This window comes from Rhinolophus hipposideros (genome assembly GCF_964194185.1).
Source record: "Rhinolophus hipposideros genome assembly, chromosome: 21".
Lineage (NCBI taxonomy): Eukaryota > Metazoa > Chordata > Mammalia > Chiroptera > Rhinolophidae > Rhinolophus > Rhinolophus hipposideros.
This window is the reverse complement of record NC_138067.1, coordinates 10,360,565-10,645,168: the sequence shown is the minus strand read 5'-3', so window position 1 is coordinate 10,645,168 and position 284,604 is coordinate 10,360,565. Positions and strand designations below refer to the sequence as shown.

At 48.2% G+C, this 284,604-nt stretch overlaps 9 protein-coding genes and 1 long non-coding RNA gene across 15 annotated transcripts; 5 read left to right on the top strand and 5 right to left on the bottom strand.

The window, feature by feature from the left end:
* Nucleotides 1-17,135: 17,135 nt before the first annotated feature.
* PRSS54 (serine protease 54) lies at nt 17,136-32,065 on the top strand (the record flags this gene model as incomplete). The annotated part of the gene is made up of 5 exons (XM_081030916.1): nt 17,136-17,214; nt 21,695-21,870; nt 27,273-27,527; nt 28,122-28,253; nt 31,544-32,065. The coding sequence occupies 5 exons, from the start codon at nt 17,136-17,138 to the stop codon at nt 32,063-32,065; spliced, it is 1,164 nt and encodes a 387-aa protein (XP_080887042.1).
* On the bottom strand, nt 31,460-50,380 carry CFAP263 (cilia and flagella associated protein 263). Its single transcript, XM_081031287.1, has 9 exons — nt 50,199-50,380; nt 48,343-48,469; nt 47,195-47,356; nt 44,757-44,912; nt 43,902-43,982; nt 41,549-41,704; nt 36,901-37,008; nt 33,586-33,741; nt 31,460-32,599 (listed from the first exon to the last, which is right to left on the bottom strand). The coding sequence occupies exons 1-9, from the start codon at nt 50,300-50,302 to the stop codon at nt 32,513-32,515; spliced, it is 1,137 nt and encodes a 378-aa protein (XP_080887413.1). The 5' UTR covers nt 50,303-50,380; the 3' UTR covers nt 31,460-32,512.
* Nucleotides 50,381-69,598: 19,218 nt separating this feature from the next.
* CSNK2A2 (casein kinase 2 alpha 2) lies at nt 69,599-105,370 on the top strand. 3 transcript variants are annotated; one of them, XM_081032167.1, is made up of 12 exons: nt 69,599-69,787; nt 70,542-70,653; nt 79,576-79,677; nt 82,107-82,157; nt 89,930-89,989; nt 94,678-94,761; nt 95,540-95,650; nt 95,905-96,006; nt 96,513-96,613; nt 97,426-97,574; nt 99,027-99,120; nt 104,503-105,370. In XM_081032167.1, the coding sequence occupies exons 1-11, from the start codon at nt 69,684-69,686 to the stop codon at nt 99,101-99,103; spliced, it is 1,053 nt and encodes a 350-aa protein (XP_080888293.1). In that variant the 5' UTR covers nt 69,599-69,683; the 3' UTR covers nt 99,104-99,120; nt 104,503-105,370. The 3 variants fall into 3 exon arrangements, with proteins under 3 accessions (XP_080888293.1, XP_080888294.1, XP_080888292.1); XM_081032168.1 differs by lacking the exon at nt 104,503-105,370 and adding an exon at nt 101,973-102,105; XM_081032166.1 differs by lacking the exon at nt 104,503-105,370 and having other exon boundaries at nt 99,027-101,743.
* On the bottom strand, nt 102,797-111,962 carry LOC308490235. Of its 2 annotated transcripts, XR_013992181.1 has the most exons (5): nt 111,723-111,846; nt 109,479-109,616; nt 107,218-107,312; nt 105,364-106,536; nt 102,797-103,322 (listed from the first exon to the last, which is right to left on the bottom strand). It is a non-coding gene; the product is annotated as an uncharacterized lncRNA (long non-coding RNA). The 2 variants fall into 2 exon arrangements; XR_013992180.1 differs by lacking the exon at nt 107,218-107,312 and having other exon boundaries at nt 111,723-111,962.
* Nucleotides 111,963-112,141: 179 nt separating this feature from the next.
* Nucleotides 112,142-188,237, top strand: CFAP20 (cilia and flagella associated protein 20; the record flags this gene model as incomplete). Of its 2 annotated transcripts, XM_081031335.1 has the most annotated exons (6): nt 112,142-112,503; nt 120,943-121,022; nt 121,739-121,850; nt 122,440-122,628; nt 122,984-123,094; nt 123,511-123,953. In XM_081031335.1, exons 1-6 carry the CDS (start codon nt 112,420-112,422, stop codon nt 123,514-123,516), a joined length of 582 nt encoding a protein of 193 aa, XP_080887461.1. In that variant the 5' UTR covers nt 112,142-112,419. The 2 variants fall into 2 exon arrangements, with proteins under 2 accessions (XP_080887461.1, XP_080887462.1); XM_081031336.1 differs by lacking the exons at nt 121,739-121,850; nt 122,440-122,628; nt 122,984-123,094; nt 123,511-123,953 and adding exons at nt 187,372-187,493; nt 188,056-188,237.
* On the bottom strand, nt 159,355-178,870 carry MMP15 (matrix metallopeptidase 15). The gene is made up of 10 exons (XM_081031830.1): nt 178,444-178,870; nt 167,948-168,096; nt 167,196-167,324; nt 165,607-165,914; nt 165,132-165,293; nt 164,062-164,315; nt 163,544-163,682; nt 162,767-162,917; nt 162,513-162,628; nt 159,355-161,390 (listed from the first exon to the last, which is right to left on the bottom strand). Exons 1-10 carry the CDS (start codon nt 178,735-178,737, stop codon nt 160,924-160,926), a joined length of 2,169 nt encoding a protein of 722 aa, XP_080887956.1. The 5' UTR covers nt 178,738-178,870; the 3' UTR covers nt 159,355-160,923.
* USB1 (U6 snRNA biogenesis phosphodiesterase 1) lies at nt 187,293-197,362 on the bottom strand. Of its 2 annotated transcripts, XM_081031334.1 has the most exons (7): nt 197,222-197,362; nt 196,190-196,356; nt 194,510-194,693; nt 193,302-193,355; nt 190,934-191,039; nt 189,503-189,586; nt 187,293-188,403 (listed from the first exon to the last, which is right to left on the bottom strand). In XM_081031334.1, exons 1-7 carry the CDS (start codon nt 197,299-197,301, stop codon nt 188,299-188,301), a joined length of 780 nt encoding a protein of 259 aa, XP_080887460.1. In that variant the 5' UTR covers nt 197,302-197,362; the 3' UTR covers nt 187,293-188,298. The 2 variants fall into 2 exon arrangements, with proteins under 2 accessions (XP_080887460.1, XP_080887459.1); XM_081031333.1 differs by lacking the exon at nt 187,293-188,403 and having other exon boundaries at nt 189,269-189,586; nt 197,222-197,316.
* Nucleotides 197,363-198,091: 729 nt separating this feature from the next.
* On the top strand, nt 198,092-208,271 carry ZNF319 (zinc finger protein 319). The gene is made up of 2 exons (XM_081031331.1): nt 198,092-198,381; nt 200,439-208,271. The coding sequence occupies exon 2, from the start codon at nt 200,678-200,680 to the stop codon at nt 202,433-202,435; it is 1,758 nt and encodes a 585-aa protein (XP_080887457.1). The 5' UTR covers nt 198,092-198,381; nt 200,439-200,677; the 3' UTR covers nt 202,436-208,271.
* A 2,687-nt stretch (nt 208,272-210,958) lies between these two features.
* On the bottom strand, nt 210,959-217,698 carry SPMIP8 (sperm microtubule inner protein 8; the record flags this gene model as incomplete). Its single annotated transcript, XM_081031332.1, has 7 exons — nt 210,959-211,587; nt 212,689-212,721; nt 213,115-213,179; nt 213,394-213,455; nt 213,921-214,095; nt 214,356-214,417; nt 217,476-217,698. The coding sequence occupies 7 exons, from the start codon at nt 217,696-217,698 to the stop codon at nt 211,557-211,559; spliced, it is 651 nt and encodes a 216-aa protein (XP_080887458.1). The 3' UTR covers nt 210,959-211,556.
* Nucleotides 217,699-224,083: 6,385 nt separating this feature from the next.
* CNGB1 (cyclic nucleotide gated channel subunit beta 1) lies at nt 224,084-282,550 on the top strand (the record flags this gene model as incomplete). Its single annotated transcript, XM_081030915.1, has 29 exons — nt 224,084-224,259; nt 227,310-227,355; nt 227,553-227,589; nt 229,384-229,459; nt 230,125-230,306; nt 230,885-230,960; nt 232,008-232,044; nt 237,615-237,780; nt 242,841-242,928; nt 243,609-243,636; nt 245,231-245,493; nt 247,935-248,106; nt 248,869-249,031; nt 251,970-252,077; nt 254,410-254,567; nt 255,637-255,792; nt 256,802-257,010; nt 258,074-258,124; nt 258,410-258,496; nt 260,851-260,915; nt 261,718-261,840; nt 267,270-267,411; nt 268,181-268,340; nt 270,093-270,190; nt 270,291-270,374; nt 273,259-273,377; nt 273,656-273,802; nt 279,790-280,003; nt 282,305-282,550. The coding sequence occupies exons 1-29, from the start codon at nt 224,092-224,094 to the stop codon at nt 282,548-282,550; spliced, it is 3,669 nt and encodes a 1,222-aa protein (XP_080887041.1). The 5' UTR covers nt 224,084-224,091.
* Between the last annotated feature and the right edge of the window lie 2,054 nt (nt 282,551-284,604).

The following is a 284,604-nucleotide window of genomic DNA, read 5'->3' as shown; positions in this document are numbered from 1 at the left end:
AAATTAATAAGCTGAACTTAATTAAAATAAAAAATTTCTGCCCTGTGAAAGACATGAACTAGAAAACAAGCCCCAGACTAGGAGAAAAATATTTTAAAAAGAAAATCCTACAAATACTGTTATCCAAAATACATAAAGAACTCTTAAAACTCAACAATCAGAGAAGAACCCAATTAAAAAATGGGACAAAGTCCTGACATCTCACCAAAGAAGATGTACTGATGGTAAATCAGCATATGAAAAGTTGCTCAAGATCATGTCGTCTGGGAAATGTAAATTTAAAAAATGAGATACCACTACTTACCTGTTAGAATGGTCAAAATAAAAAATACTACCACCACCAAATGCTGGCGAGGATGTGGAGCAACAGGAACTCTCACTCATTGCTAGTGGGAATGCAAAAGGGTACAGCTACTCTGGAAGACAGTTGGGCAGTTTCTTACTAAACTAAACCTACTCTTACCAGATGACACGGCAATTGCACTTCTTCATATTTACCCAAATGGGTTGAAAACTTATGTCCACACAAAAACCTTTACATAGGTGTTTATAGCAGTTTTATTCCTAATTGCCAAAACTTGGAAATAAGTTATCCTTCACTAGGTGGTGAATGGATAAACTGTAGGACATCCAGACAATGGAATATTATTTGATGCTAAAAAGAAATGAGCTATGAAGCTATGGAAAGACATGGAGGAAACTTAAATGCATATGACTAAGTGAAAAAGACCAATCTGTATAATTCCAACTAGATGACAATGAGAACAGTAAAAGGATCAGTGTTTGTTGGAGGCTCACGTGAGGGAAGGATGAATAGGTAGAGCAGCGAGGGTTTTTAGGGCCGTGAAACTGCTCTGTATGATACCATATTGGTAGATCCATGTCATTACACATTTGTCCAAACCCATGGAATGTACAGCACCAACAGTGAACTCTAATGTAAATTATGAACTCTGGGTGAAAATAATATGTCAATGTAGATATACCATTTTGGTGTGGGATTTTGATAGTCGGGGAGGGATAGCATGTGTGGGATCAGGTGGTATTGGAAATACCTGTAGGTGCCATTTAATTTTGCTGTGAACTTGAAACTGCTGCCAGAGTCCCAGAGCATCTCTTCCCACCTTCTAGATGACCCATAGAAATTTTTAACTTATGTGCCTTCCTCACTCAGTGGTGAGCTCAGGAAGGCAGGAGTTTAATCTTCCCCAACATGGTGGCTGGAACACAGTACATGGACGTTCTAAGGACAAGAGCGAACATGTGTTGAGTACCTACTGTGTGTGGACTTTGAACTAGGTCAAGATGGTACCTGTCATCATCTCAGTCTTCCTTTCCTAAAACCCAGCTCTGCCTTAGTCCTTGCAGAGGGAAGAGCCACAGGTGGCCTTTTTCTACACTGTGAAACCCCACTCCTGGACGGAAGATGCCCAAACCAGGGATGGGGAGCTGGCTTAGACCAGCCCACCCATAGAGGGTGAAGAACCAAACTGAAAAAGCTCAACCCAATCAGGGGTGATGGCGATTAGCTTTGCCGGTCAGATTCTGTCCTGAGAATTTCAACTGGGGAATGCAAAGGGAGACTCGGTTAGTAGCACAAGCAGAAGGTGAAAAGATGAAGGTCAAGAGACCATCAGGCACTGATTGTCGAAAATAAAGAGAAGCAGTTGAGTAGAGAGATGCAGAGTGGAGGGCGGTTTGGTTGACTGGCAGCATGTGAGTGACTTGAGCAAGGCCTGGAGAAGGACGAGTGAGTGATGCAGCAGCAGGTGGCAAAATAATGTGGTCCTCAGAGCTGGGCTGCAGTCTTCCTACAGAGCTGTAGGGGGCGGTGCCTCGGCGAGAGCGTGGCCTTCCCTGCTGCTCATGCCTTTGTGGTATGCTCCAGTTACTGCCTGCATCTGTGTTCTTCCAAAGCCTGCCTAAAATGGATGCTCTACGTTGTCACCTGGGTTAATTTTCGCAAGCACATGAAGGCTCCCAGAGGTGAAGTGACCCCCGTCCCTCAAAGTGGTGGAGCTGGGCTGTAAACTCAAGTTTATCAACTCCAAAGTCCTTGGTGCGATAGCTCTGTCCGGCCATTGTACTGTCTAATGCCTCAATTGATGGGGCAATGATGAAAGCTAACCATGTCAACTCCAGTCTCTTTCCAGGCCATGCAATGCAGGCCCTTATTCAACATGAGCTTAGTTTTTATAAATTACATGTTTCCTTTTGCAGAAGCCTGCAACCCTTCATTAATCTTCATAATGACTGTACCAGATGGCATCCAAGCCCTGTAGGTATGTAAGCAGCTCAGTTTCAACTTGCTGACAGTGATAATAGGAGGGAACTAGGAAAGAAAACGCTGGATCATAATTATGGTGGTTGCATATTGGCCTATTCAGTCATTGTGTTGTCTTCCCTAAACCTCTTTCCCCATCTTTTTCTGGAACTTGTTGCTCTGCCCACTCCAGCTATGTGGCTTGGATGAAAGCTGGCCATTACAGATTCCATACCCCTAGCTAGAATTAATTGGATATCGGATGGGTATCATCCCTTCTCTCCTGCAGCCTGGGAAATCACGGTGCCTCCATCCTGTCCGCCTTTGATGGTCCACACATGGGAGTATCCAAAGCCAGGCCAATCAGAGCCCTTTTCTAGGTTTATCAACCTGGGATAAACTAAGAGGGATGTTTAAATGTGTCAGGAATGTTCACTCTCTCTCCGCTACAGATGAACTGAACTCAGTAATTTTGTGTGTGGTAAAATACACATAAAATTGACCATCTTAACAATTTTAAATGTATATAGTTCACTAGTGTTAAGTACATTCACATTGTTGTGTAACTAATCTCCAGGACTCCTTTCATCTTGCAAAACAGAAACTTATACCTATGAAACACCAATTCCTATTTCCTCCTTCCCTCTGCTCCTGGCCGCCAACCACTCTTCTACTTTCTGTCTCTATGAATTGGACTACTCTTAGGTCCCTTCTAGAAGTGGAATCTATAAACCCTGTAGTTTTGTAGTTGTTATTTACACTAAAATAATGAGTTAAAGGGACTTTACTGAATTATTTTATGGTTTATAAACACTCTAAATATATTTCAGGCTGAATATTTAACCACTGTAGGATTATCAGCCCATATTTTACTTTTTGGTATTTCCCAAATGAGCCACGGTAGACAGCTCCTTCATTAATCTTCATAATGACTGTACCAGATGGTATCCCAAGCCTTGTGGGTATGTAGCCAGCTCAGTTTCAATTTTGTGACAGTTCTGTTTCAATGGCTGAATCTGTACACCACTTTGTTGGGAGAGGAAACAAAAGGCCCACATGGCTTGTAAGATAGTCCCAGTCTCTACTCTGGGGCAGTGGCCTGACTACAAACCAGGTCTTGGGCTCCTAAAATTGCTTTCTACTTATCCTGAGGTGCTCTGTTTATAGATCAGTATGTGGGATATTTTTTAATTAAAAAAAATTTTTATGAAAGAAAACCAATAAAATGCACCTAAGCAATAAAAAAAAGTTTTGTTTCGTAGCATTGGCAAAGTTTCTACTTTCGGTGGGTAAAAGAATCAACCATCCAGATGACTAAAAGTGTTAGCGGTCCTCTTGATGCAACTGGGGTACTTTAGAGAATCAGTTGTATTTCCAGAGTCTGGGCTGGAAAAACTCAAAGAGTATGATGAAGTTGTAAGTAATATGTGTTGGACTCTCAGATTGTCTGTGAAATCACAAAAGTTGCAGGAAATCGTAGAAAACACGAAGGTCTGTAGAGAGATGTGCACTATCTGCCCTTGGTTCTCACTTGAGCTGTCACTCAAGATTAGCCCTCTGTAGAGAAGTGGCCCGGGACTCAGTGAGCATCAAGGTTTTGGGAAGTGAGCAGCCACCGAGTGGTCCCCTGGCAGTGGTTGTTTGCCTTGTATTCTTTTAGGGGTCAACAATCTTTCTGAAAGGTGCTGGGTGGATTGTGCCTTTGTGATTTGTTTGGTGGTGCTCCGAAAATTTCTTGTCTCTGTTCCTAATTTTAGAGCCAGCAGCTGTCATTGCTTTGTTCTAACAAGTCGGTAATTTTCCATTCCCCTTTCTTATTCGTGTTCCCTTAGTGCATCTAATCATTCACTCTGTAAAAACTTCTGACTTGGTCTTCTCATTTTTTTAGCCCCAAGTAAGGATATGCATGTCACGTATGCTATCATTTAGGATTTTGTCATTTCTGTAACTTCATCATTGCTTTTAAAAAAATTTAAAAGCTTCTTTTCTTCAAAGTATTACCTTTTGTTTTACCTGCATACACCCCACCTATGTAGTATAAACATTCTTACATTATTTGATAAAGTTTTAGCACACCATGTTTCATAGGACATGACATTCAATGCTTTTCATCTTCATGATGAAACAAAAAGAAGGTTGCTTTTTGTTTCTTATTTTTTTTGTTTCTTATTTGTCCACTTATTTATTTTTTAGTGTTCCATAAGTGCTAGTAAAATTCCTTGGATATGTTTTACAGGTGGTCTCATAACTTTATTTTTCTATTGTAACCTTGCATTGTCTGGGATTTCCTTCAAAATAATCCAGATGAAGGGGTAGGAGATAATGGGCCAAGGAAACATAACTGGCCACCACAACTGTTGAAGTGGATGAGGGAAACATGGTGGTTATTATACTACCCTCTATGCCTTTGTGCATGCTTGAAATTTTCCAAAATAAAAAAGTTTTAAAATTTTTTGCAAAAATGTTATTTTTAACAATTTCCCTTTAATAAGGGTATGACGAGAGCAGAAACATTGCCACCTATCGGTAGAAAATATATTACACTTGTTTTTCTTTGACTTGGATAAATTGCAACACGAAAAAGACAGGAAAATTCTATTATAATCTGTCTCCAACCTAACAAGTACTAACTCTAAAATGTTATTGACATTATTATTTTCTCAGAACTCTCCATTAATATGAGTTGCTAGGTACAACTCACGTAAATTGTATTTCAATCTCTCTCCTATCAGTAAAACTAGTGTTTGAAAAAGGTCGACTTACATTTTAATATAGACTCATGATTTTTAAGTGTGAAAATCCCAAACCAGAATATAATAAAAAATGTATTTTTGACACTTAAGTGTATTTGGTGACTTGCGAATGTGTCTGTATTTTAAGTTCTCATGTTTATGTGAGCTTGACATTTTCATGTGAGCTCACAAGAAAAGTGCTGCTTTCACCTGTGGGGAAAATGTAAGAGAAACTTCTTTAAATCATATAGAGTAGACATAAATACTTGAGAGACAAAAACACTTGTGGGATTAAGCAGGATGTTCTGGAAGTCCTACCTGAAGCTTTGATACCAGGATAAACACAAAGTTGATATTAACATGTATTTCAAGCCTCCCTCCCTTCCTCTCCTATGATTATAGTTACATGTTCACTTAATTCTCCTTTGTTTTCTGAGATATAAATTTTATTCTACATAGCTGTCATGTACATGGCTTTCAGATAAAATTTATGATACTATCTGGCCTATTAAAATTCCAAGAGTAACAATCTTTTCTGAGATAGACATTTTTTTCCTTCATTAATTATCTCTATAGGACCATGTCTGCACCCTTCTATTTCTTAAAAGGAATTCTGAGAAGGACAGAGTTTCACCCAGTAATGAAAATATGTTGCATTGATCTTGTCAGCCAAGCCTACTGATTATAAGAGAGTTAGGACACATACTTTTATAGCTTCCAAGAAAACCTTGTAACTGGCTGGCTCAGGCTCTCTTGTAGCTCCTCAGAGCACAGCACAAAGATAACATTCAAACATTCTCAATAATGGCAACACACTTTGTAATCAAAGTCATACTTACCAGTTCAATTCAGCTGCAATTTTAAAAAATGAAATAGTGACATTTCCTGTTTGAAGATGATGTATTTGTAGAATTTCTAATAGTTCCGCGTTGGAGACTATTTTGGGGGAACTGCATTGCTCTGTCAAATTGTTAGGTTGTTCTTGGATATGACACCAAAAGCACAGGCCACCAGAGAAAAATAGGTAAATTGGACTAATTCAAAATTTAAAACTTTTGTGCATCAGAGGCCACTGTCACAGTAACAGGAAGAGGCTGTATGAGATTAAACTTTAAATGAGTATTACAGAGAATGAGTTGAAGAGAGAAGAGAAAAAGTTCCAGGAGACCTGGTCTAGGAGAACAAAAAGCCTAAAAATGAGAGATATGACAAATCTTGACATTGCTTTGAATTTATGAAGCCAGTCTTCAATTTGAAACCATTTCTATTTGTTCAGTCAAACAACAAATGCTTGTTAAACATCAACTGAGTAAAGAGGGGATTACAGAATTTACAAAAATGAATAATGACACTTTCTTTAAGGAGCTAGGAGATTACATGTATATGTATAAATTTTTTCCTCCCCACCCCCTATATATATAATTTTTAAAAGTTCTTTTATTAAACAAATTATAGCCATGATAAAAGCCTAACAATATGTTTAATTTGAAAATTTTATTCAGATTAATTTTTTTCAAAATATTCTGAAAACTCACCATTCCTTTGGTTTTCACAACATAAGAACTAAGTTCTGTCGGTGGCCCAAAGAGAACTCTCTGGCGATTTGGTCATAAAAAGTTTCAAGGAAATTTCCAATGTGCACAGTCCCACTGGAGTGGTCTGAGTCATTTGGGATGCAATGGAAAAAAAGTCCTGACTAAAATCATCAGATCTGCTTCAGCTGGCCCCGCTGTGTTACCCCAGGTGACCCAGGCAAGTCACTGAACCCCACTTCTGTAAATGGAGGAAGCTGGACTATCCGAGTTCTGTTTTTCCCAATTCCAAAATTACCTGTGAGGAGGGTTCTTTACCACTTGTTAGGGCTTGAACAAAAAGGTAGCGACAATGGGGCAACAATGTGGAGCTCAACCAATGTTTGAGGAAAGCAAAGAAGGGAGAAAAGGCGTCCCAACCAGTGGGGAGTTGCCTCCCCCGCCCCCAGGTGAGGACAGAATTCTCTCCCAGGAGAAAGGTATGAATAGGACGAGTAGATGGTCCATTCAGGCGTTTCCTCTTGCCGAATACGTTTCCCTCACTTTATGGATGTTCTACAATCACATTTCCAAGAGCGCTCCTGGAAAAACTCACCTGGGCTCTAAGTAGTGCTGTTTGTTTTCATCGTCCCAAACAGAGTTTGGAATGCTTTCAACTTGTGCAAGTTTGAAAGGATTGTGTTGGTCATCCTTTAAAAAAATAATTTTGATTATAGATTTCTGAAGCTTGGACTTCTTGAACTTTCACTTACAATACAAGCTTATAAACACGAACATGTGAGAATCTATTGAAATTGACCATAACAAGATTTAAATGCCATTTCTGTAAAGAGCTTTCTTCTTTTGCCAACATCATTTAATTCTGGAGGCAAGAGACTTGAAGTGTGATCGATCCCCAGCTACCTCTCTATGCCACTTGACACCCCTGGGCCTTTGTGAAACAGTGGCCTTTGAGGGTGTTTTGTTTGTTTGGACAGCAACAGAGCATTTTTATCAAATAGAAGCTTAGCTTTGAGCTCTAGTACAAAGACAGGTGCTCTGGCTAACGAGAGCCCTTGTAGGTTTCCTGGGCTCGCAGCCCATCCATAAGATGCTACTGCAGGGAAACTGAAGGGCGGCTGGAACCCCAAGTTTCAGTGGTGCAGAAATATTATAACGCTGTCACCCAGTGAGGGTGACAACCTGAGGGTGACAGCCACAGAAAGACACTTTCCTGCAAAGTCAGTCAGCCTGTTCGGCCTCTGTATTGAGAGTTCATTTAAAAAGAAAAATCTGGATGCTGAGCCGCTTTGGAAAATGAGGCAAATGAAAGAGTCACCGGACATCAATGAAGAAAATAAAAAAAACACCCAAACTGTAATTAAAGTTTTAATATTTTTCAGTAAGCTGACAAAAGTAAGTAGTTTTCTTCCTTTCTTTTTAAAAAAGCAGTTCTTTCTAAAATCAGTAACCCGAAACCAGAGAAAGCGCGTTTGCTTTTGAGCCCTTTTGTCTTGTTGTTGGCAAATAGCAGATTCTCTGCCAAAGACTCCTCAGCGTAGAAACCTTTTGACGTTAACTTTGAGTGCCTCCGCTGGCTGCCCTTTAGGGAAACTGTGAATGTAGAATCTTGCAAGCAAGATCGTCACCTACCGGCCAGTATGATTCCCGCAGTAAGCGCCAGGATGGCATTTGGTTGGCGGGGACGGCTTGGGGTTGGGCACCTTAAAGTTCACTGGCTGAACTTTCTTGGACAATGTATGAGTGATCATGTGTATGTGGTCACCTCAGGGAATGAATGAGAGCTCAAAACTTACCCACTTGAGGAAAGAATGTTCCCATTTCTGTTGCAACTCTCCTGGAACCCCCTCAGCCTCTGGAACAACTTGTGTTGTCCAAAATGAACAATGTTTTACAAACTCACCTTGTGAAATAGATGCACTAAAACGATGTCGTAGTTGATTTACGAGTTGCTATGTTTCAAGATCAGTCTAACCCATAACTTCTTCCACAAACTACGTCATTTTGGGGGCCATAGGAATAACTAAACCTGTCATTATAAGGAAGTGGGGCGTCCTCGAGGAGCGGTATTTACCCAGCACTGCTTATGCCCAGTACCAGGCTAAGTTTCACTGTGAACCACAGATATTTACCAGGTCCCTCACCTCAAAGACTGCACAGTCTAGCAGCTAGCTTACATCAGAGTCTATTTTAAAACACAGCCAGTGAATGTTCTTTCTAGATCCTTCTTACCAGTCTGTGTGGGCGCAGCATCTGTGCAGATCAGTAGGTTATTCTTTTCCTGAAGTATATTTCTCAAGAGACTATTTGTAATTTAGAACACATGGTTCGAAGTCAAACAGATCTGGGTTTGTATCCCAGGTCCACTGCTTACTAGCTGTGTGACCTTGGGTAAGTTGTTTAACCTCTCTGGGTCTGAGTCTCCTCATTTTTAAAATGTGCATAGTAAATTCTATGTCATGTGTTGTTGTGAGGATTAAATGAGATACTGTGTGTTAATACACTGAGCAGAGACTTTGGTCTATAGTAAAAATAAATGTGTTATAAGTGTTTCAATACGTAGGTTAAATGTATTAACTGGCTTTACTCTCTGACCTGTGGAGTGGGACTTGGTTGGCAAGAGTATTTCCAAAACTTTTACCTTTTATTGCTCTAGCTTTTTAGAGCCACTTTGACCCCTCATATTGAGGCAACTCAATCCCCAAACTCAGTTTTCCAGTCCTCAGGTGAGGCAGGTGAGGGAAGTGACGCTTGTCCCTCTGCCAGAGGTCACACCAGGTAAGTCTGTGACTACTCATAGAGAGCCCACAATGTCCTTGAATTTGACACTGGTTGCAGAATCTGTATAATTTTGATTTGTCTAAATAACCAGTGCCCATGGACTTTCATTGTTTTGAAGCTGGAGAACTGCCATTTGAAAGTTTTGGTAGTCTTCTCTCTCTGGAGACTGAATGATCACTTTTTGTAGCAGCTGCCTCTGCGTGGAGAAAATTGGCAGGATGGGCCAGTCAATCACACAAATATAAAAGGTTCTTGGTGACAACTGTGTGGTCTCTTATAACCAGAATAACCATGCTTCAAACTTCTTAATTGTCAATCTTCTCGTGCCATTACACCCAGCCTTCTCTGCACGTTGGAATCACCAGCCTGCTGATGCCCGAGTCCCACCCCAGCATCTGATTCCATCGGTCTGGGGTGGGATGAGGCCATGGAGTTTTTAAAGCCCCCAGGTGGTTCTGATGTGCAGCCAATATCACAAACCGCTGCATGAATGCCTGGTTGCAGCATTCTTGAATTATTTTATTTCTAAAAGTTCCAAACCATTCAACAACTGGCCATCATGTTCCCTCACATGGAAACAGAAGAATGTTTAGCACAACCATGGTACTAGATGCCTTGAATTTGATGCCATTTCTTTGAGTGTTATCACCTTCAGGATCAGATAGCCTCTGGGGGAGATGAATTCTCCCCCAACCCCTGGCCACTGGCTGAACTAGGCAGGCCCAAGGGTTGAGGGAAGCAATTGGGCAACAGCCACTGAAGCAATAGCTTGTTCTGTAAATGTAACTTAACGCTGCTGAAGTGAGAAAGCTTTAGGGACTTGAAACAGCTGGAGGATTATCTTTCTTTCCTCGTCTGTAAATAAAGAGAAAGAGTAAGGTGAAGCCAGCCTCATAACCTAACATACCAAGCCTTTCATATTCACTCAGATAGCAAAGTCTATTAAAATGCAACAATTGCACATTTCGTATTTACAGCTAAAGCATTTTTAACTCTGTATGTTTGTTAAAATTCTGATACCTTGCTGTTCAAGAAACAAAATGCCTAAACTCCCTGCTTTAATTAAATAAGCTTAAATATTTGTTGTTTTGCCGGATATTACGCTGGTAATGTTTGTTGTTTCTCTTAATAGAATGTGACAAAAATAATGCACTCAAATATTCACGACTAATTCTTAAGTTAAATGTACAATGACTTCACAGATACTGGTTTCCCTTAGTTTGGATTTTAAAAATTATTATGGTAAAGTACAAATAACATAAAATTGACCACTTTGACCATTTTAAAATGTACAACTCAGTGAGTGGCGTTCAACAGATTCACACTGTTGTGCAACCATCTAGTTCCATCTATGTAATCAGAACCATTTAGTTCCAGAACGTTTTTATCACCCCTGAACACTTAAGCAGTCGTTCTTTATTTCTTCTTTCCCCACATATTGTATGATTCCATTTACACGAAATATCCAGGATAGATTATGAAAGCCATACAGACAGAAAGTAGATTAGTGGTTGCCTGCAGCTGGAGGGGCTGCTGGGGAGAAATAGGGAGTGAGTTGCCAATGAGTGTGGGTTTCTTTGAATGGTAATGAAAATGTTCTAAAATTGATGATGGTGGTGGGTACACAAACCATTCTCTTATTCAGTAAGTGCTTACTGGCTGATAAGTGGTAAAGATATGATGTATTTTTTGAAGTACAATAATTTTTGTTAATAATTAATTACAATCAAAGGTTTTAAAAATTACTCTCTGCTCTTTGAGCTCCACAGAAGGGCTGGAAGGATTACAGTCTGCATTCAGTAAGTGTTCCTTACTATATAATAACAACATGTGCTTATTCAAGAGACAGCACAAAGCAGAAGATCCCTATCTCTTCCCCACTCCCACTCCCCTACATCCTTAGTCAGTTCCTCAGGGCTGTGGGTGTGGCCTGTCGAACATTTCTACAGCTATCATTTTTATAATGTGCTTCAAAAAAACCAAGACCAGAAATGAGCTCTCACTATACAGCATGCTTTATAGCTTGCTTTTCTCCTTCAACAGTAGCTGGCCAAAGCCTTTGGAGATCCAGGCATTGAGTTGTACCTCCTTCTCTGTACTGGCTGAAGATTCTTGCCCATGCAGAATGTATCCTTAGAGGCACAGAGAGGCTTGAGCACGGCCATCTTTTTTAGGAAAAGCAGATCTCGAAGCCACCAATGCAATTTGCAAGAGGCTCCTTAGAAAAGGGCAGTTTTTGTCCTTTGTAGAGCACCAGTCTATGGCTGGGTGCCATGTGCATGAATCCATGGAAACTCCAAACCTCCCTGGGTAGCAAAAGGGTCCTGAGTGGAACTGGGCCATAGCCGGAGAGCAGGAAAAGGTGTGTTGGCTGCTAGATTTTTGTGAAAATAAAGAGTATTCCTTTTGGTTTCATATGTAAACAAAGGGTGTCTATCTGGGAAGAGTACAACTTAAGATTTCATTACAAAAAAAATCATAGTAAGAACTATGACCCACATCTATAAAAGACGAGTGGTGAAGAATTCGTGAAAATAAAAAGGATTAAAATTTCCAAAAGGTTTGATTTTGAATGTGACGCTGTTGTATTATGTATGTCATCCAGTTAAGGATTTAAGTGAGATAATATCACTGCTTTTCAGTGACTTCCACTGTTCTTATCGTTGAAAAGACATTATTAGGCATTAGTCAATTGCCAGACATGGAATACAAATTCTTAAGCATAAAAGATACTCGAAGCATGAGACCAGTGAATCGGTCAAGTTTCGTTTGGTCAGAAGTAACAGAAACCTTTGACTCTTATGCAGTAAAGAAGTTTGCTGGTGGGATGTGAGCTAGTTCACAGAAGAGCCGGTTCTCAGGGAAGATGAGACAGGGAGGGACCCTCAACGTGGCAGCAAAGCCCTCAGGCCTGCTGTTGGCCTGGCTCAGCGGCTCCAGCTGTTTTGACCTTTCTGCCCTTTGGCTCAAGACTCAGATTCCAAGAATGGGAGGATCTCATGAGTCTGGCTAGGGTCACAGGTCCTCCCTTGGGCCTGTGGGAATATTAGGCCTGTGTGGTGTTATTGCTCCAATTCACAGAAGTGAGGGGATGGCTAAGAGAGATTCCATGGAGTGCAAAAATAGTGATGGGAGAATAGGAGCGTATCAGAAATAGAGTGGCTCGGACTCAAGTGGATTCACTTATACTGGGATAATTGAATCTGAGAGTGTGATGAGTCTGAGTAAGCAGACAAAAATCTATGTGAATAAAACAAACAACAACAACAACAAATCCAAAAGTGAAATAAGAAGTCGAACAATGACCACCTGGAAATTACATTTTCCTGTACTGGGAATTCGTTAGTGCAGTTTCTAATGTGTGGTCTGTTGTGAAGCTCAGTCCCTTTCAGCTTTGAGCATCACTGCAGACTGGGTGGTCTGAAAAGCCTTCTCATTGCAAAACAGTGCAGAGGACACACCTTTGAGTTGTCTTTGCTTTTACAAACTTTAGGAGAAGATTCCAAGAAAAATGAGCTGAGGCCTGAGCTGTCAACAACTGGAAGATAAAAGGTTGGCTTAGGGCAGGGGCTGTCAGCAGCATAGCTGTTAGAATACTTACCATGTTTCCCCGAAAATAAGACCTAGCTGGACAATCAGCTTTAATGCGTCTTTTGTAGCAAAAATTAATATAAGACCCGATATAATATAATATAATATAATATAATATATAATACGATATAATATAATTAATATAATATATAATATAATATAATACCGGGTCTTATATTAATTTTTGCTACAAAAGACGCATTAAAGCTGATTGTCCAGCTAGGTCTTATTCTCCGGGAAACAGAGTAGCTAGTTAGTGGAGAGGGTGGGAAACCAAGCTACAGTCCCGGGTAGTGGCGCCCTCTGCTGACCAGAGTCAGAAGAAAACTCGCTGGAAGAAAGTCTACCTACTTTAGAGCCATATGATAGATACCCAAGGATTAAGAACGAGAAACTAACAATCATTATGAAGGAGCATGAGAACACAAGCCACTTTGTGTAAGAGTTAGCAGATAAAGCAAAAAGCATATTTAGAATTCCTCTACCCTTCAAATAGCAGATCTTGGAATTGTCAGATACCAAATATAGAACAGATATATATTGAAATGGTTGAAGAAGTAAAGGATGAAATGACAAAAATGAAGACCAACAAGACACAATCAGAAACAAACATGGAGACTTTTAAAAAATGGATCTTCTACAAATAAAAATATTTGTTTGTTGAAGTTTTAAAAAACCTCCAGAGGTTGGGTGAACAGCAGATTAGACATAGATGAAGAGAAAATTAGTAAACTGGAAGGTAAATACACAGTAATCACCCAGAAAACAGCACAGAGTGGCAAAAAGATAAAATATGAAGGGATAATAAGAGATACAAAGGATAGAATGAGAAAGTCTAACATATTTCAATTTGGAGTCCCAAAAGTAAAGAATGGAGAGCCTGAAGAAGAGGTAATATTTGCAAACAGAATGGCTGAGATAGTTCCAGAATTTATAAGAAAATATAAATACACAAAGCCAGAAAGCATAACATATTCTAAATGAAATAAATAAAAAGAACTTTATAATTTAACAATTAGATTGAGGGGAGACTTCTCAAAACGATGGAATCCAGAAGACAGGGAATAAACATCTCCAGAGAACTGAGAGGAAATAATTCTCAACTTAGAATTGTGTACCACCAAAACTATTTTTCAAGAAAGGGGGTGCAAAACCAACAGTTACAGACTAGCAAAACTGAGAACATTTGCCATCAATAAGTATGTATTATACTAAAGAAAATTTCTAAAGGATGTTCTTAGGGAGGAAATAAAAAATACAAGGTATAAGAAACAAATGACATAGTAAATGTTATTTAAATCCAAACAATCATTGTCTGAATAAAATAATAACAAAGTATAATGTATGGGGTTTAAAAAGAGCTAAAATATGGAACAATAATAGCATGAAAATCATGAAGGGGAGATTAGAGTTAAGTCATTTTACTTTTTTTTTTTTTTTCCAAAGAGAGCCCAGCTCACAGCTCACAGTGGTCCACACAGGGATCGAACCAGCAACCTTGGTATTATTAGCACCACCCTGTAACCAACTGAGCTAACCAACCACCCCAGAGTTAAATCATTTTAAAGTTGCAGTATTATCATGAGGAGATTAAGACAATAATTAATGTTAGGAATGATTAAATGTGCATGATAAAATTTCCATGGTCCCCTCTGCAACAATAGACAGAATGTACAAATTCCAAACTAGTAGCAAGAAAGTGTGGAATGGGCAAAACAAAACAAAATGAAACAAGGCAAGAAAGGAGAAAAGCACAGAAAAAGCAGAAAAACCTTAGAAAAAAAGAAGACAGTAAAACAACTCCAAATATCTCAATTATCCCAATAAATATAAAAGCAACATACATGCCAGTTAAAAAGACAGAGATTGTCAGTTTGGATTACTTTTTTTTAAACGTACTACTTATAAAAGATATACCTGAAGCATAAAGATACAGAGAATCTGAAAGTAAAAAAGCAAAGGAATGGAAAAAAGAAATATCGACAAATAAAAATCAGGCACACTTATCAGGTAAAATAAACTTTACGATAAAAGGTATTATTAAGGATAGAGATCATAAATATAGCCAATCCATATTATCATGTATTGTATATTTGCAAATTTGCCTACTCTTTAAAACTTATATTAACCCCCAAATCAATATGTGCAGTGCTTTGCAGTCATTTGCAGACAGGCACAGAGAGCCAAAAAATTGGAGTCACTAAATGTGCACATTCCCAGCTGAGGTTGAACAAGGTGGTGCTCTGCCTTCTTCTCTCAGTTCATACTGAAAACAAGTGTCCTTTCTGTGGTCTATTTAGTATCATGGTTTATGCATTTCAGGGCTTTTTGTTGGTGAATTTGCTACTTAAAATGCCACCCTCCTCAAGCCTAGTGCTGAAGTGCCGTCTGGTGTTCCTAGGCACAAGAAGGCTGTGATATGCCTCATGGAGAAAACACACATATGAGATAGGCTTTGGTCAAATATGAGTTACGGTGCTGTGGGCATGAGGTAATGAATCAACAATGTGTATTGCATGAAGTGCCTTTAGACAGAAACACACATAAGACAAGGTTGTGTATTGATCGATTGATGAAAATGTTACGACCAGAGGCCCACGGGGTCCTAATGCTGTATTTCTTGGAGAAGCAACCGTCAGTATTTGTCAATTCAGTGTTTGCCATGCCTTCATAGAACATAGAGATAGAGAATAAAGAGAATCAAGTCTAGTTCAATTCCCCAGGAAGATAGGACAATTCTAAATCTATATATCGAATAAGATAGCCTTGAAACTTATAAAACAAAAATGGTCATAACTAGAAGATGAAATTGATAAAATCACCATCATAACAGCAAGCGTCTTTCTTAATTTATTGATAGGTCCAGCAGACCAAAAAAAAAAAAAATCCAGGAAAGATGCTATACTATTAACTTGAAAGAGCTAATTAATTACCTAAAATTGTGATGCATCTTTACAAAATTGACCTCAGGTTGATGGTCAGCATTAAATGGCCCAGTGAGGCTGAGAATTTAATGCCCCTGTTCGTGAGGTCTGCTGGGCCCCGGCGGGATTCTGAGCCTTTCCAGTGGGTTGAGCTAGACCATCTCTGTGAGGAGAGGGGGTTACTGGTGATCTGCTCGTGGCTCTTTTTCATGCAGGAATTTCAAGAGGAGTCTGGAGACTCCCTCAGGCATTAACTTCAGCATCTCAACCCTTACATAGCGGCAGCCCCATGACTTTGGCTCAGTCACTGTTTCTGTTTCTGTCCCCATAAAGGCAGCCCAAGGTCCAGACTCAGAAATGCAGCCTTAGAGATGGTTCACTACCCTGGAGCTGGAAGGATGTTGGTTCGAGTCCTGCCCTGGCTACTTGTAAGGTGTGTGGCTTTAGGGAAGTGGCTTTACTTTGCCACTCTGAGCAAGCATGTTTCCATCTGGAAAGCAGAGGTCATTCTTTCATCCTGGCAGGGTGACAGGGAATCATGAACGAGAAAATGTACATGAAGGCTCTCTGAGACTTGTGATAAGGAACATACTGAAGGATCAACTCCCATTTTTCCCACTACGCACAATCGTTCTCATCCTGTTCCACCAGCAGAAGCCAAGCCCTGCTTGGTGCTAAAGGTGATGGAGAATGGTCAGGGCGTCAAGGCTAACTAAAGGGGAAGGAGATAGCGTCTCCATTCGGGGGCAGGCTTCACTTCTTATCCAGTCATCCTTCTTTCCATCGGCCATTATGTTTGGGTCCAATAAATATTTCTTAAGCACCTGCGCCAGCAGCGTGCAAGCCCTCTGGTTCCATGGAGTTATGTCTTATTACAACGTTGTCAACACTTTTCTCAAGTCCTGGCTGCTCGCAGTGGCAGGAGTGCAGATTCCCATGTGGCCCCACGATTTGACAGAGGCCATCGGGTAGCTTGCTTTGGAGCCACTAAAGACAACTGGGCTTGGCCTCCGGGAAAGCACACTAGGAGTGTGAGAATGCCGACAAGCCTGGAAAACCAAATCCACTTTATTTGTGCGCTTCCTTCGTCCAGTCTGACAAACTTGTGTAGACATAGGGCGGTGGGGAGGAGACAGACAGACCACGGCCACAACTGGACAGGACTTTGTGATCCAGCAAAAGGGACGTCTTCTCTGCCAGACCCGGGGACAGCCAATCTTCCAGAATAGCCCTGCCAAGTTTAGGAAACAGGCAGGCTTTTCATCCTGGCTCCTCCGAAGTCCCTATGAACAGCCGTTTGCGTGGTGACACCATGGTAACCATCATGCCACAATGGAACATTCTTCCCAAGGTGGTAGAAGGAACCCCTCTGCTGGGCTCTGCTGTGTCAGGTCAGAGTGAGTTCATTTCTCCTTCAGCAGGAGCAATTCACAGAACTCTGAGAACCATCCTGACAACAAGACACATCCAGTGTCATGAGCAGAAGGAACATGGCAACGGAGAATGACACGCATGGGTTCCTCAGGCTCTTGTGCATTGTTTGAGACAAGGGTAGGCCTGTGGGCGGTGAACACGTGTGGGTTTTGGATTTAGACAGACCTAAGCTTGGATTCCAGCCGCACCACCTGGCAGCTGCACGACCTTGGGCAGGCTTCTCAGGGTCTCTGAGTGTCAGTTTCTGAAAACCTGTAAAATGGGGATAATGATAGTGTCTGCCTCATAGGGTTTCTGTGCGAATTAACAAGCCAAATGCCGAGGCTGTGACTATGTAAAAGTACGAGCTGTCCTTAGTTTAAAGAAATCCAGCATTATTTAAGCCAGCAGAGTTTAGTAGGAGGGGCTAAACTAGCGTGAGCTTGTACTAAACCCCTGCTTTTTCTTTCGGCAGCATTTCATGGCTACAGAGTTAAGGCAAGGGTTGAATTCCACAAGTCAAAAAACAACGCTTTTCTGAAACCCAAGTCTCTGGGAAGCCCAGGGACTCTGAGTGGATTGAGGAGAGAGGTGACAGGCGTGGGCTGCCTCGGCTCCTCCTTGCGAATCCTAACAGAATATCTGTGCTGGACGGCTGGTCCCTGCCTCTTCACTGCACAGAACCGAGCAGTAGAGATGTGACAGGTCTGTCTCATGCCTTGGAAGCTTGGCCAGTGGGAAGGAAGGTGGCTGGGCCTGTGACGCTGAGGGGAAGGCAGCGCTTTGGGGAGGAGAGGACCAGCCTGTGTGTTTGGCTGCCCTGTGTTCACAGCTGCCCACGGTGTCTGCCGCGGCTGTCCCTGGGGATGGCAGAGATGAGAGGGCTGCTTCTGCTACTGCTCTGTGTCTTCCACGCTTCTGCCAGTGAGTGTGCTGCTTTCTTCCTCCTGACTTAGCTGATCCTGCAACACGGCAGGGGGAATCATCCCAGAAAAGAAAACGGTCCTGAATGTCCGGAGAGGGACTGGGGAAGATGACTCTCAGTGCTTTGCACTGGCAGTATGTCTTGGTGGTGGGAACCAGGCTGAGAAGGAGAACGTGAGGCGTGGGTCTAGGAAACTGTGGCTTCAGCAGCCTGGGGCCAGGGCTGAGCTTCGGGAGAGGGTGCAGTTAGGAAAATGAGCCTCAGGCTATGTGGAAGCCCACTGCACAGAGGGGTCAGCAGGAGGCCTGTCTCCCCACCCACAGCTCCCACTTGCTCTTCCTGGGGCATCGCCCTCCAGGCACCCGCAGGTGGGGGTGTCAGATGGGAACCAGGCCCTTCCTGTGTTTCTACTTCAGCATTGTTGCTCCTTGAAGCCTTTTATCATTAAACCAAAAGAATACACGTACTGCTAACCTGACCCCCAGTGGCGGGGCTTGGTCAGGGAACAAGGAGGGATTTTGGAGGCTGCCAAAGCCTCCATGGGCACAAGTGGCAGCTGCAGACCCCTCCCTGACCTCCGGGTTGTCCAGGACTCAGACCCAGCCTAGAAAGGGTCAAGTGGCTCTGTCCCATTTTGCTGCCAGCTGGCTGTGTCCTGTCTTCGGGCAGTTAGATGCGGGACATGAGAGAGCCCCCCGCCTCGTGCACACGTAGAGGAGAACTCCCTACATTCCTTGCCTAGTGCATCTCCTTGCAGCTCCAAGGAGACCAAGGGATGCCCACAAAACACAGAAAGGGCCTCTCCTCCCTCTTAAAAAGGCTCAGGCAAGTGGCCCAGGGCAAACATTTCGTCTCTGGGTTAGATTTCCTCATTACTTCCTGGCCTTCCAAGGGTTGTATAAAGTCAATTAGAAATAGCCGATTAGAGCTTTGAAAAAGGAAAAGTCACCACACACCTGTAGGTTTTGTTGGGTCAGAACGGACAGGTTGATGCCTTGTCTACCACTCATTGCCAGTGTCCCATAAACACTAAAAACAAACGGAAAAACCCACAAGGAAATCCTTTCTCTGGTGATTCAGAATGACTTAGTCGCCTTACAGACATCATCTTGCTAACAACCAGCGCTGTCCCTGTTCCAGCAAAGTCTCCAAGTGTCAGTTCCTAGAGACATTTGGTCACATGCTGCCCTATCATGGGAAGGTCTCCTGTGGTCCTAACGACAGTACTGAATGTGACAATCAACTCTCGAGTCATGGTTGGGAACTGTCTTTGATGCTCACCTGAGAGATCACCCAGAGCGAAAGCCCTCCCAGACTTCCTGCTCTGGGCGGAATTCACGCCCTCTCCTCTGTACACTCGGGGCACACGCCCTTGTGTCACGAGCCTCTCTATTCGGCTATCACTCTTCATCGTGTCTGTCTCCCCATGCACTGTGACTTCCCCTGGGGCTGAGACAGGATCCTGAAATCCTTCCCTTTAAGTCCAGCCCCTAGTTCAGCACCTGACAGGACTGTGTGTGCAGTGGAACGAAGGGCTGGAAACAAAGCAGCCACCAATGAGCTGACCCACACTCGGCTAGTGGTACCCGTCATGTGGCATTCAGGGCCGCTGACTTACAAACAGGCACTGGGTGTTCATGGTTTGGGATTTACAAATGGCAACGTAAGCAGTGGTTTACATGGAAAAAAATATGGAAGCGTCCATTCTGCCTTGCGGTTTAGCATTATTCGTCATGAGGATACAGTTTGCAAAGCACCTTCCCATAACCTCACGTCAGGTGATCTTTATAACCCCATGTTCCAGAGAGGAAACTGAGGCCCAGAGAGGTGAAGTGTTTCGCCCCAGGCCAACTGGACTTGAGACACTGAGTCCAGGGCCTTTCTGAAACCCTAGTGGTTCTCAACCCCAAATACAGACTAGAATCTACCCGGGAGCTTTTAAGAAAATGCTAGTGTCCAGGCCCCATCCCCAAGGGTGTGGATGAAATGTGCAGTCAGGATGAGGATCCTTGCGTTCCACTCTGCGTAGGTGAGGATGAAATGGGCAGCCCGGGGGCTCATGAGGGCAGGGCACAGTGCCCGGCAAGGAGGACATGGGGCAGTGGAGGGAGTCAGCAGCCAGGCACCCCCCAACCTCATGTGGACACCGTCCTCTAATGATACCAGGGAAGGAGGAGGCGCAGCTCACCCAACCTGGGGCGTTGAGTTTTAAGGGTTCTTCCTGTGCTATCATTCTGACACACAGAATCAAGGGATTCGATGATTATGGAACATTTTTTTTTTAAATACAGGGCAATATGGCCCATCTTGGGCCAACCCGGGCTGGCAGGGGAGAATATTTTTTAAAACTTTAGTCAACATTTAACTCTCATTTGAAATACAGTCCAGACTGCCCAAGAGACTGTCCAATAGGAGGTGACCCCTTTGAGGGCTCGGGAAGGCACAGACCAACTAGGCCTGGATGGGACCACCTGGCAGGAACTTTGAGCCCCTTGCCGACAAGATGTCAGGGAACGCTTGGTTGGCAGCAGGCCTCTGTTCATCACCAGATAATTTGTTGAGAACCTACCATGTGCCAGGCACTGTGCCAGCCCCTAAGGATACCCTGGGAAACAAAACAGACATGACACGGAAAGCCACACATGCCAGTAGCCCAAGTCGGGAAGAGCAAACTTGAGGATATGAAATGTGTCTGGAACAGATACATGTGAGGGGTTGAGAGCGTAAGGAGTCGGGATTCATCCAGACCGGTCCTATGTCCTACCAGCTGTGTAACTCAGACAAGTGCTCACCCACTCGGAAGTTCGATTTTCTCATCTGCAAACAGAACGACAATGTCCGCCTCTAGCTCTGTTGGAGGAATTGTGTGAAGTAGTGTATATCAGCAGTTCTCAAATGTTTGGGTCTCAGGACCTCTTTCTACTCGTTAAAATAACCCAGGGCCCCGTAAGAGCTTTTGCTTGTGGAGCTTTAGCTTTCCATATTTATCATGTTAGAAGTCAAAACTGGAGAAATTTAAGGCACAAGAAGATACAGGTTCACACATGCTATTAGCCATCAGAGTGATGACATCATGTAGCCTCTGGAAAATTGTGTACACTACTGAGAGAATGAAAGTGGAAAAAGCAAATACAATCTGAGTATTCTCACGAAAATGGTTTTAACCTTGGAGACCTCAGAGAGGGTCTCACGGAGTCCCCGACTACAGAGGTCCCTGACTACAGTGTGAGAACTGCTGATGTGTACAAAGGTTTCAGACACTGCCTAGTGTGCTCAACGGATGAGAGTGGTTACCGGTAGCCTGACATTAGTTTTAGATTCAGTGATGCCACCAAGCATCTTTTATAGGGAAGGAGACCCACTAGGAAAAGAAACAGGTGGCAGAGTTAGTGGTGACTAAGACACAGAGCCAGACGGAGTGGGGAAGCAGTGAGCAGGGGTCCTGAAGTCTGGCGCGGTGGTGATGGTGGTGGTGACCACAGGCCACCAACCCCTCGCCCCAGCAGTGAGGCCCCCGCAAACCCCTTCTGCAGGTTGTGGCATCCAGAAAACCAACTTTATAGAACCTTCTGAGGAGGGTCTGGTCAGCGAGGAGGAGTTCCCGTGGGTGGTGTCGCTGCAGGATTCCCGCTACACCCACCTGGCTTTCGGCAGCATCTTCAGTGAGTTCTGGATCCTCAGCATCGCGTCTGCCTTTCAGAACAGGCCAGTACCCCTGCCTGTGGGTACTCCCTGGGGTGGGCTGGTGGGCTCTGCTTCCTGTTCAGCATGGGCAGGCCCAGAAGGTGGATTCCTGATGACAGGGCAACAGCACTTGCTCTGCTGTGAGTCTCAGAGTCCTGAAATCACCAGATGCCAAAGATGGAGCAGTCCGGAGTCTTCACCTGCCCAGTAAAATGGTGGTTCCTGCACCCTCCACAGAAAGGGTGCTCCTTCCCATTTTACTGTGATCACAAAGGCAGGTCCCTACTGCTTGTCTTGTTAAGCGAATTGATAGGAGCCCTTGTCTTACAACACTTACTCGGCCCTCAGCAATGGGACTGCTACACAAATACACACATAGAGAAAAGACTTGAAGGAAACACGCAAATACTTTAAGAGCACATATCTTTGGAAACTCAGAATGCGTACGATTGCTGTTCTTCGACCATCTCGGTGTTCCCCAGAGGCTTTACAATAAATGTCCATTCTTTTAAACCAGAAAAAAAAGCCCACAAGTGTTATTAAAGGAATAACTGTTTTTTCTTTTTCTTTTTGTAAAATATTTACTTTTTGACCCAATGATTTCACTTTTGAGAATCAACATTAAGGAAATAATTTCAACCACCGGAAAAATTTTACGCACAGTTGTTCATAGGATGGTTAAGCACACACAAAACACTGGAAACATAATGTCCAATTATCATGGATAAATATAGTATATTACCCTTTTATATATAGTATATACTATATATTATATAGTATAAAATTTATATAAAATCCTACATTTAAATAGTATATATACTTTGATATATAGTACATACATATACATAATATATGGTATATAAATAGTATATATAATGTATAGCATATTACATAATATATAAATAAATATTGCTCATATATATTATATATACATACAGAGAATGGGGAGGAGAGTATAATTACTATAACTGGCTAAACAAATTATGGTATAAGTCCTAGATAGAATATTGTGCAGCAACTGAATTTTTTAACATGATACATATTTTTAAGTTGAAAATACATGTATTTAAATAAAAATACATGTACATAGTATAATGTTCATGAGGAACCAAAGGATACACAGAAAAAATCTTCTCCTCTCTCCTTTGCCCTCTAGTCACTAGTATCCTTCCTTTGAGCCATTTTGGCACCAGTTTCTAGGGTATTTCTAGGGTATTTTTCCTTAAATACGCAATACGTTTATGGATAGCTACATATCTTTAGGGTCTATCTATATTGATTCTTATATCTATTGACAGAGGGAGAAAACCTCCCGATCCCCATATTAGTCTGCTAGGGTTGCCATAACAAAATAGCACAGACAGGGTGACTCAGATAACAGAAATTTAGTTCTTACCATTCTGGAGGCTGGAATCCTAGATCAAGGCGTGGGCAGGGTTGGTTTCTCCTGAAGCCTCTCTCCTTGGCTCGCAGGCTGCCACCTTCTCACTGTGTCCTCACATGGCCTTTCCTCTTTGTGCGTACGAGTCCACTCCTGGTGTCTCTTCCTCTTCTTATAAGGACACCAGTCCTATCGGATCAGGGCCCCACCCTTCTGAACTCATTTAATCTTAATAACCTCCTTAAAGGCCCTATCTGCAAATACATTTGGGGTTAGAGCTTCACCTATGAATTTTGGGGGACACAATGCAGTTTACAACACCTCCCACTACCACCGGTAGGACATGATACAGAGTATTCCACTCAGCTTTTTCACTCTGTTGTGAATGTTGAGAGAGCTTTTTCTTATTGATACATGCACAGTAACCACATTCTTTTTCACAGTATCCCATGATGGATGCACCATAATTACTGTCCTTTAATGATGGAAATATGCAGTTTTCAGTCTTTTACCAGGACCAAAAATGCTGCGTATGCAAGTATATTGTAGCATGAATAACCTAGGAGTGGAAAGACTGGCTAACTCTTAATAGTGATTGGTGACTAGCTCTCCAGAGAGGTTCTGCTTTCTATGTAGTGTTTTCATTACTGCTATTTTCTGTTTAGTCTGCTGGTTTGGTTTTGATTTTCTCTTTGACTCAGGGTTTCATAAAAGACAGAATTTTTAAATATCCAGGTGCTAAGGTGTTTTGTTTGGTTTGGTGGCGTGGTTTAATTTTGAGTTAGCCTGTGTGATGATTTAGGAGATGTTGAGGCTCTCCTTGTGGTCTACTGTATGTCGTCCATGTGAATATAGTCCACAGGGAAACTTAAAAGTTCATTCTCTGTCTTTGGTGCACAATTTAATATATAAAATTGGTGGTGGTGGTGGGGGGGTCTTCTTGATCTGTCCTGGGCTCACAGAGGTGAATTAAAATCTATCATGTGCAAGCTTCTGGCTCTTTGTCCTTCCGTTTCCTGGAGTTTTCACTCTGTGGATATTGGGTCACTTGCTGCACATGTTTATAACTGAGGTCCTCATTGTAGACTGAATTCTTTCTCATCACTAAGTGCCTTCCTCTGTCTTACTTCACGCTCTTCTGCTCTGATGTTCAGAATGAAACTCCTGCTTCTCGGGTTTTTTTTTTGGAGGTTATGTTTTCTGTTTTTATTGCTTCCTGTTTTGCTTTTCATTATATGGCCTTTGCTTTGCTTTGTATATCTCTTCTGACAAATGTGGAAACTCTGAATTTTTGCTCTGGAGTTCATCTTCACGGAAAACACTGAAGTCCTATTTCTTCCCGGATAGTCCTTTCTAGACTCCACTGTGGCCAGCCCCAGAATTCCCCAATTCACTTCTTCCCTCCTCCTCCTGCACCACTCAATTTAAAAAAATTATATATGTGCTTTAATTTTTACCTCCATTCATATCCGTATTTACACATCCTTGTTACTTCATGTTAGCTGTAAATAAAGCATATGTTTAGACGCCTATAAAAGATGAGAAAATTGGTGTATATACCTACCTCTGACTTTTTTTTTCCAGCTTTAGTTAAACCATTTGGTTATTGCTTGGGTTTATATTTTAACTCTAATCTAAAATTTTTCAAAGTTTTACTTTCATTTAGTCCAACATCATAATGAATTCCATACTTACTGACGACAGTCCTTTTGCTGGATTTTCTCCATTCAACACTAGCGTTGGCTAAATTTGTCTTCAAGTAGTTTCTTAAGAGACACCCAAGAACCATATATCTCCTTGGATTTTGCATATGCAGAAATGTTGTGCTGCCCTTAAACTTGAATGACCACTTAAGTCTAGAATTCATGGATCACAGCTTATTTCTTTTGAGGATTTAATAGACATTACCTCTGGCTCTGGTATTGAATCTTTCTGTGGAGAAGTCTGAGGCAGTCAGATGTTTTTCCCCCACAGGTGGACGACCACACATCCTACTGACCACACACCGGGAGAGGCCAGGTTTATCCTAGTACCTATTATCCTAGTACCTATTATCCTAGGACCTATTATCCTAGTACCTATTATCCTAGTATCCTGCTAATAGCATCCTCTTTCACTCTTACAAGTTCCCTGGGTTAGACAATACATTTGATGACCAAAGTTAAGATGACAATCTTTTTTTTTTTTTTTGTCTGAATGCCCAAGGAGTCCTTCTTTGCCACTGAATTCCACCAACTTTACTAGTTGTGCTGGATTTCTCCCATTTGCCCCATCCAGACACACTCTCTACTCTTTTCTACCCTCTGGGTCCCAGGGAGCTGACCTGTGTGGGTTACACCAATAGGCGCTCTTGCCTTCTGGGTTCCAGTTGGGCATGGCCAAGGGGAGCACTGGCAAGAGATCAGAGGGAGGAGGAAGAGTGAGGTCAGGGTTCTTGTTCCCCTGAGCGGTACTACAGACTGGATGCCTCCTCCAACCGAGTGACCCAGTTCCCACAGCTGTGACCACGCCCTCCCCTTGTCTAGAGCCTAGAGTGGCGCCAGCACCCCGTTGTTACCTCAGCAGGAAGGGGTACTGCACTATTCCCTGTGGTTTTCCTACATCCTGCCAAGACCTTTGGAAAGAGTCCCTTTATTAAACTTTCCTCAATTGACCTTATTTGAGCATGCCATCTGTTTCCTGCTGGGAGCTTACAAGGATATGTCTCAGTGTTGATCATTCTGTATTTTTTTTCTCTAGGATAGGGAGTACTCTTCCAAACTGTAGAGTTAAGTCTTTTTTTCAGAAAACTTTCTTAAATTATATCTTGAAACATTTTTTCTATTTCATGATTTTAGTTACCTTCTTTGTGGTCTGCTGACTCTCCATGGACTGCTGTATTGGTCATTTTCCCCTCCAGCCTTTAATATCCATTTCATTCTGGTTGCTTTTCTTGGTCTGACCTCCTGTGTCCCTTACTGTGTTTTCTGTGGTCTGTACTCTTTACACAGCTTCCAATTTGGCCATTTTTTGGCGGTGGTTTATTTCTTTTCTATCTACTTCTTTGTGGAGAAGCATGTTCACCCAGCTTTTCTGACTGTGTGGCAATAAATATCATCTACAACCCCCTGCACACCTGCTGTCCTTCACTGCCTTTTCTTTTTTATAAGAAAACTTTTTTTTTAAGATTTTATTGGGGAAGGGGAACAGGACTTTATTGGGGAACAGTGTGTACTTCCAGGACTTTTTCCAGGTCAAGTTGTTGTCCTTTCAGTCTTAGTTGTGGAGGGCACAGCTCAGCTCCAGCTCCAGTTGCCGTTGTTAGTTGCAGGGGGCAGAGTCCGCCATCCCTTATAGGAGTTGAGGAGTCAAACTGGCAACCTTGTGGTTGAGAGCCCATGGCCCATGTGGGAATCGAACCGGAAGCCGGAGCACGATGCTCCAATAGCCTGAGCCACCGGGCCAGCCCTTCCTTCACTGCCTTTTGTCAGCCCTTCCTCTGATTCTGAGGTTTAGATTCTCTGGTGTCTCTTAGTTTTATGGTTTTGTATTTGTATCTCATTCTTGTAGTTCCTTGGATGATTCCTAAGATGAGAACGGGAAAACACCCAATTGAGCTCCATCATTATTAAAATCAGAATTTCTCTGAAGTGTATTTACAGAGTATACAATATTGGAAAGACGTTTGTTAAAAACATTAAGTGCTAAAATCAAGAGTCAAGATTACATCGTTGGTATAACAACAACTATGTAAAAAAACACTATGCATAAAAACAAAACAAAACAATAATCAGCATAATATAACAGATTATCTTTGGGTGGTGGGACAGTGATGTTAAGATAGAAGACTCCCAATGATTCTATGGGCTTGCAAAGCGGGGAACATGTCTAGGAGTGTAGAAAATATTTCCTGGGACTGGGTCCAAAGGATGAGTAAAACTTAGCCCAAAGAAGATGACTTGGAGGAGTGTTACAGGCTGAAAAAATAGTCAATATGAAAATGGGGAAACGTGCAGCTCCATTGGTGCCTTGGCTACTCAACATTCCCTTGCTCACTCTCCAGGAAGGACGCCGTCGCTATGGTTGGTATAGCTAATATGGATGCCAGCGTGATTGCTCACGAAGAGTATCCAATCAACACCATCATCATCCACGAAGACTTTGATAACAAAACGATGACGAATGACATAGCCCTCCTGAAGACAGACACGGCGATGCAGTTCAACAACCTGGTCCGGTCCATCTGCTTCCTTGACAGAGAGCTGCGAATGCCACCAGCCTTGCGGAACTGCTGGGTGGCAGGATGGAATCCCACGTCTGCAGTTAATGCCTTCCTTCTCCTAGAGGAGGCTGTGTGTATGGTAGCAGTGTGGGGTGACTGGGATGAACAATTCTAGGCCTTATGTTAATAATTCAGGGACTCAAAGTTCTATATTTGGGCTGGAACCTTCACCTGAGTCAAGATTCCCGCTGCTTGCCCTTTCCGTGGCCATTCTTACATTTGGTCCTTTTTCTTCTAGTCCTACACCAAAATTGGAAGAACATAGGCAGTGGACAGTCTGAAATTAATGCAAAGTTATGGAGGGACCAGGGAACATTATTCCCTGAACTAGAGCCAACTGTTCTCTTGTCTGAGCCATCCTTGTTTTCTTTTATTCTTGGGAAATAAACAAGGACATGTATTCTCTATAGATGTGGAGACAAAGTGAATATGTTCTCTGCCTATTTTCACATTCAAGTTCAAAGCAAAAGCAGTTTTCAGTAAAATCTCAGACACAGGTTCTGATTTCTATGAGGAAAGGGGTTTTATGAGAACATTTTCTACTCACTCCCATCTGGACATGTGAGTTGTAGTTGAGTTGACAAGGGAATGTCTCCTTGATGATAATTCTTGGGCTCTCTGTTGCATGGTCCAGACAGGAAATCACATGACAATGAGTATCCTGAGGAAAATCTCCGTGACAGACACCGATCTGTGTCCCTTACGTGATTTCCAGAAAACAGGATGTGGCAATCACATAGAGGAGGAAACTGATGCCGTCTGCTTGGTAAGAACATGATGGAGTAGGAGCTCCATGCTGAGAGTAAGCAGTGGTCACTTCAAGGGATGGTGAACTTTGTGAGGGCAGGGACTGTCACTTGAGATGCATGGCCGTCTCCAGGGTGGACAGCACCTGGCAGATAGCAACTGCTCAACAAAAAATCTGAGCGAACTAACCAGTCACCATTTTCAGTGTAACATGAGTAAGTATGGCTGAGTCACAGATGTTTTCTCAGTAGCTAAAAGTTTGGAAGTGTGAGTCCAAACCAAGCATGCAGATGTATTCTGAGCGTGTCTACAGTGAGGAGTCACTGTATTCAGCTTCTATGGAACCTAGATTCTGATGCTATTTCTCATCAGCAATTGGGTCTTTTTTTTTTTTTTCCTGTAAGAAGCCCTGCTCTCCACCCAGATGAGGGCTGTACAGATGTGGCTGCCCTATGCCCCAGGAAAATGTGCAGAATTCCCAAATACCTGTCCAGGCTCCCGCATAGCCATACCTGGAAAAACTGTGGCTTATCAGACCGCAGTTAATACACGTTAGAGACAAGAACTCAGGTCCACCAGATTTCCAGGCAGGGTTTCCCTCCTCGACTCTAAAATTGTCTTTCTAAAATGCTCGTCACCCCATTTCCTTTAAGTAACCTTCAAGATTCCCTGATGAGCATTATTTTTTTCCAGAGGATGCAGATAAATTTTTTTAGAGAAAGGGGAGAAAAATACATATATGAGCGCAATTCTAACAGTCATTTTTATTGTGGAAGCATGAGGACTTCCTTTCAATAAGCAGTAAGGTTTACCCTTCCAAAGTGCGTTCCACATTTATTGAGTACTGGACTCTCTGCCAGGGGGAAGACTGTAACAACTTCTTAAATTAGAAAGTGTGTGAAAATACAGCAGAAGACATAGCTATTTAACAAAATCCTGCCCTCAGCCGGTCTATCAATCCAGTACCATACTTCACCAAATCTAAGATGCATCACTATGTTTCATAATACCAAAACAGGAAAAAATGCTGCCAGTTAAAATCTGATATCAACGGATTAAAAGGTACATGCCATTTCAAAGATGTTAATTTTGTAAGAGCATCTTAGATTCAGTGGAACATGGTAAGTTGTGTATACGCTAAACGATCCCCTCTTCAAACCACCTGCAAAGTTCAGATTTGTTTTTAACTGTAGCACACCTTTGTTTTTGAACAGAATTGTGCTTGCAAAAGTGTCTCAGACATAAAAATGGTGACTTGTCCTTATCTTGGAAGTGTGTTCTAGAGTCCAGATATCCTCAAAGCCACACTTCTCCCGTGCAGACTAAACCACCCAGATTCAGTATCTGCCCGATAGGTCCCCGGAAACCCAATAAAAGCAAAATCACTCTGAATTCACCCCCTTTTTCCCCACAACTGTTAGGGCTTTTGCTGAATATCAAGGTTGAGGATCACACAATGAAAGAACCCCCCCCCCCATGCTGGGGTCACATCCTGGGAGATGAGGTAGGGCTCCTCCAAAGGAGCGCCTGAAGCTTTTTGTCTCACCCATTTGTGCTTCAAAAGTTACATCCCTGCAGGTTATGGGGAAGAGAAAAGGCAGCATATTCTACATCTGGGCGGAATGACAACTTGCAAGAAACATGCAATAGCTGGGGGTGCTATACAATCATTCATCAAACTGTCCTGAATTGCATTCTTTTTCTTCCTTAAATTACAAAACCCCAGTTACAATGAACTATAAATGCGACTGGTGAAAGGAGGGGAGACCATGGCACTTTTGCCCGAGAGCTTGTCTGCCCCAGGCAGACATGATGGGGTACAGACAGGAGCCTTCTCACCAGTCTAGGATAGCCAGACTGAACTCTGCGATGACATCTATCCTCTACTGTTTGGCAATACTGAGATAAAAACAGTAGTTGTGAAAAACTGAAAAATCGAGTTCTAGACTAAAGCACTCCCTCCCATCTAACGAGAAGCACAGAGCAAAGTCTAGAATGACATCGTCATGCAGCTGGCACAGGACAACCCGGGAATTATGTGCTCAGCTTTGCAGAGCACACGGCCCTGCTGTCTGGCTTGCACTCACCCCTTTCTTCTCCCATTTGCCTGGATTTCTATCCTAGTGTGGCTTCCTCAGAAAAAGGGAGGTTTAGTGAAAGAGGATGGGAATAGGCAGGGGCCAAGTGGCCATTTTTGCCTCTCTGCTTCTCGTTGTTGAGTCTGTTCAGGTTGTTTTCCATTGTCAGCTGCAGCCCCTTCCCTCCCTCCGTGCCTCAGAGCAATCAGCGAGAGCAATGTGTAAGCGCGCAGCTCTTCTAACCAGGCAGGCCACACAGGTCAAAGGTGGTTGGCCAGCCTTTGGACAACAATCCTCTTCTGGCCCAAGGTGAACCATGGGGAGGGTATTCCTTTCAGAGGGGGCCTGGGAACAGGACATGGAAGGTAAATTATACCTAGTAGCTGTCTTGTTGCTTTTCCCATATTTCTCAGCGTTTCACATAAAAATGATGGCCTTCTCTAGATACCAAGATATTAGCAGCTGCTTCTTTACTGAGTGCACACAGTGTGAGGGCACTGTGCTAGGTGCTCTGCCTGTGTTACTGGAATGAACTGTATTCCCACTTTAGCTCAAGAGAATTAAGTAACTTGCCAGGGTCACATATCCAGCTAAGTGTGCCAAGCTTCTACCCACTCACTGAAGTGAGGAAAGGTCTGTGTGGCAGAATTCCCAAGTCCCAGGGGACTGCTCCTATGGGAGCAGGGAACGCTAGGAGCATGGGCAGGGGCTGGGGAGCAGGTGCATGGACAGACAGCTGCACAGATGGAACACCTGTGACCCTAGTCCAGGATGTGACCCCAGGAAGTGCGAGTCTGACCCTGGTAGGACTGTGGGTGAAAGGGAGCAGCTTAAACAAAGGATGGAAACAAAATAGAGAGGAGAAGGAAAAATGAGAGTATTCCAGGCTATCGACAGATGAAAGAACTACCAACATTTGAGGAATGAGAAACCAGAAGAAGGAGAGGATTTAGTCAAAGTACTGGAAAGGGGCAAGAAAATGAACCGAGAACCAGGAAGCTACCGGCAAACTACAGAAATCTACAGATAATTGGTATAATAAAAGCGAAAGTCATCTGTTAGAATTTGTGGTGGTGCCTACCTAGATTGGAAACAGTATCCTATCATTTACCCCATTTTCAGCAAGAACCAGTGTAAAACATTTCTAGAACAAACCATAAATTGCAGAAGATTATCTTAACAAAGAAAAGATTTCTTTTTTACAACTGAAGCCTTCTGCCCTTTGTCACAGGGGGACCCAGGAAACCCAATGATGTGCCAGCTGCAGGACCTGAATCTGTGGGTGCTGAGAGGAATCCTGTTGCAAGGTGGTGAGAAATGCCCTGGCCTGTTTCTGTACATCAAGGTGGAAGACTACAGTGCCTGGATCACATCCAAGACTCGGAGCACCGGCCTTCCCCTGTCTTCCTTCCACCATGGGGTGAATTCAGTTCCTTTCTCCAGCTACTCATCATATGCCGCTGTGACGATGAAGAAATATTCTAGGCTGGGCCAGGTTGTATGGCCCCAACCACACTTCCAAGGACAAAGAGGGGCCACCATACCTTCATGGCCAACAAGCTCTAGAGCGAGTCTAGACTTTAGTGTAAAGAGTGTAAGGGGCTCAGGCAGGTCTCCTGAGGTGGCCGTACAGCCCATGTACTATGACTATTATGGTGGGGAGGATGGGTCGATTTCAGGTCAGAACAGGTTACATCAGCCCCAAGAAATGGTCTTGTTTTTTCTGTGCTTGTTTCTTTGCAATGGCATATAGTCTAGGACCTAAGCCTCCAAACTGAAGAGTGTGCTCAGAATGCTGAGTGCTAGGCATGGGCCATGATGCTTTGGGGTCTATTTTTGATAGTAGCCCACCTGGGCTGCGGACAGGCCCATGGCACATACTGGGCTGACCCTGCCTCCTCTGTCCCATTCCCACATGCGGGGAAGTCACTTTCATTTGTGCTTGTGAACTAAATGTGGGCTAACAAGTGTCAAACCATTCGAGTGCCCTGTGGTTCTTTCAACGTTAACGGTTCCTTCCAGGGGCCAGGTTGTGAAAACAATCCCCACGGGCACTTGTGGCCTGGGCGGTGACTGTCAGCCTGGATGAAGAGTTGGGACTCCAGCCAGCGCAGGGAACAGTGAGATGACTCCATGACTAGAAAGAAGCTGATGATTTTAATGGATCACTTTTTACTCTACAGCCATGAACTCCCTCTGGCTATTTCCCAGGGGGGTAAATTGCCAGCAACTGCTCATTGGTTGTTTTCATTTTATTCCAAGCCTTGCGGTAGCCTTTTAAGGACATCTGCAAAAAGGAAAGAGGGGACAGGAGAAGGTCAGTTGGGAAACACCGATTGTGACTGTTCAGAATGCAACCCACATCCAGCCCTGTGATGCCGCAGGTGACGCTGTGTGGGGCAGGGCGAGCCCTGCATGCCGCAGGGTGCGGGCCACCTAGGGGCATCTGGAAGATTCTTCTAAAGAGCTTCTTTCTGTTCGGTAGAGTGAGACTTACAGGTTCCTGCCGCGATTCTCTGCTACTTTTCAGCTCCAGATCTGAGGGGCCCAAGTTGGGATTCTAATTTACTTCCTACCACCAAGTGACCACAGGAAATGGAGGCAGTGTTTAGATGTGAAAACTCCATGCTAACCAGGTGCCCTGACTGGGTTTTTAAGCTCCTCTAATAATGTCTTAAGTACGCTCAGTATGCAACCTGGCCTGTGGCAGAGTCTGTGCTTTCTTTCTTTCCTGACGCTGGCACATTGTTTGTGCACTTCCAGTGTCACTCCCACAGCTCACAAAGGGTGTGGGGGCTTCTATGCCCACTGTAGCATATGAAAAGGCTGCAGGGTTAGTCAAAAACAAAAAGACCCATGGCAAATATGTAAACACATGGAATCAGGTTCTGAGTGATATTCAAAATCCATTACTATCTCATTAAAAAAAGCAACTGGCTTCTCCATGTGTAAAGTAGCAATCACTAAATTATCAATGGTAAGAGGAGGGATTAAGAAGTTTCCAGAATTTATTAACAAAGCAAGCAACTAAAAACACACTATGATGGCAGCGTCTCTTCCCTGAAAAGTCCCTGTCCCTAACAATGAAAAAGCAGTTCTGTTTTGTTTTTTAAAGTTATCCTTCATTTTGGTATAAGAGTTGAAGCCACTGCTGAGATTTCTCTCAGATGTTAGATGTTCAGATATCTGTATCCTTAGCTCAAAAAACAAAATCCTCGACAAAAATATGAAGGGCATAAAAGCCTGCCTGTCTTGGGTTTCTCTGGGACTCACCTCTGCAATCTCCACTTTCCTTTCCCACATCCTGATGGTCTTCTCCAGGTCCCCATTTTGCATCTTCTCCCTGAGGTACAGCAACACCGGCGGCACCCTGAACCTGGTCAGTTGCTTCCGCAGCTTTTTGTTCAAAGCCTCAGCTTTGGCCCGATCCTGGGTTGGGAAAGACCAATTCAGCCCAGAGAGCCCTGGTATTTCTGGCCTACTGGGACTTACTGGCCCTCGTATCTCTCCCCAGTTTCAGGGTAGTTCTGCAAGTAATGTTTAAATTTTCAAAGGAATGAGGGGAATCACAAAATTCTGATTTTTTTTTTTTTTTTTTTTTACAGACAGGTGATGTTTTCATTCAGTTCAGAAGTACAGTCTAAAACACTTTTCCTTCCTCCTTTTATTAAGAAACAGGTTTTAATTATTTTGATCACTAGGTTTGGCTTTTTCTTTTTATGGGTAAAATTATGCATGTAAGTACATTTCGATTTGATCAGTCTCAATTCACTTTCCTGTCTTCTTTTTGGTAACTCAAATCCACATGAAAAAAACAAATGGCACAAGTAAAGGTAATTATGTAGGTACCTATAAAAGACAGTATAATTGCATATTCTCCTTCTCTTAACTGATTTAAAAAGTAATTCATAAAACAATATGTATGTAATTGTATTTGGGACCTATAACATATTAAATGTAATATATTTGACAGGAACAGCACAAAGGAGACAGACTAAAACAAAACTGTATTTGAGTAAGGAAATAACACCACTTGGTAACTCAAATCCACAGTAAGAAATGGAGAGAGCCAAAAATGGTTACTAGGAAGGTTAATATAACAAATTCTATGAAGACACTTCATCTCCTTTCTTCTTTCATCTTTTGGACCCCTTCCTCATACCATTTATAAAATTAACACAAAATGGATCATAAACCTAAACGTAAGACCTATGCAACTCTTTGAAAAAGACACAGGAGTAAGTCTTCATGATATTCGATTAGGTAATGGTTTCCTAGATATAACACCAAAAGCACAAGTGTAAAAGAAAAAAGTAGATGAATTGGACTTCATCAAAATGAAAAACTTTTGTGCTGCAAATAGTAACATCAAGAAAGGGAGAAGAAAACCCACAGAATGGGAGAGTACATTTGCAAATCATACATCTGATCAGGGATTTCCGTCCAGAATACCTAAAGAATTCTTAAAATTCAATGACAAAAGGTAAATAACTCAAAAACTGGGCAAAGGACTTGAATAGACATTTCTCCAAAAAAGACAGACAAGTGGCCAATATGCACATGAAAAGATGCTCAATGCCATTAGTCATTAGGGAAATTCAGATCAAAACCACTGAGATATCATTTCACACCCACTGGGACAGCCATTTAAAAAACCTAAATAAGTGTTGCTGAAGACGCACAGACATTGGAAACTTCACACATACCGTGTTGATGGGAATGTAAAATGGTGCAACCACTTTGCAAAACAGTTTGGCAGTTTCTGTAAATGTGAAACGTAGGAGTTTACCATATATGTAACCCACAATTTCACTTTTAGCTTTATGTTCAAGAGAAAAGAAAACCTACATTCACACAAAAACTTGTATGTGAATGTTCATAGCAGCATCATTCATAATCACCAAAAGGTGGAAACAACCCAAATGTCCATCAATTGATGGTGAATAAAATGTGGTCTAGCCATACATGGAAATATTATTCAGCCATTAAAAGAAACGACATACTGATACGTGCTACAATATGAATCTTAAAAAATATTATTAAAATTAAAAAAGCTAGTCACAAAAGACCACATATTGTATGATCCCGTTTATGTGAAATGTCCAGAAGAGTCAAACTTATAGAAACAGAAAGTAGATTCGTGGTTGCCTAGGGCTGGAGGGTAAGGGTGAGGAGAGGTGGAGAATGGACGAGGATTTCTAATGGGCACAGGGTTTCTTTCTGGGGTGACAAAAATGTTCTCAAGTTATTGTGCTGATGGGTACACAACTCTGTGAATATACTATAAACCACTAAAATGTACACTTTAAATGGGGGGATTATATGATATGCGAATAATATCCCAAAAGAGCTGTTTAAAAAGTTAACAAGAAAGCTACAATATACTAAGCAGCGAATGCCAGGCTTTTAAAGATGGATTTCATGTTTTCCTTATAACATCAACCCAAACAAATAAATCGCACAGAAATTCTGCATGAGGAGAGCAAACAGACTTCCTCTTTAACTTTGTTACCTGCCGCTCTGAACCAAGACCGGCTCTTTTGCAAAGCCTGTTGGTTCTCCATCAAGGATATACTGTGGGTGCCATGACCAAACTGAGTCAGATGTAATAATCCTGTGGCTTTTTGGCCAGTGTAGGCAGGTTTGGAGCCACACAAACCTGAATTGCTGGGAATACTTCAGGCCCATTCAAGACAATAACACTAATAATTGTATTAACGGGTTTAGAGGTTGACAAAGCATTGCTTCGCATGTTCCTATCTGATCACCACATATGTTGTGACGGCTGTTTCACAGATGTGGAAACTGAGTCCTGTCTAATTCAAAGGCTTGTGTAAGGCTAGAAACTGGCAACACCAAACCTGATGCCAGGCCTTCTGCCTACAAGCCCAGCGCTCTTTATCCCTGACCTTCCCCCAAATGTCCTCTTTGAGTCACATCCTGGGTGGTGCATTTAACTCGTGGAAATTCAACTTTCTGTGCTCAGCAAAATAATGAGAATACTAAGTTGCAATGCAGATGGCGGGAACACAGATGATGCCACACCTCTTTTCACACAGTGACCATAGGCCCTGGAGTAGGCACAGGACAGAGGTCACAGGACAGAGGTCACGGGACAGAGGTCACAGGTCTACCCGAGCGTCCGCTGTCCCAAGCAAGAGTTACATGTGTAAAGAGTTCTCTCTCTCTCCTTTACATAGAACAGTATAGTTTGCTGTGTGTACTTTTTCTCATATCAATTACACTGTTACATGCACTCTACTTTTTTTTTAAGTGTGTGCTCACAATACTTTAAATATTTTACTTTATGAGTCATTTAAGGACTTCTCAAGGATGATTTGGACTCTACAGGATTTCCGTCTTAGGAGCTGTCTCTAGAACCTCATGCAGCCGTGAACTGCAACTCTATAGGACTGTGAGTCTCCAGGTACTACTTCCTCCTTTGATGGCCCGGAGCTATTTTGGTGTTTGCGGTCTAGGCTTTTCTAGACAGAAGTCAAGGTGGCTTGGATCTTGGTGAACAATGACTCAAGCCTTCGTAGACAGAAGGAAACAAACAGGAGAAAGAGTATGTTTGGCCTCTCCTACCTCCTCTACTTGTAGGGTTTCTCTTTCAATTTTTCCAAGTAACTCATTTCTCAGCAAGATCTCCTTTTCCAGATTGATGGACATTTCCATTGCTCGTTGTAGCTTGGCCTGAAATATAAGAATACAGCAAGTCTTGAGCAAAGATGATCACTCAGAGCTATACGAAGGGTGCATGGCTCTTTATGAAGCAGGAGAAAAGCAGGCCCATGCAGGAACCTGGGCCTCCCCTCTCACAGCTGCCCAGATATTCAGAATCCTGGTGTCTAGGTAGCGGGGGAGGAGAGGACAGCGGGAATCTTGTCCTCACCTGCCGAGTGGCCGGGCACTGGGACCCAAATCCCGCCGCACCACTTAGTAAGAAAAACTTTGGGCAAGTTCCAGAACCTCTCTAAACTTGGTCTGGTCACCTTGCAGGGTTGTGGAGAGGCTTAAGGGAGATAATCCCCATAAACGCTGGGCGCCGTGCCTGACACACTGAGAACTCCCAGCAAACAGCTGCCAATACCACCTCACTCAGATGAAGAGGAAGAAACAGTCCCCAGGAGGTGGGTGCTACTGCCATCCCCGCTCTGCAGGGGAAGCAACTGACTCTTAGGGAAGTGAAGCAATTTGCCAAGGTCACAGAGGCAAGAGGGAGCCAGGATTCGAACCCAGATAGTGGAATTTCACGGCCCACAGGCTCCACCACTGTCTCCAATGTCTGTCAGGGCTGACCATGCTGGTGTGGGAGGAGTCCTGTAGAAGCTGTCCGACAGCTTCCCTGCTGCCCTTCACCTGTCCTCCTCCCCACCCCAGAGCCCTGCTTCTTAGATTTACCCTCTTTGGGCCTCTGTCTCCAGGGGAAGAGTCCTCCTGGAGGAACTGCGATATGCTTGGCTGAGAAGTGGACCCAGGGACAGGAGCCAGTGACTTCAGGGGCCTCACTCAACAAACCCTGTAGAACCCACCCACCCTGCACCAGGCACTGGTGAGTGAAATAGCACAGGCCCTACCATCAAGAAGATGGCTCGCAGTCTAGACGGAAGTGCAAGAAGAAACGTAAAACTGCCCTGTGCCTAAGAATGTGAGGACCGTGTTCTGAAGGTTTCCCTGGGGGGAGGGATGCCAGAACAGGAGCTGAAAGGTTAAATCCAGTAGGTCTCAGTAAGAGAGAAGGGAAGAACATTCCAAACTAAAGAAAGCCTGGAGAGGAGGATCCAAAGGGAGCCGGGAAGGAGGCGGGTGCTGGGGCAATGGCCCAGGGTCAGCTGTAGGGGAGGGGAGGCAGGGCAGGACTTCACAGCAAACCAGCAGTTGAGGAGGGAGGAAAGGAGAGCAGAGGGAAGACAGTCACCCCGCAACTTCAAGACAGGGCAAGAAAAAAGGGAATCGCATGGGCAACGGCCAGGCTCTGATGGGGCAGGGCCTTTGAGAAGATGGGAGCTATTTGTGATTCTGAACAGGATGGCAGGCACTCAGGCGGCTGCTTCTGAAAAGTCACGTTACCTTTCTCTTGCTGTGTAACGTATTACCACAAATATTGTGGCTTAAAGCAATGTGTGTTTGTTATCTCTCAGTTTCTACAGGTCAGAAATCCAGGCACGGTGTGGCTGGGGTCTTTGTCCAGGGAGGGTCCCCCAGGGCTGAAATCAAGGTGTTGGCCAGAGCTGTGGGTCTCATTTGGGGTTGGATAAGTAACTACACAATATCCTCTTCCAAGTTCACAGGTTGTTGGCAGAATGCTTTTCCTTAAAGTTATCAAACTGAAGTCCTTGTTTTCTTTCTGTCTGTCATCAGGAAGTGGCCTCCGGCAACCTGAAGCCACACTCAGGTCCCTTCCACGTGGTCCCCTCCAAGCCAGCAAGGGAGAACTTATCACCAGAAAATCCCCTTCATGCTTCAAATCTCTGACTTCCTCTTCCAGAGAAAACTGTCTGCTTTCAGATTCATGTGGTTAGGTCAGGCTCACCCAGGTGATCTCCCTATTTGAAGATTAACTGTGCCATAGAATATAATCTAAGATATAACAGAACCTAATAATGACAGAGCCCATCCTATCCACAGTCCTGGGGGTTGGGCAATGTGTTTATACGGAGGGCATGTGGGGGGGAGTCTTGGGGAGCAGCTTAGAATTCTACCTACCACAAGCCACCACTAATGTACAGTCAGCTAAGAAAGACATGGGAGAGCAAAGAGGGTAAAGGGCATCAAATGGTAACAGAAGGAAACTAAAAACACAATGGAGTATACAGATGTTGAATTATAATGTTGGACACCTGCAAAATTACATAATATAAATAAATCATGTTACCCCAAATACATTTAGTTTTAAAAACCCAGTTAATCAATATTTACTAAATGCTCTCAAATAAACATGTACATTTTAAAAAGTGACACACACTTATAATCTCCCAGACTCCACCCTGCAGGGCTTGCGGGCAGAAACGTGGAGGAAAAAGGTGCCCCTTCGAACTGATGCTCACTCACAAAACTCAGAAGAGAAGAGACCGTGTCTGTCTCCTTTGTGGCTGTGCTAAAGGCACTTAGCCTGGTTCCTCGCCTGCTGTGGGTGCTCAGTACATTTGGTAATAGAAGCAAGTTATTCTGCATGTTTTTAACAAGGTGTCACACTTGGGTGTTAGATATTCCTATGAAAGTGGTCCCTGCCACCCTCCCATCCTGAATTACTGGCAGTTCATTTGACAATAGTGGCTGAAAACCTGCTTTGGCCACTGTCCTTGGTGCTGGGGGGGACACGGAGCAGAATAGCCAAAACTCCATTCTGGTGGCGAGGCCCAAAACCCACCCCGTATGGGTGAAGTCTCGTGCCTGGGGCCCCCAGTGGAGTCCCCTTCAAACTCAGGGGAGGCCTGACTCCACGACTCTGCCTCTTTTCCCCCAGGAGACCTGAGACATGGAGGAAGTGAGCCTGCTTCTCCCTCAAACCCTCGCTGTGTTTCCTTCCTAACTCCACTCTCGGCCTACTGTTATGTGCAACTGGCCTACAGGCATGATATGATGGCCCCTGGGGATTCGGATCGGAATGGTTCCCGTTCTGTCTACTGCAACCTTTGTCGCTGCACCTCAGGTATCGCAAAACACTGGCGCTCTGTGTATAGACCTGTCCGAAGGAGCTCAGGCCCTGCAACCTGGCAGTTTCATTTTATAAACCAGTAGCTCCACGCCAAACCCCTGGCTTGTCCCCACAAGATCAGACAGGCCCCGTGTTATTCAGTTGATTTTGCAGGATAAGAGCAAGGTCCAATGTGATGTAACCTCGTGCTGCCCAGCTCTCTAGGCAGCAAGGGCCTGCGAGTCACAAGGCTCGGCTTCATCTTGAAACAACAGTGATCAGATAAGCTAAGTACCGATGCGATAAGCACAGAGTGGATGATCTGCTGGGCGTTTACGACACATGAACTTCAGAATGCCAGCACACTATTGTCCATACCCTTTATGCCAGGGGAAGATGGCTGGCTTAGGTGAGACACGCACTGGACTAGGAGCCGCAGCCCTGTCACAAACTTGCTGCTTGAATCTGGCAATTCCTCTGCCCCTGTGGGCTTCAGGCTTTTTATTTGTAAAAGAAAACATTGGACAAACATTAGCCTAGACTAAACACATTCAAATTCACATTTTAAAACGACACTGTGTGGGCCACATGAAGCCCACTCGTGAGTCACCTAAGCCCGTAGCCACTGCTGCCACCTGGGCACTAGGCAAGGGGTCAGCAACTTTGCTGTGTAAAAGGCCGGACAGGTAGTAAATAGTTCAGGTTTTGCAGGCCAAGGAGCGAAATGGAGGATATTGTGTAGTTACTTATCTTAATCAGAGAAAAATCAAAGTTCCACAAATGCTTTATTGATGAAATTTCAAATCTAATAATTAAGTACCATATTTGGGAATACAGGTCTACTGATGGAAGAGTGGAATTTCTGAGGGAGAAAAAGCCAATTTTGCTCAATTGGGTTTCAAAGGTAGTGTTCTCTATCAAATTGGCTGCAAATATTCTTGTGTAGAAACCATTCTTAGCTCACAGGCCAGTGGGTGAGATACGCTGGCCCACAGTTAGCTGACCACTGCATTAAACAGTTGTTAGTAGGTTAACCAGACAGCCTGGTCCTCTGGGCCAGGCCCTGTTCATAACCATAGTCGTGATTTATTATTAATAGTGCCTCTTTTTCAATCAAACAGGTTATGTGTGGATGAGGAATTATTCAGTAGTTTTGTGATTTATAGCTAAGATGGTTTTTCCTTTGCAGGGTTTTAAGCAGGGAAGTGCTTATTATGTGCCTAGATTAAACAGGGCCCTAAATGTGGTTAGTTCTCTAAACTTAACGGTGCATAAAAAGCATGTCTGGGGAGTTAAAAACAACAAATGCATGGCCCTTACCCGCTAATTCAACTTGTCAGGGTGGGACTAGGCTGACCTTGTATCTTTTAAAAAAGGAAAAGCTCCCTGGGTAGTTCTGATGTGCAGCCAGGGTTGTGGGAACATTTGGAGTATTTTGGGACATGTGGCATTGTCAAGAGAACTCATGGATCTGCAGGAGAGTGACGGATACCCTGAGCCCTCGTGGGAAACTGCACTAGTACACGGAAACCTCACTGTGGCTGGAAAGGTGGGGGCCAGAAGCCCTGGGGACCTGGGCATCAGGGCGCACTTTACTTTGTATGCGTGGAGGACTTGCAGGGTGGTTCCGGACGCCAGCTTTAGATGGATCAGCTCTTGATTCCTTGCTTCAATCGCCTCTAAAAACTGAGCATTCTCGATCTTCAGCTGCTGAAAATCCACGTCATGGAGGGCCTCGCTGACTTCTTCCTTCTACAGCTCAGAAATTAGAAAGAAATGACGTGAGGTTGTGACTTGTGAATTTATGGCTCCCGCCTTGCTATTCTGGGTGAGATTTTGGAAGTCAGCCATGATTCAGTCATTCAACAAACATGGATTGGATATGTGCTTGGTGCCAGGCATGAAAATAGGCCCTGGGGATAGAGATTTGAGGACATACATTCCTCCCTGGCCTCAAGGAGTGCATACTCAACAAGGGTTCACAGACAGGTTGCAGTATGGCATAGGGGGCTGTGCAGGGGCCCTCAGCCAGGCCAGGGGAGGATAGAATTCTGGGTCAGGGAAAGCATCCCGCAGGGGGAGGTGCCTAAATAGAGCTGTGAAGGAAGAGTAGGAAGAAGGCCATTTAAAAGTGGTTTTTCACCTGGAAACCCAGGACAAGCAGCCCTGGATCACATGCCGTTTCTTCACTGTGGATGTATTAGTAGTATATTGGGTTCCCTCCCTGACCTGGCCCCACCTTACCTGCCCCACCAGGTCTGTGCCATCTTATACCTGTGGTAGGTAGGCGGTGGCCGAACTTGGGACTGTTCCCTCTCCCCACGCTCTGCTCACACTGTACTACCTCCTAGGAGGCATCTTCTGTCCACAACGATTTCCTCAAGCTCCAGTATGACCCCTCCTCTAGCTCAAACACTCCCAGCCTGTCTTTGGCAATGGGGGGTAATGCCTTCCTTCCACTGAGCCTCTGGAGGCTGTGGCTCATGGTCCTTGCTGCTTTGGCCTCTGCAGAGGCCCCACGCATCCCTGCTTTTCTCAGCATCACCCCGCCCCACTAGTCTGTGAGCTTGGAAAAGCTTTTAGGTTGAAGGTCATCCATCGACTCCCATCTCCCATTCAAACCCCCTCTTTAGGATGCCTTAGCTTGCGTGATGCCCAGAGGGCCAGAAAATCACTCTTTGGAGGCAGCTCCTCTCAGCTCTGCTGGGGCCACATTCTTTCTCACACTGAACTCCAATCTGCGTCGCTGACACCCTCCCTCCCCACCCCACCTAGTTCCTCCCTCAGGGCCCTCACAGGTGGTGTGTCCTCTCCTCCTGGAGGTGCCCAAGCACTTGAAGACAGCAGACTTAGCCCTTCTGCACCCTCTCCCCATGGGCCCGTCAGTCCCACGTCCTCCCCCACGCTTTCTGCTCCCCTTGCCCTCTGGCTCCCTCTCCTACATGAACTCTAGTTACTGATTCCTTCCAGCCTGGAGATGTCAATGGGACCCAGCGCTCCAGGTCGGGCTACTCGGAACAGAGTGGCACAAGACCACCCCTTTCTGTGGTTCTCTGAGAGCTGCCCTGGCCCCAGCGTCACCTCCCACGGAGCTGACCTCATCAGGCACTCGATGGCTAAGCGATCCGGTACCTGTGCCGATATTTGAGGGAACAAAGGGGAGGATTTTACATTTGTCCTTAGTCACTTGGTGTTGTTAGAGCTGTCCCAGCTTGTTGAGTCTTTTGTGATCCCAAATCAACCAAGCAATAGTCCCGGGGCGTGTTAACTCTCCTGCCCAGCTTTGTGTCATTCTCAGTGGTCACCACTGGTGTACATGCCACCAGTGCCCATATTCAAGTTAATAATAAAATATTGAGCTAGGAGAGGATAGAGCCACAGAATTCCATTCTGGAGCCCCTGTGCCATGTCTGCCTTTTGTCAGGAGCCTTTAGGGCCAGCCGTTCAAAGACTCACCAAAGCACTCTATTACCGTGCCATCCACGCACATGCCCCCAAAGGCTCGACAAGTATGTCATCAGGGTCTTTCAAATTCAAGCCAAATTCAAGTCCCGGCGGTTCTCTGGGCTAAAACCAAGGGCTGCCTTCGTCTGGAGACTCGAGAGGAGAGTCTGTCTCCTTGCCATTGCCAGCTTCTAGAGGCTGCCTTTGTTCATGACCGGGTTCATGATGTGTCTTAAAAGCACATCTGATCTCTGCTTCTCTTATCACATCTTCGTTTATTCTCACTCTCTTGCCTCCCTCTTATAAGCCATTGTGATTACATTGGACCCACTCAAATAACCCCACATAATCTCCTCAAGATCCTAGATTTAATCACATCTGCAAAATCCTTTGGCTATGCAAGGTAGCAAATTCAGATTCCGGGAATTAGGACCCAGAGATCTTCGGGAGGACATTGTTCTGCCTGCCACGGGAACCGTAGAAAAAGAAGGAAAAAGCCACATACCTGCCTCAATTGTAAAAGCATCTTTTTCCTCTGGACTTTGAGAGAAACGTTTTTCAAGCGTAATTTATCCTTTATATTATCCTAAAAAATAAAAGCCACTTTTAATCCATTTCTCTTCTTCATCCCTGTTGGTTTGAAAAGTTGGTAACTCTGTGGCTATAAACCAAATCTTGAGTCCTAATAAACAGTCAGTCATTTATTTAGGTCTTTTTACATCTACTCAAGCTGATGCTATAGCATCTCGCTCATGACCAAGATGCAAAGGAAGCTGGGTCTGCTCCATGCAAATTTTCTACTGCTTTTCAATGCAAGATAATTTGGGCATAGGGCCCTTTCCTGACAAAATGATTTTATGTTTCTTTGGTCTTTTATTCTCTTGGTAGTTCACACAATTTTTGTTACTTATAACCCATTAGGGTTAGTAAGCCTACCTAGCTCCAGGATCCAAAGCTTGATATGCTACAACAATCTTTGGAAATGAAGGAGCATTTTATGTCTCACTCTTATAATAATGGAACTCAAAGAGCTTGAGATGTAGCTGGCCCACGTGGTCACCTGACTAGATAGGCTCACACCTTTCTGAAGAGAACAGATCAGCAACAATGTTGCTATTTGAAACAAATGGCAACAATAAAAAAAAGGAGTCATCCATCTGAGACACTATTAATATTCATCCTGCCTGATTGACTTTAGCCTAGATAAACTTGCATTTCAAGACACACACACTTTGGGGAATGCAAAAAATCTGCATGGGTGAGCAACGTTTATAATGGACCAAACGGAATGAAGCTGCCTCGTGTCATCCTTCTAGGAGTCTCTTCTCCCTTTCTAAGCTCTAAGCTCCTGCCAACTCACCCTCTGGCGGTTCATGTCATCAATGTACTCCATCATTTTCTGAGTGGCCAAAATGCTCCCTTTCTTCTTGGATATGGTTTTTAGAATATCTTTCTTAAACTCGTGCATTGCTTTCTGAACTTCAGTGCATCGAATATCAGCTTCCTCAATGATAGCCTTGGGGAGTCAGCACAAAGAGAGAACAGAGTTTCCAAAAATTCTCAAGGATATATCCCTCAAAGAAAACCTAAGTTCTTAGGCCTTTCTGTGTCCCAATGCACAGTGTTTCCTCTTAGTGTTAGAAAGACATCCTTAAGATACAAATTTGACTATATGAATGTTATTATGTAAATATATGCCTCAAAAAAGTTATAATATCCATAATAAGGGGATGAACAAAGAAAAACAGGGCTTCAGATATCTCTATAAATATGTATTTCCGTATCTGAAATATTATTTATCTATTAAAAATTATAATGTTAACATAATATATGATGTGCTATGACATGATGATATATAAAAATATAATAATATAATGTAATGTAATGTAATGTAATATAATCTGGAAGATTATACACCAAAACGTTAATTACAATCACATCGGGAGAGATGGATTAGTGGAGAGACAGGGAGCACTCTTACTATATATTTCTATAATTTGAAAAAAGATGTTATAAATGAATACATGGGATGACATGGAAAGATATTTTAAGTGAAAATATGGCTTATAAAATAATATGATCACTTTTATAAAGAAATTCCTACATGCATAGACAATCATCTAAAAACTCTTTTAGATAAATAAATACACGAGTCTAATTATACAATAATGACCTTTAGCTGGTAAGATTGTGGATGTTTTCAAATATGCTTCTTTTAACTTACCTGTCTGTCTAAATTTTGCTACAACAAACAGAGATTGTGTTTAAATAGAAAACACAAAAACACACACATTATTTTAAAGAATAAAACAAGACATTATCTGCAGCTGCAGAGCAAATCATCCTTGTTCAGGCTTTTTCATGGGGTCCCGAGAAGCAAGTGTCTTCCTTCAGGGGCCGGTCTCTGGCCTCAACCTCTTCCCTCCCCATTGTCTTCACATGCTAGAACATTAATCCACCTTAAATGCCATTTTCAACCTGTTGATGCCCTTTTCAGACTTCCTCACTGGGGTCCTGCTTTCTAAGACATCGAAGATAAAATCCTCTGCCTGGCTTTCAGAGTCTCACAGCCCTCCTCAACCCGATTTCCTAATACAGTCCCCAGAGCACCCTCCTCTCTAATCACACCAGCCCCCTCAATGTCCAGAACCTGCCATGCTCATTCCCACCTTCATTTCCTCGCTCATGTCATTCTCCTTACCTAGGAGGCCCTTCTTTTCCTGTTCCTTAAGCCAATGCTATCATTTTTCAAGGCCATGCCAAGTCCTATGTGGGTTCCATCTCCTCAGTAAGTCTTCTCTGGCCATTCTAGTCCACACTGTGATGTTTACATCACGCAATCGAGCCTGTGAGGACAATACTACCACATCCTGAGCTCCTTTAACGTGCTAGAATTCAACAATGAACGTTTGGAAATAGAGAGAAGGAAAGTTGCGGGGGGGGGGGGTAAGGGGAGGGAGAAAGGGAAGGAGGGTAGGTTTATGAAATACAGATGGTTCATCAATGGAGACACGAGTCCACTGATTGGTCCCTCTTGAGACAATGAGTGCGATTCTGTGTGTGCCCCCGTTTAGAAATAGAAACATTTAGAAATAGAACAGTGAGATGTATTTTTCATACAACATGGCTCTTAAATACAAGCGAACAGCTTCATGCCACGGGCAACCGCATCAACAGTAATATTTCGTCTCTGGAGGGAAGCGGACCGTGTTGGTCTCCAACTAGATACGGACCGTGGTCATGCATGCTGCATCTGGAGGGTGACTTAGGGACTTTTCAACCAACTCACTGACTTAAATCTCACACCCTTGTATTATTAAGAGATTCTTATAAATTTTAAGGGCATTTATGATTATTATGGTTATGGGTGTTTTTTTTAAGAATCCATATCTTAGAGGCATATACTGAAATATTCACAGGTAAACGATATGTTTTGGATTCACTTCATAATAGCCCACTGGCCTACGATGAGGGGGATGTTGGTAGGGTCGTGGAGGAAACAGGAGTGGCCATTGCTAATAGCTGTTGCATGTGGTTGTTGAGTACAGAGGGGTTCCTTGTGCTGGGCTCTCTGCAGTTGTATAGTTTTGAAATTTTCCAGTTGAAAAATTTAAAATCTGTTGTCTCCTCAAGGACGTGGCGGTAACTTCCTTAAAGGTAGGCCCTCAGTTTGTCTTCATCTATTAATATTTGGGTTTCTTTCAAAGTACCAATAATTATATGAACACACCCGAGGTACTTCTTGATGAGGCGGGCGTGGGGCGCGAGGTAGGATGGCCTACAGAGAGAAAGGTGTACCTCGTGATACTGCAGGTCCCGTTCGGCATTGGCCCTCAGGTGCCTGATTTCCTCCTTCGTGTCCTCCAGTTCCTTTTGTACAAGCTCGCATTTCTGGTCGACACTGAGGCTTTTCACATGGTCCGTACCTACGCGGGATTTGGATCTACGCCTGATTCGCAACTATACCTCGAGAAAAACAAAGTCATTGTCAGGTAGGAAGTGGTAATAAAGCAGCCCGAGGTGGGCATCAAAATGACCGCTCAGACCTGCTAGAAATTCCTGGAATGACAGCCAGAGAGAACAAACTCAGGGTGAAGGGATTCTCGATGCTAGGCCTGAAGTGACGGTTATTTCACAAGTCGACCTAAGGCCCTGAGTGAAATACTTCCAAGGCCTATGCTTGACAACAAACTGAAAATAAATAAGGGAAAGTGTCTCGAAGATGGAGGGACTGTGAAGCCGCAGAGACTAGCACTCGGGTAAGTGTCAGGGGAGGCCCAGAGTCCGGTGCCTCTGGAACTGAACGCGGAAGAGACACTGCATCTGGGGGTGCGATGCTCAGCAAAAACAAATAAATGGACAAAAACTTTAGATTTCCTGTATATTTCAACCCGAGGTCACAAGCAGGTGGCCCAGGGAATGGGTGGGCCTCAAGCTGGGATTGTTTGGCCCTCAAAGAACAGACTTATACACAGTTTTAAATGTAAAAAAAAAGAAATTGCCCACATTTGAAAATCAGGATATTCTACAAAATAATCCAGATTTCCAGCTTCTTTTGAAAAATCAACTGTTCTGGCAACATCAGGCCACCTGGCTGGTGCTTTTAGAACTCTCTAGTGCCCACATCCGGCCCCTCCACCTCTTTATGTGAGTGAGTCTTATAAACATTTGAGTTCCCCAATTTAAGGGAATTATTTCAAATAAACTAAGATATTCTGGGAGCGTCAATCTGCTTTCTATTGAATGTGATTCCCTTCACACTCACTTGAAAGAGACACCTTGCAGGGGAAGAAAGAACCAAAAGAACAAGGAGAAAGTCACATACCACTTGGCCAAAGAGGGCACACCAAAGGCAGACATGCAAATACCATTTGCATCTAAAGGAACAAACAGAATAACATAATCCTTAGATCTTAAATTCTGAAAATAAGGTAATTCTTGTGTACCTGTGCAAATTCTGCTCCCAACATTTTCATTTCTGATATTCGTAGAGGCCGCTGATCCCTGGATTCCAGTTTATTGTAATATTTCTCAAACATCTCTGTCTCCGTTTTGAGAGCAGAATTTCCATAGCTATAAGACAGAGGGTACCTGAGTAAGTTCTATTAACAGGGGTCTCAACACCAAACAACTAGTATTTAACACTTACTAGCTATGTGCGCCCTTCTGAGATACTTAATCTATTGGTGCCTCAGTTAATTCATCTGTAAAATGGGAATAATAGCAGCACCTACCTTTGAAGGTTGCAATAAGGAATTCAAAGGCTTCGGGACAGTCCCTGGCACACAGTAAGTCCTATTTAAACATTTCATATTATTTAATACATCGAATGAGCCACAGAATTCAAAGCATTAGGATTATGTTAAAAATTGTGGCTGTGATGAAACTACAGGGTTCATCTTAAAGTATCTTCTAACCCATGTGTGAAATTCCTTTTGAATTACTACATTCTTGAAGTCACACACATCTACAATCTTCAGATGTTTTCTTTGGTTTATGTTTCTCAGGTTTTTTTAATCTCCAGTAACCAATAGACAAGCATCCACTGGAAGTTTATTATAAATGGTGGAGAAGCTTTGAACAGATGTTTTTTAAACAACTAGAGATGACAAACCTAATTTATCCTGTAGAAGCCAAGATTATGACCTTTTAAACTTTATATATACAGTTATATATAGCACAGTTATATATATATGTTTGTTATTATGATCTTACATGTAACAATAACTTGCGTATATGCATAATACACAGATGCATGTACATGTACATATAAGAGAGAACAGCTTTGATATTTTCATATGTCATTGAGCTAATTCCTGTTTGGCTGAATTTTAAGATTAGTGGAAAAGACTCAGTGGAAAGCCGAATAAATCAGAGCCTCTTTCTTTTTCAGCATACATCACGTTCGCACTGTAAGCTGTGGAGTCCAACCTGAGCCTGAATCCCAGGACTACCACTGACTAGCTGTGTGGCCTTAGGAAACTGATTTAACCTCTGTGTCTTGGTTTCCTCAGCCACCTCCTATGGTCATTGTTGTATAAGGTCATATATGCAAAATACTTGGCACATAATAAGCAATCAAAAATGGTAGTTATTAGTAATAATACCTCATTTCTGTCCTAAACAGTTTTAGGTGTATATGGTAGAAGTAACATCTATTCAGCTGCCAGAGACGGGGTATTCTGTGTGAGACCAATAAGTTATACCGTTACCACAACTACATCCTGGAACCTTGCTATCCAATTTATTTGCTAAGTAGTAGACATAAAAGACTGCTAAAAAAAAAAAACAACAACACCACCAGAATATTCTTTGCTGTCCATCTCCATGCTTATACATTGGTTCAGGCATAAGTTGCCTGATACTGAAAATATCTCGACAGCCTCCTTTCTATCCTGTTGCCACATTAATTTTATCAAAGAATCTTAGCATTGCAAAGGGGCTTAGAGGTCACTTGGTCCAACCTGCTGGCCACCCACAGTGTAGAGGAACTGCTAGGCACATAGGCTGGCACCAGACACACCCACCAAGCTGAAGCCCTGGCTTCTCCCATTACCCTCTGGGCTTCCCACCATCAGCCCCAGGGCCTCACACCTCCACCCTCTTCTGGCTCCATCCATCAAGGCTTGTTAGCTCAGCGGGGGTGCAAACACAGGGGTAAAGAGCAGAGACAAGTTCCTTCGCCTCTTTGGGGTTGGGAAGGTGGGGGGTGTCTTATTTTCCTCAGTGTTCAACGCGGACTTGGATGTCTCCATGCTGGACCAATGTCCCAGCCCACACGGTGAGGAGGGGCCGCCAGTACCTGAGCTCTTCCACCAGCCCGTACAGCTGGATAACAGGCAGCTCGTTCTCCCCCTCGTCGACCTGCGACTCGCTGGCAGGTGTGTCGATGTCATCATCCGTCATCACTCCAACGAAGCAGCCCTTGCCAATTCCGAGTGTGGCCAAGAGCGACAGTGGGTCGCTAGCGCCGCTGATCACTTGGGCTGCAACCTGGCCTGCGTTGCCGGGGCAACCGGACGCCTGAGTGTGGGCGGGGCTCCTGGCAGCCCCGCCCAGCAGGGGCCCTTCCATCTCGGTGATGACCAGAGGGAGGTCTCTGGCCTTGACCCGACACCTACGCGTGTTCGTTTCCACTTCTTCAACAATAATTCTCTCTTTGAAGCTTATAAACAACAGAAATTTATTTCTCACAATTCTGGAAGCTCATGGTGCCCGCAGCTTTGGTGTGATGGTTGGTGAGGGCCCCCTTCGTGGTTCACAGATAACACCTTCTGTGTGTCCTTAGGTGGTGAAGAGTCTTCAACAATAATTCTTAAAATGATAATAGTAGCAGCTACTGTTTGTTCAGCACTTACGATGCCACTGACACCATATTAAGCATAGTTTATGAAAATCCTTGCAACAACCCTGTAATAGTGTCTATTATTCTTTTTATTCTCCAAAGGAGGAAGTTGAGACCCACAAAGTTAATGCCATTTGTCAGAGTGTCTTCCTTCCCCTACCTCACTGTGAGGCTTCTACTCTGCTCATTACCTGGTGCTTCATGCATACGAACCGCAGTTTCTCTCAGATACCAAGAGCCTGCATTCCTGGAAGGAAAACCTGGGCAGATTATCAAATGGGTATAAACTCAAAAGATATGCTAAACAGGCACTAAATGCGGTCTTGGCATCCTGGGAGATGTATGGAGCAGAGCCTTCAGGCACTTCCGTTAAATGAGGGAAATTAGCCCCCAAACCAGCTGTTGCAGCCTGGAGTGACGATGGTCACAAGGTTGGTTGTGCCTCACACCATTTCATAGTCATCATCTCATTTAATCCTCAAAAGTCTTATGAAATTGGAATTATTGTCTTCATCTCACAGATCAGGAAACTGAGGAATAGAGTAGCGTAGATGAGTTGCCCGTGGCCACACAGGAACAGAATCAAGCTCTAGCGGAACCCGAAGTCCATGCTGTTAACCTCTGCACTGATGAGTGTCACGGCGAGGATGGGTGAGGCAGCAGGTAGCTTTCTGTCTGCTCCCATGAGGATGGGAGTGATACGGGCGAGTTAGCATGTCCCGAGGTAGACAGGGAGGTCCCTGGTGGAATAAGCAAAAGACAGCCATACCCTAAAACTTCAGGTTTTGAAATCACTCCTTCACTCCAGGACATAATGTAACAAGGCCTTGAGGTTAATCATAAAATTCCTTTTGGCCTGACAAATGGAGCAGATCTGATAGATAAGAGTGGGTTACTTTGCTACTTCCTTTTTCCAGTTTCTGCAAGTGACCCTCGCCCCTGGCCTCCAGGAGGTGACCTGTTCCTTTGCCCTTTCAGCTGACAGTGGCTTCCTACTTTTGGTGGCTCTTTGGCTTCCCCACTCCTCCACCGTACGTGTATCCAACCCCTGCAATCATACTCTCTTTAGATGCTTAGAATGGTTTCTCTTTTTCTGGTTGGACCCTGACTGATCCTGCCAGGGGACCTCCAGGACCATTTGGAAGATCTCCAGGGAAAAGGACAAGTCTCCTTGACCAAAATCATTGCCCTGATGGCGGCAGATGAGACATGTTGCGGGGAGGGCAGTTGGACTTGTTCTACGTTGCCTGGGGGGCCAAATAGAGGTGGTAGCTCCTTCCAGTCCGAGGAGCAATGTTGGGAGTCCCATTTTGGTGTCCTGCCGGCCGAGTCCCCTCCCTCCCACGCATCCCTCTTCTGTTTCTGTGGACCAGAGATCTGCACACCGGTCCTCAGCATGAGTTGCCTGCAGTGGCTGTTTACCTGTGCAGGGAGTAGCCCCAGGAATGGAGAATGGCGCCTTAGATCTCATTTTGTTCCCAGGACCAGGCACACTAGGCAGTAATAATAATAACAACTCACACACAGCATTTACTATGTTCAGGCACTCTTCTGAGCACTGGACATGTCTTAATTCAGTAAACTTGTGTTATTATGATCCCATTTTACAGATGAGAAAACTGAGGCATAAAGAGCTAAAGAAACTGGTGCTCAATTGATGTTTGTTGATGACAAAAGCATCAATAGTGTAGCAGAGAGCTTAAAAACAATGGCTTGAATCTCAATTCTGCCCCTTGCTAGTGTGTGACCTTCCTCAGTTTCCTTCTCTGTAAAATGAAGAAAATGATGCCCACTTGGCCACGTTCCTGACAAGATTGAGTAATGCGTGAGTATCGGTGCAAAATCTAAACATATGTGTGTATGTGTATATATATGTCGTATATAATATATAATCCAAAATTTTTCTTTACTGCATGTATTTACACTTCAATTTTCTTCAATCATGTACTTATTTATTTATGATTAGTAATGACCTAAAAACAGATTAACAAACCAACAACTTATTTTATCTAATAAAATAATACAAGTGATGAATTTGCCTGTGTTCAGACACTAGCCTCAGATCGTAAATTACTCTTTTGGGATCACATTAATAATCCTAATATATATGAGATATTTTTTTAATACTGCAGTACTTTTGACTTTTTATTTTGAGATAATTTCAGTTGTAAAATATGATAAAGAACTGCCATACATCCTTTACCCAGATTTTCCAAAGTCCCCTAATGTTAACATTTTAACTGCATTTGCTCTCTCTCCCTCCCTCCCTCTCCCCTTCTCTGTCTCCCTTCCTTCCTATGTCTCTCTCTTCCTTTCTCTCTCTCTCCCTCCCTCCCTCTCTTCCTCTCTCTCTCTCCTCCCGCCTCCCTCCCTTCCTCTCCCCCCTCCATTCCCCTCTCTCTCTCTGCCCCCCCCTTCCTCTCTCTCTCCCTCTCTCTCTCTCAGCCATGAATACCTACCATCTGTTCTGTCCATGCCTAGGAGAGACCAGCACAGACCAAGTATTCAATAAGTAAGTGTTGAAGGAACAGAGCCAAACAGGAATCGAGAAAGACCAACGGTTGTTGTTGTTGTAGTTGTTGTTGTTTCACTCCTATGTGTTAAAAAACAAAAAAAACCAAACGTAAAAACAGAGTTATAAAAATTGCGCACGTGGCCAGCCTTCCAATGGTAACATCACCTACACTAAAGGCGTGTTATAAGACCGACAGGTGATGGGTATAAAGCGCTCAGCTCAGGGCCCAGCCAAGTGCAAGGGCTCCATCACGAGTAATGTGTGGCTCTGAGACCAGTGCCTGACTCAGGGTCCCTCTGGTGCTGCCAGCCTGAATTCTAAGGAGGAAGACCCTTGTCTGGGGGACAGAGATGTCCTTCAGTTTCCTTCTCAAGGAGGGACCCTGTGGCAGATCAAAAAGCAAAGAGAGGCTGTGGGCCAGGCTGAGAAGACACTACACTCAGCTACTAACTTGTCCCTCAGAGAAATTGTCTGATCTTTGCAGGCCTCAGTCTCTTCATCTGAAAAATGGGGATAATTACACCAGTTCCATCTACCTTCCAGGTGTCCTGAGGGTGAGATGGCTGTACTTAAAAACTCTTGAAAAATAAAAGGTCATTAATGAAGCTTCAAGGGATGTTGAAGACCTTTCACTATCCCCAACTGCACCCCACTGCTAGGCCCAAGGGTCCCCAGACCCTCCCCCCCACAACCTCCCTCTCCTGTACCGGCTCCAAGAGAGCTTTGTGAAAAGGCCTGAGTTGAAACAGTCCCTTGTGTCTATTGATTTGGAAAGGACTCCTCCTTTAGGATTGCTGAAACGAGGCGCTGTATAGGCTCCAGCCCCACTGGCAGCTCACCTGGAAGGAGAGGCCAGAGCTATCTCTACCCCTCCTGAAAAGTGAGTCACTCTGTCAACATGCCCTTCTGATGTCGCACGCAGCTGGTTCTACCAGATCTCCCTGAAGCTGGGCCCTGCCCTTGCAAAGCCGGAACTTTTACCCTCCTCCAGTGTCAAGCAAGAGACACATGCCAGCCAGAACCACCAGGAACCCCAGAACCACATTCCATTCAAAAGTCTTTCAGACTATTACAGTCTTTTTTTTTTTTAATTTATTTATTGGGGTGACAATTGTTAATGAAATTACATAATTTCAGGTGTACAATTCCGTATTACATCATCAATAAATCCCATTGTGTGTTCACCACCCTATTACAGTCTTTTAAAACAATTATTACTGAATGATGTAGAGGAAAATGAGAGTTTTCCCTCTCTCCCTGCCCTCCATCTCAATCCACACCCCAGAGAAACCATTATTAACATCTCATTTTGGAACATTCCAGGGTCTGTAGAATACATATTTAATTTTCTTTCTTAGGACTGTTTTTTCAGAGCGGTTTTAGGTTCACAGCAAAATTGAGGGGAAAGTACAGAGCTTTCCCATGTACTCCCTGCCCCCACACACGCATTGCCTCACCCATTTTCAACATTCCCACCAGAATGGTACGTTTTTGAAATTGATGAACCTGCGCGACACATCATTATCTCCCAGAGTCCATAGTTTACATTAGGGTTCACTCTTGGTGTTGTACATTCTATGGGTTTAGACAAAATGTATAATGACAAGTATCCACCATTATGGTATCATACAGATTATTTTTACTGCCTGTTCAACCCTGTCTCCACCTCCAACCCCTGGCAACCACCGATCCTTTTACTGTCTCCATAATTTTGCCTTTTTCTGAATGTCATCTAGTTGCAATCATACCGCCTGTTCATATTGGCTTCTTTCACTTAGTATAATAACATGCGTTTAAGTTCCTTCCATGTCTTGATAGCTCATTTCTTCTTCGTGCTGACTAATGTTCCATTGTCTGGAAATACCAGAGTTTATTTATCTCTTCATCTACGAAGGATAGCTTGGTTACTTCTGAGTTTTGGCAATTATGGATAAAGCTGCTAGAAACATCTACATGCAGATTTTGGTGTGGACATAAGTTTTCATCTCCTTTGGGTAAATTGCTGGATTTTGGGGGGAAAATCCAGAGTATGCTTAGTTTTATAAGAAACCTCCAAACTGTCTTCCCAAGTGGCTGTACCATGTTGCATTCGTGCCTGAAATGATAGTTTCCTGTTGCTCCACATCCCTGGCAGCATTTGGTGTTGCCTGCGTTCAGCCTTTTAGCCATTCTAATAGGGTGCGCGGTGGAATCTCATTGTTTTAATTTGCATTTTCCTGGTGACGTGGCACGGAGGGTCTTTTCATATGCTTATTTGCCCTCTATATATCTTCTTTGGTGAGATGTCTGTTAAGGTCTTTGACCCATTTCTTAATTAGGTTGTTATCTTAATGTTTTATGCGTTTTAAGCATTCTTTGTGTATTTGGGATAGCAGTGCTTTCTCAGATGCTTCTTTTGCAAATATTTTCTCCCACTCTGTGGCTTGTCTTCTCATTCTCTTGATGCATATTCAATTTAAAATTTTAATTTAAATTACAAGTAATACAAAATTTTACATTTTTGGGGGGGAAAAATGAAACGAAACAAAATCTGCCTTGACTTTCGCCCCCTCCTCCCATCTGAGTCCACCTTTCTCTATGTGTTTTTTTCTTTTTGTGGTGATAGCTATGAAGACCATTTTTATTTAACAAATGATAGAAAATGACCATGTTTAGTGTATTTCAGATTTCTGTGTGACTGCCCTCCTAGGAATGGCAAAATTTCCTTTTGTTTTATTTTTTTTCTCTACGTGTTTTTATTTGTATATATTTCTATTTCCAAGGGAAATCTGTAGCTCCATTTTGTGTCCATGTGTTTTATATAAGTGCTGGTACATCACACCTGTTACTTGCCAGTCGCCGTCATACTGAGGCTTCAATGTCCGTCCATGTTAAGACATACAGCCACCTCCCTCTAAGCGTAGCATGATATTTTATTAACTGAATATATCACAATGTATTTAGCTTTTTCCTGTTAAACAGATACCTAGGTTGCTCCCACTTGTTCTGTTTGTCCCTTTATAAAAATTATTTTTTTATTTTGATCAAATTCATGCATGTTCATGGTATTTAAAAAATCAAATATTACAAAGTGCGCAAAAATCAGTAATGCGCACACACACACACACACACACACACACACACACACACACCCTGAGACCTGTTCCTCTGAGAAAATGACTTCCCACTCTTCAGCGGTTTCTTCTGGCATTTACCTCCATATTTCTGAATATAATGCTTATGTGCTATTTCTTGATTTATCAACCTGAGACGTGATTTACTGTTTTCTATGGTGATATATGCGGATTTAATGTTTTATACTCACTTCCACTCACTTTTATACTCACCCCCACCCACTTGCCTCCCCTCTCTCCATTCTTCTCATGTAGTTACATGATGATTTTCTGGTTAAATCAGTTTTCTCTGTTTACATGATTGTGACGTGGAAGGATTTTTTTTTTCCTGCAAAGCAGTGGTTCTCACCTTTAACTGCACCCAGGGAGCTTTAAAATCACCCAGGCAGCTTTAAAAAATCCTGAAGCCCAGCCGGCACCCCAGATCAATAAAGTCAGGCTAGCTTCAAATTTTTCCTTTTCACCCTTCTTTGAATGTTTTATTTTTGCTCTCACTTTTTTTTTTTTAATTTACAAGACTCTTTTTTGTGTTCTGGTTGTTTCTTGTAGCAAACACTGTTGGCATTAGCCCTTGGCATTCACACCCCTGTCTGCTGCCCAAGGCTGTTTACTGCAAATATCTGTGACCTCTGCCCAAGGACTGTTTTCTTCCAAGTGACTCCGCAGCCTGAGTGCAGGGGAAACTGGAAGTAATGAAGGACATTTCCCTTGGAAGCAGCTGGTGGGTCCGTGTGTACTGGTTGGGATCCCCACAAAGCTATTCTTTACCGTCCCCTAGGGCTCCCCAGCAAGATCAAGCTTCAGGTGCCCCCAATAATAACTGGCTAGAATGACACACCGTTTATTGGCTTCTTTTCCTTCCCTATGTCACTTCCCAACTCCTCAACCAGTATTGTCTGGGATTAACTACCAACAATCACTTGCACTGGAATCATTGTCTCAGAGTCTGCTTCTGGGAAAACCCCAAAAAGACACTCTGAAAAAAAATTGTTGAAAATTGGAAAATACTGAAAAGTACAAAAAAGAAAATTAAAAATTTCCCTTTAGACCCCCTCCAGATAACCACTGTTACCACAATTTTCGTGGTTATTCTTATAGCCTTCCAGTCTTTTCTCTCTCTCTTCCTCTGTGCAGGATGTATGTATGTATGTATGTATGTATGTATATATACCCACAGTGTGTGTGTATGTGTATACAATTTTAAGCAAAACCCTTCTTTTTCATACGGTAACATAGTAATATCTCTCCTTTCTTTAAGCACCAGAAGGCTCCGCCTTACGGCTCCAGGTCTGATGTCTATACTGATTATGGTGATTACTTGTCAATAGCATTTTTGAAATACAGTTGTCCCGCTTATCTGCACGGGAGACGTTCCAACACCCCCGCGGATGCTGAAACCACAGATGGTACCGAACCCTATATATACACCATGTTTTTTCCTACATGTGCATATCTATCATAAAGTTTAATTGATAAATTAGGCATAGTAAGAGATTAACAACCATAACTAATAAAATAGAAGAATTATAACAATATACTGTAATGGAAGTTATGTGAATGTGGTCTCTCAAAATATTTCATTGTACTGTACTCACCCTACTTCTTGTGATGATGTAATATGATACAATGCCTATGTGATGAGACAAGTGAAGTGAATGACACAGACGTAACTTGGGGCTACTATATACTTGGACACAAGCACTGTGATACCAAGACAGTGGGATAACCGAGAGGGCTACTAAGTGACTAATGGGTGGGTAGTGGGTAGACAAACTGGTGCGTCACGTCCCAGGCAGGACAGAGCAGGATGGCACAAAATTTAAAACTTATGAACTGTTTATTTCCACAATTTTCCATTTAATATTTTCAAACCACGGTTAACCATAGGTAACTGAAGCCACGGAAAGTGAAACTGTGGGTAAGGGGTGACTACCGTACAGCAAGTGACCTACCTCTGTTCCCTGTCCAAGCATAACTTAAAGAACATTAAAAACATGACTCCCATGCAAAGGAGCATGCCCTCAAGATATGCCGGGGGTGCCAAAAAAAATGTATACACATGACTTGTATTCATCTTTTGTTACCGGTATATATTGAGTATTACAATTTTTTTCCTTTCTTAAAATGTGTGTACGTTTTTTGGCATCCTCTATATTTAACTTGCTAATAAATGAAACAGCAGGATGGTAAAAGAAGGTACAAAGGAGAATTGGAGGAAAAGGTGTTATTTTGTCCATCAGGAAAGGCATACTAAAATCAGTTTGCTAGGTTAGAGACAAAACTGATTAATATCTTACAGGGCAATAAAACTGTAAGGTTTGGGGGTGTCTTTTCTATCAGACAAGAATCATTTGCATCTCTACCAAACAAAATTATATATATTAGCACACAACTTTACAGACTCTGGGCCCTGATCAACAGGAAAATTCAAGTCCAACAAAGGTATATCCTCTAGATAATGAATAATGCAGGCGTGGTCTGTTAGACAATGCTCCAGCATTCGCTGAAGGGACACACAGTCCTTCTTTTGCTGATTTCCAAGTTTGTGATCATTTTTCTTAATATCCCAATTCTTTTCCCTGGTTCCCCAAGTAAATTCTGTGCAATATTTCCCTAAGGGGAGGTGGCCATAGTGTGGTCCCCTTGGCACCTCTCATCTTCCTCTGGTCTCCCCACATTCTAGGAAGATAAGATCAGTGCCCAGGGACCTGGGTATTTCCAATTAGTCACTGTACCTTGCCCAGTTTCCTCTTCCATATGACCTTGTACCTTCCTTCCTTCCTTCCTTTCTTCCCTCCCTCCTTTCTTCCTTCCTTCCTTTCTTCCTTTCCTTCCTTCCTCTTTTTCTTTTCTTCTTCCTTCCTCTCATTTTTAAAAAATATATAAGTGATTTATTGAGCTATAAGTCACATATTATACACCCAGTTAAAGTGTACAATTCTGTGGTTTATGTTCAGAGTTGTGCAATCAGTTTTAGAACATTTTCGTCATCCCAAAAAGAAATCCTACACCCATTAACAGTCACTCCCCATTTCCTCCCAATCCCTGGCAATCGTAATCTACATTTTGTCTCTGTGTATTTGTCATTCCTGGACATTTTCTATGAATAGAATCATTTAACATATGGGTCTTTTGTGTCTGGTTTCTTTCATTTCACATAACATTTTCAAGACCCACCCACATTGTAGCATAGATCTTCATAGTACTTCATTCCTCTTTATTGCTAAATAATAGCCCATTGGCTAGATATACTACATTTTAATCAGCTGATGCACATATGGGTTGTTTCCACTTTTGAGCTATTATAAAAAGTGTTGCTATAAACATTAGTTACAAGTTTTTTATGTGGATGTGTTTTCATCTCTCTTGGGTATATACCTAGGAGTGGGAATTTCTGGATCATATGGTAACTTTATATTTAACCTTTTCAAAAGATGCCAAGCTGTTTCCCCAAGGGGCTGCACCATTTCACATTTCCACCAGCAGTGTAGGAAGATTTCAATTTCTGCATCTCCTTGTCAACAATTGTTATTATCTGTTTTCTTGATTATAACCATCCTAGGAGGTATGAAGTGGTATTCATTGTGCTTTTAGAGGCCTTGCTTCTTCAGCCTGTCTTGCACAGAAACCAATTCTGCATACAGCCCAGGTGCTGAGCATGGAGGTTTCAAGGTCATAAGTCTCTATTAGTGGGTTGAGTCAGATGGATGAGTGAAGACTACCCCGCTAAGCCATCCCACAGATGGGGGCTCCTGAAGGGGTAGGGCTGTGATCTTCTGGCTAAACGCCGATCGTGTTCTTGTGGTAGACAGAGGCAATAAATGTCTGGGAATGTTGTGTGAGGCAGAGGAGAGAAGGAATGCAGCCTGGGCAGAACTGGGCTCCTTTGAAGAGGTGCCTGACATCTATACGGTGTCATTTGAGAACTGCCCAGAATAAAATGACCTCCCCCACCACCCTGCCACACTGTCAGAGATTCCAACACATTCCCAGAGCTAGGTAAATAAGTTGCCATCTTTTCAAAAATGTGACTACCTCTGGGAGGGGTAAGCATCTTGCAAGAAGTCATTACCTTATTGTCAATTAGCTTATCAGATGCCCATCCACACCCTTCAGAGACAGGACTCAGTGGAAGTGGGAGTTTTGACTCATAGGGAAGGAAAGGGGAGGGATGGGAGGGAGCTCTGTTTGAAAAGGGGTAGCTCTGCCCAAGGAGTATTGTTCTAGGATGCCAGGAAGGGCCAGAATTGAATCGATGGGGAAAAGGAGCCTGCTGGGAAAGTTTACACCTTCATTCTTCAGTTGATAAACAGTGATCATGATCAGTTTATTACATGTCACCCAAATGCTTTGCATACAATCTATTTTATTTATTTAACAAACCCTGGTCTAGCCCCATGTGCCACCACCCATCTCTAATACTCCTGTATACCATAGACATACTCCATATGTCACAGATCCTGTTGCCCCCCCAAAAAAAAGGACTCCCCAGTCTGACCATTTCTCACCACCTTCCCAGCCCCCCTCCTCTCACTGGTTTACTGCACTTCTCTCCACTGGTCTCCTGGTTTCCGTATTTGCAGTTGGAGCAATCCTTTATAAAACAATGTCTCTCTTGTATTTGAAATGCTCCCATGGCTTTCTATCTTTGTCACTAAGAAAACCAAAGCCCTTACAATGGTCTACAAGCTGCTACCTGAACTGTCTCCATCTTACCTGGCTGACATCATCTGCCTACTGGCTCAGGCACAGTGCTCCTGCTGTTCCCCAGACACGCAGAGTGATTCTGCTCAGGGCCACCGCGATGAAGGCAGTGTTCTGCCCTGAACACTCTTCTCCCGGGGTCTGCATGGCTGACACCCTCACTTCCTTCAAGTGTCAGCTTCCTCACAGCTGTCTTTCTTAACACTCCCTCCTCCAGGTAAAAGAACCCTGCATGTGCCAGATTGCTCACTGTCAGAAAAGGGGGTTACAAATATAGAAAGGGAGAAAACTAGGATGGATTCTATGGTGTTAGGTTTGAATTGGGGATATGGTGTGAGCTCATGGTTTTCAGTATCCACAGATATATATAGAAACAGATACAGATGGAAGTGTGTGTGTGTGTGTGTGTGTGTGTGTGTGTGTGTGTGTGTGTGTACGTACAAATGTTCTCTAGCTCAGTCCACTTGAGAAGGCCTGGAAGCAGCAATAGTCCAATAACAGTGAATATACCTCATGCCCAGATACTATCCTCCACTAGAAGGAATCAGAACCCCTTAGAGAAATGGTTGATTCCAGGCCTGGAGCAGGAAAAGTAACTCAAGATGAGCCTAAAATATCTTTTGTGTCAAAAAAAATTTAAACACTCAAAGGATGAGCGCTTTAAACACATCAGAAGGATATAGGAGACAGCTTGAAGAGGCTCTCCGTAGCCAAATAAGAGGCAGTTTGAACATCAAAATAACTAATAACAGTAACTGATTGCCGCTCATAGGAATCTATGAGTCCATACCGATGTAAATCAATAAATAGAAAGTTTGACCACGACCAGATAATTACACAATTTTCTAAATATTACCCCATAAAATACATATTCTTTAAAAGGGTAAAATAAAAAGTAGCATTATGATGGAGAAATCTGGCAGCTGCTACCTTGATGGTCAAGTAATTGATGATGATAAGATGCAAGGAGAAGAACGCAGGATTATTTCTGTGATATTTCTCCCAAAGCTACATAATCTGAATCAAATCATGAAGAAACATCAGATAATCTCAAACTGAGGAACAGACTACAAAAGAGAACTGGCCTATAATCTTAGAAAAGAAACCGAGGAACAGTTCTAAACTGAAAGGGATTAAAGAAACATGACAACTGTAAATTTTTGCATCAATGGATGTTAACTAGCCTTGATCTGGTGATCATTTCACAATATATACATATATTGAATCATTAGGTTGTATACCTGAAACTAATATAGTGTTATATGTCAATTATATCTCAATTAAAAAAAAAAAGAAATATGACAACTAAATGCCACGTGGTTCTGGAGGAGCTCCTTTTGCTCTAAAGGACATTATTGAGGCAAATGGTAAAATTAGAATTGGTCTAAGGATTTGTGTGTGTTTCAAGAATGACACGATTGTTATGCAAATTAGGGCAAGTCCCGGCTTGGTTCCACAATGTTTCCCACAATGCCACCAATGTCTCACGTGCTTACAACCAGCGCCATCTTCTCCCAACCATCTCTCTCACTGTTGTCTGTGTTTCCTCCTCCACTTGCTCTATGAAGGGGTTGGTCCCACTTCAGGAGTGTGGACTTTTGATTTGCTTCATAGGCTTGGGATGTGCGTTCCAGGGCTGGCAGGCCATCCATGGGAACTTCCATTATACTCTGCGCTCTTGTGGGGAGCAGAGTTGACAGGCTCCCATGTTCATAGGGCCCATCACTCTGGGCTTTCCATGTCATCTTCCAGTCAAACAAGAAGACTTCTGCAAACATCCAGAAATGATGCATTTCCTAAAACAAAAAGTAGAGCTTGCAGGTGCAACATCTTTCAGTTCTGTTGAGGTTTTTGTTGTTGTTTTTCTTTGTGTGTGTGTGTGTGTGTGTGTGTGTGTTTTCTTAATCCTCAGGGTATAGCTGCTCATATCTATTGGGGAAATAGAAAGGTATCAAATGTCAGAGTCTTCTACTAAACAGATGCCCTAAGGTGAGGAAGAGTGGAGACTGGAATACTGGGGGAAAAGCCCAACGTGAAGAAGACTCCTCCATATTCTTTTGCCTGAAACAATCAAACCAGCTGGTCCTTCCGAAGAGCAAATTTTCCTGCTTTAAAATAACACCAACTGTACAGTGACAAGCAAATATCTGCGATTTCTACTGGTGGCAAATTCACAGGTACTGCTACTATTATTGTGCTTTGTTTTCTTTTTTACATTTATAATGGAAGGAAATGCTACTTTTTATTTAGAGTTTACTGAATAAAGATGTAATTTTTTAATCCAATTTTATAAACCTGCTGAGTTCTAGCCACCAAGAAGGAATTGATGTGGGCTTACATGAAGGCAAAGGCTACAGCATCCAGACAGGAGGGTGGCAGTGAGCTGCCATCTGGAGAGAAAGCCAGCTGGACTTGGTGATGGATGGGACGTGGGAGTTAGTTGATGGTGATTCTGGACAATTTGAAAGAGCGATTTGGCGGGAAAAGGATGAATGTTTGCAAAGTGCAATGGCCTTGCCAGGGGGTCTGGTGCCTGCTGCTGTAGAGTTTAGCCCACTCCCCTCCAAAAGCCCACTGAAAACTCAGAGTAGGTGTGACCTTCAAGGAACTACTACTGCTCACCCTCCGACATACCCCCTCTACCTTTCACCATACGTGACTCCAGGATTAAGGATCCATTCTGCAAGATTGCCTAGTCCTGACCCTCCTTGAAATGCAAATCCCTTTTGGAGCTCTACTATTTACATTTTAGCTTGAATGAGTTTACCCATCCTTCCTTGAAAGTATTAGGAGAGTTTGAGTTCACTGACCTTCTAGAAATAGGAAGGTGTTGGGGGACAGGGGCTAAAAATGTGCCCTCTTTCCCAGTCAGAAGAGGCTGAATAATAAAAGGGGGACCCACTGGAGTACCAGCAGAAGATTTCTGTTTCTATCCTGGACAGGCTGTGCCACACCCCCTTCTGCCCCCTCCCAGGCACTTTCTGGGTGGAGGGCAGAGTGGGTCTCACTGTAAGGATGATTGGGAGAAAGAGAAAATCAGTAAGTGATAGCCCTCAACAAGATGTGTATAAATACACCTACGTGGAGTACAGCCAGTGGGGCCCTAATGAACACATTTGGTTGACCTGTCTGGAGCCTCAGAGACCCCCAGAGTGACAGTCCAACATTCCCGGTGGACTTCTCGGATTATGGAGAGAGAACTCAAGACCCTCCTCCCCTCCCCTGTCTTCTACTTCTTCCCACCTGTGAAAAGCTCCCATTAACCCACACATTGTTGGGAGAAGGACTAGTCAACAGCCTGTAAACATTAGTATCTTTTGGTTATTATTAAAGTAAAATCAAATGACTCCAACACCCAAAGGCACTTAGTCTATTTCCTTCCAGTTCTTTCCCCATGCATTTGTTAAGGCCCGAGAACTTACCTACTACATATAGTATATAGACACTGTGGTATCCTGCTTTCAAGCAAAGCAAAGCAAAACAAAACAACAGAATATAGGTTGTAGAGTATGTTCTTATTGCAAAGAAAAAAGGTCTGGGAGGATATACATCAAACTATGGAATGTGGAAAGCAAAGAAGGGCACCTTTAACTTTTTACCTCACTGACTTCTGAATGTCTTGAAAAAATATTTAGTCACTATATATATGCGTTTCCCATTGCTGCTGTAACAAATTACTGCTTAATGGCTATAAAACCACACAAATTTATTGTCTTATAGTTAGTTCAAGAGGTCAGAATTTTGAAGTGGGTCTCACTGGACAGAAATCAAGGTGTCTGCAGGGCTGCCGTTCTTTCTGGAGGTGCTGCGAACCCACGTTTTTGCCTTTTCCAGCTTCCAGAGGCTGCCCGCCATCCTTGGCTCGTGGCCCCCTTCTGTCTTGAAAGCCAGCAATGACATCATTCTGACCTCTGCTTCCATCATCCCATCTACTTCTCTGACTCTCCTGCCTCCCTCTTTCTCTTATAAGGACCCTTACTATTATATTAAACCCATCTGGGCAATCCAGAGTAATCTCCCCGTCTCAAAATCCCTAATTTGATCACAACTTTGAAGTCTCTTTTTCCATGTAAGGAGCATAGTCATGTATTCACAGGTTACAGAGATTAGGAAACAGGCATCTTTGGGCAACAAGGCGGAGAGGGTGGCATTATTTGCTCACCACTCTTACTTGTGTAACTTTTAAAAAACCCCACTTATTAAAAAACCTTATAGAATAAGATTTTTCTCATCACCAAAAATTCCTGATAATCATAATTTTTAATGATGCCTAATAGTTCGCTATAGGTATATAACACAATTTATCTAACTTGTCCCAATAAGGGATATTTAAGTTGTTTTACATTTTTATGATTAAAGATGATGATTTTTATGATGAATGTCTTTGGGTCTTTGGGGGCGTGTATTGAGTCAGAAAAGGATTTAGGAAATGGACTGGGTGGTCAGAAAGACCTGAGTTCAAATCCAGCTCCACCTAAATTATCCGTGTCATTAGAGTCTCAATGTCCTCAACTGCAGAACGGGGATCCTTACAATAGATCCAATCTCATAGAATTTGTTGTTGTTGTTGTTGGAAATGAACAGCCTTTTTATTTTTTAATTTTTTTATAGAATTTTTAAAACGTCTCCCTTGAGATACAATTCACATACCATATAATTCACTCATTTAAAGTGTAAATTCAATGGGTTTCAGCCACAGGGTTTTTGCAGGTTTCAATGACACTGAACAAACAAATTGTCACCTCTATTAATAATTCTTTGATCATAATCAACGTTATTTTCTTAGGCTAGGTTCTTAGAACCAGCAATGCAGGATATAAGCCCAGAAACCTCTCAAATGTTTTGAAAGTGAGCCTTATAAAGATAGAAAGTATTCTTCTGAGAATTTAAAATATTTGTTTTGTTTTGTTTTGTTTTTGGGGGGTGTCTGGATAGACTTTGTGGGCATAAAATTATTGGGCTATTTGATTCATGATGCCCTCTTTTATCCCCCTTATGTAAACCTAAATTATAATCACCCTACACACAGAATACACACTGAACCTCCCTGCCCTGTCACCCACTCCTGCAGAGCCATCGGCCTGTTCCCCTCCATAGGCAACTGAGACTTCCTCCTTCAGTGAGGGTTGCATTGGTACCATCTCCAATTGCCCATCTTAATTCACGCCAAGTACACTCATGGAGGGCTGGAAGGAAGACTAGGAAGTGGGTCTCCTCCAATTTCATGGGGTGCCCAACCAACCTACCTACCAACAAACCACAAAAACACACTCCATTTGGCCGTGGGAGGACTGCCTGTAGATTTCAGAGCTGAATTAATGAAGTGTCAGCCAAATCCAGGAGCCTGTTGTACCAGAGTAATGTGTGGGTGAATCCTTAGGCATCACGGCAGGTGTGGGAGCAGGTTGCGTGAGATGGGTGTGGGTTAGGTGGTGAGGATGAGAGGAAGGTGCAGGGAGGGTAGATGAAGGCAGAGGTGGGCGAGGGTGAAGGTGAGGAATGGGGCCCTGGCTGGGGTTAGACCTAGTAGTTAGACCAGTGGTTTGGAACCGTTTTTGGGTCATGGCCTCCTTTGAGAATCTGATGGATCCTAAGTAAAGAATGTACACACACACACACAGACACACACAAATTTTGCACACAGTGTTGGGGGTTCCTGGAACCAAGAAAGCTCATCCAAGAGCTCAGTTTTAAGAACCTCTGGGTTAGACTAGTTCGCAGGGATTTAACAGAAAGAAATCCTAAGGCTCGTTAAAAACTTGAGACTGTGTGTGCGAGAGATTTGTGAGGTTTGCAGGTTTGGGAATTAAATTCCAAAGTTCACTTATTCCACAAATGCTTTATTTTCTTCCATTTTTTATTTTGAAAAATCTTCAAATCTGCCAAAAAGTTGCAAACTCATGTAGTCTTTAACTACGTTTTCCAATTGTCAACATTTATCCCTAATTGCATCCCTCTCCCCACGTATGCTTGTGCTGTAAGGCAGGAACACATGTTTTTCTGTAGAACCAATAGAGTAAGCTGCAAGATACTATGATACTTCTTCCCTAACCGTTTGGCATGTAACTCTTAAGATCAAGAGATTATCCTGCATAACCACAAGAGAATCCTCACACAACATTTAACACGGACACCTATCATGTACTAGGCGTATTCTGTTCAAACTCCCCCAGTAATACCAATAGTCTCTTTAGCTGTATTCTTTCTACTTCCCTTTTTTCTTCCTTCTTGCCCTCCCTTCCTGTCTTTCTCATCCAGGATCAAATCCAGAATTATACACTTCTTTTAGTCATATCTGTCAGGCTCCTTCAATCAAAGACACTACTTCAGAGTTTTGTTTTCTCTTGTGACATTGATATTTTTTTAATAGTCCAGGCTAGATGATTTGTAGAATGTCCCCCAGTTTGGATTTGTCTGATTGGGTCCTTGTGATGAGATTCAAGTTAGGCATTTTTGTCAGATGTCATGGCCCTTCTCGATATATCACATCAGAAGGCCAGAGGGTCCCTTACTGATGGTAAGTTTGATTCATGGTTAAAGTGGGGACCTCCAGGTTCCCTTTTGGAATTGATAAGTGGGTAACCCTGTAAGACTGTTTTGAAAGTCTCCAACTGTGGCAAATTCTGGGGGAGACAGAGGTGACCATCCAGATTCAGTCCTTGCTCTCCTGCTGTTTTTACGATGGAGGAGAGACAATCTAGGAAACAAGTAAATAATTACAAAATATGCTATTGTCTTCAGGATATGGATAGGGTGCTGAGATAGAGAAGTATCAACTCTAACATTTAAAGTGAACCTAAAGGTGAGACTTGAGGAGGAATAAGGAGTCAGGCGTGGGAAGGTAGGGGTGGAGGTGGTGGAGGTGGTCAAGCTTGGAGTTGGAAGGAACCAAAAGATGGGCTTATGGTGGTCTCAGGGAGGGAAAAGCGATAAAAGAAAGGATCTGGTCTGGTAATAATAACATTGTGCGTTTGGTATCTGCTAGACCCTGTTCTAAGTGTTTTGTATGGTTTACCTTGTCTAATTCTCCCCATAGCCTTGGGAAGTAGGTGCCATTCCTGTTTTTATGCCATAAAATCCACAGCACAGAGAGGTTAAGTCATTAACCCAAGGTCACACAGCTTGTAAGTGATAGAGCTGAAATTCAAACCTGGATGAATCTGACTCCACAGTATCTACTCTAAACTATGTCAAGAAGGAGGAAGCAGGAAAAGCAAGAAAACAGAATGTGGAAAATAATTGGAGTCAGAGCAACCTAGGCTGAGTGTGGAAATTCTGTTGATAAAGGATTTAGAATGGGAACACAAGACCACAGAAAGGCCCAGAAGATCAAAGAGAGAAGAGTTCTAAGGGCTAGGAGACAACATAATAATATAGGCCAAAGTTGGGTTGGCCATCCTGCTCTCAGTCCATGCCCAGCCTCTAGCCTGTCCCTTCATGCAGGACTCTCACAATTCTTCTCCTGCTCTTCCTCCTCCCCCCAAAAATCCAGGGTATTTACATGGTGTCCAGTGTCTCCCCATAAACCACTTTTTAATTACAAAGAGAAAAATAGGAACTTGACAAGAAGCAACCTGGCTGACTCCAGCTTAACCAAGTGATGAAACTGAACATTCAGAGGGCTCTTAGACAAGGCTCTGGAAGAAAAATCTGGGGTAAAGTGTAAGAGAAGAATTTTTTGAGGAAGGCTCTGGATGAAGAGAGGAGTAGTGTTGGAGGAAACGATGGGTGACAGGGCAGGATCCAAGCGGGAAAGAGGGGGTGTCTCTGGGAGGGATGGAGAAATCTTGAGGTGGGGAGGTTCTGAGTGATAAGAGCGAGTCGTCATCGGAGAGGGACTTGGTGGGAACAGTTTGGGTGACAGGAGGTCAGCACAGGGTCCGTTCAGTATGGAGGCCGGGGTGAGTAAGCTCTGGACGAGTAGAGGGTGGAGGGCTTAGGACAGCGGTCTCCAGGGCAGTCCTGAAAGGGTATACGAGGGGTAAGGCTCTTAGGCAGCAATCTGTGGGTGGGGGAGGCCCTGGGAGCTCGTCCCGCCAGACTGAGGATGGAGAGCTTTAAAAGTGGGGGTCTGGGCGGTGGAGCCGGGGGCGGGGCCGGGGCGGGGCCGGGGGCGGGGCCAGCACCGCACGGCGGGTCCCCCCGCGCTGCAGGGGGCGCTGTGAGCCTGGGCGGCCCCGGGCCGGGCGGTGGCCGCTCCTAGTGAGCGCGGCCCTTTTCCGGGTTCCCTCCTCCTCCTCCTCCTTCTTCTCCTCCTCCTGGTCGCCGCCGTCGTTGCTGCCCCTTTCCCGGCCGGCGGCTGCCGCTGCTGGTGCTGCCGCCGCCGCCGCCGCCTTGGGGCCGCGAGCCCAGCGGAGGCCGCCGCGGAGCGTGAGCGCCGCCCGCCCCGCCGCCCCGCCGGCCGCTCCAGGGCCGGGCCGGCTCGGCCGGCGCCCCCCGCGCCCCCAGCCCGCCCGCCCCCGCGGGCTCGGCCTGGCGTGGCCGCCCGCCGCCGCGCTCCTCCTCCTCCTCCGGCGCCCCGCGGCCCGCCGCCTTCTCCGGCCGCCGCCCCGCGCCCCTCGCCGCGCGGCCGCCCTCGGCGCCCCGCGGCGCTCCCCGGTCCCGCCCGCCATGCCCGGCCCGGCCGCGGGCAGCAGGGCCCGGGTCTACGCCGAGGTGAACAGCCTGAGGAGCCGCGAGTACTGGGACTATGAGGCTCACATCCCGAGCTGGGGGTAAAGCCGCCGCCGTCCCCGCCGGCCTCTCCCCCCCGCCCCGCCGGCCGCTCCCGGCGCAAACCGCACTCGCCCCGGGCGGTCTGGCTGCGCGCGGCCCCTCCGCCGGTCCGGCGTGTCCGCGGCCCTGGGCCGGGAGGCAGAGCCTTGCCCTCGTCTCCCCCTCCCTGCCGACCCCCCCGGACCCCAAGGAATGCGTGCTCTCTGGGGAGAAGTGGGTCCCGGGCCCGGGGGAACGGAGGGAGCAGCCCTTGTCCCACGTTTGGCTTTTTATTGGGGGGGGACATCAGCAGCTGTCCTCTTGAGCTGGGAGAATTTTCTGCTTTTTCAGTGTTTTTTTTTTTTGAAATGAGGCTGGGTGGGAGGAGATTTTTTACAAGACGTCCAGGTACTCCAAGCTGGCGCCGACTCCTTCAGGGTGTGAAACAGAAGGCAGGTGTCGCGTCGCGCGGGGCACAGGGGCCCTCGGAGCCCCCGGGGGAGATGCTCTGCTGCCCCGTGTCGATGGGCACCGAGCGGTGCCTCCCCACTTCATCCCCGCGAGTTACCGGGGACCGATTCGGTGGGGAGCTCGGAGCGGAGAGAAGGGAGCCACGTTTCTTGGTGGCTTTCGTTTCGGGAATGAGTTGTGCCGCGATGTGTGCACACGTCCAAGTGCTCGGTTTACAGAAGTCGCCGTATGGGGATGTGGAGTGGGCCTGGGCTCGGTGAATCCCAACTCCTGGCATTCATGTCTCTCTCTTGCCTTTTACAGTAACCAAGAAGATTACCAACTGGTTCGAAAACTTGGTCGGGGGAAGTACAGTGAAGTCTTTGAGGCCATTAACATCACCAACAATGAGAGAGTGGTTGTAAAAATTCTCAAGGTGAGTGTCTTGCGAGTGGCATTACGTTTTTTTCCCCCTTCCACAGGTCAGAAGGACACAAATTACCCCAAGCCACGTTCTAGAACGAGCAGGTCAAGCTCCCCTTTTACATATCTTCTGTCTGATGTACCCCCACGACTCCTCCCACCCCATTTTCCTGTGAACTTCCAAGAAAATATGCGGACCTGTTTCAAATTGAGGCAGGATGGCTGGGCAGTGTCCTTTCTTGGAAATGTATTAGGTTGATGCGAAAGTAGTTGCGATTTAAAAGGTTACAAATAATTGCAAAAACCGCAATTGCTTTTGCGCTAATCTAATAATTACAGCTCCCAAAGTGAAAATTCTGAGGGGGCTCCACTTGTTACAAAGTAAGTGTTCAGAAGAAAGAATAGCCTTTCTATGAAGATCCCATCATTCCAAGGGCTCCTTGAGCACTATTTGGTTACTCTTGGTGCTCTAAGTTATCCCAGGAGGAATGTTGGAAAAAATAGGAGCTGCTTCAAGATGAGTTTGCAGCCTGAGTAGAGGGAAACATCTCAGTGGATAATCACTTGTTTCTTCTTCTTTGGCAACAGAAGTTTCAAGTGGGCAGGTGTAGTGAGCCACTAGTGCCCGAAGGTTCATTGTTGGTTATCAGCCAGTAAAAGTGAAATTGGGAGCAGTAGATGAGTGTACTTACAATTGCTAAAATAATAATTGGAATAAAACAGTCTTAGTGTTTGGTTGAGCAGCATGTTTGACCTTTTGTCATCTCTTAGATGAAGATACGATCTCTTTTTTTTTTTTTGAAGACATGATAATGAGCGTGAAGAGTTGGCTAAATTTTCCTCAGGTAACTGATTGTGTAGCTTTAACCATATTTTATAGGATGTCCTAAAAAGGAATTATTAGAATCTGTGAAGTGTCCTCAGCATTGCCAGGTCATTTAATATGTGTGCATGTAATTTATGAAATATTGAGAAGACCAAAGAGTAATCTAAGCACTTCTATAGATACAGGATTTCCAACGTGGCCATTGTACAGAATTTTCTGTGAATAAGAATTTGGGGTTGAAAAACTTTTTGTGACTGAAGGATGGAGTTAGGGCAGCTGTGTCCTTGTTTAATATGAGAGGTCAAACTTAGACTGTGTGAAAAATCACCTTTTAGAAAAGTGATCAACTCTTTGTACCATCCAAGCCTAGTAATGAAGAAGCAGAGTTGCAATAGAGAGAAATAAGTTCTTTGTGCTGTCAGAAACATTGGGGGTAAAAAGTGAGAAACTGATGTGGAAGATGCGGTGTTTGACTCCCCTCTTCCCTAAATATGAATGGTACTTACAAAGTCACATGGTCTTTACAAGTGTAAATACATATTTTTTAATTAAGTTTATTGGGGTGACAATTGTTAGTAAATTTACATAGATTTCAGGTGTACAATTCCGTATTACATCATCTATAAATCCCATTGTGTTTTCACCACCCAGAGTCAGTTACAAGTGTAAATATTTAAAGAAATGTTCCTTTCAGAGAGGCCACCTGGGGAAATCACACAATTTTTTCCTTTGTACATTAGCATAAATGTTTTTAGGATAAGCTGCTTAAAATATTTCTGGGAAGTAAGCAAGGCATAAATGAAATTAGAAATATCTGTATTCTGTTGCTGTGCATTCAGAAGAATGAACTGCTTACTCTAAAGCAAATCCAGAAAATTGTCTAAACTTTTTAGAATACGTGCAACTTCCTGTGGTCTTTTTTGAAAGGAACAGTGTCCAGGAGTACACGTAAGTAACAGTACATTCATTTAGGAAAGCATCACATTGCTCTTCAGTCATCCTTCTAGAGAACTTTATGGCGTCAGTTGCCGGGTAGTTTTTTCCCCCGTTATAGAGATTCTCAGGATGTGTTTAGGGAACCCAATATGGAAGCTTAAAGTTATTTTTATGGACGAAAAACCTAAGCACAAAGAGCCTCATCTAACATCACCATGTTGAAATGACCCTTGGCCAGAATGCCTGTTTCCTATTTTCTTCTGTCTCTAACTGCTCATTTTAGCATTGGATTGTAAAGTCTTAACATCGAGCACAGAGTAAGTTCCAGTGTTCTGGAATAAGACTTGGGAGGCCGCTTTGGTGCTCTAGTTAATGAAGTGTTTTTTGTTTCTTTTTGATGCAAGTTCTTTCCAGGGTGCAGCCTGAACGACCTTGTTTTTACTGGTGAGAACTATACTCACTTCTCTGTTTTTCAAAGATGCCTGTGGGCATTTCTATCCAGATTTCATTCTATCTGAAAGATGGAGTAAGAAACTCCTAATGGTATCATTGTGGTTTTCTTATTCTGACAGGCTGGATTAAAGTAGATTTAAAATATTAAAAACAAACAAACAGGGTCTCTATCCAAAGTTGTGCTCCTCTATTCCGATAGGTTGAAATTATGACTAATATCCGCGGTTGTGCTATTTGGTCATAGGAATTAGGTCCTTAACAGAGTACCAGCTGCTCATAATTTGGAGGAATCTGGAAAAGGCTTCCTCTTTATGTACTTTATTTCAACTGCAGGAAATAAATGTATTAATGTGCACATAGCAACCGAGATGGAAGGTACATTCCTTGAGGACAGGAGCTGCCTTCTTTTTTCATCAATAACATTTCCAGTCAATCCTTTCCAATATATGAGAGTGGTGAGTTGATGAATGACCACAGAGGAATTTTTTTATATCATTTAATTTATATCATTAGATTCCTAAGTATTGTATTGATCATAACATATTGGTTATTAAGAGGTTTTAGGAATTTAGAAATGGGTGAGCAAAGTTTTACTGTCAAGTGAAATTCAAAGGCTGAAATCTTAAAAGAAAACTTGACCAGTCAGTAGGGTGGTTGGTTGTATCTTTTTTGACAGAAGTTGTTTTGATGAGTAAAGAGGGAAATAAGGGGTGGTGGTAAGGGTTAATACAGCAGGGCAGAAAGCCACTTTAGTGCCTAAAGTTTCATCTTTTGATTCTGAGAAATCAATTTTTCAGTTCCTTTGTAGTACCTCTTAGGAAGGTGTACATAGAGATGAAAGCATTTGGCCATTTTGGACAATTGGTAACATTTTGTGAGTGCCAGCTGTGTGTGCATTTTATCCCTTCTAGGGGTCCTTGAGATCCTTTAAATTATTTCCTGAATACAAGTTAAGAGCAATCCCATATTTTAAAAAGCAAGACCCAGAGAAAGCATGTGGTTTGCTCATAGTCACATGGTCTGGGTGAAAGCACGAGGTTGAGGACCCTCTGTTCCTGTCATGGAGTCGTGGGCATGAGGGGCCAAGTTAGGACATTGGCTGGATATCTGCCTTCTTGATGTACTGGGAGGATTGCTGATCACTCACAAGAAGTCAAATTAATTTGTTTCTAGTGGGTTTGGGAGCTGTTCTTCTGTAAGGAAGTACTTGACTTTGCTGGGTTGCTAGTTGAAGTGTGGAATAGATGAATACCGGGAGAGCTGTGTGACAGGGTTCTCTGATTTGTATCCGCAGCCCCATGCTTAATGCATAAGTGAAATGTTACTTTGTTTTCTTGGTTTGAAGCTTTAATAACCAGTGGTGTTCTTTTTTTTCTTGTTACTATTTTTTTCTTTTTATTAGTCTCAGGTGCACAAGACAAGGTAATACTTAGACGTTCATCATTTATATCCCTCACACTGTGGACCCCCCTCCCCCCATCCACTATCCCTCCGACCTCGCACCGAGCCATCGCATTATATATATAAAATTATAGTTGGCATTCATTATTGTTTAGCTCCTGGTGTACAGTGCCGTGATCAGGCATCTGCAGCATCCCTGAATTAACCAGTGGTTTTTATACTTTTTTAACCTATACAGTTCCTCCAAATCTCATCATGCTTACCTGCCAGATGTTTTTAGTTAGCGATTTTATCCCTTTAATACGTTAGAGTTTTTTTGGAGAGTGAACTACATGTGAAAAGAATATCTTGATATGAAGTACCTGTTTTCATGTGTAGAACAGGGCTATATCTACATAGATTCTAGAGCCTAACTTTAGGATCTGCCACCTTATAATCAGGGTGTAAGAAGTGCTGTAAGTCGAGGGCAGAAGACTTCGAATCTAGAAACAGCTTCATTTATAGCCACTTGACTGTTTTCCCATCTCTAAAATGGGTGTATGTGTTACCTTGTTTAACTCACAGCGTTTGTTGGGAGAATAAAATGAGGTATAGATAGATGATAGTGTTTTAGTAATCTACAAAGCGGTTTTCTTTCCTGGGAGAGTATGGCATGGGAAATAGACGGCCTGGGTCAGGCATTAATTCCAGTACTTAGAAGCTCTGTGATCTTGAACAATTATTTAAACTGTGCCTCAGTGTCCTGTAAAACCGCACTAAAAATACTCATCTCAGAGTACCTTTACATGTAGATTAAAATGTGCTTAACTGCCTGGCACTTAGAAAGCAATAAAATACAGTTATGATAACAGTATTTCAATTAGGCCAAGTGAATGATTTTAGGGGACAGAACCGATAGTAGAAAGAAAGGATGGTACCATTCTCTCGATGAGTTTCAAAAGGCCTGCTGTGTGCCTCACCTTTTTATATTTCAAAAAAACTTTTAAATCCTGGGAATAAAGTTACCCTTAAGGAGTTGATAATGTAATTGGAAAGATGAGACTTGAAAGATTAAGGGAAAAGTTGCTGTGAAAAAATAACATTGCTCGGTCAGTTCCAGTGGAACCCTATTTCCCCCAAAATAAGACCTAACCGGACAATCAGCTCTAATAAGTCTTTTGGAGCAAAATTAATATAAAATCTCGTCTTATATTATAGCAAAATAAGACTTGATTTTATATTAAGTTTTGCTCCAGAAGATGCATTAGAGCTGATTGTTCGGCTAGGTCTTATTTTCGGGGAAACACAGAATTTAGAGATGCTACCAAAATAATAAATGCCGTCATCCAGGCTGAACTTTCTTCCTTACTTTATCCTACATTCCTGGCAGCCAGTGTTCTAGGTAGTTATTTGTTGCAGATGATGAAATTTATCTCAGTGGGGCAATTTTTGCTTTGGTTGTGGAATAAAAGTAAACCCAGATTTGAAAGATCTGAGCTATAGTCCTGCCAGTCTTGAATTTATCAATTCATTTGAAATGAAAAGAAATTAAAATGGGACTTTCCTGTTAATAGTTGCTGAGATTTATTGGGGTCATAATTCTTAACCCTTTGGTAGATGTTAGTTTGTATATTCAGTCATAATTAAAGGCTAGTAGTTGAAATCATTCTTAGATCTGGCTTTTTTAAAAGTGGCTCAGATTACTATCAGCTTTTGTCTTTCCAAGCATCCCATCATAAATTTGTCTTTTGTTTTAAAACTTGTAAGTGTTGGTAAATAGGGAAAGAGAAAATGTACCCTACTCTTGGGTTACATTGTACAAGGTTCTCCTGAATAGCTGGGATTCCTCACCATGTAGGCAGAAACCTGAAAAGATCTCCCTCCCTTCCTTCCTTCCTTCCTTCCTCCCTCCCTCCCTTCCTTCTTCCTTCTTCCTTCTTTCCTTCTACCTCCTTCCCTCACTCCCTTCCTCCCCCCTTCTCTCTCTCATTCCCTCTTCTTTCTTTCTTTGTTTAGTTTCAGAGCTTATGAATTTAAAATGAGTTTTTTCCCTTAAATATTCTCTCCAGGTGTGTCCAAATTTATTTATTTTGAAACCTGATTTAATACTTAATTTCTGTTTTTTAGCTTTCTGCCATTTTCTCTACTAGACTTGGAGTAAAAAAAACAACTTTTATTTTTCTTGGTTTGGAAAATAAGCTGATTCAGTTAGAATCTTTTAAACAGATAATCTCTGAGTTGTAATAAATGAACCTTCAGTTGTCTAGACTTTTGTAGCATGTGAGATGAAGTTATGAGATTGTCATGGAAATGTATGTATTTTCTCCACTTTGTGTTAATGGTGGTGAGTGAGTGCAAACACCGGGCTAGAGGGTCATAGCATCCTTGTTTCTATAAAATTCATGAAGTTTTCCTCAGAATGCAAGAAAGTTACAAATCTTAACTTTTTCTCTCCAGTTCTGTTTGTAGAATTAAAGTGATCTCTTTCACTCCACAGGAGCTCATTGGCTTTTTAGCTTGCCACGTTCAGAGAAATACGTTGAGGGTAAAGGGAGTTTACCTGTCCCCTGGTTCCTGTAGAGAATAGGTGCCCATACTTTGGAGGGACATGTCCCGGGCTGTCAGTCACTTTCCTTTTGTACAATCTCTTGGTCTTTTGTTAGCGTGCTAGGACTCCAGCTGCTGCGTGACTCCATTGTGCCACTTCAGTTGCCCTGCTGTCCCCAATCTCTTGTTTGGGAAGTTGTTGGATAGGTGACAGTTGGGCAGCAAAATATGCTTCACTTGCTCTGTAAGTTACCTTTAGACATAATGAAAGAAAGCTTAATCTTCATTGGGTCGTCCAGGAGTAGTGTGCCTGCTTGACCTGTTGCTGAATAACAGGAGAGCAAAGCAAAGCTTTACATGGGGCTTTGTCATAAAAGCAACTTGTTTAATGGGGTACCCCTACACTAATTCACTGTTAGGAGGAGAGGAGGGCTTTGGGTGTATCCACGCTTCTGGCTCTGGTGGTGATTTTACTTTTTTATCTTTATCTCTGTTACCACTTCCACGGATCTATAACTGCTTTCCAGTAGTGGATGGCAGCTCTTGAATTTTCTTATGTTGAATATGCTGGTAGTATTGGCTGAATTTATAGATATGGCAGCCAGTTTTGATTTTTCTTTGAACTTTTGGACATAATTTCAGACTTAGAAAAGTTGTAAGAATCCCCATATATCTTTCACCCAGATTTCTCAAATGTTAACATTTGCTTTATCCTTCTCTCTGATTTTTTTCAGATGTATGCACATATTGTATGTATATGCATATACAATTACATTTATTTTACGTGTTTTTTTTTAAGTGCTTGAGAGTAAATTGCAGTCATCCCTACTTTAATGTGTATTTCCTAAAAACAAGGACAATGTCTTACATAATCCCACAGTGCCAGAAATTAACATTGCTATAATGCTACCATGTTTCCCCGAAAATAAAACTAGGTCTTATACTAATTTTTGCTCTAAAAGACGCATTAGGGTTTATGTTCGGGGGATGTCATCCTGAAAAATCATGCTAGGGCTTATTTTTCTGTTAGGTCTTGTTTTCGGGGAAACATGGCATTAGGTAATCTGTAGTCCCCATTTGCATTTGCCAGTTGTTCTTACAGTGTTCTTTGTGTAAAAGAAAATCCCAGATCATGTGTTACATTCAGTTGTCTTATCTTTGTAATCTGGAGCAGTTGTTCGTTGTGTGTGTTTCATGACACTGACATTTTTGAAGTTTACCGGCTATTTATTTTGAAGACTGTCCTTTTCTGGCTATTTTTTGATCAAGTTGTACTTCATGTTTGAGTGCTTCGTGTATTGAGCTCCCTAATTATGAAAAAGGAAATAAGGAGTAGGATTCCTAAGTGGAGATGGCGAAGAGACACAGTAGCCAGATCTGCTGTACCAGGCACCCTGACAGTGGAGAGGGCATGGGCGTCGGCAGCTGGCTCGGAAGGATGAAGCTAGACTCCAGTCTCCCGGTTGTGCACCTTGTTACAGGTGCAGGTGCTCTGTGTTTCGTAATCTTCTCCCTGTCTGTTTTGTTTTGTGTGCTCAGAGCTGTAGCTTAGTGACCAGCAACAGCTGAAGGCTGCTCTGGCATGTGTATGTTACATTCCCCCCCCCCCACACACACACACACACCACTACCACGTACACATACACAGGCTTTTTAAATCTTGTTTCCTGGCAATAGCCACTGGTTCCTCTTTGCCAGTGCTATTTTAACAGTGTCTCGGTGATGGAATACTCCTTTTCCTTAGTTATGTTAGTTACGTAGCCACACGTGGGAAATGAAAGCATAGTGGCTAGGAGTGAGGCCTGCAGTCAGACTGTCTAGATTTGACACCTGCCTCGACTTTACTGTTAGCTGTGACCTTGGGCTAATAGCTCCACTTGGCTGAATCTATTACATAAGAATTTTCTGAGGATGAAATACGATTTACTACTAAGTAAAACTTTGAAAATAATAAAGCTAACATTTATTGAGTGCTTACTATGTGCCAGTGACTGCTGAATGCTCTATAAAACATAATTGATTGTGATGTGCTTATTTTTCCTCAAATTCCATATCCCATTTAAGGTAAGAAATGATACATGTAATGTATTTCCGATTAAGGTAATTTTTCTGTCCAGCAGATTGAAAGGTTAGCAGGTAGCAGGGGTTTTCAATCACTGCGGTATCAGAGATCGGTTTTCTGCTTTTGTGATCTGTCATCTCTTTCTTTAGATGGGATGGGATCTGTTGGGAAGTTTTACTGGCTCTGCTCCCGATTTCAGATTCTAGATATTAAGGAAATGGGAGTGGCGACAGGAAATGGGAGCCAGCAGCTGGGAAACAAGTTTGTAACTTGATGTCAGGGAACTGGTCTCCACTCCTGGAAGGAGGCATAGTTACATGTGTAACTCGGAAGAGCAGGTGTCTCACCATTTTGTTGACCTTTTTCCATTTGTGGGTGTTTGATATACAGCTGTTCAGAGCTATAGCATTTTCCATTTGGCAGTTACCAGTAAGCATTTTATTTTTAAAGTATGACATGGGTGTTCAAAATTTGTAAGTGCCCTAAATATAGACACTAAAAATCTGACATATAAACTCTTAAGTCTGTAAATTATTTAACTTAATCTAATAAATTCTTATGGGCAGGTCCGTTTTATCTCAGTTTTTCTGTCTTCTAATTTTAGCATGCTTTTGAACATTACACGGTGTACAATATAGTGCAATATCTATTTGATTGGCTAAAATCATTTTCAAGTTTTATGGATGAACTTTAAAGGGAGTCTCACTTCTGATTACTCTTGTGTATTTAAGCCAGTGAAGAAAAAGAAGATAAAGCGGGAGGTTAAGATTCTGGAGAACCTTCGTGGTGGAACAAATATCATTAAGCTGATTGACACTGTGAAGGACCCTGTGGTAGGTGCCTGACGGTTGCGGGAGAGAGAGTGTGTGTGTGACACAGAGCCTGAAATCATGAGAAATGATGTGTAGTGAGGATGAGTGTGTTTGTCCGTCCTACTGAATGATTTTGCAAACCAGAAAACATAGTGGCCCAATGAGCAAATAACCACCACCACTTCTGTGGGACCTAAAAATGTATATAGAAAAATCCCTGCCCCACGTTTATTACCTCCTTATTTTGATTCAGCCTCACAAACATTTGCTAAATATTTCCTTTAACCCCCTGCTCTTCTCCCAATTTTGAAGCTGATTACTACGAATTAGCATTATTTTACCTCACTTAAGTAAGTCTGACATTTGAAAATCTGGGTTTATAGGAGAAGGAAATACCAAATATCTCCATAAGGACATCTGGCAGAGATTGCCGAGCAGGTCCCAGCCCCACAGACCTGGGAGGAAGCAGCCTTGGTGTTTCTCATGCTTGTCTTGAATGCAGCGCCCTCCATGAGGGATCACATTGTATATGCAGATGCAACTGAAATGTTTTTGTTAAAATGCTTAATTTTTAGCCATTTTAGATGTGCTGTTTAATTTTTTTCCTCTTCCTGGGGAGTAACTTAACCTTAAGTATTTATGATTAGCTGAGGTGTTTTTGTAATACTTTTATACCACTTCCTATTCCATTTCTGTTCTTCACCTGTTGTACCTCAAATATTTCCTTGTTCTCAAAATGATAGCTTTTATTTATTTAAAAAGTAGGTCTTTGCTTCTGTCTGCTAAAGACATCCTCGCAATAATGTGATCGCAAACGCTCTGAGCACCTTGTGTGCTTAACGGGATCACATCATTTATCATCATCCAGTGGGTCCACAGTGTCACACTGTGCAGATGAGAAAACGGAAGTCTACGGAGCTTACGTCATTTGCCCCAGATTACAGTGTTTTTGAACTGACAAATAAGGAAAGTTTGGTTTTTTTTGGACCTGACAAGGCTGAAAAGGAAAGATGGTTATATGTTACTGTATTTCCCCGAAAATAAGACCTAGCTGGACCATCAGTTCTAATGTGTCTTTGGAGCAAAAATTAATATAAGACCCGGCATTTGTATTTTATTACATTATACCGGGTATTATATAAGACCGGGTCTTATATTAATTTTTGCTCCAAAAGATACATTAGAGCTGATGGTCCAGCTAGGTCTTATTTTCGGGGAAACATGGTAGATTCTAATTGGCGTTAAAAATATACACCAGTCTGATCCACTCAGATCGATTTTACAATGACTAACAGAACTTAGTAATAGCTGTCTTACTGTTTTTATAATGTGTTACTTAAAGCATGTGTGTTTCACATGATGTGTAACAAATAAGTTGAAGTGGAGGAAAACCAACAGGAAACCCCCATCCCCTAACTTGTAGAGGAACAGTCTTGCTTCCAACCTGTAAAGAGATCTGGTCGTTTTGGTGAAACCCTTTCACCTTTGGGCCAGTGAGGAGCCCTCTGACCAGGACGCCTGCTTGTCCTGGCCAAGACCTCTGTGCGTCACTGGGGCCCATTTACTAAGTAACGTTCTGCTTCCTTCAGCAAAACTTCCCAGCTGCAAAGATTCCCAACATGGTGATTTTTTTCTTTCTATAACCCTCTTAAGCCCCTGCTTTGCTCCCAATTTTGAAAGCTTATTACTACCAATTAGCATGATTTTACCTCAAGTAAACTTGACATTTGAAAATCTGTATTTACAATAAGGAAATCTTGACTGTTTTGTACTTGTTGCGTTAAAGATCAGAGTGCTTTAAAAATACTTGATTATATATGATTTGGGGGGAACACATCCACTTTATAAAGTGAGACATTCTGTATTGGCTTCTAGCCAAGGCAATAATTTCCCGTTATAGCTTACTGATAATTGTAGATATTTTCCTTTTGGATCCTGAAAAGACCTTTGATAAATCCCAGGACCTATGATACTTCTGTAAAGTGCATGTGCTTGCTAAACCAAGATGAAAACATGTCGCTCCTTTTGTAGTTTGAAGACTGGAACACTGCCTGCAGAGTATAAATCTTCACATAATGTGTCAGGCCCACAGATAGGTTGGTCAGAGAGGACATCTGAGAGCATCTGACAAAATATTATGAAAACTTTCAACCATTTACAAAAATAAAGTGACGAGTGTAAGAACCTCCCTGCACGCAGCACCTATCTATCTCGAGCAGTTCATCCTCTCACCTCTCACGCCAGCTTTGCTTCGTCTGTACCCCACCCACTTCCCCACTGCCCACCATCCCGTTATTTTGAAGCAAATTCCAGACATAAAAGTTGAAGGGGATACTTTCTGAATAGTCTCTCCCTGTTGAGTGAATCTTTTTCATCTAAGTGGGGGACTTGAGAAGCAAATTGTGCTTGTTGTTTGAATATTTAATAAGCATTCATATTCTCTCTTGCAGTCAAAGACACCAGCTTTGGTATTTGAATATATCAATAATACAGATTTTAAGGTGCGTATATACTTTTTCTTTCCGGTATGGGGTTAATGGGGTATGGGGAGGTGGTGATAAGTACTATTACTCTAGAACACTAGGGGCCGGAAAGGTCCTTGATGAGAATAGGAAATAACAAATTAATTCCTTCTAGCATGAGTACAGGATGCAGAAAGTGGTTAGAGTTCTTGCACGTTGTGTGACCGCTCATCACCCTTTGCCTTGCTTACTCTGAAATAGCTGCTGGGCTGGGTCTAAGCTAATGCCTCATCTATTCCACTACTTTTATGGTAGATGTTACCTTTGAGTTTCATAGGAGTCTTACTTACATTGCTGATAGGAAGTGATAAGTAGATAGAACGCTCATGTGAAAAGAAGCAATACATTGGATCCAAACTCTCAGATAGTGTGTGTTCATGCACACTGTACACAACGCAAATGACACGGAAAAGCCCTGTCCTGGGTTATTTACATTCCTTATATTTGTAATGCATAGTGATTTAGACTGTGAGGTGTTCTTCTAAAAGCATGGTTTTAAGCTGGTTTTTGATGAATTTGTTTTTATTGTTTTCCAAACACCACAGTCTTAACTTGTGGGTAAAGTTTTGGGGTCATTCACAGTATGAAAACCAATATAAGAAAATAACATTTTCAAAAATCAGAAGTGGTATTGTTTTTTAGGAGCATTTAGAGAACTTGTAGGTGATTACAACTTTGGCGGTGAATAAAAGGCTTGTGATTTTGTTGCGATGGAAGTTAGGGACAAAACCAAATCAGCAGTTGGAATATGCTGGCACTTTTGGGTGAAAATAAAAGAACTTTATCCTCACATTTAAATTTTCTTAGGTAATCACTCTAAAATAAGGTTAATTAATGAAAAGTAAGCAAAAGAAGACATTATGACTTACCAAATAACAGGCAAGTTTTATTTACAGAGTAGCATTCCCCGGATGTGTGACTTCTTAAAGGTAAAAAACCTGTAGTGAACTCGTGGGATGTCAAGTTTTTCATTAACTAGCGCAGTCGTGTTTAGCTGGTAGAATACTGTGCTGATGTCACTTTTGCTATGAATGACCCAGATTTATTGAGGTGTATATGTGGTGCGTGCGTTTCTTCAGACATGGGCAGGCTTTATTGAAAGCAAACGTTAATGCAAAAGTTTCAAAGTTGGTCTTTTTGGAACATCAGAGTGAAATCCTTCAGTTTTAAATGCTTCTGCTTTCTTAATGAGTTCTTACCAGTTGTCCAGCCACACATGTAAAAGTTTGTGTTTCTGACATTGATGGCTGCTCTTTTGACTTAATATGCGGAAGATCAGTTTTTTAATTCCCTAGAGAAATCTTAACTTCTTACAAAGGGGATGTTTTGATGGCTTACATTCTCTAGGAGCTTTCTTTAAAAGGATCATGAGAAATTAATGTTTTTTGAGGCGTGCATATATGAAAACATCTTCATTTTATCCTAATTAATATTTTTGCCATGATGCAGAATTCTAGGTTGTAATTAATGCCCTAAGAATTTTGAAGAGATTGTTCCATTCTTACCACTGAAGCCATTGTGGTTTCATCTCGTGATCTGGCTTTTTTTTTTTTTTTTCCCTTAAAGTTTTTAGGATTTTCTCTTCATTCTCAGTCTCTTAAATTTCAGTGTCATGCTTTCATATGGGTCACTTTCATCTTTTGTTCTGGATACTTACTGGGCTTTTTCAATCTAGAAATTCATGTCCTTCCGTTTTGAAAAAATATTTTTAATGTTCTTTGATTTTCTTCCCTTCTTTGTTCTCACTTTCTAGAACTCATTCGGATGTTAGACTTCATATCTTAAAGGTCTGTTTTGTCCTCAGGACTTTTAAAAATAGTACTCTATTTTATGTTTTATATAATAGCTCCTATTTTCTCACTGAGAATATGTTTTTATTCCCCCATTATGCCTTTTTTTCTGTTTTTCTTTTCCCTTTTCCTTTGTTTTTCTTCCAAATTCTTTTTTTAGTGTGTTTTTATTTTTTTCTCTGTGACATTTATCTGAAATGTCGTGATTTTTGAATGTCTGCTCATACTTTAAAGTAATGAAATTACTGATGGTCAGCTCCTGTCTGGAGGGTTCAAGCCTGGCTGCTGGCCTCTTAGGAGCCACAAGTTAAGGAGAGCTCTGGGGAGTGTCACGTAGACTTTCACTTAGTTCCCCCTTCTCAGTGTGGTGTTTTCCTGTTTTCAGTTCATTTGGCTACCCCTCTTTCAGTGATACCTGGGGTCACCGATTCCTGAGCCTTTCTATAGTTCTTCAGTTTGAAGTGGTTTGTTTCTGGAACCCCTCCGCTATTGCCAGGATTTTCAGCTTTTTTGGTCGGCTGAGTCAGCTGGACATCTGTTTTCTAGCTTCAAAATGTTGTCGTCTCTTCCCTTCTCTTAGTTATTGTGAGTTAAACCCCTTCTCCTTTTACTGTTATTTTAGAGGTGCTTTGGGAAAAAGCAGAGATAGGATGTGTTTGATCTGCCGTGTTAAACTGGAGGTCCCCTTTGAATGTTCAAGTATGCCATTTCAGTTAACTTAAAAAATCATTAAATACCAGGTAACAGATGGCTATTGTAGAAGAGTAAATCGTGACAGGAAAATTATTTTCTTTTCCAGGTAGTATGAGAGCCCACACACAGGGAAACCAGTTGGTTTATTGTCCTTGTGTCCTTCAGGCTTTTGATTTTGTCCTGTATCTGTCTGATTAGGGAAGTTTGTTTTAATTTTTTTCATTTACTGTTAAAGGTATGAATAACTGGTTTTAAGGTATCACCCAGAGAAGACTTGTCCCTGGTTTAATGTTCTGTGAATCAGCAGTGATACACCTGCAGCCCATTCTTTTCAGTCTTTTTATTGATACAAGTGATAATAAATTTTTATCTATAATTACCTTTTACTGTAGCGTCCATATTTTGGCATCAAGGTTTTACTAACTTCATAAAATAAGTCAGGTAGCTTTTCCTTTCTATTCTCTTCAAGTTGAAATAAAATTATTTAGGTAGGTGTGTTTTTTGGGGGAGGAGGGGACACTTTGTACTACACTTTCCTTTTTAAAACATACTATGGGTTAAAGGTTTATCCCTTTTTTCTATCTTGAGTCTGTTTGGATAATACCTATTTTTTAAAGTTACCTAACTTCAAATTGTACTCACATAAAGTTATTGATAGACTTCTCTTAGGACTTCAAAACTGTTGATAGAATTCTCTTAGGACTTAAAAACTGTAATGTGTCTAACTATGCTCTCCTTCACATTTGATCTTATTTGTACCTTTACTCCCTTCTTTTAAAAAAAATCGGTGGTGCTAGAGACCTCTTACTAATACTTTCAAAGGACCAGCTTTGGTTTTATTGCTCAGATGTTGTTTTTGTTCGTTTTCTATTTTATTCTGTTTCTGCTCCCATCTTTTATTTCTTCTTTATGATTTCTTTCCTTCTTTCTTCCTTAATTCTTTTCTTCCTTGGGTCTTCACTGTTTTTCCCTCTAACTTCTTGAGTTGAAGTCGACTTCCTTGATTTGTTTCCATCTTTCTTGATGGGTAGTAAGTGTGCTTTACGTCTGTACAACCCCAAGCACCATTTTAGCTACATTCCATGGTTATGAAACTCGTTTCTATCCCATCTTCAAAATAGAAGTACAAATTCCAAATTTGTGGATTTGAAGTTTTTCCCTCCTAACTTTTTATTGTGAAATTTTTAAAACCTACCGAGTATTGGACAGAGTAGCATAGTCAGTACCCGTATGATATTCACCTAGACTGACCAGTTGTTCGTATTTTGCCACATTTGCAATTATTTCCCCCCATCTCCCCAGCTTCCCTTCTGTATCTCTCATGATCTTTTTGCTGAAATCTTCTTAAAGTAAGTTGCAGACATCATACTTTACTCCTAAATATGCTAAAACAGGAACTAGGTCGGACATCTTCCTACATGACCACAGTACTATTAGGTACACTGAAGAAAGTTAATATTTATACAGTAATGCCATCTAATAGACAGCATAGAGACTATATTAACATGCTTCCCAGTAGTTACTGTTCCAGGAATATCATCATAGCTGTATGTTTGTGAATATACGATCCAGGATCCACTTGACTTTTTCTTTTTTAAAAGATTTTATTGGGGAAAGGGAACAGGACTTTATTGGGGAACAGTGTGTACTTCCAGGACTTTTTTCCAAGTCAAGTTATTGTCCTTTCAGTCTTAGTTGTGGAGGGCACAGCTCAGCTCCAGGTCCAGTTACCGTTTTCTAGTTGTAGGGGCATAGCCCACCATCCCTTGTGGGAGTTGAGGAATTGAACTGGCAACCTTGTGGTTGAGAGGACGTGCTCCAACCAACTGAGCCATCCGGGAGGCAGCTCAGCTCAAGGTGCCGTGTTCAGTCTTAGTTACAGGGGGCACAGCTCACCTTCCCTTGCGGGACTCGAGGAATTGAACCGGCAACCTTGTGGTTGAGAGCCCACTGGCCCATGTGGGAATCGAACTGGCAGCCTTTGGAGTTAGGAGCACGGAGCTCCAACCGCCTGAGCCACTGGCCTGGCCCCACTTGATTTTTTTTTTTTTTTAAATATTCTTTTATTGTTGATTCCTAATTTGATTGTGTTGTGTCCAGAGAACATGATCTATATAATGTTGGTATTTGTCGATAGTTGATGCTTTATGACTTTATTTAGTACATGGTCATTTTTTATGTCAAGCTTATTAATTTAGCCCAGAGCCTGTATGGCCTTAGTCATGTTTTCCCTTGATATTTCATGTTAGAGGTACTGATTTGGTCAATTTCTCCTTGAAATCATCAGTTACAAAGCTTCATATATGTCAAAGTGATAATAAAAAGATACATGGTGATACTTTAAACAAAACACAAAACTTCAAAACAAATAAATAGGAAAAGTCGGTCTCTAAAAGTTGCAGTGAATACTTACAGAAAACACCAAAACTCAAAGTTGTGTCAGGAAGGCTAAGGTACTTTTTGACGTAGAAATGGTTTCTGCTGCGACATGCTTCTCAGTTTTCTATGCCTTTGGTGGGGTATAAATAAAAATGAATATACATTTTAAGTAGAATGTTATTTGGAAATTTTAAAGATTGATAAGACACTCCAAATGGGCTGTGTCTTGAGAAGATCGTACACCTGTATTGATCTGTAGAGAATTTCTAGATCACTCACATAGAGGTGGGCCTTGTTAATGCTGTTAGAGTTTCACGTGGAGAGGATGGTTTACAGACCTGATCAATAAACTGTCCTTAATGGGGGGAACAAAATTTACTTTGATTACAGCTCTTTGAATTATTTTGCCATTTCTTTGTAAGACATTTTCAGGTTGATCTTTGATTTGCTTGATTAATGATTTGTTCTCCTTCCTTAAATTTCTAAAAGTGTTGACCTTGGTTTTATTCTGGATCTTGGGGTCTTGTGTTAACAGTGCCAAACTGGTGACTACTGCTGTCAGTGTCCTGTGGACACCACAGAGGACAAAAAACACTATGGGCGTCAGAGAAGGAAGTGACCACTTTCAGCTCTGTGGAGCCTGAACAGGATGGGTTTGACTTGATGAGCAAGGGAGAGGAGCAGGGAATTCCAGATTTGGGGGTGGCAGAGGCGGGAAGAATGGAGGTTGCAAACCCAGGTTTGTTTGGTCAGCATGAGGGGTTCCTGGGGGCTGCAGTGGAGACAGCTGCAGGAGTTGAGGGAAGCCAGACTTTGGATCCTGGCGAGTCCTGAATTTTTAGCCCAGGTGGTAAATTGTTACATCTGGTATTTTGGTCTCCTCCTACCCAGAGCTCCTGAGAAGTGAATGTCAGCCTGTGATTCAGGACTTTGTAAGGTATTCAGCCTTACCACTATACTCAGTGACTGGGTTTTGTACTCCATAAAAGTGGCGTTAGTTGGAGTAGTTAGAAACACTACGTTTGCAGTCCGAGGACATTTATTTCTATGCCTTAGACCAGTATTTGGTATAGATACACATGAATAAGAGGAAAGCCCGCCACAGATCAAAGTCCAGATAATAAAATCACCCAGACTTGTTCTGGAAAGAGAATATTTTAGCCCTCTGAGGTTAGAAAATGCTCTTTTCATTGTGATGGCCTATTTGTTGACTTGAGGTTCAACTTGGCATAGTCTCTGGAGTGATGTCTAACTCTCATAGGAGAAGCTGATTTTTCACCCAAAGAGATAGTATCTTCAGCCTGGGTCTGTACATACAGGTTGGGGGTGTGCTAAGGGAGAAAAAAAAAACGTGGGTATTTGACTGTTAGGCAGTTGACTCGAGCAGAAGTGGTGGCGTGCTTGTGCCATTGTGCCTGAATGTGGTTCAGTCCCAACCAGGGTCAGCCTCCAGGAGTGGAGCAGCTCCCAGGCACCACCAGTAGTGTATGCTGGGATGCGTGTTTTCATTCCCTGTGGTGCCCTGAGCTCCTGCAGCCTGAGGTGGATGAAGTCAGATATTCTTACTAAGCTGGAAGGAGAATTCCTCTTATTTAAAAAGGGACCTTTGAGAAAGAAGCTAAGTCCTGGTATTAGAATAATGTTCAATTCGGTTTTTGGCAAATTTGTTTTCCTTAAAATTGTTTTTGAACAGGTAATGTATTTACACGATTTAAAATATAAAGGGGTATGCAGTGAAAAGTCTGCTTTATTCCTCTGGGCCCAGTTGTCCATCCCCCCCATATATGTGAAATCACTTTTTATTCATCTCCTTCATATCATTCTTGCAGATCCATACAAATGCGGATGTGTCGCTTTACTTTGCCCCCTTTCACACAGACATATTGTACACGCCATTCTCTGCTCCAGCGAGAGATTCCCTACATTGCTTGAGTCTTCCAATATAGAGAGAAACAATATATTTATGAAAAGTGTGCTGATTGATTTTATGGAAAGTGCGGCTTGGACTGATGGGGAAGGAGATTTACTTGGAATTGATTATCAAAAGTAACAGTATAGTTTCTGACAAGGCTTTGTGGTTTTAATGAACCTGGATGCTAAATGCCACTCTGCCTCCTAGAAATGGCAGTTTTAAAAAACCTCCCAGTGGGTGGGGCTTTGGATTATCAAAAATGAGAACTTTCATCTGTATGTCAGTTTGGCCTGAAATGGTTTTCAGTACCTGTCTTTTCTTTTTAATTGCATCAACCACTCCTCTTTTCTTCTGCCTAAAACATTTTACTTCTTTAATTCCTTCCCATCAGTATTGCCTGTAAAGTGTTCTTTTCTTCCAGCCTGGAATTGGTTTTGGAGGAGTGGAGGGATAGATTTTTTTTGTTTCTTGCCATCTCCAAAATCTATAGCAGTTCATTTTCTTCGAGTTTCTTTCACCGACACACTGGCTGTCTTGCCACTATTTTACCACGTGGGCTAATGAAGTTTTTCAGGTTCGCCTATCCACTCAGAACTTGGTTCTCTAAAGTGCACTGTGCTCTGCAGTGGGGTTAGTTTGTTTGAAATGCAGCCTCTGAGGAAAGCTGGACAACTTGGACATCATCTCCATAAAAATATTTGTGGGTGCAGAAATCATGAAGCATTAAACAGGTTTTTAAAAGATCCAAGTAGGCTTACGTGTTTTTCTCCCCTGGAATGCCTTTTTCCCCTCTGAAGACTAAAGTATTACAGCTTCCTCTTTAGTCTTTGTCCCCGTTTGTTGCAGATCTGGTAGTAAAAAGTTCTGGGGTTCTTTAGTGACGTAAGCACTGAATTTACAGAGAATAATGACCAAAGTTGGGATGACAAGATGCAGTGAAACTAAATTACCTCTCTGTTTTCTGAAATCTGTTTCAGCAACTTTACCAGATCCTGACAGACTTTGATATCCGGTTTTATATGTATGAACTTCTTAAAGTAAGTGGAATTCATAAACTGAATTTTTTTCAGGCTGATTCATTAAAGAAGTTTTTGAGAGGACAAAGTGAACTCCAACAGAATATTTCTTCGTACCCAGAGAATTTAGTGAGGTTTTTTTGTTTTTGTTTTGTTTTTTACTTATATTGAGCCTCCGTTGTGGGACCTTTCCAGTGGAACTGAGAAAAGTGGCCAAGTTTGGGGGTACCAAGGACATTATATCAAAGATTTGAACCTCTCTCTTCATAGCTCTTGTTGGCCCTTGGAGTTTCTTAAAATTTTATTTATTAAAATTTACTATTAGTTTTCACCATACAACATATCACCCAAACTTAAAGACTTTTAAAAAATGATTTATTGTTTCTCATAATTCTGTGAGTTAGCTGGTGGAGTCTTTTGGTCTGAGTCATCTTAACGGGGGCAGAATGGCCCGGGGTGGCCTCATTCACTTACCTGGGATGGCAGCTGGAATAGCGGAGGTCTTGTCCTCCAGGAGGTTGGTCTGGGCTCCTTCCCATGGTGGTCTCAATGCTCCTGGCAGCAAAAGAGGGCAAACCTGGATTTGTAAGCAGTTTTCCAGCCTCTTCTTGTGTCATGTTTGCCAATGCCCCGTAGACCAGAGCAAGTCACGTGGCCAAGATTCAAAGGGTGGAGAAGTAGACCCCAGCTGCCGATGGGCATGACGTTGAAATCACGTTGTGGAGTGACGTGCATGCAGAGATAGCAGGCCATCTTTCTCTTGTCATCTCTTCTAATCCTCATATTCTTTAGCTACCCACCTTGACTTGCAGGGAGGGGTGGTGGTGGGAACTTCTGGGAAGCTTCCTAACCCCAAGACTGAAATTTTCAAGCACTACTGATTGATGGAGGAATGATCTTTTTTAGTTTGTCTAGGTAAACACTTAGGTAAAGAATTCTAAAAAGGTTTGTAAAATGGAAGAAACCAGTGGTTCCTAAATTTTTTAGGGTCATGGATCACTAAGAATCTAATGAAAGCTGTGGACTCATCCCAATAATACATGTATAAATATACAATATAAAGGGTTTTTTTGGTGGGGATATGGATCGCAATTTAAGAATCTCTCAAAGAATATAGAGGTGACTAAGGTATTGGTACTATTAAAGAAAATTGCCAAGATGGAGTTTTGATGGGATTGTGAACAGTTGTTTGAACAAAGTACCAACTTAAGGCTAAGCTTTAGGGGATAGGGTTTTGAAGAACTAGCTATGAAGTGAATGTTTTCTTCAAGCACTTGCACAAACCACTTGTCATTAGAGTCAATGTGGTGAACTTAAGGGCTCTTATGTCTAATGGGTCTTTCCTTTTGTCAGTAAGATCCTGAAGATGAAGAAATGAGAGCTCGGTTTACCCCACCTTTTCCTGTTCCTCTCCAAAGTAGCATTGAAGGCGTCAGTGGGGAAGAGGTTTGCAGGGCCGTGTCCTGTGAACTGTCAGGCTAGCCCCTTCCGAGAGGTGCTCTTCAGAGAAGCCCATGCGTTCACCCTGTGAGAGCTGCAGTCCCAATCCCACAATTGGTTATTTTTTTTAAGTAAGATATTTAAGATTTTGCGGCAGGCTAGCACACCAAAGGTAAGGTTCATAAGCTAGCACAGTTGTCCTGAGATCAGGGAAAGACACCCCATGACACAGGTCTTCACAGCCTGGTCATTCAGGTGGCACTTGGTATCTGGTGTCCTCTGTTTTCTAGGGTAGCAGCTAGGTGGTGAGGGCATGTACTATCTGCTAATGAGGCGTAGAACCCCAGATGTAATTTGAAAAAAACGTCTTTCGTGCTTAGCGGTCAGAAACTAGCAAATATTAAAACTGAAATAATTCCCCAAGGAATTTAAATGCATGTCACTAACTCCACAGGGAATCTGAGTAGTGAACTTGGCAAAAGAATTACTTTCCATACTGAATTTGTTCAGCTTTGCTTTCATTAGGTATTTTTCATATCCCAGGTATTGTGGTCCTAATTCCTTTGGGCAAAAACGAGGCAAAACAACAGAATGACCACTTGCTAGATTTTCTCTTTGGGGGTAAATACAGGGATGGGAGGAGGAAATATTTCACTTCATTGAAAATGTAGAAGCAGCTGAGGTTAAGGGCTGCGCAGTGAATGCTCGGTGACTCATGGGTTGCACAGTCTGATCTGCTTCAGATTCAGGGAGGTCTGTCCTCAGGAGCCCTGGTTTCATAAGGCACTGTCACAGAGCCACTGTGGACTCTTGCTACAACTATTGTAAAACAAAACAAAAATTGAAGTAGACCCTACATAAGTGGAGTGAATATATCTTGGGTATACAGTTTTTTGGATTTTACATAAGTGAAACCTTCACCTAAATCTACATAGAACTTTGCTGTCTAGCATAGTAGTTACTGCCCGCATGTAGATTTTTAAATTAAATAAAATTTAAAATTCGGTTTCTTAGTCACACTGGTCACTTTCCAGGTGCCCACTGGCTTTATGTGGCTAGTGGTTGCCATATTGGACGGTGCTGATACAGAATATTTCTGTTGTTGAAGAAAGTTCTGTTGGACAGCGCTGGTGGAGAATATTAGGAATACTCCAAAAGGCTCTCTTGTCCCCCTTCTCTTCGGTATCCCTTCCTCTGAAAATTCTCATATTCTCACCTTTACCACCATTGTTTAGTTTTGCCTGTTCTTGACCTTCATATAAAAAGCATCAGACCCTATATGCTCCTTGGTATCTGGGGAAAGCAGAGGTTGCTTACTTCTGGAATGCTGGTCCTAGGGATCATTCTCTGGCTTACGGATTCCCTCCCCCATAGAGATGCTCGTACAGGGTCCTTGCTAGTCTAGCCCAGTGGTTCTCAACCAAATCAGCTTTGTTGAGAGCCACTGGGAGATTTGGCAATGTCTGGAACCATTTCGGGTTGTCATACAATTGGAGAGGAGCTGCTAGCATCCGGTGGTAGAGACCAGGGATTCTGTGAAACATCTTACAGTGCACAGGACAGCGCCTCCCAATAAGAATTATCTGTCCAAAATGTCAGCTGTGCTGAGGTTGAGAAGCCCTAGTCTTGTCCTGTGGAAAACTGCCAGGAGCATTCAGTGTCACGCACATAGTAGGTACCATAAGATCGTGGGATGCTATTATTATTCCTTAGGGAGTATATTATGTTATTCATGTAGGCTTCACGTGCTTTTTAAAACAAGCCAAAGGGCCTAACATTGAAATTTATGAAACTTGTGTTTGAAAAGGGAGATTGAAGATGAAATTTTTATATTATTTAAAAAACAAAATAAACAATCCAAATAAAAAATGGATGAAACATTTGAATCAGCATTTGTCCCAAGAAGATATAGGATGGTCAGTAAGCACGAGATGTTCAACTTGATCGCTCATTAGGGAAATAGAAATAAAAACCACAATAAGATATTGCTTTAAACCGAGTTTCTTTCACCGACAGACTGGCTGTACTAGAACGGCTGTAATCAGAAAGTGTTGGCGAGGATGTAAAGAAAGGCTTCTGCATACAGTGGTGCGGCCACTTTGGAAAGCAATTAGGCAGATTCTTTAAACATTTAGTGTAAATTTACATACAACCCAGCGCTTCCACCTTTAGGAATCTACCCAAAAGAAATGAAAGCATATGTCCTCTCAAAGACTCATACATGATTGTTTATAAGCAATTTATTCATAATAGCCAAAAAGTGGAAACAACCCAAATGTCCATGAACTAGTACATTCATGAAGTGAAATACTACTCAGTGAGAAAAACAGCAACTCGGATGAATCTCAGAAACCTGCTGAGTGAAAGAAGATATACAAAGTTATTTTATGAATGTTCAGAAAAGGCAAGTCTGTAGCAGCAGATAGCAGATCTGTGGTTGGAAGGAGAAGGAAGAGGGAGGTGGTGTAGGGAGGAGGAAGGAGGTATAATAGATGAGAGTGGGCATTGACTGTAGGCAAGTTGAAGGGAAATTCTTGGAGTGATGGAAAAATTCTAAAACTAAATTGTGGTACTGGTTGCACAACTCTATATAAAGTTACTGAAAAATCATTGACTTGTACACTTAAAGATCTTATCTGCATATTGACGATGTCATAGAAAGCAATTTCCTGCCCTAGAGTAATATAATCATAATACTTAAAGAGCAGCTGGCTTAGGGGTTGTTGGTTGTTTCTAAGGATACTACTACTATTAGAATGTGTGTTAATCTAGAAACCCACATGGGACACATCGAAAAAACAGGCCACGCTGAAAGATACATTTGCAAGTCATTCTTCGTGTCTACATGGACTCTTGTATATCGTTTGAACCACTATCTATGACAGGCGACTCCAGTGAGGTTCCCAGCTCTGGTTTTAAAACATCAAATTGGGCCAACAGATTAACGTATGATTTCTAAATCCAGGTGGCTGATGAGTTGCTACCTGCTGCAAGTAGGAGAGAAGTGCCTAAAGAAGTGTGTCATTCTCCCTTTTCAAGAAACTTCCATCCTAGCCCTTGACGTCCCCTCCATAGTCCCCTTTCTACCAGTTGCCATGTAATGTGCACAGAGAGCAAGGATGCCTTCTGAAGCGTGTTTTTTCTCTTTTGTTACAGACAGTAAGCTGCCATTTGGGAGACTGTGTTCATGTCAAGCTGTCACAAATAATATTGCATTGGGGGGTGGTAGAGGGCTTGCTTACATTTCTCTGTGCTTTCTCACCTAATAGGCTCTGGATTACTGCCACAGCAAGGGCATCATGCACAGAGATGTGAAACCTCACAATGTCATGATAGATCACCAACAGAAAAAGGTACCACTACAGCCAGGCAGCAAAAAGCCTTTCCTTGGATGACTTAGGGCAGACCGCCACACTGGCCAGTACCTGGGTGGTTTCCAGACACCCGTGCTGGTTTCTTTGAGGCTGGTGATTCTGTTATTTGTCCAGTCTCCAATGTTGGTTTCTACTTTGCGTAAGCATAATACACAGGGAAGTAAACAGCTGGCCCTTACTGTTGTCACTTGCTTATTGTGATCATGGTTTTCTGGAGGGCCTCAAGAAAGAAACTACAGCTGATGGTCTCTATTGTTTTAATGCCCCCCTCAGACCAATCTGCCTGGCCATAAACGTATACTTGGGTCCCTTCTATTTTCGATATCCAATTCTGGTTGTCCCTGATTGGTGAGTAAATGAATCAACTAGTGTTGCAATAATGAGAAGCGAGAGCAATGCTTCAATTCTGGAGTGGGGCATATATCGCCACCCTTTTTAGTTATGACTAGAGCTTATGACGAAAGCTCTCAATGATGAGGAAATGTGTTATACATGTAAGTGGTAGTCACATGAAGCCAGAGAGAAAGCTTAGCTTGGGATAATTTAAATTTAAAAAACAGAAAAAGCAAATAAGATCCCAAATGCTCTGCTCTAGAAATGAGCTCTTACTCAGTTGCTGAAAGTGTCATTTTTTTAGCCGGTGCACTTACCACCATTTTTTAATGTGGCCACATAATTATCATCTAATGTGCCTTGTTCTAAGGCACAGAAATGAGAAACGCTTCCTTCACATGTTTTATTTCTGTCGTATTTGTAGCTGCGACTGATCGACTGGGGTCTGGCGGAGTTCTACCACCCTGCTCAGGAGTACAACGTCCGTGTCGCCTCCAGGTACTTCAAGGGACCAGAACTCCTGGTGGATTATCAGGTAAAATGGCTGCTGAAGCACCTCTGGGCTCTTTTTATAGTTCCTTAGGGCTTTTCCTGGCTTTTTCTTTTCCCCAGTTTTCGTTTAGTCAGTTTGGATACATTCAAAACCAAGTCTTTATTCCACCCCAAAATAATCATTTCAGATTCTCCTCAGCTACCTCTTTTTTGTGGGGATTTTGAATTCTAAAGTATCAGATCAGACAGTTGCGTTTGTAACACCCTTGACTGACTGGTCGTCCCTTATTTCCTCAGATGTATGATTATAGCTTGGACATGTGGAGTTTGGGCTGCATGTTAGCGAGCATGATCTTTCGAAAGGAACCCTTTTTCCACGGACAGGACAACTATGACCAGGTGAGCAAATACCACCAAGCTCATAGCCATTTGGGGGCAAATGCCAAGAAAATAGCGCCCCTTGCCGGGGGTTGCTATAATTGAGCCACTGCATATAAGCTTTTCTTCAGGGTAAAGAATTTCACAAGAGGTTGTCTGTGGTTGCCAGGTTCCCAAAGATGGATAATGCTGTCTATGCCCAACTTCCAGAGTGAGTCTGTGAAGTCAGTTGCCCCCTTGTCTAATAAAGCTAGATTCCGTCATTAGATTGTGATGCCGCTATAATCATCACCTTCTAGAAGATTGTTGTAAAAAGTTGTGTTGCCATTTTAAAGGTAATTTGGAAATGTGCATTCATATACACTTGGTGTCCTGGGGTCTGCCACCTGTCTGGCCCAGGCTCAGATCTGCGTCTGTCCCTGGAGATTCAGTGATGTGGAAGTCCTCTAACGCCTTGATACAGTGTCCCCACAGGCTTGCAGTGAGTTCTGTGCTCAGTGATTTGGTCAGTTTGTTTTGTGTTTCAGCTTGTTCGCATTGCCAAGGTTCTGGGTACAGATGAGCTGTATGGGTATCTGAAGAAGTATCACATAGACCTAGATTCACACTTCAACGATATCCTGGGACAGTAAGTAAGAGAGAAAGAAAGAGGGTTTTAACTTACCCATTTCAGAAGTGGAAGGTTAGCCGAAATGACTTTCTAAAGCTCTTTCCCCTTTCTAATCATATCAGAATTGAAATATCCTTTTTTCCCGTGTACATTGTTTTAAACTTATTTTGAGATATTTGGACATTGTTTACTTGTGTCTTCTAATCATCTTAGTTCTCTCAGAGAGCCTGTTTATCGATGGAAAAATGTAAGACAATTATAATGTTACAGGAAGGAAAGCTTTCTAGGATAGCATATGCCTATTATAATGGAAAATCTTAGAAAGCTGATTTTCCTTTGAATGAGAGATAATATCTTGTTCTGTGTAATGGGTTTTCTATAAGGTAGCAAATTTTAAAGCACGTTTTTAGATGCAGTGTTGAAAGTAAATGTGTTGATAATTTTCAGCAGTATTTTGTGGAACCTCGTGTTTCTAAGGCTAGCTCTCTAAGTATATCTATCTGCTGAATAAAAAAAATTACTCACTTCTGTGCCTCACTCGTAATTGACTAAAAGCCTGGGACATAAAAAAATAATCTAGAAAGGTTTCACAAATTCTAAATCAGATGTAGAAGTTTTAATTAATTCTATTTGTCAGTCACAGAGCACTGTTTTTATCTGAGGATCCTGTAATTGTATGGGGGGGTGTGGGGGGGTGTTACCAGTAAGAATGCGATGTAACGAATCCATAATCAGCGTAGTGTTCCAAGATTTTGTTGGTTTTAGCCCTACTATGTAAGGATTCTTGTTGGACTTAATTTCAGGATACTAATGCTTCCTTTTCTTCTCAGACATTCACGGAAACGCTGGGAAAACTTTATCCATAGTGAGAACAGACACCTCGTCAGCCCCGAGGCCCTAGATCTTCTGGACAAGCTCCTGCGATACGACCATCAGCAGAGACTGACTGCCAAGGAGGCCATGGAGCACCCGTACTTCTGTGAGTCTCGAGGCGCTTCTCAGGGGCTTCGTTTATGGAAGGAAATATTCACCCTTTCTCTTTGAGGCCAGTCAAGAGAAATGGAGTCATTTGGATTGAATGCACTTGGAATTGGGCCTCATTAGTTCTAGACTATTGAGACTACTTGGCACGTCTGTTTCTTGATCTCCAAAGGTGTTTGCTTTTCCATCACTGTAGCTTTCCTTGAGTTGGGTCTGTTTGACCATTCCCCGTAGCCTTGAGTTGATAGGTCACAAGTATCTAAAATTTGTTTTCAAATATATACATTTGTATGGAAACCCAATCTAAGATTGTTTTCCCCCTCAGAATGCAAGTAATTAATTAATTGAAAAATAATAAGATAGCCAATAGTATATTTTAAAGAAGGAAATGAGTTAAATTTGAGGAAAGGAAAGTAGATATGGAAAGACCTCACTTAAATCCAATCTGAATTACTGACTTCTTAGGTCCCACTTCAGAATTTGTGTATGTATTCAGTTTATGTGGTTGCGTATTGTTCTGCATGAATCTAGTTCTCTCCACTAATAAAGCACATCTCACACTTTCTTCTTCTTATCATCATTGTGAGATGATTTAGTCCGGTCAGAGGAAACAGAATAAGGGAGATTAAGAGACCTGTCTCAATTCACTATTTGAAATTAAGATAGTGAAGAAAGAAAACTTTAGTAGTTTTAGATAATAAGAAAACTTTCAACTTGTCTGGTTGCTTGACCAATATGCTATCTTTCCTTCTTTTTTTCCCCCTTTGGAGATTGACTAAGTCTTGCCTGAAGAATACATCACTATATGGTCTTGAACCTACTGGCCCATAAACATTAGTAGATAGCAAGTTGAAAAGGTCAAGTGCAACTTGATGTCTTTGTTCCAGTTTCTGGCACGGAAAGCTATTTTCACCCTTTGAGTTAGATCGAATTAAGAACACTGATATTTACAATATGTAATTCATGATCTGTCTACTTTTCTGAATACAACACATACTTCTATAAAAAAATTTCTCAAACTACTTTTGCTTAAAATTGATAGGTTTTCTAATGGCTCTTTTTATTTAACCTTTCCTCTGAAGTGCTTATTATTACACATGCTTTGAAGAGATTGGGGGTTGGGTATGATGTTAGTATTCAAGGAAAATAACACATAAGAAAATTAGTAGGAATTTTGAGCATTGGGAAATGAGTGTTTGAGTGACACTCTTTTCCATGAGTCTCAGTGGTTGAATTTGTACTCTGAGGAAGTGTACAAGCATTTCCCCTGATCGTTTTCAGTGTCTGGTTTTTCTATAACCAGAATTCTGTAATTTCTGTTGCCCCCCTGACCCTGACTCTTCCGGCAGTGTGTATCTCTATGTCACTGTGGAGGGGCTGGGTTTGTCGTGATGTCCTCTCCCGCGCTGAGCACCCTGATTCTGCTCACTTCCATCCTGTTTTTTTGCAGACCCAGTGGTGAAGGAGCAGTCCCAGCCCTGCGCAGATAACGCTGTACTTTCCAGTGGCCTCACGGCAGCCCGATGAAGACAGGGAAGCGACGGGTAATGCGGCGTTGATGCTTGCCAATAAAACCAACCAACCAAACAAATCTTGAAGGAAAACTACAGTGTGATAAAAAGAAATTCTAGTCATTCCTTCTAAATGCAAAGAAGAGTAAAGACCTAAAAGTCTGTCAAAAAGAAAGAAACTCCCCAGTATAGTCTGCAGGGAGCTGCCACTCTGGCAGCGTGACGATGCACATAGTTCAGGATCTGAGGGCCTCTCCCTTTGGAATGCATGGGAGATGAGAGACTCGGAGTTGTTGTGCAGTTACCTTTACTTAACAGGAGACCACTGTTGAATTAACACGTTCGGTCAACAAGCTCTGAATATCTGACTTCCTATCTATTCCACTGTGGTCTGGGTTTCCTTGGGTGAGATTCAGGCTCAAGTTTTAGCAACACGTCAGCAGTCTATACTGACACACCAGCCTCATTTGTGAAAAGGAGGTATTAAAACAGTGACAGTATTTTTTTTTAAAGCTCTTTTACAAATCCATGTTTTATGTATTTTTTTATGACATGAGCTCTCTAGGAAATGTACCTCATCCCTGCAGGTTCCTTCTAAGTGAATTCATTTGGGAGCAAACTGCAGTCACTCTCACGAGTCCCCTTTGATGTCAGCAGACATCACGTTAAACCTTGTGATGCCATGAATAGGTCCATCTGTCTCATCAGAAGTTAGATGCTAAGTACATATCTTGGAGCTCACTGTAACCTTTGTTGATTTGCCTAACCATAAAATCTTGTTGCTATTTTTTGTGTAGCTTTTTTTTTTTTTGGCAGCCTTATAAGGAGACCTCACCATTTCCCAGCACATCCTGCGTGTGCACCTATTTTAATGCATCTCTCTGAAACAAAGACTTTGTTCACAACCATAACTAAAGCTGGAAGTCAGTCTTTAGGCAGGTTGGGGAGGGAGAAAAATGTCCTATTAGAATTTATTAAGGAATGACCTATTGGGTGAAAAAAAGGTCCTTCCCCACCCCGCCTTTTGCCTCTTTTTATCCCCATGAGAAATAATTTCCCGCTGTAATCAGGGTAATCTGCATTTTTTTAAAGCTCTGATAGGTAATACATGAATGTGACAGCAAAGATAGTGTGTCTTACATGGAGGGACTGGAGTTGGTGGGCAGGGCCACCCCATTACCCAAGCGACCAAGGAGAAGAAATGCTTGGGGAAGGGAGTGGAGCTCCTGGAGCAAGTCTCGAAGCTTGGGACCCATTGTGCCAGCCTTCACCTTAGCAAAGGAAGCTGGATTTTGTTTAAGAAAATTAAAAATAGGGCTGATTGCATTTGGGGGACTTGTCACCAACATAGTTTGCAAGCAGTCCCCTTACCCCAGCTCTGCAGAGCCAAGCTGTGGGGACCTCACACACCTAGGCTAGAGCTAGAGGTGTCTACCACCACATCACACTTTAGGATTTATTAACTATTTAATAATGCCATACGTTTTAATAAGGTTAGATTGTTTGTTTGAAAGCATCTGTTTACATTCCATATTCCAATAAAGTCATATTGGTATTGGTAGTAGGTCCTATCTCTAAAACATAGATTCTATTTTTTGTCATTTGGTTGGTGGGAACTTAAAATACAAATAAAACTCTTATTGCAGAGTTGAGCTTACAGATTAAAAATAAATAATGTCCCAAAGCCAGAAAATGCATTCAGTTAAGGTTCTCATACCCATACTACCTGCCTGCATTGCACATTCTGTATATTAATGTATACATTTGTTCTACCTGAAAATTAAAAACAAGACATGAGCTCTTGGCTGAACCTATATTGCCATGTCAGGCAGTAAAACTCAGTGTTTCGGACTATCAAAAGCCTTCTAATGTGCCCTTTTAGGTGACACTGAACTGTTGGTTATTTTCAGGGAGATGTGCCGCTGTGTGTCTTTCCTGCCCCCTACCTTTCATCTCCTCCTTTGGCCCTCCCCCCTCCCCTTTTTTTTTTAAGTTGCCTGTCTGGACCAGCAGGGGGGCTCGACTGGAGAGTCTTGGTGAAGTAGCCCCGTTTCTTTCCCTTGGGTCCCCAGAGGCAATAAAATCATCTGGAGAAGAGGCAGGTGATTTCCTTGTGCCTCGCTCTCCTTTGGTCATGATTTAATAGGTGCAAACGTGCTAATTTGCCTATCCTTGGGCTCTGTAACTTCGGCTTTAACACAGGTGTCATTCTTCCTTTTTGTGCGTAGTTTACTTTTCCACCACCTACGCTTCTACCTCTCTTCATGCCTCAGACATACAGCAGGACTGAGTGTGAAGTACTCCTTTCTGAGTCTGGTCTTCACACCCAGCTTGCTGGCTGGCTGACTGTACGTTGTTCTTTCTCAGACTGAAGTGAGTCCAGTCCAGACCTTTTCTCTTTTACCTGGGTTAGGAGATGGTCTTGGAGTTCCAAAAGAGGGATGAGAGAGAGAGAGAGAGAGAGAGAGAGACTGACTGTGTGTAGGAGTGGGAGTCTAGTCTTCTTTAGATTAAGCTATGGTATGTTTACCCACCCACTGTCCTTCTCAGTGTATTTCTTAAATTCATCTCAGTAATTTTCATTAGACATTGTGTTTGCTTAGTTACCTTATAACAGGTTAAAAGTGCCTATGATAGGACTTACTACTTCCTATAGAAAAGCAAAAAAAAATGTGGGGAACAGGGTAGTGTTACACTATCATCTCAGGTACTGCCGATGTTCGAGAACATAGAGCTGGTATGGTGAGAACAGGAGGTCCCTATGCCAAATGCATAGGGTATGAGTCTTTTGGCACCATGAGCGTAACTACAAGGTTTCGTCTCAGCTGAGAATTCCTATGGTGAGAACAGAACTGCTAATATTTTCATCTGTGGTTTCCTTGCAGTTCAGTCTTCCTGGATCATACCAGCTGGCCTGCTCCTAGCCTATCTTGTCCTTGTGGTAGCTGACTGGGTGGGAGAAGCCATGAAGTTATGCACACCAAGCATTTCCAGGTCTTACAAATTAGAGGAGTGCTGCTGCCAGTTCTGTGTGGCACTTAAACCTCCGTCACTCCACGGGGTCTCCTAACAGACGTTCTCTAGCACATCGGTACTCACAAGGCTTAAAGCAAATGTATTTCCTTGCAGAGAAGGAAGGTGCTCTCAGACTGGTTGATTAATTAGAGCTTGTAATCCCTGGGGGCTGGGAGAGAAACAGGGTAGGGAAGAAAGGGAACCGATAAGAGTCAACAGGTCCAGCTGGAGGAGGGGACATGACTTCAGGGAAGAAAAGTAGGGTGCACGGAGTTCATGTTCTGGAATGTGCCCTGAGGTGGGCACTGCCCCCTGGATTGGTTCCAGTGGGAGAGGAAGGTGGTGGTCTTGCCGAGGCCGGATCTCAGTCTGTGCCTACTCAGGGAATGACTTAGGTTCTCCCAGGTGTGGCATTCCTGAGGGTGGAAGAATTACTGAGGGACATAAGCACCACCTGGAAGAACTCGCATGTGTATTGAAGTGGGTCTCCAAGGGTGTCCTCTAATGCCAGTGCAGGTGAAACGATTTGTTTAGACTCCTGTGTTACTTATTGCATGAGCATCCACAGGAAAAAGCAAACTTCCCTCCTGTCCGTAAACAGGAGCGGATAGTAACTGATCAGAGTCAAGGCCATTGAAATAGAAGCCCTTGCGAAAGCAAACGCAGGGGCCACATGAGCACACAAGAAACCAAAGTGATTGGATAATGTGCTGCCTTTAAAAACTACCCCCAGGGTGGGAACAGGGGAGGGGAGGTGGTGGGGAAACCAGTAATACAATTCTGAGCTACATGGATGTGTTAATGAAAAGGGCCATACACAGGGATGGTAGAGGCTGGGGAAAGCGATGCGGTGGGGTTACACAATGGGGCGAACGTTTGTGTAGACTCAACAATGTGCTACAAATGTGATACTTAATCCTGAACTACATGTATTGAGGATTGTTTAAGAAAACAAACAACTTTCATTGAATCAATAAATTAACAGTTTTTCACTTGCTGGCTTTTCTTGCTGTAAATGGTGACTAAGGTTGGGACAGAAATCTTGGCACCCTGTGGGAAGCTTGGATAAATCTTCAAGAACCATGGAGCCCATTTTCCTTCTGTTTGCAGAAAAGCAACACTGCCTGCTTGGTGATCCTTTATAAGTGACTGCAGACACAGTTGGCCACCTCTTTGTATCACTGGATGACTGATGATGTTATGATTTCCATGCTGCTGCCCTTAAGGGAAAGAAAAATGCCATGTTAAATCCTTGTTCATAAATAAAATGTTGATCATCACCAGCCTTCCCAAGTGGGAGACCAGCCACTGCTGAGGATGAGCTTGTGTTTCCTGACGGGAGGAGACGAGGGATAACCCCTGAACTGCGAACACGAGCACGAGTGTGTGGTGGTGGCAGTTAACCACTTGCGTGTGCAGACTTGCCTTTAGCAGGAGGTGGCACTGGAGTGGCATAGTGGGGATTGTTGTTTGTTGGTTCTTGCTGCCTCATTGCACCCCTCAGACACGTGCTGCTTGGAAGTGGCCTATTGTGTTGCACGACTTCAACCTTTGTGGTGGCGTGTTCTGCATTTGTGAAAATCTGCCCCCACCTGTTCCTTGCAACACTAGCAGGCACACGCTGGTGCTTGGCAGATGGCCGTGTCTTTCATCGGAGTGCTCCCTTCTCCCTGGCTGGTCCCTCTTTGGGGTTGGACACTTGGAAATGAGTGGGAGCGCTGAAAGGAACATAGTGGGGTCTTTTTTATCCTTGTGCGCCATGCGGCCTCATGATAAGCAGTAGGGACCCCTTTACCCAGCAGAAGTTTTCACATGATACAATGTTTCTGTGTGACAGCTTCCCAGGTGCAGAGCCCTTCCCCTCGGGGCTGTCATCCCGAGCTGAGACACAGCGGCTAGAATGCTGCTGGCATCTCACCACCCACTTCACCATGCGGGCTGTGCCAGGCAGCCACTTCCAAAGGAGATTTAAAAATATGGGAGCTCCCTGTTTGCTCTGTGTTAGTGGTCTCGGCCGAGTCACCTCATTGTTAGTCCTCAGTAAATCGGATCAGGTCTGATGGGGGCCTACAGGCGGACTGCTGAACTTGTAGCTTGGCGTCCTGGTCCTGAGAAGGGAGAGACCCGGGCACATCGTGGCGTCCAGTGCTCTCCCCCTGCTCAGAAGGCGGTGCACAGACTGCCTGTTAGTGGTGATCAGAAGAGGAAGGGAGAGGGTACTGTTCGGAACCCGAAAGTGTAGTTCTCACGAGGTTTTCCACAGAGTGGCATGGGAAAGTCAAGCTTGCATACACTGCCCAGCCCTCTTCAAAAGGACGCCACGTGCAAGTGGACGCCTGTCCTCACTCCTGGTCAGATTGATTAATGCCATCTTTCCCCTCCTCCCATCTCTTTCCCCAGGTCTGTTGCGGTTCCTCTCACTTTTCCATAAGCAGAACAAGAACCAAATCAAACGTCTTAACGTGTGTAGAGAGATCACGTTCCGTGAGCAGACACAAAATGGTGGCAGGTTTGGCGAGCACGAACTAGACCAGCTGAAGGGCAGCCCACCACCGTATATCAAACCTCACTTCCGAATGTAAAAGGTTCACACGCCTTTGGTTTCCTGTTGACTTCCTCCTGACCCAGAAAGCATGGGAAATGTGAAGGGTATGCAAAACGGTTGTTGGTTACTGTTGCTCCCCCGTGCCCTGACTTGTCCGGTGGCCACCTGTTTTTCCAACAGACCACAGACTCCACAGCAGGGAACGGGGACATATATGGCATGATGGGCAGTGACATATTATAATTTTAAAAGTATATATTATTGAATAAAAGGTTTTAAAAGAAATGTATGGAGAGTTTTCAGTATGGAAGGGGCCATTAACCAAGACCCATGGCCACAGAGGACTGAGTCAAACAGAAGAGCATTCATTCATGCCAGGTTCTAGCCAGAGGAAAGGTAGTCCCGGAGGTGAGAAGGGCCACTTTTAAGGATGTACTTTACAGAGATGAGAAGTTGAAGGGGGATGGTGAGCTAACCCTGGGAAAGGGGCAGGGGATTCAAGGAGACTCGGTGAGCTAGGAAAGCCTGAACTTGAACACATCTGTCCTCCCTTGACCTTTCCTTCCAGAGCTGGTGCAGCACCAGCAGTGTAAGTGGTAGATAAGTGGCACCTCTAGTGAACTCTGGAAGATGCCTTAGCCCCTTTGCACATGTCTTCATTCCACTTCTCACTCATGTGCCCTCTCCCCATGTCCCCTTCTGAAAAAGCATCGTACCTTGGAGGATGTTGAATCTGCTGTCCTGAGGCAGGGAAGGGGTCCTGGGTCTTGGGTCCAGATCGGGGATGCTTTGGATTACACTTTGAAGCTCCCGTGAGCTGAGAGGAAAAGAGGCCCACTCGATGTGAAGGAAGGGAAGAGAAGCACTGGTTGTGTTTGTTAAGTGAACAAAACTAAACCTGTTTTACAAATGAGGCTTCGCTGCCTCCCTCGGTCCTCCTCTTCTTGGACAGCTGTGCCACAGGGACGTAAAAGCAACAACCTGTGACTGCCTAGCCTGGTCTCTGACAGTGGCCTGTGTCTTCCCACTGCCTGCAGAGAGCAGAAAGAAGTACCAGGCAGACGCCAATGTCCAGGTGGCTGGATGGGGCACCCAATAGTTCTCCACAAAAGCCACTTGGGCTGCAATATTTCTTTCTCCCGTCTTTTCTGCTACTTGTCCTGAACAGGTGACTGGGAACCCAGGTGTGGCTGCTCAGTTTTTGAAGCAATTATGGGGGGAAAGCAAAGAGGTCTTTTAGGACTATCACGGCGTCATGGTGTCCCTGGAACCAGCTTCTGTGGTATCCAAGCATTCCTCAGGTGTGGGAGCTCAAGACTGCATGTCCCGGGACTCCAGAGAGTCCCATAGGCCCACCCCCAGCAGACTGTAAGGCCAATGGGACACTGAATGGACGGACTTGGTCCTTTCCAGCTCCGTCACCATCCTGGTGTTCTCTCTCATGTGGTCCTTTTGACTTGTTCTGCACATTTCTGTTTGTCCCCCAGATCTCCGGGACAGCATCCCGTACCTCGTTAGAATGAATGTGTTCCTGAAGCTCCTGTGGACGTGGTGCTTCGTGTGTGCGTGTTTATGTGCACAGCATGTTATTGCCATGTTGACGCACAGTGTTCAAGGGTCTTCCTGGACAGGAAGGGCCTCTATGGAGCAGCCACACGGTAGTTGGCTTGGGAGTTCTTGAGATGCCACACAGAACTGGAATGCTAGCTTCGTCCTCCGGGCTCCCTTCTCAACCAAGGCACTCTTTCAACTTCCCTGTGTGAAAGTCTTGTTTTCCAGAAACCTCTCAGCCAAGAATCTTGGGTTTTGTGCATGATTATTGCTCAGTGGGAGAGTGTTTGGTTGTAGAAAGAAAGGGAAGGATGAGTTTTTGTTTAGGTGGTTTTGACCTTGAGAGAAGGGGACAAGGAACCTGTTAACCCAAGACCAATCTAACGCTCATCCTCAACGTGCTTGGAAATTCAGAACATTAATTCATCTGCTTGTGGTTGGGTTGTTTAAAGTAATACTTCCTGAATTTTCCCGATTACTAAAATAATATATGCTCATGGTAAAAAATTCATGTTCATCAAAGTAAATAAGGAAAGCCTCCCCACCCACCCCGCCAACCACACATCTGTACAGAAAACCTCCCTTGGAGGTAACCGTGGTTACGTTTGGTATATGCCTTCCAGTTTTTTTCCTATGCATTTACTAACATTTTAAACTAGAATGACTTATTTTTACAGAAATGTAACCAGACTACATTCTTTTTCTGCAACTTGTGTTTTCACTTGTGAAAAATCTCACTGTGTTAGCATGTATGGATCTACCTCACCCTTTTTCGTGGCTGCATAGTACTCCCTACATGATGTGCGGCAGTGGAAGCAATCCCTTATTAATAGACTCTTACCAATACTATTAGCAATATTTCTGTGGTGAACACGTTTGCACATACATTTGTACACAGTATGTCTGTTTGTGAGATAAACTCTTTAAAAAGAACTGTGCCATGTGATTTTTGATGATTCACAGAAAGCAGTCTTCCACTCCCTTCTTTCACTGGTGTAGGTTGGAACTGGGATTGATACCTGTAGCCCTGGAGTTCTTGTGGGGCTCTTTCAAGCACTTGGGCATGGTGCCCAGGGTCTTAGACTTTTCAGGGGCCCACAGAAATGTTTGAGACCTGAAAAAAAATCAGTTTCTCATAATTAGTGAAGAGTCACAGACAATCACAAAATCAGATAAATTCAAAAGCAAATTCTAAAGATCTTTTCAAAAAAATTTCAGTAAAAAAATAATCTTGAACATGAAAAAGGGCTGCCTTTTAATATGTTTGCAGTGCTGTGGGGACGCCTTCAAAAATAAGCTTGCAGAGGGTTGACAAACATTTTTAAAACATCCCTGGCCAGAGGGGCCTGGGTGGCAGAATGGATGAGTAACTCTCTGTGGAGTATTCCCACAAAGCTGATAAGATAATGTGCCTCTCAAACGCGTTGTGCCACGTGAAGAAGCCAGATGCAAAAGGCTACCTACTGATTCCACTTCTGTGACATTCTGGAAAAGGCAAAAGTGTAGGAGTGGAGAACAGACCCATGGTAACCAGGGGTTTAGGGGGCGTTGGTGGAGGAGGGGTTTGACTAGGGATAGCCTGTGGGAGTCTGGGGGGTGATGGAACTGTCTGTATCCTGTGTGGCGATGGTTATCTGACTCGGTGCCTTTGTCAAAACTGTACACCAAAAAGAGTACATTTTACTGTGTGGAAGTTTAAAAATAAAAACTTGAAAAGCACAATAATGTGCACAGGCCCAACAGAGTCCCATGTGAACCTCACTCTCAGATTAGCAGGAGCCTCATCGGCCCACCACTGGCTTTCTATTGATGTCGTCAGGGCTGGTGGTCTTTGGACAAAACCAGTGCAGCTGGGCTTCCGTGGTCTTCCATCTGCCAGCTGAATGCCCCAGTCATTCAGACATTCTTACATCTTTGCTGTCAGCTAAAGGGTGATTCTCCAGGCACAGCTCTTCACCTCATTGTGATGCCTCCCCATCCCCATCAGCAAGAAGGGCGGAAGAATAAACTCCGCCTTACAGTGGGTGTCAAGTCCCTGGTGTCTCTTGGAGGCCAGGTGCTCTGAATTTTTGGGCTTGGACTGACAAGAACAGACTCCACTGTCCACTGGGTTTTAGCATCTGACCAGGGCTTTTGTGCACTGAAAAGGATTCTTATAGTTCCTGGTGTTTAAAATAATATCTTCATTATTAAAGCTATACATTTAAAACTCTTAAATTTGTCTTGTGTTTTTAAAATCAATTTACAAACCTTGTTATAACTACAAACTAGTTGGTTTTGTATATAAATATGAACAATTCTTTTGCTTACTCTTTGATCAATGCTCACTTAATCCAAAAATTAATGGTTTAAACCCTAAACATTGTTCACACTTAATCTGTTTTTTTTAGACATTTCAAAGTCACCCACATATTTAATCTGATTTGCACGAACTTCCAGTAGCTAATATGAAAGACCTAAAATCTGATGAAATCTTCCTAAGCATTCAAATACTAACAATATCTTAAGTCTAAACTCAGAGATAAAACAAATCAAAATCTTTTAAACATTCATTGTTTACAAACTTAATTAAAATTTTTAGATATTTTTAAATTAAAACATCACAAACCTAATTTCAAATTCCTTTAAGCATTTCAAATTCAAAGTATCAGAACCTAATACCTTATCTTAAATACTTCAAATATCTTAAATAACGAACAAAATGTCCCAATAATCAGAAACTTATTCCTCATTTTGACATGAATTACTGAGAAAATGTGTTTGATTTACTTGCCATAATCTCTGTGTTTTGACACCCTGTCAAGGGGACATATTCAATCTCAATGCAGGACTGTGATTTGTTCATGGTCAGAGATTCTGGGCTGGGCACAGGACTGGTTGCTACTTTTGTGATGGTTCTACCCAAACTGCAGGTTAAGAAACAGCCCTTTAGAGTAAGTAATGGGATTCCCAAAATCACCATACTCACGCAATTACTTGACCTCTTGCAACTTTTAAAACTGGCCTAATTTGTATCCGTTGAGTTTCTGTACCCACTGCCCAGATTGTAATCGCTGTACTGCTTCATTAGATGCTGTCCTTTTATTATGTTTTAAAACTGACTCATCTACCCTATTCTAATTGTATAATCAGTGAAGGAAGCAACTTATTAGCAAGATTTTTGTGTTTTGTCGTTACATGCCTTCATGTTGATGAAGTGAAAGTGATCTTGAAATACAGTGTTCAATGCATGTTTCTGTGAGAGACATCTGTAGTTTTAGATTAACTGGGTGTCCATTACCTTTGAAATAAAGGTAAATGTCAGAGGTGACCATTTGACTAGTGCGTCCGTCTGTCCGTCCATCCATCCACCCACCGTCTCATGCAGGTGGTGGGGTGCTGGGTGCTGTGACACATGCGCAGAAGATACAGGCTGCACCTGGAAGAAGCATGCCAAAATCAAGTCTACATGTTTGCCTAACAGTAATTTCTGTTCTCCAAACTTTTGATCAAGTCATCTTGACGTAGCCAAGGCCGACGATACTTTGATGATACTTTGAATCCAATAAACTTTGAACCTCAACCTAAGGAAAAACAACACAGTTCATGTGGACACTCACTGAGGATGAGTAGTTAGAAGCAAGCACTTGCATTTTCTCCATCAGCTTGCTCATCAATGGGCTATCTGTTCAGGGCACTTAAGCCCACGCATATTTAAGGTGTTTCCATTTTAACTGCAGAGAGTGCATGGTTACTGAGAGAAATGTGAGCAGGCAAATGGAACAGGTGAACCCTAATTCTCAGCAGATCTCTATTGTCTGGACGGGTCTGGAGCTGCTGAGGCCAGGAGAGTCTGTGCTGGGCCTGCAGTGACCAGGAACCCCAAGTCTGTGACTTTCATTCACAGATTCAACATTTACTTAACTGTATACCCATTTTTTGTTTTTTTTTTTGCTGGCATTTGGTTTGAGTACTGGAAATACACCTATGAGCAAGACAGATCAAATTGTTTCTCTCAGAAGCTCAAAATCAAATGCAGGGAGACAGACAATAAATGTCTACATAGACTATCAAGTACTGATATGTGCTATGAAAAAAGAATAAAGCAAGGTATGAGAGACGAGTAGTTAGGGTGTGGGGGTGCTACAAAATTATTTTCACTGCCCAAAAGTCCTCTGTGCTCTGCCTATTCATCTCTCCCCACAACACCACCCCTGGCAAGCACTGATCTTTTCATTGTCTCCATAGTTTTACCTTTTCCAGAATGTTAATCAGACAGTATGTATAGCCTTTTGATATTGGCTTCTTTCACTTAGTATTGGCATTTAAGTTTCCTCCATGTCTTTCCATGGCTTCATAGCTCATTTCTTTTTAGCACTAAATAATAGTGTCCATTATTATAATCCATAACTATTGTCCATTGTCTGGATGTAGCAGTTTATCTATTCACCTACTGAAGGACATCTTGGTTGCTTCCAGGTTTTGGCAATTATGAATAAAGCTGCTGTAAATCCATGTACAGGTTTCAGTATGGACATAAGTTTTCAGCTCCTTTGGGGAAATACGAAGGAGTGGCATTGCTGTATCCTACGGTAAGTGTACGTTTAGTTTTGTAAGAAATTTCCGAACTTTTTCAAAGTAATTGCACCATTTTGCATTCCCACCAGTGATGACTGAAAGTGCCTGTTGCTCCACATCCTCGCCGGCATCTGGTGCTGTCACTGTTCAATGGAACAGAATAAAAAAAAGTCCTGCAATGGACTCAAGTGCGCACGAAAATCTAATGTATGATAATCGTGTGTCCCCCTAGGATATTTTTATAACAAGGGAAAAATTGTTCACTGCGCTCAAGTATATACAGTCCCCAGAAATCATTCAAAAATAACGGTTTCATATAAAAAGTTTTGACTTTCTACTGCAATAGGATCCATATATCCCCCCCCCACCCACCCCCACCCCATGCCTGGAAGTTCTGGCTCAGTTGTTCACCAGATTGCCGTGAGGATTAAATGATTTAGTAAAGCTAAGGCGCTTAGTATAGTGCTTGACACATAATGCTCGGTTGATGTTAACGATTATCAGCGCTGACGATGAAGTTAGCTGCGAACTCCTTTTCCATCAGCCGCCACGCCCAGCACGGGCCTGGGCACGGACTGTAATATTCAGGCACATGCTCAGTACGTGACTGGTCTTCAACATTTTGGATTTCTTCCACACTTGAAATATCATAGCTTATTTTATGTCTTTAAATAAAATGTTCTGAGCATTGATTTAAAAAAAAACACACCTGCTGTTGATTCAACTCAACCAACGTGACTTTGTTTTGTTTAATTTTATTAACGTCTGCTTTTCCCTTAACGTTCCGGCTTTCTTGTTTTGTAATAAGGCATTCAAGGCATACATTTTCCTCAAGCGTATTGCTTTGACTACATTCCCCAAGTTAAGATATGTGGTGTATTCATAGCGACGCTGTTAATAATTAAAGCAATGATGCCTATAAGGCGCTCAGTTGGTGATTGATACCGGTTAGCTGCTTTAATCTTACCTTGTACTCGGCCAACAAGCATTTATTTGGCATTCGCAGGACACCGGGTGAACACTTGCCTAACCAGGCATCCTCACTGGCCTTTCTCCGCTTCTCTTTTGTGCTTCTAACTTCTCCTCGCCCCTCAGGGGGCGGGGCTTGGTCTTCAGGCCCCGTGACCCCACCCTCGCCAGGTTCCCATGACGACACTGCACAGGTGTAAACAATCCATTCCATCTCCTGAGTCTCCTTCCGCTTCCCAAAAGCAGCTCCGAGCCGCGATGGGAAAAGTAGTCCCTTGGCAACGGCGTTCTTTGCGTGAGGAGGCGGAACTAGGGCGGGCTTAAGAGCGAAAGGAACAGGAAGTCCGTGAGCCCTGGGGCGGGATTGGCCCCCGCGCTCGCAAGGGGCGGGCTCAAGTAGGCGGAGGGATCCGTTTTAAGAGACGGGCGGCCCCTAGCCTCCATTTAAGACGAGAAGAGTGGCGCGCGCGGCGGTTACTGGGGCTTAGGTCCTGGGTTGGCGTGGTTGTTGTGGGAGCTGGAACTCAGGCACGGAGCGTCCTGTGTCCACATCCAGCGGTCGGGGGCTGCCGGTGCGGAGGTCAGCAGCGCAGCATCCCTCGTTCGGCCCAGGGCCGGCTCCTTGTTTTACCTTCGCCGCTTGGTGCTCGTATCTAGGTCGCTGCGGCGCGGCCGAAGGGAAGGCCGCCTGCGAGATGTTCAAAAACACATTCCAGAGCGGCTTCCTCTCCATCCTCTACAGCATCGGCAGCAAGCCCCTGCAGATCTGGGACAAAAAGGTAACGGAGTGGGGGGGCGGCGGGGCAGGGCCGCGCTCCCGCCTTGTCCGGAGGCTGGGGACCGGGTGGTGGCGGGTAGATGTGTCGAGTTGGGGCCTGGGGGGGCCAGGCGGGCGCTGCTGTGCCCTGTGCCCGGCCTGATGTGACCGAGGCGCGAGGTGGGGGCGTCGTGTCAGCACGGGGTCCACGTGGGGCTGGGGTTAGGTGTCCAGGGGCCGTGGCGTGGTGAGGTCACCGGTCCCTCGCCGCAGACTTAACCTGTCAGTCAGTTCCTCTGAGCAGCGGTGTCCCCACTTTATAGCGGGGTTGATACGTGGTGCCTGTCTCATAGCATGAAATTCAGAAACTTGCTTGAGGCTGCTTTGGAAACAGATGAAAGGAACTGCTGTTCATTGATTTAACAAACAGTATTGACTGATAAGTTGTGCCAGGCGCGGTGCTGGGCCCTAAACACAGAGCCTTTGTTCCAGACAACCTTACACGTAGACGCACAGCCAGAACCAGTTATGTTTGGGGCTGATTTATTTGCTTCCTTCCTTTCGCTGATTCCAAATCAGTCAGAATGTGGTGGTGGCCTTTGGCACCTGTTCCATCCACACTTCTTGTGACTGGGGGTCTGTGCTGTGCCTTCAGTGCTTGGTTTCAACGTCAGGAAAATTGCAAAAATTGGTGACCAAGTCTTGTCTGCATGAATAAAGTCACAGCCACGTACAGGCCTCATTCTCTTCAGGCATCCACAGGCTGATACTTCCACTGGCCCCAGGAGATGAGGACCTGTCCACTTTTTGGAGGTGCTGTGTAGGGGGCCTGTGTGTCTAGCAGTCTGTGAGTTGGTCTGCATTTTATTCCAGTGATATTTCGTTTCTCAAGCAACTTCCCGGACATCTGTATCCTTTTTTGAATATAAGTTAAGATAGGCTGGTTATTGAGGGTATAACGGTATTGCTCTCCTCTGGGGGGAGAGTGAAGAGAGGGGGTATGTTGAATGGTGTTTTTATAGAGATGGAGGTGGAATGATCTAAATAAGCAGTTTATTGGTAATGAAGCCAAGAATTTTGGATTTCATTTCAGAAGACAACTTTCTTCCATTATCCAGATGAAAGTTTGGGGCCTCCTAGAGATGGGGAGAGAACCCAATCTGACAACCTTCTGGCTGTCACCACTAGGGAGTTCTGCACTCTGAAAGCGCTTTGAGGCTGGTGTGTTCATACTGTCATTTTTGTAAGGTAGTTGAAAGGTTTTAATATAATAAGTTTGGGCTTGATGCATATGTGAAAAATCTGACTGACTCTGCTCTTTCACAATGATTCTATCTGCAAGCTAGAGCTAATGCCAAGACTCTTACACAGGAAAGCAGTTCCTTGACTTTTTTCCTGCATTACTGAGGTTTTCGGTTGCATGGTTTTGTTCACATGAGAATAAAACATTGTAAACTCTGAAATTGTACCTCTCCAAAGAGAACCCGGATTGAGTGTACCAGGAAACTCTATAAGAACTTTGTAAGGCTTTCCAGCTGTGGCTTGACTTCTTACCGGCTGTCAGAAGACATGAAGACAGGGGCCTTGTTTGCCAGTTGAACTTGGAATTATAACAATGTGTCATTATAAGGCAATTGAAATAGACAATGGGACTTGGTCTAAGAGGAGAGGTTTTCAGAGCAGGTCAGAGAACTTGGTAACACTGAAAGGGATTCCAGTGGTAGGGAGGCCTCAGCATTTCTATTAAGGGAAACTTATCAGAGTTGCCCGTTTTAACTCTTCTGGGCTTGATCTTTTGTAATGTGTTTTATTTTTCCAGTGCAGCTTTTTTTTGACTAGTCAACATGTTTACACATGGAATATTAAAGCAAAGTAACCATGGTGCCCTGTGTCCCTTAACAACGCCACTAGAGGTCGGACGGTACCCTGATGACATAAACACATGTGAAAACATTGTTAGAGCAACAGGCAGGTTTACATGGTTTACATGGCAGGTTTAAATTAAACAGACATTTTGGCAAAGAAAACTTTTAGAAGAACACTCATTTTATTTCTTATTTTTTATTTTTTTGGGGGGAAGGGGAACAGGACTTTATTGGGGAACAATGTGTACTTCCAGGATGTTTTTCCAAGTCAAGTTGTTGTCCTTTCAATCTTAGTTGTGGAGGGCGCCGTTCAGCTTCAACTTGTTATCCTTTCAGTCTTAGCTGTGGAGGACGCAGCTCAGCTCCAGGTCCAGTTGCCGTTGCTAGTTCCAGGGGGCGCAGCCCACCATCCCTTGCGGGAGTCGAGGAATCAAATTGGCAACCTTGTGCTTGAGAGCCCACTGGCCCATGTGGGAATTGAACCAGCAGCCTTAGGAGTTAGGAGCATGGAGCTCTAACCGCCTGAGCCACCGGGCCAGCCAAGAACACTCATTTTAAGCAAAATTCTTATAATAGGAAAAGTTATTTATATGTTTCTACTCTTCTTGTTTAGACTAGATTAAAAAGTGTTTAGCAGTGAATTTTTTCCCCTGGGACAAGGGAAGGAAAGGGAAGAAAAGGGAAAGTTTGGGGCCAGATGCGTAGGCTTTATTGTATGTGTGCCTTTTCTCAGCTGTGTTATAAAGTCCTCAGTGTTGGGAATCCAGCCCGGTCGGAAAAACACTAGAAATTGATCTACTTATCGGATTTATTGAGCAACAGTTAAGTGACAGGTATCATGTGGATTTGGGGATATACAAAGTTAGAGAAGATATTTTCCCTGCTCCCGGGAATAAGGCAAAGTTGTAATAAGGGCAGAGCTTGATAGAGAGTGGGAAGGACTGTCCACATTATCTAGAAATGACCCTGACCTTTGCTGGTAGGTACATACTGGCTATGGTATGGTAATAAAGCATTAGTTATAGTAGTAACTAAAAGTAGGTGGTTTTAGTAATTTTGATTCACAAAACTTTACTATTCTCCTTCCTGAGTTATATAGAGAGAATTCTTGTAATTTGTTTTCTGTGAAGACTAATCTTGGGAAAATGAGGCTCTGTCTCAATACCAGTGTCTCAATACCAGTGAATTTGTATATTCCATATTTGTGGGTGTGGTTATATTGATAACACCTGCGTTTATCCATCACTCTGAGGTTCACAGCCCCTCTCCCCATCTCATTTTACAAATCTCATCTTAAACCTCATTTCATTGGGAGCTTAAGTGAAGCATCTCCCTCTCGATTAGGCGAGAAGGGTGACGTCGAAACCCCACTGCTGGAGTGTGATCAGACGCATTGGCTTTGTGTCCTGGCTCTGTCTTATGTCCTCTGCTGTGTAACCTTGGCAAGTACTTAACTACCCAGTTTTCTCATCTTACAGTAGTGCCACCTCCTTCTCATGGTTATGGAGAGTAAATGAAGATGTATATAAAAGGCAGCAGAGTTATGGCATACAAATAGGGCAGGGGACTGAGGGCAAGAGTAGAAAAAGAAGTTTAATCCAGCCTGATGTGCAGATACCTAGGAATAGGAATTACAGTAAAACCAGACTTCTCAAATTACAGTGACTTAGTCATGGTACCATGGCTTTCCTATCCATAATCCTTAAGATGGTTGGTGCCTGGTCATCCAGTTCTCAGGCTCACCTTCCCCCAGGTTGCTGCTTAGCAGTGACCTCCTGCTGAGCTGAAAGGAATCCTGTTCTCTTCCCCTTCAGGCTTTTGTACTTGCTGGTCCCTCTGCTGGGATCCCCGCTTCCACCTCCACGTTAGTCTCTAGGTCACAGCTTAAAGGCACTTCTCCTGGTTAATTTATATTCACTCATAGAACCTCTACTTTTCATCATACTCATCATACTTGAAATTAACCTCTTAAGATCTGTATTCCTGGCTAGACTGTAAGCTTCCTGATAGAGACCTTTGTAATTTTTCAAACCAAGAGCTCGGGAGAAATTAATGTTCCCTTAACTTCTGGATCCAGCAAATATTACATTTATTAAAGGACTTTTATGTGTAATGTAAACATTACTTCTGGTTTGTAAAGAAAATTCCAGGAGGTTCTATTCCTACTTATGCCTGTGTAAAACATCATTTTCAGTCTTTACTGGTAATATCCTTAAAAGTCTACTAAATGAAAATGTTAATTCATACAAGCTTCTCTTTCTTTCCTCTCACCTTGTCTTTAAGCTGCTGCTGATCCTTCTCGATTCCCAAACTAAAGATTAGAACCAGAGTTTTTGTGGTTGTTGCTGGATAGTATTAGATTCCCATTCCCTGTTCCTAATTTAAAGATGAACAAAGTCTCCTGAAAAAAGTTCCCACACCTTAGTTTCTAATTAGTAAACGTTGTTGGTCCATGTTAAACTGATGCAGTTTCCAATAGTAGAATTGAGAGCACTTGGATATGAAGGTATAGTAAAACTATTTTTTCAGACTTGCCCTGGGTCGGTCTGACGATATTTTTCATTATTCTGAGTAATAGCTTTTACTATAATTGGGCGAAGGCCTGGGTTTTACTTATACTTCCGCTTTCCAGGCACTGTTAGGAAGAGACTGGTTAGCAATGCACATAACGGTCCTTACTTTACCCAAGGGGTTGTTGTATATGCCCAGAGTTGCCTGTTTGCTGTCTGGATGGGCTCTATGAAGTGTAACAAAGGATGAGAAGTCTGACCGGTTGGAGCCTGCAAGGAAGGCGGAGACCCTGAGTCAGAGCTATGCCCAGTTCCCCCCACAGAGGTCTCCCTCTGCCTGTTCTCTGACTTCGAGCCCAGCCCCTAGCCCAGAGCAGAAAGGTTCCTGCTGAAATGGACAGCTCTAATGGCTTAATGTAAATTGGAACATGTGTCATTAAGACTAGGATGCCAGATGGCTGAGGGCTCAGCTGTCTGCCAGGATAAGTGGGTGGAGCCAGAAAAAAGGAAAGGTGGGGGTAGGGAATGGACACAACTCAGATGTTATTTTTAAAGCACTTGCAGAGCCTGGGCAAGCTTCCTCCCTATTCCAGTAGTATTTTTTTTCCCCTCAGCTTGACCCTCCTCCCTGGGGCTTACATTGAAGGGGAAAGAAAAAATTGGTGTTCTTTATTAGTTGCCCCAGCAACCATGGAAGAAAGCCTGGGAGAGGGATTGCAAGAAGGGCTTGGTGGTTCCCTCCTTGGTGTCTGCAGAGGCTGAGAACCATTCTGATTTGTAATTGTCCGTAGCCTGGGTTCTGAAGCTCCTAATGTACCTCCAGTTCATAGATTTGGGGGTGGGGGGCGGTCATGAAATTTAAAAAATGTAAAGTTGGCTTTATTTATTTATATATATATTTATTTATTTATGGAGGAATAAAACACTGTAGGCCACATTTTGACAGTGGGAATGTGTCATGAAGTAACAAAAGAATAAGTCAGAAATAATTGGCATTTGCTAATTTAGAGAGAAAAGTGAAATATAACCTGCTTTCACCCTAAGCAATAAATGCTGACCAGTTCATTTTATCTTCAAAGCCAGGCCTGCCTGGTGGTGACCTTTGAACTGGAAGAAGCTAAGGAAAGGAAGTTGATGCTTTCTGAGGCCACGTATCTTGTGATACGCATTTGAAAGAAGCTGGACTGAAGAGGGGGTTGCTTCCTGTAAGATCTTTACCATTTAAAACAGTAACAGTCGGATTGCCAGGTTAGTTAGGAAGCCTTGCCCAAACTGTCCATCCCCCTTTCCCCTTTCTTCCTCGCTTGAGAAGAGGTTTGGGGAGATTTTCCACCCTTTAAGTGTTCATATCCCTGATTAATTGCACCCCCATCCCCACCCCACTCTTTTCTTTCAGTGAGTTTGCATTTGCAGCCCATTGAACTTAATAAAGGAGAAAAGTTATAATTTACTAACAAATCAACTCAATTTGATTTCAAAGTTCTGGCAGCTTGTGATATAAGAATACTTGTGTTTTTCTTCTTTGAGGACTGAACTTGCTCGTTGGGCAAAGCTCTGGCTTGCCTCACCCAAGCCAGGTTAAAACTCTAGAAAGGCTGACGGGTATTCCTTTGAAAAAGCTGCCCTGTTTCCTCTGAGTTCTTTTGTGTTGCGGCTACATTAATTAATTTTTTAAGAATTAAATTTGCAAGTGTGGTTGCTGATGTGTGGCTGAAAGAAATGTCTCTCTGGGAAGTAATGGAAAGTCCACCTGCAAGTAAGCTCGTCTCTGAGGCAGAAGCAGTGGAATATACAGTTTGTCTTGGCTTCCAGTCTGTTGGCTTCTGCATGCATGGAAGGCACTGTTTTCTTCTGTAAAGACCTGAATAGCCAGATTTGCTAGAGTGAAGTCATCTGCTCTAAACTTTGAGATGGACAGAAGGCAAGTTCCCTGTTCCTCCCTGTGAAATCTGGCCATGCTTCCTGCAGCCGACGGAATCTTCTTGTTGACTCTGGCAGAGAGACCTTTGGGGTTGTAGGATTTGAGGCCGTGCTTTCAAACAGTGCTGGATAAATTGCAACGTGTTGCTTGGGCCCTAATTTATCCTTTCAATGTAACCATCTGTTTGAGTGTTGCCTTGTGTACTTTTTAAAAAAAAGAATGAAGTTATATTATAGAGAATATTTCATAGTATGTTACAAAATTAGTGTCTGCATCTTGTTAGAATACTACCAGCTTTTATCTATGTGACTGTATCACATTATTTGGAAATAATTTCTTGATTAATTCCTCCTTCACCATTTCGGTGGGGAGCTTTTATATGGGGAATGAGGTGGGTAGTGTTGGCATGTGCTATACAGACCCAAGCCTTGGTCTCCTTAATCTGCCTTGGAAACAGGCCTAGAATCCAAAGCCTCTTAGGAGGGCATTGGGTGTCACTAGCTTTGTTTGAGAAGCACTTCGTGTGACGTTTGTGTCTTGAGAACCCAAGAAATGGTACATTTGCAGAGGTCTGTTGCCCATCCACCCAGCACTCTGTCTCTGACAATGGGTGCCAAGGGGTGATTTGTGGGAGAGCATCTTCCTGCTGGCAGCCTGATGGACTCTGATATGCCCCGGGATCTCTGGTTTCCTGTAATAGTCCATGGTGGGTATGTTCTCCAGGAATGTTTAAAAAATCCTCCTTGGGACTATTCACATGTGCCAACTCTTACAGAGACAAATTCCAGAAGTCAGCAAATATCTGAAAGCTTACTTTATGCCTAGCACAGCACTGAACATCGCAGAAGGTGCAAATGATGCTCAGTACTTTACTTGATCCCTGTCCTTGAGCTTGTACTTTTAGAGAAAGATGGGCAGTGATGTCAGCTGTCACCTGGGTGACACCAAGCGCACAGCGAGTGGATCAAATTCACAGTAACAGACCTCAGAGGCTGATTTCTAAAAACAGAATGACATATTATTAATAATCTGTTTTGAAAAATACAACTATCAGATTCGAACCTGTATTCTTACCCTTACGCAAATCTAATGGAAAGCCAAATGACTGTCATTGAATATGACAGCCCAACACAGCCGTTTTCACTATTCCTAGAAAAAGATCACGTTTGTCTTCTGATGAATCTTGTTTTAAACCTGGTTGATCTGTTTCGTGTGTTAATACATTCAGACCTAACCGTTCAGCCCCGTCTCAGAATTATCGTTGTATATCTCTGCTCTGTCCATATTTGGTGCTTAAGAGTTTATAGCTCGAAGATAATTCTTCTTCCCTACATATTTTGGGAGGAGGAATCTGTATTGAATGTTGATTCCTTCTCATCATGTATCTCCTACACATGCAGCAAACAATACAAAACAATGTAGGATGAAGTGCTAAACGATGCAATCTGGGCTCCACGAACCAGAAAAACAGATCAGAGAGAAAAGAGATAGGTGTGGACCCAAAATGCTGTAGAAGGCTTCTGCGTGCGGCACAGATGGGACTTGAGTTCATACTTGAAAAAGTAGAAACTTAGGGAAAAGAAAATAAGCATGAAGTAGGACTAAACCTGGGGAATAATGCTTAAATTTTCTGGTTGCCCCCTGCTTCTCAGTGACACTCAGCGTTTGGCCTTTCTAGCTGAAGAGTGTGAGGCGGCAGTACGGGGCAGTGGAACGCCTACATGCTAATCCTGAGTCTCTTACTCAGGAGCTGTCCTTTGCACTCCCTGCGTGTCAATGTCCACATCTGTAAAGTGGAAACAATACTACGTACTTTGTGGGTTTTGTTGAAATAAGTGAGAGGATGCATGGGAGTGTCCTAGTGTGTGGTAGGAACTCAGTAAGTGTTAGCTTGAATCTGAATTGAATTGATTTCTTTGGGAAGAAACTTATCCTGATTTACAGATCGCCACATTACCTGCAGTTCCTGTGATGGTTGGGACCCTGTATAGAGCGGGAATAGCATGGGTTACATACAAGCTTCAACATAGCATGTCACAAACTTCTACGTTATGCCCTTTGGGCCACTGTGGTTTTCTTTAAATGGTCTTATTCAGCCTTCAAAACCTTAGTAAAGTTGTTGCCAAATATTCCAGTACTAAACGGTTTAACTTTCTTCCTTATAGGTGCGGAATGGCCACATCAAGAGAATCACGGATAATGACATCCAGTCCCTGGTGCTAGAGATCGAAGGAACCAATGTCAGGTAGGTTGCCACTCTGTTCTCCCGGAGACAGGGAGGCAGTACATCACAGAGGTGAGTGGCATGGACTGCAGAGTCAGACTGCCTCGTTTGCAGCCAGCTCTGCTGCTTAGAGCTAATCTTGAACAAGTTACTTAATCCCCTTGGCCTTCATTTTCTCATCTGTATAATGGAAATAATAATAATAGTACATCTTCCATATGGGGTTATTGTGAAGATTAAATAAGTGAATGTATATAAAACACTTAGAATCTGCTTAGCACATAGTGTGCACTATGTAAGTATTAGCTACTATTATTAATATTTAACCAAGGTGTGTGTGTGGCAGGGTTGTGGGGAGATGTTGCACTACTCATCCAGTTGGTGGCCACTCTGGTTTTCAGTGCCACAGGGGTCTTAGTTTTGATTTTCTATCATTTGTTGGTTCTCTTGGACCAGAATTGAATCTTCTCTCAATGGAAGAACTTCCTCAGATCCACTGGTCTGGCTTTGCTTTTCGGGTATTTTATTGTTGATGTCTAGTCCTGTGTGAAGCTTTTGTTTCCGAGTCCAGCATTTTTCAAAGCATTAGCTGATTTCAGAGTTGAGGGATTCGTTGGTTGATGTGTCTGGATCTTTTCCATGCCTTTCAGTTTGTCCTCTTGGACCGTGTGTCATTTCTTGCGTGCCACAAAGGGAAAGTTAAGTAGTGTGTTTACTGGTATTTCCTCTTTCTACAGCACCACATACATCACATGTCCTGCAGACCCAAAGAAAACATTGGGAATTAAACTTCCCTTCCTTGTCATGATTATCAAAAACCTGAAGAAATATTTTACCTTTGAAGTACAGGTAGGTTTGTGCACATGACTGTTACACACTCTTGGCTATACCAGACAGGTACCACGTCAACATATAGGGAAAAGGGGGCCCTAGGAAAGTATCTTCATGCTTTCGTATGTCTTTTCTGCTCTGCTATACACGTCATGCCGCCCTTATTATTATGACATAAATGTGGTATTGGAAATCATAATTTAATGCCAGGTTTTTAAAGAAACACAGTAAGCATCTAGAAAATCTAATCAATAGCTACAAGATTCTAAAGCTTACGGGTTAGAGTAGTGTCCATTTGGGGAGTAACCATTTAATACCGGGTTATCATAGTATTTTATTTTTTAAAGGGAAGAATGTTTATGAAATTATTCTATGGTCTGAGAGCTTGATGAGTATGTCATACGTCGTATGCAGCTGGTGTTGTCTTGGCAACAAATAAGATAAACTTGCTACTTCCAGGCCATCTGTGTCCAGTATGACCTGTGCCTGGTGTGTTTATGCTCCTCTGGGTCTCAGCCTTGGGAAACTAAGAGTTCAGATCCTTGCCTTCCCAGGATTATTTGCTTCTTCTAAGATGGAGCGAATGACTCTTGCGTACATTTCAAAGGTACTAGATGACAAGAATGTGCGTCGGCGGTTTCGGGCGAGTAACTACCAGAGTACCACCCGGGTGAAACCCTTCATCTGTACCATGCCCATGCGGCTGGACGACGGCTGGAACCAGATTCAGTTCAACCTGTCAGACTTCACTCGGCGAGCATACGGCACAAATTACATTGAGACTCTAAGAGTGCAGGTACCGGGGCCTTCTCCACGTGGAGCCCCACATGGGAGAGGGAGTGCTGTCTGTTACTGGCTTGTGTGCCATATGACAGAACAGTGTGGGTTTCTGGCGCAAGTTCCCAAGTTACTGTCCTGTGGGCTTTGACCTCAGGGGGGTCCAGGACAGATTCCGGATTCTCCTTGGATATGGTAGGAGCATGCGGTAAGCAGAATGTCCCCCTTGTCAGAATCACCCCAGGCCAAGCCGAGGAGATGCAAACGGGACGAAGCTCCGACAGCACCGTGGAGGAGAACGGGGCTCTAGGACAACCAGGAAACGAGAAAGGACAGTCATGTTTAGTCTCTTAGAATAAGTGTTGTGTCCACAGATCCACGCGAACTGTCGTATCCGGCGGGTTTACTTCTCAGACAGACTCTACTCAGAAGACGAGCTGCCAGCAGAGTTCAAACTCTATCTCCCAGTTCAGAACAAGGCAAAGGTAAGGCCGCCTTCCTCTGAGAAAGCCCCGACAGTGAGCTGGGGAGGCTGAGTGCTGGGAAGTGCTCTGTTCTAAGAGCTCAGCTGTGGAGCCTCTGTCGACGGGGAGAATGGAGTGCCTTTCCATCCTGAGATCCTATGTCTTCTCCATCGTCGGCACTGACTCAGGGGTGTTCCTGTGAAAAGCTCTGTAACTGCTCCCTCCACCTGCACAAGCTGCTCCTGCCCCTTCTCACAGCCTTCCATCCGAACCCCTTTAGCAGCCCCACACTGCTATCCATGTCAGTCTCCTCTGACATGATGGTGGGTGCTAACCGGCCTGCACTTCCAGTGTCACAGAGGTGGGGTTAGTGGCACCAATCAGCTGTTCTCTGATAACTTAAACTGATGGCTCTTTTCTGGTTTGTTTTCCTCCAGCAATAACTGCAAAGCAACTCAAGGGATAGACCCTGGTCCTGACTCTTAATTTAAAAAGGAAACTATTTGGAGGACAATGCAAAAAACAAACATTTGTATTAGTTCACTATGCTGTGTTCTTGTATCTACTACTTGGTGTCCCTTGTCGTGGACACCAGTGACCATGTCATAATGCCATAAGTGCATCGTATAAGTACAGTGGGGTAAGCCGTCCTGTGATGTGTGATATGTGACTGCTGGACTTTATCCTGCTGCCTGCTGCAGAGTGTGGGGAGATCCACTTACCACGAACTTACAGAATTAAAGATGTACCATAAGGCAATTTCAGACCAATATTTCTTCCTACAGTTTGTTCTTTGTTTTATACATTATCGAAATATATGTATATGCCATGTAATAGTCATAATCTGGAAATGAATAAAATGTTATATTCTTGGTTTGTACATTTGTTCTCAGTTTGTGTCTTTCTTAATGGTGACATTTCTCTTTCTTTTGTGGTATGAAAAGAGAACTCTTTCCAAAGAACATCCCATATGGGCATGCTGTGAAATAACTTGTAGCGAGCACGGAAGGAGCAAGGTCTATAGATACTGATTTGAGCAACTTCCAAGAGAGACTAAACGGAAAAGAACACGAATAGTGAGTGTATGACTGGTAGAGGCAGCTTCCTGAGGTTGGTTATGTCCCAAGTTGAGCTCAAGACAAAATGGCATGTAGTCCGGATTGCTCTTGAACACCTTTTGAAGGTATCATGTTGGAGGTTCATGCCCTTTTGTAACAGTCAGCACAGCTAGTGTCCCTTAGCATTGGCACAGGTCGTCATTTCCCTGTTGGAGCTCCTGATAAAGTACTTGCCTTGCATTTAGGAGCTTACAGGAATAATGACATGAGAGAACTAAAACCTTGTACCACTCACACTTTTAAAAAAAAATATTTCGTTATTTTTCAATTACAGTTGGCATACAATATTAATTTCAGGTGTGCAACACAGTAATTAGACATATAACTTATGATGTGATCATCCCGATAAATCCAGTACCCACCTGACACTATATATACATATATAGTGACTGTATTCCCCATGCTGTACTCTACACCCCCATGACTATTTTGTAACTACCAATTTGTACTTCTTAATCGCCTCCACGCCTTCATCCCCCTAACGTCCCCCATCTGGCAACCATTAAAATGTTCTCTATATCTATAAACTTGTTTCTGTTTTGATTGTTCATTTATTCTGTTCTCTAGATTCTACATATAAATGAAATCATACAGCATTTGTCTTTCTCTGTCTGACTTACTCAGCATAATACCCTCTAGGTGCACCCATGTTGTTGCAGATGTCAAGATTTCATTCTTTTTTATGGCTGAGCAATATTCTGTTGTATATATGGACCTCTTCTTTATCCATTTATCCATTGGTGGATACCTGGGTTGCCTCCATATCTTGACCATTGTAAATAATGCTGCAATGAATATATGGATACACATATCCCTTCAAAGTAATGTTCTGGGTTTCTTCAGATAAATACTCAGTGGTGTGATTACTGGGTCCTTTGTCTCTTGCTATGGCCTTTGTTTTAAAGTCTATTGTCTGGTATAAGTATTGCTACTCCAGCTTTTGTTTTCATTTCCATTTTCATGAAACATATTTTTCCATCCCTTTACATTCAGTCTGTGTCTGTCTTTTGATCCAAAGTGAGTCTCTTATAGGCAGCATATGTAAGGGTTTTGTTTTTTTATCCCTTCAGCCATTCTATGTCTGTTGATAGGAGCATTTAATCCACTTACATTTAAATTGTTGATAGATAAGTAATTATTGCCATTTTGTCACTCATATTTTTGATCACTTTTTTTTCCATCTTAAAGATGTCCCTTCCATATTCTGTGTAGTGCTGGTTTGGTGGTGATCAGTTCCTTTAGCTTTTTCTTGTGTGGAAGCTCTTTATTTGTCCTTTAATTCTAAATGATAGCCTTGCTGGATTGAGTAATCTTGGTTGTAAGTCCTTGCTTTTCATCACTTTGAATATTTAGTGCCAATCCCTTCCGGCCTGCAAAGTTTCTGTTAAGAAATCAGCTGACAGTCTTATGGGAGTTCCCTTGTAGGTAACTAACTGCTCTTCTCTTGCTGCTTTTAGGATTCTCGCTTTGTCTTTTACCTTTGACATTTTAATTATGATGTGTCTTGGTGTGGGCTTCTTTGGGTTCATCTTGTTTGGGACTCTGTGCTTCCTGGGTTTGTATGTCTATTTCCTTTGCCAGGTTAGGGAAGTTTTCTGTCATTGTTTTTTTCAAATAGGTTTTCAATTCCTTGCTCTCTTCACTTGGTACCCCTATGATGCAAACGTTAGTACACTTGATATCCCAGAGGTACCTTAAACTATCCTCATTTTTTTGGATTCTTTTTTCTTTTTGCTATTCTGATTGGGTGTTTTCTGTTACCTTCTAAATTGCTGATTCAATCCTCTGCTTCATCTAATCTGTTGATTCCCTCTAATGTATTCTTCTATTCAGTTATTGTATTCTTCACTTTGGACAGGTTTTTTATTTATGTTTTCTATCTCCATTTTTATGTTTCCTATCTCTGTTGACGTTATCACTGAGAACATTGACCATCTTTAAAACCAGTGTTTTGAACTCTGTCTCTGGTAAATTATTTGTCTCTATTTTGTTTAGTTCTTTTTCTGGAGCTTTGTTGTTTCATTTGGGACATATTTCTTTGTTGCCTCATTTTGGCTGCCTCCCTGTGTTTGTTTCTATGTGTTAGGGCTGCTGTGCCTTTCAGTCCTGGTAGAGTGGCCTTGTGTAGTAGGTGCCCTGTGGGGCCCAGTGGCACAGTCTCCCTGGTCACCTGCTCCAGGTGCCCCAGATGTGTCCTTTGTGTGGGTTCTGTGTGCCCTCCTCTGGTAGTGAGCCTTGTTTGCTGTTTGCCTGACCCTCAGGCTGACTGGATGTGAGGGCTGGTCTTGACTGCAGGGGAAAAGCTGTTGTGCAGGGCTGACCCTCCAGAGCAGGACCTGCCGCAGCTGGACTCTGGTACCCGCCCGATCTGTCCTTTGGCTGTGTCTTGTGGAGGTGGTTGGATGGGGCTCTGGTGTGGTCTGAAGCTGGCCACCAGGTTTGTTGATCTGAGGCTTCTTGGGAAGGACTCTGTTGCAGGCCAAGGTCAGCCGCTGCCTGTGCCCTTCCTGAGGCCACTTGGTATGAGCTACAAGGTGATATGCAGATGGTTGCCACTTGTGCTGGGCTTGGAGGTGCCTGGGAGAAGCTTAGCTGCAAACTGAGATTGGCTGCCATTAATGCCAGGCTTGGGGCTGCTTAGCAAGAGGTAGAGAGCACGCTGAGGCCAGATGCTGCTTGTTTGGGGTTTGTGAACCTCTGAGATTCAAGTCCACAGCATGAAACATAACAGGCCATTTGTGTGGAAAAGCCACTGGAAGGAGCTTGGATTGGGTAGAATGTCAGGGAATCACCAGGTCAGAGTGAACAGTGTTAGCCAGGTTGATGGAAATTCAGATATGGCAGCTGCCTGTGTCTGCATGCTGGGAGGGGAACAAAGGAACAATGGATTCTGCCAGCACTTCTGTCTGGGAGAAAGCTGCCCCTCCAGCGCCTGCCCTGAAACCAGATAATTTAGTTCCTCCATGTATGTCCCTGGTGCCTTTTGAGCTGCTGCCCCAGCGCTGGAGCTCAGAGCGAGTGAGTCCATCAGCGAGTAAGTCTGTGTGCAGGCCCTTTAGGAGGAACACATGAGACTCCAGCGGCCCTTCGTCTCACTCAGCCACCCCACAGCCAGAAGTTGTGGGGACTTCTCTCCCTGGCACTGGAACCCTGGGCAGGGGAGCCTAGTATGTGGCTGGGACCCATTGTTCCTCAGGAGGGACTTTTGCAGCCAAGATATCCCTCCCAATTTTTAACTGCCACACTCCGGTGTGGGGCCAGCCCGTTCTGCATCTCCACCCCTCCTATTAGTCTCGACATGGCTTCTGTATGTCCTTAGTTATAGGACTTCTGTTCAGCTAGACTTCAGGTGACTTTCAATGATGGTTGTCCTGTAGGTTAGTTGTACTTCTGATGTGGTTGTGGGGGAATGCAAGCACAGTGTTTACTCTGCCATCTTGACCGGAAATCCACTCGCACTTATTCTGGGGCATGTGCTCAGTGGATCAACCCTGGCACAAATAGTTACATTTATAAAAGTTAAACACAACTCTATTGTGTGTAACATTTTGGGGGGGGCCATAGAAGAGCATATGTAGATACACCTATATGATCTTGAAGGATACTCCAGAAGTACAGTGATTACATATGGAGAGAATGGTTATTATATGTATATTGTACCATGAAAAGAATGTTTTTGGAAAGGTAATATTTATGTAATAAAAATTTCAAAGCCAAAAAGGAAGAAAAGGCCATCCCAGATACCGTGTTCTCTCCAGGCTCTCCCTCTGTGTTTGGATCCTTTCCACAGAGATTGAGGCTGGAACTGTAGGCACCCGCCATTTTGACTTTGATTAGCAGTAGACCCTTGGAGCGTTGAATTCGTCATTACCCTTGCTGCCTTCTGAGAGGTTAAATGGCAAGAAGCACTCTCCTCACAGGTCCTTACCATCCAGAGTCTGCTCTGGGTAAGCATGACCAAACTTCCGAGGAGGGCAGAGGCTGCAGGAGGTGGAGGGTGGAGGCCCAGTTGCTCCCCTGTTACCTTCTCTGACTCAGTTTCATTGCCCCTCACAATTGTCAAGTGTCAGGCGCTCAGGAGGGCTCAGACAAGGTGACTTAGCTCTTTCTCTCCCTGCTGACAGCTGCACTGGAGCCACCTTTTTCACGGTGCTGCCCCTCTCCTTTGACAGTGCCGAGTCCTTCAGCATCACAGAGCACTCATCAGCCCGGGTGACAGCATGCTCTTTCAGGGCCAACCCCAGTCACACCTGAGCGTTGTCCTGCTTCTCCATCCTTAAACATGTTGGTGTGCCTATTGTTAGACTCCCGGTGCCTGTCTCGCGAGCTTTCCGGGTTACAGTAGGAATCCTCAGAAATGAGTGGGGGTGGGGTGGTCAGGGACTTCCGCAGAGCTTCCTGCCTCTGGCCGCTGTGGAGTGAAATCTTCCCCCGAATCTGGAGTCTGTTGGGATGAAAGATGCTTTTGTGGAGGCAAGAAAACCCGGTTAACTTTTCATCTCCCTTTGGTGCCAGGACATCCGTGAAATGCTCCTGAGAAATACAGTAATGCACTCTCCTCCACACAGAGCCCCCTTCACGCCAGGCACTTGTCAGACTATGTATGGGGATTACCTCACCGTCCTCTTTGGGGTGGAAGGCAACAGCTGTTCCTTCCCAGATGCTTCACATATCCATCTGAGAGGAAGTGAGGGGGCGTTGAGGGTGATGGGATGCATTATCTAAGCTGGCCCCAGGCCAGTGTGAATTGTGGCACCAATGACTGCTGGCCCCTTACCCTTCGCTTTCCAGCTCACCAGGAAGATGCTGGCGACACTAGTTGTGAGGCCCGGGGTAAGGAGGAAGGAAAGGCTTGGCTGCGGGGGGTAGAGGGACTTCAGATGGAAACTGGAGCAGGCAGCCACATTATCCAGCTCCTTGGTGTGTTTTAGAAGAACTTGCCTTCCAAATCAGTGTTAATTGGCATGAGCTGGAGGGTACATTTGTGTAACCATTCCCAACAGGGCTCGTCTTGGGGGAGAGGAGATCCACTATGGCCCTTATTTGCCACTGGCCCATTGACTGCTTCCCCTGTAGCCAGGCCAACAAGACCTTCCGTGCCAGTCCAGCCCCACCCCGTTCTCAAGGAGGCGAGTATGCCAGACAGCAGCCCCTAAGCCGATTTTCCTAGCACCTCAGCAGCTTTAACCAAAAGACTCAAGTGTCAGGGAATTCACTGAAAAAGACCTTGGTGCTCTTCTTGTCTTAGCTCCCTCCTTCCCCTTTTACTGATGAGGACACTGTAGCCCCTCTAAGAGTGACAGAGGTGGAGCAAGGACCGGAATCACCTGATAGGAGTCATACGCCAACCCTGTTCTCCTTTGTGTTGGCACCCCTGGCTTCCTGAGTGGCTGGCTCAGCCCTTTTAATAGAGGGCATTGACAGGTCAGATAATATCCACTTGGGTGGCTGGGCCAGGCCAGACTTGGCTGCTCCAGAGGGCTCAGACGACTCTCCTTGCAGTGAGAGCTGCCTGGTTCATCACTCCGTGGTTTGCCCATGAGCTGAACTCTAGGGCCTGAGGCTGAGGGTAAAAGCTGTGGGGCAAAGTTTGTGTTTAACTAATAGACCACAAAAGCAACACATGCGTTTAGTATCTCAAAGCTCAGGAGAGCACTTTACCTAGAGTTGGGGGGGTACACGAGATGGGAGAGGCACTTTACGGGGCTTTCAAGAACCAGCAGTGCTTTATTTCCTAACCTCAGTCATATTTACACATGGATGTGAGCTTCATTACTATTTGAATTACGTACACAGTTGAATATATTCTGATTATACTTCTCAATTTAAAAAAAAAAGCTAAATTTAGATTACTTAACCCTGGCCTATTAAAATGCAGGCTCTTGGGGCCCAGCTCATTAAAATGCAGATTCTCTTTCAGGAGATCTAAATCTGGCCCAGAAATCTGCATGGTAATCTTCCCCCGGTGATTTTTGGTGTTTCTGTCACTTGAGAAGCTGCTCCAAGCTTGAACGAGAGAGATGATGTGGTACCCCTGGGTGTCGAGAGGCCAGATCCTGGGAAGGAAGAAAGCACAAAGCAACCCCAGACACACTGGCAGATAGCAACCTCTCCTTGCCCCTCAAAACTCCTTAAGTTCCCTTTATACAAAATTCTAGTATTTAACTTACATCTATGCTATTTCCATAACCTGAAAATATGGAGCCCTGTAACGCAAACGACGAGAGGCTCTGGGCTGTAATAGAGGCACTCCAAGCTGTAAATCTGAAAGGCATTGAACATCTGGATGGGACATAAGCCTTGGAAAAATTGTGCGTCTTGGTATCCATGGTGTCTGAAGCATGCACAAATAACTGCGAGGGGTGGGATATGGAAACACACTGGGCAGAACCCCTTATTAAAGGGGCGGAAAAAGTCCCTGAGAGCCTGTGCTTTTATTGCAGGCGGGTAATAAATGTTAATAAGGGCCTTCATGAGTTCTGTCATCACTTGGGTTTCCCCCAACTCTTTCTTCCATTAAGTCTTAAGTTGTGAATCGTCTTGGTGTTTGGGAGGGAATACAGTAAAGTCCATAAATACAGAAGAATCGGCCCACACACATTAGCTTTTGGATTCCAAGTTGCGCCCCAAAGCCGCCTCCCCTCCTCTGAGACTGCCCTCATGTTCACTCTGAAGCGTCCGTCTAAGCCTGGGACCTCTTTAATTGGTACTGGAAACTGACCTTAGCCAGCACATGCTGGTGTGCTATAAAAGCAATTCCAAATTGACTAATGAGCGTGCCAAAAAAGATCCATGCCACCTGTTTCTAAAGCTCGGCGAAGAGTCCGGTCGCTCTCCGTGGGGAATGAGGATGTGTGGACAGCAGGAGCGGACTGAAAGGATCCCGAGGGACTCCTCTGCTAAGTGTGTGAATGGGGGTGGGATGAGCTGCAGGGCTTACAGGAATTTCAGACTAAAACGTTCTGAAGGTCTTCCGTGGCTGGTCTTGCCCAATTCTTATGCCCCACTTTAATAGGGACAGAGGTACCTATATATTTCCGGCTCGTCACACGTTTTGGACATTTCACCAATGAAAAGTTGTTTCTGATATCGATATCGCTGTTCTAATTATAGGGAGTCGAGATTCCTGCCCAGAGGTGGTGCTCACGTTAGTTGGTGTGTTGGCACTGGAGTGGGGAAGGGAGGGAGGTGCTCTACACTCAAAGTTTCCTTCAGGCCTCCTGCTCCCAGGAAACAGAAGCTACCTCGCATAAGGGAAATGAAGAAGCTGGGCCTTCCTTAGGCAGCTGAGCCCCACAGGAACCCCTGGCCTTCCCCTGGGGGATTTGGGCATTAGCTGTCCTACTAGCCCACTTACCCCCAACGAAGCTGTTGAGGCCTGAAGGGTATTTCAGGGCACTGCTCATTCCCCAGGAGGCGGAGCTCACCTGGTGCGAGGGACCCAGGGTGGCTGCCACTCTCCCCTCCCATCTGGGGCTCCCTAATCCTCAGAGGCACCAGCTTTCTTGCCTCATCTGTGGAATCGTATGAAAGATACATTTCTGTTTCTTCTTCTACTCACACTCAACAATACTTCTGACACCAGACATGGGTTTTTTTTCCACACTAAACAATTCTCCAACACAAGCTGGGTATCCTGCGGTTCAATTCTGACACTGTCTAGCTGGAATTAGCATCAGGTCCCACAGATTAAGGGCTTACAAAACTGCCCCCTCCCGCCTCAGACACCAATTGCGAGTATCGGGTCCCCAGATTGTCCACACTTCTGTTTGAGTTGCCTGCAAACTGGGGATTCCCAGGCCCCCACTCTGCTCAGGTTTGATACTTTGCTGTATGGGTCACAGGACGAAGGGAAACACATTTACCACTTTATTAAATATATAATAGAGAGCACCATAAAGGATTCTGATGACCAACCTCATGGAGAGATGCGCAGGACAAGGTCCAGCAGGGTCCCGCGTGCAGGGACTCTGTCCCCATGGAATTACAGTGCATCACCATCCTGGCACGGGGACGTGTTCACCAACCTGGGGGCTCTCCCAGCCCCTTACTTCAGGGACTTTCATGGCAGCTTCATCACATAGGTATGATTGAGGATTAACCCTGGAGGATGGAGGGTGGGGGCTGGAAATTCCACACTTCCCATAATGGCTTGGTCCTTCTGGCGACCGGCCTCCATCCAGGAGCCCAGTAAGAGTCGCTGCATTCAAACAAAAGACACTCCTAGCACCCAGAAAATTCCAAGGCATTAGGAGCTCTGTCTCAGGAAATGAGGCCAAAGACCAAATATTACAACAAAAGATACTTCTAGCCCCTTTATTGCTTAGAAAATTATAAAGGTTTTGAAAGCGCTGGTTGGCAGCTGGGGATGAAGACCAAAATATATATTTCTTCTTTGATTACAATGTCACCTTGTAACAAGGAATGTGGAGAAGGGAACCAGGTGGCTATGTAAAAGCTCAAGGACCTTTAAGAAACAAAGTAGATTTTAAATATGTGCTATACAGTAACCATTGGCTGTGTAAGTTTTAATTAATTAAAATAAAATTTAAAATTGAGTTCTTCTATGACCCTAGCGACATTTCAAATGCTGTATGCTACGCGTGGCTACTGGCTACCACATTGGGCAGTGCAGATATAGGAACTTTTGATTGGACAATGCTGTTTTAAATGCTTGCATTAAACAAAATAAGACTTTAATGACCACCACCACCAAAAAAAAAAAAATTCAATGTAGTATAATCATGTCCTCAATACATGGATGCGAGCAGTCCGCAAACGTTCACATGCATGTGAGTCATCTAATGCGAGTTCTGACTCAGCAGGACCGGGGGGAGGCCCTAGGTTCTGCATTTCTAATACACTCACAGGTCCAGCTAGCACTGCTAGTCTACAGACCGCTCTTTCAGCAACAAGAATTTAGAGAATTAATTAAAGACACTTAGGGTGCATTTTAGGTGCTGAGCCTTGAGAAGTCAAGGCCAGTTCAACCTTGCATGATGGGTGATGAGTATCTCTTTTGTTCCTGACCAAATACCTTCACCACTGTGTGACCTCATTCAGACGCGGTGTGTCAAGTCTAAATTGCAGGCCTGTTGTAAATGTGAGGCCCAGCCCAATGGCGACTCAGCCAGAATGGTAGGCCCTGGCGACAGGGATAGTTTCATCGTCCTCTCATGTTAGGGCCCCGGAGACCAGAAGGCCCTAACTCCCTGGGGACCAAAGGGACCTACCATGACAGCTGCCTAGGACTGCTCTGCTCAGATCGGTGAACTGGATGTCCATTTTAGCCTCTCCTTCTTTTGTTGTCTTTTTTCAAATGGAAAAATGGAAAAATACAAAGTACCCATATTCTCACCACCCGCAACATACTCGTTACAATTTTTCGTGTATAGCTTCCCGTTGTACCACTTGTTACAGCCTGCAAGTTCGGTTGCTTCCAGTGACTCTTTCCTGCTCGTCTTCATGCCTTGTGTAATTCGTTCCCCTGGTATTTGGGCTGGCACTGCAACTTGCTTTAACTATAGAATGTGGCAGGGAAGACGCTGTGCCACTTCTGAGCTTAAGACTTAAAGAAGCCTAGCACTTTCTCTTTTTTAATTGTTGGAAGCTCTTGGCTCTAGGCTACTCTGCTGGAGCCATCATGTAGGGTGACTGCGTGGAAAGACACGTGGAGAAGGATTGGGAGGCCCAGACTGTACGGGGAAATAGAAGCATGGCCTCAGCTTCCAGGCGAGCAGAGCTACGCAGGTGATCACCAGCAAGTTCAGCCTAATAGCTGTCCACAGAGCCCAGCCAAGATGGAAGAATCAGGAGCAAATAAAACGGTGCTTGTTTTCAGCCAGAACGTTTGGGGTGGTTCCCTAAGCAGCAGCTGATGACCACAACATAAGTGACACAGGACACAAGTAATACCCAGCCCCTCCCTTTTAGTGTCCCTCCTTCCCTGTGCTTCCCGTGTCTCAGACACCAAGTGCCCTTAGGCAGGGGGAGGCAAGAATAAACTAATGCATAGGAGAAAGGGGGTAGTATGTATTTATTTACTAACTAACGTATATCTCAGCTCCAAAAAGTGCATGAGGTGTGGTTTACCAAAAATATATATAATGTAAGTTTTTCTGGAAAGTTGAAAGGATGAAGGGGAAGGGAAAAAGCTAGGCTGTAAGGGGCAGGGCAATCCAGGTGGAGGGAACAGCAGGAGCCACGGCCCAGAGGTGAGAACTCTGGCATCCTGCTACAGCAAGAGCACGTGGCCACTTTACATCAACTTCCAGCAGCATCCCCAGGTGTGGAGGCAGACCCGCTTCTGGCCACGCGTGGGCCAGGCGGGGGTGCTGCACTGGGGGAGGCTTCTGCCCTCCTGCTCCTGCTTTCACCTCCTGTCCCGGGAAGAGGACTTTGTTCCCGGAGTGGGGGGAGGCAGCCTCGGACTCTGGGTTGGACAGGGTCCTCACCCCCACGCCTGCTGCCCTGGCCTCCAGCTCTGTGGGTTTGGGCCTGGCTGGGGGGTTCTGTGATTCTGTTCCCCACCTTTAATCCCTGGCAGCTGCCATCCTCCCCAGGAGAGACAGTTGTGTCAGAGGGCAGGGAAATAGTTATTTTGAGTTGGGCACTGGCTTCTGATCAGGCGACAGGGATGGCCACATTGGGGCCTGGCAGGGGTGTGGGTGAGTAGGAACAGAGCTGGGCGTGATTGGGAGGGCAGCCCACATGATTAATTACAGGGGACGTTGGGGGGTAGGACGTGGTCCTCACCGAGATGGGGGCTGTAGAGGACAATGATGGGCTAAGGAGGAAACAGGCTCGGGGGGGGGGGTGCATAAAATGGAGCAGGTGCCCTGAGCGTAGTCTGGATTGGCTGGAGGGGGTGGGGAAGGTTGACACAGCCTCCCCAAATTGGCCGCTGGTAGTACTCAGGAGGAAAAGGAGGCCCCTGTGCCCGTGACGGGTTTCGGAAGGGCGGAGTCTCTTACTTGAATGAGTTGCCTGAATGAAGGGACTGGACTGGTGGGGCCGCCTGTGGTCACGGTCCCCCTCTTCCAGGCACCTCCTTCCCAGGAGAAAGCAAGTTTGGTGGGGACCTAACCTTCTGGTGGCGTCTGTCCTTCCTGCCAGTGGGGTTACTATAGGGCAATGAGATGAATGGATGTGCCCACTCGGCCTGGCAAAACCAAGAGGCCAGCAGCTCAGCCCTACCTTCAGGGCTTACCTGCCCCTGCTGCTGAGCAGCCGGTGACCTCAGGGTGCAAAGCTGACCTCACAGCACCTTCCCATTGCACATAAATGGGGATGACGATAGCGACAGTACCTCATGGTTGTGGTAGGGATTCACAGAATGAGTGAAAGGAGGACCCAGCACTCAGTAAGCGTTGTCATGGTGACAGGGGCTGTCCCCAGTTCATCATCCTCATGGGTGTCTTTCCTCTTGGACAACAGGAAAGCCATGGTTGGCTTTCCTCTTGAGCCTGCATATAGGGCTCCAGGCGGGGTTTTGTGGGGAGGAGAGGAGAAACAAAGGGATCTTCACCAGGTTGGAATTTGGAGGTTCCCAGAAATTTGAGGAAAAGGGAGGAGCCCACTGGGCTGTGTGGCCCAAGAGTTCAGGGCCCATGTCTTTTTCTTCCCTGCTGTACCACCAGCGCCTGGGATAGTGCCCAGCACAGGTCTGGTACTCAAAGCAGATGTTTTGAATGAATGAATGAATGAATGAATGAATGAATGAATGAATGAATGAACGAACAGATGGATTTTGAAGTCAATCACTAGATGCCTGGCGTGTGGATCTGCCCTGGGCCCCTGGCTTAAGACAAATGGATGATGAATTATTGGGCTGGTTCATGACCCAGGACATGGCCATCAGATCCCTCTGTCTGGAATTTAAACAGGGACATAGAGAGAAGGGGTTGGTAGCAGCAGGGGCTCAGGAAGCAGAAGTGAGAAATGGGCCCCCGAGAGAAGGAGTGGGCCCTTCCAAGAAGGGGCAACCATGGAGGAGAGAGTGGCACCTCCTCCCTCTCCCAGGTGTCCCTCCATCTCAGCAGCTACCTTGAGTGGCCAGAGGAGGGAAGTGAGAGAGGGACGAGGGGCGTGCTCCCCGTGACCTGCCCCCTCCTAGAGACCCTCCACCACAGGGAGTCCTTCCCCTTCATTCCCAGGCCCTCTCACTGAGCAAACATCAAGCCCCTGCTGTGTACCAGTCATGACTGTGGGAGCCCTATACAGAGTAGCTTCAGTGGTGGATAGGCCAGAGATTAGCCCGTAACCCTGGCTTCATGGGGCAGGAGAAGAGAGAACTTCTTGGAGGAAGCTACTTCTACTGTCTGTGCTGAGAGCTGAGGGATAGGTACAGGTTGGACAAGGAACAGAAAGGGGAAATGACTTTCCAGGAAGAAGGAACAGCAGGTGCAAAGACCTGGAGGCTGGAGAGAGTCTGGCCAGTGGGGGGAACTGCAGGAAGTTCCTTGTGGCTGGAGCGTGGGGTGGCATTGGGGGAGAGGAGGCTGTGGATGGGGTCTCCACTCCGGGGTCAGAGCCTGCCTGTGCGGAAGGATCCAGTCTGCACTTGAGTGACCTACGCTCAGCTCTGCCCCTGGCTGGCTCTGTGACCGCAGGCCACTCATGGCTCCTCCCTGGGACGATTTCCCCGTCTGCACAGTGAAGGGCTAGCTCCTTATTCTGGAAGGCCCTGTCCTTGGGTCAGAGGGGCCCAGAGGGGCACTGTGGGCTGGTGGGGAATGGGGGATGAAGGCAGACCGGTGGGGAGGGGGCAGGCAGTCCAAGTTTGCTCTTTACAAGGAAACTCCTTTGCCACGGACTAGTATGGCCCAGCAAGCACTGCGAGCATGTCACCAGGTCTTAGACCAGGCTCAGGAGACACGGATCCCACCTGGCTCCTGGCCTGGGTAGCTTTGTTCTTCCCCCAGGGAGACCCTCTCCACCCTCCCATTCACAGAGGCGTCCCAGCCCCGGCCTCCACCCCTGCCAGGCCCAGGCTGCCTGGCTGCTCAGTGACAGCCGACTCACAGCTCTGGCACCCCTGGCTCAGCTTCTTCCTCCCTCTGAGGCCCGACCTGAGCCTTTCTCTGGTGTCCTTCCAGCCCCTAGCTTCCTGCCGGCTTCAGGCCTTTGCAGAGAGGTGGGGGTCACTTTTACACTCTGGAGCCTTTCCCCCCCACCCCGCACATTCTCACCCCACAGCAGGTGTTACAGCCCCACTTTGGTGGAGGGGAAGGGGGGACACTAAGATTCCAGAGGGAGCAGGAGCCCTGCCCGACTTTGCACAGCTCAGCTCTGCAGTGTCAGACTCGCAGGGGTGAGGTGTAGAGGAATGATGGAGCTGCTCTCCCCACGGACCTGGCACTGGGCCCCATCAAACTGCAAGGGAGGGATTGGGCCACCTGAAGCTCAGCGCTACCTCCAAAGGGCACCTTAAGAGCATTCCCTCAGGGCTGAGTCCTCTCCTGGGCAGGGGCCTGGTGTGTGGCTGGCTGTCACAGGGAGGTCGGGAACACACTGGTTAAAGGCCTGGCTTTTGGGGTCAGACGCCTTGAATCTGAATCCCAATTCAACCTCTTTCTCACAGCGTAGCTTGAGACCCCTCAGTTCCCAGATGGAGAACACTGTGCCTCCCTGTCAGGGTAGCAGAAAGGGGAAATGCAATGATCTGTTTTCTTCGTCCATTCAAAGTAGTGCTCATTGTGCACTGGGACATAAAATAAATGAAATAAATGGATGTAAGTTCTCTCATCAAACATACATTCTAGCTGGGGAGACCGACAATAGAACGTTGACATAACAAATTACACAATAGACTGGAAGGTGAGAAGGTGGGATAAGGGAAAGCAGAGCGGGCGAGGGAGGTAGGGAGCAGTCCGAGTGGGCTCCTTTGAGAAAGTGATGAGCAGTGCAGACTCTTGGGGAAAAGCGTTCTAGGTGGAAGGAACAGCATTGCAAAGTGCCGCGGTGGGCTGTGCCAAGTGATTCAAGAAACAGTGAAAGCGATAGGTGAGGGGAAAGCAGGTGAGAGTACGGTCAGCGAGGTGGGGGGACTGCCCCTCTGTGACCAATCCCACAGGAAGTTGCTCCTTGGCAGCCGTGAAAGGTCAGGGTCTGTGGACACAGGACGCGGCCGCTCTAGCTCCACTTCCGCACCCTGCTATTTGAGTGTGTCCTTTCTCCTTTCCTGCCATCACATGGCCTCTTCCTTAGGTCCTAGGGCCCAGAGGCCTCCCCAACTGTGACCTGTGACACCCCCCCCCACGCCCTGGACAGAGCCTCCTGCCACTGCCTCCTACTTGGGGAGGGCTCTGTGTCTGCTCTGGCCAGGCTGGGAGCACCACAAAGGCTCCTTTCACCAGAAGGCATTGTAGGGGGATGGGGAGGGGATGTGGTGCCCTCCTGCCTGTGGGCATAAAGACCCCCTTTCTCTTCTGCTGCACCAGCCCTCTTGACTGGCGGGTGGAGCAGTGGGATGCAGGGAGATTCTTGTCCTGCATGAGCAGACAGGGTGGTGATTTACAGTCTGACAATGGTGGTTTTACAGCCAGACAATGGTGGTGATTTACAGTCTGCTGGGCTGCCGGGCCATCTGCCGGGGTGGCACTGGCCAGCAAGGAGCGACTAGGCGCAGGGAACCCCATGAGCAAAGACAATGCTGGGTCTGGGGGTGCTTGCCTAGGATCCCACAGTGGGAGTCCCGACTCACCTGTAAAGTGAAGGAGTTGGGCTGGTAATTTCAGAGACAGAACCTCCCACCCCTCCCCGGCCCAGAATAGGGATGAGCCTGCAGTGGAGATGTGGCTGTAGTGGGCGAAGGTGCCTGGCGAGGTTGTGGGGGAGCAGCAAGTTCTGCACCGGAGAAGGGACCTCATCAGGAAAGCAGTGGGCGCTCACCAGGGGTCTGATGTGAAGGAGGAGACTACAGGGGGAGACAGAAGCCAGGAGATGGGTCAAAGCACAGGGGAGACAAGAGTAGAGCCAGTGGGCATTGGGGAGGGAGGCTGAGGAGGTAGGTGTTTCTGCCCCTGATGAGGCCCAAAATTTAAGTAAGTGGTACCAACTCAGGACAGTGCCTTGGGTTCCGGCCTGGGCAACAGAAGAGCTGGGGGAGCCACCAGTGGGGCTGGGATCCTATGGGGGGAGGAAGGAGGCTGGCTGAGGACTTGTGGAACAACATGGCGACATGCGCGCAGGACAGCTGAAAGGTGGTGGGTAGTGCTGGGGAGTGGGGGGAGAGAGACGGCGGGGGAGGAGAGGATGGAGAGACAGAAAAAGAGAGAGAGAAGGGATCCTTCCTGAAGGAGAAAGCCAAGGAAAGTGAAAGTGAGTTGCTCACACGTAGAGAGAGAGAGGGGAGACAATGAGAGGGAACAAGAGTTAAATCGATTCAGAGGAAGAGAGAGGGAGAGCGCAGGAGAAAGCACAGGGAGGAGGCAGGAGGGGGAGAGGGAGAAAGAGAAGACGAGAAAGAGCTGGGCCAGAGCTGCAGGGAGTAAAAAGCAGAGAGAAAAGCCAGAGGACTTCTGTGTTGTCCTTGCTAGCCTTGACCTCCCCCTGCGCTTGGCCCCCGGCCCTGCTCCCCCAGCCCCCGGCCTCGATGGCCCGGGGACGGAGGCAGGGCAAAGTGGATGCTAGTCTGTTCTCCAGCTCATAGAGGAGGAAATGAGGTGATCCAGGTGGACATAAGCATCGATTTCTGGATTAAGCAGGAGAGCAGGCCCACGGGGAAGTGGCCTTTGTCACTTGACACCTGGCCTTCCTGAGGTGGGACTGGCGGCGTGAACCCTTGTAGGGCGTGGACTGTACCATGTTACTCTAGATTGACAGAATCCAATGTGGAAGAAGATGGTTTTCAGACCACCTGCCTCAGTTTCTCTCCATGAGGCAGAGTTGTGGTTAAGGGCAGGGGTTCAAAGGTGGGGTGGGGCGGGGGCTCTGGAGCTGAACTGAAGCCGGGCTGGTGAAGTCGCAGCGTGTTCACATCCAGCTGGACCTGGGAAACTTCTCCTCTCCAGTCCCAGCCTCTGTTCCAGGAAAGGACAGCTGGGGAAGAGGGGTGGAGGGCAGGAGTCCACTGAGTGTTTCCAGGGAAAAACTGATCCTCCGTGGAACACATACAGGCAGCGGGCGCCACCTCCTCCCCTTCCCCCCCCCTTCGCCCCTTCACTCCCATCCTACCCGCCTCCTCCCGCCACCGCCTCCATTCCTTCCTCCCTCACTTTCTGGCAGAAGGAGCCCAGCAGCTGCAAAATCCATGCTCTTCTCCCAACTCCCACCCTTAACACTGCTGAGCCCACGGTGGCCCTGCAGTGGGGGCAGGGTGTGTGTGTGTGTGTGTGTGTGTGTGTGTGTGTGTGTGTGTTTGCGTGCTGCCTGGCCATCATCAACTGTAGTTATGGGGTGGGAGAGGCAGGGTGTATCAATGAGGAAGGAAGCAACCACCTGGGGCCTCAGTTTGGTCATCTGAAATATGGGCGTGACCCTTGACCTGTTTCCCTAAATACAGCTGATGTGAGGGTCATAGAAGCCATGGTGGGAAGGGCAGGAACCTGTCCCTGAGCCTCCTGGATGCCAACCCTCATAGCAACCAACAAGGCAGGTACAGTGACTGTCCCCACCTCCCAGTGAGGAGCCTGCACCTCGGAGATGTCAATGGCCCACAGCTGGCAAGTGGTTGACCTGAGACTGGAACCCAGATTTGACTGACTACAGGGTTACTGACAAGGTCCCGAGGGATGGGGAGGAGGCGGTCACTTCTTCCTCCCTCTGAGGCGCAGGCTGCGTGCCCGCCACCTGGGGAGTTGCCTGTGCCCTGCCTGTAGGACCTGAGGCCCTTCCTGACTTAGGGACTTTCTTCAGGTTGTTCTAGGCCATGGGCTGTTTTTCTCTCTTCCTTCCTTCAAGCACTAACGCGTTTCTAGAGGGGCTAGCCGGGTCCCTGGTATGACTTCTGTGGGTGGATGCCCAACAGGGAGAGGAGTGGGAGGTCGATAGGGCTGGGGAGAGGTCCAGAACCCCCTTTGCTTGACACACAGCCAGGCTGACACACCTGACCAAGACGCGGGAAGGTGGGACCTTCCAGAAGGAGGTGAAGCCCAGGGGCATAGACTCCAGGCCTGCTGGGAAGGCACTGTGGCAGGGCGTGATGCCCACATACCTGGGCTCAGGTCGAGAAGTCAGCCACGACCAGAACTGAAGCTGCTGCCCTGGGCTCAGCTGCCTGTCAGATGCTAAGTGCTCTTCGGTGCCCGGCTCTGAGCTCCGCTGTGCCTCAGATACCGTACCTGCCCTGGGCAGCTTACACTAGGTGGGGCCCTGGACACTCCCTGCCACAGGTGCTGTCCACATCTGCCCAGATCCCCAGGCTGGTGTCCCCTTCCCTCAGCTACTCTCGGTTCACCCCCTTCCAAAGGCTGCCGTTGACTGATGGGCGTCACATTACCTGGACACACGGGGGAGGTTCTGAGCAGTGACTGAATGACGTGCATGTATAGCAGCTCTGTCCCTTTGTTTCCAGAGTCCATAAATTCTTTGGTACAATTCACAGTCCGGAGCTCCCCAGGGGATCAGGTTGAGGCAAGGTTTCTCCTGATTCCACATCTGACTCAGTTCGTCCTCTGCCCTGCTTTGCTCTCCTCACTTTCAGAGGGATTGAGGCTCTCAGCCACTTGCACAAAAATTGTGTCTCCAGCTCTGCTTCTAGGGAACTTGACCTGAGACACCCACAAACTTGACCTGGTGGCCTCTCCTGTAGAACGGTATCAGGGCTGGATGGCGGGGTACGGTCCAGTCTTGGGGGCACAGGAAAGTCTCCCAGAAGGGACATTTGAACTAGGGCCTTGAGTAAGAATGGTGGAGCTGAACAGTGTCTGCTCCATTTGAGACATCTTGCCTGATTTAACTGCTGAGGAGGAGGGACAGAAATAAGAGGCCAGAAGTCAACCGGAGCCAAGGTTCTGAGACAGGGAACGGCGAGGCCTATTTCGAAGAGAGCATGAACCTGCAGCTCGAGGGGACGGCAGGCAAAGCAGGAGGAGACGAAGCAAGAAGGAAAGTTGGGGCCAGAACTGTCACCATGCTGCAAGCTCGTGTCACTCACCATCACACAGCGGCCACGGTAGATGGACTGTCATACTTTTTCTTGCTCAGCCCAGATCGAGCCTTCGGATCTTCACCCTGCGCCTGGCAGACTCTCTGAATCTATTGAATTAGCATGTGAGGTGACATCCATCTACTGTCCCTGCCTTAAGGCAAGCCCAGGCTGGGCCTGTGATGTGCTGTGTGGGCTGAGTCCAGAGGCCTGCAGAGGATGGCCCAAGTACAGTAGGGGCCTCCCATGGCAGCAGCCATTGTGGCCCATAAATAGGTTAGGCGGTCAGGAAACAGGAAATCCTGACAACACAATGAAGCCTGAGGCGCAGGGGTTTCCTCCAGGCTGGAGGGCTGGACCAAGGATGTTTCTTGGGCCAAAAGCCTTGCTGAATCAAGACTCCCTGACTGCTGGCCCCACATGCCTAGCTCTTCCCACAATCCTCAGGGGCCTCAGCGCCTAGCCTCACCCGACCCGGCCCAGTCAGGGCAACTCAGGACAGGCCAAGACAGGCCAAGACAGGCCAAGGCAGGCAGAGGAACCCTGAGGAGAGAGTGATTACAGGCTCAGCTCCCAGCTGAGAGGGAGGCGATGGGGGTGGAAGGGTGCTGTTGGGGCAGCCAGACCAGGGACCAGGTTAGACACGCCCCAGCAGGATCTGGGGTATTTCCGCCAGACCCTCTGATCCCAGGAACCCCAGGAACCTGCACACCTCTGTCTGCATCGGGGCCCTGTCCCTGCCCTGGGCTCTCCAAGGGCATAGCAAGCACCAGGCTGACCCTCTCTGGACCCTAACAATGGAGAAATAATATGGTTCCTCATTAAAGAACCAGGCAGCCTGTAAAACCACATCCCAGAAGAATTTTATTAAGAAAAGCAAGGCACAGAACACGATGTCCTGTAGGATCCCAAGTTTTTGAAAATACACACGTGAGAATCTGTGTGACTGTGTGTGTGGACGCCCACACTTGTTCGCAGAAAACACAGGAAGAAGGGCCAACGAAATGTCAAAGTGGTAGGTTTTAGGGGATTTTATTTTCTTCTTTATTCTTTTCTGTACATTCTGTTTTGTACAGTGAATTTTGTAATCATACAAACCCCGACCCAAAGCCTGCAGTGCCTGTTTCCTTTGAAGTACAATGTGTACAGAGCTCTTAAAGTGGGGAAATGCGGATCATCTAATGCTGAGGGGAAAACAGGATACAACCTTGTATACATCACATGTAGGGGACGAGATTCTCAGGGCAGGAAGGGGGCAGGAAGGAAGCACACGGGGTGTCAGGGCTGACGGCTTTGGCACAGCCACCGGCACAGCCCCGTCCACCTCCAGTGTACGAGGATCCCACACTCTTGTGCACACTGGGTATCACAAGTCTCGAACATTTTTGGCAATCCGGTGAGTGGAAGTTAGAGTCTCGTAATTTGATGGAATGGGTTGAAGTTAGAGTCTTGTAATTTGCACATCCGTGATCACGGAGCCTCTCCCCGCCCCAATTTATTTTGTTATGAAAAATTTCAACATACAGAAAAGAATTGTACAATAGCACCCATTTGCCCACCATCTATGTTCTGCAATTAACGTTTCACTAGCCCGTGGCTAACGTGAGATGAGCCACTGGGGTGCACGTTTCCCTGAACCAGTTTCAACCCTTTCAGTCTCTTATTCACTCAAGAAGACACACTGGGCAGGCACAATTCTAGGGTGTAGCAGGGGCGGTCGGCCCCCTGGTCTTGACTGGCTTAGGCATGCTGGCCCAACTGCCAGAGGCCAGCTCCTGTGTTTCTTTACCTGAGGAATTGCTGTAGCTGCAGGAGAGGTGAGGTCCAGACAAACAGCAAGACCGAGGTGCCAGAGAATTAACACTCCCCCCACCCCCTCAGCAGCCCTCAACCAGTTGTTGATGGGAGTTGGTGTTTGGTGTTTGGTATCCCCAGCTCCTTCACTCTGAGGCGGGATATCTCTGATGTGTGTTCTCTATCAGCCCCCAGAGTCCTTGAGGGGGATTAAGCTCAGGTTACCTGCAGTGGTAAACCAGCTTGATAACATACTCTTTATTTTCTGTCTTCCCTTATCACTTTTCCAGGCCTGTACTCTGTTCCTGGGTCACCAGCAATAGTACTTTCCCTGGAATCCTTGTCTCAGGGTTGGCTTCTGGGGGAACCCAAACTGAGACGCAGGCGTACCCTTGCAGCTGCTTCCACTGGTTTTGAAAAGCAAATCATTGGCAAACTCGTGGTGAGAAACGATACAAATGTGTGTGATGTGGAGCCCAAGGGAGTTCCAAGCCTGGGGAGCGACTGTTTTGAGAAAAGTACTTTTGGCTGCCTCTGTGGAGAGCCGTACAGAGGAGAGGCGACTTGGGAGGGGAGTCTCATAAGAGGCCTGAAACAGGGCTCTGTGTGGGAGTGGCTGCTATGGCCCTGGAGGAAGGGTGGAGGGACCTCACTTTCCACGCAGAGGACCAGGGACACTAGAAGGGCGCATTACAAGATGGAAGCATTTGATCACATGCTGGCATGGTGCGCGTGTGGGGAAATGGGCACTCTGACACACTGTTGGCGCTGCTAAGAATTGAGGCAACCTCTGTGGGAGACATTTGGTGAATTTAAAAATGCGCATGTCCTTTGATTCAGGAATTTCACTTCTAGAAATATATCCCACAGACATGTATATTTGCATATGTATGTTAGGATTTAACATAGCGCCCAAATATATGACAATCTTCTGTTTCCAAAAGAGATCAAAAACAAAAGCAAGATCACATCTAGGATGTGACACTGTCACGGTAGGATGGCTACTATGAAAACCCAGAAAACAAGTGTTGGCAAGGACGTGGAGAAGGCGGAACCCTTGTGCACTGTTGATGGGAACGTAAAAGAGTGCTGCTGTGAAAGCAGTGTGGTGGTTCCTCAAAAAGTTAAAAATAGAATTTCCACACAGGATCCAGCAATTCCACTTCAGGGTATGCAAAAAGGACTGAACGCAGGGTCTCAAAGAGATATTTGTGCACCAATGTTTATAGCAGCATTATTCATAATAGCTAAAAGGCAGAAGCAACCCAAGTGCCCATTGATGGATGAGTGGATAAGCAAAATGTGGTATATCCATACAATGGAACGTTATTCAGCCTTTAAAAAGAAGGGAATTTTGACACTTGCTACACTATGGTTGAAGGACAGGAAGCTAAAGTGAAATAAGCTAGTCGCAACATGACAAATACTGTAGGAGTCCACTTATATAAGGTAGCTAGAAATAGTTAAAGTCATAGACAGAAAAGTAGAATGAATGGTGGTTGCCAGCGGCTAGGGAGAGGAGGAAATGGAGAGTTATGGTTTAAAGGGGACAGAATTCAGTTTTACAAGATGAAGAGTTCTGGAGATGGATGGTGGTGATGGTTGCACAATAGTGTGAATGTACTTCATGCCACTGAGCTGCACACTTGAAAATGGTTAAGATGGTAAGATTTATGTTACGTGTATTTTACTACAGTTTAAACCAATAATCAAAAACGAAAACAAACCAACAACATATTCATGGGCCAGCTCAGATCTATAACTTTTAGATTGAATATCAAATACTTAAAATATTTAATGTATTAATTTAGCTACACATATATATTTTAAAATCATGTATTAAATAAAACAATACATCACTTCAGAGATAGCTTGTGTCCACTCTTTCATATTCCATTAAATAATTATGTTCTACTTTTTGCATTAAACTTCTGCCCACTCATCTCTGTCCTCTGTTTGTCACTGTCACTGTGATCACCCTCTGAGTGTCTCCCTCAGCTTTCCAGTGTTACTGCCATCTAAGTGTTTGCAACAGGCACCTAAGATGCTGTCCCCCAAATTTAACCCAGGTCCCAATTAGCCATTTTCAAAATATTAGTTTCTCCAGGTATATTTTATCTCTTCATATGCATACAGAAAAACACACAAATATTTTGATGAATTTCACAAACAGAACCCATCCATGTAGATCAAGAAACAATACGCCCAACCCACCAGAATCCCCCTCACACCCCATCTGGCCAATCTCCCCCACCCCAAGGGGAACCACTCTCTTGACTTCTGTGACCAGAGGTTTGGTTTGGCCTGGGTTTTTTTCCCCCTCTTGACTTCATTTCTTTATTTGCAATATAGGGATCTTTTCTTTTTTAAAAAAACGTTATTTATTGGTGTAGCATACATACTTTTAAAGTTGCCATTTAAAGCATTTTTAGGAATAAATTTAGTGGCGTTAATTACATTCACAATGTTGTGTAACCAATGCCATGACCTATTTCCAGAGCTTTTTCATCACTCCAAACAGACCCTTTAAATCAAGAACTCCTTATTCCCCATCATCTCAGCCCCTGATAATCTCTAATCTACTTTCTATCTCTATAGTTTCATCTTCTAGACATTTCGTATAAATGGAATCATACAATATTTGTCCTTTTGTGTCTGCTTCCTTTCACTTAGCATAATGTTTTCAAGGCTCATCATGTTGTAACACGAGTCAGAACTTCATTCCTTTTATGGCTGAATAATAGTCCATAAAAGGATACGTGTTCGGACATACCGCATTTTGTTCATTTGCTCATCTGTTCATCAGTCGTACGACTTTTTGGCTAGCTTGGCCTGCTGTTGAATTTTATACAAATGGAATCATATAGCCAGCACTCCTTTATGTCTAGCTTCCTTTGCTCGTGTTTTTGAGAGTCTTCCTCGCCATTACCTCTACTCAGAGTTGTTCAAGTTCAGTGCTCTATATATTTGTATGCATATTCCACAATTATCCACAGTGCTATGGGTGGATACCTGGTTTGCTTACAATCTTTGGCTGTTACAAATAGTACGTCAAGATCCTGACATCAATTCTGCTGTGTGTTTTCTCCAACACCACTAAGAATGAACTCAATTCTGACATTGTCTACCTGGAGATAGTATTAGATTCCCACAGGTTAAGGGCTCAGTCCTACAAGACTACCAGTCAGACACCTATCAAAAGTCCAGGTTGTCACCTGTGCTTTTCTGCCCAAGCAGCTCTAGATAGAAGGTTCCAGCAACCACCTCCTTGGTGTTGATTAATTTGCTAGAGCAGCACACTTGATATTGTCTTCCCTGCTGGCTCAGGAAGTTGCACGTGTTTTCTTATGTTTATTGGTCATTAGGATGTGCTTTTTTAGTGAAGTGCTGACCATGTCTTTTATCCATTTTTCTTTTGGATCATCTGCTTTTTATTTCTTGTTGTTTTGTAGGAGTTCTTTATATATTTTGGATATAAGTCTTTTGTTGGACACCCACATTGCAAGCAATCAGCTTCTCCCACTCTGCAGCTTCTTTTTCGTTCTCTTAATGATATCTGGTGAATGGACATTCTTAATTTGAAAACAGTGCTTTCTAAAGTAATCTTTAAAAAGTTTGTTTACAGTGTTATTTAACACTTGCAACTGTGAAGTCATATCCCCAGGAAAAACTACTAAATGTGTGTTAAATATCTGCCTCCTTTCCCCCCCAACCAATTCTGTTGGGTGTCCGCCACAAACCTCCCAAATTAGAATTCACTGAGGTCATTTCAGGCTATTGTGTCTTCCGTAAATAGTACTTCCTTGTTTAAAATAAGGAATCAGAAAGCATCAGGTAACATTAGAGCCTTTATCAGAACTTGTGTATAAGGGGACTCCTCTTTTGAGGGATTTTTTTGGAGGGAAAAATAAATCGTCTAATATTCAGGCATAACCAGTCTGTATAAAGGTATGCTCTGTGTTACTGTTGTAATAGAAAAATATTGGGCATACTCACGTGTCCTAATTGTGAATATTCATTCAATGGAATACTAAAGAGCCATTCAACAAAGAGGAGATGGGTTTATGCCTAAGAATACAGACTTATATTCCTCATTGAGGGGAAAAACCCGGCAGTGAAACAGCATGTGTGATAAAGCTCAGGGACCCACCTCTTCTTGCGCACACACTGTCTGCTTGGAGGGAATTGCACCAGTGGTTGCTAGGGGGCTGGGGGTGCAGGGGTGGGAAGGAGAGTTACATTCTTTTGCAAATCATCTGGGGCGCGTAAAATATGCAAAATATTTTTTGACCCTTGTGCATGTATTATTTATTCCAAAAAACTAATTCAATTTTTGAAAAATACAAAATATAGCAATTTGAAAGGGAACAACCTTTTCCATCCTAAGAAATGTATGCAGTTATTTTTGCCTGAGCCCTAAGTGGTTTCCTTCAAAGCCATTTCTGCCCCACTGCCACCTACTATGTGGGTAAGGACCAAGGGGAGGGCTAAACACAGGGGTGTCTCCTTTGGGGGTCTATTCGCAGCCACGTGGGCCCCACGCGTGGCACACTCAGGGCTGACTTTTCCATGAGACATAGTGGGGCCAGTGCCTAGGGTCCATAGTAGTTTTAGGAGCTCATGGAAATGTTGGAATTCATTTAAAGACAGTAGAAAAAGTGAGTACAACCCAACCTGGATTATATTTGTCTTTATACCAACACAGTCATAAAATATAATTATATATTATATAATACATATTAAATATTGTGTAGATTATATATAATTATATTGTATATTCATATTATATTAATTTTATTTTATGTTTATTTATTATACATTCTATAATTGTGTATTATCTAATATGTATTATACTAGATATTATATATTATTTTATTTTATTTTATATATATTTTTCTGCAATGAAAGTGTTCATAAAGGTGCAAAAGCGCCTAGAAAGTCACAAAATAGCCCTGGGCAAACTTTCTGTGATGGGTCCCATAGTAAATATATTAGACTGCGGGCCAGATGGTCTCTGTTGTGACGGAACTCTGCCCTGTAGCAGAAAGCAGCCATAGACGTGCACAAATGGATGACAGTAGCTGTGCTCACAAACTTGGTTTACAAAAACGTGCAGTAGGCAGGGTTTGGTGGGGGGCCAGCCCTCTGCAGTTGGTGCTGGTAAGTCTCAGTGTTAGCTGAGTGAATGAATGTTAGCTGAGTGAATGAATGACTGGAGGGGAGGGTGGCTGCTAGGCTCGATCCCTGTCTGGTGGTTCAGGTTGGGTGGGTGGGTGGGTGGGGTGGACGTTGGGCTGGGGATCAGTTTTCACACTACCCCATCCTCTTGTTACGTGACCTTGGGCAAGCTGCCATCGCTTGCTGGGCCTCAGCCCTCGTCTGTAAGGTGGAGGCTATACCTCCCATTTGCTGGACTATGTTGAAAGAATGAAATATTAACAGAGGATATGGAAGTGCCTGGAATAGGAAAAGGAGATTCCCACTGGGCAGCTCAGGGCAGGAACGGCCAGCTTCCTGGAGGCCTGGCAGCCCAGGGAATGTCACTTTGGCAGAGGAAAGAAGGGGGTTGGGGCAGCCAACAGTGTGACCCGAAACACAAACAATCCCAAAGAGAGGCCGAAACTCTCAGCTTGGTGAAAACACGCTTGTCAGGTTTTTGTCCTGCCTCTGAGCTGGACAGGGGAAGGTGCCTCAGGCTGGTCTCAGTTGGCAGTGGCTGTTAGTGGCTGGCAGGGCCTGGGCCCCTCACGTGCTTCTGGGCATGCGTCCAGCCAGAGGTGGCCCTGGTGCCCCAGTGTGTGATTGTCGATCAGCCAGGACACTCGCTCCAGAACCTGAGGTTGCAACTCGGGAGCAGCCCCCCAGCTCCATGGAGGGAGCCCCATACCCCCATCTCTCCTCAGGGCTGCCCAATAACCTGGTCAGACAAGCTGTCACGCGACCTGGAAGGGCACTTTGGAAGCATGTATTAAAATAGACAACACACATTTCCAGGGATCTAGGAATTTCACCTTCTCTCCAGCTGGATCAGTCAGAGCCCTGGCAGGACACAGAATTCACTCCAGACAGGCCAGACAAAGTGTAGAGTTTTAGTGACTTCCAGAGGTGTGGTCAGGGTCACTGGACAATACAAGGGAGGTCGAGGTCCCAGACTATCCCAGTGGGGTGCCATTGCCGCCCTGGGCCTAGAGGGCAAGGGGAGGGAGAGCATTCCTTGAGTCCAGTGAGGGCTGCAGTGTGCAGGCCTAGGCAAGGGTCTGGGGTCTGCCTGCGGGGAGCTGTACGGCCATGGCCAGACACTCTGAACTCAAGCGGGGATAGGGCTGGAAAATGACCCCAACCCCTCCCTTCTCCACCCTCCAGTCTCCTACAAGCAGCTCCTATTGGTGGAACCTAACTGAAGCCCGAGGGAAAGAGGAATACAGTCCGTAAGGGCCAGGCCCCCAAGGCAGGTGGAGTGGAGCAGACATGGAACTAGAGGGGCAAATGGAGAAAAGCTTAGAGAAATACTCGCGAGAATGCACGAGGAGGCGTGTATGGGAAGAGTAATTGCACCACTGTCTGTAATGGAAACATGTTAGGGGGATTCTTTTAGTGGAGGGAACTGTTTTAAAAGCGATTACACCCAGGCTGTGTACATCAGGTCAGGCAACATCAAGCTGCAGAAACAACTTAACTCTGAAATTTCCATGATTTAACACATGGTTTTCTGTGTTCTGTGCAGGCTGGGGTCGGGGGAAAGGCACATCCTTGGCTCTACAGAGTCACTGAGGGACTCAGGCCCCACCTTTTCAACAAGAGGCTTCAGGAATCAAGCTTCCAGGGGGAGGAGAGAAAGAGGGTTGAAGCCCTTCTTTTACTGCCTCTCACTGAAAGTGATACTTGTCACTTCTACTGACAGCCCACTGGCTTCCTCCTAACTACCTAGGAAGTGGGCTGCCTCCCTATACCCTCAGGGTGGAGAGGAAAACTTGCTACCCTTATTTCTAGTAATCTTTACTACACAAAATTGGTAGCATTACAAAGAATGAGGCTGATCTTTAGGTACTGACATGGAAAAATGTCCAAGACATAATAATGGGTGAAAAAACAAGCTGCAGAACACTGCACCCATTACGACAACATTTATGTTAAGCAGACAAACCACTCACAAAACAAATACTGTCTCCATGATGAATACATAGATCTATAGTATGTAATTGCATAGAAGTGGTCTGAGACGACATGAGCCACAGTGAAAGAGCGGTTATCTCTGAGGAGTGAGAGGGGATCTGGATTCTAGCATTATCCGTAACGTTTTCACTTTACACACAGAGAATGCACGCACACGCTGCATTGAGCAGTTAGGAGTGAGGGCTGGGACCTGCTCCATCCTGCAGGGACCACAGGACCACGTCTCAGTCCGACTCTGCCACTAACTTTCTCCGGAACCCTGGGCAAGCCATGGGTGCCTTTTTGGACCTCAGTTTCCCCAACTAGAAAATGTACCAGATGCTCTTGAAGGCCCCTTTCCATTTAGACCCCCTGTGGTGCTAATTGTCCCTTCTCACCCCTCCATCCTCTGTCAGTGCTCAGCAGAGCCTCCCTGCCCTGGTGGCCATATTCCATGTTTCTGCATGGACAATTTATAGCATCACCGGCTAAAACTTGTTGCATGACATTCCATCAAAGAATATGCCACAACTTATTTAACCAATGTCCTGTTGTTGGACCCTTTGTTTCCAGTTACTTCCATTGCAAATAAAGATAAATAAACATTTTTGTGCACAAAGGTTTTCCTATGCTTTGAAAATATACTTCCTCAATATTGATTTGCACACGGCTCAATGCATTTATGACCCCGAACAAGAGCATGTGTTTGCAAACCTTTTGTTAACTTGCAAGGTCACGTAGATGTGAGGGACAGGGATTAGGACTGCATATCATGTAAACCGGGGGACCCCGGTGAGCAGGGCACTGTGGCGGAGGACGGTGTGTCTGGCTTTCTGTGCCCTCACTCTCCTGCTAAGTTATGTCTGACCTGGGATCAGTCTGTTCTCATTGAGCCCTAGACTTTGATGATGAAGGACTGGATTAAGTGACAGTTGTATTTGTATTTGTTTTCAGTTTCAAATAACAGAAATTCCAAGTCAAACTGGATTGATCACAGAGAGTATTTATTGACTCTCACAAAAGAGTAAGGGGTGACAGTGTCAGGTCTGGCTGTATCCAGGGGCTCAAACAATACCATCTTTCTGTCTTGTGTCTCTGTTCCCTCGCGTGATGGTTATTTTCATGTAGGCTGTTCCCATGTGAGGGCGAAGGCCAGAGGGGACTTGAACCATTGCCCATCCCCGGTAGGGATGAGGAGGGGATAAGGGACTCGCTGTACCTGGGTCATACCTTCCCCTAGAGCTAAGGAGAAGGGCAGCCTTTCTGCAACTCATGAACACATAGTGGGAGAGGGGTGGTTCCCTAGAGGAAAAGCAAGGTGTGTAGCCAAGAGATGGGAGGATGGGTGCTAGGTGGACCAAAACACTGATGCCACCACAGTAAAGACAGCCGCATGTTTGCACGCATTTAAGTCCATCATTTCGCCGATTCTTAGCACCAACTCTGGGAACTGAATCCCCATGTTACAGCAAAGGCTGAGAGCTCCAGTGAGTTCCCGGATAGAGCTGGGCTCCGGCCCAGCGTTTCTGAGCCCTGATCTAGGACTTTTTCCGATTCACCTCACTGCCTCTTCCCTAATGCCCCTTTAATGTCTGACGGCCTGCTCCTGCAGTCCGGCACTGCATAGAACAGAATACTGGTGAAGGGAGTGTGTGGTAAGCCTCCCAATCAAATATGTGGCCCCTCCCGTTATCTGGGGACAAGGGGAGAACAGGGACACCACCCCCTCATCCCCCACCACCCACCCCAACCAAGAAACTCAGCTCTGTTCCCTGGGACCCATTCCTCCATGGATGACATCATCTGCACACAGAGCCAGTTGTCTGCAGAATGTCTTCCGAGTAAGAAGCTCTGGTGGGGAAGTGGGGGTGGGGGCAAGGGAAGAACCTGGAGGGGCTGGAGGGAGGGGAGGGAATCTCTCTAGGCAATGAACAGAGATGGCAGAGCCATCTTTCTAGAACAAGCATGGCTCCAGAGAACTGAGAACACTGATTAGAGCCAATGCTCATCCTTGTCTGAGCCTCAGTTTACCTATCTGTACACGAGGGGCTTGAGTTAAGAACTTTCTAGCTCTGAAACTCATTGAATCACAAAGGGGCAATTTCCTCACGCTATAAAGAGTTCCTACAAATCAACAACACAAGTCACCCCAAAATAAAACGGCAATGGGCATGAGCAGGCAATCCTCTCCTCCCCTAAAAAAATCTCCAAATAGTTAATAACTGACATGAAAAAATGTTCAAACTCAGCGACCATCCAAGGACTGCAAGTAAAACCAACAAAGCAATATTACTTTCCCTGATCATATTGCTAAAGATGATCTCATACGAAGTGTGTATGTTGGGGGTGGGCATTCAGCCACTGGGGGGAGCAGAGAGTACAAACAGGTGCCACTTTCTTTCTAGAGGGTAATTTGTCAGTATGTAATAAAAGCCTTAGAACATTGTGGGCTGGCAATTCCACTTCGATTCTGCTTTTAGGACTCTCTCTGAAGGCAAGAATCATTGATGTTTGCAAAGGATGTTTGCAAAGGTAGTTTATACAGTAGCCAGAGAAATATTCTTAAAATCAGATTATGCCACCTTTTCCCCCCATCCCTTAAAATGCTCAGGAGCTTTCTTGTCAGGCTTAGAACAAATTCAACTCCTCACCCTGGCCCTGATCCCTCTCTCTCTTCCTCTCACACCCTTCAGTACCCTGCCATCTCCTTGTGTTCCTCATGCCAGGCCTGGTCCAGCCTCGGGGTCTTTGCACTGGCTGTTCCCTCTGCCTGGGATGCTCATCTCCCTTAAATGTGAGCCCCAGGAGCGAGGTCTCTGCGTGATTCACTGCTGGATACTTGGCCTGCTCCCTGATATCAATAGATTGTCAATGAATAAAGGAACAGCTAAAAGCATGAGCTTTGGGGTCAGACACAGGTGTGGGCTTGAGTTCAGGCTCCATCATTGATTAGCTGTGTGACCTTAAGCAAGTTCCTTCACGTCTCTGAATCTTGGGGTCCTCTGGTGGGGAATACAAACAGAAGTACTGCCCTGTGGTGTTCTTATCAGGATTAACTACAGTAAAGCATATAAAATCTGGAGCAGAGTGAGCCCTTGAGAACTATTTGTGATAATTATGGATGTTTCCAAAATATCATCTGCAATTGTCCTGCCGTGGGTTGAGGAAACTCCTTGGGGCCATCTGTAGGACGCATCCACTGAAAGGATGTTGTAGAAAACAATTCGTGGACATGAAAAGTGGTCAAAGATACACTGCTTACTCACTTATGTCATCATTATGGGCATATAATGCATGTTCATGAAAATTCAGGCAACAAATAAAGGGAAAGTCTCCTACATCTCATGTTTCTCATCCAAATCTCATTCTAAATGAAAAAGGCATGACTGCTATGAACTCGCGTTTTACAGATAAAATATATTAATACATATTCATAAAGGAAAGCCTGTAGGATTTACCAGAAAATGTTAAGGTTGTTTGGCAGGAAAGAAGAAATTGCTGGCATTTTTCAGAGTCATCTTTGGGCTTTTCTGTGGTTTCTTCATTGTCCTGATGGCCGATTATGTGTTACCATTTGCAATCTGAAAGAGCCTTTGTAACAGTTAATGGAGCCTTCCCACACACCTGCCTGCCGCCATCTGGCTATTTGATTCCCAGGGCCTCTTGAGAAGACTCAGGTGTCCTGCATTGTCTTAGGCAGCTGAGGTGTTGTGTCAGGGACCCCAGAGCAAGCCTTGGTTCTCAGTAAACATTCAAGGGTTGAAGAGATGGGTGCCTTGTGGTCCGGGGTTTGGTGCTATCCTGAGAGGAGTCTTAGATTGGCAAGAATGCACTAAGCTAAGCACACTTTAGAACTCAGGGTACGCTGGGCATCAGACAGGAGAAAAGTTAACAAAACAAAACCAAAAGCAACATTAACTCACATTGGCTCAAGAAATAAGGGGAGTTTATTGGTACATGTAACTGAAAGCCTAAGGCCCAAGAGCTTCAGGCATGGCTGGATCCAGGTGCTCAAATGGTACCTTCCAGAATCTGCAAGGCACTATTTTCCTCTGTGCTGGCTCTGCTCTGAGGCAGGCTCTCTACATGTGGTGGCAAGATGACCCAGGGTCCGGGCTCATGCTCCAGTTGCATAGCAATCCCACCAGACACAAGGCTTCTCTCTCCCAGAGCCTCCAGGAAGAGTCACAGGGAGGCCCTGATTGGCCAGACTTGGGTTTCCTGCCCACCCCTGAACCATGCACTGGGGCGCTGATTGGCTGGTGCTGGTTCACAAGGTCATCTGGCCACCAACAGGAGGGGTCAGCTCTAGCAGAACCCATGGACTGAGAGGGAGGGAGGGGTTGTTCTCACAGGATAGTGGGGAGCTATTTGCAAAGGGCAGAGCTCAGCAACACCAGCCAAGTGAAAGGCTGTTCTCCACGAAGCACAGAAAGGCTCTTTATCAGGAAAGCTGGATTCATCAAAACACCCTGCCCTCAGCTCTTCTGAAGAACAGAAGAGGGAGGCCCCATGTGGGGTTGAGGTGTGAGGGTGGCCAAAGGGGGGCTGTGCAGGAGAGCCCTTCCTGGGGACTGGAAGACATAGTTCAGAGTCAGTGTCCAAGCCTCAGTATCCCCATCTGTAAAGGAAGCTGATCTGACTGAAGCCCACAGGTTTTAGGATGGTGCTATGTATTTTTTGATGAAAACTTTGGGGTACAGCTGCCCCTCCCTTTCCACTGACTCGGAATGATCTCTTGATGGAATCCAGTTTATTGCTGTCATCCATGCTGGCAGGGCAATGATATCGTTTTTCCAGGAGGGGCCTGTTAACTTGGCTATAAGTAGAGTTTGGAGACTATTTCTGGCAAAGACTGAGGTGGGTGAAAATGTGGAGGTGGGAGGTGTCAGGGGCACTTAGGGAGGAAACCTGAGCAGGGCCTCCTGCCCAGGGTCTGGGAAGCAGGGCTGTGCTGGGGTGAGGAGGGGCTGGGCCAGGGCAGCCCAGGCCCAGGGTGGGCAGGGTGAGGCCTCAGCAGCTGGGAGAGGAGCTGGGGGACAAGAATGTTCCTCCTCCCAGCACCTGTCCCAGGCTTGTGACCGTTGACCTCCTCCCATCAACGGTCCTGGAGAGGAAGGCAAGGCGGGGAGCCTCCTCAGGACCCACCAGGTACCTGCACCGAAAATAGAGATATCCGTAACAAACCATTGAGAGCCATGAGCCGGTCTAAGTCTTTACAAGGATCAGCTCAGTCAAAACTCACAACCACAGGAAACAGGCTTGGCTATTAGCTTCAGGCTACAGATGGAGAATCTGGGAGAATCTCAGAGAGGTAGTGACTTGTCCAAGGACACACTCAGCATCTCGGTACCTGTAAGGATGGGCAGGATGGGCTCAGAGGCAAGGGATGGCCAGGGTACAAGTGCTGGGTGAGCCTGAGGGGGAAGGAAACTCAACCACCTTGAGGAGGGAGGGTGAGAATCTGGAAACACAACCCTTAATCTGGGCCCTGAAGGATTTATGCAATTTGGACAGGATGAAGTGCACAGAGAAGGGTTTTCCAGTGGGAGGGCAAAGAGACAAGCAAAGTATAGGGGACGTGTGGGACAGGGCGAGAAGCCTGGCAGGGACCTCTGCCAGAGTTTTGTGGGTCACTTGAGCAGTGGGCTGAGGGTGGCACTGCTGTGTCCTCTGAGTGCCTTGAGGCCTGGAATCCCCAGAATTTTCTGGGACAGCCGAGAGGTGGCTGACCCCAACCCATTGTGTGGTTTCACGGGTTGGGAGGCAAAGCCTGGCAGCCTGGGGCCCCAGAGGCAAGACTGGAAGGCGTGGAGGGTGAGGAAGCCTGCTCCTCTCGGACCTACACGGAGGAGTCCATAGAGTCTGGGCGGCTGTGATGAACAGGAAGCCAGCCATTCCTCCCCGTGAGCTGGAGGAGAATGGCTTCTGTGTGAGCCACAACAAAAAGGCTTTTCTGCCAAGTCCGAGGGGGAGGAAGCGGCCAGCTTGGCCCCTGCCCCAGCCTGAAAGGAGGCTCTGTTGGTGGCCCTGGGGTCTTCGATGCCTAGAATGAGCGGGGAGGGAAGGCCGACATGGGCAGGGCCTCCTCATTTCTGTCTCAATTCTCCAGCAGCACCAGGATGGGGTGGGGCTGAGCTTCTGTGCAAGTCAGTCCGCCTGGGTTCTAATCCTGGCACGGCCATGTCCTAGCTGTGTGACCTTGGCAAAGTCACCTCACTGCTCTGAGCCCGTTTTCTCATGAGTAAAATCTAAGTGGGGGAGAATGCAAGTCGACTGGGGTTGCGCTCGCACACGGACCCAAGTGCTGGCCAGGCACTATCACCAGCACTTTACAGCCACCTGTCCTCTATTCATCTTCCCAGCAGCCTGGGAGGTAGGTCCTGTTACCCACTCCATTGAGGTCTAAGTTCTGGCAGCAGCAGGGCTGAAACCCAGGCTGTCTGACTCTGAAACTCCAAGCTGTGCAAATGCAGAGGAAAAAAATGCTGGAAGGAAACACAAGCTGTCAACAGTGACTTGGGGGATTCAGGTGACTTATATTCTTCTTCCTTTTGTTTATCTGTAATATCGTAATTGTCTTACTTGGGAATTAGCAAATATAAAGGAACAAACAGTGCTGAGGGAATGGAGGCTGTGAGAGTCCCAAGGTAAGTTTAGGTTACAGCCATAATAAACAGAAAAACAATTTACAAGATGCAGGCTGCTGTTTAATGGTGGGAAGGAGGGGTTCTCAAGCTGGGGCCACAGGGCTCTCTGGGGATGGGGGGGCAGGCTGAGGTACTCCACATCCCTGCCCATATACCTCCTTCTCATATCTGGTCCCAGAGGGAGAAAGGGGCTCCTGAGATGGGCTGTTCCTTCAGCCACTGGATTTCTTTGAGATTTTACCAGAGAGCTTGGGGGTGGAAGGCTCCTCAGGCAGTTTCCTGAGGAGTTGATGCCTTTGCCAGGTTTCTCCTCTGGCCTGGGCTCTGACGAAGGGCTCAAGGAAAAAAGGCCTTTCATCCTCTCCTTTCTCGTCCCTGTATCCCCACACTGCCTCCACCTGCTTGGTGACCTCTGGGCTTCTGGGAGACTCTCAGGCTTCAGGCTTCAGGCAGACCTGGGTGGGGCCCTGTGGCTTCTGCCATAGGAAGGCTGACAAGATGACGTCTGCCCTGGACCCCCAGGCCGCCCACCAAGGCCCCTGTGTGTGGGGGTTGCTCGCAGGCCATTTCCTAGCTGAGCCTGAGAGGCCTTTGGGGCTTCCCAGAGCCAGCATTTCCTACTCTCCTCAGCGAGTTTTCAATACAAAGAGAGGAAAGGGTGGGATCGATGGGGGCAAAGGAGGGGGTATGCAGCTGTGGGGGAGGGTGGGGCCTAGAACAGGTTTGAAGGACCCTGCTGAGGCGTTGTGAAGGCCTGAACTGCTCCACGCTTGGGGGGGGGGGGAGCCCACTACAGCTGATCATTGCATTCCGGGGTGCAGGCCAGAACCCAATAGGTTTGGCTCAGAGGATGGATGTGAGGTTCAAGGCTCCCCCAGACCTGGGGGAAAGCAATATTTGTCTCCTGCTCTCCTGGGCATCATCTGCACCCTGCTCAGGGTGAGATTCTCTGCTGCTTCACAGAGGAGAAGGCAGACTTTGGGTGCCCCCTCACCCTCTGAGCAGAGCATGTGGTGAGGGGAACTTTTGGAATCCACCATTGGCACCATTTCCCATCTTCTTCCTATCCACACTGGGTCTTCAGTCTGCCCAGAACCCAGTCTGGGTAGGTGGAGGGACGAGTGGCCTGGCCTGGTTCTCCCACCCCTCCTAGACATGCAGGAAATATGGGAAGCTGAGTTGTCCTTTCTCACCATGAATGAATGGCAAGCATCTTCCCCATTCCTTCCTTCCCTGTCCCACCCCAGTGGGGCCACCTCCAGTGCTCTACCCAGCCCTCCTCAGGTCTATTGAGGGCAGCCACCTCTCACTCTTACCCCAGCTCCTCCCCTTCCAGGACCAGTAGGAAGGAGCCCCCGCAAAACTGGGAATGAGGTCTCTTTGGTGTGGGGGCAAGTTCCCTAATCCCAGCATGCAATCCCGTCACCTGCAGCCCCTCCAACTGTAAGCTCTGGCGTGGGGCCACTTACAAAGGAGGTCACACTCGCCGGCCGTACAATTTAATCAGTGCAGATTATTTACAGAAAGAAACATATGGGGGTAGACATGGACCCCCCTCTACCCCTTGGCTGACTCTCCTGTTCTGAGGATGAAGGGGGAGGAAGCTGCTGGACCTGCAGTCTGGGGTCAGCCCATGAGAAGCCCCTCCCTCCGAGGGCCTCCTGATTCTGGGTGGCAGCCCCGCTTGCTCAGAGCTGTGGGAAGCAGAGGGGACAGAGCCGGCTGTACAGTACCATTTCCCACAGCAGTCTCCCTCTGCTTGCTTTGGGAAAGAAAAGGAGGAAGCGTCTCTGCCCTCAGGGCCGAGCCCAGGAGGAGGGGAGTCTCCAGGCTATAGTGCGCTCCTTGGGGGAGCCCACAGCGCTCCACACTCTGCATGGGGGACAAGCTACTGACCTCTCCCACCAGTGCCCTGGGAGACAGGGAGCTGGAGGGGAGGAAGCCCCCAAGCCTGGTTTGGGGTGGGCTGTGGACACCCACACAGGTGGGCATACTCTATGGACATCTACCACCTCAGCCTGGGCACCTATCAGCCCCCTGTCTCCCAGAGGGAGCCAGGACACTGGCAGCTGGAGACTGAGGATGGCGGGGTTATGAGACTCCCGAGGATGGTGGTGTGGGTGAGACAGGATGGGAGGAGGCCCCGAGAAGGAGCCCAGGTGGGTCACAGCTCAGAGGAGAAAGTAGACAGGGAGGGGCTTGGAGGCCCATCCTGGGAGGCTAGGCTCCTGGGGTACAGCGGCCTTGGCAGACCTCTTTTGGTCCTTGATAAGGTGGCCCAGAACCCCTTCTCCAGAGAGAAAAGGAGGCATGGGCTCAAGGGGTATGCAGCAGCTGGGAGCTTCTGGCCCCTTGGCTGGCCCGGGGCAGGGTGGGGTGGGGTTCTTAGGCACAAGGGGCCCGGGCTACTGGGGTTGTCAGAGGTGGGCTGGGAGGGACCGAAATGCAACAGAAACTCACAGCCAGTGGTCACCTTTCCCTCTGTCCCCTCCCACCTGGGACTAGCCCTGGGTGAAAGCATTTCCTAAGGCAGAGAGAGACTCAAGTGGGTGAAGACCAGTTAGGCCCCACCAGTCTCTAAAGCCAACCAGTCTCCTGGGGCTCAGGCTGAGGAGGGCCCAGGGTGGGAAGAACCTGGACAGCTCGACAGCATGTCAACCGCTCTCCCACCTGGGCCTGGGCCTTCTGACCCTCCACTAGGCTGGCTGTTGCCAAGCCAGAGGTGGGTGGGGGCCCAATTCCCTGTGTGGAGCAAAACTCCATTAAGAAAGGCCGAGCCCCCTACCCCGAGGGACTGCCCCTGGTCAGGAAAGTAGAAACAAATGCTCAGTTAGTGTGCAAAAAAAAAAAAAGATACCTGGGTATAAATAAACAATGGGGGTGGGGCTGGCAGGGATGTGGGAGGGCCTGGGGCCCCCCCAGGGGCTGAGGGAGCCACCAAAGGCCTCTGCTGGGTGCCCCAGGAGCCACTGTCTCAGAACCCCTGGCACCACTGGCACCGCCAGCCTGGCCCCTTAGCACCGTGAGGAGCAAGAGGGGCCGTGGGGGTCAGACCCACTCCTGCAGGGAGCGCTTGCAGTAGAGGAGCATACGCGGAGCGCCCTTGCGCTGCAGCTGCACCAGCGCGTAGGTGAGGCCCAGGATGAACAGGAGCAGCAGCAGTGGAGGCACTAGCACCATCACCATGTTCACTGTCCGTGTCACTTCTTCCATCTGCACCACCACGCGGCTGCCCCCATCCACGTCTGGTCCCTCCCCAGAGTCCCCCTCGCCAGCACCTGGGCCAGCCTCATGGCCCTCATCACCGTCCTGGCTGTCGCCGCCTGCCCCAGGCTCTGCACCGCCGTCGGGGTTGAAGGGCGGACGGGCCACATCAGGCCATCGGGGTCCCAGCTCCACGTGCTCTTGGCAGCCCATGAAGTCCCGCAGGATGGACTTGGGGTAGCCAGGCTCCATACGCATGCGCTCGTTGTCGAACTTCCAGTATTTGGTGCCTTTGTAGAAGTAGGTGTAGGCTGCAGGGGCAAGCAGGCCAGAGTGGTGTCAGGTCAGCCAGAGACACTTGCAGGAGACCAGGATATGCTGAAAGAACCCTGGCTCTAAAACACCCTCCTTCTCACTTGTTTCTCTGAGCAATTTCAAACCTGCCGCTTCCCAGCTCACAGGAGACAGACCCGGCTCAGAGAGGGGCAGGGTTTGTGTCACGTGCACCGCTAGCATCCTACGCTTCCTAGCCAGGCTAACACTGATGGGCAGCACAGGGCGGAAGGGTCCTGAGCTTGCTGGATGGGGGCTACAGTCAGGGACCCTGCTGTCCTGTTCCAGCACTGGCTTCACCCCACATGAGATAGGCCAGTGACTACTCGAGGCCACACAGCCAGCCTGCAGAGGGCCTGGGGTGCACCTGATACGCCTCGGCTCAGCTCTCTGGCCTTGGGGACTCAGCCCCAGGAAGGGCCAGGTTTGAATCATGGGGGCGTCTCTGCTCTGCTGAACACAGTGAGATCAGAGCAGCTGTAGAGTTACGCCGTCACACACAGAAGCCATGTGAACTGCCCGAGCACTGGCAAAGGCTTTGAGCCTAAAAACCTGGAATCTCAGAACCAGGGCTATGGTTTTGCTTACACTCACTAGAGACCCTGCTGGAGAAATAAAAGCCACAGCGCCCTGTCATTTGGCTATAATGACAGAGATTAGGCTTCCCTTTCAGGAGGGTCAGCGGGTACCCCGGAAGGACTCTCACTCGATCACTCTGAGCCAAGTTCAGGCTCAAGGCTCCCTGTGGGCTGTGCAGAGGCAGCTGGACTCCGCCAGGAGAAGGGCAGTTCCAAGCATCAGCTCTGGACACAGGCAGGCCTGGGTAGGACTCCTGACTCCACAACTTTCTCATTGTAGGATTTGGGGCCCTTTACTCAGTGACATGTGTTAGTGTGGCTGTCTGTAAAAAGGGGATGGTGACAATCCAGGGAGAACCGGGGGAGTCATGCTCCAGAAGCTCCTAGCAGCCCAGGGACTGACACAGCTGTGTCCCCCATATATGCCATTGCAATGTCTGGTGACCTCGGGCAAGCCCTGTCCCGTGTGTGGAGGAGGGGCATGGTGAGTACTGGGCAGACTGGGGGGTGCTGGCCTGGTACCTGCATCATTGCTCAGGAAGGCCCCTTTGGGGGAGACGGGGATCCCTTGCCAGATACTGATGGGCTTGGGGTAGCCAGGATCTCCACGTTGCGTCTCCTCATTGAAGCGCCAGTACCTGTGACCAAAAGCATCAGGCTGTGGGCCTGCTTGGGCCTGGAGTGCATTCCCACCTGGCAGTGCGTTCTCTCTGGCTAGGTCTGAGGGTAGACAGGCCTCCTTGGGGCCTTTTCCCTTTAGGAGACAGGGTGCTCACCTGTCCTCTTGGAAGAAGAAGGTGTGCCCTGTGGGCTCCCACCAGATGGCCGTGTCGATGCGGTCATAGGGGATACCCAGGCCATAGCTGACCAGCGGCTGTGGGTAGCCAGGCTCTAGATTCGCTTCTCGGAAGAGCCAGTAGCGGTCACCTACGGGAGGAGAAGGAGGTGGGTGAGGACAGGCCTGGGGCTGAGGGGAATGGGCAGGGAGGGGGCACGGGGACTGCTATTCTGGGCCCACAAATCCATTCACATCCACTGCCACACTGACCACACACACACACACACACAATTACATATACGCAAACTCACACAGGAAGGCCCTGACACCCACATGCCCACGACAACACACAATGCAGCTCACCTTTGCTTCACACCCATTCTGCACACATGGACACCTGTGACATGCTCCTTTACACACACACGTCAGATGCTCACACCTGTGCACACACCACAGTCACACTATACATGGGCCCGCATTCCCATGTGAACATCTGCCCCCCAAACATGCTTCTTGTAGAGAAAGGAAATCGGGGGAGCCCTACCTGCCTCTGGGTCTAGGGGCTGCATCCCTGGGGCATACCAGTCCATGGCCCAGGGCTCCCCACTTTTGGTATGGGCCCAGCCCTGTCCTTGGGGAGCTCCCCGTGGGGGCTCTGGCCCTGTGGGTGCTGCCCTGATCCATGTAATACCGCTCTTTTGATCTCCTCAGGCCCAGGTGGGTCAGAGGTCGCGGCAGGAAGGCTGCCCAGCTCCTCCCACCTACCCCAGCTTACCTTTGAAAAAGACGAAACGCCCATCTTGGCGCTCATAGGCAGCACTGATATCACTGGGCAGACCACGCCAGAAGTGCCCGATGGGCATGGGGTAGTTGTCCAGGACGCGGTTGTGCCGGACCCGCCAGAACCAGCGGCCCTGGGGAGGGTGTGGGTGTGAGTGGGCAGGGCATCCATGCTGCCTTGGCTTGGGGGAGGCCCCTCCCGGGACCACCCTTCCTGGGTCAGGGAGTGCCCAGGGGAGGCCACTGAGGTCCTGAGGGCAGCACCAGGGCAAGAGCCCTGGGTGGAGGGGTGGGTAGCTGGGGTGGACCCCTGGGCTTGCTCTGTGACCCCGGGCAAATCCCTCAGGCTGGTTTCTTTTTGGACTAACATCTGATGGCTTCCCAGGGAATGCTCAGTGAGGGAGGGGTGGGGGTGCTGAGTAGCTAGGTGGGGCAAGGCTCTGGGGTGGGATGGGGTGCTCTCCTGCTCTGAGCCTGGGCCGAGGCTGAGGGAGGCAGGGGCAGGGGCCAGACCTTGAACACGAACATTTCCCCGCGCAGCATGGCCACCGTGTCAAAGTCCCCGTCGCAGATGTTGGGGCCATACTGGTCAGGCCGCTCCGTGGCTCGGGGCTGGACAGGGGGCCCTGGCTTTGGGGGCCAATCCGGCTTCCCACCTGGGGGTGGGGGCTGGGGAGGTCTGGGGGGCCGATGGTCTGGCCGGCCTGGCCGCCGGGGTGTCACAGTGGGGAGGGGCCGGGTGGGCTGTGGCTGACCGTCTGGGGTGCCTGTAGAGCCAGGAGGGAACAGGAAGTGAGGGGCAGCCGTAGAACCCGCCCACGACTCCAGGTTCTCCTACTTGGAACCCTAGGACCCCAGGGCCCCCAGCCTGGAGAGACACGTGCACCAGGTGAACGGCCCTGTCTGTCCACAATAGACTCCTCCCTCCCCTTCATTCCCCCCATCAACCTCAGGAGGACCCTATCCTCTTCTGTACAGTCCCCTCCTGGACTGTAGCCCCACACTGGGCTTGGGTCACTGAGCTTCTGCCTCCACTACCCTTCAGGTACCCACCAAACTGGCCCTCAGGAGACCTCCCCACTGGAGGCTTTCTCGGGTAAGGCCTGGTGTGTGGGGGTGGGGGTCACCTGCCTCAAAGCCACTGGGAAGTGGTAAAACAACACTCAGCAGAGATCCCAGGACAGACTCGGGCTGGGAGTCGCAGTGGGAGGAATAGGGTCCTGGAAAGCCAGAGGCACCTCAGTGTAATAGGAATATCATTGAGGCTGAGGAGGAAAGGGGGGTCAGTGAGGGGCCCTGGGGCCACCTGTGTCCCCTAGAAGTCCAAGCCTGGAGCCACTGTGAGAGCTCTGGGTGTGAGACTTGGGTGAGAGCTAGGCCCTGGAGTCGGTTGGCTAGTCCTGAGTTTGATTTCCAGCACCATCATTTACTCACTGAGTGACGTGGACAAGTTACTAATCCTCTCTGGGCCTCAGTTTCCTCATCTACAAAATGGGGACAGCAGTTGTACTTATGCCTCGTAGGACTGGGAGTTGAGAGCAGGCGTGCAGAGCCCACTGGCCACACCCAGGCCGCCCGCTCACCATAGAGCTGCTGGATGCCCCGGAGGTCGTCCTCAGGCAGCTGGAAGTTGTCGGTGTCCATCCACTGGTAGAACGGTGCCATGATGGCGCTGGGGTTGTTGGAGTGCTCCAGTCCCAGTGCGTGGCCTAGTTCGTGCACTGCTACCAGGAAGAGGTTGTTCCCTGCAGTGGGGGCAAGCAGCATGGTCAGCTCTGGCCTGGCACAGGACCTGGCCACCCCAGACTGTAGGCAGAGGCTGCGGAGGGTCTGCCCTTGTTTTACTTTTAGAAGAGGCTGAGCTGCTCCGACTTCTGGACCTCCAACTTCCCCATCTGAGAAATGGGTCCAATGATCCCTTCCCTTCTCTACCACCCCTTGATTATAGCCTGAGACCAAGTATCAACGCTCAGAGAACCTCACAGGGGAAGCTCTCCCCTCCCAATCCAGCAGCTCCTGTTCTGCCCGACTGCCCTCACACTGGCCAGCTGATCTCACCATCTAGGTCAGTGCTGGAGAAGGTCCAGGGTTCATCTGCGTCGAAATGGGTGTCCCCGCCCAGACCAGGGCCAGGGAAATAGGCGTGGGCCAGAAAGCCACCAGTGCCATCAAAAGGTGAGCTGTCGCCATGGAAACCAGAGGCAAAGAGTACCATGATGTCTGCCTCCTTCTGTCGCCGCAGCCTGATGTCCTCGTAGGGCACCTCCTGGAAGACCAGGGGCGTGGCCTGCTCCCACACGTGGAAGGCCCTGCGAACTGCCTCCAGCGAGTGGTACCAGCCCAGCTTCTCTGTGTAGTTCTGGATGCTGCAGGGGGCGTGGGGAGACATGGGAGTGAACCCAGAGCCTGGGGCTACTGTCCACTGCTGGCACCCACGGGATTGGAGGCTGAGACACATGGTTCCAAGGTCTGAGCTGGTTAACGGACAATGCCCGGTATCAACCATTAGTTCACTTCAATGTGAATTTGAAAAAGAACTAACATGTCAAATCCAGGAGTTCATTAGGATATCCCCAAATAAGGTTGCATTGTGCCAAATAAGCTTATTTTAAGTAAGAAAACATTAAGTAAACTAAGGTACATAGCTGAGAGAAATACCTACAAAGCAGGTGCAAATGGCTGAGGTTTGGGGAACACAGGCCACACACGAGTTCTGAATGTTGGGCTCCAGGGTCAGGCTGACCTGAGTTCAAGGCCCGGCTCTAACATTATCTGTGCAACCTTGGGCAAGTGAGTTAGTCTCCCTGAATTTGAGTTTCTTCATCTGTTCAATGGGAAAAGGAGGGTAGTGCTTTCATCATGGGGTCCCTGTGAGGAGTAAATGAATTAACTCATGTAGAACACATGCTATGGAGCCTGCATGTGGTAAAGTGTGAGGAGCCTATTATTACCCGTGTCAATCAGACTCAGCATCTGTGTGCTGGACAGACGTCCAGTAAAGCTGGTTGGACCATGAATTCCCTCTGGGGGCCTGAGGTCTAAGAGGCCGTGGGAGCTGCTCTTCCTCGAGAGATGGAACTCTGGTGGGGCCATGGCGGGACTGGGACAGGAAGAGGAGCCCTTGGGGACCACCACGTACTGGAGGCTCAGAAGAGTTTCTTGCCCAAAGGCTCAGCAGAAAGGGGCCGGGCGCCTGAATCAGGGTTTCTGTAGGTGATGCGCTGCCTGCCCATGTGAGAGATCCTGGAATGTAGGCCCCCCTGCCCTCCTCAACCCTTCAGGTGTCTGAAGCCCTGTGCCCTGCACTGTGGGGGCCTCTAGTTCATGCTGGTGTAGGAGTCCATCTGGGCCAGTGAGCCAGCCAGGGCTGCTGGCGGGTGCGGGGAGGGAGGGAAGGAGGCGAGAGCAGAAGCAGCTCCAAGGTCCTGACCTGCTCTGGAGGAGACTGCCTGGGGTGTGAGGCCCTTATCCTGTGGGAGCGGGAGCGGGAGCCGGGTTCAGGCTGTCTATGCCGGGCACCCTGGAGGGGGTGTCTGCTGGGAAAGGAAGCCTTCCAGACAAGCCCACTGGGAAGCAAGCCTGAGGCCTCAGCCCAGAAGGGGAGACGCCCTGGGAAGGATGCCACCTTGGGCAGCTGCGGTCCCTACCTGAAGGTCAGGTGGGGGTTGTTCCACTTCCTGCCGGTGAGAGCATAACGTTTCCGCCGCCGCCGCAGATTGGCTTTCACACGCACCCCGAACTGGTCTGGCACCCCACAGCGGGGCCGTTTCATCCACCTAGGTCATGGGCGTGGAGGGGTGAGCCCAGAGCTTCCTAGAGGCAGCCCACCTTCTTCCACCCTCCTGCCTCTGGCCTTCAGCTGGCTCTCATATGGGTGTGGTGGGCAGTGAGTGACTAGCTAAGCTTCGATTTCCTCATCAGGAAAATGGGCACAGCAATCTTGTACTGGAGGACAGGGTGCCCAGCAGTGGCTCCACAAAGGTGAGCCCCTTCGCACCAGTGTCACCCAGGACGGGGACAGTCCTTCCTGAGGCCTCCTGTCATTGCTCATCAAGGATGTGGCTTTGGGTCACATTCCCTTTGTCAGAGCAAGGCCTAGCTGGCTGTCCCATCCAGGGCATGTGTACCGTGTCTGCCCATTCCCATGCCTACGGCAGACATTGCTAATCACTTCTATGCTCCTTGTGGCCGAGCCAGGATGTGGCCTCAGGAGCTTTCTCAACACAAGGCTTTAGGCAACCCCTCCCAATCAGAGCTAGCACGGAGGACCAAACCATCTGCTATCTCTTATCTAGGCCACTCTTTTCTGGAGACCGCACATGCCAAGGACTCATCAGAGCAGGCCAGAAGGAGGGCAGGTGCCCGGGGGGTCTGGGTTCGGCCCAGCAGAGGGACTCACGCCTTGGTCTCTTCGTCGAGCACACCAGTGACAGGAATCCCGTAGAAACGCTGCATCTCCGCGAGGGCCGAGGCCAGGATCTGGGCGGAGCGCATGGTGGACATGTGGCGACTGGGTTGGGGCAGGTAGCCGTAGAGCCGCAGCCAGTTCTGCAAATGAGAGGCCATGACCCAGTCAGTGGGTCCTGGCATGGCTGGCTCCCAACATGTACAGCCTGCGTCCGACCACTGCCTACCACCTCCTCCATGGTCACTACCACCTCCCTGCTCCTACCTCCTGTGCTCTGCTCCCACACAAAAGCCAGAGCAAAAGGCCTTCTCGAGTCAGGTCTGGTCTCCAAAGACTTCTCATCTCAGAGGAAAAGCCAATTTTTCAGGAGCTACCAGGCCCTCACTACCAGACCGCACCCGAGCTGTAAGACCCTACTCCTCCCATCCACCCAGCCAGGCACTCTCCTGCCTCAGGACCTTTGCACATGCTGTTTCTGAGTGCTCTCTCCCAGATATCTGCATTGCCCATTTTTTTCAGGTCTCTACTTTAACCTCACCTTACTGGAGGGGTGTCCTCTGAGAACACTATGTAAAAAAGACCCTGACATGCCATACCCTGCAGCCCTTCTCCCCCTTCCCTGCACTTGTCACCTTCTGACACACCATACGTTTCACTTAGGTATTTATCTCCCCCATTAGGTTTGTCTCCCCCATTGGGATGGAAGGAGGCGATCCCCAATGAGCCACAATGAGTTCTAATAAGAAAGGGGACTCCACCCTGCCCACTTCATGCCCCCAAGGCCATGAGAACATGATGACCACTGTGAGAAGCGGGTGGCACCGAGGCCAGGGACTGCTGTGGGCCTTGGCCACATGGAAGTGTGTCCTCTGCATCTTTCCCGGCCCACCCTGGGTCTCTGGGGGCCCCCAGATTGAGGGGACCTGAAGGTCTGCTCTCTGAGAGGCCCTGGAAGGGGAGGGCTGCACATCAAGGACCCAGAAACAGGCTGGTGGCCTGACATAATGGTTGCTCTGGGCGAAAAGCCACGTGTCAGCTGGCCAGGGCCACACCCATAGCTGTCTGCCACTAGTGTCACAGCCAGCTCCTCAGGTATTTGCTCTCTCAATGCCACCCGTCAGCCCAGCCCTGGCATCCAGCCAGGACCCCGTGTGGAGGGGCTGTCACATTCCCTGGCTCAGCAGCACCCACACTACCACTGGAGGGAGCGGCTGCTGAGCCAAAGAGGAACTGCCAGAGAAACTTCCAGAGCCTCAAGGCCTCTCAGGGCCATGGGTCGTAGCCACAGAACCAGGAGGCAGAGACACAACCATGCTCTGGTGACAGACGGGGTGAGGACATATCCCAGCCCAACTTCTGAGACTCTGTGCCTCCCCATGCCTCGTCCGTCAGCAGTGAAAGGGGGTTATAGTAGGACCGGCCTCATCTCAGGGGTTTCTGTGAGGATTAAATGGGGACGTCCACACTAGTGCTTGGCATTGTGCTGGGCACGGGAAAGTGCTCGATAAACGTACCATTAATGACCGCGGCAGGGGGACGACCTGGTTGTCCCTCGAGCGGCAGCCTTTGCCTCTACCTACAGGGCTAAAGGTTCTAGGCTCCAGCAGGGCCCGAGCACAGGGTAGCCTCAGGAGAGGGACGGCAGTTGGGGCAGGCAGAGGAGCCCGTGGCCTTCCCTGCCAGCCCGTCTGCCCTCTGGCCTAGGGCTCCTTCCCTGGGTTCCACCAGACGTTTGCACCGTCGTGGGCACCCTCCCCGTTCTTCCCCAGCACAGGAGACCTGCCTAAGCTCCTGTAAGGGGGACGTAAGGCGGACGCCCACGGTCCTTAACGGATATGGTTTTCCTGAAGAAGCTTGGAAAGCTCTAGAAGGCATCCAGCCGGAGGGGGGGGAGGGGGGCTGCCTGCTGCTGGCAGAGGAGGGCACCTCTACATCACCTATTTGCATAAGGTAAAAATATCTCAGGGAGCGCAATCACAGGCCACCAAGGGACTGATTAGCAGTGTCTGCAGAGTGACAGGAGGAGGGCGGGGAGGAGGGCAGGGAGGCAGAGGTTGCGGCCCTGGGGAGAAGAAGGGAGGGAGCCTGGCCTGTCTGCAAGGGAAGGCTCCAGAACCCAGTAGAGGGCAGTTCAGGGGCTGATGGGAAGGTCTCCAGGGTGCCTGTGGACCCTCCTTCACACAGATGAGCACCTTTGAGTCTCAGGGAAGTCAAGAGCTTTCATCTTGGTATCAGCCAAGCCTTGAACCCTCAGTCTCCTGGTGACAAATGCCTTGTGGCCACTGCCACAGTTGGAAGCCGAAGCTGAGGACCAGTGGTATGGGGGTGGGGGGCGGGCGGTAAGCATAAAACGCTTTGGCCCAGAGCAGCCAAACCTCCAGCTGACAAGGCGAAGACGCTGACAAAGCCTGCCTGGCTGCCAGCACGCACTCGGGCTGACCACCAAGTGCCAATCAGTCTATGCCACCAGGATAGGGCTGTGGGCTTTTCCTTTCCTCATGCCCAGGAGGAAGTTTCTAGCACCTTACTGCTGTGCTAAGTGTGACAAGGCCAGGGAGTGAGGACTCGGAGGGAAAAGACAGCATGGGGCAGGGGTGCACAGGTGCATAGCAAGGGCTGCTGCCTCCAGGTGAGAAGGGGCTGCTTGTACCCTAAGCTCCGGCTTCTTGGGGAATTCTGCTGCCATGGAAAAAAGTGGGGAGTGATTTCCAAGGTCATGACTGACCTCTCGGTCTCAAAGCAGGGGAGGGGCTGTGTTCAAGCTCTTGTTGCTCCTGTACTTTACACAAAAGGGCCTCCTTTTCCTCCCTATCACCTAGTCTCACAGGTAGAGTGAGTCAAGCAGGTGAAGCTTTGTTTCTCAGGTAGGGAAACTGAGGCTTGGGGAGGTCAGTGAGCAGCAGAAGAAAGGACCGCCTCTACAAGGGTCACCGTCCTGTGGGAGGCAGGGAAGGTCCTGAAGAGAGCTCTGGGCCCATGAGGGCCCTTCCTATCTGCAGCCCGACTGGTTCTTTGAGCCATTTCTTTCTTGAGCTCCAGACCCCGCCCCATAAGTATTGATACATGCTTCAGGGGAGGGGCTGGCCCCAGGCAAGGAGACCTGGGGCCATGAGGAGGCTGAGGGGGGATTCCTGGCCTCCTGCCCCTAGAAGAGGCCATCAATGCAGCAGCCAAGGGCTGAGAACTGCCATGGGCCAGGCCATCTGCTCATCACCCCATTCAATGCTCCCAAGTACCCCCATACTCATTATATAGACTGCAGGTTCAGAGAGGGCGAGTGGCCCACCCAGGGTCACACAGCTGAGCTGGCTAGAACTAGTGCCCATAAACAGTACTATTGGACCACGCTGTTTGTGAAGTAGCATCAGCTCCTCTTGGCCTGAGGTGGGGACAATGGGCTCTGGCCTTCTCAGGAGCAGTGCCCAGCACAGGACTGGGGGACGGCGTCTAATCCTCCCCACACTCACATCTCCGACTGGGTCTGGGCACTGGGCCACATCAGCAGGGCTGCCCCCCAGGACTGCTGAGACAATGCCAATGCAGGCCCGCAGGGAGGGTGTGTCTGAGAAGGAGCTTCCAGATCAATACTGTGCATTAAGCAGCGGTGGGGGCAGGGGGTGAGTGCTCAGCCGCCACCACAGCCAGCTCCTCCAGGGCTCAGCGCAGTGGAGCCCCGCCCACCGGCCTTATCAGACCTCGTGCACTAAGGACAATCTCTGCTAGGCTCTGCTCTGCCTGTCATCCACTGCTCTCTGTGCAGTCCAAGCAGACGCTGGCAGGGCTGCCCAGACAGACACAAAGGGCATCTTGTCAGGCTCGCCAGCAACGGACAGACCTTTCAGGATGCTGTGAGGACCTCACCGTGCCTATCTCCCCACCCGGTATCGCGGTCTGAGGGCTACTGAGAGCAGACCAAGGCCATGCCGGGCACAGGGTTGGTGCTGAATGGAGCATGAGCCTGGAAGAGCAGGGCATGGACCTCAGGTCCGTTGGGCCCACCTCGGTTCAGGGGTTCTGAATCAGGAGCCCATTCGCTAGCCAGGTGACTCTGACCAAGCAGGCCTAGACTCTTCCAGTCTCAGGCTGGAAGGGACCGCAAGGCCATCAAGTCCAGCTACCCCAAGGGAGCCTCTTGGACCACAACTGGGCCAGGGACCCATCCAGGCTGCACCCCTGCAGAGACCGAGCACTCACTGCCACCGAGGCTCCCCATTGTCTTTGGGAGCATGACTGTCAGGTGTTCCTCAGGCTGAGTAGAAATCTGCCTCCCAGGAACATCTGCCCCTTGGTCCTGACTGCTTGTCCACAGAGCAGGCCTTTGAGGAATGGACGAGGACTAAGACTTCTCCGAGCCTCTGACCCCTTCTCTGCAAAATGGGGTCAAATTTTTCACTTCCCAACTGCCTCACAGGGACGAGAGCACAGAGGACATAACTAGCCCCAAGACGAGTGAAGAAAGGGGGCATCAAGCCAGGGCACCCTGTCTGTGGTGGATCATTTACTACCTTTAGAGGCAGCACTAATCTCCTTCTAGAAGAACTGCCCTCCACAATGGGACAGTTGCAGGTGGAGTAAGGGGCTTTGGGTGGCAGAGAGAGTGGGCAGCGTGGGGCATGTGCAGCCAAGGAAGCAGGAAGGAGGTAGACATCCTGAGTTTCTGCCACTTCTTTACCCTGTCGCCTCCCAGCTTGCCTTGCACTGGAGGAAGAAACAGATGGGTCCTTTCGCCAGCGGGCAGGCAGGGATGGGGTGGAAAGAGCCCCGTTTGCCGGGGGTTTCGGGGTGGCTGGGGGCCAGACCTGGGGCTTCACCTGGAAGCCCCCCTGTAGGGGTTGTCTCCCACATGTGGTGGTCCACCGGGCAGAGTCTGGGTGGCTGGACAGGTTGGGGGGAAGGCTTCAGGCTCACCCAGCCCCCCCCCTTCCCACTTGGCTCAGGTCCAGCAGGCTCCTGCCTGGCGGCACTTCCACAGGATGGCATTTTGGGCTCTGACCTGCAACCTTTAACCCAGTACAGGGGTTGGGAGGTCAGGCTCCAAACCAGACTGACTGGGTTCAAACGCCAGCTCTGCCACCCCCTGGATAGGGAATTGGGCATAATTCGTCCCACCTCGTCTGGGGTAATGATAGCACCTGCACTGAGAATCAGTACCAGGATTAAACGTGAACGTGCTTACAAAACAGCCCTAGACAACGCCCAGGACAGAACCAAATATGTTGCAGGTGCTCAAAAATAGCACCTGGTCCTACTGGGCCATGTGAGGGCCACCGCACGGCATTCAGCATTTTACACATAAACACACTGAATGACCCCTATAATTCCATCCAGTAGACGCTATTAGTAGTCTCGTATTGTAAAAAGGGAAACTGAGGCTCAGATGGATTCGATGACTTGCCCGACAGCCAATGCCATTTGCTTCTCACTGTCACTGTTTTGCCACTATCTTGCAAGTGCTTGCTACATACCAGGTGCTATGCTCACAAGAGCTGGACACGAAACTGGGCTCTCATCCCTCCAGGGTGGCAGTCATTCCTGGGAGGACAGCTCCGGCAGCTCCACCAGCAGATGGCAGTGGGGTACAGGGCCCCTCCAAGCACTGGCTCATGGTGGGAACCAGGTCCTCATCTGTCTGTCCAGATACTGGAGGTTGATACTTGCTCGTTTCCTGCTGTGCCCACGAGGGCATGGGATCTGGCGCAAGCCATCCCTCCTTGTCTCTCTCTCTGATCCAGGCCCAACTCACTTGCCTCTGCTGCTCTTGCCCAGGGCTGCCAACTCTGTGCCTCCTCCCCCAAAGGGCCCAGGCATCCCTGGAACCAGTGTCCTCCTGGGAAGTGGCCGGCCTCCTGTGAGCCCTAACTCGGGGCTTGTCTGGCCAGAGTGTGCCCATTGAGTGAGGAAGGCCTGGAGCGTTTAGCCACCTTCAGGGTCCCCGGTCCTCACATTCATCTGTAGCGTCCTCCCAGGCCCCTCTTGGTGATGGAGAAGGATCCAAGCAGAGAGCCCCTGATCCTTCTCTGCTTCTGCTGACTCAGCAAACACATCACACCTGCGGCAGAGCTGGCCGTGGGCCTTGGCCCGTGCCTGAGTGTGAGCCGCATAAAGCTTGGGACAATATTGAAGAGGCCAACTACCTCAGTCCATTTGGGCTGCTATAACAAAAATGCCATAAGCTGGGTAGCTTAGAACAACAGACATTTATTTCTCACAGTTCTGGAAGCTGAAAATCCAAGATCAGGGTCAGGTCCTGGTAAAGGCCCTCTTCCTGTTGCAGACTGCCGGCTGCTCACTGGTGGAAGGGGCCAGGGCGCTTTCTCCGGCAGCTTTTGTAAGAGCACTAATCTCATGCTTGAGGGCTCTGTACGCCTGACCTAACCACCTCCCAAAGGCCCCGCCTCCTAATACCATCACCATCTTGGGAGTTAGGTGTCAACATATGAATTTTGGGGCAACACAAACATTCCATCTTACAGCAACAACTCTAATGTGAGCTGGGGAGCAGAGGCCTCACAGTGATCACCACAGCTGGCCTCGGGTAGAAGTCAAACTCGCAGCTGGGCAGAGGTGAAAATGGCAGGGAACATCTGGATTAGCCGCAAATGGGGCATGAAGGGGGTGGCCAGGACCAAGCACCTGGCAGTGTTGCCTTTCGGAGTTGGCATCAGAGAACATGGGCAGTGGGTGCTGGGGTTCAGAGGAAGGCTGATTTGCGGGGGGGATCTGGGTGTGTTACTGTGTTGTTTCCTCTCCACCTCCCGGGCGTGGGGCAAAGGAAGGTGTTTGTGTCCAAAGGTCATAATGGCAGGTGGCACCCATGCACTGTTCAGACCAGGAGCACACACTGGGCCGTTCTCTCCAAGAAGGCAGCCGACTGATGGAACCCCAGGGCAGCCCAAGCACAGGGACCTGGCAAAGGGCTGGGCATGAGGGCCACGGCCCAATCGGATCCCGGGTTCCTGGCTGTGTGTGGGGACAGAGCCAGGAGTGCAGTTTCTAGGCTCTCGGCCTCACATGGAAAGGTGCTGGCTCAGGTAGTAAATGGCCATCAGCTGTGAGTGGATGGCCATCGGCTGTGGCTAGTTGGTCGTCAGCTGTAACCAGTGAGCCATTGGCCACTAATATAACTGCCATGTCTACGCTAGCAGCAAATGGGGGGCTAGCAAGAAGATGGTGGCTGAGCTAGCAAGAGCGGATTGCAGTTAGCACAGTGGATTGTAGTTAGCATGGCAGATTGCAGCTAGCAAGTGGGGTTGGTTGGCAGAGAGAAGTGGAAGGCAGGTTGTGGGTAGAGTGGCTCTTGCTTCCTGTGTCTCCAACCCAGACGCCAGCGATAATATAGTGGTATGACTCCCCTACCTATGGCTCCGTGGGTGTTTCATTTTGGCCTCACCATGTCCTGTGTTCTTATGAGGGGAGCGGGAGCTGAGATCCCACATGACACCCTGTATGACACTGTGTCAATCAGCCTAGTTCTCTGGGGTTTTGAGATAGATAGTGGAGGGCTGGTTTGTTAGTAGTAAGAGAACAACAGACTAAAAAGCAGGGATGGGTAGGAGAAAGAGGGAAGATTCCGCTTCTGTAGGTTCCCAATGACAGGCTCTCACATTTTCCTCAAGGGTGAGGATGGGGCATCTGACATTTCTGTTCCATACTCGTATTTAAGAAAGGGTATTAAGAAGAATGCAGGTACGGGGCCCCCAGGGGCCAGCATGGAAGTGCCAGCAGAGACTGGAGCATAGGAAGCCTGGGGCTATGGCTCACCAGTCATATCTGAAGGTCAAAATCAGAATTCAAGCTGATCCCCACCCCTCTTTTTGCTTCTCCTGCTCAGCTGCCAGTCAGGGGCAAGGAAGGTGTGGGAGTCTGTTCAAGGAAGGTGAGTATGTCCATGTTTTAGTGGCAGTTGAATCACACCTGTGAACTCAAAGCCTGAGTCACCTGTATGGGGCAGGCTGAGGGCCTGAGGTTATGTCTGGGGAGAACGGGGTGGTGGGAAGAGACCACGGCTTCTCTGGTGAAAACCAAAGGCCCTTAAGCAGGTGAGGTGAGGTCTGAAGGGGGTCCTGGACTCTCAGGCCAGGGAGGCCGCAGTCAGCTGAGGCCTGCAGCTGTGCAGGGGAACGAGGCTCGAGCCCAGAACAGCTGGAGACTGGGACCTGACATCCAAGGGAGGAAGTGCGACAGGGCAGAGTAGCTCAGCGGTGGCTTCCCCCAGGAAGACACCCTTTTCCAGGCTGGGGCCTGGAAGGTTGTACGTGTCTGCTGGCTCCTAGCACATGCCAGACTCCCTGATGCCTTAGTCTAGTCAAACTGCTGTGGTTTCTGCCCTAGGAGGGATGAGGGGCTTTGGCTTAGTTACCAAGATGCTCTGAGAAGGTCCCAGCTATGACCTGATCTGATGTCTGGAGCTGTGGGGATTCTGGGAGGCGCTGGACACAGGATGCAGGCCAGGCCCAGGAGTCTCTGGGGCTTGTCCATGGAGAGCGTGGACCTGAGGACAGTTGTCTCACAGCCTCCTGGCAAATGCACTGGCTGCTGAAGCCACTCAGTTCTTTAGGCCTAGATCTTGCTAGACTTGATGGGACTCCAAGGAATAGCCTGTACCCCAAAGTCAATTCTAGGAGCTGGGATCTGTCTCTAGCCCTTCATCTACCTTGGCTCCCAACATTCAAAGGTCCCCATAACCTTTCAGAGTCTCTTCCAGCAACAGCCAAACCCAAATTTCCCCCCAGGAAAGAGGCTGCAGGTCACTCACAGAATCTCTGACCAGTGCCACCAAAGGTTTAGGGCCATGGTCTGTAGCCCCAATGCAGACCCTGGGCTATGGGTACTTTCTCAGCTAGGAGAAGAGGGGGTGATGGAGGAGCAGAAGGAAAGAAAAGAGAGAATGAAGACCCTCAGACCAAAGGTCCCAGTGCCCCAGCTCCTGCCCATCTAGGATGCATGGCCACCAAATTCCAGGTTGGTCCATAATTACTTCCTGTGTGGAGATGCCCTTCCTAAACAGATTATAAACTGCTCAAGGGTGGGTTTGTGACTTGCAATTCTTTGGTACTCTACTCCAGAGAGTGGCAGGTGGGCCCAAACACTCTTCACCCAGTGCTGGGATCCCAGGCTGAAGGGCAATCCCCACCAGCAGGAGTCCCCTGCTTGCCTGTCAGTATGAATGAGGGAGAGGCAGCTGGACTGGGCATGGGCTGGGCAACCACCCCACCTCCTGCCAGGACCTGGCTCCCTGCAGCTCTTCTTGGCCTGGCCAGGGAGGGAGGGTAGAGCAGGTGGGGAACTGGCTAAGAGGTGTAACTTGAGCCGGGAGGAATTCCCTGCCCTTCCTCCAAGCTTTTATTAAAGTAGGGCGGGGAAGGGCAGGCTTCCATCGGAAAAATCTCCCAGGCAGTAGGGGGAGGTGGGGAACCCGTGGGGGGCTGGGAGGGAGCACCGGCCCCGCTGCAAATAGAAACGGCACTCGGGCCGGCAGCCGGAGGCTCCAGGCCGGCCCAAGGGCACTAAGGCCTGAGCCTGCCCCGAGAACGCAGAGGCGGGTCTCCCCCCACTACCCACTCTCCTCTCCTACTAGTCTGGCGCAGGGAGCGGGGGTTTTAGAAGTCGGTTAAGAGTGGACGCCGCTTTTGCTCTGGGGCAACAGAGCTGGTGCCCTCACTGTCCCTGCTAGGGCGGAAGGCGGAGGGCTACCCCATGAAGCCGGGGGCGCTGGCTGGACCCAGCTCTGCGCCAGGAAGCCGCGCCTGATCACCGGCGGGACCGATCCAGAGAGGCGGCTCGGTAGAGGCGTCAGGCATGCTCCGGGTTAAAAGATGCGGGCAGTCTGCCTTCTGCGCACCGGGCCTCAGATAGGGAGCTCTGGTGGGAGGAAGCGCGGGGAGACTGGGTCTCTCTCTTAGACTCCACCTGGCCGCGGCGCGGCTTCCGTGCAAGAGCCCAAGAAAGTCGCGAAAGCGCCCCTGCGACCCGAGTGGAGGTTCGCACCCCTTCTCCCCATCCCGGGCCGCCGCGCGCGGCTCAGTGTCGCCCTGACCACAGGCTACCTAAGGCGGAAGCACCGCCTGCTCGGCCCGTGGCACCTCCAGGCTAGCCCACTCCCCACTCGCAAAGAACGTCATCGCGCCCGCAGGGCTCTCGAGGAATCGGCCTCCCCGGGGAGAGAGCAGGAGGAGAGCAAGGGCTGGGGGCGGTAGAAGCGGCTCCCAAACGCTGGCTGGGGCGGCTCAGTGCCCAGGACAGGGCTGGAAAGGTAGAGAGAGGGCGCGAGCTACGCCCTCCAGGGTTTGGGAAGAGGTGCGCGGCGGAGAGCAAGCTGGGGAGGGACAGCTTGCCTGGCCCCTTTCTTCTGCTCCCCTCCCCTGGGACAGGTGGCTCTTCTCCGCGCCCAGTACCTCCCAGGCGCAGGCTGCGGGCGCGGCTCCTACCCCAGCACCCCCCCCCAAGTCCCCCAACCCGAGGCAGGGGGACAGGGCTGGGGTCCTTACCTCGGCATTGACTTCTGCATCGTCCGCCGCTGCGTCGCGGCCCAGGCAGCCCAGAAGCACCAGCAGCAGCGGCAGCAGTCGCGGTCGTGCCGCCTTCTCCCGGTCACCAAGTAGGCTGCTGGCCCAGAGCCGCCGTCCGGGCGCGCTCCGGTCTCTGCCCATGCTCTCCGCGCCCAGCCGGGCCCCGAGCGCTGCACGCGGGGCTCGCCCACTGGTCGGCGCCGGGTCCCCACACGCGGCTCGGAAACTTGCGACGCTCCCTGGCTCCCCGCCCGGCGGGCGCGCGGCAGACATCCCGGTCCCGGTCCCCGGAGCCGCTTAGGTACCCTCGGCAAATTCCCACGCTCGAGAAGAAGCGGGCAGGGCAGGTCCGGGCACCCCGAGCCGGCCCACTGGGAGAGGGCAGCCGCCGGGTCCCGCAGCCTGGGCGCCCGGGGCCCGGTTCCCGAGAGCAGGCGCAACTCCCGAGCCTTTGTTTGGCTCAGCGCTCCGGCCGCCCGGTCCCGCGGCGCCCCCTGCGCGCCCAGCTCCCTCTGTCCATGCCCAGGGCCGGGCGCTACCCGGAGCGCGCGCCTCCCGCCCGGGGACTCTGCTCGCCCCGCGCCCCCCGGGCCCGGGTCCCCGCGCGGTCCCGGGAGGAGGCGCAGGGAGCCGGTCGGAGCGAGCGAGCGAGCCAGGGAACCGGCGCCCGACGTCCCCGGCGAGTCCGGCGCAGCTCGCGGCGCTCCCAGCCCTCCGCCCCGCGCCGCGGCCGCCGCCGCTCTTAAAGGGCCAGTGCTCTCCAGGCGCGCGGCCCCGGCGGGGGCTGGGGGCGGTACCTGAGCCAGAGGCTTCTCGGTGGCAGGTGCGGACGGTGGAGCCAGGCAGGCAGCCCTTTGACTCTTTCCAGACAGCGGCAATCCTCCCCAGCCCGCCTCCGTCACTCCCATCCTTGTTTTGAAGAGAGGGGATTGATCCCCAAAGCGACCCCCCACAGAGGGAGTAAGGAGGAATGAAGACTCCTCTTCTCCCAACTGGTGGGGGTGGATGGGGTATTGAGGCAGCAGTGTGCAACACGGAGGGCTGGGGGAGGAAGGACCCAAATGTCCTGTTTTAGGCTTAAACAAACAAAAAAAGATAAAAACCTAGAGATTTGTTATTTTCTCAAAAGCCTCAGGGTGTCTTTGGCACTTCAGGGACTTTCTTCAGTTGCAAAGTGAGGGGTTCGTACCTTGGGTGCCCCGTGAGGTAAGTCCTGCTTTGCCATTTACCTGCGGCACGGGGGGTGGGCAAGCTACTTAACTTTCCTGAGACTCTATGACCTTATCTGGAGCGAGGGGCAAAGTTAAGACAAGGGTTAGGTATGCGTTTGGTTCCGGGCCTAGCACACATTAGGTGCCTAAGTAGAGGACACTATTTGTGCAAGTGAAATGTGACAATGCTGCATGACAAGGCTCTGGGCAGGGCAGGTGGGCAGAACTCCCCACCCCAGTGGAGTTTACACAGCTAGATTTAATTCAATTCCAGGGTCAACTTGAGATCTGGTGGGTGTGGAAACAGAAGGCTTGAGGTACGGGGGGCCGAGGCCTAAGGTCTGCAGAGGCTGTGTCCAGACCAAAGGCAGCCCTGGCCCAACAGACTGGTGGCAGGGGCAGGGGCAGGAGGTGAAGGTGAAGGTGCTCAGACAGGGTAGAAGGGCAGAGATCTCCCCTCTCCTCTGCCACCTCCCAGCTCTGGAAATGGGCAGAGATCCGGCAGGGCTTTAGAAACTGACCTGTTCACTGACCTGCCAGGTGAGAGGGAAAAAAAGCACCGTTAAAGAAGACAGATAGAAGTTAAAGTGGTGATGACAGATTTTATTCAAACAACAACACAACAAGAAAGAACTATAGCAATAGGGAAAGAGAGACTCACTATAGAACTGGGCCTGGTTCCCAATACAGCCACTAACAAGTGTGTGTGAGGGGGTGGGGGTCGGGGGGCACGGGTAGATGGAAAATGACTAAGAGGAGATATTGAGTCTGGGGGAATTCTGGTTGAAGGCAGGCCAGGGTGGTCAGAATCACGGGGTGCACAGGTAGTGGGGATGGGGCGTTTGATCAGATATCAAGGGTGGGGAATTCTCACTAACCTGATTTAGCAGGATTCTGGATAAACCTGGATTTTAGAAGGAAGTACATGGATGGGCCTTGCTGGGGAGAGGGTTCAGGGAAGCCAGAGTAAAGTTTGGTCAAGCAACAACTCTTTGTTAGTCCCCCTTCTTGTTTCAGGGAAGAAGAGGCATTCTTTGCTTTGATCAATGTAAGTCCATTTCTCATTTGGGTGCCTTTGTTCATGTGGAACCAGCCTAACCATCTGGTGAGACTTAGTGACAGTTGATAACTGCTGTACTATACGACCCACAAGGCATTTAATGAGAGGAATACTTTGAAGATAAATGGAAAGGTGAAGATTAGAGGCTGAATCTATTTGTGTGCCCAACTTCATAGACCTTCAGGATCTACCAGAAGTCTAGGAGCTGTTGTCCTTCCTGGTGTGGTCACCATGGCAGTGAGGCACACATTTCTTCATTCACCTCTCAGACCTTCCTGGTTATGGCAAAGATGTCAGGTAGATTGCTGGGGACAAAGGTGTAGCGCTTGCTTCTGACCACTGTGCAAGTGTCCCCCTTCTGCACCCAGGGTCATATGGAGGGCGATGCAGTTATAGAGAACAGCACACTGGATTTCTCATAGTCAGCGAGTCACCAGTTCAAGGCCAGTGGTGAAGTTATCCAGGGAGAAGGTAAAGTGCTTCAGCAATGAGTCCTCCCATATCCATGATTTCACTTTCTGTGGTGTCAGTTACCCGCAGTCAATTGTGGTCTGAAGATATTAAAGGGAAAATTCCAGAAATAAGCAATTCATATGTTTTACATTGTCATTGTTCTGAGTAGCATGAAGAAATCTCGTGCTGTCCTGCTCCTTCTTGCCCAGGACATGAATCATCGCTTTGTGTAGCGTATTCACCATGTACATGCTACCCGGTAGCTTAGTAGAATCTTCTACTAGACTAGCTGAAGAAGGCGTCTTCATGGGCCTTCCCAAGATAATTTCAAAAGATGGTCGTTTACCTGGAGATAGGGGTGAACATCTCAGAGTCATAAGAGCAATGGGCAGCCATGGTAAGTCCAATTCTGGCAGGTTAGCCAGTTCGGTCTTGAAGATGCTGTTGTATCTTTCTATTGCGACTGATGACTGAAGATGGTAAGGGCAGTGGAGACTTTGACTAATGCATTGTCTTTCCGATTTTCTGTGTAATTTTCCCAAAGAAACATGATCCCCTGCCACTAGAGATGGTAGAGGGGATACCCCAGGTGGGGAAGATTTGTTCCAGAAAAACTTTGGCATCTGATGTTGCCGAGGCATTCGGCAGGGGGAAAGCCTCTAGCCATTTAGAAAACGTGCGCATGAGAGTGAGTACATATTGGTAGCCTTGTCCTTTTGGTATTGGATAAAATCCATTTGCCAGTGAGGGTAGGGTCTGAGGGGAAGCCACTTCCCTTCCTTGCCCACTTTTACAGTTTTTCCAGAGGTGTGTTTCTGGCATTTGAGGCAATTGGCAAATGCTTGGTCCAAAAAAAGACCAAAGGGCCTAAACTACTGTTTGTCTGATATATCACACATTTTGTCCTTTCCACGTGGTGTAAACTGTACACAATGACTCCAGGGAGAGACAAAGAATGCCAAGCCACCATCTTGGTGTTTCCAGAATCCATCTGAGTGGCTTGGTCATCCAGTTCTTTCCCATCCAGTTGTTTCTGAAACTGAAGCTGTTATTCGGGCCATGTGGACAGATTTCTTTTGTGATGTCCCAGGAGTCATCCTAAATTAGTGCTCTCCCTCAAGGGAAGGTGAATAACCCCACTGGGGTCTAGGCCTTCCAAGCGGCATACAGGGGGCATAGTCCCAAGGCTTGGGAAACACTGGGATTTCTTTGCTGACTGGGGAAGAGGCTGCTAGTTTAGCATATTTACCAGCCCATCTTTTTCCTTGGATCTCATCTGGATTTTTTTGCACTATGTACCTCAGTTTTACCTGTAGTGGTCTGCTGGGATAATAATAATACCTCTAGAAATTCTGCTATTAGGGGTTCATTTTTGACGGGGGTACCAGCTGCTGTCATGAATCTTCTGTGTTTCTATAATGTACCCAAATCATGTATACCCTGAAGGCACAGCAGCCATCAACGTAAATGTTAACCTTAATTCCCTCTGCTTTAATGCAAGCCTGAGTAAGAGTAATTAACTTGGTTTCCTGGGCTGGTGTGACATTTGGCAGGGTTCGGTATTCTAGAAGTGTATGTTGATCTGTAATGGCATATCCAGCCTGGAAGGCCCCATCCTCGTTCCGGAGGTATGAGCCATCGACATGAAAAGTGAGGTCAACTTGGGGGAGGGGGTTTTCTGACAAAGCCAGCCTAGGACAGGATAATGATCTAGTGTTAATGACAGTCATGGTGTGTCCCATCAGGGAATAAAGGAAGCAGGGTTAAGATTTTGATGGTGATATATGACGATGTGAGAGGGAGAGAGGAGTAAGATTTCACAGGAGGTAAGTCGAGATGCAGAAGAGTGCCGTGTTTTCATTAAGCGATAGGGTCTGCACAGCCTGAGGGGATGGATGTCAAGCGGATGACCTAATGCTCAATCAGAGGTAGCAGGGACACGTTTGGTGGCTGTAGCCATGGCTCACAGGGGGCTACGCCTTGGCAACTGGGTCCAAGGCCAAACTATAATATGCCAGAGGTCTTTGGTGTCCATTATGCTTCTGGGATAACATTCCCAGGGCATGACCTTTTGTTCATGCTCAAAGAAAAAGGCAGGGAGTCATTGGAAAGTCCAAGGGGGGAGGTGAGAGTCGAGAGACCATTGTTGGACGGGGGGTCCCAGACTACTGCGTCTGGGAATGCCTCCTTGATCATGGATGGCATAGAGAGGGGAGGCAAACCGAGAAATTAGGTACCCATGTCCTATCCCGCCAGACCTCAAAAATGTGTCAGTTGCCGTTTTCTGTCAGGAAGAGAAAAATGTTGAATAGTAGAGGCTGTCTGTGGAGGTAGCTCTACCTGCAGCTGAAATATCGTGACCCAGATATCAGACACATGGAGAGAACTGTGGGATTTTGTCTCTAGCCACCTTGTGGCCTTTTCTTGCTAATGCCTTAAGAAGGTATTCAGTGTCCACAGGAGTCGTCCTAACTGTCAGAACAGAGAAGAAGGTCATCTACCTAGTGGATTAAAGTGGAATCTCCTGGGAATTTTAAGTCTCCCCAATTGGCATTTAGGGTGTGCAAGAGTAAGTAGGAACCTCAATAAACCCTTGGGGCATAACAGTCTAGGTTGTTGTTGGTTATCCCAGGTTTAGGTAAACAAGTATTGGGATTCCTTCTGAAGGAGAATTCTACACCAGGCGAAAGTAAACCAAGGACTATGAAATGTTGGGTGTTGGGAGGAATAGCAGACAGGATAGTCAGGATTAGGCACCAAGGCAAATCTGGGTTTGACGATTTTGATAGATCTCAGATCTTGGACTAACCCACATCCTTGCCTATTTGGGTTTTGGTGGTGACAATGGGAGTATTGCATGGACTAGATGTGGGGACTAGAAGGTGAATGCACTGTTTTGTCTAATAAACCTTGGAGTACTGGGCGGAGTCCCTCAAGTCCTTTTGCCTTTAAATGATATCGGGGAATCACGGGGACAAAAGGTCTAGGTCACACTGATTGTTGCATCTGAGTGTCCAGTGGTGGTTCTGGTCCAGATCTGAGACATGGCATTAAACACAGGGAACGAGAAGCAGAGATGGACAGAAGTTAAAGTGGCAAAGATAGATTTTACTTAAGAAACAAAAAAAATTGCAATAGAGCGACTCCAGTATCCCATGGGGCTCGATCCAAACACAACCAGAACAAGTGGAGATTTATAGCTGAGGAACAAATTGTGTGTGTGTGTGTGGGGGGGACGGGCATTGGTGGATGGAAAATGACTAAGGGGAGACATCAAGTCTGGGGGGGTTCTGGCTGAAGGCAGGCCAGGGTGGTCAGAATCACGGGGGGCACAGGTAGTGGCGATGGGGCGTTTGATCAGATATCAAGGGTGGGGATTCTCACTAACCTGATTTAGCAGGATTCTGGATAAACCTGGATTGTAGAAGGGAGTACATGGATGGGCCTTGCTGGGGAGAGGGTTCAGGGAAGCCAGAGTAAAGTTTGGTCAAGCAACAACTCTTTGTCAGCATCGACAGTGGGTGGACATGATCTGGTCTTCGGCAAAGTTTTCTCAGGGAATGAAAGTTGGGGCAATTTCACCCATTTCCACTGACTATATTCTCTGTCGCGTCCCTCTTCTGGGAAATAGATTTCTAAATTTTTTGCTTTGAAATTTCTTTTTGGGAAATGTACAGTGGACATCAGAAATGGACAACAGGGTTGTCTCAGTTTCACTGAACTTATCACAATCGCCAATTAGAAAACAGTCTGCGTTTGGGGGGCTACCTAATAGAGGAGCCCAGGAACCATGAGCAATGTGCCTACAGGCCAGCAGTCAGAGCAGTTTAGTCATTGTTTTCTCTAGGCTGCAGCTTCCTCTCTTGGGGAGAATACTGCCTTAAGGAGATGGCATCCCTGTGACCAGACCTTGAAGCTCCCAGGGATTCGTTCTGACTCCGACAGGTAGCTTGAGGCCCAAGTGGGTTTGTACATCCATCCATCCCAGGGTGTGGCCAGCAGCCCAGGCCTGAGGGGACCAGAGGGACTGACATGTGCGAACTCCAGCCCTTTTGTCAGCCGACTTTAAACCTTACCCACATTTTGCCAATGTCATTTCATCTAGACCCTAACCTCCCCCACTCCCTTTTTTTCTTGGAGCCTTTTGAATTAACGTCCAGACACGTCATTTCACAGCAGTTTCCTTCTGAGACCCTGATGTGGTATGAGGGGTTGTTTAAACAGCTCTGGATTAGAAGCCAGGCCACAGGGTTCCTGCCCCAGCACGAATTGAGTGGCAATCTTGAGCAAGTGATGTCCCCTCTTTGGGTTTGTCTCCTCATTTGGAAAAGGAAGGTTCTGGCTCAGGTAGTGGCCCAAGGTCCCTTGTTTAGTAAAGGAAAGGCCCAGTGGATTGGGACCAGGCCCAGGGCCCCCACCCCCACCCCTGGCCTCTCAGGCTCCTGGTACCAAGACAAGGAATAAACAAACAAGCCGAGGTAATTTCCCTCTTCCTTGGAAACAAAGCTGGGGTGGTCTGGAGAGGCGTGTGGAGAGCCAGGAGTGCCAGGTGGAAATGGGCCAAATAGGCCGAGGGATGACCAGGACGATCATTTCCCTGCCCCGCAGGGAACATCCAAGGACACGAGGCCAGATGTGTTGATTTTGCGCTCTCCCAGTGTGATACAATCCCCACCAAGAGCATGTCTTTACTCCGTGCCAGCCTGCCTGGGGTGGACCCGGGCTGCTCTGGTCGTGCCTCTGTCTCCAAGCACATCTCCTCTTATGGAAGAGCCCCAGCTGCTCCTGCACTGTCAGCGGGGCCTGTTCTCCAGCAGCACACTCAACGTCTGGGCACGTGCCAAGCCCCTGCTGCCCGCCTCCTCCGGCCCAGCCTGCCGCACCCCCCCCCCCCCCAGTGAATCTCCTACTTCCTTCCTCTATCACCACCTTTCATGCTCCATGGAGGAGCCAGCTATTGATCTTGGCCCTATTTCTCCAAGTTGCCACACGCTAATTCCATCCGAGCCACATCCTCCCCCACGGGACCCGTGGGTCCGTCCTCCCAGGATGGTGGTGGTGGTGTTACATCACACCCAGCCCCCTCCCAGGAGCAGCGAGCGCCCAGGATGGAGGCTGGGTGTCTCTGATGAGAAAAGTCTGGTGGTCTGTGCCCAAAGGACCTCCCTTGTTGGACGCTGGCTTCCATCCTAAAATCGGAAACTGCAGGAAATTGGGTGGCAAGAAGTGCAAAGTTGGGGACAGAGCTTTTCCTCTGCACACCCTGCCCGCCCCCACCCATGTGGAGCATCCAGAGGGCCAGATGAGACTGATTCACCCGCTGCCCAGGTCAGGGGCTGGCACAGAGCAGGTGTCATTAAGTGCTGGCTGCACAGCTGGTTTGCTGTGTTCCTTGCATGCCAGGAAGGAAGCCTGGCTTCTTTTCTCCAGGTGACCTCAAAAGCCAGAGGAACTGACTGACCAGTCAGAATTGAATCAGCAGATCCATGCAGTGGGGTTGGGGAACAAGGCACAGAATATGACTTCCTGGGTCCTTCAGTGCAGTGATTGGGAGTTTGCCTCAGGAAGCACAGAGGTGCAGGAGGCAGAGTGGGGAGCTAGGATGACAGGCCCCCATTCCCCACACCTTTCCCTCAGGCTTGGGGTGGAGAGGGGGAGAGCAGGGCTGACCAGGAGCCTGTGGGCAGGACTGAAGTTAGGCAGAGGTAGGGCCTTGCCTCTGGATTCTCACATGACCTCAGGCAAGTCATTTAACCTGTTCTTCTATATGGGTGGAATAATCATTCCTACCCAGCTTACTTTTCAGGGGGGTGATTGGGAGGAGTAGCTGATAAGGTCCTAGTAAGGGCTTTGAAAAGTATTCATAGTATCAGGTCTTCCACTGATGAGGAATGGGGGTGGCGACCCCCTGCTAGCTGCCAAATCTTGGGCTAGATGTGGTCTGTGCGACTGTTGGTGTGCAGGCCTGGCAGGCCAGGTGACCCCACCCCATCATTACCGTCTCCCCAGGATCCCCCGGCCCCCAAACTGTGAAGCACGCTGGAGAAGGTGGTGTAGAGAAGTCATCTTTTCACCTAGTTGAACAGAAGCAGCCCAAAACAAAATCCAAAATAAAAACTGCAATTTTCATTTGTTGAACATAATTTAAAATGATAACAAAAATGTCTCTTCATCCATCACCAGAAATCCAGATGGCAAGTGCAAAGGACTGGTCCTTCGCTCTGGTGAGGGCTTAAAGAATAAAAATCCTGTGCAATGCCTGGCCCTTCCTCACATCTCCTCAGAAGACCCACAGGCCACGGCAGGTACTTGGGAGGGCGTAGAAAGTGAACTCTGACCGGGGGAAGGCGCCGCTCTGCCTCGTTGGGAAAGCTGATGGGAGCCAGAGGTCACAGAACGTTGGAGGCCTGGCTTAAAGCCACCAGCAAGGCCAAAATGTAACATCTGCTCAAGTCTCCCCAGGCACCTGGCTGGGGGCGAGTGGTCGGAAGGAATGGAGAAAACTCATGCTGAACCTCCAATTAGCACCCTGTACCTGGGGCCTGAAATGTCCCCTGCTGGCATAGGAAGGGATAAGACAAAAAATGAATAAATAAAAGTGGCGCGCTTTAAGGCGGGAGGGTGACAGACCCACTGAAGCTTCATCCTCTGTCCTGGCTTGATGAGCCAGGGCACAATGGTTTTAAAAAAATGCTGGTCTGAGGCCAATGGCATCACAACACAAACAGCTGAAGGGGGAGTGGGGGTGTGTGAGGAGAGGCCATTTGTTGGAGGGACTACAGTGGGAACTGTGGCTGAGTATGGGTGGGCTCACCCGGTGACCCCATTTTTTTTTTCTTCTTTTTTTTTTTTGCATAACCACCTCAGATGGAGAACCAGGAAGCCCAGGTTGCCCTCTACTGGTGATTTCTGGGAATGACCACACCACAGCAGTAGGGGACCTGCAACCCAAAAGGGCCAGGAGAGAAGCAGTCCCTGGGACCACCAGGAGGGGCTGTACCTCCAGCTGGGCCTCCCAGTGGCAGGCTGGGAGTATCCCCACCACTTGAGCAGGCTCCTCCGTCTCTGCCCCGCCTGCAGCAGGGCCTGGGAGAAGGAGGGCCTCTGGTGTCACTTCAAAGGTATCGAGAAGAACTTGTTCCCAGACTTGCAGCGGACCTGCTCGGCGTGCACGCGTAGCAGTATCTCGGAGTCTTCAAACTCATCCACAATTTCCTTAAACCAGGAGCCGGGAGAGGACAGTCACTTTAGGGGAATCAGGGACTCAGAGGGCACTGCAAACAAATCCGGCCTACTGAAATCCTTCAGAGATTAGGCACCGCTGAGGGGAGACCGAGGGCCACGCAGGCTCCAGGGTCGTCTGCACCTAGTAATCTTGTCTAATCAGCTCTGCAATAGTGCAAGGTCGGTCCTATCATCCCAGTTTTGCAGAGGAGCAAATGGATGCTCACAGCCCTCGATTACAGAATCCAATAAAGCCAGGACTGAGATCTGGCTCTGGTGGAGCCCCACACCAGAGTTCTCTGCCACATCCAGCACCATCAAGCCAAGAGCAGAGGTAGCCACGTGATGATGGCCCATGCGATGTAGCTACCTAGCGTGCACATGTGTTGTTTGGCTTGCAAAATGTTTTTTTAAAAAATACAAATTAGTTGCCAACATTTGAAAATAGGGAGATTATACACAAAAATCTGGATTTCTGGCTTTTCTGGAAAAACAGGAGTGGTAGCAACATGAGGCCCACATTCCTGCACAGCAACACTCCCCACTGCCTCCCCGACCGGAGGCAGAGTGTCAGCTCCTCTAAGGGCTGACGGGAAAGTGAAATATTTCACTTACTTATCAAAATACGAGAAAGACTAGGAGGGTAGGATGTTCCTTATACCTGGCACGTTTCACTCATTTCTAACACCTGCCAGACCCCTGTGGGCACCCACGCCTTTGACCTCTGGGCAGGCCTGCAGTGTCCTCTCAGATCAGTGTTCCAGGGCAGCGCTGCTCACATTTGATTGTGTACACAAATCCCTAGAGAGCTTGTTACCATGCGATTCTGAGTTCTTAGGTCTGGGCTGGAGCCTAAGGGTCTGTAGTGCTAATAAGCTCCCAGGTGACGCTGCTGCTGCTGGTCCAGGGTGGCACTTTGAGGAGCCAGGTAAGGTAGTGGGGTCTCCTACCATGTCAGTGATTTCCCAGGAATTCAGGTTGGCATGCCCAACCCCCAGGGCCACTCAGCTCCCGTCCGCTCCCCAACACCCAATGGGAACTCCCATTGCTTCTGGAGTTCGGCACCCTCTGCTCCCGCACCAGAACTCACCTGGAGTTCCCTCAGGCACTGCCCTTCCAGCTGGAGACGCGCATCACCCACACACCAGGCCAGGCTGATGTGGAAGGAAGGGTCCTGCAGAGGGGTGGCGGGGAGGCAGGTGGTCACCCAGGTGCTGGGGCAGGCCCAGACCTCACAGCGGGTTTGTGACAGAGCTGTCCTGGCAACCCTGCTGGATCCCTGGCCGGCTCCCTGGGAGACCACACCCTCAGTGCTGATGGCAAGCATCCTCCACAGAGGGACAAAGGAGCCCTGATTTGGTCCTTGCTGTGAATTGAACTTGCTCTGAACTGTCCACCCCTTCCACTCCAATTCACTAGTCGAAGCTTTAACCTCCAATATGATGGGATTTGGAGGTGGGGCCTTTGTGAGATAATTACGTTTAGATGAGTCATGAGGGTGGGGCTCTCAAGGTGGGATTCGTGCCTGTATAAAGAGAGCTTGTTTTCTTCTGTCAGCCCCGTGAGGACACAGCAAGAAGATGGCTGTCTGCAAGTCAGGAAGAGAGTCCCCACCAAAAACTGGCCATGTTGACACCTTGATCTTGGCTCCAGAATCGTGAGAAAATAAATTTCATGAAGCCGCCCAGTCTATGGTATTTTGTTATGGCAGCCCATGCTAAGCTAGTCCTGTTCACAGAGGCTTTCTTATACATAACAAAGCAAGTCGTTAAATCTGGCATGTGGAAGACAGTCCAGGCTTCCAGTCTATTTTCTGACCTAAAACATCTCAACACACGACATGCTTTTTAAGATGAAAGAAACAAAACCTAAAATGTCTAAAATTATGAAGAAATAATAATTGTTCAAATTCAGACTTACATATGCCAGAATGGTTTAAAAAGAATTTATCGAGCAAAACAAATGGCCCTTTAAAGCCGTAGCATTCAACTTGGAGTCGAGAACCCCTGGAGGGCATGGGGTAAAAGTGCAGGAAGGTATGTCACGTTACAGTCTTCCTGGAGTGTCAATTTTACTAAAAAATACTGGGGAGAACTACTTTTTTTTTTTTTTGAGCCCACTGGCCCATGTGGGAATCGAACCGGCAGCCTTCGGAGTTAGGAGCACGGAGCTCTAACCGCCTGCGCCACCGGGCCGGCCCTAGAACTACTTTTTTAAAAAAATAAAAATAAACGTGACTACAATACGGAGTAGAAGATATACATCATGTATATATTTAGGATCCAAAAAAAAGAATTCTAAGATTCTAAGAAATGTTGGACCTCGGGTGGGCTGCATCTGACCATATCTCAGACCCGCAGCTCTCCAGGGCTGTGTGTCCTCTGAAGGCTGGCATTCCGGACACTTGATATGGGAAGGTTCTGGAGGGCTCTTCAGTGTGCCTCTAACAAGGGCTACTTGAAGGCTTGTTTTACTCCAGTGAGAGATGGGCCAGTGGAGAAGAAAAGGCCCCGTTCATTACCTGGTAGAAAGTCGTGAGGTCAAATTCCTCCATGACTCTGTCCACTTCTGAAACCAGGTCCAGGAACTGGGTGTGCCCTGAGGTGACCTCGAGCCCAACAAAGGTCCTGGAGGGAGGCAGAAGTGGAGACGACATGGGTGTGAGATGTAACACCTGAGAACATAAACCATCCGCAGTGGGACAGAGGATGCGACAGCCAGGAAGCCGAGCGGTCTGTACCATGGGTGCTTTCTTACCCCCCGTCTCCTGGTCGGTTCACTTTCCTGATCTCTCCACTTTCCTGATCTCTCAACTGCCTCGTTCATCCCCCCCCTCCTCTGGCTGGAAACCTTCCTTCCCCCGTTGTAACCACACATCTCCCTTCCCTCTCCACGGTCTAATAACCCTTGCAGGAACGCCTTCATCTGCCACTGCTAAGTCTACAAGCCCCAGAGCTTCTGCACCTGTGCTCTCCAGCATCACCCCTGGACCCTTTCTGGAGGACGTGGCTCTCTGGCACCAGCTCCCCTCCCATCAGCACTCATGTTCTCTCTCATCTTTAAAAGCCCTCCGAGACCCTTTTCTCTCTCTCTCAAACCACACACTGCACAGTTTGAGCGCACCTCACCTCCTTGTCCAGTCTCCTCCACTGCCCTCTTTTCTTTCCGACCTCTACGTGGCCAAGGGTTGCAGAGCTCAGTCCTCAGCCCTCTTACCGTGTTTCCCCAAAAATATGACCTAGCCAGACCATCAGCTCTAATGCGTCTTTTTTGGAGCAAAAATTAATATAAGAACCGGTGTGTTGTGTTATGTTGTGTTGTGAGGTGAGGTGATGTTATAGAAGACCGAGTCTTATATTAATTTTTGCTCCAAAAGCGGCATTAGAGCTTATTTTCGGGGAAACACGGTAGCTGCATCCTCTAACAGGCAGATTTCACCCAGCCTGCTTTAAATATCACACAGGCTTATGGGTCCCAAATTTCTGTCTCCAGCTGGCACCTCTCCTGTGCAATATAATTGAGTATGTGCCATCTCCTGGGGGTCTAACAGGCAGTCAAATCTAAGAGGCACAAAGCAGAACTTTTGATTTTCACCCCACCAGTGCTTTCTATCATAGAAAATGGGGCCATTATTTACCCAGTTATTCAAACCCCAAACCTAAGAATCCCCTTACTTTGCACAGTTCCAACCCCTAGTTAATTCCAGTTGGGTCTACCTCTAGTATATTAGGAATGTGTCCAGTTCTTGGCTTTTCCACTGCCATCACCCTAATCCAGGCCACCACTGGTCCTTCACTTGGATGGTGACACCTGCCTCCTCTCTGCTTTCTGTGTCTACCCTTGCTCCCTTACACCTCTTCACCGCTCAGTACCAACAGACAGATATGGTCTAGTCACACTGACATTTACAAACATAAATTGGATCATGTCTCTCTTCTGTTCACATCCCTCCAATGGCTTCCATGACACTAAATATCCAAACTGCCTATCTTGACTTTGAAGGCCCCGCATGAATTAACCCTGCTGAACTTACCGCCTATCGCCCCTCCACCTGCTCCTCAGTCTCCTCAAAATCACCAATTGGACTCTTTCCTGCCCCAGAGTCACCTTGTTTGCTGTGTCCTCTGCTTGAAGGTTCCTACAGCAGCTCTTCCCAGGGTCCCCAGCAAATGCCACCTCTCTGGCCACTTGCCTGGTACCCTCCTTGGCTATCTGCTCCTGACTGTTACATCACACAGTAGTTATGAACAATCTCATTTACTTTATTATCTGTCTCCCCTGCAGAATATGAGATCCCTAAGAGCACAGACTGTGCTGAGCTTTTCATTGCTGAATCTGTAGGTGCTGAATAAATCTGTGTATAGAGTGAGTGAATGAACGAGCCCTCCTTTCAGAGGTACTCAGAGAAAGCAGCTCGGTGAGTGGATCAGACAGGGAAGCTTGCTTTGAAGCCCTGATAATAGTAATTTCTTCTTATATTCATCTAACACTTTAATACTTTTCGAAACTTGTCTGGCTTATTTGAACCTCACAAGGGCCAATGATGAATGTATCAAGGGCAGGCATATGACAGCCTGGAAACGGAAAGTCACGGAGGTGAAGATATGAGCTAAACATTAAATTGTGGACAGAGCTGGGCAGGAACCCAGGTTTTCTTTCAGTCTCAGGTTTTTTTCACTACACCAAGATGTTTTTCTCTACCTCTGCTCCTTCCTGCATGCCCCCTAGTTATTTCACTTAATGAAAGGTTCAGATTTGGGAACAGCTGCTTTTGTAAAACACAAACAAACGAAAAACTGCAACAGACAAGGCCAAAAGCAAAGCACCCCCTCAATCTTTACTCCAGAGAATCTTCTGGAAATGACTGGGGGCAGAAGGCGGAGACTCACTTTGTTTTCTCTTGATTGGTATAAATCTTTACCCGGTTGGCAGTAAAGCAGAATCTAAAATTTAGAAAAAGAAAAGACCACATTTCAGGAACAATAATAAGAAAAAAAATCAGGAAAAAAATTTATGTTAAAAAACAGGACTTTGAAAATATAGTTAACTCATTTCATACTTAGTATTGTCACCCTATTTTATAGGTGGTAAACTTAGCCCTAAAATATTAGAGCTGGACAAGACTTTAAATAATCGCCCAGTCTAAGTAATACAGTTTCATCTGGATGCTAGCAAAACTTTTACTTTATTAATAGCAGTTCATTCCATTAAATAATGTGAGACTACCTCAACTTTACTCACGGGAATTGTGAAAGTCAAGTTCACCAAGTAGGTGATAATAGATCATTTAAGGGCCAATTTGTTCCTTGCAGTTTAAAAAAAGACAATTCTGATCTAGTCGAAGAATTTTCCCTGTGTGGCTGAGCTGAGGGATTTGTGCCTAGGTGGCTTCTTTTGGCTTCTAGAACCAATGTCAGAGGATCTATCTATAGAGGACGGCTTCTGGGCTCCCTCTCACCTGCTGAGTCATTCAATAAATATCCATTTGATGCCTATCGTGAGCAAAGCAACTGGAAAAAAGATGTGGGGTAATTCAAAGATAAGCTGCATTCCTGGGCCTATAGGAACTTGGGCTCCAAAGGAGGAGATGGACACGGGAAAGATTGGGTACGAGGATGAGTAAAATGAGCTCTAGGGTGTAAACAGCCACAGGACCGGATGATCCCCAGGACTTGGGGATTCTGGGAGTCTCAGTGAAGGAGCAGGGCTTTGGTCTGGCCAAGCCGAGGAGGAAAGGCATGCCAATTAGGAAGAAGTACAAAATAGTTGAGGAAAAAAAAGCCCTAGGCTGGCAGACGAAACCAAAAGTGGGGTCCGGTTCAGATCCTTCGCCAAGTCCCGTTTGAGGCAGCCACCACCACTCCCATGACCTGTACACAGATAAGGACTTGGAAGGCTTCCAGAGCTTACATGGCATGCCCCAGGTCACACAGGATGAGGTGTACAGCGGGTACCTCACGTTCGGTGTTCTAACCGTTAGGTTTGGCCTGCTTGCTGGAATAATACACTCAGACCCACATGCCCACAATAGCTCAGGACAGGAAGAGGACCTGGAGGGGAGTGAGATGAGAGGCAAAGGGGATCACTCGGGACTCACCTCTGGCAGGACGCCATGCGGTCTTTCAGAGCCTGCACGAAGGGGAGGATCCAGTGATGACGCAGAACCACGTTCTGGGACAGGCTAAGGTGAAAGGCCTCCATCCTCACCAGCCGGGGGACATATGTCTGGGCATGGAGCAGCAATGCGTCAAGCAGGTCCAGGAAGTCCTCCCTGGCTTCATCTGGAGGGGGAGAGCGAACAGCGTAACACACATATGCTCATTGTAAAGAATTCAAGTAATAAAGACATATGCAAAGGAGAAAGCAGGGGCCCCTGAAATCCCATCACCTACAGCAATGGTCTCCAAACTACTGTGATCACATAGGCCATTAATAAAACAAGTTTGCACACATACCTACAATGAACTTGTATTTATTTATAAATTATGAACATGTGCTACTCTATAAAATTATGTGTTAGAAAATGCACACTCTCAAGAACAGAATTTAAAGATGAAAATATACCTAAAAACGTCCTAATAACTCTCTTCCCACCCTTAATGGATCGTTTTGACCTCTCCCCCAGGGCACACACACCCCATTTTGAAGCTACTACCCTAGAGATAAACACTGTAAAATTTGGTTGCCTATGTCCCCAGTCTTTTGTCAATGCATATACTAATGTATATATTTGATTTGTTAAAAAAGACAAGCGTATACCATTCAAACTGTTCTTCCACTGGTTTCTTCATATAACACTATATGTTACACATCCTTCCTCTCAGTATAGAGATCAAGCTCATGATTACAGCTTCACAGTAATCCATAATGAGAAATAGTGCATATCTTTAATAGGTCTCCTATTACATATTTAGAATCTCCTGATAAGACATTTAGCATGCTCCCAATTTTTCACAAATACATAGAACACTACAATGACCACCAGCATATGTTCACATACTTATTTTTTACCAGGCATGTGACTAGAGCTGTGCGGTTAATAGTCTGTTCACACCCAGCATGTTACTCAACTTGCCCAAATGTCCTGGTGAGTGGGTAGTATAGAGAATCATTCCCATCTATGGATGGGGAAATGGAGGTTCCAAGAATTTACTTGACCTAACACAAAATAGTAAGAGTCACCATTTCGTCTGTGTATTGTGATAAGAACTTGCACAGATGATCAGATTCAATCTTCACAAAAGTCCTAGGAGACAGGTATTACTATTATCCCCATTTTAGAGATCAGGAAACTGAGGGTCTGAGAAGTCCAGTAACTTACTAAACAGCACACAGGGTAGTGGGTAGTGAAGTAAGGTCTGACTCTGAAGCTTGGGCATTTTCTACTTTCTGCCTGCCACTCACTTCTTAGGGCTGGGGTGGGACTTGAACCCAGCAAACCTAAGGCCCTCTTAGAAATCAAGAAGTGCCAGCTGCAGCAGCACTCTAGGCTGGCCTTGACACTCTGACCTATCCCCTCCCTTGGTCACCTGCTCATGAGCAGGGAGAACATTATACCCAGGGTTAATAAAAAATATTTCAGGCAATGATTTGAAAACAGAAACTAATGGACAGAAAAATTTCACAGTTCTTGAACTTCATTCTCTCTCTGCTGAGTTGATCTCTTTCCCACCACCCATGTCACGGGCTTCTGGCTTCTTCCTCCTGGTTGGAATCAGCTTCCTCCCATCAGGAGGCACCTATCAGCCTCACCACTTGCCTTTCACACAGTACTCACACGGTGTGTAGACATGGGTGGCCCAGTTGCCCCGTTCGTGGGGAAAGGTGCGCACGCGGCCCCCATGTTTTGCACTGTCATCTTCAGGCGTCTCCTCGGTGCCTGGGAACATGTGCAGCACACTGTCCGGTACTGGCAACCTCTGGCTGGGAACGGGGCTCTGGCCACTGCAAGAGAGTAAAAGAAAACAAGCACATATATCCTCTGAGCATTCGCCACCTCTGTAAATACAACAAAAGTTGTAACCCCTTGTACAGGGTGACTTTGCATCTATTTCCCACCAGCTGCTATTAGCAGCTTCTAGATAACCACAATGCTCTTTCCCCAGGATTGTCTCATTGGGGTCTCCCAGGGACTCTGAGAGGCAGACCTTAGCAGGGTGCATGGTCCTCACCAGAAACAACTGAGCAGGCAGCAATGTGTGGTTCAGAGGTCACCTTCCCTAACTGGACAGAGATAACTAACTGAGCTGGAATAGCACTTTCTAGCTCTGTGGTCGTGGGCCAGTCGTGTGCCCTTTGTGGGCCTCTTTCCTCTTCAGGTACTTCCACCTGATAGAACTATTGTGAGATCAACTGAGATAATGCTTGGAAAGCACTCAGCAAGCATGCGGCCTGGCACTCACAGAGACCAGGCTCCGCGAAGTAAGGGACTTCCATGGTTTTGTTCCCTGCGGAGTCCCCAGTCCCGAACCTGGTGCAGAATGGGTGCTCGATGACTATTTATTGAGCGAATGAAAAAAACTCTTCAACGCTTTAGCTATTACTACTGCAACTGTGTTAAATGAAAAAACAGAACTAGAGGGGTAGTGATGCGTGCCAGGAGATCGTCGACCATCGGCAGAGGCTGGACCAGAATCCGTGTTTCCTGTCTCTTAAACCCGGCCTAGCCAGGGAGGATGGGCACCCGGCGCCCCTTCTCCTACCCTGCGGAGCAGCCCCGCATCCTCCCATCCTCCCCCAGACACTCTGGTCCTCGTCGGGGTCTCACGCGAACCCGCACTCTCCCACGAAAGGCTTTTTCGCTCCTCACCGAGGGCGGCCTCCAGCCCCGGTGTCGGCCTCATCCTCAGAGCCGCTGCTGCCGTAGCCCACCAGGGGCGCCGCACTCATGGGGCCTCCCCACCAACAACAGGGCAGGCCAGGCAGCAGCCGCGCGGCGCACCCGGAATTCCGCTGCGGCGGAAGTGCCCTGCTGGGGGCGGGACCTGTGTCAGCACCTCCTCGGGGCGCGGCCTGGAGGGGCGGGGCCGGCGGGACCCCGCGGAGACTCTACCCACGGAGACCACGCTTCCTGACATCCTGCGCGTTGAGGGCAACCCGGAGGCTCCCAGGGCCCCCAGCCGCCGCACGCCCACTTCACAGAGCGCTCCGGGAGCGGAGCTCTGTCCGCGGCTCTGTCTGCAGCCACTCGGGATCAGACCTCCCAGCCACGGACGGTCCCTGGGTCGGCGGTCGGCGCATTTTACACACAGCGGGGACTCCTGCCCTCGAGGCCCGGTGGGGGTCGGAGGTCCCGGAGGCCCCTACTCAACACGGCCCCAAGTCCGAGCCCCGGGGCCACTCCCCTAAGAACGCGCTGAGCTGTCAGAGGCGTGTCCGTTCCAGAAAACCGGGGTGTCGGGGAGGCCCCTCCTCTCAGGGGCAGGGGTCGGGCCGGGGCCGGGTCCCGAGAGCCCTCTGCCTAAGATCGCACAGGGTGGTCGGAAGCTAAGCGCCCTCCCTGCGGCAGCTGAGGCGCGCGGGCCGGGGCGACTGGAGAGCCCCGCACATCCGGCTGTCGGACCCGGCCTGGCCGGGCAGAGGGGTCCCCGGCAGGGGGCGGCCTCGCTCCGCGCGGTCCGCTGCTCCTGCAGCTGCCGCCGCCCCGGCTGCCGCTCCTCCTCCGGCCCCGCCTCCCTGGCCCCCGCGCGCCCGCCCGTCCTCCGGTCTCCGCAAGGCCATCAATCCGTCCGCCCGCCCTCCCACCGCTCCTCCGCCCGGACCCGCTATCCCGGCCGCGCACGTCGCTTCCTCGGTGCCAGCCGCCACTAGCCCGTCCCACGCCCCCGGGCCGGCCGCCACTGCTACTCGAGGCCGGGGATTGGCAGCGCGCGTAGGCCGCGTCGCCGCAGATGGAGCCGGAATAAAGGGGCGGCCGAGAGAGCAGCCGGTCGCCACTCGCCCCGCGCCTGACCCCGCGGCCTGGAGCAGGTGAGCGGCGGAGCACCGGGGCCGCGTCTCGGGGCCGCTCCCGCGCCCGCCGCACGCCTTCCGCAGCCAGCCCGGCCGCACCTCCACTCCTCTGGCCCGGCGGGTGGCCTCTGAGCTCCTGGGCGGCCCAGTCCGGCCTCGACGCGCAGCCGCTTCCCGGGCCTGGCCTGCGGCCCCGGGGCCTGCCTTGGGCCCAGCCGCCCACGGGGCCCGCGGTCGGGTAGCAGCGGCCTGGCCCTTCCCGGCGAGGGCTGACAGGCGGCGGCCCAGCTGGGCGGGCGGGCAGTGCCGGCCGGGAGGTGATCGGCTTTCAGTCGGTTTCCCAGAGAGGAGGAAGGGCAGGGGTGGGGCGCAGGTGGGGGCCTCCCCTTGCGCTCCTTACCCTAGCCTCCCCTCTTCGCGGAGTGATCAGAGGCCTTCTGGCTGCGCCTTCTTGGAGGTGGGCAGTGGAACTGGGGGCCCCGGGTCGGGGACCTTGTGTCTGGCAGCTATTCATGACCGGAGAGGGGGGGTCCGCGAGGGGGCGCGGAGAAAGGAAAACAGTTGAGAGTTGAGTTGGCGCAGCGGGACCTGCACCGTGCTCCAGGTGCTCTGAGTAGCCCTGCCTTGTCTCTTTCCTGGGAAGACTTAGGCGCTTGCTTGCTTTTGCAACCTGCTGCCTCCATCCAGAGCAGCGCTCCTTTCCTTCTTCCTTTTCCTGAAGATGCTGAGGATGACAGCTTTTAGCCTGACTCTCACATTGCTGCGGCAGAACAGTTAGAGGCCAGACTGGCCGGTGAAGGCATCCCCCTCCGTCTCCTCTTTCCCTCAGGAGAAAACTTAGAAAGTTTTCAGTGTTAGAGGCAGTGGAGCTGGGAACCTGAAAGTGGGTTACATCTGATTCTAAAAGTTTCTCCCTCTCTGCTGTCATTATCTTATGCTGCCACAAAGTGGTGAGTTAGAGATTTGCCTGGGCTGGATTGTCTTTCTCTTCCATTGATTATCTAGAATGTTATAGACTTGGAGCAAGGGAACAACGGGGTTGTCTCAGGAAAGGTGAGGAGAAGTACTCTGTGGTTAGCATGCTACTTCCCACATTGCAGAGGCAAACTCATACTTGCTCACGTCTTCCTGCAGGCCTTAACGCCATCAAATTCAGAGGATTTAGGACTTTTTGTGGTGCACTGGGAGATGACGAGAGTGGGGAAGTTCTGCTGTGTAGACATCGAGGCTGGGGATGGGGGGGGTCTGTGGACTTATCATCTAACCCCCATCATGTGTTGGCTTAGGCCCCTCAGGTCCTCCAACCTGTTGTGTGGAGAGAGAACAGGAACAGGGTCAGAGTGGAGGGCCTGGGGCAATAGTTGAGAGAGATGTGGGCCAGCTTCTTACAGGAGAAGGTTTTTGAGATGGTCCTTGGTTCCATGTCGTCGTTTTAAATATTGACTGACTGAGGCCGTCTGCTGTTGGGCCCTCAGATCTGGGAGGCCTGGCCTCTTAGACCCAACAGGCTGTTCTCCTGAGTTGAGATTCAGGGCAGCAATGGGAGAGGGGCTGGCAGGCCCCAGGGAGGCCTCAACCAGAGCCTCTCTGCTTTTATCTAGATTTTGAATATATTGGGCTTCCAAGTAAGTATTTATTTGCAAAAAAGGTTATGCGACTAAATTATTGTTTTGGACACAATGGCCCTAACTGATCAGTCTTCCCCTTCTTCTTTTCTTGGAGCATGAGCAGAATTTATAACTTCTTTGTGTTGTGGGCAGATCCATCCCAGACTCCCACCTGTGAGACAGCTGATTGAAAAGGGTTGACAGTGAGAGGCTGGGATGCCCTGGCCCAGGGATGGGGAACTGAGGGCAGGTGGCTGTGGAGACAGCCGCCATCCCCTTTGTTGGAGGAGCTGAGCTGCCAGTACTTCTTTAGTGTGTGTGAAGGGAACAGCTCTCCCAGCCCTGAGCCTCTCTCCCTTCTCTGGGGTAGTTCGTATTAGTGTGGCGAGTGCAGGTAAGACAGGGAGAGGGCCCAGGGAACAGCTGCGTGTCCCAGCCTCAGTCTCACGATTTCTCTCTTCTCTACAGAACCCATCACTGGGGAAGGCAGAACCTTCCTGGCATTGCGGGCACCCTGCCTGGAGGAGCCCCTGTCCTGTAGGCAGAGTCTTGGTTAATGACTTGGGCCATCTGACCAGTCCCTCTTCTGTGCCTTCTCTGAGGTCCTTGTCCATCCCTGAACCCGGGCGACTTCTCTCTGGGTTGGTCCACTTTAAGCGGTGAAACTGAAGCCATTACTCTCCAAACCCTGTTTCATCTTCCCAAGCATGTCAGAAAGCTGGCAGCAGCCACCACAGACGCAGCCGCAGCAGCCACAGCCGCCACAACCTCAGCACCACGCGGAGCCACCGCCGGCCCTCGCGGAGCATGCGCTGCCCCCAGGCACAGCGGAGAACCCCCTGGGCTGTGCCGTGTATGGCATCCTCCTGCAGCCGGACGGGGGCCTGCAGCCCCCACAGCACACGTCCCTGCAGGCAGCAGGCGAGCCGGGCCCCAAGTGTGGTGTATGCGGTCACGACCTGGCACACCTGTCCAGCCCGCATGAGCACCAGTGCTTGACGGGCCATGACCGCTCCTTCCAGTGCACGCAGTGTCTCAAGATTTTCCACCAGGCTACTGACCTGCTGGAGCATCAGTGTGTTCAGGCCGAGCAGAAGCCCTTTGTCTGTGGTGTCTGCAAGATGGGCTTCTCGCTGCTCACCTCGCTGGCGCAGCACCACAGCGCACACACTGGCGCCGGTGGCCTGGTGAAATGTTCCATCTGTGAGAAGACCTACAAGCCCGCTGAGGTGGCGGAGCCCGCGGCCACTGCGGCCCCCTCGCTGCCCCCAGCGCCCCAGCCACCTCCTGTGGCCCCTGTTGAACAGGCCGACAAGCCCTACAGCTGCCCCATCTGCCAGAAGCCCTTCAAGCACCTGTCGGAGCTCTCGCGGCATGAGCGGATCCACACTGGTGAGAAGCCGTACAAGTGCACGCTGTGCGACAAGAGCTTCAGCCAGTCCTCGCACCTGGTGCACCACAAGCGCACGCACAGCTCAGAGCGCCCCTACAAGTGCGCGGTCTGCGAGAAGACCTTCAAGCACCGCTCCCACCTGGTGCGCCACATGTACGCGCACTCAGGCGAGCACCACCTGTTCCGCTGCAACGTGTGCGAGCTGCACTTCAAGGAGTCATCGGAGCTGCTGCAGCACCCGTGCACGCCCAGCGGGGAGCGGCCCTTCCGCTGCGGGGAGTGCCAGAAGGCCTTCAAGCGGCCCTCGGACCTGCGGCAGCACGAGCGCACGCACAGCGCTGAGCGGCCCTTCAAGTGCGACCTGTGCCCCATGGGCTTCAAGCAGCAGTACGCACTCATGCGGCACAGGCGCACGCACAAGACCGAGGAGCCCTTCAAGTGTGGCCTGTGCGAGAAGGGCTTCGGGCAGCCCAGCCACCTGCTCTACCACCAGCACGTGCACACTCTGGAGACCCTCTTCAAGTGCCCCGTGTGCCAGAAGGGCTTCGATCAGTCAGCTGAGCTACTGCGGCACAAGTGCCTGCCAGGCGCAGCCGAGCGCCCCTTCAAGTGCCCCGTGTGCAACAAGGCCTACAAGCGGGCGTCGGCCCTGCAGAAGCACCAGCTGGCGCACTGCTCAGCAGCCGAGAAGCCCCTGCGCTGCACCCTCTGTGAGCGCCGCTTCTTCTCGTCCTCGGAATTTGTACAGCACCGTTGCGACCCCGCCCGGGAGAAGCCGCTCAAGTGCCCTGACTGCGACAAGCGCTTCAAGTACGCATCAGACCTGCAGCGGCACCGGCGCGTGCACACCGGCGAGAAGCCCTACAAGTGCCCCAATTGCGACAAGGCCTTCAAGCAGCGTGAGCATCTCAACAAGCACCAGGGCGTGCACGCCCGCGAGCAGCAGTTCAAGTGTGTGTGGTGTGGCGAGCGCTTCCTGGACGTGGCGCTGCTGCAGGAGCACAGCGCTCAGCACAGTGCCGCTGCCGCCGCAGCCGAGGGTGCCTACCAGGTCGCTGCCTGCCTGCCCTGAGTTCCCGGGGGGCCCACCACGCCCGGGCCAGCTCGGCCTCCTCTTCGGAAGTCCTCCTCCAGCCCACCCAGCTCCCCGCTCTGAGACCTTGTGCATGAGAACAGAAGGGCACTGGGCAAGTGGAGGGGCCTGGTACTCCTGATCCCACCCCCCCCACCCGCCCGGAGGTGGGGGTCCAGATTGCTGTGGCTGCTCTTAATTCCACAAACCACTTTCCCCTTACAGAATTTGCTTTCTCAGAGCCATCAGCCTTCCTTGTGTCTGGGGGCCTGGAACCAGACTGGAAGTCAAGTGGCCTCTCTCCACCCCGAGGAGGGGTTGGTGCCAGCCCAGCCCAACCTTCCCAAACCTTTCAGCCTAATTAGAAACCAGATGGATTAGGAAAGAGGACAGTTGTGGTAGGGCCTGGTAGAAGGCCTGGACCAGGACGGGGGCTGAGTGTAGGGCATCCCCCTTCAAGTTGCTGTTTGAGGGAGAAGGCCAGCTTCATAAGGTAGTCTTGGAGACAGGAGGGCAGACCCTGAGCCACAGGCCTCCATCCAGGGGGAATGCATCCTCCAGGTTTCTGACAGGTGAGATGAATGGGACGGCTGCACATCTGTGGGCTGCGTCTACCTGGAGAGCTATCTGCCTAGCCAGAAGGGAGGAGACAGTTCTCCTGTGACACACTCAGCCAGGACATGCCCAATCTGGACAGTGCTGTCCATAGGGAAAGGAGGAAAGGCAGCCTTTGTACCAAGGTCTAATCCTGGTGTTTTGGAAGCACCTGTCCCACCTTTGCAGCATGGTTCCAAGCTCTGGTGGAAATGTGCTCTCAGCCAGACAACTGCTGATGTGAAAGAAGGGAATTGTTAGACCACCTAGTGCCCCCAGAGGAAACCGGCCCCAAGCCCATGATCTTCCCAGTGGATGATGCAACAAGTGTCCTCCCCCTTGAATTATGTGAACCAAAGCGTCAAGGGCAAGGCCCTAACCAGTACCCAGCCCTGTTTCAGGGCCAAGACCAGGCCTGGGTATTCAGGGCGGGGCAGGTGAAAGGACTGTGTAATTGGCCTCTGACTGTACAGAGCCCACCCACCCATGGGAACCCATCCCCATCAGGCTGGCTGCTGACCTGGACCCCAGGGATCTTGCATTGCCAAGATGCCCTGGACAATATCCAGCTTCTTCCAAGGCCAGAGAAGTCTCCCCTGCGTCCTCCTAGGGTCCCCCAGGTCTCTGGCTGACCACAGGGATCATATTGCTGAGGGTGTCCAGGCCATAGGAAGCAGGCAGCGGAAGAGGCTTGTTACAGAAATCAGTAGGTGGATGGAATCAACTGGTGTCACTGGGTGGCAGGTACCCTCCTTGGGAAGCCCAGAGGACTTTTGTTGTCAAAATGGTGATTTTGAACCCAGCTTTGCTCCTGCCCTTTTCCAGCCCCCTTCCCTGCTGGTGGGTCTTAAAAGAAGACTAGCCAGTGCAGCAAAGGAGCAGAGAGCCCTGTCTTGTCCCGTCTCACCTTAAGAAGTCTGAAAAGTACACGTCCACGGCCTCCCTCTGACCAGGTTCCCGTCCTGTGCCTGCAGAGGGGCTGGTCCTTCCCCTCGGTGCTGGCTCTCAGTCACAATGCCTCAGAAGACATGGACCCCAGGCTGACAGCAGTCCCAACTGCTAATGTTTTCCTTTCGTTTTGCTTTTTAAAAGCAGTTGTTATACTATTCCTAACATTGCATAGTTAATTTCACGTCATTTTGGCTCTTATATAAAAATGTGAGAATTTGGATTTTTAAAAAGAATACCTCCCATTTTAGATAGCCCCCTTTAATGTTAATATATAGTGAGTCCAATGTATGCTTTAGAAGTAAAGACATTGACCATCACAGACCAAAACACCACATGTTCTGGTCATTCTTCCACGGGGGGAGATGGGACATGGAGAGGTAGAGGGAGGTGTGCAGGCTTGGGACTGGGACATAAGGCTGTGTTCAAATCCTGAGGTTTGAACATTTTAGTTGTGTGACTTTGGGCAATCACTGGGAACTCCCTCTTTGGGACTCAGTTGCCTGTTTGTGAAATGGGGAGGTCAGCCCTTGCCTTGCTTGGCTGTTGCAAGAATTAAATGGAATCATGTATGGCGGCCATGGTGGGGAAGCTATGACGATGCTGATGGCACCAACTGCGGGACACCTGGGACCCTCGGAAATGGCCCTGCAGCCGCTTGAACTCTTTGGGGTTTAACCGCAGCCCTGGCAAAGAAGCTGGGCCGGGAGGGACCAGAAGCTCATGGATGGTCAGAAGCTGGGGACAGCCTGGTAAGCATGAGAGCTTGCTCAGCCCCAGTGGAAAACCAGGGCCCGGCCAGACAGACCCTGCCCCTGAGGATCGCCTGCTCTTGCCCCACTCCCATTCTCTCTGTCACACAGCTATCCAGCTGTGTGCCCAACCCCGCCGCCTCTCACCTCAGCCCTTCTACACACCTTTTCTTCTGTACCCCCTTTCCTGTCTCCCAGTGGACCAGCTGCGATGTGGGCTCCTTCCATTTCTTAAAGGGAGGGAAGAGGGAGAAACAACCTCCACAGACCTGGGCATCGGAGAGCAAGTGGACGGTGGTCAGCAGGAACACCCTGCCCTGGGGGTAGTAGTGGGGTGGGGGTAGAAAGTCAGGAGGACCGGGAGCTACCCATGCCACTGAGGCTTAGTGGAAAGGCTGTGGGGACCCCAGATGTGACTCAGACCCCACACTCATTCCCTCTGTGTGTTTGGCCATAGGAGGTTTGGCCTTGAGAAGCCATGTTCCTTCCTGCAGGTGGCCGCCGCTCAGCAAGAGGACACCCAGAGCCCATTGTATCTGTGCCAGGCTCCCATCCCAGCTTCCCTTCTAACTGAGTGGCCTTAGGCAAAACCCACCCACCTCACAGCGATGCCTGGAAAGCACTAGCATGTTTGGTGCTTTATAGCTTCAGGTTGCCCTTCCTGCATGGATGATGGTCTGCGTGTGCCAGAGGCTGGTGGAGCCCTGGCTGAGCATGGCTGAGCTCACAGGGAGCTTGCAATGACTTCCTTTCCTTTGTCCCCATCCCTACCTCCCCTCACAAAGCAGTGGGGCTTCTACAGCTCCCACTGGCCCTCAGTCTCTGTGCTCCAGCATGAACCCAAACCAGGACAGTGGATGGAGCCCTGGCCAGGGAGCCTGTATGCTCAGGTTCAAGTACTAGCCCTTTGTTGACAAGTGACCACAGGCAGATCTCTGCCCACCTTGGAGCCTTAGTTCCCATCTGAAGCAGGACTTGACTCCTGATCTCTGAGGGTCCTTAGAGACCTGATGCTCCCTGCCTTTCCCTCCCTGCCTTTCCTGGTCCTCGGCCTGCTCTTCTCTGTCTCAGTCTGGTCTTTCTTGGTTGTGACAGAAACAGCACAAACTGGCATAAGCAGCTGCCCATTGCACCTGGCCACACACAGGTACCTCTCCCACCTACCTGCCCAGGAACCCACAGCTTCCTTTCCCATATCTGATGGGACGCTCCCTGTCTTAGAGCATAACATTTTCATAGGGCAGCTTCAGACATTGTGATGAGGGGTACAAACTAGTGCTGTATTTAGTCTCTGGGTAATCATTGCTTTGCCCCAACCACTGACAGGAGGGCAAGAGGGTGGTACCTTGGGGTGAGGGGTGACATGTAGATGAGAGCCAGAGCTGGGAGGAGCGAGAGGGAGAAGCTGAAAATTTTCACATTTTGGAGTTAGTAATTTCCGCTAGCTAGGGGAAGAGGCATTCTCCCAGGTTCTAGAAGTCGTTGCCAGGGCAGGCGGGGCCACCAAAGACAACTTTCCTAGGGAGCCCATCATCCCAGCAGCTTTGTCAAACTCCCACTGTGCGCTGGCTCTGAGCTGGGCCCTGCTCTCCGGGAATGGAGCCTGTGCTCGTGAACCATGGGGGCAGTGGCATGATGTCATGGTTAAGAGCACCAGTCAGACCTGGCTGGAGTCCTGCCTCTGCCACTCATCAGCATCAAGGCTTTGGGCAGGTTGTTGGACCTCTCTGAGCTTCCCTTTGCTCATCTGTGAGATGGAGCCCGTAATGCTTTCTTCTGGGCTTAGGGTGAGGGTATAGTGAAATGATCTGTGTGGAGTGTGGCACGCAGGGGCCACTCAGGGAAGCAGAGCACTGGAAGAGCAGAGGTGGGAGGAAGCCAGCCCAGCTCTTCCACCTGAATGTCACGGGCTCTCCCCTCGCCGCCTCCGACACCCTGTTCACAAGACCTTCCCCATCCACCAGCTGATCTGAGCCTCATGCCATCTCTGAGGTGAGCAGCGCAGCCCTGAGAATGCCCTTCATGCTGACCCTGGAGATGTCCATGGGCTGCCCAAAACCACAGTTAGTGATGACATTGGCCTGGACCTGTGGGGCTTAGGCAGGCAGTGAGGGACAGGACGGCTTGGGCTGTGAACCGCACAGGCCTGCAGCTCCAGCCACTGAAGCCTGGCTTTGGCTCCAACCCATTCTTTGCTGACCAGGAAGCTGGGAACAATGACCGGGGAACAATGGCACTGGGTCTGGCCCGGGGAGCAGGAAAGCTCTTCTCCAGCAGGCAGAGGAGGTGGCCAGCCCTCTGGCCTGCTCTCAGCTCCTTGAGGGAGTGAAGCCTCTGTGTTCTGTCCTCCCATCTGTGCAGAGGCTGCTCCATAGGGAGCCTAGGCCTCCGCTGGCGCCATTGTGGGGGTCTTCTGTCTCCAGTCCTCCATCCTGACCTCCCAGCCCCTACCTCATTCCTTCCTCCAGAGCCGACCTCAGACAGGACCAGGGGCTGAGGACCAGGAGCTGCGTAGGCCTTAGAACTTTGCCCAGGGCCTCCCAGCCTGGGCCAGGCTCCCCATGATAAGCTCCCAATCCCATCTTCAAGCAGGCAGTTTCTTTGTTCCTTAAAGGTCATGCCTCCAGGAAAAACCTTGGCTGTGACTGATCTTCAGCAAATCTACAAAGCTTCAGGCTGGAATGCCCAGTCCTCCTCTGGGCCTTGCAAAGGTCACAGGTATAGGCCGGGTGGGAGGGGTCTGTGGGGTCTCCCTGTTACTGTGTGTGAGTCCATCCCCACCCCGGGTCTGCATTTCTGCCTTTGTTCCTCCACAAGCTTTACTGAGGACCTACCTGCTGTTTGCCAGGCACTGAGCTGGTGCTGCAGCCATGAAGCCAGCACTTCAGAGAAAAGAGTTTTGAGGTTTTCATGTATCAAAAGGTCAAAATGTCAAAGCTGCTGATTTTCATATAAAACATTACCTGTGAGAGTCCTTGCTGACCTTCACCACCCCCCCCACCCCTGCGCCCTCCATTGGGACACTTACCCCATCCCTGGTCCTCCCGGACTGCCAGCCCCAGGGCCTGGCTGAGGATGTGTGTGAGGACAGAGTCCCAGAGAGTAGTTTCCAGGCTCTCGGCCTCACGTGGAAAGGTGCTGGCTCGGGTAGCAGATGTTGGCCATCAGCTGTTACCGGTTAGCCATTTGCCACAGGTATAACTGCTGTAGCTAGGTCAGTTGGTTGGCGGGCAGAAAAGAGGACAGCAGATTGCGGATCGTGTGGCTACAACTTCATATGTGTGTCTCTCCCGGCTGCCAGCGAGACTGGGGGGCAGGAAGACCCCTTGTTGGGGTACTGGCAGCTGTTTACTTCCTGTGTCTCCAACCCAGCCGCCAGCGAGACTATAGTGGTATGACTCCCCTACCTATGGCTCCGTGGGTGTTCCTTTTTGGCCTCACCATATCCTGCGTTCTTATGTGGGGAGCGGGAGCTGAGACCCCCACATGCCACCCTGCATGACAATGTGTTTTGTGTTACTTTGTAATAAACACAACTATTACTTTGTAGTAGTGCTTCCTTTACTCCTGATCTGTGTGTTGGTTCTGGTAGGCCCTGACTCCATTCCTGAGCCGCAGGTCCGCTTGGAGAGATAAAAGGAGAGTGCAGTATTTCCTGAGAGCCAGAAGCTAGGAGTCAGTCCCTCCAGAACAGCTATGGTCCCTGTCCTTGCAATTTGGGGAAAGAATGGGGTGAGAAAAGAGGACTTGAAAAAGGCCTGCTTGGAATAAGGAGGCTGGGGGCTGGGATCTGGGTAGGAAGAGATGGGGAAAGCATTTCAAGGGGGAAGGATGGCTTTGAACAAGGGTTAGGAAGCAGAGAAGAGCCTGGGGTGTTTGGAACAGCCAGGAGGCTGGTGGTGGGGTTCGTGTTGGGGTAATACATACAGGCCCAGAGCCAGGGTCGTGGATTGGGGTCAGGCCAGGAAGGCCTGGAGTTGAAGCCATGGAGGCTGAGCTGTCCCCAAGGCAGTGGTCGCAGGGAGGATTTCTGATGTGATCTATTTATGATGAGCAAAGAGCGCCCTGAGGCTCAGGGGCCTGTGAGGCCAGGGGACAATGGCCCATCTGGTTAGGGGCGGGGACTTTCCATCTCTTGGCCTCTGGGTGGGATTTTCAACCTGCAGACTCTGCCACTGCCAGCAACTCCAGGATAGCTTTCTGGTGCGATATCTCCTCCGTTGGAGCCCTGGTCAAATTCCCTATCCCCAGGAAGCCCCTCTGGTTTCCTCTTCACTCTTAGCTTACATCTGTCTCATAGCAGGAAGGCAGTAGTGTGTGGTGGCCACAGGCTCGGGGGTCAGGTAGGCTGGCTTCAATTCCCAGCCTGTGTGACCTTGGGTCAGCCACTTAACCTCCCGAAGCTCTTTTCATCATTTGTAAAATGGGTCTACCATTACCCTCCTCATGGGCCCTGCAAAGTGCTTAAATACATTGCCTTGCACTTAAAAAACAGAAAGTGCCTACTAAATCAGGCTCGTTAAGTTCATCCGCTCTGCATTTCCTTTGTTCTTGGGCATGAGTTTTCATGTTTATGACATCAGGATTCAACGTACAGCTGGTGGGCAAGAACCTTGTTAAGTTTGCTGGTGTGAGTTACTGTTCGCAGTTCCTGGGTTTGAGGAACACGGTCTAAGTGTGCTCACATTCTCACCTTCTGCTTTCAGGTTTGAATCGACTGGGCCTGCCTCTCTTCCCCTGGACTGGAAGTACCTCAAAGGTAGGGATGGCATCTGGTCTGTGTCCCTCCAGCACCCAACGCAGGGCCTGGTGGGGCCTCATATGTCTGCTGAGCCAAATACCCGGATGGACTTGCCCAGTCCGTCAGTGTCAAGGAAGCAGGGCCAGGAAAACTCCCAGGCACTTGATTCCCTCTGGCATGCTTTAGCGTGCTCTCTGGAGCTCTCGGGCTGTCCCCAGTCTCAGGCCAGGACTCCAGCATCCCTGCTGTGAGCCTTGGGGAAATCCAGCTCTTCTCTGATCTGGCATGTCGGAGGGGGCTCTCAGAGCTGCAGAATGTGGCCCAGACATCCCAGGGGACTCTGCCAATGGCTTCCCAAGGTTCAAGCTAGGTGGACTGTCTGCTGGGCTTGGAGGAAAGGCCTTTTTCCTGCATGAAATAGGGGGAGGCTGAGTACCTCCTGGACAGGGCCCCAAGGAGGAAGGGGGTGTGACCTGCTTACTACTTCCTGTCGGCTCCTCCTCACACTCTTGTCTCCTGCCCTGTTGCCATCACAGCCTCAAGGCTCTGTCTGCATATTAGACAACAACACAACTCACTTCCTTAATACCCAAGGTTGAACAAAAGACCCCCATTCTGGGAAATAATTCGTTGTACAAATATTGAGCACCAACTATATGTGAACACTGTCAAGTGCTGGGACATGCTTTGAGTACTGGGTTCTGCGTTTGGCCAGAGGCTCTTTTCCTGATCTGGGCCTCAGTTTTCCCACCTGTGAAATAGGGTAGTGTTAGTGCTATTCACTTTCCAAGGTGCTTATGGCATCCGAGCAGATCAGGGATCACATGATAATGCGTTCCGAACAGTGTAACACGGGGTCCAGAAGTGAGGGGCTAAATTCCTTCTACCTGAAACCTGGCTTGCATGTACTAGGTGCTTGGCAAATATTATGGAGGGGGAGGAAGAGAGTGTAAGTCAGGGCTTTCTAACCTTTGAGGGCCCTGACTGTCCTGAGAATCAGATGAAAACAAGGAGAGTGCAGTATTTCCTGAGAGCCTTTCCATGGAAAATGCACACATGCATGGACACACGGTTTTGCACATGATTTCAGAAGTTTCATGACCCTAGCACCGGAAGTGCTGTTTAAACAGTTCTTGAGCTTGGTGGCTATTTTGTTGATCTGGGTCTGTCCTTGAAGACTGCCTAGAGGTGGGGTGGGGGTGGGATATGTGCAAGGTCCAGGAGCTAAGTGCTGATGCTGTCACTGTGATCCCCTAACCATGCCATAGACGGTCTTCCTTAGCCAGTTTGAACGGGTGATTCTGGACCAGGCCCAGGAATGCCCATGGCTGTACTCAGGACATGGCGCCTTCCTTTCTGTAGGTTGGTGGGCAGATAAGGGCTAGTCCTGAAGCCACGTGGACAGAGCAGACAACTTTTTGCTTACATGGTATGTTTATTGGTGATGCCTTGGGGAGCAGGAAACTTTCTTCTCTGAGTGGTCTCAGGTACCTCATCTTACTTCTACTCTCTGCTGCTTCACTGGGAATAGAGGCCACAGGGCTGGCCAGCTCTCCAGAGCCTGCCTTTACCTCTCAGGGGACCCTGGGCCCAGGGAAAACACCCAAAGTACTCTGGTATGAGAGAGGTGTCTAAAAATACCTTTTGAACCTCCTGTTTTTCTCTTTAGGGCTCAAGTTCAGAGAACAAGTAGAAGAGGCTTGTTTTTGGGGCAGCAAGCAGGGGACAGGGACACAAGGAAAACCCAATTCTCAGGGCTGCGTCTGCATCCCACCTCCGGCTGGGCCTTGGGGCTTAGATCCTGACTCTCTACCTGGGGGGTCACTGGATGTCTTTCTCTAGTCCCCCACCAGTCCTCCAGGAGTTGTAAGGGGGCAGGTAAGGGTAAGACATCATCATCTTGAGGTCTTGACTTTCTCAAAGCCCCTGCAACACACACACACACACTCACACACACGGGCCCAGTGCCTCCCTGGGGGGGAATTTTGTTTATTTCCAGTCAGGCTGAACTCTTAAAGAGATGGGTGGTACCATCGTCCACACTCTGTCCTGAGGTGGCATGGGCTGGCAGCCTCCTTTTCACAGATTAATACCAGGGGGTCAGGTAGTTGACACGACTGTGGAGAGAAACAGGGATGAGGTGAGGGCCTCCAGGGTGTCCTGGGGAAAAATCAGGCTGTCATTCACTAGGCTACCCTTTAAAACCCACCTCCTGCCCTCAAGACTCTGAAAACACAGCTTCCACCGAGTCTCTCTGTGGCTCAAGAACCTTCGATGGCTTCTGATTTCCTCTTACAGATTTTCAGCTATTCTGCTTGATTTTCAAGCCCCACTTCCAGTTTGTGTCATCTTCATCTCCCTCTGATCCCCAACCAGGCACTGCTTTACTCAGTTTTCAATCCTTCAGTGAACCTACTTTGGCAGGCATTATGTAGTAGTAAAAAACCCAGGAAGTGACCCCTGTGTGTGCACAGGGTGAGTGAGAGAAGGCAAGCTTCCCATCAATTATGACAATGCAATCATCTGTGGGCTACCAGATAGGGTTGCACAGGTGGTGACCAACTAGAGGGGGTCTGAGCTGAGGGGAGAGGCAGAGGGTCAGGGAAGACTTCCAGGAGGGTGACACTGGGCTTTAAAGACTGAGGCGCAGTTTTTCAGGTAGAGAAGGATCATCTAGGTGCTGAAACAACTCAAGCAAAGGTGTGGAGTGTTCGGTGGTGCTGGTGGTTTGGGTCCCACCAGGAGACTGCTGAAGTACAGGGAATGGGGCTGGAGAGATGGGAGACAGCCAAATTATGAAGACGTCTGAATATCTCGCACATTCCAGCTGGGAACACTAGCCCCAGCTCTTACCACCTCTCCGCATCCTGGAAGGCAGTCTTGGCTCTCTCCCTCATGTCTGTCTCTCATCGGGCCCCTGCTCTCCTCCCCACCTTGGCCTAGTCTGGGCCAAATTGGGTGGGACAAACTCTCTGCTCCCCCTACCTCACAGCTCCCCCTACCTCCTAGTGGGCTGCGCTTTTGCCTGGAGCGGATGTCTCCGAAGCAAAGCAGCTGTCGCCCTTTGAAATCACCCAGGGGGGAAGCCAATGCACTGGGGCCTCCCTCCAAAGGCCGCGCGAGAGTCTGAGAATCTCGGGAGCGGGAGACCACCGGTCCCGGCGGGACGGAACCTGGCCGTGACCAGGTGTGGGAAGGGGGTGGAGTCAGTCCCCTACCTGTAGTGCGAGCCGAAGCGTCGGAAAGCGTTCCTGCCAAAGAGGGAGGCGGGTCAACCCGAGGTGGAGGCGCGACCCTGTCAGGGCACCTTAGGCCCATCTGGGGAAGACACCACGCCACCAGGAAGGACCACACTGCACCTTCGCCTCACCTAAACGCCTCCACCCCGAAAGGGTGAAGTTGCCAGGGATTGGATGACAGGGCCCTCCATTTGGTAGGAGTTAAACATTTATTCATTTTGAAATTGGGATTTTTTCCCCTCCCCCTTGCCCCATCCGAAATTGAGATTTTTCTTGTGGTGTATTGGAGCCAACCAATTCTGCCCAGGTCTTATATTTTCAAGGGCCACTGCGTGTGCGCTGGGAAAAGCGGCCAAGACCCCCCTCCTTCAGGTATGGGGACCCGGGGCCTGTGGCGTCACTTACAGGGAATCGAAAGGCAGGGGCTTCTGTCCATACCGGTCCAGGCTGGGGTTCTGGTTAAGACAGTACTGGGCGGGTCAGAGAGATGGGGGGCTCGTGAGTGGGGGGTTGCGGACCCCGACCCACGCCCTCCACAGCGCTCTCAGCCGGAAATCTTGGCCCTGGAGACTGGGAGACCCTGCTCTCGGTCTCCTGTCCCTGCTTCCACACCACACCCCACGTTAGCCGTCCCCTCCACCCCGCCGGGCCCCCAGGGTCGGGTCACCACGCAGCTCTCCCTACCCGCCAGTTCTGGGTCACCTCGGGCTTCAAGTGTCGCACCGCGTAGCCGCTGAAACTCTCCACTGCGGAGAGAGCGCCCATCTCCGGCCCCCTGCTCGCTCCAAACAGGTCCCGCCCCCGCTCTTCCCTGAGCCCCGCCCCCAGACCAAGCCCCGCCCCTAGATCAAGCCCCGCCCCCCACCTGCTCTGAGGCTCCGTCCGGCCTCAGCTGCCGGCCAGAACAAGCCCCGCCTCTAGACCCTGCTCCGCGAGTGACAGAAGCAACCCCGCGCTGCTTCCTCCCCTGTGGTTTCTGGCCGGGGCTGGTCCCAGCGCGATCCCCCCGACGAGCCCCGCCTCGCGTCCCTCAATACGTCTCGCCCCCCCCCCACTCAAAGTGCCCCCACTGATCCCCAGCTTCGCCGCCTTGTCCTTGCTGGAGTTCACCCCGTCCGTCCGCAGCCAGCGCTCCGGGTCCCAGCTCCAGGGTCCCGGAAGCTTGGCCACCTTTCCCGCCCCAGGGTATCCTCCACGCCGGATACACTGACCCCTCTCGCTCGGGCAGGGCAGCTTGAACTCGCCGGCCGAGGACACGAAATGGGACCAGTCCTCGATGGCGCGCGTGAAGCAGGGCCAGTCGACCCGGCTGATGCCTGGCGCGATGGACGCCAGCTTTCCCTTGCGGCACCTGTCGCGGAGCCTCTGGCCGGTCGCAGTGATATCCTGCTAGGGCGATGGGAGTCAGGGTCGCACGGGTAGGCACAGAGGCCTTGGGGGGCCGACCCAGACCACTCGGGAAGACGGAGCTGACCTAGGGCGCCTGAAGAGGCGGGTGATGGAGGTGGGAAGGGGGCGCGGTCCCAAGGCGCCGCTGAGGAAGTGTGGGGAGTAGAGCCCAGCACTGAGGTGCTAAGTGCTGGTGCAGGAGGGGCCTTCGCCCCCTCCCCTGAGCAAACCCAGGGCCAGGGACAAAGGACACTCACTAAGCACTGCAGGGGTTTGTTGGGAATGCCGAGGAGCGTGAAGTAGGCGTTGTCAAAGTCATCTGAAGAAGGAAGAGAAAGGGAAAAGAGGTGTCTTCTCCAGGAGTCACGCAGGAGAGGTTTGGCCCACACCTCTTTAAAATTTTCTTGGAAATATTTGACAATTTCAAAACAAAAATGTAAAATAAAGTAGATTTTTACTGAACACAGTTTACAACACAATAAATTCCAAATAGATCAAACATTTCATTATAAAAAAAGGAAACCATAGAAGTACTAGAAGAAAACATGGGTAAATTCCTTTATAACCTTGGGGTGGGGAAGGCCTTACCAACTCTTATTCAAAATCCAGTAACCTTAAAGAAAAGAGTCATAGCTTTGGCTCCATAAAAATGAACTTCTACATGACAAAAGCAACATGAGAAGTTAAAAGACAAATGGGAAAAATCTTTCCACTTATTTTACAGATGAGGTGTAATTTCCCTATTATTGAAAGAACTCCTAGAAATCAAGACCAAAAAGAAAGAAAGAAAAAAACAACAACGGGTAAACAGCATGCATAGATAGTTCACAAGAAAACACAAGAAATCCAAATGACCCTTAAACATATGAAAAGGTGCTCATCCTCATTCATAATAAGATGAATGCATATTCAAAGTACATTAAGATACCAATTTTTGCTTATCAGATTGAAAACAATCCAAAAATTAGTGCAGTTACTGGAAACAGGACATTGCCATATGTTGCCAGAGCAGGAATAAATTGATTCGAGCCTATGGAAAGCAATTGGCAATATCCATCAAAATTACAAATACACAGACCTTTTGACCCCACAATCCTGCTTCTGGGAATTTAGCTCACTTGGCAGCTGCCCAACTGGGAAATGATATGGGGAGGTTTACCTCTTCCAGCATTGTTTGTAATAGTGAATGACTGGAATCAACTCAAGTGTCTGCCGTGTAAGGAAGGATTAGTTAAGTAAATTGATACACCTCCCTATGCAGCTATCAAAAGTAGAGGAAGTTCTCGATACACAACTGTCTGAAGTGCAGAAGTATATAAGCCGTACGCTACGCTTTGCTTTAAAGCCTAAAACTGAGACAATTGGAGGTAGAAAAGAATACACACTCAGGTCACCACCTTAACCAAGTCATCAAACTTAGCATCACACATAGTGGGACAACGACATTCTGTGCCTCCTGCTGAAGCATTATGGCCAATATGGCATCCCTCACCTCTGAAAGATTCTGGCCACTGATGTTTTACCTAGCTATTCAAGTCCCTACACCTAGCTTCTCGTTTACAGAAAATAGATTATCAAGGTAAACAACACCATAAGGAAACACGCAAGTTTACCATGTGGGACTGTCTACAACATAATGTTTTGAACTCTAAAAAGTCAATATTATGGGGGGAAAATGGAAAGTGGGGAAACTGTTTTAGGCTGAGACTAAAGGGACATAACAACAAATTGCAATGCACAATCCTAGATTGAATCCTGGTTCCCCCCAAAATTTTAAGCTATAAAAGATATCTTGGGGGTAATTGGAGACATTTTAATATGGACTGCATATTAGATGTTAGGAAATTATTGTTAACTATCCCAGATGTGACAATGGTGTGATGTCATATAGGAGGTTGTTCTTATCATTGGGAGCTGCTTGCTCGTGTGTGTGTGTGTGTGTGTGTGTGTGTGTGTGTGTGTGTGTGAGAGAGAAAGAGAGAGAGAGAGAGGAAACAAATATGGCAAAACATTAATGGAAGCAGGTGGAAGGTAATGGGTGTTCATAGTATTATTCTTTCAACTTTTCCTATGTTTTAATATGTTCATAATAAAAAGTTGGTGAGCAAAATAATACACGTTTGTATTTGCAATAGTAAACAATGAGAGGATGTATTAGAAACTAAAAGTGGTAACCCGTAGGTGGGCGTGGGGGAGAGGGAGGAGTAAGACTTAAGCTACATTGTTACAGCATTTCCAATTTTAAACATGTGGCTCTATTACTTTTATTAAAGCATATACTTGCAATAAAATACATAGCTAAACCAAGGGCAAGCTTTCCCTAAAAACCTAGATTCCAAGAGAAGCCAGGAAATTGGAAGATCTCATAGCTGTGTGGCCCCTTCCCACACAGCCCTGGGGTAGGCTGGGGGAGCCGGGTAGCTGCTTCCCAGTGGAGGGGCAGGTGGGGGCGCTCCACTTCATCTTTTGCCCCTCCCTCCCCTCTGCTTCCATTTCCCATATTTGTGTTTCCCATCTTGGCCCTGCAGGGTTCCGTGTGGGACCTCTGGCAATCTCCATGTAGTCTGTGACATGCTCACTGGCCTGTCACTGAGCCAAAACCACTGTGTCATCCCCACTCTTGTCTCCCTACCCACACTGGTACCAAATCCTGTTATTTCGTCTCCCAAATACCTTCCGAAACCCTTGCCAGTGGCCAGGACACTATCACTCCTTCTAAAGACGGTGGTCCCTCCCAGTGTGCTAACCACGCCCTCCCCACATTATCCACCTCTGGTCCCTCTGGGCCATCTTCCACCCCCCGTGCTTAGATCTCTTTTCTGCTTCAAGTCTTCAGAGGTTCCTATTTCCCTCCTGAGAAAGTCCAGGCCCCTGAACTTAGTTTAGGTCAGGGCCCTTCCTGAGCTGTGCCCTGTCCTCCCCTCGATCGTGAAAGGTGTGAGGAGAGTCTGTCTCTTCCTTCGCCAGATGCAGAGAGGGTGGGCAGAAGTTGTTACCATTGCAAATAGTATTAGTCCTGCTGCTGTAACTACTTTTGCACAGTCTCTCTTCATTCACAATAATAATAACAACATCAACAACAATGTGCCCAGTTCGTGCCAGGCACGACTAAGTGCTTTTCCTGCCTTGCCTCCTGTTAATTTCACCCTCGTCCTGTGAAGCAGGCCCTGTTATCATCCCCATTTGACTGATAAGGAAACAGGCTCAGCCCTTGGGCAAGCTTCCCTGCGTAGAAAGTAGCAGAGCTGGGACTAGCCCCTTGAATGATTTCACCTGCCCACTCACGGCTTTTCCCTCCCAGCTCTCTCTCCTCAAAACCAGCTGCCCCCGCCCCAAAGGCAGGGGCCCGGCGGCAGCAGCAGGTGAGGTGGCAGGACCTTTGCAGCAGTAGGTTGTAGACTGGCAGTGCTCGTCCGACAAGCAGGCCCTGACAGAATCCATGTCCATGCGACGCAGGCTGGGCAGGGCCGGGTGGTAGAGCTGCTGCTTCACGCTGGCCAACTGGTTGCGTGGCCGTTCCATCGGGAGCAGCATGGCTGAGCACACGTACATGGGGGTGGAGCCGTCGTCCCGGGGCACCAGGTCGATGATGCGGGCCATGGCTGGGGAGCAGAGAGTAAGAAGGGGCTCACCTGGGCTCAGGTCAGCCAGACACCCTTCTGTGTGGGAACACAACCTCGGCCAGTGCCGACTTGTCCACTGGTCCGACGTTTACTGAGCACCTACTGTGTGCCAGATCCTATTTTTCAGGAGCACCCCATATGATGGCAGGGGCATTCAGACAATGTGACACACACACACAGGATGTGCTAAGGGCTCTGACACACATCAGTACAGGGGCATTCAGGGAAAGGTCTAAAAGAAGCGGCATTTGAGTCTGTTCTTAAATAATGAGCAGAAAGCAGCAGCAGCAGCAAGTGGGTTCCTATTTAGCTCAGAATGCCTCTGGGTAACTAGTTATGGACTTTTGGCTTTAGCTAAGGTATCTGGCATTTACTCAAAATTCTACAGGGAGACAGAAAAGGAGGGGAGAGACAGACAGATATGAACTAGGAAAACATTGCCTCCCTTTAAAAAGCAGGTATTCCCAGGAGCCATTCAGCCATTTAAACTTTAGTGAGAATTTGTTGACCCCGTTAGAGGTGAGAGATAGAGGCGGTTGGTAGGTAGGACCATGGAGGAGTAGGGAGAGGGGATAAAAGCAGCCTCGGTGGGGGGGACTTGCAGGGGGGAGACAGAGAGTGGAGCAGTAAGAGGAGGGAGGATTCTCTTCTCCTCACCCAACAGTGACAGCGGCTACCTCCTCTGCAGGGCACAAGCCCCGGGTGCACAGGCTTATAAGGATTTTCTGCTCTTCCGACTGCTCAGTGAGGAGAAGAGGCAAGGAGATGGGCCAGGCCCCGTGCCTTATGAGACAGTAGGAGGAGAACGGAACATTCCGCATAGACAGTGCCCATTGCAGCCTGATTGTGAGGGCACCCACTCCTCGGCAACCCTGGCAACCACATGCTCTGTGGAGAAGTACCTGCTCCCAGGGGTCCTGGGCACTGCCCCCTCACCCCCACTTCAGACTTCCCGAAGGTTGCTGTCTCCTGGGCCTCAGACCAAGCCAGGCGTGTTGGGAATTGTCAGACAGGGAGCTGGGACTCCCTGGGGGTGGCCATGTCAGGGCTGGCCAGGGCAAACTGTGGGACCCTGGACTAGTTACTGTGTCTTCCTGCACCTCAAGGCTCCGGTCTGTGTTAGGCAAAGGTCTTACGTCCTGCCGGGAGGGGTGTCTGTGAGCTGGTTCCTGCAAACCTCGGGAAAGAGGGCACTGCCCTGCCTGCCAGCCCTTGGGGATATAGGGATAGAGATTAGCCATGGCCCGTATCTAGGGCCAGCTTAAGGGAATCAGGGAGAATGATGGCCTCAGCAGGTCAGGGATTAGCAGGTGATACATCATCCCCAGCCCCCTGCAGGCCTGCAGCCTCTGTCCTTCTGTCCCAGAAAAGCAAGGTCACAAAGTACATAAGCCCAGCACCCCAAAGCCTTGGGGAATACCCACCACCCTGGAGACAGATCCCCATCCCCACCCCAGGAGAGGAAACCCGGGGAGAGCCTAACTTGTTTGCATTTATTGGCACATGTTTTGCATACACCTGCCCAGAAACTGAGCCTGTGAGATTTTGTAGGATTTGGCTCCTCAGCTGCTCCTGTCACAATGCTCCATGCAGCCCCAGAGCAGCGTCCCCAAGTCCCGGCCCCAACGTTCCCAGAGTTGATTCTATTCCCTGCCCCAAGTTAATTTTTTTGACTCTTAAAGTTATAAAAAATAACAAAATACAGAAAATGCATAAATAAATGGTGGAACCAATAATTTCTAAAGTGAGACCCGGTGTAACTACCTCTCAAGAGTCAAGACATGGGGTACTACTTTGCAAAACAGTTTAGCAGCTTCTGAAAAAGTGAAACACACGTTCTCTATACGACCCAGCAATTCTACCTCCAGGGATCTTCCCAAGAGAAATGAAAATATATTTTCACACAAATATTCTTAGCAACATTCTTTATAGTGGACAAGAAGTGGAAAGAACTCAAATGTCCATTGACTTGTGAACAGATAAACAGACTGTGGTATAGCAATACCACAGAATGCTCTTGGGAATTCAAAAGAAACGAAGAACAGATACGGGCTACAATGTGGATGATCCTCAAAAACAGCATGCTAAGTGCAAGAAATCAGACACAAAAACACTGCACCCATTGTACGATCCATTTATAAAAGATGTCCACAAACGGCAAATCCTTAGAGGCAGAAGGTCAGTGGTCGCTTGGGACTGGGGTGGAAATGGGCGGAATTGTCATTGAGCATAAGGCATCTTGTGGGTGATGGAGTGTTGGAAATGTCCTAAAACTAGATGGTGCTATTTAATAGTCGCCTAGCTCAGGCAATTTACTAAATCACTGGATGGTACACTTAAAACTTTAAGGTGAATTTTATGGCATATGAATTAAACCTTAATCAAGTTATTTAAAAAAAGGATGCCAGCCAAAGAAAGCAAATAGCTCCCCGCCAGCCCCTAAAAGCTTCCACTTACCCCTTCCCAGTCTCACCCCCAGTCCCCTGCCAGAGGTAACCATGCTCTTGCCACATAGTGTAACCACAGCTTTTCTTTACAGTTTTACTACCTTTGTTTGCAGCCACAGACAAGACAGGCTAATCTGGCCCTTTTTGCACTTTGTATACATGGACCATTGGGGTCTTTTGAATCTGGCATCTTTATATATATATATATATGTATATCATCCAAACGGGGTGGCTGAGTGTTATTCATTTTCCTCTCCCTATAGCCCTTTCCTCTTCACCCAGGACCGTCTGATTTTGCCAGCCCGCCAGGGGCTCCACTGTCTGCAGGTTGCCCAACCCAGGGGCACATGTCATGCCTGCACTCACACTGCTCACACCGTGGTCCCCTCACTACACTCACCCCTCTTGTCGTGCTGCACACTCCACTTCCTAGTTCTTCTCCTCCCTCACTAGTGGCTCCTTCAGTCTCCTATCCTAGCTCCTCCTTTTCCCAACCTCATCGTGTGCCAGAGTGTTCCGGGAACCATCTTTAGTCCTGTTCTCCTCTTTATGTGGGATTCCCTGGGTGATCTCATCAGTCCTATGGTTTAAGCATCATCTACAAGCTGAGCTGATGCCCCCAACATTTCTGTCTAGTCCACAAGCTACACACACTCACACACACACACACACACACACACACACACACTCACACACACATCCCTCACCACCTACTGCACATTTCCACTTGGATGTCTCTCAGACATCTTATAACAAACTAGAGTTTTTGATTTCCGCCCCCCCCCTTCCTCCCAGCCCCAGCCCCAGGCCTAGCCACAGCCCCAGGCTTCCCTTTTGTGTAAATGGCACCACCTGCCCCCCAGTTGCCCAAGCTGAGCCCCCTCCACACTTCCCTTTTCCTTCTCCTCCTCTTTCTCTCTGTCTCTACTGCAACCCATCTAGTCCAAGCCCCATCATCCCTGTACCAGCCTCTGTCAAGCCAGACGAAGGCTGAATACCACCCATGACACAGGCCATCGCCTGCAGGCGCAGGCGCAGCCATGGCGGGGGGAGCCGTGATCCCCTGCAGCCTGGCATTTTTACAGAGGATGGGCGTAAGCCACATTGAGCTTGGCCACTGGTGTTCCGCCTTGCTGGCAGAAAGACTACTCTCCTACATTGTATCTCAGAGGTCCAGCATGGGCAGGAGAGCCCAGGGGTCATCTAGTCACAAATTGAATTGTCCCTCTGCAGCCTCCTGAGTAGTTTCCTGCTTCCACATCTGCCTACCACACAATAGCCACACAGATCACGTCCAGACTGTTCAAAACTATCATGGGCTTCCATGATCCATCAATCAGAACCCAACCTTTTTGCTATGGCTTACGGGCCTCTGTGAGCTGTCCTGGCCTACCCCTGGACCTCATCTCCTGCCACTCAACCTCCGCCCACAAAGCCCCTGGCCTCCTCTCTGCTCCTCAGGTGCGTATCCAAGCTCATTCCAGCCTCAGGACCTTCACATTGACCTTGGCCCCTGGGGGGCTGCTGTTGGCTCCCTGGCCATCAACTTCTTCTCTTCCACCACCACCTCCCCACCCCTGTTTGGCACCTTCTAATCCTTTGCACACTGTCTGGCCCAGTGCAGCCAATTAATCCCCACTGTGTTTGAGAGGCCAGCTGCGAGCGGTAGGGAGAAGGCACTTCCTGGCTGGTCGTGGACATCTGAGCAGGTAACGCAGGATGAGATGGCGGCTCAGGGGCGGTGGGACAGCTTATGGGATCCCATGCTCTCCTTCTAGTAACGTGTTTAGACCTGGCGAACAAGGCAAGGCTGGGAAACCCAGGGTTTCCTTCTCCCGGCCTTCCCAGGGGGCTCAAAATTTAGTGTGCATCAGAATCTTCAGGGCAGCCTGTGAAATGCAGATTCTGGGTCCCACAAAGGGTTTGGAGGGACGTGGGAATCTGTGTATATCCCAGCTTCCCAGGAGATTCTGAAAGACTGGTGGTTCAAGCATCACTGTTGTCCTGGGCTGCTACTCTCAGGTCCCCTTCCTGCCTGATCCATGTGGCCTCATCTAAGTGGAGTCAGCAGGGACATGGCCAAAAGATAAGAGGGACTTGCAAAGGTTTCCATTCCAGAGGGAATGGCTGAGTCTGGGGGAAGAATTAAATTGGGAATGAGGAAGGCTTTCCTAGTCATCAGAAGGTTCAGAAACCTGAGCCAGAATTACTGCCTGCTGGGAGGGGGTTTGCAGGACTGGCCCGCAGAGGAAGCAAATGTCAGTACTACCCGGTCGGTCGGTGTAAATGTGGGACATCTGGAGTCAGGCAGACCCGAGTATAAACTCCGCTGGGTCGCTAACTGGCTGTGTTCCTTTGGGCAAGTCTACTGACCTCTCTGTGCCTCCATTTCCTTTGCTGAAAGGTGGTGATGAAAACACTTATTTTTACCAGGGCCAGGCGGGAGGTGGTGAGAATGAGGATGAGGGTGATTGTAGGTAGAGAGAATTTAGGTCCATTTTGGCTTGTGAGGCTGCCTACGGCTTGCTGGGGTTTGTGAAATCCACCATCCTAACTCGTTACCTGGGGTTCTGCTCTGGTAATGAAAAAGAGTAAAGTGACTCTGGTAATCACTGTATCCCTACCCAACGGGGAAATGAGAGAGAGCATGTCTCTCCCAAGTTCACCTTTTGGGGGACTGAGCCAGAGCTCTGTCACCACCTACCACCCAGTCTCTCACAAGAGAAGCTGGGCTGCTGAGGCCAGAGTGGGGACCAAGTTCAGTGTGGATGGAATTCAGAGCTGTGAGTAGAAGAGCAGGCAGCAGTCCCAGGGGCTGCGGGCAGCTGGGCACTGGAGCAGGGCTCCGAGGCTCTGTGCCTGCCCTTTTCAACCTGGGGCCAGGGTCCCTGGCAGAGGAGGGACAGAGAAGTACTCCACCAACACCTGGCTGCCCATGCTGGGGGAGCGGGGACACCGTGTCGTCATTGCCCCAGAAGGGCCCTTTCAGGGCTGCAAGTTTGCACACAATGACCTGTGTGGTGCCCACTGGGCCAGGCCATCCCTGTAGGACAGGTGCTCCCCATTCCCCGAAGAGAAATGATACCAGAAATCGTCCCTATATAAGGGAGGGCTGAAATATCACAGTCAACTATGAAACAGGGGTTTCCTTGTCATTTTATCTTAAAAAATTTGAGGTCATGCAAGTGAGTTAATTTTGTCTTACATTAAATGAAATAGAGTTTCCATTTTATATGTGACTTACAATGTATTTTTAAAATTTTATATGGGATTATGCTAAACATGAATGCCAATATGCCACAATAAGCGTTTTTACTTGACACCAAGTAATGGTCACAGCCAACATTTATTAAGCTCTCAGTGTGTGCCAGTCATTGTTCTTCCCAGTTTATTTCATTCTCACAATCACCCTCACAAGGTAGGTATTATTACTATCCCATTTTACAGACAAGCAAACCGAGGCACTGGCCTCTGTTACTTGCCTCTCAAAGCAAAGAGTTTAACTGATTTGCTCATGACTAGAGACTAGACCATGTACATTTTTCCACGTTGGTTCAAACAGATCTACTTTAGTTAATGGCTCCATAATGTTCCATTATTGGATGTATTATAATTTATTTAATATGTGCCCATCTTACCGGTGAACATTTAGGCACTTTCCAATAACCAGTGTTCTACTGATGGATATTTGAATGTTTTTCATCTTTTGCTATAACACTGTTGTGACCAACCTCTTTATACACATATGTTTGTGGGATTGAATATTTCTATAAGGTAAATAAATACCTGGAGATATAATAGCAAAAATATTTTAAAACATGAGGTTAGGGAAATGTGTAACCCACAAATGTGGTCCCCAAGGGGTAGGAGCAACTGGGAACACTGTGGGAGGTCTAAGGACTCTGTCCCCTACAGGTGTTGAGATGTTGGCCTGGGTCCAGAGGGTGCTGCCTCAGCCCCCGGGAACCCCTCAGAAGACAGAGATGGAGGAGGAGGAGGAGGGGCCAGAGCCTGTGCTGGAGGCGGAGCTGGAACCAGAGCCCCAGCCTGAAATAGCCCTCCAGGAGGCAGAGCTAGAGGAGGAGCCCCTGGTAAGAAACCAGGGCAAGGAAACGCATCCTGGCTGCCCTTGCTGCTCAGGGACTTCCCAGCTTGGGGCAGCTGCCCCTATGAACCTTCCACAACGGAGAAGGTTGGAGCCAGAAGGAAACATGGAGGTCACCTGGTTCTGTAACACACTGGACAGTAAATATTTTTGGCTTTGTGGGTCATGCCATCTCTGTTAATTACTCAACTCTGCCACCGTCCTGTGAAAACAGTCAGACAATATGTAAATGAATGAGCATGGCTGTGTTCCAATAAAATTAATTTACAAAAACAAGCAGCAGGCTGAATTTGGCCCACAGGCCAATGTTTGGCAATCTCTAGAGCAGGGTTGTCCAAACTTTTTTCAACGTTTTTCACCAAGGGCCATATGCGGTAAAATACACAAACAGCCGGGCCACTCACTCAAGGTGAAGTACGTATTGCCTCACCTGGTTTATTTAAGTAAACTAAATATATTTTTGGAGTTTGCTGCGGGCCAATAAAAAATGGATTGAGGGCCGCAGTGTAGACACCCCTGCTCTAGAGTCTAGAACAGAGGGACTGGAAGTAACCAGTCCATGAACTGTTTGTTACCAGTCCATGATGAGGTCCAGAACTTGCTAGAATGTAAATCCATCATGTAACTAGGCACACTGCTTAGTTTCAGTTGGTATTTGTTTTGCTGTAAGACTTTCTTCATGAAGGAAGTAGTGTGTTGATATACATTTTGGTGCAAACTGCTCGTGCACTGTGTAACAGTCACCGTTTGCAGACTGACACTGGTCCAGGGACCACACTCTAAGTAGTCCTACCTACTCTAGAACTTTCCTTGAAGCAGATCAAAACCTGCCAGTCTGCATCTCATTCATTCCGGAGCCTGATGACAACTAATTCAGAAGCTCAGTTAAACAGATTTGATTTAGCTTTTAATAAATGCCAGGCTCTCAGTGCTGGGAGCATAATGAATAAAGCACGGTCCCCGAAAGGTCAGCAGATAAGTACCTGGCCATGTGCCACACATAAGTACCTGTTTTGTGCCATGGCATATGAACTAATTTTCTGTCCGTGCATGTATACACATGTGCGCACATGCTTTGTGGATCACCCTTTGTGTATGGGTGTGTGTGCTCATGTATGTATTGCCTGTGCCTGTATGTAAATGTGAGAGTGAGTGTGCACATGTCTGTGTGTCCGTGTGTGCATATTGCACATGCACATGTGTGCACATGTAGCAGCAGGAGGCAATGCTGCAGAGGCAGATGACAGAGGCCAGACTCTACCTGGCTGCTGGAGGGGAATGGACGGTGTGACACAGAAGGAGAGGGAGAGCCCTGACTGGTGGCTGGGTGTGGGGGGGCTCTTCTCACTCCCTCTTCCCCTCAGCTTGCTCCAAGACTTCATAACTCTCTCTAACATTCCTCCATCTTCTCAGTCCATTGAAGTGGGGCAACTTCCTGGGGGATGATAGGCCTGGGGGCCACCCTGGATGGGCATAAGGACCCAGCCCTGGATGAGGGACCCCTGGGGTTAGGAGAAAGGGCATGTCCTAGGTGGAAGGTGAGGCTGCCATGATTTACAGAGATGATTATGAGAATGGAGTTGTGGATAGTGGTCGGGTCCTTTGTTGGGTAGGTCAGGGGCTGCCCCAACCTGAACCAGACTGGTCTGTCTGAGGGCTTACATGGTCCTGTTTGAACCCTCCAGCCACCTGAGGAGCCGTTTGAAGGGAAAGAAGTAGCTGCGACTGACCCAGGCCCTCAGGGTAAGTGCCAGAAGCCCACACTGGCAGGACCGGCAGTGGGAAGGGGCTGTGAGAAGCTTTCAGAGGAACCACAAGGCTGGCAGGCCCATTTTATAGATGAAGAAACTGAGGCTGAGAGAAGCAAAGGGTGGGCTCTTGGGGACTTTTTAACTGAGCTGACCTGGAACCCCCTTGGGGTTCTCCTCTCTCCCCTGCCTCTGACTTGACCTCCTCAACAGTGCACAAATGGGCCTCTCAGAGGCTCCAGATCTAAAGTGAGAGGGACTCTTTTCCAGACATACAGAAGGCTGTCTCTGCTCCAGCCACATCCCTCCAGGCCCAGGTCGCTGTGGTTCCTGAAGTGAACAGGTACCTATCACCCTCCCTTTCCTTAGGGCCAGACCCCATGCAAGCTAGGGAGCCATTGGGTGGTGGGGACCTGCAACTGCTCTCAGGTCCACAGTCAGTCCCAGGCAGAGTTTGGGACATTGTGAGAATTGGCGGAAGGGAGCCTCAGGCAGAGGCTGGGGGTCTCCTGGCCCAATGGGCAACGTGACCAAGAGAAATGGAGGATGAGGCCGGAGGTTTCTCAGTGCTTGGGTGAAGTGCAGATTCAGTGTGGTCAGAGCTTGTGATTTTCCCCCCTGAAGCCAGAAATCCAGACTTTTTCTCAACATCTCCTAATTGGCTCAGACATTTTAGACCATTGGTGCTTGTCCAAGCGAGCCTGTCCGTTGCTGGGGCTGGGGCTGGCCTCAGGCGGTGAGCCTGTGACCCTCACGTTTAAACTGATCAGCCTCCGTTACAAGGACCTCCCCACCCCCCAGGAAACCTTCAACCCTTCTGGAGCACAGATGTGTGCCAAGTGCAGGACGGGGACCCCTGGAGCCTGACTAAGGGTGATGGAGAGAACTGGCTGCTCTTGCTGGGCATATGATGAGGGTGGGCTTGGGATGGCCCCAGAGAGGGACACAAAGCTCGGGGGGAAGACACGTGGCTGAAGTCTCACAATGGGGACATAGGGGTTTGTGATTCAAACCAAGTTCTTTAGCTGCGGACTCACTCTGACCAGGTGGGGGCTGGGGAGTTGACCGGGGGCTGGTATCTCTGTCCCTCCCCAGTTCCAGAGGCTGGGTGCTGACTTGGCTCAGGAAGGGTGTGGAGAAGGTCATCCCGCAGCCCGCTCATGGTGGTTTGGAGGGCTCTGTTCAGGTACTGCTGGGGCTGGGAGCTGAGGCGGGTGGTGAGAGCCCAGCACCTGGGCTTTCTGCTGACTTCTGTCTGTCTGTCTGTCTGTCTGTCTGTCTGTCTCAGCAAGCAGGAGCACAGATCCTTGGGCACTGCAGCACTGGGGGCTTAGGTAAGGCCAGGAGATAGGATGGCTTTACAGGGGTGGAGCTGAGGAGTGGTTGGGCTGGGCCCTGCCTGTGGGGAGAGAACACAGGACCAGAGCTTCTTACCTGACTGGCCCCGGGTTTCACACCCGGTTTTGAGTTGGGCTGCCTGGGGGGCTCTGGGTAGGCCTCTTGCTGCTGACCCCCTTCCTTTCATCTGCAGATGGACCCAGTGAGGCAGATAGGGTCCAGGATACTGGGTGAGTCCCCATCCCTGAATGCTGGTTTCGGAGCCCCTGAGCCTCATCTGTAGTGTGTGTGGTCGGGGGAGCGGGCTGTTCAGAGCCCAGGGTCTTGTGTTTAACGGTAGATCCCACCTAATCCACCACCACCTCAGTGTGTGATCTTGGACATGCCTTCCATCTCTTCTGGACCTCACATTTCTCATCCAAAACAATGGGGATGATGGGCCCTGGGCTACCCATGGTTTGTTATATTGATTACTAGGCGACCTCCAGGTGGGGGACACCTTCTGAGGCTAGGAGGAGGCATGGATGAGCTGCTCATGAATGGGTTTCATGTCGGGTGGGTGCCGTGTGGAGCCCAGGGGCAGGGCTTGGGCCACCGTGGGGACATTGGGGTGCCCAGGTTGGCCCCACAGTTGGCAAAAGCTTCAAACTTCTCAAAGCTGACTGAGACAGGTGGCTACCTTGTCATCAAGGGTGGCAGGCTGAGTGAGGATGGCAAACGGGGGAGCCCATGTCCTTCTCCAGCGAGGGACCATGCTCAAGGAGGGGCCATGCTCAGTTCCAGTGGCCTCTGCCCTGCCGGAGTGTGGGCCCAAGGTGGCCAGATCCTCCTGGTTTTAAAGAGAAGCTAGAAATTTAGTGGTTTTTTTTGTGTTTTTTTTGTTTTTTTTTGGTCAAATCCTTAAGTTTAAATGTTGCCAACTAATTGAAAAGTTTTCAGAACACTGTGGGCTTCCCAAATAAGCCTGAAGGCTCCAGTTTGCAATCTCTACTGGAAATCTAGAGTCATACATTCATCTCCATTCATCCCCTTCCTTCCTTCCTTCCTTCCTTCCTTCCTTCCTTCCTTCCTTCCTTCCTTCCTTCCTTCCTTCCTTCCTTCCTTCCTTCCTTCCTTCCTTTATTCATTCTTTAGACTATAGGGTCCTTGAGCTCAGGGGCTTTTGTCTTGGTCACTGCTGAACACCCAGTGTCCAGCACAGTACTTGCCTTAGTGAGGGGACTCAGCAAAGAGAGGTTCAACAAATGGATGAATTAATGAATGTATACAATCACCCTTTCCACTTATTTATTCATTATTCCAGTTCTCCCTTCAATTCTTTTGCCTTCTGGAAGCAGCCCAGGTCAGGGATCCCCAGGGCTACTTAGCTGACTTGTGGAACCAGTAAAGTGATTTAGGATAACGGTACCCAGAGGACATGCCAGCTTTCTTTTGGGCCATACTTGGGGGTGTGGTTCCCCTGGGAACATGGAGCTTCTCGGAGGAGGGAGGGGCTGCCTGGAGGCAAGAAGGGTCTGGGACCCAATGTTGGCCCCAGGACAGCTACATAATTTGTGGGGCCCAGTGCAAAATGAAAATGCAGGACTCCTTTAAGAAACTTATTAAGAATTTAAGACTGTGATAACAGAACATTAAATAAAAAATGGTTACTTTTAAGTGTGGGGCCTTGTGTGACTACACTGCTCACTGACCTTTAGACTAGACCTGTTTATTCCTGTCGCGGGGGCCCCATGGCTGCATTCAGGTCCCTAAGCGGCCCCCACCCCTCACCTGCCGCCCAGGAGACCACGGCTGGGCCTGTTGTCCCAAAGCCTGGCCCAGCCCAGTCAGAATGTGAGGGTGGCAGAACTTTTCCCACCACCTAGGATCCAATACAAGGACCCCACTGAGCAGAATGAGAGCCGAGGGTGAGGAAGGGCTGGATGAGGAAGGGCTGGGCGAGGCCTCGGACCCCAGCAGGCACTCAGGACAGCGTGGCTGGCCACTCTGTCAGGCCGCTCAACTGACCACCATCCCCTCTGTAGACCCGGGCCCTGGCTACTCAGGTGCTTTGAACAGAATCTAGAGAAAGTGTTGCCTCAGCCTCCAAAAACCTCCGAGGTAAGTGGAGGAAAAGGGGTAGCAGGAAGCTGACCACGTGGGAGGATTTTTGGGGTCCCAGGAAGGGCCCGCCTACTCCAGCCGTCTATCCCCATGCCTCATCCCCAGGGCTGATGGAGGGGGTGATCTCCCCCTTGGAGGGTCCTTGATGGGAAGAGTGACTGCAGAGGGACAGGGGCTCAGGAGAAGGACGGTCCAGGGCACAGCTGGCCAGGGGAGGGAGTGCACAGGGCTTGCTTCTCTCCGTGCCCTCACTCCCTGTTTATGATCTAGGGCCGCAGAGATGGATGTGCACATGCTGCCTTGGGCCCAGGTACAGAGAGGGGACCATGGAAGGGACTGCCTGGGATGGTCACAGGCTGGGCTGGGGGTACAACTGAAGCCTGGGGGATCCTATGGAGAGGTTCAGTGCTTGCCAGGAGTGGGCTGTTACGGGGGGGCTTTGGAACCCCTGCCCCAATCCGGAGGGGAAGGCAGGGGCCTGGGACAGCCTTGTGAGGTCTTAGACAAATCTGTCCCCCTCCCTGGGCCTCAGTTCCATGTCTGTCTGATGACAGCTGTGGGTGAGTGGTCCCAGTGGGCTCCCCAAACAGTCATGTTGGCCCCTCAAATCCGGACCCTGTACCCCTGAGGGCTCACACGGAGCCCTGCCATGTCATCTTTAGTCTCCTGTTCTCTGCTGCTTAGAGCCCCCAGGACCACCCTTAGAAACGGAGCCCAAGCTGCAGGCCCCAGAGAGCCTCTCCCTGCCCATTCCTGGCCCCCTGGAGACCGAAGAGGAGCTGACTCCAGAGCCCCAGCCTGACTTCCAGGCTTCCTCCCTGCTGCCCCCGAGAGACCCTGCCAGGTGAGCCCCCAAATGCCACACCTTCCATGGGCTGCAGGATCTGTGCTCCATCCCAGCCCAACACCCAATCTGCGCGAAACTAGTTTGTTAAATTGTAAAAGTAACACATGTCGCTGGGAGAAAACTGAAAGGGGTTTCCAGGGCCCCTTCCCAGGGCAACGGAATCGGCAGCTTCTCTTCCTTCCCCAGTTTTCAGGCACAGACGAGCTTGTCGGAACATTTCACGCTCCTCTGACAATAACAAACCACATATACTGTTCTGCATCTTGCTTTTTTCACCTGATAATATATCTTCGAGGTGGTTTTATGCATCTAGGTCTGCTTTATTCTTTCCACAGCTGAGTGGTGCTCCATTATATGGATGTTCCAGCTTTTATTTAACCATGCGCGTTTGAGCAGCAGTCAGAGACTTACGGAGGGAGGCCAGGGAGGGGAACAGTAATCTTTGCGGGGAGACCTGGTTCCAGTCTGCCTTCTGGCAGGCTTGCTGTCTGCCTTTGGCGGGCGAGGGGTAGAGGCGGAATCTGACTCTGGCCTCACTTTCCCACCTGGACATGGCTGCTCTCTCCCACCCACAGGTTGGTGGCATGGCTTCTGCACAGGCTGGAGATGGCCCTGCCGCAGCCAGTGCTCCGTGGGAAGGCTGGGGAGCAGGTGGGTGCTGCGCTGGAGGAGTGGGGACCTTGGGTGGTGGTGGTGGGGGTCTTGGGAGCTCAGGCAAGGGTGGGATGATTGGCCGGTGTCCGGTGTGGAGCATGGGGGGCAATCATATAGAAGGAAGAAGGGAGCCTGCAGCGGGAGCCCAGCCTCCCAGCCTGCCTATCTGAACAGCTCACGTTCATTCCACACACGGTCTCTGAGGCACTGCCCACAGGGGTGATGTGTGCTGGCCCAGCCCTGCCTGTTGGGAGGTCCCAGTTGCACAGTTGGTGGGGGAGGTGCTTCCATGATGGGGAGCAGAGAGGATGTGGGGTGCAGAGGAGGCATGTCCAGGGAGCATCAAGGAAGGCTTCCTAGTGGAGGCGGTCTGCAAAGTCAGACTTGAAGAAGTACAAAGTGGGAAGGTGAAAGTGAAGGCAGGTGGTTTGGAAAGCGCCCTTGAGGCAGAGGATCGGCATGTGGGAAGGTCCAGAGAAAAGAAAGAGCTGAAATGTTCTGGGAGGAAGTGGGGCTCTAAGGAAGCCAGGATCTCTGTGTGCATCTTGACAATCTAGGGCTCCAGTATGTCCATGTCTCTTCTTCCTCTCCCTCTCCGAGAACCTGGTCGGTCTCTGCCCTTCTCTCTTGGGGGCAATTGGACACCTTCATAGAAGCACCTGGAACTGGGAGGCAGGAGGCCTGGTCCCAGTCCGGGGAAGTAGGAGTTGGACAGGCAGCCTCAGGGCCCCTTCCCTGCAGGCTGAGCCCTCAAGCTCTGAATTCGTGCAGCCTCTGCAGGTGGCAGAGGAAGCCTAGCTTTGGAGTTTTCCAAGAGGAGGAAAGGGGGCCCTGGTGGCAGGAAAGATTAATCCGTGGAGATGCCTTCACAGAGAGGTGAGGTCCCTGAGGATAGGAGTGGGGGGCAGAGAAGCAAGGGCATCTTCTGTGGGTATCCTAGGGGAGGGGGAAAACCCTCCTGCACCTGCATGAGCTGGGGGGTCGTTGAAGCAGGAGGCCGGTGAGGAGGCCACAGCAGTTGTTTTCCCCTTCGTTCCTATGTAGGAACCTGATTCCCCTGTGACATGTGACGTGCAAACTAGTAAGTGACATGTGAATGGATCCTTGTGTGTGTCTTTGGGAGGATTGCTGGGTCTGAGCATGCGTGGGTGGGGGGCTGTTCCTAGCCAGGCCTGGACTTGCTCTGGGGGCACATTCAGGGTCTCCTAACCTGGGGCTGTGGGAGCCCATGGTCTGTAGACCCCATCTCAGGTCAGCCTGGCCAGGTAGCCAGAGCATGGCCCAGAGCCAGATGGTGGCTGGAAGCCCCTGCTGGGGGCTGGGGAGAGGGTGGGGGGGAGACCTGGCCTGCCTTCCTGCTTCCATCCAGAGGAGACAGTTCTGAGGCCAAGTCGATGGGCCTCCTTTCCTGCTGACAATACCCAGAGAGAGCTCCCCACGACGCCCTGGCAGCTGGGCCAGTGGGTTTGGTTAAGCAGAGTCCCTGGTTGGGGGGTGAGAGGAGAGGGATGGGGTTTCCCTGGAGAACTGCATCCCATAGATTCCAACTCCCTTGAACTGGGAGGGCACCCCCAGATTATGGATGGGTTGGGGAAGTGCATGCTACCTTTCATGCTAGCCCTGCGCCAGGACTGGGGGGCAGACTGAGGCCAGCAGGGGATGGTTGGGTCCAAAATCTGGTCTTCCTTCATCTCATGGCCTTTGAAAAGGCATGTGGTGTACAGAGCACCCATCCATTCATCCATCCATCCATCCATCCATCCATCCATCCATCCATCCATCCATCCACAAAGGGCCATGGAGGGCCTGCTATGTGCCAGGCCTGTGATGAGAGCTAGAGGTGAGCAAAGCAGAGTTCAGGGCCTGTGGGTGGTGGCCCTATTCCTCCCTGACCCAAGCCCCATGACACGCTCCTCACATGTGTGCAACCCCAGCCCCACTGAGCTGATGGTGGTCTTTACGAGCACCCTATGACCCGGAGCACAGACCGGAGGCCAGCTGACTATGGATCTTGGGTCTGAGAGCGTCCATGGGACGCGATGGGGTGTGTATAATTGTGACTACTTTGTGAGGGGGAGGCCTCAGAGCAGGGCTCACTCAGTCTCCTGGAGCTTGTGGCCATCCTGGAGGGTACAGAGCAGGGACCCCCATGGCTGTTGGGGCAGGCAGAGAGACAGAGACGTGCCCAAAGTCACAAAGCAAGTTCTCACGGAGCAGAGATGGAGTCCATTTGGCCTGGTAGCAGTTGCTCAGTCAAGCTGAGGTTAGTGAACAGAAAAATTTTCCTGAAACAGAGACCCTCCCAGGGGCTGCTGAGAGCTCTGAAGATACAGTTCCTGGCCCTTCTCATCCTCCTCTCTGCTCCTCTGGAGGGAGGCAGGATTCGCAGCCAGCTGTGGACAGGGCCTCCCTGTGTGCAGGAGTGTGGGGGTCAGGGGTGGGAGTAGGGCAGCAATGGGGCAACTCAAAACCAGGGCCAGAAACTGGGCATTAGTTTCCTGGGACTGGCAAAACAAAGGACCACAGACTGGGCACCTGAACAGCGGAAATGTATTCTCTCATAGTCCAGGAGGCCAGAAATCCAAACTCCAAGTGCTGGCAGGGTTGATTTCCTCCTGGGGCTCCGAGGAATAAACTGTCCACGCCCCTGTCCTGCTTCTGGTGGCTGTGGGCCGTCCTTGGTGCCCCTGGGCTTCTAGCTTCCCTCTAGTCTCTGCCTTTCCATCTGTGTCCGTCAAATATCCCTCTCCTTTCCTGTATAAGGATACCAGTCACTGGATTTAGGGTCCACCCCGAATCCAGGATGATCTCTTCCTGAAATCCTTAACTAATGACATCTGCGCAGACCGTATTTCCAAACAAGGTCACATTCCCAGGTACCAGGAGTTAGGACTTGGATTGTTTTGGGGGGGACACTATGAAACCCACTCACTACGCAGGGTGACCCTAAGGGTCTGGGGGTGAGTGTCCCTCCATTCTCCCCACGCCATCCCCCAGCCTCTCTATTCTTTACTCATTCAGGCGCTCATTCATTCATTCCCTCTACCTGTCCACCCAGCCACCCATCCTTCTGTCTTCTCCTTTGTTTCAGGGATGGCAGCAGCTGGAGGCCTCTGAAACAAGGGAGAAGGGAGCCTGGGAGAGTGCAGATGGACAAACGGACAGATGGATGGAAGGAAAGAAGGGTGTCCTGAAGAGAAGATCTGCAGGGGAGGGGAGAGGGATGGCCGTCGACCCCCCCACCCTCTTGAACAGTGACCCCTGAACTTCCCCAGGCTCCCAGGCAGGATGAGGATGAATCAGAGCAACCTCCTTCAGTCCCAGAGTTGCTTCTCGGGGACCAAGGCCGGCATCTTTCAGGCAGAGCAAGGGGGAGCCTGTGGCACTTAGGCTAGACAGCAGGAGGACTTCCCACCAGAAGGTGGGGAAAGCCTGTGAAGGAAGGGCTGAGGGGACATCTGCACAGCACCGTGCCTGCCACACACTTGGTGCCACCTCCCCACCCCCGACAGATTTTCCCACAAGGCTTTCTTCTTAGGCTTGGCCATGTTTTCTCTCTCAGAGGGTCAGAGCCACCCGTGGATGGCAACAGATGCTTTCATAGATATTAAAAAGCATAAATTAGCACGTTGAACCTGTGATTGCATGTTACTGCTGCAGATAAGCTAAAATGAGCACTTAGGCTTGAAAAGTGGGAGGATGGAATGAGGTGTGATACGGGGGTTGCAGGGAGGAGCAGTAGCCAGGAGTCCTGAGCCGGTTGCCCTGGGTCCCAGCTGGCCCACGGGTGTCTGTGTGTGAGGCAAGGAGAGATTTTAAAAATTAGAATTAGTTGCCAACATTTAAACATCAGGTGGCTTTACGTAGAAGTCTGGCTTCTCTCGAAACCTGGGAAGATCCAGTGGTAATGGGCTCACGCTACGCTTGTGAGGACAGTCTGAGCAGCGGCTGCCTCCTGCCCTCCACTTCACCCATATGCACCACCCCCTGGCAGGGCGGGCCTTTGAGTTCGAGAACCCTGAGGCGGTGAGGGGAGGGCAGCCTGGTAGAGGAAATCAAGTGAGCAAATGCCTACAGGTAAGAGAGGGAGAGTGGGGGCTACTTCAGCGAATCCCAAGTCCTTGATGCAGAAGGGTAAAGTTAGGTACTGATTTCAGGGAACTAGGGTGTAGGCAATGGGGAGCCATTTAAGGTGGTTGAGCAGGGAAATGACTTCGCAAATTTTGCTCTGAGGCTGAGCAAGCGTTGGCAGCAGGGGAAGTGACCAAAGCAGGGTTCTTGAGCTTTGGGCCCCATCTGAAGTGTCTTGGACTTAGGCTTACCAAAGAGGATGGAGGCTTTGAGCCACGGCTTGGGCTTTGCCAACAGCCCAGGGTCCAAGTGGGGGCCTGGAATCTGTGCCCCTGGCTCCCTGTCCGCTGGTCTTAGAAACAGGAGCTCTCTCCCGAGATGGGGCTGGTAATCTTCACAGCTGGAGTCAGAGCCCCATTCCCGGCCCTAAGGGGCACCTTAGGCTGGCAGAGAGGATGCTGGCCAGGAGGTGGAATGCCCCTGAGGGACTCCAGGGGCAAAGTTTAAGCCCCGGATGGAGCAGCAGTTTCCACATGAGCCTGAGCACCCACAGTGCTTTAATGGGCGAGCTGTGACCTGAGAACCTGAGGGGCCCGGAAAAGCCAGGACAGCTGTGAATCAGATGCCTGAGGAAAGATGGTGAGACGGTGTTTTCTTCTCCAGGCCCACTCGGGACTCTGAGTCAGGATCAGCGTGGCCGATTGCCCTAGGGCTGCCCTTCCTGCCTGGTACCTGGGGTACCATCCTTCTTAGCACCATAGACTCTTTGACTGTAAAACAGGGATGTTTTAGGGCATGCCTTGCAGGCCTAGCACAGAGCTGAAAGGAGGAAATGCTTGTAAAATGTTCACTCACTAAATGGAACATAAAAAGAAAAGGTTAATGAAAAGAAAAGTGGAGATGTAAGCAAGGAGACATCAACTCTTCTGGACGCCAAATGCTGGGCTCATCGAGCACCCATTACGGAGAGGCCGCCAATGCCGGGAGGCCCTCATGGGGCACATTTATCACCTGGGCTAGCACATCAGGGAAAGAGGCAGGAGTCAGGCAACCTGGCGCTGCCTCCCACATCCTGTGTGTCTTTGGACAAGTCACTCAGCCTCTCTGAGCCAGCTCTCTGGTCTATAAAATGGAAAGAGTACCGTTCTCAACCTGCAGGGTTGCCGTGAATGCTAATAAGCTCACAGGCCAGGGGATGTTCTGTCCCCTGCTATGTCAGGCAGGAACCTGTACCATCGTTGGACAGAAACATAGAACGACACGTACGACACATCCCATTACCGGATTTAGGGCCACATGTGGAGAAGCCTCCCTGGTCAAAGCCCAGGGCTGCTTGTTGGGTCAGAGGAGCTAGGACCAGGTGTGGAAAAGGCTAGTTCAAGGTGTATGTGGGAGGTTTCCCTAGTGGGGAGGCAGGCGCTCCTCTGTGAAGCAGGGTAACCTCTGTACATAGAAGCCAGAAGGCGGGAGCCAGGAGTGAGGTGACTCTTAGAAAGTATTCAGCCTCATGCCTGGTGCATGGGAAGCACCCCATAAAAGGTGTTGACCTGTGTCTCAGTTTGCTTATCTGTAAAATGGGGTATAACATAAAAGAGGGAAAGTAAAATGGGGATAATAATTATTCCCACTACAAAAGGTTGATGGGAGGACTAATTGAGTTAAACCACGTACATCACTTAGCACAGGGCCTGGCACATAGTAAGTGCTCAATAAATGTGACTGCTATTATTATTACTGTTCTACACCATGAACAGTAACTTCCAAAGTCACAGGGTAAGACTGGAGGCCAGCTTCCATTTAAAGTCACCGTTAGTAATTCATGCTTGGCTTGAGCGCCACCAAGGCCCCTGGAGCTTTTTGGAAACACTTGGTATCCAGGCAATCTCTCCCTTTCTCCCTTTCTCCTGCCTGAGACGCCCCTGCACCCACTTCTGCCAAGCTCACAGCCCCACAGTGTTTTCATTGTCGGGGAGCATGGCACTTGGAGAAGTGTTGAAAACTGCAGACTCTTCTCTGAAGGTGGGACCAACTCCATGAGAAAGTTGAACCCCTTGGAGAGTGGAGCCTCTAGGTCCAGGAGGGAGAGACTCCCAGAAGCAGGTGTTGAGATAATAGGCGTGTAGTATGCTGTCACCAGGGGGTGGCATCTAGAGTGCCGGCAGTGGGGAAGCTCTCCCTGCAGCCCTTGGGACATTCCAGGCCACCCTGCACCTGGATGTGGCAGTTGAACCCTGAGCCTGGGTCTTTTGGCATCACCTGCAATACCGTGGTTAGAAGCATTGTTTCTGCTTCTGCACAAACTCCAAAGAGGCCCCAAGGAGACAAAGACTACCTGTAATGGAAGCTCTGTCTCAAGAGGAAAAAGAGGGGGAAACTGATGGAAGAAGATAGGGTGAACGATCGTGGACTTCAGCCCATCACATTAGCACCACTCTTGTTGCCAATGGTCCTACTGATAATGGTATGTCCTCTGCTTGGCTGAGAGCTGGTGCATGGCTGGTGATGGCCAAGGCTCCCTGTGTGGTCCCTGGGACTTGGAGTCCCAAGCCCACTCTCCCTCACACCCTGTGTCCCCTGCAGTCAGCATCCTCCCTGGAAGGCCAGATGAGCCGGATCTTGTCCTGGAGGAGGTTGACCCTCTAGGGGACATTGAGGATGAGCATCAGGATGGCAGCACCAGCCGGCAGGGCTCAGAGGCAGCTCCAGCTTGTGACGAGGAGAACGAGGCCAGGGAGGAGATGCCCAGGTAGGAGCCAGAGAAGGCCCTGAACAAATGATGGGGAAGATAATAAGCACGTAGTGTAGAAGCAAAGGCATAAAAGGGCATAGAGTGTGAACCAAACCTGCCTTCCCTTCCCCTTCCCCCTAGACACCCATCCTTCTTCCCATGGGCACAGCAGCTGCCAGGTTCTGTGCCGTCCCAGAGACCATCTGAAGATACACAAGCATGGATGGACTCCCCTCTTTTTCTTTTCTTTCTTTCTTTTTTTTTTTTTTTGCACGAAAGATAGCATATCACATGAACCTACCTATCTGCACCTTTATTCATTCAGCAACGTACTTTGAGGTCTTTCCACCTTCAGTATGTAGAGATCATCCACATTTTCTTTTACAGCTGCCATTGTATTTTATTATATGGATGTGCTAGAATTTATTTAACCTGTCCACTATTGATGGACATTTAGGGTAATTCCAAAATGGTATTATTTATAAGCAATTCTACAATAAACACTCTTGTCCATGCGTATGAGTCCACCACAAGATGTCTCGGGTTCTCTGGTCCATGACCTACATTACAAAGATGGGGAAACTGAGGCCCAGAGAGGGTCAGGGGCTGACCTCAGGTCACCACCAGGATGGTGGGGGCTGAGACAGGCCCTTCATGCCGGGAAGAGGCCTTGTTGCTAGAGAGAGCCCGGGGCTGCTCAGGTGGGAGGCCCCAGGTTGAGTCTTGCTTGAGGAGGCCAGATCTGGTCTCTCAGCTGCAGGACATCCTACTAAACATGGGGCAGGAGGTAGGCTCAGGTGCACCTGCAGGTGGGCTCACCTCTTGCCTCTGACCTCATCTCAGGCGGCTGCCCCAGATCCAGGAAGAGAAGGAAGATGAGGAAGAGGACAGAGAGGAGGAAGATGAGGAAGAGGAGGAGGACCCTGAGTAAGGCGCTGTGCCCCTGGCTAAGGGGTGACCCAGGGAGGTGGGGTTACAGGGAGGGGTATCTGGCTTCTGGGGTAGGAATGCCTTCCTTTCTTCTGTGCTGTGTGCCACGGGGCACTGACCAGAGGGGCTGGGGAAGCTGGGGTCCCCCACTGTGCTCATAATGACCTGGGACTCAGTACCCACTACTCAGCACCCCCCCCACACACACACATATGTACAAGAATGCAACAGTGAGAAACATGGAGTGCACCGGCTCCATGAGGGTGGGGAGTTTCGTCTATGGTGTTCACTGCCATGTTCCCAGAGCCTAGAACAGTAGCTGGTTGAATGCACGGATGGATGGATGGATGGATGGATGGATGGATGGATGGATGGATGGACGGACACACGCAGTGGGCTCCCGGTTCTTCCTGGGATTAACAAAGCCAAGACACAGAGCTGTCTTTCTCCTTCGCAGCCTCCCCAGTGGTCAGTCCTATGGTTGCCTCTGATGCCTTGTAAGTCTTCCTGGATTCTGCTCCAGTGGCTGATTCTCCACCCACACCCATAAAGTTTTCAACATCCACACACACACAAGAGTCCAGTTAAGTAAAGGTTAAAAAATGGAGATCAGAAACCACTAAAAGTTATAATCATCAAACGTGCTAAAAGACTAGATCTTAATCATTCCTCAGGAGAGGACCTTCGACGCTGCCCAGCTTCCTTAGTGCAGCCTTGCTTGCTCTCTGCTTTCCACCTGCCTCTATGTACGGGAGCACATAGTAGGGAAGTTGTTCCCCCACTAAACCTGTGTGCCCAGCACAAAGGCCTGAAAACCCCTTTCTGGGCCGCTGCTCTTGAGCTGAAACCCCCCCTGAAGGCCAGTGATCCAATGTGCTCATACACATGCCCATGTACTAACTACACGTGTTCTCTGTGCACAGTGCACACAGGTACATATGCTCATACACATGCTTCTGCACTGCACATACACACACAGACACACATGACAGGTTAGGAACACATTATACCATGCATAGCCTGCATACACGCACAAGCACACACAGCACACACTCGTGCACACATGTACACTCACAGGCACACACGTACACACTTGCACATACCCACACTGCATGCATGCTCGTGTTCACCAGCACATGCATGCAGTTAGCCACAATGCTACAGGCGCACATACTCTCACACAAATGTTTGCCCAGAGTTTCAAACTCAGGGAACTTATAGGCCCCGGGGTCTCAGGTAGGGACGGGGACACTGTGCTAAGAGAGTGATCCCAGAGCCAGGGCCAGAGGGTGTGGTGTGGGCAAGAAGCTGGGCTGTCACAGGCTGGGGAAGGATGTTCCTGGCCTGCTTTGCAGAGGCACTGGGGTTACTGATGACGTGCGGGCCCTGGTAACGGGTAGATGGTCGCCTAGCGACCTGGTCTCTGCTGGCAACAGCTCAGCTTTTCCTAGCAACCGCAGCCTTTTGGTCCCCACCTGGCCTCCCTGGGGTGTTTCTGTAGAGTTCTCTGCACATCCTCTCAATCTGATTAGAAGCAGGAAAGATCAGTGGCTCATCCACCACTCGAGCCACATTGGCTCCAGAGCCAGTCTTGCAGGCTCGGGGCTGGGCTGGTACTCTCCAAAGTCTCTTTGTATGCACTGTCCCGGGGATTGGGATGAATGTCGTTGTCCCCAGCTGAATACCTGCACCATGGGCGTCCTTGTCGGCAAAGACAGCGAGACCCAAGTAGGTGGCTGTTCCTCCTAAGGGCTCCCCTCCTTCCTTCTTTTGTGGTTGGAGTGCCAGTTGAAGAGTCTGCTGAATGCAACAGTGAGAAACTTAATTTAGGGGCACAGCCTGCTGGGTGACTTGGGGAAGGAGGAGTGGGCTGTAAAGCCTTGCAAACTGGCTGCTGCTGCCACTCCCTGCACCATTAACTTGGAGAGCCGGGGGTCCTCTGGGATGCCCACCTCAGCCAGCCTGATCCTATACTTGGAATTCCCTGGGGTTTGCAACCTTCTAGAAGTCAATGGCCTGATACTTCTGGAACAGGCAGGAGGGGCTCTTGGCAGGCTCTGGGCATACTGCCGACCAGGGGCAGCATGGCTTTAGGCACGTAGGTTCCAGGACAGCCCCTGCTGGTGCTGGCAGCAACATGGTAGGGCTGGGTAGGTGTCTCAATAGCTGGAGATGTTTGTGAAAAACATTCCACAATCCATGTGCGTGATTCATAACCCTGATGAAGGCTGCCTCCTCTGGGATTAATAATAATAATAATAACAAAAACAATCACTATAACAGCTGCCATTCAATTAGCACTATTTCCTATGCCAGACACAGTGCTAAGGCATCTGTTATTAACCCCATTTCATAGACGAGAGAGCCCAGAGAAGCTCAGAGACAGTACGCTACACGTCCAGGGGTGCCTGGCAGAGAGTGCAGAGCTGGGCTTCTGTCCCAGGTAGGGCTGGCTCCAAAGCGAACGCTTGACACCACAGAAAAGGAAAGCTGCTGACCAGTCTTGACCAGAGTTGAGAATGACCCCTGACACGGGGAATCTTTTTTGACTTTTCCATGAGATTCTCAGTGGCCTTTCTGACCTTGCCCAAATAAATCAGGCTGGGCAAGTCCTACCCACTTAACAGATGAGCAAACAGAGGCAGCCCAAGGGTGACTTGTCCACGGACAGATGAGCAACCAGAGGCAGCTTCCTGGTGACTTGTCCACGGCCACTCAGTGACTTCCTGGCTGATTCTGGAATAAACAAGACCCAGAGAAGCCTCTGAGTAGACTTTGGGAAGCTCGTTTCCTGGGCCTGTCTGCTCTGAGAACCCAGGAGGGCATAGTTCCCATAATACTTTTAGGAGCCCATAAGAATCTTTTAATTTCTTTTAAAATCAGGCCAACAACAACAAAAACATTTTAGATGGAAAAGAATATTTTAATATATAATACGAACATAAGAACCTTCACGTAAATATAGTCACAAAATACAATTTTTAACGTATTTTTATGGAGAAAGTGGCCCGTGCAGGCTAACATGACCCTGCCCCATGAAAGTCATAACGTGCTCTTGCTTTTGTAACTGGAATCTCTTTGAGGCAATCTGTTTCTTCTTGGGCAGGGTAGAGAGTATGTCCCTGATAATTCGGGCCCCACGTGATGGAAATAACCATACAATGAAGAGAAATACAGGTGTCTGAATCCTCCAGATACTCACCTCACTCTTCCACGTCACGTGTTGCTGTGTAGACACTCAGAGGCAGGCAGCAGAGTGTTAAGTATGTGGCCCTGGGGTCGGAGACACCTGTGTTTCATCCACACATTCCTTGTACAGGCTGTGTGACCGTGGACAGGCCACTGGACCTCTCTGAGACTCCGATTTCCAAGCTAGAATGAGATGAGTCGCAGCCCTGGTCTCTCAGGGTTATTTGGGTGAGGGTTCAGGGAGATCTGAGCATGAAAAGTACTGGGCCCAGAGCCTGGCACACAGCCTGTGGGAGCAGCTGCGACAATACGATTGCCGGTTGATTGTGCTCCCAGGCTGCTGACTCCAAACTGACTGGGGCTGCCATCTGGCCCCACCGCCCCTCCCACCTCGGGAGGGCCAAGAATAGAGGATGATGAATCCAGGTTTTCTGTGGGAGTTTGGTCAGGTCAGTTCACCTCTCTGGGCCTCAATTTTCTCATACTCTCTGCCCTGCGTGCATCACGAAGGTTGCCTGGAAACTCTCAGAGGGGAAATGCCGGTCATATATTTTGAATACTATCCAGCGCCCTTTGGTCACACCCCAGAGGACAGTTTCTCAAACCGTCCTCCGTGCTTTCTTTGCACATGATAGTCCCCTTCCCTGATGCCCTTCCTCACCTATTTCTCATGGTCAACTCATCATCCTTGAGGCCCAGTTCACAGGCCACCTCCTCTGGAGCAGAATTGTGGCTGTGCCCTTCACAGCCCCTTGCTGCAGCACATGTCAGACTGGGAGATGGTTAGCAAGACATGGGGTCTGCCACCCGCCCTGTGCTGGAAGCGGCATGTGGGCAAGGACCTATTCTCGGGCATATGTGGGCCCCAGCTCCCAGCACAGAGCTGGCACTCAGCAGGGTTTAGGAAACGTTTCACACTCCTAACTCCAGCCCTTCCCTTCTTCCTCTCTGGGTCACAGTGTTTTGCTGGAGAGCTGTCAGGTGACGCAGGCCGGTGAGGACCTGAGCCGTGTGGGCGGGACTGAGCCCCAGAGGGCCTCACGCCAGGTATGGATGGAGTGGTTGGTACCAGGCCTGGCACCTGGCTCCCTCAGAGGCCTGCACGGGTGTAAGCCGAAGGGGCTGGTCCCCCAGGGGATGGTGACAGCTCACCAGAGAGAGGGGAGCAGGGTGGGGGGTCTCGCGAAGCTCTGCTTGTCCCAGGGGTCAGATGGCGTTAGCAAGGGCCTTGGGTGACACAGCTGAGGGTGGGGGACCTACACTTCAGTCCCCACTTGGCTGTGTCACCCTGGACAAGTCTCCTCCCCGCTCTGGACCTCCGATTCACTAAGTGGCCACTTTTGTAAACTGGGGCTAAACCCCCTCCACAGAGTGTGGTACATGGCTGTACACTGTAAAGTGCAGTGCCCGGTGGGGAAGCCTGTGGGGGTGCCTTAGTTGTTTTGTCCCCACATACGCAAAGCTGCATAAGAGCCCCTTGTTACATGTGACAAGTCCAAGTGTTGGGGCCTGGGGATCCTGTGTGCTCCGCCCTCTGCAGCGTGGAGGCCATCTCCCTGGATGCCTCAGAAAGTGGGAGGGCAGGGCCTGGCGGGCTGGGCAGGTGAGGAGTAGACTTGGGGCCCATGAGGACCCCTGAAGGCAGATCTCCTGACAGGGGCTGGGCTGGGTGAGGGCTGGGCAGGGGCTTGATGGTCACAGCTCTGTTTCCACTTTATTTTTTGCAGGAGGAGGCCGTGGACGCCAGCTCAGGAGGTAGTTGTGTGTGGTGGGGCGGGGGGGGACAGTTATAGGATGTCCAGGATACTTTCAGGCTGGGGGCAACCTGGCACAGGGCACACTACCTCCTATCCCTCCATCTCCACCCTCCCTACACCCCTTCACCTGTCCCATCCTCAGGCAAACCCCTCCTCTGGGTCTTGGGGCCACATTGTCAGAGCCTGGTGATGTATTTTAAAGGCTCCAGGGGCATTACCCTGAGGTTCCAGGATTCCAGCAGGCCTGGGGAAACCCTGCTCCCAGCCAACCCTGCCTGTCACCTCCCTCACTGAGAACACAGCTTTCCGGGCTACCAGCCAGCAGCGGTTTGGCTCAAACAGGACATATCTGAGTGAGAACTGGGGCCAGAGCTTGCTAAGGACATGTTCTAGACTCCACATCTCTCAATGAGCTTTTTCTTACTGCTAAGAGCTCCAGGCTGGACCCAGCACAGGCACTTTGCTATTATGTATCACCGCCTCCGATCCTGAGACCCCAGACACTGGAGGGACAGAGTCCAGGGGAGCTGAGGACATCTGGACACTGAGTGAAGAAACAGTAATTGTACCATGATGCTTGTGTCCCAGCCGGCCAGGGATTGAGACGGGACTGGAGCCAGGTATCCTAAACCCGGCATCTTGAGTTTGTCCCCCATCTCATCTTTGAAAAATATCCCTGTCAATTTCAACATGCATCTGTAGGAAACCTACTAAGTCTGCACCCACATAGATAGATAAGGCCAGGCTCACCTGGGTACAGACTCGGGTTCCATGGGGCTGCCTCTGCCCCTTCCTCAGGTCATTTGGAAGCAGGTGGTCTGGGAACCACACTCTGAGAAAAACACTGAGGCACGGCCATTTTCTGCCACTACTCAAAAGTGTGGACCTAGAACCAGCAGGTTTGCTGTCACTGGGAGCTGTTTGGAAATGCAGAATCCCAGGCCCCATCCAGAATCTGCATTGTAACAAGACCCTTGGTGATTTGTCTGCACATTAGTGTTTGAGAGGCTTTGAGCCCCAGTTCTCACACATGACCGCATATCGGAATCATTTGGGGATATTAAAATTCCTGGTGCCCAGCCTGACCCCAAACCATTACATCAGAATCTCTGGGATGGGCCCCAGCATCAGACATTTCTAAACCTCCCCATGTGATTCTGTGTGCAGCCCAGTTGGGAACCAGGGCCCTAGGAGAAGTTACTGCTTCTGTTTGAAGTGAAATTAATTAAGCTCAGGGGTTTCTTTGGAATGGAAAATCCTACCAGGCGAGGAAAGTTTGAGTCCTGAGTCTGTGAGTCGAAGGGTCTGAGGCGTTCCGGGTTCTTTGATTCTGATTTTTTGAGCCTAGGTGAGAAATGCTACTGGTGGTTGGTCAGCAGAGAGAGCACAGGCATTGGGGGCCTCCGGGCTGTCCCTCAGAGCTGTAGGGCAGACCAGCCACATGACATGGTGGTGTGTTCGCCATTAAACTCCAGGGACGAGTGTGATGCTCCAGACATTGGGTGTAGCTGCTGCAACTGCAGGTGGGCACCGGGCTGGAGCCCCACTTCCCCTGCCTCCCCCAACTCTGTGCTCCTCTGTGCCATTCCCAGGGCCGCGCCTCTGCCTGAGACCCTCTGGCCCCAGCACCATGGCCAAACCAGGCCAGGATACGGATCTGAGTCGCCTGGTCCAAGACCAGCTGCCTGGCCAGGTGGCCCCCAGCCTGGCCCCCCCAAACCTGGTGGACCACCTCCCCAATGTGCCCCGCTACCCCCCAATCACCCGCATCCCTGTGCTCGTCTCCCGGAGGACGGCCTTGTCCAACTCCAGCTTCGCCAAGGAGACCAGGAGCGCTGTCCGTCGCCTCGGTAGTGTGAGCTCAGCCACCCACATGCTCGTGCCGTGGTGTGTGCTTTGCATGGCTTGGGCTTTCCCCGCGTGGGAGCCATGGGCGTGGTGTGGGGCCATGGATCTTCCTCCTCTGCTGACCAAAGCCTTCATCGTGCTTTGTGGCGACTTGAGGGGTATTAGTGCCAGTCTCTCTGTGCCTAAAATTCCACAGTTAGCAATTTGTTTCTTTGGAAATTCGTTTCTTCCGTTTTCTTTTGAAGAAAGCAATTGCTTTCTTCAGATTGTCATTTTTCTATACCAGTAGTCATTCAGATCCCGGTTTAAACAAGTCACTCAGATCTCCAGGTCAAGAGGCTTGGGGCAGGGAGCTGGGCAGGGGAACAGTGGAGAGGAATGGAACAGAAGAAGAATGTGGAGATTCATTGCAGACAGACTCTTCTGATCTTGAGAGTTTGCTGGGACCTGGAATTTCTGAGGACCGTTGATATCTGCCCTGAAAATTCCATTTCAGGAAAGGAGAGGCTCCCAGGTGCTGACAGGCAGACCAGGAGAAGAAACATCCTCAGGAGCCAATGCAGCCTGCCTGGATCCGTTTAATTGTGACAAGGTCCCCTCAGGGGCCTCCGGGCTCCTGCTTCTTGCTGCTGCCTGATGACAAAGCGCTCAGGAACACACTGGCACCTCTGGGCTAACCCCTGTCACTTTCTACCTTACTCAAGCCAGGCCTGCCCACTTTCCCTCTTGATTTGATTGTTTATTTTTGAATGACACTGGGCAAGGCTGCCTCTGAGATCAGCAAGCAGGCAGAACTGAACATTTCATGATCCACTGTTACCTTCTCTCCTCTTCCTGCGTTGGCGTGGGCACAGAGTGGGAGTGAGGTGGCACACCGTCATCCCCATGACGAAGGAGGACACCCAGCGGCAGTCTTCAGGGCAAGCCCAAAACCCACTCACTCCAAAGGGTCCCCCCACCCCGCCCCGATTTCCACCCCAATATCACTCTATTTGTGCTATAGTCTGTACCAATTCACTTTTATTTGCTTACTGGTTTTTGTTCAGTGGATTCGCTTTGTAAATTTAATTCAGTGTATTCAAACAAGAAACTCGACATTACCATTAAAATGGGAAACCAGCATGACTTGCCATCAACAAGAGGCAGAAATAGAAGTAACCACAAGTACACTGAAAACCAAGTCGTGTTGTTAGTGTCTAGTGAAATATGATCACAGCTGGGGCCCGCTCTCTCAGCCACAAACGGGGAGTAGGGTGAGGCAGAGGGGTGTTAAGGCCACAGCAGCGCTCACCTGAGTCTCCTTCTCTGGGCACTCAGGGTCTAGAGAAAGTTGAAATGGGAGGAATATTTTCGTTATATGCCGTGCTTTACCTCGTCTGTGCCATCTAACGTCATCTTGTGTCATCCCTGGTCCTAGGGAGCCCCACACTTTGAAAAATATTCCCAGTGACACATTGGGAAAGGGGACTGAACCGGCTGTGGGGTGACACTCAATGACTTTAGATGCTGCATGACAGCACATAGTAAGATCATTAACCCCATTTCAATGACGCTTCTTGGCACCCAGTGAGGTTTTGTTTAAACAGCCACTTCTGTGTGTGCTGGTCCCCAACCTCAGGATGGAATAAGAGTTTAAACTCTGGAGCCAGGCTTATCCAGCTCACCTCTCCAGGAAGCAGGGTGAGGTCCCCTCTGCTCACGCTTTCTCCTGCTTTCCGTAGCCTGGGGCATCTCTTGTTAGTCTAACAAAACTTCTTCAGTTTTTAAAAACTTCTCAATTCCTGCTCATCCTCTTCTCCTGGGAGCCCAGGGCCTGGTAAAACAAATGCCCTGAAGTCTCGAGGCCTGCTCAGGTTCTCTCCACCAAACTCCACAAAGTACTGGCTGTCCCCATGGTGGCCATTTACAAAGAAAAGTCCCATAGGACATCTTAGCGAGACAGCAGTGGTAGCGTCTGCTCTCCGAGCTTCACTATGCCGCCCATGAATGACAAGAGGAACAAAGATGCCGGCCAAGGAAGACTAAGCCCCAGCGAACACATCTGGGGGCAAGGCCAGAAAGAAGACGTGGTCCACGGGCAACGTTTGGGACAAGCTCAGGAACGGAGTCGTGTGTGACAAAGTGACATATGACCAGCTCTGTGAGGAAGTGCCCAACTATAAACGTATAACCCCAGCTGTTGTCTCTGAGAGACGGAAGACCCGTAGTTCCTCGGCCAGCTCCCTTCAGGAGCTCCTTAGTACAGGGCTTATTGAACTAGTTTCAAAGCCTAGAGCTCAAGTCATTTCCACCAGAAACACCAAGGATGGGGGTGCCCCAGCTGCTGGTGAAGATGCATGAACAACAGGTCCCACCCACTGCACATTTTGAAAAATGAAACTGTATTAAATCAAAGAAAAATAAAGGCACATATCCCCGTGTTTCCAAATGCTTCCCCTCCCCGTTTAGGGGATGTATGCCTGCCTTGCTGGTACCCAGGCCTGCACCTGGCTGCTACGGGAAGGTCCTGCCCACGTGTGCCTAGGAGTCGGGGCACCGTCTGAGCCCCTCGGCATCCTCCGAACTCCGCCTCAGGGCAGACCTGTCCCCACAGTCCCTGGCGAAGATAACGAAGCCGGAAGTAGGGCCACGCCCAGGCTTCCTAGGGAGGACCCGATTCTTGAGATGGCAGATGTGGCACTGGGCCTCTCAGAGGTTGGGAGAGGGGTTGGGTTAATGAATTCTGACATACACAAAAACAAGGAAATACCAAAACAGGTACCGAAACATGGATAACACACACTACAAAGGCAAGTATTACTCTTGACTAGAGGAAACTTCCAAATGTGTGCATCTGAGGCCCTTTAAGAGTGTGAGGCCATGTACCTTCTTGCCCCCTGCCCTCTTGCCTGGGAAAGTATCATCACCCCTACCTTGAGATGGGGAAACTGGGTGCATGAGAGGAGAAGCAGCTGATCCAGGTTGTGCTAGGCCTGGTCCTAGAACTTGGGAGCTCCAGGCTCCCCATGCCCTCTCTGAGGACCCCAGGGTACCCCCCTTCCCCAAGCTTGCGTCCTAATGCTTCTTCAGACCCAGGGAAACCAGGTGGTTTTTCAGAGACCTGGACTCCGGGCTGTATCTAGGCGCTCCAGTGGCTTCTATGGCATCATCGCTTCTTTTGTGGTTCCTGGACTGGTGGCTGGCTGGGTGACATGGTCCTCAGAGGTCACCGGGCTCTGCATTCTTGCACCCCCCGCATGGAGCTGTCCTATGGGCCCCATTGGGAGGTGAGGCTGCCATAGGCTGCTCCAAACATCCTTTCGTGTCTTCCTTGAAGAACACCAAGGCCCCTGGGACATGGCTTCTCTCTCTCTCTGACTGTCCTCTCCTTCCTCTCCCCAAGTGCCTGCCACGAAAGAGCACCCAGAAGTGCAGGTGGAATATGCTGATGCTGACAGCCACCCCCCCATCGTGGAGGACAACCCACCCTCACCCCAGCTGCCATCACCTTCTCCCGCCAAAGCTGACACCCTCACGGTCCCGGGATCCACCGAAGGGACCCACAGGTTAACTTTTATGCTTTTCCTGGGCTTTTCACAGCACTGTGTCACCTGTCCATTTGGCAGATGAGGAGACTGAGGCCAGAGAGGGAAAGCAGTTGGTCCAAGGTCACTCAGCGAGTTGGTGTTAGAGTGGGAACTAAGCACCCCCTTGCTGTTTCTCCTAGTTCCTGGCATAGGGCTCTACAGAGAACTGTCCAGGGAAGCCCTGTCCCAGATACCCTCAACTGTCTGTTAGAAGGGGGTAAGAAATGTGGTGAGGCTAAATTCTAGCACCACCCCTGTTTTATTATAAATAATACAATGGAAATACCAAAGAACGTTAGAAAAATAATCATCGATAGTCTCATCCCACTAGGTGGTGTTTTTATTTTCCTGTTTTCTCTTTCATTCCTTGATTGTGGGCCCATACTTTTGTGTGGTTTTAACACACATTTATGATTGTGTGACATTCTTCCAGTTCCATGTGCCAGAATGGACTTAAATCCCCTCTTATTGGTCACTGTTCGCAATCGTGCTATGAACAGCTCTTTGGTCTTCTGCTCTCTGTCCTTAGGCTCCTTTCTCAAGAGTGGGATTCTTGGTCAAGGTTGCATGCATTTTTATGCCTCTTGAGATCAATTTGTTGCTGCGTGGTTAGAGTTGGTTTTGGGCGACCTGAGCCAGGTCCTGCATACAGCTGTAGGCAGACTGCGAAGTACAGCAGAGTGCTTTGTGAATGACTATATTTAAGCTGAAGAGGAGCTACCAACCCTTCTCCCGCACTGGCTGGATTGAGAGATGATTCTTTTTCCTTGATTAATTTTTGCTCTCATCCATGGGCCTTTGAGTAATTTCTCAGCAGAGGCCTGGAGCCTTCCAGAATGGTGATGGCTAGATGTGACAAGCAGGGGACTCTCAGAATTTAAAAGTAGAAGAGTCATAATCTTCCCCAGCCTCAGAACACAGATCACAGCTCCAACAGTCCTCATGTTTAATTCACTGAATTACATACAGAACAGAGACAGCAGAAGAAACGATGCCACTATGGTTGGAGACATCTGGTCTACCTCCTTCTGTTCTCTTTATAAGGATAGGGAAACTGTACAGGCTTGGTCGGGGTGGATATTGGGGGGCTGGGAGGGGACGAAGATCACTTGGAACTAGAATCCAGGCCTCCTGCCTTCTGCTTATGGGCTGGGCCTGTGAGGTTCCTCTTATCCCTATCATTCATTCATTCATTCACTCATTTTTTTCATCTGCAAACATTCACTGAACGTCTTTCAGGTGCCAGGCTCTGCTCTAGGTGCTGGGGATGAATCAAGGAGAAGCCTGACAGGGACCTGCCCTCAAGGAACTGACATGCTAGTGGGGCTGAGATAGACAATGACCAAGCAATCAAACAAACAAAGAAGACTCTTCCAGAGAGTGCTAAGTAGAATGTGATTGCCAGAAACTAGGGGAGCCTCTGCCTGAGCTGGGCCCCTAGAGCGGAGAATTCTGATGCCCGATGGGGAGGCCGGTGGGGCTGCCTATGGTCAGGGATGGAATGAGCATTGGAGGCAATAGATGGGAGCAGAAAAGCCACCAAAACCACAGGCTCTGACAGAGGGGCACATGGGCATGGCCCTTCTCACAGCTGAAGGCCGTGGTTTGGAGTGAATCCCAGCTCAGCACTTACCAGACAGAAGGCTTGAGGCAAGTCATTTAACCTTCCAAGGCCTCCATTTTCCCATTGTATGATGGGAAACACCACCTGTCTACCAGGATTGTTGTGAAAACCGAACCAGTTACTGCACGTGTGGTGCTGAGCACGGGGCCAGGTCCTAGGAAGTGGTGGGGGAGCTGGCTGCTGATTTAGTTCCGCTCATCATTCTCAGGGGCAGCATGTGCTTTCCAGGTTTGGGAGAGGGCACCGGGCTGGGCACAGGAGGACTGAGTTTGGGTCCCAGGTGTGGGACTTTGACCTCATTCTTCTTGTGTGCATGGCCGTCCTATTAATTAGAGTGTGAAAGAGATAATCCATGAATTTTGCTCTCCTAGGTGAGTTGGCAGAAGGTAACAGGATAGCTTCAGAGCCTTCTGGAATAAAGCAAATGCTGTCCATCCCTCCTACTGTGTCCCTCTAGAAGCCCTACTGGTAGAACCCAGAGTCACGGGGTTGAGGATGAAAGAATCCCAGGTGGATTCAAACCTAGACATCACCAGCCTAAACACCAGTGTCTCCAAATATAACACCTCATGGCAGACTGGGACTGAGTGATGGGATAATTTAGTCTTCATTCCTCAGATAGGGAACCTGGGGCTCCAGGTGGGGATGAACTTGTCCCAGGTCCTACCACAAACTAGAAACTGGACTCCATGGACAGTTACTTTTCTACCTGGTGCACATCTGCAAAGGGAAGGAGGCTGACTTTCCAGAAGATGGAATGAGAGCCCCCAGATCTTCATGGTAGCTGAGAGCGTGGTGTGATAGAGAATGGAGTGGGGTGAGATGGGGAGGCCAGTGGCTTTAGACTAGACTCGGAGGGGAAAGGGAGAAGGACACTTAAGCTGAGGCCTAACTGAGTGATAAGTATTTGATTGAATCGGGCAGATTTAGTCCCATTTTACAGAATAGGAAACTGAGGTGGTACAGAGAGTTTAAGTAACTTGCCAAGGTCACGCATTGGTAAGAGGCAGGGCTGGATGCAAACTCAGGTTTGCCTGAGACCGTGTCAGTGCTGTGACTTTTATGCCAGGCCATTGAACAGATGTGGAGACTGAGGTCCACAGAGTGGCTGTGTCCCTCCCTTCTCCCTTTTTGTGTCCCTGCAGGCAAGTGATGACCCTTAGGCAGCACCATCCCCTGTCCCATCCCCTACCCAGGATTTGGCTCTGAGTGATCTGCAGGGGCAAACGTTGGCTCACTTTCCCCAGGGCCCCTGCTCTTGCTGAAGGCCCCTCCATGCCTGTGTCCTTGCAGGAGGAGGCTGCCCTCCCCAGATGACGAAGCTGAAGAGCTAAAGGAGCTGTCCCCAGCTGAGAGCCCTGTGATGGCCTGGTCGGACACCCCCACCCCCCAGGGCACTGAGTGAGTGGGGACGGCCTCTGGCATCGCACAGTCAGAAGGCTGGGTGGGGATGGGTGGGTGAGAGGAAGGAGTGTGGGGGGAGCATGGATGTTTTTAAAACCAACCACAAGGCCGACTCTGCTAGCGGCTTCTGGGCAGTGAGACAGGGCTGGGTCTGCTGCCCAGGCTGCTTCTGGCTGGCCTGGGAGTTCTACAAAACCTGCAGAAAGGGCGCATTCACCCTCTGGAGCGAGCTGTGTGCATGACACGCGGCACTCAGAGGAGGAGTCGTCTGTGCAAAGGCTCTGCTGTAAAGGAGAGGCTGAGGGGAGCCACAGGCAGGGCTTGGCTCCTGGCCCTGAACCCCTGAAAGAGTCAGTGAGGAGAGGAAGGACCATGAGGATATCCGGGGGCCCCAATCTGGGGAGCTTGTTAAAAATACAGACACCTAGGCCCCCCCAGGCCTGCTGGATCAGCAGCTCAGACAGTGGGCCCTGGAGAATCCCATCTTTCCAGGCTCCCCAGGTGAGCTGATGCAGCTGGTGTGTGGAACAATGTTTAGAGGCCACTCACTGCGAGGGCATTGGGACCTGTGTCTCTGCCGTCTAACTGTCCCAAGCGCTGGGCCAATGGGAGATGTTTTCCTGAAGAGTTTGCCTGAGTAGCCGAGTTGATGGTGAGTCCCCCCCACCCCACCCCCGGGCTCTGGTGTGGCGTCTCCATCCTGCTCTCAGCCACAGCTCCTGGAGTAGCCACAGGACGCTCTGGGCTTTCCTTCCAGTCTTTTCTTTCTATACATAACTTTTGGAATTTATGTTTAATGGAGTTATGGAAAGTTCAGAAAAGTTAAAGAAGCAATTAAAAAAACAAACACCCAAACCTCACCCACACTCCAGTGGTCTGTTTCATCACACAGTGGACTCACATCTGATACAGTAGGGTAAAGACAGGGCTAGGGCTTAATATCAGGAAACAAGGCAGAGATCAGTCGTAATAATAAAAGTTACCCTTGGAAACTCTCAAGGAGGTGAATAGGGAGACCCGTGTATTAGCTAGGTAGGCTAAGCTGCTGTAACATTTAGACCCCAAAGATTCAGTGGCTGAAGGAGTAGGAAGATGTCCCATATGTCAGAGTCATGTCACTCGCTGAGTGTTTCGGGTCAGTGGAAGGCTCTGCTCCATGCAGTTGCTTAGGGACCCAGCTTACAGAGGTTCTACCACCTTCGGATGGCTCCCCAGATCCTGCTGGTCACCATAGAAAGGGAGAATGCCAGGCCACTCTTGGATAAGGAGACCTGGAGTAGCACGGAGCATATCTACTCATGTTCTACTGGTGAGAGCTCGTGTGGCTACAGCCAGGAAACGTAGTCACTGGCGGGGCGTCGACATGCCGGTGTCTACGCCCCACAGGAGATAACGGATGTGGGTGAGCCACTCATGTCCCCACCACGCCCAAGCTCCATCTCTCTTTAGGATCCTCACATTGATTGTTTCCAGCCTGGCTTCCTCAACTGAGCACAAGAGGAGTAGCTGGCTTGAGTTTCGGTGACTCAACATATAAAAAAAAGATCGATCTGAAAACACCAGTGTGACACTCAGCTCAGCGAGATGATCCCAGTGAGGCCACTCAGCAGAGCCCATTCAAGTGGCCCGTGTCACCTCACCCAGGGCACTCAGCTCAGGCTGCGTGGGGCGTCAGGCAGACTGTCTCTCTCTCTCTCTCTCTCTCTCTCTCTCTCGCTTGCTTTGAGTGCATACCGTTTAAATTTCTTTTTTTTGTGTGTGATTAAAGTTTATTGGGGTGACAATTGTTAGTAAAGTTACACAGATTTCAGGTGTACAATTCTGTATTACATCACCTATATCTCACATTGTGTGTTCACCACCCAGAGTCAGTTCTCTTTCCATCACCATAGATTGGAGGTTTAAATTTCTATACGTAAAAAAGATATATAATGTATCTGCCCTGTTTTTTCCACCAGCTATTTCTGAAGCCTGAAAAAGTAGCCCTGTCCCCTCTCTAATCTGTCCCAGACACGTATCTCACATGAACCCCAAACTGGAACTAACAGCCCTGAACTGAGTTCCCTCCTAAATCCCAAGTGGAAGCAAAGAAGTTTCAGATCTGCCCATCTGAATTAGTGCCTGCGTGGTACATTTTCTAAAAGCTGGGCCCTTGGGTGTTATCTGCAGACTGAATGTCCTCCTAGAGGATATTAAAGCAGGTTTAACAAAAACTGGAGCAGGATTCACGTCCTTTAGGCCAGATGGGACACAGATGCTGTTCAGCTCTTCCCTGGGGGCACTAGGTCCCTTCCCACTCAGCCCGCTCACCTTTGGGTGGTGTTTCCAGTGGCCAGGACCGGGCATCCTCCACTGCCAGCCAGAACAGTGCCATCATCAATGACCGGCTCCAGGAGCTGGTGAAGCTTTTCAAGGAGCGGACGGAGAAGGTGAAGGAGAAGCTCATCGACCCCGATGTCACGTCCGACGAGGAGAGCCCTAAGCCCTGTGAGTCCAGAGCTGAGGATGGCCCGCCCATCCAGGAGGGGGATGGGGACCCAAAAGCCCCAGTCAACTCATGGTCAGGGTGGCCCCCCAAGGAAATAGTTGAGGTGTTTGAGATAAGCTCAGATCCCCACTCTCTGGATTTTGGGGTTCCTATATGTATGGGTTTAGCAGTATTCCCAGAGTGGGAAGGTCAAATCTCTGACCAATGATCCAGTTGTACTTGGCTCCCCCTCTTACAGGGCGAGTACCCTCATTGACCCTTCTGCCTTTTTCCCCAGTGGCAGGCAGGTGGTCCACCCTGGGTGTGTCTTGTGACCTCACACTCAGATGGTGTCCATAACCCACTCTAGAACTACACAGTTTTATTTTTCAGAGGCCTCAGTTGCAATGTTCTTATGAGGCTATCTGAAAGTTTTCTGCTCTCAAGGTACCAGGACGAAATAAGAAATATGCTCTGTTGTAGTGCGGGGTGGGTTCTAGGTCTTTTCAAAGGAGACAAGCCCATCCCCACCTTAGAACTCACGATGCCAATAATGAACCTCGCAGAGCCTGACTTCACAATCCTAAAGCTAGAAACAGCCATATTGAACCTATAAGAGCCAACCTCTAGGTCACCAGTATCACAGGGAGGCTGTGGTCCCATTCAGCATCTTGTTTTAGAGACTAAGGAGCTGAGATTTCTGTGCTGAGAAAGCTGGAGCAATGTTTCCCTAATTTCTGACCCTGAGTGGCAGAAATTTTGGGTATGAAATGCTTCCAGCACTCAGAGAAGACCAAAGCTATCCAAACACAGATACACAAGCAAACACTTCACTGGAACATCCAGCTTGTTCAGAAACACTTCATTTTCAGCAGTTCCAGATTGATAGCCAGGAAGGGTTTGTAGACAGGGGCCCAGGTGGCTGTTAGAGCGGGAGCTGTGAGGTTTGCTCCAAGAGAACACCCTGGTTTCTGCACACACCGCTTGTAGCCGGTTGTGGGATGGTGCCAGTCTCCTCAACTTCGGGTCCGGGGTCTGTGTACCTGAACCTCAGGGCGGGGTCAGATGGTCACCAGTGTTATCCCATAGCCCCAGCCAAGAAAGCCCCAGAGCCGGCCCCGGACACAAAGCCTGCTGAGGGGGGGCAGGCCGAAGAGGAGCATTATTGTGACATGCTCTGCTGCAAGTTCAAAAGCCGCCCCTTGAAGAAGTACCAGTTCCCCCAAAGCATCGACCCGCTGACCAGTGAGTCCTGGGCGGGGCAATGGGCATTGCTACCATGTAATACGAGAGGGCAAGAGATTGGGAGGGGGATGGACGGGGCAGTGCAACATGTGGACTGGGGACCCATGGACAGCCAAGGTTCCTGACCCCCAAACAAACAAAACACCTCTGGAATCAGAATATAACATCAAATCCATCTTACAGACAAGGGAGCTAAGGCAGAGGAGAAGTTAACGAGTCTAAAGACATAAAACTGCGTAGTGGCAGACCCAGGACTCGGACTCCTGACTCTTGGCAAAGTCTTTCTACTCTGCTCTCGCTGGCTCCTTCTTGGAGCTGCTGCTCTCAGCAGAAAAGGGAAGAAGTTCTTCCGATACCTAAAGTGAATTCCCTCTCACTTCCCTTTTAGCCCATTTTATATGCCTCAAGAATAACAACCTTTCCTACGTGCACAGTACTTTACAGTTCGCAAAGGATCTCCCTGCCTTTCTTATCTGACCTCCGCTTGTGACTTCTTGGAGGAAAGTAGAGCAGGTGCCAGAGATAGACTTTCCTAAGTTTATACAAGAAGTCATTTAGGGGACAGAACTCCAACCTTGGTGTCCACTGGGCCTCTAAAATGACCAGGTGACCCTATGGTATCCATCCGTTTGTCCATCTTTCTATATATCCGTCTAGCCGTCTTCTATGCATTATTTACTGTTGTGTAAGTAAGCCTTTCCTACTAAGTCAGGAAATAGATTTTTGAAAAAATTTCAACAAGAATGAAAGCAACAGGGTTTTCTAGTTAGCTCTTATCTAATAATGCCCCCATGTCCCCTCTTCAGGATGCTCTGATTTATTAAGGCCTAGCTGTGATTTATTTTTAAATCAAAGATAGTTTTACACCCCCACCCCCAAGTGACAGAAGTGTCACATGTAGTGCTCACAGGAAAGTACAGACAGACAAGTGGAAAAAAGAAAGCGCCCCCGTGAGGAGCCCTTCTCCAGCTGATGTTCTAGCATGTTCCTGCCCCTCCCTTCCGCACAGACCTGATGTACATCCTGTGGCTGTTTTTTGTGGTGATGGCCTGGAGCTGGAACTGCTGGCTGATTCCTGTGCGCTGGGCCTTCCCCTACCAGACGCCAGACAACATCCACCTCTGGCTGCTGATGGATTACCTGTGCGACCTCATCTACTTCCTGGACATCACCGTGTTCCAGATACGCCTGCAGTTTGTCAAAGGAGGGGACATCATTGTGAGTCACAGGCAGGTGGAGGGCGTGACTGGGGGCAGACTCTGCAGCCAGAGCCTTCAGGGGACCAAACCCTGATGCTTCAATAGACAACAAGATAAACAAACAAGGAAATCTTGGAAACATCTGCCCCTGCTTGTTCAACAACATGGTTACTTATTTTGCACACCTTTGATATATTCAAATTACACGCATCAAATACCGCTGATGGGTGAAATGGTTCCTGGATCACTTGATGGAATTAGAGATGGAGAAGGGGTCCAGAGAATGCCCTTTAGCACAGGCAGGCCTGGTTCAAATCCCAGCTTTACCACGACTAGCTGTACCACCTCTCTGAGTCTCAGTTTCCGCATCTGTAAAGTGGGGATAGAAATTATTCCCTCATAGGATTACTGTGAGGACTGACCGAGGCAATGCAGGCGGAGAGCTCAGCACAGGTAACTGCTGGCAATCGGCATTTCCTGGGGGTCCTGCGAAGAGCTTGATACTTGGACCAGTTTGAGACCCCGTGCTCTGGTGTAGACCCTACTTGCCAGAAAAGGGACTGAAGTCCTGATTTGGGACTTGACAGTAGCAGGAGGCATGGTTCCTATCTCCCTGTGCAGGTCACTTTTCTAAATTCCACACTGGCAGCACCTGCTCCTCTGTGTGCACACAAGTTGAGGTTGGGCCTCTAAAACAATTTAGAAGAAAAAGCATTTCCTGGGCAACCCCTCTTCTGGTCTGATCAGAGCCATGCCAGCTCCTCAGTAAATAAGGTGGCAAATGGGTCGGGTAAGACCAACATGCTGAGAAAATGAGCTCAGTAGCCTTGCCTTCCATGCCAGAAGTTGGAATCTAGCTGGGTGACCTTGGCCAGCTCCCTCCCCGCTGGGGGCTTGACCTCCCCACCTATAGACTGTGAGGCTTTCACCAGAGCTCAGCTGGTCCTTTGGGCTCTCTTCTATGGGGCTGTTACTCTGGCAGGAAAGTAGAGGGTGTCTGGGGGATTTCCATCGTTTCTCCCATGGGATTAAAGGATTAAGCTCTCAGGCCATTTCACGGTCATTATTCCATTTTCTTCTAGACGGACAAAAAAGAGATGCGCAATAACTACCTGAAATCTCCCCGCTTTAAGGTATGTGCCAGGGAGGCAAGTGTCCACAGGGTCTTGGAAGGTTGTGTCTCAGGGGACCCTGGGTGCCTTGGGGCCAGGTGTGTTGTGGTTCCCCCAGGACTGGCACAGGTTGGGCAGCTGAACAGAGAGAGGCCTGTGGGTGGGATCCTTTCTGCTCTCGTTTTAGGCCCTCCTGGGCATTCTGAGCTCACCTGTCTACTGAAGGTAGAGGCCCACTCACTCACCCTGTCCCACAACCCTGGGGTTTCCTGTTTTATACACTGTGATGTCCCACTGGGATTTCAGATGGATGTGTTCTGCTTGCTGCCTTTGGACTTTTTCTACTTGAAACTCGGTGTGAAGCCCCTCCTGCGCTTGCCGCGCTGTCTGAAGGTGAGACGAGTGGGCTTCCCCATCCAAGGCCTTCAGCTCTTACCTGCTCTACACTAGCACTGGCACATTCATTTCTGCCCTGAGCTGCACTGGGAAGTGGGGGGCATCAGGGAAGGGGGTCCCAAGGGGAGATGCAAATTCTTTATAATTGTTAGTGCTTCTTAGTGGTGCCCTGTGTTAGGTATTGTTCTGGAAGCTTTACAGGTGCCATGTGAGTTTTGGTAGTACCAGCATTTTACAAATGAGAAGTCTGAGGCACAGATAGGTTAAGTAACTTGCCCAAGGTCACACAGGTAGAGTCTGCATTTGAATCCAGACTGTTTCCCCTGTCTATGCTTTCCGTAATTGTAGAGACTCCTCAGAGGGACTTCTACTTTATGTTGGACTCCATCATAATGTTGGTTTCTCCAAGATGGAGAAACTGAGACTTGGAAAACTTGGGTGTCTTGCTCAAGGTCACAGGAGTCAGGAAGTGCTGCGGATGGATTTGAATGTACAGCCCAACACCTGTTTCATTGTTGGTTGTTGCTCAGTGTCATTAAGGCCATTCTTCCTGCCACGAGGGCAGAGCTAGTGTCCCTGGTGTGACCAGTATGGACAGGCTGCTCAGAGCACTCAGGATCCTCCAAATGGATTTTTCTTGTAGACCAATTAAACTCATCTCTCTTCTTACATGATGGCTGATGTCTCTTCCCCAAAATGGCAATGAGGGAATTTGCGAAAGAGACAAAGGCAATCTCCTTAATAAACCCATAGGAACAGGGCAGCAGAAAGTAGGAAGAATGCAAGTATCCTGCTGGAATTGAGCATGGGCCCTGCTGCTGAGCTTCCTGGCTGCCAAGACGAAAGAGGAAACTGGAAGCGTCACCAGTCTTATCTGACAGGTGCCAGCTTCCTGGGTGCTGCTGAGATTGCTTTAGAGGCAAACATCAGAGTGGGGAAGGTTGCTCCATAGCCCAGGGTCCACCCCAGATGCAGAGGTGAGACCCGTATCTTGGTTCATGTGGAGGTAGGGAGCGTGCCTCATTCACACACCTAACGTTCAGCACGACTCAGAGGCCATGACTCTCTGAGCCTAAGGTGACGAATTCACGTCCCTGGTCCTTCTGCACCCAGTGCAAACTCCGAATGGAAATCAGAACGAACACCTGGACGATAGCTAGCATGTCCCCTAGGAAATCTTCATCCATGTTATTTTTAAATGTCAAACAATGTGTGCAGCGACCTAGAGGCACGGTTGTATAATGGAAAGAGCTTGAAGTCTGAGTGCAAGCTGGGTTCAAACCCTGGTTCTGTCACTTACCAGCTGTGTGCTTTGGGCAAGTTACTGAACTTCTCTGAGTGCCAGTTTTCTCTCTTTATGAATGATAATACATACCTCACATATAAAGAAGTAATAAGGCAATTTATGTACAGCTGACCTTGAACAACGTGGGTTTGAATTGCGCAGGTCCACTTATATGTGGATATTTTTCAATAAATACATACAGTACTATAAATGTATTTTCTCTTACGATTTTCTTAATAATATTTTCTCTAGCTTACTTTATTATAAGCACACAGTATATGTTCTGGCACATATAGTCTATGTTCATATAATAATGCATTGAACATACATGTTCAACAGTACATGTTCAAAATATATGCTAATTGACTGTTTTATATTATCAATAAGGCTTCTGATCAACAGCTGTAAGTTAAGTTTTTGAGGATTCAAAAGTTATACACGGACTTCCGACTGCAGGGGTGTCGGTGCCCCAACCCCTGCATTGTTCAAGGGTCACCTGTAAAGTGCAGCTACCAAAGGTGCTCAGGAAGGAAGAACAGTTATTGTACATAAGCCTGGAAGGATATAAGCAAGGGTGTTAGGGAGGTTGCTCCTTTATACAATTGTTTCTTCCTCAACATTCACAACAGTGTCCTTAACCTGGGACATATGTACCCCTAAACGTTTCGTGGTCGGATTCAGAAGGTCTAGGAGTCCCCTGAAATTATATGCGAACTGTAAGGACATAATTACATGTCATTTCCAAGGGAAGAGGTGCCTTGGTTTCTGTCAGATTAGTAAATGGAGTTTCTGGCCCTGACCTCTAAGGGCTAAAGACGTCTGATTTTGAACATTCCTTCTCTAGCCCCTCCCGCCAGGGGCTACAGAGAGAGGCCAGTCTGGGCACCTGACGGGAATGGGCCGGGGTGGTGAGGGCAGTGCATCACCGCGCACAGCAGGCTGCCCTGATACCTTGTGGTGAGGGCAGTGCGTCACCGCACACAGCAGGCTGCCCTGATACCTTGTGGTGAGGGCAGTGCGTCACCGCACACAGCAGGCTGCCCTGATACCTTGTTCTTCCTCCCAGTATATGGCCTTCTTCGAGTTTAATAACCGCCTAGAATCAATCCTCAGCAAAGCATACGTTTACAGGTGAGACCCCTTTCTCTCTCTCTCTCTCTCTCTCTCTCTCTCTCTCTCTCTCTCTCTCTCTCTCTCTCTCTCTCAATCGGCATTCTCTACCCTCCTCACTTTCCTTTCAAACTCCCTGGCCCTGCACGCCTGGCCACCACCGGAAGCCAGGCCTTTTCCTCTAAAGGGATGTTTGTGTTTTAGAGAACCAGAAATGTCCCATTTCCCCCAATTGTGAGAAGGGCACACATAGGTTGACACACATGGCTCAATTGCATTTCCACGGAGCTAGGCCTTATTTTGGTCTCAGCTCAGGGAACTGACCCCACCAAACTGCTTGTAGGACACAGTGGGCCATCTGGCAGATGTCCAAGACCAGCCAGGCCTTGAGACCAGCCAGGCCACACTGGGGGACAAAGCTCCCCTCCACCCCTCTCATGAAGTGGCACTTCTCTGCACACATCTGTCCCTTCTCTGCCCCTTTTCAAAGACACATTCTTCTTCTGGCTCCTCCACACCCTCCCAGAACTATCTGCACGTGTAGCGTTGAGCCAATTGTAGCCCCAAGTCTTGACAGCCCTTCGTTCAAACGTCACCATTCCTAACAGACAGAGTCTCAAAAGGGCATCTCAAAAGGGCCACTGGCTGGTTTCCATCGGACATTGTCCACTAGCTGGGCAGGGCCTTGGGGCTCCAACATGGGGCTCTACGGGGTGGGCATCAGGGAAGTGAGGACTGGCTTTCTCTCTGCGTCCCCACCCCTGGGCGAGCTGTCCTGGCTGCCCTTTCTGCTGCTGCATTCACACCTTTTCTTTTGCTGCAGGGTTATCAGGACCACAGCCTACTTGCTCTACAGTTTACATTTGAACTCATGTCTGTATTACTGGGCATCAGACTATCAGGGCATTGGCTCCACTCACTGGGTTTACGATGGCGTGGGAAACAGGTAAGTCACAGTCTTCCTCCTGCGCCATAATTGCTGGCACCAAGACTCCCAGAAAGGAGTCTTATTGCCACCATGCTGCCAAGACCACCTTGCTCCCAAGGAACCACTGACCTGATGAGATTAAAGGGCCAGGTGTCCAAGTCCTCACTAAGCTGACATTCCTGAGCACCTACCACATGCCGGGCATAGGGGTGCCCAGACATGAACAAGACCTGCTGGAAAGATCCATAGTCTATAGTAGAGTCGACAAATTCCATGTGTGCATGTACACAGCCACCCAAGGTCATGGCTGAGAGCGAATGAGGCCAGAGAAGCCTTCTTAGCACAGCTCCCGGACATCGCTAGCTGTGCAGGAGCTGGCCAACAAGGTGAAACCTACTTGCCAATGCAGGGAGCTGCCATATACCGTGGGCATGCCCCCATGATGATGATAAGATGATGGCAATGATAATACTAGAGCAGGCAATGCACAACACTTACAGGACACCAGCCCTGCTCTAAGCACCCAACATAGTGACTCACTTAATCCTCCCGACAAGCTCACAAGAGGTACTATCATCACCCTGTTTTACAGATGAGGTAACACGTGGGCAGTTACTTCCCAGGCTCACACAGTTTATACGTTGGAGAGCTGGGATTGAACTCAGGAAGCATGGCTAAGAGTCTTCAATGTCATACCGTCTGCCGGGGCTGTAGAGGGGTGGGGGAAGTGGCATGGGACAGTCAATTCTGAGCGGTGAAGTTTGATCTTGACTTTGGTAGATGGAGAGAAGGGATAGAGAACCCCTGGGGGAGGGAGCAACAGAAAGAAAGCTGTGGAAATTGCAGAATAATGGAGTCAAGGAGCTGGGACCCATCCTTGTGGCTGGAGGGTGTGACCTGAGAGGTTGGAATCTTGCCTTCTGTTGGACAGCACAGCTGTCCAATACTGTAGCCACTGGCCACAAAGGCTACCGGGCTACAGAGCATTTGAAATTCAAGTGTGACTGAGTGGTGCAGAAGACGTAAAGTACATACAGGATTTGGGAGCCATGGAAAAAGATGTAAGCTGTCTTAGCCCTAATTTTTAAAAGATTGGTTGCTTGTTGAAATGATTAATTTTGATATTTTGCATTCACTAAAATACATTAGTGAAGTTAATGTCACCTGTTTCTTTTAATTTTCCCAAAATGTGGTTACTAGAAAATTTAATATTACATGTGTGGATCACACCATATTTTCATTGTGTAGCACTGCTCTAGGCAATGGGAAACCAGCAAAGGGTTCTTTTCTTTTTTCTTTCTTTTTGCTGCTCTGTGTGTGTGTGTGTGTGTGTGTGTGTGTGTGTGTGTGTGTGTGTGTGTGTGTTCTGATTATAAAAGAAAGATCAGGAACATTTCTTTGATTCTAAAGATGCAGTTAATTATATGACACAGTATTGAATCAGTACAGCTTTTTGGGGAAAAAATATTATACTAAATGTACATGGATTGTAAGATAGACCCCAATTTTAGAAACGTTAACGTGAAAAAATAGGTCACCAACAGGGATACAGGATAACATAATATTGTGCATGTTTTCCCATTAAACCTTTAGAACCATGATATCAATACCCCACCACACAGATACACCACCGTTTATTTAACCATTTCCTTATCATTGGCCACTTAGGGTGTTTCTAGTTTTTCACTATGACACAGGACACTGCAGGGAACATCTTTGTATATGAAACTTCGTTCTCTGGTGTGTTTCCTTATAATAAATTCCTAAAGGGGAATGGCAGGGTGAAGGGAGATAATAATGATTTTTTTTAAAACCTTAAAAAGGTATGTACATATTTTAATTAGTAAACTTTTAAGAGCAGTTTGAGGTTTACAGAAAAGTCGATTGGGAGGCACAAAGAGTTCCCGTATACCGCCTCATTTTTAAGGCTTGGAGGGTTATTGAAAACTACCCCGTTTGTCCTCTCACCTCTTGACTTTCAAAGCCTTTTAAGCCAGAGAATGACAGGACCCAGGGGGACCTCGGAAAGATAGCTGGCGGGAGGAGGACTGGGTGGACAGGCAGGAAGCAGAGGAACCAGTTAGGGGGACACTGGTCTGTCCCTTAGAGCAACAAAAGAGCCAAAACAAAGGGTTTTGTGATGAGGGGGAGGGAGGGCAGTGTGGGAAGATGAGAAGACCTGGGGACTAGAGCAGAGATGAGCCTGGAGATTCAGATATAGGCTTTCAGGACCAGAGTCCAGGGTGTGGCTCCTGGAGCTGCCACCTGCTGGCAGTAAACAGGTGACATCTCTTTTCTGGGCCTCAGTTTCCTGACCTGCAGAATGGGGCTGATAATGGGAGCCACACCTTGAAGAGGTAACTGTGAGAATTAGGTGCCTCTGTGTCATTAGTGCCGGGCCTTAGTGGATGCCCAGTCAGCTGTGGTGACAAAGAGGTAGAGGAGGAGTCCAGGGATCAGTTAGCCATCTCAGGCGGACCCTGCCTTACATTGATCTGTGCCCACCAGTGACACAAAATGCTCTCAGTACAGCTGTCAATTCTTTGGTCTCCTCTTCAATTGGCACTAGAACAGGTGGTCACTTGTGTCCAAGGTGGCTTCTTTGTATAGTGGTTTGTCTCAGTGTGGATGCCCCTGGTCACAGTGGCCATCACTCTTTGCTGCCTTCTGGAGTGGGGTTGTGGCCTGAGGGACAGCCACACCTGTAGAGAGATGTCCCAGAGTCCAGGGCCGCTCCAGCAGGCAGGAGGGCAAACCTGACATGGACTGAGGGGTGGAGTGTGTTGGGAATGGGGTCAGAGCCTAACACCCCTATATCACTATGGCCCTGGTCTCTGTTCCCCTCGACAGAGCCCATCTGTAGCCCTGTTCCTGATCTCATTCCTAGATCATTCATTCATTCATTCATTCATTCATTCATCTGACAAGGGGGCAGAGAGAGGACTCAAAGTCTTTTTCTAAGCAAAAGGAACAACAGAAACTATTCATTAAATCTTGTTCTGTAAGCTTGGATAAAGCCTTTACCCTGGGACTCAATTTTCTCTTCTGTAAAATGGGGGTAGTATTGCATTCAGATTTCTTGTGAGGAAAAATAAACTAATGTGTGTAACCTGTCTAGTCGTGCCTGGACGGGAGTCAGCGACCTCATTTCCTGGCGATGGCCATTCTTATGGGGAAGCCAGGATACTAGGAAAGGGGTTCCTAACCTGGGGTCCAGAGATTTAAGGGGTTCACATACCCCCAGAAATTAGAGCTAAATTTTCAGGATTGACTGGCTTTTCCAAGGAGAAATTCCTGGCTTTCCTTTGATTCTCAAAGAAATCTGTGCCTCAGTACGCTAGGAACCTACAGCCCAGAGCTAGGGCTGGCACATCTGACATGGGCAGACCTAGGGAGGAGTGGCAAGCAGGGAGGGGAAGACGGGGGACGGCTGTCCTGTCTAGGACTTCATTCTGCAGGGCCTTTGGGAGCTCTTGAAGCTCAGGTTTGGAGGGACACGCTTTCATGACATCACCACTCTTTTCCAAATGAAATCCTACAGGGAATCCCAGTATATACTCAAAGCACAAGTAGTGAAGGAGGAGTCCTCTAGAAATCCAGTATCATGGATAACAATAACTTTCAAAATAGTGACCATTTGTCCAGTGCGCGCTGTTGGCCAGGGGCTTGAGGACCCAAGTTCGTACATTCTGGGTCCTTTCTCTTGCTCAGCTTCTGCCCAGCAGGGGGCACGCAGGCATCCCCATTGGCCCAGTAGCATGGAAGACAGAGACTTCAGGGAGGCCCCTAAGATGTTCCATGCCAGTGGAAGAATCCTCCAAGCAGGAAGGATTTGGGGGAGAGCCGGATGTTTGTGGGCATCGCTCCTTTTGTGGCCCAGCAGCACCCACACCCAGCTCTCAGACAGCACCCAGTTCCGTCCCACTGAAGGCTGTTTCACGCGCCCTCTGGTGCCCAGGACTGATATGACAGGGCGGGGGGCGGGGGGAGGGTGTGGCTTAACTGCAGGCCTGTGATGTCCTGTGATGTCCATGCACCTGGCGGTAATGAGGCACAGGGCGACTCACAGCCAGTGGGAGACAGAGACCCCTCCTCCACGATTCCCAACAACCTCGGCTTCCCTCTCCCAGCTCTCATTGCACGTCTGCTTGCCTGTCCCCACTAGATGGTGAGCTTCTTGAGGACACAGGCGAGTCTATTGTTCCTGCTGCAGGCACAGGACAGGTCCCAGCAGCCGTGAAGACTCTGATAGCTGGCATTTCCTGAGAGTCCGCCCTGTGTTAGGTGCTTTTCTAAGTCTCATTCTGTCCTCACGCTCACCTGTGGAGGATGTTCTACTGCCATGCCCATTTTAGGAGAAGGAAGCCGAGGCTTGGGGAGATTGAATCATTTGTCCAGGTCGTAGAGCTGGAAGGTGGCAGAGCTGGCTTTGAGCCCAGGCAGTCTGGATCCAGAGCGCATGTTCCACGAGGCTGCGTAAATAGCTGGCAGATGGTACCCAGGGGAGGACTGATTTGGGGTCATTCTCAGACTGGATGAGTTGCCCACTGAATAAATTATTCTTGATTTTAGGGGGACCCTAAACAGGGACCCTGAAAGTGTGGGTGTATCAGGACACTGGAGCTGGGACAGGCTCTGGGCGGCTTCTGGGTCCCTGGTAAGAGGATAGTAAGGAACAGGAAAGCCCACTGGGATTGGCCTGTCTCAGCCCTGCTGACCTCACCCTTTGCTGACCCCGGGGAGGGCACAGCCTGAAGGTGTGGGTGCGCACATGAAGGACCCTTGCCACTTTGTGATACTGAGACAAGTTCGGGCATGTCCTGTGCCTTTTACCACATAGTAACCCACACCTCCCTTTCCAATGGTTCACATGTCGGTGTTGAGGGGTTGACAGCTCAGCAAAGCAGATGATACCCTGGGTTTTAGTCCCAGATCTTGCCACCTGGTGACCATCTGTGTTCCCTTTCCCTTTGAGGGCCTCACTTTCACTCTCTGGAAAATGGGTAGGCATGGGGGAGGGTCAGCAAAGGTGGTTCTTAGGATATCCTCAGATTTTGATGTGGCTCTTGCTTTTCACGAACCAATATGATTGTATAGCAAAGGACAGACTGTGGAAATGGACAGAATACTGAGGGAAATGGAGGGAGCCCAGGCCAGGAATCAGAAGGCCCTAGTTTGTCCTTCTGCCAACTCGTCCTATCAATCTTCTGCAGCCTCAGTTTTCACATATCTCTGCACGGTTGGGGCAGAGCCATGACCAAACCAGTCAGTATCTGCCAAGGTGCTCTACAGACTGCAGAGGGTCCTTTGGAGGTGACAAGTTGTCTTCCGTGAACTTCTAAGCTGTAAAGGGTTTTCTTTCTTGCACATCTGTCAGAGCCAGGCCACGCTGGGTTGGCAGGGTGGGACCTGTGATGACTGAGCTCCCCTTCCTCTTTTCCCTCTAGTTACATTCGCTGTTACTACTGGGCTGTGAAGACCCTCATCACCATTGGCGGGCTGCCTGACCCCAAGACACTCTTTGAAATTGTCTTCCAGCTGCTGAACTATTTCACGGGTGTCTTCGCTTTCTCCGTGATGATTGGACAGGTAGCTGGGTCACTAGTCTGGCTTCCCACCTACCTGCCTACAGGGCAGCTCTCCCTCCCCCTGCTGCCAGAAATGTCCCATCTGTGCTCTTGCCTTTTGTTAAAGCCCAGGAAAGAGCAGTGGACGTAGAACCGGGAGCCTGGAGCTCTAGGCCCCGCTGGGTGAAGGGGGTGGTAGTGGAAGCCTAAGTCCCATTCTCTCTGAGGTTGCTTCCATCAATCCCTTTGGGAGATCTTGGAGAGCTGGGTTGAATGGCTTTCTGCCAAGGCTGAGGCTTTGGGCTGTTCCTGTGGAGAGAAACCCCTTGGGGTTTCTGTTGTGCTGGGGGCACATCTCATATTCTAGTCAGTGCAGGTGACAATGTGGTCCTCAGAGTTACCTTGGAAGGGTCCTGCCCTGAGGAGCTGTACACTGGGTGCACATGTCCTCCGGGGTTTGATCAAAGTGACCTCTGGCACAGAGGGGCCGTGTTGTACCAGAATCAGCCCAGCCCAGCCAAGCATGCCTTCCTTGTGGCCCCAGGGACCTGAGGCTGCCCAATGGGCCAGCAGCCTCCCCACTCTCCTCCACTACCCCTGCTGGAGGCAGAACTTCCCCATCAACAAAACCTTCTCTGTGTGTAGACTCGGGTCTCCCTCTCTCCTGATCTCCCCCACTGCCTTAAGCACACCCCCCTGCTCTGTGTAAAGGAAATGTGCTCATGACACATGGCCCCAGAGCCCATGTAATGACCCCACTCTGACCTTGACCCCCCCACTCTTGCCCCCAGATGAGAGATGTGGTGGGGGCTGCCACCGCAGGCCAGACTTACTACCGCAGCTGCATGGATAGCACAGTGAAGTACATGAACTTCTACAAGATCCCCAGGTCCGTGCAGCACCGTGTCAAGACCTGGTATGAGTACACCTGGCACTCTCAAGGCATGTTGGGTAAGACTCCTGCTGCCTGACCCTCTGCCGTCCTGGGCCCTGCACTTGTCCTGTGTCCCTGAGGCCTGCGCCCTGGGGCCTCTCTTGGCTGTGGCTCCTACATTTAAGTGAGAGGGACCTAGATGGAGATTGAGGCGCCTGTCTTGTGGATGCCCTGTTCACCTCACTTCACCCACCTTAAAAAGTGTGCCCATTAACGATGAAAGTACAGTTGAACTCAGGAGAGAAGGAAGAATCTTCCTCTCTCTCCATATGTGTGTGTGTATATATGTGTGTGTATACAGACACACACACACACATATATTTTCTTGTAAATTTGTTGATGTTATACTTTGCTTCTGAAATTATTTGGCTATAACAATGCATTTAATTCACCATTGTTTTTGCTTTTTGACAATGATGGGTGTGCTCAGTAATTGTTTTAAAGTAGGAGGAAATTAAATTACCTGGAAATTATTTTCAAATGCAGTGACGTTTTCATGGATTCTAAATGGAGCCTTTAATTAAATTTGAATATGCTAACTATATGTTAATCAACTAAGTTTCACACACACACACACACACACACACAGTTTCTTTTTTATTTTGGAGAGCTGGTAATTTTGTTTTCAGAGCCTAGTCATCATTTTGGAGGCCTCTGAAAAGCCCATAGGTCATCAGCATTGTGCCTAGAGCCCCCCAACTTTCTCACTCAAATAAAAGGGCCCCACTGTCCCCGTGGGGTTCCCTGTGGTCTCAAAGAAGCCACATTTAGCCCCAAGGTCTCCTGAGCTGGGCGTGTTAGCAAGTCTGTGGACAACGAGTGTTAGAATCTTCATTATTATCTGCTGTTAGTGTGTAGGACTCTACAGTGTACAAAGCGTGTTCGTATCCATTGCCCCATTTAGTTCCAGTGACAGCTTTGTGACATCTGTATCATTGCCCTCTTTCACAGTAGTGAATATTAAGGACCAAGAGGGCCCTGACCTGCCTAGGCTGCCACCGAGGTTGAGCCCATGAATAATTGAGGTGCAGTGGGACGGGCATTGGGGTAGGGGTCAAGCAGACCCCTACCTGTCCTGTCTGCCTGTCCTGTCCCCTACCTACCTGTCCTGTCTCCAGTTCCAACATTCATTCCATGCCAGACTTTCTGCTGGGTACCACAGACCCCACGATGGACCAAACAGACTCGGCCCTGCTCTCCGCGAACAGGCTTTGAAGCCCCATGGCCTGGGTGGGATCCTGAGTCTATCCCCCAGGGCGGCACTGCGTGGCTGTGGGCATGTCACTGCCCTCCCAAGTCTCCCTGTCTTTGTCTGTAAAGCAGGGATTATTGTAGTGGGCACCTCTTGGGTTGCTGGGAAGATCTGATAGAACCATCTTTGTAAAGCACTCTGTAAAAACAGTACTCGAAATACTTTAGTTCTTGCTGATGTTGTTCTGATAGTGTGAGTAGGGAAGATGGATCATTAACAAACAATCATAGTAATGGGTGTGATAAGTGCTACTGCACAGGGACTGTTAACATCATAGCTGGGTGGGGGGCCTCAGGGAAGGCTTCCTGGAGGAGGTGACATTAGTGCTCTTTTCTGAAGAATGAGTAGGAGTTCACCTGGAAAGTGCACACAAGGGAATGGCATCCACAAAAGCGAGAGTTGATACTCTCCCACTTTAGAGCGGTTCTGGGTGCTAGCTGGTGTGGTGTGGATGTGGCCCATTTGTTGGCGAGGGGCCTGGCTGTGCCTCTGACCCCTGCCAGGGTCTTGTTCGCAGATGAGTCAGAGCTGATGGTACAGCTTCCAGACAAGATGCGGCTAGACCTCGCCGTCGATGTGAACTATGACATTGTCAGCAAAGTGGCGCTCTTCCAGGTACGACCGTCCCAGTGCCCTCCCCCCTCATTTCTCTGGGAGGCTCCGAGCCCACACCTTCCTCTGAACGGGGGCTCCTTTCCCCTCCTCCTCGGGACAGGGCTGTGACCGACAGATGATCTTTGACATGCTGAAGCGACTTCACTCTGTTGTCTACCTGCCCAACGACTATGTGTGCAAGAAGGTGAGTGGCCCGAGGCAGCCACAACGTGGTCTGCCCCCAGATGAGAGATGTGGTGGGGGCTGCCCCCTGGCGGTGGGGAAGCTGGGCTGCAAGGGGTGCCTTTGAAAGCCCAGTGAGGTTTGTGCGCCCAGGTAGAGCGGAATTGCTGGGGAGGGAGAGGAAAGGCTGCAGCTCTGTGCACTGGTCAGTTGGCCCCAGAACTCTGGGTTGTTTGGCACAAGGGGGCTTTGTCCGGCTTCGGGCATGGAACTCTGATATGCCTCAGGCTTTGCTCCCTGGACACAGGACCATGGGGGCCAGGATGAGGAACCCCACTTTACAGAACCCCTAAAGAGGGGCAGAGCCTTGACTGTGTAGATGGAACTGCTTCCAAGGACTTGGTTCTGATACCAGGAAAATGGGGTGGGAGAAGGGGTGGGACATGGCGAAGGTTGCAAACTGATGGCCCTTTAATAGGAGCCAACTCAAAGGTGTTTGTGATTTGTTTTTATGTTGCCTACTCTTAAAAATAACAACAACAACAAAAAGAGTGGAATTAGTCCCCAACCTTTAAAAGTGGAAGGTTTTTACATAAAAATCTAGATTTCTGGCTGAAAACCAAAAATCTGCTACCTCTGAATCTCACTTTCCCAAATAGCTAGAATTAACTAGGGAGGAGAAGGCGCTGCCCTTCACGGGGGACATCATGCTGTCTCCTGCGGCTGCAGGCCCCACCACTCCACACCGTCCCACACCTTAGCTCCTTTACATCACCAACCTGATGTGGGAAAACATTTGGGTTTGAATCCCGGGGCTAGACAGTGTCTCAGGCCTGTTTTGTTCCCATTCTTTGGGATTCAAGGTGAGACCAAGGTCACTTGGTAAACGAGTGGTCAGGGAGGAGGAACAGGAACCAGATTTCAGACCTCTTGTTACTGAACTGTTAATAAGGCCAGGGTATGGGGGTGAAAATATTGTCCATGCAACCCCTGTAAGACTCAGGAACCCTCAGCCCAAGAAGACCCGTTTCCAAATTGTATGCTTCACTGAAGTTTCTGGAAGCAGAGCTGGGAGAGGAAGGGAAAGCGTACTGTAGATGGCTAAGAATTTAAAACTGCAGCTTTAGAGGCCAAGAGGGATTTAGGTGCCATAGAGTGATTTGTCTGACATTGCAGCTACTTCCTAGCTGTGCGGACTTGGGAAAGTGGCTTGCCCTCTCTGAGTTTCTCTCTTCTCATGGGTAAAGTAGGGGTATTGAGGGTGCCTCCTTCGTGGGGTGGTTGTGAGAATTGAAAAAGATATGCACATGGAGTTTAGCACTGTGCCTGGCACACAGTACGTGCCATTGCAGCTGCTATCACTCTTGCGGGTGATGTAGAATTTGCTTGGGATGAGGAAAAGTGCAGCAGGTTGTGGGGGAGTTTGCAATTGCAAGTTGAAGTGAGAGCTTGGTGAGCATGTATGAATGGCGCCCTCTGCTGTCCAGTTTTGCTCTTTGACGATTTTACTGAGACACCCCCCAGGCCTCCCCACCCACTTAACACATACCCAGGTTGATTATTGAGGTGAGGGTGAACTCTTTAAACCCCTCACACTTCAGCCCTATGTCAAGTCGGACACAGGGAAATGAGGCTTTCTTCCTTTTTGTTAAGAAGGTCGTACATGTGTGAGATACCCAGGAAACTATGTCAAAGAATCAAAAGTCTAATCTACTTACCTGTCCTTGGTCTCTCTCCTTTTAAACATGGCTGGTGAGACCGACAGGTACCAGGCCAGAGCAGGGGCCTGTGAGGCCACGAGGATAGGAGGCCGTGTGGCAGACTGGGTATTTCCGATTGCAGTACAAAGCAGCTGTTCATTCATGCATTCATTCATTCATTTATTCATTCATTCGGTTTAATTTGGGATTAAGACCATTGTAGTAATTTGCTATGGCTGTTGTAACAAGGCACCAAAAATTGGGTGGCTTAAACAACAGAATTGTACGTTCTGGAGACCGGAAGTCCTACATCAAGGTGTCAGTGGGATTGGTTCCTTCCGAGGGCTGCGAAGGAAGGATCTGCTCCAGGCTCTGTCCTTGGCTGATGGACGGCCGTCTTCTCCCCGTGTCTCTTCACATAGCCTTTCCTCTGTGCCTGGCTCTATGTCCAAATGGCCATTGTATAAGGACCCCTGTCGTATTGGATTAGGGCCCTACCCGACACCTGTCGACCTCATCTTAGTTTAACTACTTCTGCAATGACACTATTTCCAAATGAAGTCACATTCTGAGGAACTGGGAGGTTAGGACTTCAACACATGGATTCGTGGGGGTGGGAGATGTAATTCAACCCACAATGACCAGGAACTCTGGAACCAGACTGTCTGGGTTCAAATCCCGGCTCTGCATCGGCCAAGCTTTGTGACCTTGGGCGAAGGCTTCCCACCTCCTAGGGCTGTTAAGAATTAAACTGGCTCAGCCACATAAAGTCCTGAGAACAGTGGCTGGCACAGAAAAATGTCACGTAAGGACTGGACATTTTTATCATTCCTATTTCAGTTAGCAAATGCTCACTGAACTCCTGATGTGACATGTGCTGGCCTAGACGTCAGTTTGTTGTGTAAAGCACTGCTAGACTTTCCATGCCTCTGGACCCTCCATCCATGTGAATAATTGGGAATATGCAGAATACCATTACACCTACACCGTTACATCTAGCACTTTCCTTTTCATCACCCCACTAATTCTCCACTGTAATCCTGTTAGTTAGGCAGGCTGGAGGGATGGTCATTCTCCCCAATCCACAGATGGGAAGACTGAGACCCCAAAATACACACCAAGTCCGTGGCAGGGCTGGGCCCAGCCCTGCTGCTTCTGTGGTCACTTTTGGTGATGGTAGAGGGACTCGCCCCTTCTCTGTTTCAGGGGGAGATAGGCCGAGAAATGTACATCATCCAGGCAGGGCAGGTGCAGGTCTTGGGTGGCCCCGATGGGAAGTCTGTGCTGGTGACGCTGAAAGCTGGATCTGTCTTTGGAGAAATAAGGTCAGAGGGGTCTTGGGATGAAGGGAGGGGACCTGGGCAAAGGCTGGGGAAGGGGGTGGGATGGTCAGTGGGTGGGACCTCGTCCTCAAGGGCCTCTTGGTGGGTCTGCAAAAATGTGTGGCTGCAGCCTCAGTACCTGCTGACATATACAAGGTAGGCCCAGGCCCTCACCTGTGTGTGGCCGCCATTGAGCTCCATGCAGGGGCAGAAACGAAGATTTTAGTCTGATTAGGACCACAGCCTCTGAAGGGTCTCACCTCCCTCCCTTCTCACCCCAGCTTGCTGGCTGTTGGGGGCGGAAATCGGCGCACAGCCAACGTGGTGGCCCACGGGTTTACCAACCTCTTCATTCTGGATAAGAAGGACCTGAATGAAATTTTGGTGCATTATCCCGAGTCTCAGAAGTTACTCCGAAAGAAGGCCAGGTACATTTGTTTTGTTAATTAAAAAAAAAATCCATCTGTCCTTCAATGTGCATTTCTTATGTAATACTCTCTTAAGTAACCAGAGGACCTTCATCAAAATCAGGCAATTCAATACTGAATCAATACTATTGTCTCATCCCTAGTCCATGTTTGAATTTTGCTAATTGTCCCAACAGCTTCTTTTATCGCTTTTCTTCGTTTCCATCCCTGAATAAAGTCGAGGATCCCATTGCATTGAGGCTGCACAATCTTTCGTCTCCTTTGATGTGGGAGCAAAGTTTCTCCGCTTTTTCCTTCTTTAATGACTTTGCCTTCTTCGAGGAGGACAAGCCAGTTATTTTGTAGACTGTCTCTCAGTTTAGGTTTAGCTGATATTTTCTCGTGGTTACATTTTTGGCAGGAATCACTCAGAAGTGATGTTTTTGTCCTTCTCAGGGCAGCGTACTAAGAAGGCACGTGATGCTGGTGTCTCCCAACGTTCATGGTTTTTAAACTTTGATCATGTGGTTCAAGTTTCTGCACCTTAACGTTACTATTTTTCTCTTTGTAATTAACAAATAACTGGTGGCGGGGAGTCACTTTGAGACTATACAGTTCTGTTCCTCGTCAAACTTTCACCCACTGCTTTTAGCACCCACTGAAGATTCCTCTCAATGATTACCATGATGATTGCGAAATTGTAATTTTCTAACTTCATCACACCTTCTACATGTGTTAGCTAGCATTACTATAAGGAAGAGCTTTCTCTTCTCGGCCACTTATTCATTTATTCATTTATCCATCTGTATCAGTATGGATTCGCTTTATTCCATGAATCTCCTGTTACTATCATTATTTTGATGCTCCAATTGTTCCACATTTGGCCAGTGGGCACCTCTTCAGAATGGCTCTAGGGACCCTTGTGATGTCCCCGTCCTATGTTAGCAGTTCCCTGCTTACAGGCACAATAAGATACCCTGGGCTCATCTTGCGCTCTCCCTGCTACATCCATGGAAATAGCCATTTCTCCAAGAAGGCTTGATTCCTTTTAGAGGGGAATGGCTGTTAGAAACCAAGATCTGAGTACTAAGTTCATTGCTATGGGGGTGTTACTAGGCCTCCAAAGTGGACAGAGCTGGAATCTACACCCACATACACACCTGTATGTATAAATGCAAGTATATACATACATATATACACACACACGTATATATACACACATACATATATATCAACATCTATTTTTCTGTCTGTATCTATCTCTTTCTACCAAAGAATTTCAATCCAGCATCACAGAGTTCATTCTAATCTCCTTTTCCATATTTGTAAATTCCTTCTTTTGCACTGAGAATTTTGGCTCCCTTTATCCTCATCATATTTATTCATTTGTTCAGTCCCACAAGATAGAGAAAGTAGCATCAGAGTTGCTGTCCGGTACCACTGGAAAAATGAAAGAGCCCAATCTCAGTTTCTGCTTTTTCCTCCCTGTGTTTTCTTTGGCAAAAATGGCAGGTCTGTGACTATTTTCGTATTTCCCTTTCTGTCTTGCACAAAAGGTAGCACACTGTAGGTTTTCTTTTGCACTTTTTTCTCATGACCACAGATCCTGCAGAGCATTCTCTGTCAGTCCACAGACAGCCTCCTCTTCCTTTTGACAGTTGCAGAGCATTCCTGCAAGTGGGCATTCAGGCTATTTTCAATATTTTGCAATATAACAGTGCTGCAATGAATAACTTTGTACATAGGTATTTTGTATTGTTGGGGAGTAGGTAATTTCTTGGAAAAGCAGGTTTTTGCTTTCAAACCCTGAGATCAGGTTGTTAATAGAGTGACAGAGGCCACATGGTGTGGTAGAAACCCCACAATAGGCTGGGGAAGCTAATAGAGCTCAAATCTCATCCTTGTGCGGTGCTGGCTGTGTGACCTTGGAAAAGTTACTTAACTTTTCTGGTCTCAGTTTTCTCCACTATAAAATAAAGGTAATCACCCCCTCATTTGTTGTTGAGAAGATTAAATAAAACAGTGTGCGTGAATGTAGGAGGGTGTCGGGCACATGAGCGAGCTCGATAAAAATGTTAATGGTAATAATAATTATTCCTCTTTATCCATTAAATTCCCTCTGTAATTTTTCCCTTGGGTAGAGCCTTTTTAATCCACATGTCTGGTTTTCTCCCTTGCCTTTTTTCACATAGTCTTATTTTCTACTACATTCTATGAAATGACACCATAAACAAACTGCACAGAGAGTGATCATGATGAAGGGAACAAACTCACCAACATCTACCTATTCATACAGCACAATAATTTATTGAGTACATAGTTCAAGACTCTGGGGACACAGCAGGGACCAAACAGAGCTTACGTTCTAGTTGGGGAGACCAACAACACAGTCATGAATGATTATGTGATGTGTCCACTGGGGAGAAGGGCTATGAGGAAACATAAAGCCCCATGAGGACACAAGTTGACTGAGGGAGCTATGTGAGATGAGTTGGTCAGGAAAAGCCATTCCAAGGAGGTGGCATTTCAACCAAGACCTGCACAGAATTAAGGAGTGAGCGAGGGCACTGCCAGCATGGAAGAGCATGCCAGGGAGAGGGAACAGCATGTGCAAAGGCCCTGAGGAGGTGCAGGCTCAGTGTGTGTGCAGACCAACCAGAAAATGAGCATCGCTCAATACGGAATGGGAGAAGGTGAGGGGATGAGATTGGGTAGAGCCTTGGAGGTGAAACCTCAGGATGGCTCTGGCTTTTACTCTGAGGGAAATGGGAACTAGGCAGGGTTGTACACAGAGGGGTGACTTATTGTGACTTAGATTTTTACAGGATCACTTTGGCAGCTCCCAGGTGAGTGGATCTAGTGTTGACGTTAGAGCATAATACACACAAGGCGCTGTGGTCTCCTGGGAAAGGAAGCTGCCCATTTTCCCTTGCAACTCTTAGCGAAGCCACTGGGCCCTTCCAAAGGCTGAACTTTTCCCACAGAATCAGCCCACTTCCCCATTCCCCAGAGGGATAGGAAAGGATGGTCAGTCCTCATTATTTCTGGATTCCATATTTGCAGTTCACCTACTCACTAACGTTTATTTGTAATCCCCAATCAATACTAAAGGGCTTTCGTGGTCATTCGCAGAATCGTGTAGAACAGTGAAAAATTCGAGATGCCTGAAGTGCACTTGCCCAGCTGCCGATGAGCACGGTGGTGTTCTGCCTTCTTGTTTCAGTTCATCCTAAAAACAGGTGTCTTTTTAGTGGTTTATCATGTTCCATGTTTCTCATATTTTTGTTGCTGATTTCACGATTTAAAGTGGCTCCCCGGTGTAGTGCTGAAGTGCCGTCTCGTGTTCCTGAGGGCAGGAAGACCAGGACGCGCCTTCATTCAGGCATGAGCTGGAGAGCGGTTGGCTATGAGTTCACTGTTAATGGATCGACAATGCCTGGTAAAGGAGATGTCTATAAACAGGAACACACACAAGACAAGGTTCTGTATTGATCAGCTGATAAAAATGTGCGAGGCACACGGAAACCTAATCCTGTATTTCCCCCAGAAGCCATGGTTCAGTCGTCACTAATTCAGTGTTTGCATGGACTTTATAGAACTTACCAAATAATGAGAATCGACTGTTTATGTCTGACAACTGGCTCCAGGTCGCCTCCCTCCTGCAGGAGGATGCTGAGCGTGGCTTCCCGAAACACAAGCCATGCTTAGAGCTGTTATCCCATTCCTCTGCCTGGGGTACGTGAGGGTTTGGCAAATCAACTAGGATCTTACAGAGGCCTGGCCTTTCTGCAGTGTGATGGTATGAGGCAGCCAGAGGAAGGAGGAGGGGCTGATTCCTTAGAGAGATGGGTTCTCTGGACAGGCAAGCCTTAGGAGAGAGGCAGGGGGTTGCGTATGAGCTCTGCCCATCAAAGGAGATATGCAGTCTGAGAAGCACAAGGCCCTGGGGGTCTCAGTTGGTGAGAGCCACATGTGAGATTCTGTCTAAACTCCCCACTTTATGGGAGACCCGAGGTCCCAATGAAGCAATGAAGTGTGGTACTCAGCTCTCTGACTTGAAATGGGGCAAAAAGTTCTCATGCATGCCCCTTTCTGCAGGGGTGAATGTTTAATACTAATTGTAGTGAAACGCATGCCATCTGAAGATGAGGCTCAATTTCCTTCATCTGGAACTGTCCCAGAAGCCAGCTCACTGTTTCAAAACAGAGACAGCCATTCGCAATTAGCAAAGGTCCTATAGATAGTTCGTGTCATTTTAATACCACGCAGCCTTCCCACAGACTGGTGTGTAATGAATTATAGACTCGAACAACACAGGTGACAGAGCTGCGCATGTCAGAGGCCTCTGATGAATTATCATGTTTGTGTTCTCCTGGGGGAACTCCAGCTAGAAAATGCAAGACTTGGGCAATTAATATCAAGAGACACGATTTAAGTCCATTGCCTCTGATTAGATAAGCAGCCAGGAATGGCCTCATCTTTAAACAAACAAGTTTTGCTGGAACCCTGATGAATGAATTTGCCAATTAGTAGTCTAGGTCTGCTAGATTGCAGGCGAAATTCATTTGTTCTTGAGCCCAACCATTCATCACATATTCTGTTTGATGGAAAATCCTGTCTTCTTTCAAGAAGCAGGGTGATATATTGTCTGTAGTCTGGGTTGTTATTCTGTCTCTGCCAACTTCCTAGCAACCTGGGGCGTGTCATTCCCCATTCTGAGCCTGTTTCCCCAGCTCGCATAGGTACAATAATCCTAGCCCTTTTCATGTCACAGGAGTAGTGTCCGTGTCCAAGAAAATAATGACTGTGATGTTGCTTGGTAATTAATCATTAAGATATCTGGGGTGCTGGGGTCGGAGGCATGGGTTTGAATTCCAGTTCTGCCGCTTCCTAGTTATGTATCCTTTGGGATTTCCTCACCCCCTCTGGATTTCCAGATCCTCGTTTGAAATGAGGGAAAATAATAGGACCTACCTGAGGATTATTGCAAGACAGAGTGTGTATCAGTTCTCTATTGCTACATAACAATATTACCTCAAACATGTAGCTTAAAACCATACATATTTATTCTCTCAGAATTTCTCTGGGTCAGAAGTCTGGGGACAGCTTAGGTGGGTCCACTATAAGGCTGTAATCAAGGTACTGGCCAGAGCTGGGTCTCATCTCAAGTTCAACAGGGAACGGTCTGCTTCCCAGGTCGTGTGGTTTTTGGCCAAATTCAGTCCTACAACCACTGGGTTGTAGGACCCAGTGGTTGTAGGACTGGGTGTCTCAGTTCCTAGCTAATTGTTGGCCAGTGGCTGCCCTTAGGTTCTTGTCACATCACCTCCCCCAAGGTAGCCACTTGCTTCATCACAGCCAGCAAGCGAGAGTCTCTGTGCAAGAGAGATGACAGTCCCATGTGATATACTCACAAACATGGTATTCAATCACTCTTGCTGTATTCTACTGGTGGAAAACAAGTCATATGTCCCGCTCACCCTCAAGGGAGGCGAGGGGATCACCCAGAGGCGTGAGCACGAGGAAGGCAGATCGCAGGGGCCACCAAACAGTGCCTGGAAAGGACTGAGCACAGGGACTGATACCTATAGATACTCAGTAAGTGCTGCCAGTGGTGACAGTGTCAGTGGTGAAATGACAATGATGTAAAGAAGGAACAGCCAAAGGCTTTGGGTCCTTTTTCAGTTAGGCATTCTATTTCTGATTCTGCATATTAACGTACCCTTCAGTATTTCCGGCGTGACCTCAGAAAAGCTACCTATGCCCTCTGAGCCTGTTCCCTCGTCTCTGGGTGCAGACGGTAAGGCCCACATCATGATGGCTGTTCTGATCATTCAGTGAGACGCTAGGCATGAAACATTTAGCACTGCACCTGGTTCAGAAAAGGCACTCAAAAATGGTTCGCCAAACAACCACCGTCACACAACTCCAACTCAAAGGGCTCCATACAAACGAGCCTTCTCTCCCAGAGCGTGCTTGTGCTGACAGCAGATACTGCTTCCTTTCAGGCGCATGCTGAGAAATAACAATAAACCCAAGGAGAAGAGCGTGCTCATCCTTCCTCCCCGGGCCGGCACCCCCAAGCTCTTCAACGCTGCCCTGGCCGCAGCCAGGATGGGTGCCAAAGGGGCAAAAGGTGGCAAGCTGGCCCACCTCAGGGCTCGACTCAAAGAACTGGCTGCGCTGGAGGCGGCTGCAAAACAGCAGCAGTTGCTGGAACAGGTAATGCGGTTGGGAACTCAGCCACCCATCCACTTCAACAACATGCCAGGAAGAAGGCCTGGGGGCCTCAGAGAGTAGACCACACATTTAATTTTAGCAAATTTCCCCCTTCTTTTTATCAGTCAGGGCTTGTTTGGTTACAAGTGACAGAAATGCAAGTGACAGTGCCAGCTCAAATGAGCTTGATAAAAAAGAATTTATTGGGTCGAGTAATTGAAAAGTTTGAGCAAAGCTGGGTCCAAAAGCTCAAATGATACCAACAGGACAAGTTGTGCCATTCTATCATCTCTGCTTTCCTCGGGCATTTCCAGGCAAGCCCCCAAGAGTTCTAGGATTGCACCTTCCTGATTTAGCAACTCCAACAGAAAGAAATTACCTCTTTCCCAGTAATTCTAAGCAGAAGTCCCAGGGCTCCTCATCATTGGACAGAATTGGGTCACACATGTCAATTCCCGAGCCATTCCATGGAGTGCTCTGCAGAGGCCTGGCTCTCAGTCTATTCCTGGACTGAGAGTGGGGGGTGGGTTCCCCAAAGGGAAGTCCTGGTGTGGACAGAGAATGTCCCTCCCCAGGCGACGGTGATGTTCTCATATTTAATATTGTCTCTGTGACAGTTTGAAAGATATGAAAGGAAAACCAAGGCGACAGGCACCATGCCGACTGCCCCCACCCCCATAAATCTAAAGGGAATTTTAAAATTAGTTCTGGGAATTTTTCCTGTGACTAATGCCAAGAATGCCAATTAGAATGATTGCATTAATTATGGCTGCTCATTACTGTCCTTTAGGGAGGCTGTGGGGAAAGGGGGGATGGGATTAGGCAGGAGTTCGGTGGCTGGGAGGCGACAGCAATCCACATGACAGAATGCAGAGGAGCCCAGGGAACTCAGGCTCAATCTAGGCTGGTGCCAGAGTCCAGGGGACCCGTCCAGAAGTCAATTGACAGCAGGAGTCTGAGGAGTGATATGAAAGCAACCCCAGGTTCCAATTCTCCAGATAGTCACCAATAGCTCCAAACTGAGGACAGACATGATCGTCTGGCTCACGAATTGTCAAGGGCAGCTTCAAGCTGCAGGTTAGGGTTTTAAGGGTGGCTGGTGTGTGGGGTTTTGTGGACGTGAGCTCCAAGAGTGACAGGCTTTATCTGAAATGGGCTCCTAGTGTTAGTTCTTCACCAAGGCAGCTTGCAGATGTGAATTAAATTTGCATTGAGTATTCCAATAAAAGGCATTTCCCCTGCAATTCAGAACAAGGGCAGAGTGGCAGAGTGCAAGGAGCTTTTAGATAATTGTTCAAAGACACAGGTCAAGTGCCGGCTCTGTCCCTGCCAGCTCTGTGACCTGGGTAGCTCCTCAAGCCTTCCAAGACCCAGGTTCCTCATGGTTGCCACGTGGGGTGGTAGAGAGGAAGCAGGATACTTGGGATACCTTTCATAAAAACATGTTGACCATGGCAAAGCCCTTGACCAAACTTCCCAATTCTTCTGGTTCCATTTATAGCAGGGTGCTTCAGGAAGTCCCAAAATGGGCACCATCTGGGCATCTGCCTTGGAAGTGCATTGTCAGAGTTTAGAGTGGACAGGGGAGGGTGGCACGAGAGGCAAACATGCAGAAGCCCTGAGACAGAGCTGCCTGGGGTTCTAGGAGCATCTTACCCCCCACTCCTCCTTCCCTTTCTTCAACTCTGTGACTTGAGCAAACTTCAGGTTGTCTGCTCCTCCCTCGACCGCCCGCCAACTGCTCTCGCTGTAACTCACTGCCACCACCTCACGTGGGTCTTGGACAGCTGTGGACCACCAGGCCTCCGGGTCTGGGGGCTGCACCCTCCCCAGTGTCCTTCCATGCAGAGATGGGGTCAGACAGGGCAGGATGGGCCCTGGGTATCCACAAAAGCTTGGGTTTTCACCCAGTCCCCTACCGATACACAGCCCCTAGCCAGCGTCCACGGGAACCCGGGACCGGGCACAACCTCTCCTCCTCAATAGCTCAGGAGCGAGGCTCGGCCCGTGAACCAGCTACTTGGCTCCCCTTCCAGCCCCGCAACTCAGCAGAGACCAAAAATATCTCCAAGACTTTCCACTAAATCCAATCGGGACTTTTAACCCTTAAACTTCCCCCGTAATATACTGTCTCTACCAAATAATCCTCATAACCGCTCCGCCCAGCCCTCCATCCGTTCGATTGCACCCACTGAGCGCTCTGCCATTCTCCTCCTTGGGGTTCAACAAGGACAACAGCGAGGTCGGTGTCTAACACCCCTTGGACATTTACCTGCCTCATGACTCATCCTTTCCGGATTCCAGGCCAAGAGCTCGGAAGAAGCCGCGGGAGAGGCTCGCTCGGCTCCTGGCGACCAAGCCGCGCCCCAGGAGCCCCGCGCCCCAGGCTCTGCCCCACCTGCTTCCCCTGGGGGCCCCCCGGGGGCCGCAGCGGCCGCAGCCGTGCGGGAGGCGCACTCGGTGCAGACCCGCGTGAGCCCGGGCCCGGACCCGGGCCACCAGAGCGTGTCGGTGGAGATACCCGAGGAGGAGAAGGAGGAGGAGGAGTGAGGTGTCTCCGCGCGCCCGCTCCCCGCGCGCCGGCGGCCAAAACGAGGTCCCTCGTGGTGGCCTCGGTCGCGCTCAGATAACATTCCTGCCCCGACATCAGCTTCTCCCAGGGCCGGTCTTCACATCGACCAATTTCCTAGTGTCCGTGTCCCTAAGTTCCCGCTGTCACTTGAGGACCCTACCTCTCCCCACGGTTACTATTTTTAAGAACAGAATTCTTTTCTATTTTGCAAGTTCGTAGGCAGTGGATAGAATGGGGCTTTAAAACCATGGGACGTTTGGTTAGAGACGTGAAGTTTCCCGTCTGGAATTTGTCTCCCACATTTCAAGGACAGAAAGCTTTTTAGCAGAAAAGCGGGCAGTTGCGCTTCGCGTTTGACTCACGGGGAATTAGGCACCTGTGACCCCAGCCTCAGATGCTGTTTTTCGTAGCTGGGCAATCGCAACAGGAACACGGTGAGTTAGGGGGTTAGCACTTACCTTCCTTAGACTTTATTCTGTTCTGAGTCGATGCTATTAGCCTAGAACAGATCAAATGGAAATGGATGTGCTGGCCAGGGCTGTGGGCGGTTCCGAGCGCCGCCTCTGCGGGTCGTCCAACTCTCATCAGCAGGGATTAACCTACTACGTGCTTTTGATACCTTTGCTATGGAGATGATGGTAGCAATTTAGATGAATCCTAGAAGATGAAATCTGACAGCTGGCACCACGGAAATTCCTGACGTTTCTCTAGATCACATCATGCTGCTTTTATAATTCAAAAAAAGGTGTTGGGGGGGTGGTAGGGGGCGGGGGGGAGGGATGCCGCGGGGAGGGGGGAAGTGATTCAGTCGATGGATATTTATTGAGAGGATTTGATCTGCATAGTGAATGGCTCTTGGGGGAGTGGGTGATTAAAAACAAAACTTAGTTTCCACCAGCAACAATGAACCAAAAGGCCCAGATTTCCAATAGGTACTGCCCATTTTATATAAAATTACAGACACATTACGGGCTGCTGAAGGGGCCTGTTGAGGGCTTGCAAACGTCTGTATTTGTCCATCAAACTAAAAGCAGAATATTCATTTCCCCTGTGAACAACTTAAACAGTACAGGAGCCCCCAGGCTGGTCGAAGCATTTCCAAATTCCAGGGTAATGAAGAGATTTATCTAGTTGATGATATGTCACGTGATCTGATTAATCATCATATTGAATATAATGATGAGCGACATTATTTTACCCTTTTAAAACACTGCTGTTAATTTATTTTAATGGGTAGTAACATAGTTACATGGGTATGAAAGGATACCCAGTACAAATTCTTCCTCTTACTCCTGGCACCTAACCTCCCTGGGCCCCTTCCTGGAAGCAACTGCTATTATTAGTTTCTCCTGTATCCTTTCAGAGATATTTGAAGCTTATGCAAGGAAATGTGTAAATTCATTCTTGTTAACCTTCTTTTTGGTACCCACCATATCGGAGCCTTTGTTATTGTTCCCTTGATTTATTTTGGAGTTCTTCCTTTTCAGTACATAAAGGGCATGCCTATGTTTTCATGACTGCACTCCAATTCCATCGTACGTAAATACCATAACATTGAGCTGCTCTCCTATTGATGTGCATTTGCATTGTTTCTAATCTTACACAGTTAAACATAATGATGCAATAAAAAATTGTGTACAGACATAATGTCACAGGTCAATACTGTTTTAAAATAGGAGAAGTCTGGAGGTTTGGGTTTTTTTTTTTTAATTTTTTTCTTTGCCATCCCCTTTTATTATTCCTATATTTGCACTACATATTCTAAGGTCCAGGATTAGGGAATGCTTCCATCTTTAGCAAGATATATCAATAAAGTAAGTGGATTGCCCTCCAGGAGATGGCAAATTATTTCAAGGGCACCGACACTGTGAGATCCTATTTTATAAGGAATTTTTTATATGAACGTACTTACTCTTTTAGATATCAAGGCTTGAATGTATACTGCTAATAATATAAAGCAAGATATTTTTGAGGTTCCCAAGAATCGTCCTGGAAGGAAAATTGATTTTGAAATGAGATTAACACTGTCTTA

Coding starts and splice junctions, on each gene's coding strand:
- USB1 (XM_081031333.1), bottom strand. CDS start 197,301: ATGAGTGCGGCGCCCCTGGTGGGCTACGGCAGCAGCGGCTCTGAGGAT. Junction 196,357..197,221: donor GGGGCTGGAGGCCGCCCTCG/GTGAGGAGCGAA, acceptor ACTCTCTTGCAG/TGGCCAGAGCCCCGTTCCCA. Junction 191,040..193,301: donor ACCAATCAAGAGAAAACAAA/GTGAGTCTCCGC, acceptor GCCTCCCTCCAG/GACCTTTGTTGGGCTCGAGG.
- CSNK2A2 (XM_081032167.1), top strand. CDS start 69,684: ATGCCCGGCCCGGCCGCGGGCAGCAGGGCCCGGGTCTACGCCGAGGTG. Junction 79,678..82,106: donor ACACTGTGAAGGACCCTGTG/GTAGGTGCCTGA, acceptor TCTCTCTTGCAG/TCAAAGACACCAGCTTTGGT. Junction 89,990..94,677: donor ATATGTATGAACTTCTTAAA/GTAAGTGGAATT, acceptor CTCACCTAATAG/GCTCTGGATTACTGCCACAG.
- MMP15 (XM_081031830.1), bottom strand. CDS start 178,737: ATGTCTGCCGCGCGCCCGCCGGGCGGGGAGCCAGGGAGCGTCGCAAGT. Junction 168,097..178,443: donor ATGCAGAAGTCAATGCCGAG/GTAAGGACCCCA, acceptor TCTCATTTGCAG/AACTGGCTGCGGCTCTACGG. Junction 165,915..167,195: donor AACCCCCACCTGACCTTCAG/GTAGGGACCGCA, acceptor CGCCCCCTGCAG/CATCCAGAACTACACAGAGA.
- CFAP263 (XM_081031287.1), bottom strand. CDS start 50,302: ATGACGGATGATGACATCGACACACCTGCCAGCGAGTCGCAGGTCGAC. Junction 47,357..48,342: donor TGGGAGCAGAATTTGCACAG/GTACACAAGAAT, acceptor CTCGAGGTATAG/TTGCGAATCAGGCGTAGATC. Junction 37,009..41,548: donor AAGTCCTCCACGCATACAAA/GTAAAGTGCGCC, acceptor CTTATATTTCAG/GCCAAGCTACAACGAGCAAT.
- ZNF319 (XM_081031331.1), top strand. CDS start 200,678: ATGTCAGAAAGCTGGCAGCAGCCACCACAGACGCAGCCGCAGCAGCCA.